The sequence below is a fragment of the Canis lupus genome, chromosome 2 (genome assembly GCF_011100685.1).
Source record: "Canis lupus familiaris isolate Mischka breed German Shepherd chromosome 2, alternate assembly UU_Cfam_GSD_1.0, whole genome shotgun sequence".
NCBI lineage: Eukaryota > Metazoa > Chordata > Mammalia > Carnivora > Canidae > Canis > Canis lupus.
The window spans coordinates 69234503-69521626 of NC_049223.1; the positions used below are offsets into that span (position 1 = coordinate 69234503).

At 45.3% G+C, this 287124-nt stretch overlaps 2 protein-coding genes, 2 long non-coding RNA genes, 2 other non-coding genes and 1 pseudogene across 31 annotated transcripts; 6 read left to right on the forward strand and 1 right to left on the reverse strand.

Moving 5' to 3' along the window:
* Positions 1-69670: 69670 nt before the first annotated feature.
* Positions 69671-203750, forward strand: PUM1 (pumilio RNA binding family member 1). 20 transcript variants are annotated; one of them, XM_038531319.1, is made up of 22 exons: positions 69671-69822; positions 74518-74891; positions 116267-116335; positions 133761-133869; positions 134849-135027; positions 144228-144394; positions 146422-146692; positions 156410-156503; positions 157877-157993; positions 162144-162295; positions 167241-167379; positions 168673-168816; positions 169732-170028; positions 171121-171357; positions 182224-182491; positions 183794-183923; positions 185984-186118; positions 189749-189886; positions 192351-192476; positions 193899-194020; positions 198595-198787; positions 201886-203750. In XM_038531319.1, the coding sequence occupies exons 1-22, from the start codon at positions 69726-69728 to the stop codon at positions 202015-202017; spliced, it is 3690 nt and encodes a 1229-aa protein (XP_038387247.1). In that variant the 5' UTR covers positions 69671-69725; the 3' UTR covers positions 202018-203750. The 20 variants fall into 20 exon arrangements, with proteins under 20 accessions (XP_038387247.1, XP_038387249.1, XP_038387253.1 ...); XM_038531321.1 differs by having other exon boundaries at positions 185984-186112; XM_038531325.1 differs by having other exon boundaries at positions 169813-170028.
* Positions 130994-145616, reverse strand: LOC102155561. 6 transcript variants are annotated; one of them, XR_005355899.1, is made up of 5 exons: positions 145397-145616; positions 144845-145013; positions 143206-143269; positions 134736-135009; positions 130995-132270 (listed from the first exon to the last, which is right to left on the reverse strand). It is a non-coding gene; the product is annotated as an uncharacterized LOC102155561 (long non-coding RNA). The 6 variants fall into 6 exon arrangements; XR_005355900.1 differs by lacking the exon at positions 143206-143269 and having other exon boundaries at positions 130994-132270; XR_005355901.1 differs by lacking the exon at positions 134736-135009.
* On the forward strand, positions 167490-167567 carry LOC119870558 (annotated as a pseudogene).
* Positions 187002-187089, forward strand: LOC119870557. Its single transcript, XR_005356227.1, has one exon. It is a non-coding gene; the product is annotated as a small nucleolar RNA SNORD103/SNORD85 (small nucleolar RNA).
* Positions 199620-199707, forward strand: LOC119870556. The gene has a single exon (XR_005356226.1). It is a non-coding gene; the product is annotated as a small nucleolar RNA SNORD103/SNORD85 (small nucleolar RNA).
* Positions 203751-210894: 7144 nt separating the features above from the next.
* On the forward strand, positions 210895-251150 carry SDC3 (syndecan 3). The gene is made up of 7 exons (XM_038529589.1): positions 210895-211156; positions 212488-212615; positions 214498-214767; positions 242484-242601; positions 244315-244928; positions 246462-246753; positions 247075-251150. The coding sequence occupies exons 1-7, from the start codon at positions 210895-210897 to the stop codon at positions 247239-247241; spliced, it is 1851 nt and encodes a 616-aa protein (XP_038385517.1). The 3' UTR covers positions 247242-251150.
* Positions 251151-260707: 9557 nt separating this feature from the next.
* Positions 260708-261361, forward strand: LOC119870047. 2 transcript variants are annotated; one of them, XR_005355072.1, is made up of 2 exons: positions 260708-260920; positions 261190-261361. It is a non-coding gene; the product is annotated as an uncharacterized LOC119870047 (long non-coding RNA). The 2 variants fall into 2 exon arrangements; XR_005355071.1 differs by having other exon boundaries at positions 260708-260910.
* Positions 261362-287124: the final 25763 nt, after the last annotated feature.

Here is a 287124-nt window from a genome sequence, read left to right on the forward strand (position 1 = left end):
ATTTTTTTTTCATTGCAAACTTTTTAAAATTAATATTGTACTGGCCACTGTTATGCTTAATCCAGAGTTCCTTGGATCCCAGCCGGGGTGGTGGGGGTGAGGGGGCCATGGGAGCTGTCTGCAGCCTGGTCTCAGCTACTAGAGTCACTGTGTCCTCAGAAGAGCTGGAGGTACCAGGGAGTTTTAGTTCCTACCCTGGCCCCATGCCCTGCCCACGCCCCGCAACAACAGGCATGCTCTAGCCAGCTACAGATCAGAGTAGAAAGGAAGGCCCAGCTTCATGGCTTCAGGGCAAGACGTCACAGAGGTTGTATTTCCACACCAGAACTCCCAGTTCCCGCTGGATCAAGCAGAGGCTTCCCCACCCCCTTCGGGATTTTGTCTGAAACCACATCTTTGTTTGCTCTCTTCCCCATTCCTGTCCTGCGTCCCACACTCCCTTATCAGTTTCTCCTGGGGGTCCTTTCTTAATATATCACCTGTACTAGAACCTTCATCTAAGGCTCTGCTACTGGAAAAAACAACCTCTTTGTTCCTTGGCTTCTTTTAGAATGACATTTATTTATTTATTTATTTGGTCTTTTATTTAATTAAGTAATACAGACATTTACTATCCCTGTAAAGTTCCAATAAAACTGAGCCCAAAGCAATGTTTAATTTCCCAAGTCCCAAGTCCACGGCTCCCTGAGAAGGCAACTTATGCTATTGATTATATGTGTGTCCTTTTAGACCTTCGACTGCGTTTTCACTCAGACTTGTATTTTGTCTGCTTGTTTTCTCATAACTGGGATAGCTCTGTGTGTTGCATTTGGCAACCTGCCTTTTTTCTTTAAGAATCTGTCTCAAAAAAAAAAAAAAAAAAAAAGAATCTGTCTCAAATGTTTTTCCATGTCAGCACATCCAGTCCAGCTTCCAGGGTGACCTTCCCAAACTGCCTGTGACATGAAGTTGCTCCCCTGCTTTGAGCCCTTGAAGTAATGCTTCCCACAGCTCTTGGAATAAAATCCAAGTCCCTTAACAGCACAGCAGGCAGGCCTGACCTGGCCCTGCCCACCACCTTTGCCTCTTCTCCACGCTGGATTCCCCTGGTTTGCTTGAATGTGCCATATACTCTTTATTGCCTCAGGGCCCTTGCACAGCCCATTTCTTCTTTCTAGAATATTCTTCTCCCTTCCTCTCTGCCCAGCTAATTCCTACTTATCTTTGAGGTCCCAGCAAGAAAGCCTTCCCTGAGGCTCCAGGCAGGGGGACCTCTTACACCATATGTCTTAATAATACACTGTATTTTACCTTTGGAGCCCTTGTAAATAATTAATTCATCTTGTCATTAATTCACATTGGTAATTATGCTGGTAATGAATGAATGAATGATCCCATGACTCTATTTCATGTTTTTACTTTCCTTCACTCAATGAATATTCACTGGATGGGTCACTTCCTGGCTCAGTCAGAAGAGCATGTGACTCTGGATCTTAGGATCATGAGTTCGAGCCCTACATTGGGTGTAGAGAGTACTTAAAAATAAATAATTTAAATAAATACATAAATATTCACTCGGCAACAATCAGTGTGTCAGGCACTATTTTATACGCTCAGGATACATCTATGACACACGAAAGCGAAAATCGCTGCCCTCCTAGAGGGTACATTTTAGTAGGGAGGAGACCGTAAATGATACAAATAAGAAAAATAGTAAATGGTGGTAGGAGCTAAGGAGGAAAAAGAAAGAAAGCTAGGCAGTGGGGTAGGAAGCGTAGGGGCAGGAGAGGGCAGGTAGTGACGTGTCTGTTAAGGTGTCCGGGGAAGTTTTCACCCTGTCAGGGATGTTTGGGTAAAGGTCTGTAGGAAGATGGGGCTCCTGGGTGGCTCAGTTAGTTGGTTAAACATCCGACTCTGGATCTCAGCTCAGGTTTTGATCTCTGGGTTGTGAGTTCAAGCCCTGCCTTGGGCTCCAGGCTGGGTGTGGAGCCTACTTAAGACAAAAACAAAAACAAAAACAACACTTCTGAAGAGGAGGTGAGGAGGCGTGCCATGTGGCTCCGGGAGGAAGAACAGTCTAGGGAGAGGGAATGGTAAGGCCCCTCATGAGGGGCAGCGTGCTGGCTTAGATCTATGGCAGCCCCGACGTGGGGAAGGGGACATGAGTGGGAGGTGAAGGCGGAGAGACCACAGGGGCTGGGTTCATAGGGCCTTGTGAAGGAGAAAAGCCACTGGGGAGTTTTGAGCAGGAGTGACATGGTCTGAATTGCAGAATCTGGGGTCCACTTAGAACGCCACAGCCAGGTTCCAGGCTGGAGGTGACAGTGGCTTGTATCTAAGGGGTAGCAGTGGAGCTGGTGGGAAGGGTCAGATTCTGACTTATTTTTCGGGTAAAGCCAGTAGCACTTGCCAAGATTGCAGAGAGGTGTAGGAAACTAGGGCTAGGGCTGACTCCCAGGGGGGACAAGCACAGCCCACAGGTGACGGCGTGGGTGACTGGCCGAGGACCGCTGCAAACAGGCCGCTTTGCTGGCTTCTGCGTTCAGGGCCTCCGGCTCTCAAATCTCACTCTGGGAACCCATAACCTGCTTGGGTCATTTTATAAAAACCCCACTCCCTGAGATGCCCAGGTGGCTCCGAGGTTGAGCCTCTGCCTTTGGCTCAGGGTGTGACCCAGGGTCCTGGGATTGAGTCCACATAGGGCTCCCTGCATGGAGCCTACTTCTCCCTCTGCCTGTGTCTCTGCCTCTCTCTCTGTGTCTCTCATAAATAAATAAAATCTTAAAAAAAAAAAAAGTAATCTCCAATGAGGGGCTTGAACTCACGATCCTGAGATTAAGAGTTGCGTGCTTCTTGGCTTGAGCCACCTGGGCTGCCCCCCAGTGGATTCTTGATACCTCTATACCATCAGGATAGATAGTCTATCCTGTCTATACCATCGGTACCCAGACTTACACAGTGTTTCCAAAATATCTCATGAGTTTCAAAGTATCCATTACCACTGAATGTTTCATCCCAGCAGATTGTCTTGGATGGTTGGAAGTTCTTCCAGATGTTTCCCTTTCCGGCTCCTAATTGGTACCACATAAATACAGCAGTTAGTAAGCTCTAGTCATCAGTCTATACAGCAAGCTTTACGGTCACTGTATCTACTGAAGTAACACCTTGCTCATTTCCAGTGCTTCCTTTTTTTTTTTTTTTTTAAGATTTTATTTATTCATGAGAGACACACAGAGAGAGAGAGAGAGACAGAGACAGAGACAGAGATAGGCAGAGGGAGAAACAGGCTCCCTGTGGGGAGCCCGATATGGGACTCGATCCCAGGACCTTGGGATCAGGCCCTGAGCTGAAGGCAGATGCTCAACCACTGAGCCACCCAGACGTCCCTCATTTCCAGTGCTTCCAAATGTGATGTTTCCTTTGGTCCAGTGTTCCACGCAGCATTGTCATTGACTAGTTCCACGCGAGCCAGTAAAATCAGCACTTCGGCAATTGCACAGTCTTGGTTTTAGCTGCTAATTGTGTGGAGTTGAAACTACTTTCTTGAGTTGGACCTGATACTGTGAAAACCAGTCTCACAGAAGGAACTTGGTTCTGTGTTTTGCACGTGGAGATGCTTTCGAAAAAAAAAAGCCCAAGCCTTTCTTCTGTGTCAAACGATATTTTATGCACAAATAACACAGCTCTTGGAGTTACAACTCTGATAGCACCCAGGAAGATGAGAACAGAAGATCTGTAAAGGCGGGTATGGGAGTGTCGCAGAAAGTAGAGCAAAACCACCAACATGGAAAATAACAGAGAGAAATTATCAGAAAATTAGAAGGCCAGTCTAGGAGGTCTATTATCTCAGTTTCAGGAGTTCCAGAAAGAACAGAGGAAACAGAGAGGAGGAAATACTCCAAGAAAACAATTCAAGAACTCCAAAGAACATTCGTTACCATAGTGAGGCCCACTAAGTTCCCAGAAAAGTAGATGAAAATTGGTCTATGCCAAGTTACACTGGCAGGAAATTTCAGAACAATAGGGACAAAGAGAAGATGATACGAGATTCCAGAGAGAAAAACAAGTTTTCCACAGGCGTGCACACATGGAGAGTCTAGTGATGGTGTTAAAACTTGCTAAACAAAGGACATTGATTCTGTTACTATGCAAAAAGCCATATGTGCAAGGGTGTACTGTTTCTGGAAGTGAATGAAGAGAGAGCAAACTCAGTCATTTTGTCTGTCCAGAAGCACACGTCACTCTTTTGGGAAATGGTTCTGTCCCTCCCTCCTCCACATATACCCTGTGTCTCGAGTGGGTGCTCCCTGGTCTTATCAGCCCCTTCCTCCGTGGCCGTGTTATATCAGAACCACCTCCAAAATTCTGAAAACCTGGAGCTAGAAAGTCATTACTGCTTTCCTGCTGGTAAAGCTGGTAGATTCCGTAGCTGCTGGCCACCGTGAGCCCAGGAGATGTTTGAGAGACTAGAGTCCGGGCAGAGAGAAGCAGAGGTGAGATTTAGCAGTGTCACAGCCTTTGGATGTAGCTGGTGTAAGCTAGAGCCTTACACTTCCTGCGGCAGTGTGAGGTCCTCCAAAACAAAATAAAATACATTTGTCTGACCTGAGTTTCCATCACTTGAAACAAAGTCTTGTGCCTAATAACAGAAACGTAAAGGGCAACTATACTCACCTGTGTAATAATTAATAATTAGCACTGACATGTATTGGGACTTAGGAGAGGTAGGTCCTTTTATCATCTCCATAAAACAGAGAAAGAAACAGAGGGACACTGGGTGGCTCAGTGGTTGCGTGTCTGCCTTTCACTCAGGGCGTGATCCCAGGGGCCCTGTGTCTTCTCCCTCTGCCTGTGTCTCTGCCTCTCTCTCTGTGTCTCTCATGAATAAATAAAATCTTAAAAAAAATAAAAAGAAAAGAAAAGAAAAGGAGGACACAACAGGTGTGTTACTTCTTCAAACTCTGAGATTAAAACTCAGGAACCTAAGAGACCCTTGGAGACTCTTCTCTCTATGGGACACCTCCTCCTCCTTCTTTTTTTTTTTTTTTTTTTAAGGTTTTATTTATTTATTCATGAAAGACACACGCAGAGAGAACGCAGAGACACAGGCAGAGGGAGAAGCAGGCTCCATGCAGGGAGCCCAATGTGGGACTCGATCCGGAGACTCCATGATCACGCCCTGGGCCGAAGGCAGATGCTCAACCGCGGAGCCACCCGGGCGTCTTGGGACACCTCCCTCTTGCCCACACTGCCACTCCTCACACCGCCCGCTGCTCTTGCTTTGTCTTCTTCCAGGATGCCCTCCTTCCCAGCTCTCTCTAGCAAAATCCTAGTCACCTTTCAAGACCCACTCAAAAGTGTCCTGCCCTGTGGCACCTGGTGGGCTCAGTCAGTGAAGCGTGCAACTCTTGATCTCAGGGTCATGAGTTCAAGCCCCACGTTGGGCATGGAGCTTACTTAAAAAAAAAACATACACTCACACACTAAGTGTCCTGCCCTGCTTCATCCTCAAATACAAATTACTTCCTAGCCTCTTCTCTCTCCTCACCCCTTAGACAAAATATTATGAAATTAAGGGGATAAGCTCTGTTCAGATCAGCTCCTGCTGTGAGCACCTGACATTATCATCAGCACACCGTGAACGGGAGCTGCTGCTGCCAGAAGCCGATGTCTCCATCTATTTCGTGTGCACAGTGTGCTCTTCTGTGGCTCTGTCTCCACCCTAGCACTGGCATCTCCAGGGCAGATACCCTCTGTGGTGATGCAAGTGGCTGCTCACCAAAGACCTCTCTCTGCCTTCCAACTGGTTGGCTTCCCAGTTAGAAACTCAACAGTTAAGTGTGGTTAGGTTCTTTCAAAAATAGTTCCTGACTGCATACAAAACACACAAATCCAATCTCCTTATTAAAAATGTATGCATAGCCTTGGTGATAACTAAGGCTAAATTCCCAGTCATTTCACAGGTTCCCGCTGCTCTCAGTTTGAGGGCTGATTTTTATTGAAGCTGCTCAGTACTTGGGTACTTTCAACCTGAAGATCAATGTCTTTTTTCTATTCTGGAAATATCCTCACCTCTTATGTCTTTGAGTGCTGCCTCTTTGCCACTTGCCTCATTCTCCACTCCTGGAATGCTGGTTAGATGCTCTTAGTCTGGCCTCCAAATGTCTTAATTTCTCTGTCTTTTCCCTCCTCTCTTTTTCTTTTGGGTCACTTTCTCACTATTACCTTCATTCCCCTCCCCCTAGAAATTTGTGTTATAATAGGCAATAAAGAAAGCTTTAGACTCCAGTGAGGGTTCATATAAGTCTAACACTTCACAACAATTTTGAAAAGCACATAATACTAATATTAAAATGTAGCAATATAAAATAAAAACGTTTTCAAAAACTAATGTTAAAAGTAAAATGTAATTGTGCTTCTTTTTAAAGTCTTTTGCATTTTGAAAAGATGGATATTGAATTAAAAAATTGTAAATGTTGGGCAGCCCGAGTGGCTCAGCGGTTTAGCGCCGCCTTCAGCCCAGGGCCTGATCCTGGAGACCCGGGATAGAGTCCCATGTCAGGCTCCCTGCATGGAGCCTGCTTCTCCCCCTGTCTGTGTCTCTGCCTCTCTCTATGTCTCTCATAAATAAATAAAATCTTTAAAAAAAAAAAGAATGCTTAAAAAATTTTTTTTTAAATGTGGAGGAGCACCTGGATGGCTCAGTTAAGTGTCCGACTCTTGCTTTTGGCTCAAGTCATGATCTCAGGGTCATGAGATCGAACCTGGTGTCAGGCTCTGTGCTCAGTGTGGCATCTGCTTGAGATTCCTCTCTCTCTCCCTTTCCCTCTACCCCTACCCTCAGCCCCTGCACTCTTTCTCTAAATAATAAATAATCTTTTAAAAATTGAAGTACAGAAATAATATTTTTCACCAAAAAACTTCAGGAGCCATTGGCTAACATTTGTGTTTTAAGTGTCTTGAGTAAAATATGAGGAGATGGAATAATTTTTCAAAGGCCAGTAATGACATTCAGTTTGTGAATGTTAACTGGATTTAGCCCAAAGTGAAGTAAAGGTGAAATGTGCCATTTAGAAACAGCCAAGTTGGGGCACCTGGGTGGCTCAGTGGGTTAGGCTTCTGCCTTCGGCTCAGGTCATGATCTCAGGGTCCTGGGATCGAGCCCCACATCGGGCTCCCCGCTCAGCAGGAAGCCTGCTTCTCCCTCTCCACCCCTGCTTGTGCCCTCTCTCACTATCTCTCCCTCTCTCTCTGTGTCTCAAGTGAATAAATAAAATATTAAAAGAAAAAAAAAAAGAAACAGCCAAGTCACCCCTTGGTCTCTGATACGCCGCCCAGCACCCGGCCCTGGGGCCTAGCCCAAGCACCCCCTTTGCCTCACTTGGGAATCTAGCAACGTAATGATTACAGAATGGCTGCTCAGATTACACCCGGTAGCCCCAAGGCTGGAGGGCCCTGAAAACTAGCCAGTGCCACCTGCTTCCAGCAGGAACGAAGATCCCCCTGCAGCTTTCCAAGACCTCCTTAACCTGTGACCCTAACCGTGTAAAGTCTTTTTATGCTATTCCTGTTGACTACTTATGACTGCAATTTGTGTCAAAAGATTTCTTTTCCAGATATGCTTGCACGTATTTCTGCTTCCTGATGGCAGAGAACACTGGCGGTACACGGGGCCATGAGCTCTCTTCTTTCTCTCTTATTAACCTTTGGTTTGGTCCCCTCATCAAGGCATTTTTGGGCAGAAAGAAAAACTGGGAAGTCCATCACAACAGACACATTTCTCAAGCTGAGTAGCCTCCGATAGCTCAAGATCTAATTTAGCTTGCCCCTGGGAGAAAATTCAAGCAACTTTGGTACTTATTCAGGCATTGAGATCATGGTGTCAATTTCTAGCATAAATCACAGCTCTTGACACACATGTACTTTCAAAAGAAAAATAAAAGCAACCCACTTAAAAATAAAGTTTTCCTAAATGTCACTTGATGGATTTTTATAGCAGATTGAGCATCTAGAACTCAATCCTGAGTTATTTTTGAAACAGATAAACTGAAATGTGTTCACCAATGAAATAAATTCAGTACACGTAGCCAACTTGTTTACAAGTTTCTTATTTAAAAGCAGTAGGGAATTTATATTCTGCGATATCCAATCTGCAAATCAGGTTATTTTTATTCAGAATTGCATTTTATAGATAACAGAGCATCACAGACTGTGTCCTAGAATAAGAAATGTGGTATTTTGACATGAGTCCACACAAAAACTCTTGTTGAGATACTTTCCCAAATTAGTAGTATGTAATTTTTTTTTGTTACTTTCCCAGGAAAACACTATAAACACATTATTCTTACAGATAAAAAAGAGGTAACAACTGATTGCTCTATTACTCTTTACTGCAAACATTTTTTTATAAGTTTGGTATAATTAGATGTTTAGACGTTTCTATGTTAATTGTTCATTCCCAGGAGATAACTAAGTAAACCATATTAGGCTCTTTTAAAAATTAAATCTTAAAAAAATTTTTATTGTTTTTTTTTTTTTCATTTTAATTCCAATATAGTTAACATAGTGTTGTATTAGTTTCAGGTGTACAATATAGTAATTCACCAATTCTGTACATTACCCAGTGCTCTTCATACTGAGTGTGCTCTTTAAAAGCTAAATCTTAAAAAAATAAATAAATAAAATAAATTAAAATAAAATAAAATAAAAGCTAAATCTTAATATTGAACTCTTTTGCCTGTCTTGGTATCCAGATTAAAATCAGTGGAAATGAAATGGGAACACAATCGGAAAGAATTTATATCTGCTAGGGTCTTAGGCCAAGTGTCTCCTGAATGGCAGGAAGGGGAAGTTCTACTCATTTTACTAATTACTCATTTTTCATCTTGAAGTAACTGCTGCTTTCTACCCTACTCATGGCCCTTTTGTTTGCTTTTTTGTAGGAAAGGATATGAATGAGGCCAGATCTTATTGGTTTCTTATCAGGAGAGTGTTTTTTTTTTTTTAGGAGAGTGTTTTTCACTTTTTTTTTTTTTTTTCTGTTAATATTGCAGGACAGGTTTCCTTTGGGTTTGTTAGCCTTTGGTTTCTTGGCAACGGTCTCTGGTCAGATCACAGATGCCAATGGGTTGGGGAGGGTTGGGATCAGCATGGGACTCAGGGCACTGGCTGGAGGAGCCCAGGAAGTAGGAAGGCATTGCTTCCTGGTCTTTCAAAGGCAATCTCAGGTTGATTACTATGTCTGTTGGATAAACTGGATCCAATAGCCAGCTCTATGGGGTGAGATTTTCAGCTGAGTCACACTGCCTGGGTTGAGCATCCCATGCACAATGAAAGTCTTGACTAAACATTGACTTCGGTTCCCCCAGAGCGGTGACCTGATGGAGAGAGTGAGCTGGTGTTGAGGTGATGCTCTGCAACATAGCACCCCTGCCTAAACCCAGGGCTCTCCTGGACTCTGATCAACAGCTGTCTGACACCTCCACGCAGGAGAGAGAGATAAGGGTCACTTCTAGGCTGGGGAATGAGAGGAGGGTTTTGGCCTGGCCCAGTGAGGTTGCTCACCCAGCTCTTCCTCATGTCCACTTGTTTTGTTTTAATGATTTCATTTTTTATTCATGAGAGACACACAGAGAGAGGCAGAGATATAAGCAGAGGGAGAAGCTCCCCATGGGGAGCCTGATGCAGGACTCAATCCCAGGACCCCAGGATCACGCCCTGAGCCAAAGGCAGACGCCCAACCGCTGAGCCACCCAGGTGCCCCTCCACTTGTTAATTTGTATTATTTTGCAAGTCAGTTGTAGTCATAATCACGCCTCTATCTCCACTTTTTTCCTTTTTTTTTTTTATTTTAAGATTTTATTTATTTATTTGAAAGAGAGAGCAGGGGGAGGAGGAGAGGGACAAGCCAACTCCGCGCTGAGCATAGAGCCAGACACGGGGCTCGATCTCACAGCCCCGAGATCATGACCTGAGCCGAAATTGAGAGTTGGACACTCAAGTGACCGAGCCACCCAGGCTCCCCTTCATTTCTTAATAGAGTTAAATTTCCATAGAATGAAATCCTCAGGTCTTAAGTATGCAGTTAGATGGGTTCTGACAAAAGCATACACCCCCAACTCACAGCCTTCTCAAGATAAAGAATATTTTCACCACCCTACAAAGGTCTCTCAGCTCTTCTCTGTTTACCACCGCCCCCCGCCCCCCGCATCCCAGGCATCCAGCGCATTCCTGATAATAAGGCACAGGAGGAGTTTGGTGTTCTGATTTTTGCAAATTGTGTTATAGCATAAGCAACTATTTGTGCTAATATATAAAAAGAAGTCAGATTGACTCATTGTCAAGTACTTCATGAATGTTATCTCATTTTGGTCTCACAACCACCTTGTCAAGTATCAATATCCCAATTTCACAGGTGAGGCAACTGAGGCCCAGATCAGTGAAGCTGCTTAATTAGCAGCACGGGTCACAAGTGGTGGGTGGGACCACTGTCCAGAAATTAGGCTATGAGACTCCCAAGTTTCTGTCCCATTCTGCCTCAATATAAAGCCTTACAAGTAACTTTTTTTTTTTTTTTTTTTAAATAATAGGACCCTGTGGAGGTGGAACAGAGGCAAGACTTGACTTAGAAGACGCCAGGAGCCTGGGTTTGCAGGCCCTCGGGAAGGTACACTGGAGTCTGCTCACCTGAGAGGAGACTTCAATAAAGCTGATGCAGAGTTGGAAACCAGCTTGAAATGAGCCACAGTGAGAGGGTTCACACTGAGGAAGTCGGCAAACAATATAGACCCGAGCTGTCTTATCACTCCTGGGCCGGGACGCGAATGGCACACTGCTGGTGACACCTGTCATGTCAAATGCCCTTGCCTGTGCAGACTCACCCACTGTCAGATCAGCCCTCCTAAACAGCCAGGTGGAAAAGGCCCCAGGCAGCCAGTCTCTGAGCTGAGTTTGGCCAGCCATTAGGTGAGTGACCTTGAGCTCCTTGCTCACGCTTGTTTCAGATTGATCCTCTGAAAATACAGGGAGGAGCAAGCCAAGGCATATCGGGTTAGGGTCCTGATAGCATATCAACCTGAGACTTTCTGAATCTTCCAGGCCAAAGGCCCAGGCAGAGACGGGCAGGACTGGGCAGGTTTTAATGGTCTCTTAGCCATGAATAATGTAGAAGGCTTCCTGGTGAGACAGGCCTTAATTTTTGGTTTGGCAAGAGAAGCTGCTATTTTAAAATGACTGCCTGCTTCTCACCCTGGGAGGACACGGAAAGTCACCTAGGGGCTGAGCTGTCTAGGCAAGGATTCCTGGAGTGATGACCTCTATTAGGTAGGTAAATGTCAGGCTGGTTTGTTCCCTCTTTGTCTGTCATCTTTGTGCACACGTGTGACCCTTTATGGCCTGACAGGGGCTGCCTCTCCAACTGCAGTCTCCATGGAGACAGAAGGAAGGAGGGTGGCTCAGTTGGTTGAGTGTTTGCCTTTGGCTCAGCTCGTGATCCCAGGGTCCTGGGATCGAGTCCGGCATCAGGCTCCCTGCACAATGGGGAGCCTGCCTCTCCCTCTGCCTCCCTCTCTCTCCATCTGTCATGGGTAAATAAATACAATCTTTAAAAAAAGGAAAAAAGGAGATTTGCATTCTGGAATGACCAGCTTGAGACCCCAAGAGACCCCTTCCATTTGAGGATCAGTATTTTTAGACTGTTTCTGAAGGAATAACATGTTTTCTCTCTTTCTATTTTGTTTCTGGAATTCCTTGTAGTTAGGCACCGTTCTTCCAAACTCACTTTGCCTTATACCCCTCACATTTGAAGTTAATTTGGAAAAATTAGAAAATGCATATAAATGGAATTAAGGCCAGCTTGGGGAAAGGGGATGGTTGCCCCGGATCCCACACGTGCAGATACTGCCTGGAACTTTCCTGCCCATTTAGGCTTTGGTTTACATTCAAATACACACCTAGAACAGATCTCACTATGGACGTGTAGCCTCTGTTTTCATCGGACATATTTGGCATAGAAATGTACAGGTGCAGCACTGCTGTCCAATGGTCCTCATGTATTCTTCTAGAGGTATTTCCATCCCATTGTTAGTTTAACCAAACCCTTAAAGCAAATGAGATTTTTCCCTCTACTTTTTGCCACTAATGAATTTCTCATACTTCTTTAAGAATAACCATATTATTGGGGATCCCTGGGTGGCGCAGCGGTTTGGCGCCTGCCTTTGGCCTAGGGCGCGATCCTGGAGACCCAGGATCGAGTCCCACATCGGGCTCCCGGTGCATGGAGCCTGCTTCTCCCTCTGCCTGTGTCTCTGCCTCTCTCTCTCTCTCTCTGTGACTATCATAAATAAAAAAAAAAAAAAAAAAAAGAATAACCATATTATTGTCCTTGTTTCACTGACTTAAAACTTTTTTTTATGTCTTCTCCTCCTATCCTTCCTTGACCCCTGCCAAGTAATCAGTTTGAATCTTCTGAACATAATAATGTATATCCTTCCACATCTTTCCTTGGGCTCATAGTTATTATATATACACACACTTCATTATGGTTTTGTTTTTTTTTTGTTTGTTTTAGATTTTTTAATTTATTTATTCATGAGAGACACAGAAGGAGAGAGAGGCAGAGACACAGGCAGAGGGAGAAGCAGGCTCCGTGCAGGAAGCCTGATGTGGGACTTGATCCCAGGTCTCCAGGATCATGCCTGGGCCGAAGGTGGCACTAAACCACTGAGCCACCCGGGCTGCCCACCCGGTCTGCCCATATTGTAGACATGTTTTTTGTCTACAATAGGATCGTGTTATGCATGATTGTACTTCCACACAATTTCTTTTCCTTTTTTCTTTTTAAGATTTTATTTATTTATTTGAGAGAAAGTGAGAGAGAGCATAGAGGGAAGGGCAGAGGCAGAGGCAGAGGCAGAGGGACAAGCAGACTCCCTGCAGCATGGAGCCAAGGTGGGGCTTGATCCCAGGACCCTGAGATCATGGCTTGAGCCGAAGACAACCAACCGACTGAGCCACCTAGGTGCCCTGCAATTTTTTTCCCACCTGACAATTCCACATGGGGATTGGGGGGGAGGGGTCTTACCAGTCAATGAATGGAATTACCTCATTTTTTTCTTTCAATAACTGCAAGATATTCCATAGTGGTGATATGCCACCCCTTACTCAACTGTTCTCCTAACTATGGGCATTCAGGTTGTTTGCAGATTGTGTTTTGTTTTTCTTGACTCTCCAAACAATTTTGTGATTAACATTCTTATGTATCTGTCCTTTTACTATCCCTTCGATTCTATTATACATCTTTCCAAATGGACAAATTTAAATTGTAAATTTAAATTTAAAATTCACATTCTCATAGTCTCCTAGGAGCCAAGGTTATCACTCTCCTTAATTTTCATCAGGTGAAAGGCAAAATATAGTATTTTATTGTTATTTAGATTTTCATTTATTTGATTACTAAGGAAGATGAACATCTTTTTATGTACTTATTGGCCATTTGGAGTCCTTCTCTTGTAAATTGCTTGTTCACATTCTCTGCCAACTTGTTTTAGAGAGTTTGCCTTTTTCTTATCAATTTATGAGAGCTCTTTATGTAATCAAACTATGGGAGCTCTTTTATCTGTCATCTGTGTTGCAGGTAATTTTATTGGTCAGACATTTGTCCTCTGGCTTTGCTTTCGCTTTCTTTTAAAATTTTTATGGGACAAATTTATCTCTTTTATTTAAAGCCTCTTTATTTCCTATCTTGCATAAAAGAATCTCCCTGAACTTGGAGTCATTCACATGTTCTTCTAAAAATTTTGTTTTATTTTCATATTTAAATCTCTAACTCATCTGGAATTCACTTTTAAAAAAATTTTTTTTTAATAGAGACACAGAGAATGAGTGAGCAGGGTGAGAGAGGGGCAGAAGGAAAGAGAAAGGGAGAGAAAAATTTTTTAATTTTTCAATTTTATTTTTTAAAGATTTTATTTTTTATTCATGAGAGACACAGAGAGAGAGAGACAGAGGGAGAAGCAGACTCCCTGAAAGGAGCCTGATACAGGACTCGATTTCAGACTCTGGGATCATGCCCTAAGTCAAAGGCAGACACTCAACTGCTCAGCCACCTAGGCATCCCTGAGATTTTTTTTTAAAGATTTTATTTTTGAGTAATCTCTATACCCAGCCTGGGGCTTGAATTTACAATCCTGAGATCAAGAATTACATGCTCTACTGACTGAGCCAGCCAGGCACCCTTGAATTCCATTTATTTCTTTTAATTTTATCATATTTAATATATTTATTGTTATTATAATATTTGCTCACTTCTTTAACTCCTATTAGCTGGTATGGCAAGAACCTATCTTTATTTTTCTCCTTTACAATTTTCTTGGCTGATCTCAAACATTATTCCTCACATGAAGTCTGAAATAATTGCATATTTCCCCCTGTGTTTAGCTCTTGTTTTATATCATTCTATAAGATTTTATACTTCTCTATAATTAGGTCCAGTAAATGTTTTTTTAATTGTGTGGCTCTCCTAAAATATTTTCTCTAATTATTTTTTTAAAAGATTTTATTTATTTATTCATGAGAGACACAGAGAGAGGCAGAGACACAGGCAGAGGGAGAAGCAGGCTCCATGCAGGGAGGCTGATGTGGGACTCCATCCTGGGACTCCAGGATCAGGCCCTGGGCTGAAGGCGGCTCTAAGGTACTGAGCCACCCGGGCTGCCCCCTAATTGCTTATTGAGAGCACAAAGGAAAACTCATGAGTTACTCATATTTATCTTGTAGTCATCCTCCTTGCCAAATTAGTTTCCTAAGGCTGACAACAAATTATGGTAAACTTGAGGACTTAGAGCAACAGCAATTTTCTCACTCACAGTTCCAGAGGCCAGAAGTCCAAAATCAAGGTGGAAGGGTCATGCTCTGTAGGGAAGTGTCCCACCCTGTCTCTTCCAGCTTCTGATGGTTCCAGGTGTTCCTGGTTTGTGGCTAAGTCTAGTCTCTGCCTCTGTATTCATATGGCCTTCTCTTCTGTGTCCATCTCTGTATCTCTGTTGTGTGTTTCTTTTATCAGGACATTTGGCATTGGATTTAGAGCCTACGTAGATAATCCAGAATGATCTGGTCTGGTTTCTACATCTTTTTTTTTTTTTTTTTTTTAAGTAATCTGTACACCCAACGTGGGGCTTGACCTCAAGATCAAGAGTCAACCCAAGATCAAGAGTCACATGCTTTATAGGCTGAGCCACCCAGGTGCCCCATCAACATCTGCAAAGACTCTTTCCAAATAAGGTCACATTCATGGGTCCCAGGAGGTAGACATATCTTCTTAAGGAGCCACCATTCAATATACTGCAGGTAGTTTGGTGTTTCTTTTTGTTTGTTTTTTTTTAGTGTGTGTGTGTGTGTGTGTGTGTGTGTGTGTGTGTGTGTGTGTTTGTACCTGGAGTTTACTGGGTTTTCCCTAAGTGAATAAATATATTATTCAGCATTCATTAATTCAACAAATATTTATTGAACAGCTACAGTGGGCCAAGGATTTTAGGCACTGGGAGACTATTAGTAAACATATAAAAGCCCCTGTCCTGTGGTACCTGGCTGCTCTGTTGGTGGAGAATATGACTCTTGATCTTGGGGTCGTGAGTTCAAGCCCTATATTGGGTGTGGTAGAGCTTACTCAAAAAAAAGTCCTTGTCTTACAGAGCTAACATTCTAGTGGAGAGAGGTAGATAATCACACACAAATAAATATAAAATGTATCAGAGGATGATAACTCTTACAAGAAATGTCAAGCAGGCTTCGAGATAGAGAGTGACTAGAAGGGCTATTTATTTTCTTTTATTCTTAAAGATTTTATTTATTGACTTTAAATATTTTATTTTAATTATTTTTAAAAGATTTTATCTGTTTATTTCAGAGAGAGAGCAGGCATGAACAGGGTGAGGGGCAGAGGGAGAGGCAGACTTCTCGCTGAGCAGGGAGCCTGATGTGGACTTGATCCCAGGACTCCAGGATCATGACCTGAGCTGAAGGTAGATAGTTAACTGATTGAGCCACCCAGGAGCCCCAAATATTGTATTTTTTAAGTAATCTGTACATCCAACATGGGGCTTAAACTTACAACTTCAAGACTAACCGCGAGATCAAGAATTGCAGGCTCCATCAACTGAGCCAGCCAGGTGCCCCTAGAAGGGCTATTTTAGATACATTGATTACGGAAGACCACTCTGATTAGGTGACCTTTGAGCAGTGACTGGAATCAGGCAAATCATTGGAAGAATATTCTTGGCAGAGGTAAAGGTCCTGAGGTGAACATGTGCTTGGTGTGTTTTGGGGATAATAGCTAATCAGAGAAGTGACAAGTTTTAAAAGTATCACTCTGGCTGCTGAGTGGTGAATAGACTACAGGGGGCAAGGGCAGAAGCAGTTAGGAGCCAAACTGAACAATCCAGGAGAGAGATGATGGTGGTTTGGATTAGTTTGGTGACTGTGGGATATAAGAAATGTCCAAATTAGAGAGATATTTTGAAGACAGAGCTGACATCATTGCTGATGGATTGGAGAGGTGACACACGAGAGGAGAAGAATCCAGAATAATATTTTTGGCCTGAACAACTAGGTGAATGGAAGCTTTCCAGGGAAAATCAAGATTTTGATTAGGTTGCATTTGAGATGCCTATTTGAACCACCAAGTGAAAGATGTTAGCAGGCAGAGGATTTCCTTGTCTGGGATCAGGGGAAAAATCAGAGCTGGTGATCCAAATCTGGGGTGGTCAGGATAGAAACAATTTAAAGCCATAGAATTGGATGAACTCACTGAGGAGGAGAACATAAATGAGAGAGGTCCAAGGACTCTATCCTGGGGGACTCTAATATTTGGAGGTGGAAAAGTGAGAAGGATTCTGCAAAGAATACAGAGGAGGAGAAACCAGAGAGGTAGGAGGACCAAGAGACTGATGTTATAGAATTCAATTGAAAAAAGGTTTCTGGGAGGAGGAGGTGGTCATCCAGGTCAGGGGCTACTATTCAGACAAGTAAAAGGGAGCTAAGATTGGTCATGGGACTTGGCAGCAGGAAGGTCCTCAAATGATCTTGTTTCAGTGGAAGGGTGGGAACAAAAGCCTGACTAGAACAGACTTTTTTTTTTTAAGATTTTATTTATTTATTCATGAGAAACAGAGAGAGAGAGAGAGACAGAGACACAGACAGAGGGAGAAGCAGGCCCCATGCAGGGAGCCCGACGTGGGACTCGATCCTGGGACTCCAGGATCATGCCCTGGGCCAAAGGGTGCGCTAAACCGCTGAGCTATGGGGATGCCCCATGACTAGAACAGATTTAAGAGAAAATGAAAAGGGTACTTGGGTGGCTCAGTGGTTGAGCATCTGCCTCTGGCTCAGGTCGTGATCTGGGGTCCTGGGATCAAGTCCTGCATCAGGCTTCCTGCAGGGAGCCTGTTTCACCTTCTGTCTATGACTCTGCCTCTCTGTGTCTCTCATGAATAAATAAATAAAATCTTTTAAATTAAATAAATGAATGAATGAATGAATAAATAAATAAATAATTTTTAAAAAGAAAAAGTTAAAGAAGAAAATGTGGAGACGATAGGCTGAATAATTATTTTGAGATATTTTGCTGCAACTGGACCAGAGAAGTGGGGTGAAAACCTTGTGGGATCTGGAGATAATAATTTTATCCTTTCTTTTCCAAGATTTATACTGGTTACTTCATTTTCTTGTCCAACTGAATGATAAAACCTCTGAAAACAATATTGAATAATAACATGCTAGCGGAAATCCATATCTTTTGTCAATTTTGATGGAAAGAATTTTAGAGTTCAACCACTTGGAATGATACTTGCTGTTGAACTTTGGTAAGGAAGTTGTGGGCTTTTAAAACATGATATTTAAGGAGTTTTATTTTTTTAATTTTTTAAAGAAGTTTTAAAATCCATATTTAAAGGAATTAATGAGGGGGCACCTGGGTAGCTCCGTCGGTTAAGCGTCTGACTCTTGATTTTGACTCAGATCATAATCTCAGGGTCCTGGGACTGAGCCCTGAGTGGGGCTCCATGTACTCAGTAGAGAGTCTGCTTCTCTCTTTCTCTCTCCTTCTGCCCTTTCCCTCCCATTCATGTGCACACTCTCTCTTTCTCAAATAATCTCTTAATTTTTTATTTATTTATATTTTTTTATGATAGTCACACAGAGAGAGAGAGAGAGGCAGAGACACAGGCAGAGGGAGAAGCAGGCTCCATGCACTGGGAGCCCAACGTGGGATTCGATCCCGGGTGTCCAGGATCGCGCCCTGGGCCAAAGGCAGGCGCTAAACCGCTGCGCCACCCAGGGATCCCCTCAAATAATCTCTTAAAAACAAATAAAATAACATTAGATATAGAAGCAGGCTACATGCACCGGGAGCCCGACATGGGATTCGATCCCGGGTCTCCAGGATCGTGCCCAGGGCCAAAGGCAGGCGCTAAACCACTGCGCCACCCAGGGATCCCCAATATACTTGATTTTTAATGATTAGAGAAAATTCAACTATGAAAAGCATCTGATCTGGTATTCTTTAAATAATTTTTTACTTCTTTTAATATAATCATAGGCTTCCAGAAAAATCATAAGAACCGTACAAGGATTTCAGATTCAATAAATATTTATATTTTGCCCTACATAATTCTCTCATCCTTCTCTTCCTCTCTCCCTTTCTCCCTTTCCTTCTGTGTATATAAAACAACATTCTCTTATATAACCACAGTACAGTTATAAAAAAATCAGAACATTTAAAATTAGTGCACGATTATCACTTAATATGCAATCCATATTCAAACTTTATCAATTGTTGCAATAACGCCCCTTAGAGCTATCTTTGTCAGGTCCCGGATCTAATCCAAGATCACAAATTGCATTTAATTGTCCTGTCTTCAATTGCTTTTAATCTAGGGAATAGTTCTTCTGACTTGGCATTTTGCAAGTGTCCAGGTCAATTATCTCGTAGAACGCCCATCAGATGGGTTTATCTGATGTTTCCTCATGATTAGATCCAAGTCATACATTTAGCAGAAATATTACAGAAGTGAGTGTGCCCTTCTCAGTGCATAGGACCCTGATCAACTGTCAGCTTGTCCCAGTCATGGAGATGCTAATTTTGACTATTTGGTTAGGTTGGTGTTTCCTCAACTGTCTTCACAGCAAAGTCATCATTTTTCTCCTTGTAATTAATAAATATTTATGAGACATAACTTTGAGTCCACTTAAATATCCTGTTCCTCATCAAACATCTGGCCTCATACCTTTTAGAAAAATAATAGAGCTTTCATCACTTTTCTGATCTCTTCTTGATGATCAGTGTTCCAACTTTTCTATTTATTCTTGGGTTAGCTCTTAAATTTTCTGCCCATCTTCTCAGCTCTATATTCTGCAGAATTTCATCACCTTTTGTTTAAAATCTTTTAACTGCATTAAAAAAAGCTTAAGCAATCATATAATTAATTCTAAGAAGTCTTTTTTATCCTCTGTTCATTTTTTTAAAGCATGCTGTTTAAGGGATTACAATAACTTAAAATTTCTCTAAGGATACTAACTAGGGTCCCCTAACATACCTTTGCTATCTCCGAGAGCTTTTTTCCTCCTTGTTTTTTTTTTATTTTTTATTTTTATTTATTTATGATAGTCACAGAGAGAGAGAGAGAGAGAGAGAGGCAGAGACAGGCAGAGGGAGAAGCAGGCTCCATGCACCAGGAGCCCGACGTGGGATTCGATCCTGGGTCCAGGATTGCGCCCTGGGCCAAAGGCAGGCGCTAAACTGCTGCACCACCCAGGGATCCCTTCCTCCTTGTTTATCTTGGTTTTCCTCTTTCACTCATTCCCATAGAGGCTTTCTTCAAATGCCTGACAAGTCTTGTTTGGTGTGCATTTCTAAGAAAGAGGTAATGTGAAGGCTCTTGGAGGCCTTGCGTGAACTTGCTAGCAGCTTTCTAACTGATGGCTTCATTTTTGGAGGCGTGGGAGGGATCCATACAGTGCTGGAGGACCTCAAGTTGAGATTTATTCAGACAGGAGCTCCCACTCCAGCTGTCTTCCCCATCCCCAGAGAGTTTAGTTGTGCAGAGAAGAGCCCTCCCAACACTCCCTGCCATTCTGTGTGATGGAAGGGCATCTGGATGAGATGTGCAATCAGTACCTACAGTTACAGCCCTTTTCTGACTCCACCACTTTATCCTAATTCTCATTTCCCAGTTAGGAATCTCTCTAGAACTCTGTGGAAAAATAGATGCCCTCTTTTCTGGCAGCCCCCTCTCTGCATTCTCTAATTTCCTGTTTTCACTGATATGCTTTGCCATTTTCCATCATCCTGAAACTGGTTGAAACCTTTAGTTTGCTGGTGGATCCATCCCCTTTTTAAGGTACAGATATACACAATTTAAAAATACTGTGCTACCATTTCAGTTAGATCTCCAGACAGAGCATGATGGAAGGGTCAGGTTGCCATCTTGAACCACAGCCTCCCTAGTGACCTTGTAATAAAATCTCTTTTACTGAACTAGCTGAAATTTGCATCTGTTACTTCAAACATTCTGAAGATAGAAGGGCATGGTCATTTTTTATCTCTCTGCTCTAGGCTTAGGATCCCCCACTTACTCCCTTAGCCTTTCTGCAAATATCCTACAATGTAATTGGCTAGGGACTTGGCTTGTTGCATGAGATCCCTCCCAGGTCTCCTTGGTTCAGAGTTTTGGTTGCTCCCTAAATCCTCCATCAGATTTAATTTACACTCTGATTCTCAAACCAAAATACCTGGAGGAGCCAGACAGATGTCACCAATGATTGAAGTGGGCTAGGGTAGGGACTGGGGCAAGCCAAGGGTTTGTGCACCCTAGAGGGACAGCTGCCACCAGACAACTCAAGACCTCTGACATATGGACATGTGACCAAAGTTGCCAGGTCTTCTGATTTTTTTAGAGAAACTGGGAATCTAAAATTTATGTAAAAATTCCAGATTTTTAAATGTTGGTAACTAATTTTTAAAAGGATTTATTTATTTATGAATGAAACATAGAGCATGTGAGGCGGGGGCAGACAGAGAGGGAGAGAGAGAGAATCTCAAGGAGATGACATGGGGCTTGATCCTAGGACCCTGAGATCATAACCTGAGCCAAAATCAAGAATCAGATGTTTAATGGACCCGAGATGCCAAGGGCATCAGCCAGGAGCAGATGAATGAATTTTGAGCCTCCTTCAACCACTTTGACCAGAAGAAGACAGGCATGATGGACATGGATGATTTCCACGCCTGCCTTATCTCCATGGGTTACAACATGGGAGAGGCAGAATTTGCCCACATCATGAGCATCGTGGATCCCAACCACCTGGGGGTAGTGACGTTCCAGGCCTTCATCGACTTTATGTCTCGGGAGATGGCCAAGTGCCCACCTAAGTGCCCAGGCAACCAATTTTTAAAAATTTAAAACATTGTTTTAGCCAAAGAAAACCTACTTTAAGGCCACATTTGTTACTTCCGATTTAATCCCTTACATGTTTAATCACATCTGATTTATGGGACACTTTCAATGCTTCTGCTGGTGACAGTTTTACTGTATATTTACTATTAGGCATTGTGCTAAGTAATTTATGAACATAATTATATTTCATTGATACTACTTTTCCATTTTATAGATGAGGGTGTCTGTGCAGCAAGAGTGATTCTTTTGAAATATAGCTCTGAAATCCTTAAATCTGTTCAAGGCTTCCTGTTACCCTTAGAATAAAAATTAGACTCAAGATCCCTTAGATTGGGGAGCCTGGCTGGCTCAGTTAGTGCAGTATGGGACTCTTGATCTCAGGGTTGTAGTTCCAGCCCCACACTGGGTGTAGAGATTACTTAAAAATAAATAAATCTTTTTTTTTTTAATTTTTATTTATTTATGATAGTCACAGAGAGAGAGAGAGCAAGAGGCAGAGACAGGCAGAGGGAGAAGCAGGCTCCATGCACCGGGAGCCTGATGTGGGATTCGATCCGGGGTCTCCAGGATCGCGCCCTGGGCCAAAGGCAGGCGCCAAACCGCTGCGCCACCCAGGGATCCCATAAATAAATCTTTTTTAAAAAAGATTTTATCTGACAGAAAGAGAGAGAGCAGACTCCTCACTGAATGTGGAGGCAGACATGGGTGCTCAATCCTGGGACCCTGAGATCTTGACTTGAGCTGAAATCAAAAGTCAGCTGCTTAACCAACTGGAGCCACCCAGCCAGCCGAAAAATAAAATCTTAAAAAAAAAAAATAGAGAAATGGAAAGTAAGGCTGCCCTTGAGAGTTAGCCTGGTCAATGGAGTAGAGTTTTAGGGGCACAGATTCTTGAGGCAGATAAACCTGGACTCAAATTGCCTCCTACCAACATATAACTGCTTTGGCCCTCAATTTCCTCATTTATTCATTCATCTGACTATTGAACACTAACTCTGTGCTGGGCACTGTGCTAAATGTTCATAATACAAAGATGAACAGGGCAGTCAGAGCTGATGGGTACTTGCCTTCATGGAGCTTAAAGTCCACTGGGGGAGATAGACTATAAAACAAGCTATATTATTAGGATTGGGTTAGCTGCAAATGCATTTAAGCCCCAACCAACTGTGTCTGGATGGTGGCCCAGGGTTTTGATGTCATTCTATTATCAGGAAATAGGTTTTCTTTATTTTTGTGGCTCTACTATGCTCAGTCTTAACTTCATGTTGCAAAAAACCAGATCTACGCTCCAGAAAGGAATGAAGAAGTAAAAGGGGCATTAGTGATCACACACAGGCTCTCTCTCTTTTTAAAAAGTTTTCTTTTAGGGACGCCTGGGTGGCTCAGTGGTTCAGTGTCTGTCTTTGGCTCAGGGAATGATCCCAGAGTCCCAGGATTGAGTCCCACATCAGGCTTCCTGCATGGAACCTGATTCTCCCTCTGTCTATGTCTCTGCCTCTTTCTCTCTGTGTCTCTCATGAATAACTGAATAAAATCTTTTTTAAAAAAGTAGTAATTCCTACACCCAGTACAGGGCTCAAACTTACAACCCCGAGATCAAGAGTCTCAAGCTCTGCTGACTGAGCCAGCCAGGCAACCCCATGCATAGCCTCTTAAGAAGAGTTTGTATTTAAGAGACTTAAGACTTTTAAGAAGATTCTCTGAAGGATAGAATACTTTTATCTCCATTTCATTGGCCAGAGCATTGCCATAAGGCCACACTAGATGCAAGGAAATCTGGAAAATGAAGTCTTTATTCCAGGTGGCTTTGTGCCCAGTTGAATATTGGGAATTCTATAATAAGAAGAGAAAGGCAACTGGTAGGCTTTGCCAAGGAAATGTACTAAGAAATTGTGCAGAATTTTTTCTGTTGTACCAGATATGGCGATTTGTCCTTAAAGTGGGACAAAGAGGTGGTAAGTGCCTCAAATTCTAAAAAGAACCACAGTAATTAGAGAACCTCCAGAATGGGCCAACTCCAGCTGTGTGAACTCTGCAGTGTCGTGGGGACCCTGACTTGGTTTAGTGCTCTGCTGTCACCATCTTGAAATTCTTAGGAACTTCATCTTTTTATTTTTTTATTTTTTTTTTTTTTTTTTTTTTTTTTTTTTTTTTTTTTTTTTTTATGATAGTCACAGAGAGAGAGAGAGAGGCAGAGACATAGGCAGAGGGAGAAGCAGGCTCCATGCACCGGGAGCCTGATGTGGGATTCGATCCCGGGTCTCCAGGATCGCGCCCTGGGCCAAAGGCAGGCGCCAAACCACTGCGCCACCCAGGGATCCCTATTTTTTTAAATATTTTATTTATTTATTCATGAGAGACACACACAGAGAAAGGCAGAGACATAGAGGGAGAAGCCGGCTCCCTGCATGGAGCCTGACATGGGACTCGATCGCCGGTCCCCAGGATCATGCCCTGGGCTGAAAGTGGCGCTAAACCTTGGGCCACCGGGGCTGCTCAAAACTTCATCTTTCAACTTGCGTTTTGTATGAGAAATTTGAGGGGAGAGTGGAGCATCACAAGAGCAGAGCAGATAAACACAATATGTGTGTCTGCCATTCCTTGCCACCCTCATTTGTGTGTTCAGACCCACAAGCACAGGATTCCAGTGGACTCATGATGGGTGAGAGTTCAATGAGAGTCACAGCAAGTGCAAAATAAATGAGTCAGACCAACTTTTGAGTAAGCAAGAGCCCTTTTAGTCCCAAGAGGCCATGGTTCCTATTCAGCCCAGAATGTGGTTGGGATGAAGAAGGAAGGCAATGATATTCAAAGAAAGTTAAATGACCAGGGGACTCTATTGTGTCCTTTCTTATTCATGTTTCTTCCCTATATTAGCCAACCACTCACTCTGAAAATGATAACATAGAGAGGAAGAGAAAGATAGGGCAACCCCTTTGATTCCTTATTCCTCAGTAATTATTTCAAACGATTAATTATTATTAAGATTAATATTAGTGGGACACCTGGCTTGGCTGGCTCGGTTGGTAGAGTGTGCAATTTTTTTTTTTAAGATTTTATTTTTAGGTAGTCTCTACACCCATGTGAGGCTTGGAACTTACAACTCCGAGATCAAGAATCGCATGCTCTACTGACTGAGCCATGCTGGTTCCTCGAGCATGTGATCTTGATCTTGAGGTCATGAGTTCGAGCCCCACATTGTGGGTAGAGATTACTTAAAAAAATTTTTTTTGCAGGGGACACCTGGGTGGCTCAGCAGTTAAGTGCCTGCCTTTGGCTTAGGGCGTGATCCTGGGGTCCTGGGATCAAGTCCCACATCGGGCTCCCTGCATGGAGCCCGCTTCTCCCTCTGCCTCTGTCTCTGCCTCTCTCTCTCTGTGTCTCTCATGAATAAATAAATAAAATCTTTAAAAAAAATTTTAAGATTAATATTGGGGTGCCTGGGTGGCTCAGTTAGTTAAGCAGCTGCCTTCAGGTCACAATCTCAGGGTCCTGAATCAAGCCCTGAGTTGGGCTCCCTGCTCCCTCTGCCTCTCCTCATTGCTCATATTCTCTCTCTCTCTCTCTCAAATAAATAAATAAAATTTAAAAGATTAATATTATTATTAATAGTAGTAATTATTATTCCATTTCCTTCTTTACTTACTTTTCATGCTATGAGATAAAACTACTGATCTGTTACCAATGTAATAAATAGTTAACATTCATTGATGTTAACATTCATAAGGGTGAGGAATTGTACTAAACCAGGAGTTGGCAAACTTTTTCTGTAAAGGGCCAGATAGTAAGTATTTTAAGATTTGTAGGCTCAGAGCTAAAATTGAGGTTATCATGTATGTAAAATCTATTCCATGCCTCTCCCCTAGCTTTTGGTGGTTTGCAGGCAATCTTTGGTGGTACTTAGCTTGTAGAATCATCACCCCAAACCCTTCTTCATCTTCATATGTTCTTCTCCCTGTGTGTCTGTCTCCAGATTTCCCCAACTAGTCATATCAGATTAGAGCCCACACTAATGATATAGTTTTAACTTGATTATTTTTGTAAAGATGCCATGTCCAAATAAAGACACATTTTGAGATGCTGGGGGTTGGGCTTCCACATATGAATTTTAGGGAGACACACCTTAGCCTGCAACAGTTTCTCAACTGCAAAACGAAAGCTTCAGCCTGGATAGTTGTTAAGCTTCTCCATAGCCAGAGACAGGAAGTGGCTGGCCCAAGGCCACAGTGATAGTGGCTGTAATTGGGATTAAAATCCAGGTTGGCATGACTCCAAACCCTGAACTTTCAAACCAGTACAGATTTACAATGCCCAGTTCATAGGGAGGGAGCCTTCAATTTCATGGACACACAGACCTCTGTTCCAGGGTCAGCATGCTGGCCATGTTTCTTGTCTCTGCAGCTCTGCTCAGCCTGCACCCTCACATCCTCCAGCAGAGCTTTCTGTCCCGTCCTGAGCCGCAGCAGTGAGGCCATGGGCAGGAGCTCACCAGCTATCTGGCTTTCCCACCCTCAGCCCCAGCAGGGAAACGGTGAAGCCCAGAGCTTCTCTATAAATATTTATTTTATGAATGTATGATGGGCAGATGGTGCTGGGGTTGCTAGACTGGTTGAAGAGAAATCCACAGTGAAGGGAATTTGTATCTAACCTCCTGAGCTGAGGCCAGGAAGCCCCTAGGTTTTTTCCAACATGGTACCCAAGGAGCATGTGGTGTGGGTGAAGTGAAGAGACACCTGTATGAGTGGTCTCCCACACAGGGCGCCACTACAAAGTCTCAGACATCCCAGAACAATACTAAAGAATCACAAGAATGGCCAGTGTCACTTCTTTGCTTTGCTTTTCCGTCTCTCTGTCTCTCTCTCTTTCTTTCTTTTAGATTTTCTTTTTAAGTTATCTCCACACCCAAGATGGGGCTTGAACTCACTGGAGATCAAGAGTCACATGTTTCACTGACTGAGCCAGCCAGGCACCCCTCACTTCTCATTTCTGACTTTCACCATCTGTAGCAAACTATAGAAATGATCCCTGAAAGTATAGTCTTGACTTTCACCATCTGTAAAAATAGAGATAAAACTACTGATCTCTTACCATAGTAATAAATAGTTAACGTTCATTGATGTTAACATTCTTAAGGGTGAGAAATTGTACTAAACCAGGGGTTGGCAAACTTTTTCTGTAAAGGGTCAGATAATAAGTATTTTAAGATTTGTAGGCTCAGAGCTAAAATTGAGGCTATCATGTATGTATGTGATGACAGAAAAAGAAATTTCCACTAATTTTTTGGTGATTTAAAAATGTAAAACCCACTTTCAGCTCGCAAGTTGTATAAAAATAGGCAGCAGGCCAGATTTGACCCACGGGCCATGGTTTGCTAACCTCTATTCTTTGCATTAGGTGTAATGGCTCAATCTTCACATTAAGAAGATGAGGAATATGCTGTTCTTATCCTTGTTATACAGACAAAGAAACTAAGAGAATCCCAGAAAAATTAAATAACTTGCCCAAAACCACATAATTTTTTTTAAAGATTCTATTTTTTTTTAGGTAATCTCTACACCTGGTGTGGGACTCGAACTCACAAACCCGCAATCAAGAGTCACACACTCTAGCCAACCAGACCTGCCCCAGATTCACATAATTCTTAAGTGGTAGAGCTGGAATTTGAACTAAGGCAGTTTATTTCTGGAGTTTGTAAGTTTGACCACCTTGTTGTACAACAAACCCAGGGCACACATAGGACTTGCCCTTTATATACATTTATTTGTATATGATTGCTTCCCTTTTTCCTCTCAAGGGTACCAGATTGGGAAAAAGATATCTCCAATGCAGAATGATAAGTAGAAAGAAAGAAGGAAGTACAACGGACTTTAGGAGCAAAAGACCCCCCCCCACAACACTTCCAATTTCATGCCCATCACCCCTGATAACCCTGTGACTCAGTGAGGGCAGATTTAATTATCTCTATTTTAGGGCCACCTGGATGGCTCAGTGTTTGAGCATCTGCCTTTGGCTCAGGTCGTGATCCAGGGATCCTTGGGTCCTGGGATTGAGTCTCGCATCAGGCTTCTCGCAGGGAGCCTGCTTCTCCCTCTTTCTATGTCTATGTCTCTGTCTCTCTGTCTCTCTCTCTCTCTGTCTCCCATGAATAAATAAATAAAATATTTTTAAAAATTATTTCTATTTTACAAACACAAAGGAGAAACTCAGAGAGGTCAAGTGACTTGCCCAAGTTCACACAGCAAGTATGTGGAAGAGACAGGATTAGGGCTCCAGGCTCCTGGAGCTTGTCTGGGTGCATCCCTACCATCACATTGTCTCTCAGATCCTGTCCACGTCTGCAACCTCCTCTGTTGGTGAATGCATTATCCAGGATCTGGTTCTTCTAGAGAGCACATGTGTGATCCTGGGTTATGCACCAAATCCCAGAATGTTAGAACCCCTGGAAGAGCAGAAGTGGCAAGTCCATGAAAGACTCCCTGGGACTCTCCTACTTTTAGTAGTTGCCTGTGTGCCAGGCATCACCAGCTGCTTCGCACCCATTATTCCATTCAGTCCCACAGGAGTCCCCAGGATCTTTCATTTGGCAATCTGTGGCTGCAACAGTAGGTTTCCGTGAAAGGACCAAAGGACCTGGGGCCCCTGAGGATCCTGTTCAACCATTTACCAGGTCTGCAACACCAATTAGGCTGCTTTACCTCTCTGGGCCTCAGCTTCCTTGATTGGAAAATTGGGATAATAAAACCTATCTTGGGATCCCTGGGTGGCGCAGAGGTTTGGTGCCTGCCTTTGGTCCAGGGCGTGATCCTGGAGAACTGGGATCGAATCCCCCATCGGGCTCCCGGTGCATGGAGCCTGCTTCTCCCTCTGCCTATGTCTCTGCCTCTCTCTCTGTGTGTGACTATCATAAATAAATAAAAATTAAAAAAAAATAAAACCTATCTTGCACAGCTATTGTAAGAATTCAAATTAATATTTTGGGTTCTTTTAAAGATTTATTTTTAAATAGTCTCTACACCCAACATGGATTTTGAACTCAGAACCCTGAGATCAAAGGTCACATGCTCCACCAACTGAGCCCGCTGGGCGCCCCCAAATTAATATCTGTATGTTGGGGCACCTGGGTGGCTCAGTGATTAAGCATCTACCTTTGGCTCAGGTCATGATCCCAGAATCCTGGGATTGAGTACTGCACTGGGCTCCCTGCAGGGAGCCTGCTTTTCCTTCTACCTCCCTCTCTGTGTCTCTCATGAATACATAAATAAAATCTTTTTAAAATAATAAATTAAAATAAATAATTAAAAATAATAATACTGGTATGTCAAATTGTTTTCAGTAGTTATCACTAAGGGGCAGGACTATGGGAGACATTTTGTAGGCTTCTATAATTATAAATATTTTATAATAATGTGTTATTTTGTAAGTGGAAAAATATGTGTAGACAAATATATATATATATACACAAGCTAAGTGTGTATAGTAAGCACTCAATTTACTTGTTTGTGTGTGTATTTATTCAGCAAACATTTAGAGAGCATCTACTATCTACCAGGTTCTGGCTATAGGAACTTGTATGTGGGATTTGAGACCTGAAGAAGTTCCCAGTATGATTCACACTGGGTGAGGGTGGGAGGCATCTGCTGTGGTGGGAACAGAGTGCTGCGTGTAGGTGACAAGGCCAAGTGAGGAGTGTGAGCCTCTAATTGCCAGTTAGGGGTGATGGAGACACTGGGGGAGGCAGGCACACAGAACAAAGAGTAGGTTTTATGGATTAGTAGAGCTTGCCGGAGGGCAGACTGGGAAGGTACTTTCCCACAGCAGCAATGATTTTTTTTTTTTTTTTTTTTTTTGTGGGATTATAAGGAAAAGAGTTCTTTGTTTGAGGATGGCTCAGTATGTGTCAACTTCTGCAGCAGGGAAGACAGGGCCATAAGATTTAAGGACCTACCAGGTCACTCATGGTGGGGAGGGAGAGTTCTGTAAGAGAGGCTGGACTGTCATTCAGATGGAGTCTAGCTCCCTTGCAGATTTTATTTTTTATTTTTTATTTTTTTTTTCCCCTGCAGATTTAAATGTTAAACTGACAACCATCAAAGTACAGTAAGAGGGGATGCCTGGGTAGCTCAGTGGTTTAGCGCCGCCTTCATCCAAGGGTGTGATCCTGGAGACCCGGGATCGAGTCCCACGTCGGGCTCCCTGCATGGAGCCTGCTTCTCCCTCTGCCTGTGTCTCTGCCTCTCTCTCTCTCTTTCTCTCTCTCTCTCTCTCTGTGTCTCTTATGAATAAATTTAAAAATCTTAAAAAAAAGTACAGTAAGAAAACATGTGAATGAGTTTACAGTGTAGGGTTGGGAAAGGTGTTCCTCCTAAACACAGAACCAGAAGCCATGATGTAAATGATGGGGAAAAAAATACATAAATATAAGTACTGCAGAGATCCAAAACTAAATTAAAAGACAAATTACAGATCGGGGGTAAGTATAACAGATATAACATATACATAGTATAAGCACAGAGCAACAGAAAGACAGTATGAACAGACAATTCACAAAAGAAATGGTTGAGGAACATAAGATTTTTTTTTTAAAAGATTTTATTTATTTACTCATGAGAGGCACAGACAAAGGGAGAGGGAGAAGCAGGCCCCATGCTGGGAGTCTGACGTGGGATTCGATCCCGGGTCCCCAGGATCACACCCTGGGCTGAAGGCAGCGCTAAACCGCTGAGCCACTGGGGCTGCGTGAGGAACATAAGATGTTTAGAATTCCTACTATTAATGAAAAATCCAACAATGGAATAGTTTTTTTATCTATCAGATTGACAAACTTCATGAAGGTTAATGATAGCCTGTGTTGGAAGTGGCGTGTCTGTGTGTATTTGTGTACCTTTTTTTTTTTTAATGTAAACTTTGGGGGCACCTGGGTGGCTCAGTGGTTGAGCATCTGCCTTCAGCTCAGGTAGTGATCCCGGGGTCCTGGGATCGAGTCCCACATTGGGCTCCCTGAGGGAAGCCTGCTTCTCCCTCTGCCTATGTCTCTGCCTCTCTCTGTGTCTCTCATGAATAAATAAATAAAATCTTAAAATAATGTAAACTCTACCCTTAATATGGGGCTTGAACTCATAACCCTAAGATCAAGAGTCACATGCTCCACCGAGCCAGCCAGGTGCCCCTGTGTACCCGTTTTATTAATGGATTTGAAATTGGGCAACTACTTCGGTGACCAGTTTGACTGTATGTATTAACACTTAAATGATTTGCTCTCTCCCTCTCCCCTCGCCACCGCCCCCCCCACCCCCCCTGCCAAGAACAGAAGATCCATGAGGGGCCCAAGTACTTTACCTACCATCCCCACTGTTGTATTTCCAGCACCTGGAAAAATAGAGGCATGGCGCAATAGACCTTTGGTAAATATTTGACTTACTCAATGGAGGCATGAAATTCACACTCATGTTTCTCTAGGTGTGGAAATTCTATTCCAGAGAATCTATTGTTGAAAAATACTTTTACTCCAGAAGTCCCAATATTGCACTATATGTTAACTAACTAAAATTTTTTAAATAAGGGAAAAAAAGAGAAATACTTTCATGAAGGGATGAAGATATAAAAATATAAATATTTGTTGTTGTTAAAAATAAAAATATTTGTTGAAGGAGCTCAGTCAGTAGAGCCTGTGACTCTTGATCTTGGGTTTGTGAGTTTGAGCCCCATGTTGGGAGCTTAAAATTAAGCCCTTAAAATTAAAATAAAGATTACTTAAAAATAGAATCTTCTAAAAAAAATTCATCGAAGTATTATATGAATTGGTGAAAAGATGACAAAATAAATGTTCCTCAATAAGGAGGCTACATGAAAACAATTTTTCAGCACAGGATACTATGCAATGAGTGTGAATATCTCTTTGAAATCCTGATTTAATTTCCTTTGGATGTATACCCAGAAGTGGGATTGCTGGATCATAACAGCAGGTCTATTTTTAATTTTTCGAGGAATCTCCATACTGTTTTCCATAATGGCTGTGGAACTTTTGGGTTTTGTTTGAAATGTTTATCGTGAGCACATATTAGAATGATAACTTAAGAATAAAAGTTAATGGAACGTAAATATTATTTTAGAACAAAAGCGCTAAGGAGAAAAATTCAGCAGTCTGCTGAAATCACCAGGGTCTGGATTTTTGGCTTTTGTTTTTTTTCCTCTTCTCCTTTCCCTCCTCCTTTACTGGTTCTTCTCCTCCTTCTCCTCTTATTCCTCTTTTATTATCTTTATTATTGTTGTTGTTGTTTAAGGATTTTATTTATTCATGAGAGAGACAGAGAGAGAGAGAGCGAGGCAGAGACACAGACACAGGCAGAGGCAGAAGCAGGCTCCCTGCAGGGGACTCCATCCCAATTCCCAATTCCCAATTCCCCAAGATCACGCCCTGGGCCAAAGGCAGATGCTCAACTGCTGATCCATCCAGGCGTCCCACTTTTATTATTATTATTATTATTATTATTTTAAAGATTTATTTATTTATTCATTCATGATAGACATAGAGAAAGAGAGAGAGAGAGAGAGAGAGAGGCAGAGACACAGGCAGAGGGAGAAGCAGGCTCCATGCAGAGAGCCTGATGTGGGACTCGATCCCGGGACCCCAGGATTGCGCCCTGGGCCAAAGGCAGGCGCCAAACCGCTGAGCCACCCAGGGATCCCCCCACTTTTATTATTTTTTAAAAAGATTTTTAAAAAGATTTTATTTATGTATTTGAGAGAGAGAGAGAGAACAAACTGGGAGACGGGCAGAGGGAGAAGCAGATTCCCCATGAGCAGGGAGCCCAACTCGGGATCAGGGTCCTGGGGATCATGACCTGAGCCGAAAGCAGCCGCCTAGCCGACTGAGCCACCCAGGTGCCCCAAAGATGTTTATTTTTAAGTAATCTCTGCACTCAATGTGGGGCTTGAACTCAAGGTCCTGAGGTCAAGAGTCACTCACTTGCTCTTCCTCCTGAGCCAACGAGACACCCCTTCCTTCTCCTCTTAGATTCAGTACCTTGGTTTTTTGGGTGTTGTGTTGTGTTTGTTTGTTTGTTTTAAGCACAGAAAGGCTCTCATGTTTGTGCAGCCAGGGCCAAGGTTGGGCTGCTTCAGAATGCCACCCCACATGATGGCTGGCGGTGGGCTGGTGGTTACTGGGGGGGTGGCTCATAAGAGCAGGCTCCGTCAGGAGTGCTCCACATTGCCTGTCCTCTTTACCTCTAACACAGAGTCTCTGAGGCAGGTACTGGTGGGGGTGCCTCCTGCATACAGACAGGAATGCTCAGGGGTGTCCCTTGGCCTTCTAGGCTCCCCTGTGCCACCACTAGCTGTGAGGCCTCAGTTACTTCCTTAACCTTGGGTTTCTCAGTAAAACGAAGACACTAATAGCACTTCCCTCATTAGCGCTGTGGTCAGGATGAAGTGAGTTGATACGTGTGAGACTTCTAGAGCGGTGCCTGGCACTATTTGACACATCAGGACGTTGAGGTAAGCCAGCGGGGATTCGTGCCCACATCCCTTGGCCCGGCTCCAGAGCCTGAGCGCTCAGCGCCTGCTGGGCCCTTCCAGTCAGCCCTATTTTGGGAGCCAACCTTTCACTTGGACTCTGAGGCAGAAAGGGGAGGTGGAGTTGGGAGAAGTTCCCTTCCTGCTCCTTCCTGTGTTTCTTCAGCTGCAGAGCACAGCAGTGATTTCCTCAATTAAGCAGGAGGCGGCCTTAGGAAAACCAGAAGCAGAAGTCCCCCCGCACTCCAAAATCCTCAGAATTTTCATGCTGGTTGTAAAGTGAATTTGTGCAAGGCCCTGGGAGGATCTGGGGTCGTGCGTTTCGTGGAGGGGATGGGTTCCTTGTTGGCCTGTGGGAATTGCTCACTGCTCTGTCCTGCCAGCATCACAGCCTGTGGAGGCAGGCCTGGCGGGATGGCCTTGCTCGCGGCCCCAACCCCAGTGACCTTGGGCGATGGCCGCACAGTGACATAAGCAAGAGAGAGCTCCATGCAAAAGGTTGCTTTGAAAACTATCTTTCGAAGCTATTTTGTTTTGCATCGAAAATTTTTAGATGTTTAGAGCGAAAGAACAGATGTGAAATAGTTTCTTTTTAAGAAAAGTGAGGTCACAGGGGGAATGTGGCAAAATCCAAGGCTTCCCCTGGGCTGCCTCCACGCAGGCTGCCCCCCGCCACCCTGCGCCCCTCTCCATCTCCCCCTGCTAGGTGTGTGCATGAGGAGGGTAGACCCTGCAGTGGAGTAGCAGCCTGGCACCTGCTGAGTGGGTCTCTTCTTACCCAGCAGCTTTTCCACACTCTGACCCCTCCAGGACCTGGACTCCTCCCCCAGCCCCTTCTTCCTACTTATAATTTTGTATAATAATTTAATTCCTGGGGTTTGTATGTGTGCTAAGTCTGTGTGTGCCTTGTGGAAAGGAGTCTGGCTTCTATTCAACTGAAAAGAAAGAATAATAAACCACAAAATCAAAACACATACACAAAATGGCAACCTAGAAAGCAATATTTATCCTGGTTTTGCTCTTGCTTTGAAAGGTAATACATGTTCTCAGACAGCGCAAAATGGAAAACACAGAATGAAAACACAGCTACTCCCAACACCAAGAGCAAGCCAACCTTTTTGTTAACAGTTGTTTCTTCTCTTTGGGTTACAGGACACCTGTGATGTTTATTTACCCCCGGGCTGGGGAAGACACAGCCACCTGTCAGTGCTCCCCCATTCCCTGCATGGAGAGAGCAGAGTCAATGGCAAAGCTCTGGGAAGTGGGTGGCTGGAGCTGAGGACTGGGCAGGAACCTGAGTCCATTTGTGCCTTTGCTGTTGTGGAAATGGGTTTGGGAAACAGTAAGCTGACCAGAGATTCCATCTGGGCCTCTTAACTCAGCAGAAGGGCTTCCAGAGGGTAGAGCATAGACTCTTCTCTTCTCTCCTCCATCTTCCTTTATATATTTTTTAAAGATTTTAAAATTTATTTGACAGAGAGAGAGCAATCACAAACAGAGAGAGCTGCAGAGGAAGAGGGAGAAGCAGGCTCCCCTCTGAGCAGGGAGCCCAACGGAATTTGACCCCAGGACCCTGGGATCAGGACCTAAGCTGAAGGCAGCTGCTCAACTGACTGAGCCACCCAGGTGCCCCCTCCATCTTCCTTGAAAAGTTACGCATTCACTGACTCATTAAACATTAACTGACCCCCACCCTGCCAGGCTGTGAGGCCTCTGAGGTGAGAGGTGACCTTCCTGGCCTTCCAAGAGCTCTCCGCTTGCTGGGGACAGGGTGGGGTGGGGGAGTGAGACAATAAAGGTGACAAAGGGCACCCCAGGAATGTAGGGGGAGGGAGGGGGAGAGTGGAAAGAGGAGAAGGAAGGGCCTGTAGCAGAACCTGAGATGTGTGTGGACCATTTTAAAAAGAATATTATTATACATTATAACTGCATTTTTATTTGGAAAATGCAAAACAAAACTTTTTTTTTTTTTTTTTTTTTTTTTTAACTTTTTTTTCTTAATGCAGACTAAGGAAAGTAAAGCAGGAGGAAATCTGGTCAAGAAATCTGGTCTTGGGGTTATCACAAGTCTTAGACAGTGATTCCCAAACCTAGTGGGAGTGGAGGAGGTACAGGGCCTTGCCCTCTTCCAGAGGCCTATGGGTAGGTGTGACCTGTTTTTATTTACCAGAATGAGGAGGACTTAAAAAGGTAGATTTCAGAAGGATGGGGGAGGACAGTCCTGACTGGGAAGCAGGGATCTGAGCCCTGGAGGTCAAAGGGAGAGTTTGGCAAATTCTGGGACACACCAGGAGCTGGAGGGGGGAGGTGCTCAGAGGGGCAGTAGCAGGAGGTGACACTTAGGACAGAGTTTGTGCCCTGTGTCCCCAGGGCAATAGGAAGCTACAAGGGGTGTTGACTAGAGTTCTTTGGTTAAAAGGGACAAAGTTCCACTGGAACTATGTTAAGAAAGACAGAGGAACCTCTTTTTTTTTTTTTTTTTTTTTAATTATTATTTTTAAGTAGGCTCCATGCTGCAGGGCTTGAACTCAAGACCCTAAGATCAGGGCCCGAGCTGAGATCAAGAGTCAGATGTGGGACGCCTGGGTGGCTCAGCGGGTTAGCACCTGCCTTGAGCCCAGGGCGTGATCCTGGAGACCTGGTATCGAGTCCCATGTCGGGCTCCCTGCATGGAGCCTGCTTCTCGCTCTGCCTGTGTCTCTGCCTCTCTTTCTCTCTCTCTGTGTCTCTCATGAATAAATAAATAAACAAATCTTAAAAAAAAAAAAAAAAAGAGAGATGCTTAACCAACTGAGCCACTCAGATACCCTGATCCAACAAAAGGATCTCTTAAAGAGAGCTGAAGAGCTAATAGTGATGTGGAGGGAAGAGAAAAGGATTGTCCCAGCTGCAGGAGTCTGCACTCTCTAGGTAGTAAGGATAGCTCCTTTTACCAGGTTCCCACTGTATGCTAAGCATCCTTTCAGTCCTTTTCCTGTATGAACCTCATTAATCCTCAAGTGGTAAGGCATCAGTAAGTATGGCCTATTGTGATCCCCATGGCACAGGTGAAGACAGTTACATGACTTGCCCAAAGTCACAGTTTAGCGAGCAGTGGAGCTGCAATTCAAATCTAAGCAGTATGGATCCGAGTCCATACCCAAACCCCTACCCTATAAAGCTGCCTCTCATGTTGATTAATTCAGCATATCTAGGCATCTTCACTCAAGATGAAAATTCCTAGGATAAGAGAACATGACTGGCCCAGGGTGGGACACACACCCAGTCAGGGGGTGGCCCTTGGGGCCAGAGGCCAGGATTGTCAATCTCATCATGCCCACATGGAAAGAGGTCCAAGGAAAGATGGCACCATCACAGGAGGAAATCATGAATGGACATGTGGTCTAGCTTTCCACCATGGATGGGCTGATGAGGTCAAATTTACAATAGGACCACTCTGGGTACCTGGTGGAGAATGGGTTTGAGGGTTCAAGAGTGGGGGCCAGGAGCCCCACCAAGGACACCAATCCAGCCATCCTTCAGAAAATGCTGATAACTTCAGCCATGGTGGTAGCAGGAGGTGCATGGAGAAGGGATGAATTTAGAAGATGCAAGAGATGATTAATAGAATAGAGGAGCAAAGAAGATTAAGTGGAGAATTAAGAATAATTCCAAATCTCTGGTTGAGCAACTGGGTTAATGAGGATGACAGAAGGAGCAAGTATGGGGCCACCCAAGTGAGATGCTCTGGTCGTGGCTACATGTTTGAGAGATCCAGAGGGACCTTTGCTTGGATTCAAGTTTCTGTGGGGTTGCGCTAAGCCCATAGGGTGGATTTTTAAAATTTTTTAAAAAATTTATTCATAAGAGACACACAGAGAGAAGCAGAGACACAGGCAGAGGGAGAAGCAGGCTCCATGCCGGGAACCCGATGCGAGACTCCATCCCAAGACCCCGGGATCACGCCCTGAGCTGAGGGGAGACACTCAACTGCTGAGCCACCCAGGCATCCCCATAGGGTGGCTTTTATTTTTTTTATTTTTAAAAAGATTTTATTTATTTATTCATGAGAGACACACACAGAGAGAGAGGGCCAGATGGTACATATTTTAGGCTTTGTAGGTCATATGGTCTCTCTCGAAACTACTCAGCTCTCCTGTTGGAGCATGAAAGCAGCCACAGACAATATTTAAACAAATGGACATGACTGTATTCCAACAAAATTCTATTTAGGGACACTGAAATGTGAATTTTGTGTCATCTTTACATGTCAAGAAATAGTATTCTTTGGATTTTTTCCCCAACCATTTAAAAATATTAAAACCATTCTTAACTTAGGAGTATTGTATAAAAACAGGGAACGGGAGAATTTGACTCTCAAGCTGTACTTTCCTGAACCCTGTGTGGAGAATTAGAAAAGTAGCCCCATCCTCCAATAAGACATTGTATGATTTAGTTAATTATTTCTCAATAATAACAATTATGACATATATTAAATAATTCTGTATAAGTTATGCAAATCAAATATTGCTGTAAAATAATAGGAAAGTATCATTGTTGCAAATATACTGCAGTCTTTCAACAGTAATTATACTAGATTTTAGAGAAGAACAAGATTTTTTGTTCTTATATGTTAATGTTCCATCAAAATCACTTCCCTCCTGAGGCACCTGGCTGGCTCAGTTGGTGGAGCATGCGACTCTTGATCTCGGGGTGTGAGTTTGAGCCCCACATTGGGTGCAGAGGTTACTTTAAAAAAATGAAATATTAAAAAAAAATCACAGGGTGCCTGGATGGCTCGGTTAAGCATCTGCTTTCGGCTCTGGTCATGATCTCAGGGTCCTGGGATCGAGTCTCACATTGGGCTGACTGCTCAGTGTGGAGCCTGCTTCTCCCTCTTCTGCTTCCCCTGCTTGTGCTCTCTCTCTGTCAAATAAATGAATAAAAATCTTTAAAAAAAATCACTTCCTTCTATGCATACGGTTTATTTCAATTGTAAACTTTTACAGACTGGCAATGGTCCATATTTATCATAATCCTTTCAATTGCATATGTTGTCTGGATTAGAATATGTTTAAAAGGCCATGATGTTCTTTCAGAATCACTGATTTCTCTTTTAAGGATGTTACTAGTGGATCCCCTATAGCCAAATAAAATGAAAGAATTTTGAAATTTAATTTTGGATCTTGGAAATTGCAATAAAATGAGTCTTCGTCCCTTTTCTTAGCATTTTCTGCATGAGTGAGGGCACCATGATTGAAATTCTGTAATTTGGCATCAGTAACCTGTTTTGCTTCCTTGTGGGCTTTTTTTTTTTTTTTTTTTTTTGCTTCCTTTTTACAACAAAGAACATCTTTTTATTTTCTTTGGAGATCTAATTGGCTTTATGAAGTGATTCATGAATTGGGCAGCATCTCATCTAGCAAGCAGAGAGAAGCTCCTAAAGAGCATTTTAGTTCTTTTAATGCTTTCAAGGGCAGTGTGTGTGTTAAATTTTGGCTCCTGTATGATTGATTGATTTATAAGATTTCACTCTACTGCCATTTCATATTAGCTAATACATTTAAAAGTTGAAATTTGCTAGAGTGCACTTTGCATTCTAGAATCTACCTCTTTATTATTATTGTTTTTTTAAAGATTGTATTTATTTATTCATAAGAGACACAGAGAGAGGGAGAGGCAGAGACACAGGCAGAGGGAGAAGCAGGCTCCATGCAGGGAGCCTGATGTGGGACTTGATCCTGGGACTCCAGGATCACACCCTGGGCCAAAGGCAGGCACTAAACCGCTGAGCCACCCAGGGATTCCCCTCTACCTCTTTATTAATAAAAATTAACCATTCCTAAAAGGTAGTTTACCTTCTAAGTTTTTAGTGACACAATGGCATCCACTTGGCTTTCTCATTGTGGATTCAACATTGACATTCAACATGTGGAAATGTCTGTTTGAAAATACTTGTTCAAGGGACACCTGGTGGCTCAGTCAGTTAAGCATCCACTCTTGGATCCACTCCTGGATCTTAGGATCTCAGGGTCCTAAGATCAAGCCCTGCATGGCACCCCGTTCTGAGCTCAGTGGGGGATCTGATATTTTTTTCTCCCTCCCTAGCTCTCCCCCCTCTACCCTTTCCTCTCTGTCCCTCCCTCCTACTCTCTCTCCTGTGTGTGTGTGTGTGTGTGTGTGTACTCTCTCTCAAATAAATAAATAAATGAAATCTTAAAAAAAAAAATGCTTGTTCAAAACACTCCAACATTTCATCAGAACTGAAATTTTGCTGTGGAGTTCCTAGACACTCTTTAAAAATTCAGTGATGTCAAAGGAATTTTTCAACACATCATTTACTATCAAGTTTAAAGAATACCCAAGATGCCACAAAATAGATTTCCCTCGAATTATTTTTCAAGTCTCTTCTGTTACAATCCATCATAGTTTTCCATGCGTTTTTGTTGCATTGTCATATTCCTGGTGCTTTGGGTTATTTTTGTCTTCCTCTCGATTCAGTTTTTCTAAGTCGTCTACTGAGAATATAAAACCTTTCCCTAGTCGAGTCATCTGCTAAACAAAATCCCCCAAGATGTTCACACATAGATATATTTGCATTTTGGAAATCAACAAATCTAAAATAATTGTTATGTATTCTACATGGCTTATTCCTGGAGTTGTACTTAAAATAATTGAGTAATGTCTAACATTTCTTTATTCAACATGATCTTATTCATTGCATCTCTCATTTTAATTATTTAGTTTTGTCTTTTATTCCCTAAACAATGTGTAATATTATTTTGTGTCAATGTTTACATTTTGCATAAATGTTCTGACATAATTGTATCAAATTTTGCTGTGATTCCTGCCAAATAAAGAACATTTCTCATTATCACACTCATTAACTTTCTTGGCTGAGCTTAGATATACCCTCACCAAAGAGTGAATCATAAGTATCATATGCTCAAAAAACAGCACCCATTTTTTTCTCATTTTTCACATGGATATCATATATTTTTGGACTCTGATTTCAATTTGGTTAGTGTGCATTTCACTCTTCATGTTTATTAGGAATATGCAGTCAACGCTGCCAATCTTTGCTTTCATTCCCGTTCTCATGTTGATTTGATTTTTTCCATCCCCGAGGATTTTAAAATGTAGACAAAATATAGAATCCTTTGGTGTAGAATAAAGTACCGGAATTTAGTGATTTTTTTTTTCTAGAAGAACTGCAAGTATTTTTTTCCAAAATTTTATTTTTAAGTAATCTCTACACCCAAAGTGGGGCTTGAACTTACAAACCCAAGATCAAGAGTCCCATGTTGCACCGAATGAGCCAGCCAGGTGCCCCAGAACTATGCATCAAGTTTCCCAAACTGGGACGCCTGGGTGGCTCAGGGGTTGAGCATCTGCCTTTGGCTCAGGGCGTGATCCCTGGTCCAGAATCGAGTCCCACATTGGGCTCCCTGTGAGGAGCCTGCTTCTCCCTCTGCCTGTGTCTCTGTCTCTCTCTGTGTATCTCTCATGAATAAATAAAATCTTAAAAAAAAAGTTTCCAAAACTTTCTACCTGTGATATTGTCTAGAAACTTAACATTTATTACCTGAGAAGGATCATTTCAACCAGAGTTGCCTGGTTAATATGCGAAGTTATGTGGTCAGGTGACCGGCAGAAAGTATATTTAGTTTAATGGATTCTTTGGGGGTTTTGTTTTGTTTGTTTTTGTTTGTCCTAACAGCGTTTCTCAAATTCCGTCTGTTACAGAGTGTTGAAGTCCAAGGTAAACTCACAACTTGTGAGTTGTGTTAGTGCTGTTTTGCTAAAACTGGTACCCTCTGAAGTGTTTCCTTCTCTTCTAGCAATCTTTCTAATTTTTCCAGAAATCTAGTCATCTAGAGGAGTCATTAAGTTTGGCCACTGGAACCTAAATGCATGAGAGTACCTAGGTCATTGTAAGGAAATATCTATACACCTATACCTAAATCTATATATCTTTTTTTAATTAAAAAAATTTATGGTGCACTTGGCTGGCTCAGCTGATCTATCAGACTCAGGCTCGAGACTGTTGATCTCAGGATTGTAAGTTCCAGCCCCACATTGGGTGTAGAGATTACTTATAAAAAAATTTTGTTTTAAGTACAGTTGACACAAAATATATTTTATTTATTTTATTTTTTTCCAGGAAAAACAGCTTTATTTTATTTTTTAAAAAGATTCTATTTGGGTAGCCCATGTGGCTCAACAGTTTAGTGCTGCTTTCAGCCCAGGGCCTGATCCTGGGGACCCGGGATTGAGTCCCACGTCGGGCTCCCTGTGTGGAGCCTGCTTCTCCCTCTGCCTGTGTCTAAGCCTGTCTCTCATAAATAAATAAAATAAATAAAATCTTAAAAAAAAACTTTGCTTAAAAATAAAAAAAGATTCTATTTATTTATGAGAGAGAGAGAGAGAGAAGCAGGCTCCATGCAGGGAGCCTGACGTGGGACTCGATCCTGGGACTCCAAGATTACACCCTGGGCTAAAGGCGGCGCTAAACCACTGAGCCACCCAGACATCCCAAACAGCTTCGTTTGGACTGATAGTTCAAGAAGGAGAGGAGAAAGACCGGAGCCAGCCTACTGAACCAAGGAGTGAGATTAGGTCCAAAGCGGTAGACAGAGCTCATCAACCAAATGGACTCCACCTCCCAGCAGCCTTCCAGTTAGTACAATCAATAAAGGCTGCTGGGAAATGTATTTGGCACTAAATCACCAAAGAGTGTCAGGCACCACTACAAAAAAAAGATATAGTTTCTTTTTGTCCATAATTAATTTTTCACATCTCCCAACCACAAGTATTACAAAAGAAAGTTTTTTAAAAATCACATTTTAGGGACTCCTTTAGTGTCTGCCTTCAGCTCAGGTCATAATCCCTAGGTCCTGGGATCAAGTCCCCCATCAGGCTCCTTAAGAGGAGCCTGCTTCTCCCTCTGCCTGTGTCTCTGCCTCTCTCTGTGTCTCTCATGAATAAATAAATAAAATCTTTAAAAAAAAATGGAGAAGAAGAAAGGAGAAGGGGAAGAAGGGTGCAGGGATACCCAGGCCTGACCTGGGGCAGGTCCACTCCATGGGCCTATAACCGAGATCTTGACCTGAGCCAAAACCAAGAGTCAGAGGCTTTAACCAACTGAACCACTGGGGTGCCCCTACTTTGTAGATTTTTAATGGTAGACTCATACTAGTTATTACATAAGTTTGTCACAATAGAAGTTCTAGGAAATTTAATTGGAAACTCAATAATAACCTCCCGGAATAGATACCCAGTAGCAGATAGTGTGGACTGTAAGATAAAACACAGTTGGCCCTTGAATAACATGGGTTTGAACTGTATGGGTCCACTACTATGTGGATTTTAAAAAATAAATAGGGTGCTTAGCTGGCTTAGTTAGTGGGGCATGTGACTCTTGATCTTGGGGTCATGAGTTTGAGCCCCATGTTGGTGTAGAAATGACTTAAAAATAAAATCTTTAAAAAAATAACATTTTCATTTTTTTCTTTCCTTCAGCTTACTCTAAGAAAACAGTCTATGAGGGGCACCTGGGTGGCTCTGTTGGTTAAGCAGCTGCCTTGGGCTGGGGTCATGATCCCAGAGTCCTAAGATTGAGCCCCAGTCTCCCTGCTGAGCAGAGAGCCTGCTTCTCCCACTCCCTCTGCCGTTCCCCCTGCTTGTGCTTGCTCTCTCAAATAAATAAATCTTAAAAAACAAAAACGAAAACAAAAACAAAAAAACAGTATGTGATATATACAACATATAATGCTCTTTATGTTTTCAGTAAGTCTTTTGGTCAATATTAGGGCATTAGTGGTTATGTTTTGGGGGAGTCAAAAGTTACACATGGATTTTCAATTGTGCAGAGGAGTCGAGGACGTCTTGTTTATATTAGATGATATTAGATGGGACGCCTGGGTGGCTCAGTGGTTGAGCATCTGCCTTCGGCCCAGGGTGTGATCCTGGAGTCTTGGGATCGAGTCCCGCATTGGGCTCTCTGCATGGAGCCTGCTTCTCCCTTTGCCTGTGTCTCTGTGTCTCTCATGAATAAATAAATAAAATCTTTAAAAAAAATGATATTAGAGCAACAAAGTTTCTGTGATTTTGTTCTTTTTGAGCAACAAGGTTTTTTTTTATTACTGTCAAAATGGAATGATATATGGCGACTTTGTTACAAAAATACATTTTAGTATATGCTTGAATATTGTTGCATTAAATTATGGTGAGGGTTTTGGGTTTTTTTTTTTTTAAGATTTTAAGTAATCTCTACACTTATCATGGGGCTCGAACTTACAACCCTGAGATCAAGAGTCACATGCTCTACTGACTGAGCCAGCCAGGCGCCCTTATAATGAATATTTTTTAAATTCTAAATAGCAAAGCTATCTACCACTTGAATGACACGCTCTTAGAGATGGCGGTGTTGTGCAGTGTACAATCTTAACAATACCCAGAGGCTCTGCTATGGGAGTGATAAGATGAGAATGGTGATTAATGGGTAGGGAAGGGACACTAATCTCAGATGAGGGGCACTATTTTATCCTAACCTCATGACCACAACCACCAGGAGAGGTTGGAAGGGAGGAGATAAGAGGAAGGCTATAGATAGAACTTGAAATGACTCACTCTCTGTGAAGTTTACCCCCAATTATCCTACAGAGTGGCCTCTCTCCTCTTCTGTCTCTGACATGAAGAACTGGGCCCTGTTAGCAACCTAGTCCTTACTCAAGCCTGCACTCACACTTGGCTTTCTGTAATGCAGTGCCATCTTGGTTCATGTATTTCCTCTCAAAGCCTTTGAATGGTTCCTCTTCCTGCCTTCCTTAAGATCAAGTGCTATTGGGATGCTTTGGTGGCTCAGCAGTTGAGCGTCTGCCTTTGGCTCAGGTTGTGATCCCAGAGTCGCAGGATTGAGTCCCACATCGGGCTTCCTGCATGAAGCCTGCTTCTCCCTCTGCCTGTGTCTCTCCCTCTCTCTCTCTGTGTGTGTGTCTCTCATGAATAAATAAATAAAATCTTAAAAAAAAAAAAAAAAAGATCAAGTGATATTCCCCTTGACTGTTTCTGTAGTCTTTATCCCTATACCATCTTGTCAATCATTCATTCATTCATTCAATAAGCATATCAGGCCTCATATGAGACCCTGGAGGTTTGAAGATGGACCAGCCATAGTCCTTGGCCTCTGGGCCTAAAGGAAGACACAAACAGGTAGACTTTCTATGTTTCAGACCCTGCTCTCAATACTTTATATATGTTGTCTTTAATCCTTGCCACACTCTCAGTGGTGGATTGGAGGAAAGAATGTAGGGAAAAGCAGATGCAGTGACCTGAGGCCTCTGTGCTGATTGGATAAAACAGAAGTCTAGTATAATTTTGGGGAGCAATTGAGTGAATAGTGATGTCACTTACAGACATGGAGATAAATAGTAGGTTTGAAAAGGAGGAGTGAGATGATGTGTAACAGTCCAGTCAAACTAGGTTTTCAATATCTGTGGGCTGTCCATGCAGGAGAGTCTAATAAACAGTTGGTGGCTATGAGAAAAGTCTGTACTAAACTCTCCAGTTTGAGCACATTTAGTATATAAATTGTATCTGCATGGATAGAATCACTCAAGGAAAGACTGATAAAGGAACAAGAATTCAGAGTCAGGGTGCTGATCTGGCTTAGTTGGTAGAGCACCTGACTCTGGACCTCAGGGTTGCAGGTTTGAGCCCTGTGTTGGGTGTAGTGTAGAGATTACTTAAAATCTTTCAAAAAGAAAGGTCTAGTGGGATCCCTGGGTGGCTCAGCAGTTTAACACCTGCCTTTGGCCTAGAGCGTGATCATGGAGTCCTAGGATCAAGTCCCAAATCGGGCTCCCTGCATGGAGCCTACTTCTCCCTCTGCCTGTGTCTCTGCCTCTCTCTGCCTCTCTCTCTCTCTCTCTGTCTCTCATGAATAAATAAATTAAAATCTTACAAAAAAAAGAAAAGTCTAGCAAACAACAGAAATTTCTGAATCTGCACCCATACACATGCATATACATACCTGCCCACGGGCCTCAGTAGATGAGCTTTCTTTGTTCCCGTGTGATGTGGATCTCTCCTCAGAACCACCAGACAATGATAGCCATCTTCCTCTCTCCCCCACATCATCAATTTAACTTCTCTGCTGGCTCATTGCCACCAGCTTATAAGCATTCCACCTGTTTCTCCCATCTTGGAAGAAACTCCTCTTCACTCTACCTCCCAACCAGTCCAAGCTTCTTTGAAACCAGCTTCCCACAAAGAGTTGGCCTACCCACTGTCTCTGACCTCCTTTCTCCGATCTGGTTTTTGCCTCCAGCATTCCACTGACACTGCTCTGGCCAGGTCACCAGTCACCTCCCGCTTCATGAAGTTGAGTGGTTAATTCTTCTTTCTTTGTCTGCTCACTCCTCCTTTATACACTTTTCTTTTCTTGGTTCTAGGACCCTATGTCATTGACCTCCATCCCTTGTCTCTCAGTCGATTCTTGCCCTTCTCCCAGACCTCAATATAGGAGTGCCCCAGGGTCCCGGGCTTGACCTTTTTCTTTTCCACCTACTGTCACTACCCCCCAGCTCCCCCACCCCCCACCAGCCTCATCCATACTCTTGGTTTGAATACTAGTTGTGTGCCAGCAACTTCCAAATGTGTTTTTCTAGCCCAGACCCCTTTCCTGAACTCCAGACTTCCTTATCTGTCTAGACAACAAACAATACTGATTGAATCTGCTTGAATGTTGAATAGCTATCACAAATGTAAAATGTTCAAAACTGAACTCCTAATCTCTCCTCCACCCACTTCCTCATTCCGCAGCCTTCCCCAACAAAATTGAGGAGACCTGTCTAGGACTCCGGCCTCCAATCCTTAAGTCACCTAAGCGACATGGCAAGGTCCAGGTCAGTGGTGAGACAGGCAGTGGCAGTGGCCTGCCAGTGGGAAGGGAGTATTTTATAACTTTTTATTTTTATTTTTTTATTATTTATTTATTTATTTATATATATATATATATTTTATTTTTTTATTTATTTATGATAGTCACACAGAGATAGAGAAAGAGAGAGGCAGAGACATAGGCAGAGGGAGAAGAAGGCTCCATGCACCGGGAGCCCGACGTGGGATTCGATCCTGGGTCTCCAGGATTGCGCCCTGGGCCAAAGGCAGGCGCTAAACCGCTGCGCCACCCAGGGATCCCTATTTATATATTTTTTATAACTTTTTTTTTTTAAGATTTTATTTATTTATTCATGACAGTCACACAGAGAGAGAGAGAGGCAGAGACACAGGCAGAGGGAGAAGCAGGCTCCATGCAGGGAGCCCGATGTGGGATTCGATCCCGGGTCTCCAGGATCGCGCCCTGGGCCAAAGGCAGGCGCCAAACCGCTGCGCCACCCAGGGATCCTATTTTTTATAACTTTTTAGACAATGCTTAAAATTGGAGATGCATGGGGGCTGGCTCAATCAGTGGGGCGAGGCATTCTTGATCTCGGGGTTCTGAGTTTGAGCCCCACGTGGGACGTAGAGATAATTTAAAAATAAAATCTTAGAAAGAATTAAAAAATAAAATAATTGATGCATGATGATAATGAACAGCAGAATAACATGTGGTCCCATTTTATCATTATTTTAAACTTCTCTACGGACAAAGTATCCCCTTAATCCTTCTTGACTAAACCCAGACGTTCTAGAACTATCTTATCACCATGCATCCCACCCCTCCCTTGGTGGGCTACTGTCTTGATTCCTGCCTTTTCTTTCACCTTCTTCATTCTTCCATTTAGGAAATTTTATCAACTGTACCTTCAAAAATAATCCAGCATCCAGCTTCTTCTTTCACCTCCACTGAGGCCACTTAGTCTAAGCCACCATCATCCCTTGTTCACATCTATTATAAGTAGCCTCCACCAAGGTCTGTGCCTCCACCCTTGCCCCTCTCAGTCATTCCTGACAAAACAGCCAGAGTGATTTTTTTTAGAAGCATGAGTCATGTTGTGTGGAGGCCGTGCTCAGTATCCTGCAACGGCTCCTCATCTCAGTCTTTGCAATGGCCTTTGAGTCCCCACAGTCAGCCTGGCCCCTTAGGTTTCATGTCCTTTTCTACTCTTGTGTCTCCCTCCCTAGCTCTTTCTGCTCCCACCCCAGTGCCTTTGCACAAGCTATCCTGGTTGCCTGGACTGCTCTTCCTCCAGATGTCAGCTTGACCAACTCCCTTACTTCCCTCAAATGTTTGTTCAGATGTCACTTTCTCCATGAGGCCCACCTATACTGACCACCCTCTTGCAAACCTGCCGTCCATGCTGCCTCTGCGACCCAGAACATGTGTGAATTCTCTTATCTTTTTTTTTATTTGAAAATGATTCATGAATTAGGCAGCATTCTATCTAGCAAGTAGAGGGATGCTTCAAAGAGGAGGTGCACAAAAGAGAAGGTGTTTTGTTTTGTTTTGTAAGTAGGCTCCACACCCAACTGGGGCTGGAACTCAAGACCCTGAGATCAAGAGCCACATGCTCTACTGACTGAGCCAGCCGGGAGCCCTTAAAATATAAGGTATTTATAGAAAGGAAGCTGGGGGGTACTTGGGTGGCACATAAAGGTTAAAAATAAAAGGGTAGAGGGACGCCTAGGTGGCTCAGTGGTTGAGCATCTGTCTTTGATTGTGGTCGTGATCCCGGGGTCCTGGGATTGAATCCCTCGTGGGGCTCCTGGCAGGGAGCCTGCTTCTCCCTCTGCCTGTGTCTCTGCCTCTCTCTGTGTGTCTCTCATGGATAAATAAATAAAAATCTTAAAAAAAAAAAAAAAGGGAAAGAAAAGAAAAAAAGGTGGGACAAGAAGGGTATATGAAAAAAAAAAAAAGAAAAAAGAAAGGATTGGGGTGCCTGGAGCCCCTGGCTCTTGATCTCAAGTCATGGGTTCAAGCCCCATGTTGGGCTTACAGCTGACTTTAAGAAAAGTTAGATTAGGGGCACCTGGGTGGCTCAGTCAGTTAAGCATCTGCCTTCCACTGGGGTCTTGATCCCAAGGTCCTGGGATCGAGTCCAGAATCCCTGCCAAGCAGGGAGCCTACTTCTCCTTCTCCCTCTGCCTGCTGCTCCCTCTGCTTGTGCTCTCTCTCTCTTCCTGTCAAATAAATAAATAAAATCTTAAAAAAAATTAGAAGGAAAAAAAAGAAAAGATTATTCCAGGCAAGATCATTTTTCCTATTTCCTTCAGGGGGAAGTGCAGGGGGTCTTATCATGGAGATGACCTCATCTTTGGGGGAATGAAGATGGCTGTGACAGACTCACTGGTGCTCAGTGGAAAATTTTTGATGGACTAGTTAAAGCCACATTTCTCTGTGTGTGTGAGTGTGTGTGTGGGGGTTAAGTGGGGAGGTGGTGCAAGTCCCCTTACCTTAATCTCTGGTTTGTTTTTGCTTCAGCACTTTCCCTGTCTAATGCACTACATAATTTATTGTTTCTTGTCTTTCTTTCCAGACTAGAATATAAACTCCCTGAGGCCAAAGATCTTTGTTTATTCACTGATGTTTCCAAAGGTATGATAACTATGACATTTGTCATTTTAACCTGGAGTGAAAGAAGAGACTTTTTCTGTGATTTCTTGGGTGCAGAGACTTTTCCCCCAGCAAACTGGCATATAGGGTCATCCTCCCCAAAGGCACAGAGACAGTCAAGTTTTTCACCTACTTCTCTGAAAAACTTTGAAGTTGCTGTAGGCAGGCTGGTGGAGGACCCAGAGGAGGGTCCTTACCTTCCTGTAGGATAGAAATAAAATGAGAGCTGGAGAAAGTGAAAGCAGAATTTATTGAATCGTGTTGACAGGTAGAGAACGGCAGACGGACTGTCTGGGAGGCTCAGAAAGGAAAGTAAAATGAGTCTCTATGTCACTTCGCGTTAGGGCTTTATGTTGGAAAGGGGTCTAGGGTACGTGTTCCTTCAGGAATCCAGGGAGGGTCCAATCAAAGGAGAATGTTAATTGAAAACTAGGTGTTATTTTATAAATCATCGAAGGTAGGGGGTATTGATGCCAGCGTCAGCCGAGGTTTGTTTGAAGCTAATGCCCTGGAACATGTTTGGGATCTGGCTCCTCTTAGATACTATCAGGTGTTTGGGGCCCAGGACAAAACTCAGAGAATGATTAACTTTCTTGTCTCCCACTTGGAATGGGAACATAGTTTCCTTGTCTTATTCAGAGGCAAATATGGACCGTGAGTAAATGGGGCCCAACAGAAAAACAGCAGAGATGGGATCTTTCTAAAATGGAGCCCAGGGCGTCTGTCTGGCTCAGTCTGTAGAGCATGTGACTCTAATCTTGGGGTTGTAAGTTTGAACCCCACATTAGGCGTAGAGGTTAGTTTAAAAAATAAAAATAAATAAAAATAAGATAGAAAAAAAAATAAGATGGGGCACCTAGGTGGTTAAGCATCCGACTCTTGGTTTTGGCTCAGGTCTTTTTTTTTTTTTTAAAGATTTATTTATTTATGATAGACACAGAGAGAGAGAGAGAGAGGCAGGGAGAAGCAGGCTCCACGCCAGGAGCCCGATGTGGGACTTGATCCCGGGACTCCAGGATTGTGCCCTGGGCCAAAGGCAGGCGCTAAACCACTGAGCCACCCAGGGATCCCCTTGGCTCAGGTCTTGATCTCAGGGTCGTGAGTTTGAGCCCCGCCTCGGGCTCCACACTCAGGGGTAAGTCTGCCTGAGATCTTTCCGTCTTCCCCCCCTGCTCACACGTTCTTTCTCTTTAAAATAAATAAATCTTTTTTAAAAATTAATTAAATAATAAAAAGATAAAATGGAATTCCTTCATCTTCCCCACCTTGAAGGGATCCAGATACATAGTTGACACCAGAGCCTTCCTCATCTAGAATTTTCTATCACCTTCTCACCTCTTTGCTTTCATTCTGAATCCTTTATGATATAGTCTCTTCAGTGCTGCCAGGATATATCTCTCTTTCCCTATTTCCATTCTCTTAACGCTCCTCTCCCCTCAAGGACAATAATTTAATGTATATACTTAAATTTATAATGAAGTAATATTGTAAATTATATTTTAATATAAGTATTTTTGTGGGCTTCAATTTAATTTATGAGAATGGGACCGTGTTTCTTTCAAAATTTCCTTTTCTGTAACAATACAGTGTTGTTATTTTTCAAGTAAACTGTGCCCTCAACATGGAGCTCAAAGTCATGACTTGGAGATCAAGAGTCACATGCTCTACTGACTGAGCCAGCCAGGTGCCCCTGTAACAATATGCTTTAAAGATCCGTTCATGGGGGTGACTGGATGGCTTAGTTGGTTAAGCATCTGCCTTTGGCTCAGGTCATAATCTCAGGGTCCTGGGAGTCTGCTTCTCTCTCTCCTTCTGCCTTTGCTCATGCATGTGCTCCCTCTTTCTCTTCAAATAAATACATAAAATCTTGAAGATAAAAAAGATCCATTCATGGTGCTATATGTACAGAAGCATAACACTGCACTGAGTGCATCTACCTTATTCATTCTTCTAAGGCCCCAATGACGACTAGTAGGTACCTCATGGCACAAACAAGGTCTGGATGGACATCCTTATACAAGTTGCTGGTAGGACCCTTACAAACATTTCTTTTGAATGGAAGTTAGGAGGTGAATTGCTATGTCACAGGAGGTGTTCATCCTTAATCTGATCAAGTTCAGATATATTAATCCCTAAATGGCTGCCAGGCCCAAGGAATTTTACATGTCTGTTTCTTTGACAAAATTCAGATTATCTAGCTTTTTACTTTTTGCTACTCTAATAGTATAAAGTAGTATCTCACCATGGTTGTAATTTGCATTTTTCTGATGACTAATAAGCCTGGGCATCTCTTCATATGCTTGTTAGTCTTTTGCTTTTCCTTTTCTGTAAATTATCTGCTCATATATCCTTTGCCAATATTGATTTGCAAGAATTCCTTATTTTTTATCATTGTTGGTTTTATTTATTTAATTTTTAAAAACGATTTTATTTATTTGAGAGAGAGTATGTAAGAGAGAGTACATGTAAGAGCAGGGGGGAAAGGCAGAGAGAGAGGGAGAAGCAGACTCCCCACTGAGCAAGTAGCCTGATGTGGGACTCGATCCCGGGACCCTGGGATTATGACTTGAGCTGAAGGCAGACATTTAACAAGCTGAGCCACCCAGGCACCCTCATTGTTGGCTTTAATGATTGCAGATATCTTCTTCCACTCTGTCTTCTTTCTGTAACTTTGTCCATTGTATCATGCTTTGAATAGAAATCCTTAATATTAAAGATTTGTTTACCTGGGGACCTGGGTGGTTCAATGGTTGAGTGTCTGCCTTCAGCTCAGGTCATGATCCCGGGGCCTGCCCACATCAGGCTCTCTGTGGCGAGCTTGCTTCTCCCTCTGCCTGTGTCTCTCCCACTCTCTGTGTCTCTCATAAATAGATGAATGAAATCTTTAAAAAAAAAGTGTTTATTTATTTTAGAAAGTGGGAAGGGGCAGAGGGAGATAAAGAATCTCACTCAGGCAGACTCCACACTGATTGATGCAGGGATCAATCTTAGGATGATGAGATCATGCCGAAATCAAGAGTGGGATGCTCAATTGACTGAGCCACTCAGGCTCCCCAAAAATTCTTAGTTGTAATGTGGTCAAAATGGTTTGTGCTTCAGATTTAAGGTTTTTTTTTTCCTTATTTTTTTAAAGATTTTATTTTTAAGTAATCTCTATATTCAACATGTGTCTTGAACTTATAGCCCTGAGATCAAGAGTCACATGCTCCATCGACTGAGCCAGCCAGGAGCCCTTTAGTTTTTTTTATTTTTCTTTAAGTAAGCTCTATGCCCAATATGGGGCTTGAACTCACAACCCTTAGGGCAAGAGTCACATGTTCTATTGACTAGCCAGATAGGAGCCCCCTGGATTAAGTTTATGAAGAATACTTACCACTCCTGGGTCACGAATATGCTCTCCTATTAACTTGAGACTTTTGCTTTTCATGGTTAGGTCTTTATTTTATCTGGAGTTTATCTTTGTATATAGTGATAAGTAGTCATTATGTTTATTGTGAGCCAATTTTCCCAATTACACTTACTAAATGAACTAACTCTTCCATTGATTGTGGTGCTACCTTTCTTATATATTAAGTACTCATATCTACATGGGTTTGTCTCCAAGCTTTCTATTTTATTCCATTGGTCTATTTTGTTCATCAACAAAAATGTGTCCTTGAGCAATGCTGCAATATATTTTATTATGATGGTTTTGTAGTGTGTCTTAATATCTGGTAAAGCTGGTCCCCTTTCTTTACTCAGCATCTTTTCTTAAAGATTTCATTTATTTATTCATGAGAGACACAGAGAGAGACACACACACACACACACACACACAGAAGCAGGCTTCATGCAGGGAGCTTGACGTGGGACTTGATCCCGGGACTCTAGGATCACACCCTGGGCCGAAGGCAGGCGCTAAACCACTGAGCCACCTGGGGATCCCCATTTACCGAGCATTTTCTTTTTTTTTTTTTTTTTTTAAAGATTTTATTTATTTATTCATGATAGTCACACACAGAGAGAGAGAGAGAGAGAGAGCGGGGCAGAGACACAGGCAGAGAGAGAAGCAGGCTCCATGCACCGGGAGCCCGACGTGGGATTCGATCCTGGGTCTCCAGGATCGCGCCCTGGGCCAAAGGCAGGCGCCAAACCGCTGCGCCACCCAGGGATCCCTTACCCAGCATTTTCAAGGTAAATCTTAAATCTGGAATTAATGAGATTGCTATCAATTTACAGAATATTAGGGAGATTGACATCTATCTAATTATGAGTTATTTCATCTAAGATATGTCTCTTCATTTATTTGTATTATCATTAATGTTCACTACTATAGTCTTAAAGTTTTCTTTTTTTTTTTTTTTTTAAGATTTTATTTATTTATTTATTCATGAGAGACACACAGAGAAAGGCAGAGACATAGGCAAAGGGAGAAGCAGGCTCCCTGCAGGAAGCCCAATATGGAATTCTTCCCAGGACCCTGAGTTCATGACCCGAGCCAAAGGCAGACGCTCAATCACTGAGCCACCCAGGCATCCCTAGTCTCTCAAATAAATAAATAAAATCTTTAAATTTTATTTCTGTTATGTCCCCTTTTTAATTTGTAATGTTGTGTTTCTTTTTTTTTGTTCTCGTTAAATCTTACCAGAGATATGTCTATTCTGTTATCTTAAAAAAAAAATTGTGGGACACCTGGGTGACTCAGTTGGTTAAATGTCTGCCTTCAGCTCCAGGTGAGGTCCTGGGATCGAGCGCCGTGTCAGACTCCCTGCTCAGTGGGAGTCTGCTTCTTCCTGTTCCTCTGCCTCTGCCCCCCCACTCATGCTCTCTCTCTCTCTCTCTCTCTCTAAAATAAATAAAATCTTTTTTAAAAAAGTTTTTTTCCTTTTTTCCAGCTAGAACCACGGAGGGTAAAGAATAGGAGAAAAAGAAGGTTCTTGCCATGCCAGAAACCCTTAAGAAAGAGGGAAGGAATTTCATCAAGCTTAAAATTAAGCCCTTGAGAAAGAAATTTGACCAAAGAATGCTTTGAAAGACAAAGAGAAAGTTTCTCTCTACTCGATACAGCCTATTGGAAAATTTTATTTATTTATTTATTTATTTATTTATTTATTTATTTATTTATTTATTTTAAAAAAGATTTTATTTATTTATTCATGGGAGACACACACAGAGAGAGAAAGAGAGAGGCAGAGACACAGGTAGAGGGAGAAGCAGGCTCCATGCAGGGCGCCTGACGTGGGACTCGATCCCGGGTCTCCAGGATCATGCCCTGGACCGAAGGTGGTGCTAAACTGCTGAGCCACTGGGGCCGCCCGGTAAATATAATCTAACAATTTTATTTTAGAGGCTCCTAAGTGGCTCAGGAGCTGGTTAAGCATTTGCCTTCAGCCCAGGTCATGATCCCAGGGTTCTAGGGAGTCTGTTTCTCCCTCTCTCTCTGCCTCTGCCCCCTACCTGTGTCTGCTCTCACTCTCTCTCTTTCAAATAAATAAATAAAATCTTTTAAAAAATAAAGATTTTCTTTTCTTTCTTTTTTTTTTTTTTTGAGAGAGAGAGATAGAGAGTGCATGCACATACATGTGTGAGCACTCAAGAGGGGAGGGAAGGGGAGAAGGAGAGGGAGAGAGACAATCAAGCAGACTCCCTACTGAATGTGGAACCTGACTTGGAGCTTGGTCTCACAACGAAATCATAACCTGAATTGAAATCAAGAGTCCAATGCTTAACCAACTGAGCCAACCCTGTGCCCCTATTTTATTTATTTATTTAAAGATTTTATTTATTTATTCATGAGAGACACAGAGAGAGGCAGAGACATAGGCAGAGGGAGAAGCAGGCTCCATGCAAGGAGCTCGACATGGGACTCGATCCTGGGACTCCAGGATCACGTTCTGGGCCAAAGGCAGGCACCAAATTGCTGAGCCACCCAGGTGCTCCCAGTGCCCCTATTTAAAAAAAAAAAAAAGAAAAAAAAAACTATATCATAGTGGCAACAAAAACCCTAATGTATTTAAGAATTTAGAAAGAACATGCAGATATCTACAAAGAAAACTTTTTTTTTTTTTTTAAACTTCAATGCTATAGGAACGTCTGGGTGACTCAGCAGTTGAGCATCTGCCTTCAGCTCAGGATGTGATCCTGGAGTCTGGGATCTAGTCCCATGTCTGGCTCCCTGCGAGGAGCCTGCTTCTCCCTCTGCTCAAATCCATAATGCCGAGATCAAGAGTCCCTTGCTTCATCAATTGAGCCAGACAGGCACCCCTATAACATTCTTGAAATAGAAAGATTATAGAGATGAAGAGCAGATTTGTGGTTGATAAGAATTAGTAATGGGGGAAGGGATGGTTACAACTACAAAGGGGTAGTACGAGGGGTCCTTGTGATGATAGAACAATTCTATATCTTGATATGGTGGTGGTTACACAAATATACATGTGCAATAATACTGCATAAAAGTGTGCATACACACATCCACATGCAAAACTGTTGAATGCTGCATAAGTTGTATGGGCTGTACCAAGGCCAATTTTTGGTTTTGATATTGTACTTTAGTTATGCAGGATAGTACCTTTGGGGAAAATTGGGTGAATCCTACAGTGGACATTCCAATACAATTTGGAACTTCTTATGAGACTATAATTACTTCATAATAAAAAGTTTTTAAACATTGAGGCAGTAAACAACTTTAACAAAGAAAGCACAAGGCCCTGATGGTTTTATAGCCAAATTCTGTCAGTTTTCAAGGCACAGATCATTCTAAACTTATACAAACAGTTCCATAGCATGGAAAAAGAGAGCATATCCCTCTCCTGCCAATTCCATGAAGCTCGTATAACTTCGATGCCAAATCCAGCTAAAGGAAGAACAGGGAAATGATATTATAGACTCATTTCATTTGTGAATATAGGTGCAAAGATCCTAAACAAAATATTAGTGATAATGAAATAAAAAAAACAATATACCATGGCCAGTTTGGGATTATCCCAGGAATAATATGTCTCTAAATTAGAATATTTCTAGCTGTTACTCACTATAATAGGAGATTAAGGAGGAAAAAAAATCATATAAACATTGCAATGAATACAAGAAATTATTTGACAAAATCCAATAGATAGAATGGTAACCCAAAGAGACCTACAAAAAAACTTACAATAATTGTTAGAGTTTGGAAACTTTAAAAGCATTCCTTTGGGCCGCCTGGGTGGCTCAGTCAGTTAAGTATCTGCCTCCAGCTCAGGTCATGATCCCGAGGTCCTGGGAATTGAGTCTTGCGTCAGGTTCCCTGATTAGCAGGGAGTCTGGGGTCTGTTTCTCCCTCTGCCTGCTGCCCCCTCTGCTTGTGCTCTCTCTCTCTGTCAAATAAATAAATAAAATCTGTACAGCCACTTTGGAAAACAGTTAACAAGTTAAATATACATATACTATGTGATCCAGTAATTCCTCACCTAGGGATCCACCTAAGAGAAAATATATATTCACACAAGGACTTGTATATGAATGTTCATTGCAGCATTATTTGTTAAAGCCCCAAACTAAAAACAATCCAGATGTCCATCAACTGGCAAATGGATATACAAAATGTGATCTGTGCATATAATGGAATACTACTCAGCCATAAAAAGGAACAAACTATTGCCACATGTTATAACATAGATGAACATCAAAAATATTATGCTGAGGGATGCCTGGGTAAGTGTCATAGGTTAAGTGTCTGCCTTCAGCCCAGGGCACGATCCTGGAGACCCGGGATCAAGTCCCACATCAGGCTCCCTACATGGAGCCTGCTTCTCCCTCTGCCTCTGCCTGTGTCTCTGCTTCTCTCTCTGTGTCTCTCATGAGTAAATAAATAAAATCTTAAAAAAAAAGAAAGTTATAAAACTGTATTTAAAAAAATGAAAACAGGGGCTCCTGAGTGGCTCAGTCAGTTAAATGTCTGCCTTTGGCTCAGGTCATGATCCCAGGGTTCTAGGGACCAGCCCTCATGGGCTCCCTGCTCAAGAGGGAGTCTGCTTCTCTCTCTCTGCCTGCTGCTCTGCCAGCTTGTGCTCTCTCTCTGTCAAATAAATAAATACAATCTTTTAAAAGTCTTAAAAAAATAAAATGAAAACCTAAGAAAGTGAGAACTATTCCCTATTAACAGTAGGAAGAAGGAATCCCTGAGTGGCTCAGCGGTTGCGCTCTTTGGCCCAGGCCGTGATCCCTGGGTCCCGGGATCAGGTCCCACATTGGGCTTCCTGCATGGGGCTTGCTTCTCTCTCTGCCTCTCTCTCTGTGTTTCTCATTAATGAATAAATCAAATCTTAAAAAAAAAAAAAACAGTAGGAAGCCTTTATGGCAGGAAAAGACAATTCTCTGAAGGTTGATGTACAGATTTAATAGATTTAAAAAAGATTTTATTTATTTATTGACTGAAAGAGAGAGTATGAGCAGTGAGGAGGAGCAAGGGGAAAGGGAGATGCAGGCTCCCCACTGAGGCAGGGGCGCAATACAGGACTCCATCCCAGGACCCTGGGATTATGATCTGAGCCGAAGGCAGATGTTCAACCGACTGAGCCACCCACACACCCGATTCAATAGATTTTTATTCAAAATCAGTATTGGATTGATAAGCTGATTCTGAAATGTATATGTAAGAATAGACCAAGAATGGCCAAGACTAAATTTTATTTTATTTTTTAAATATTTTATTTATTTATTTGAAAGAGAGAGAGAGAGAGCATAAGCAGGGGGAGCAGCAGGAAGAGAGAGAGTTGAGAGAGAGAGAGAGAGAGAGAGAAATAGGCTCCCCACTGAACAGGGAGCACGATACAGGGCTGGATCCCAGGACCCTGAGATCACGGCCTGAGCTGGAGGCAGACGCTTAACCAACTGAGCCACGTGGGTACGCCTAGATTTTATTTTTAAACTTATTATATAAAAATAACTTATTATAGATTTTTTTTGGTGTAAGATTTTTATTTATTTATTCATGAGAGACACAGAGAGAGAGAGAGGCAGAGACCCAGGCAGAGGGAGAAGCCAGCTCCATGCAGGAAGCCTGACATGGGACTCGATCCCGGGACCCCAGGATCACGCCCTGGACCGAAGGCAGGTGCTAAACCCCTGAGCCACCCAGGCTGCCCTTATTATAGATTTAAAGATTATATTATAGATTTAAAAAATCTTATCTGTCCTTGATCCTTTATTCTTCTTATATTATAATGAAACTCTCATATACTCATTGTTCAGTTTCAACAATTATTAGTTCCAGTATCATCTTGTTTCATTTATACTCTTTTATTTCCCCCACTCCAGATTATTTTGAAACAGATCCCAGACATTACATCATTTCATCCTAAATAGGGAAATCTCTTTAAATGTTTTGACAACATAGCTGCAAGAGGAATCTTTTCACTTTCCACTTAAGTTATTTAAACATTCCAATAAAATAAAATAGAAGTGGAAGTTAGATTGTGTTTTATTTAAATATATTTTCAAACATCTCTTTAATCTTGCCAGTTAAATAATACAACTAAAATTTACAAATAAATGCAAAAAAATAGTTATTTACCTTTTCTGTTCAAACAATCCAGAAGTAAAGTGTTAATTGAAATACATCAGACAAATGGACTGTGGAATTGATTTATCTCAGCCATGACGGATTGAATTTTAGTCTCAAATTTGGCTAATCATGTATCATAATTATGGAAAGTTTTGGTCCATGACAAATTTTTATTTATTTTATTTTTTTTTAAAGATTTATTTATTTATTTATTTATTCATGAGAGACACAGAGAGGGTGAGAGAGAGGCAGAGACACAGACAGAGGGAGAAACAGCTCCATGCAGGGAGCCCGACGTGGGACTTGATCCTGGGTCCCTGGGATCAGGCCCTGGGCCGAAGGCGGCGCTAAACTGCTGAGCCACACAGGCTGCCCCATGATGAATTTTTAACTTCCAGACATGTTCAATTTTATTACGGTACATGTAGATTATTTTATTCCTTAAAAAAGTGATACATATACTCACATTCCAGATATAGTTTGGTATGCAAAGTGAGGTTTTCCCAAGAGCTATCTATAGGATATAGTCAGGAATGTGCCAGGTAAAATGATGCTGCATGCTAGGTCAAATTAAAGATTTGAAAGTTCCGTTTACTTCCATGGTAGCAACTTTATTCCTGCCATGACCACAATGAATACTAATCAGATACTGGGAGAATGGTAGCCACATGTTGGTGGTGATACCAGTTATATCCTTCCAAATTGATGACCACAAGAAAGCAGTGTGAGAGTGTTGACAAAGTTAAATGTTTCAGAAATGTGTCATCACATGTGTGATCAGGGGCGCCTGGCTGGCTCAGTCCCTAGAGCATATGACTTTTAATTTGAGGGCTGTGAGTTCTAGCTCCACATCGGGAGTGGAGAGTACTTAAAAAAAAAAAAAAAAAAAAAAAAAAAAAGAGAGAGAGAGAGAAGAAGAAGAAGAGGTATGATCACATGGAGAAGTAACCCACTTTTTTTTTTTTTTTATCATCTGAACAGATCTTAAAAGCCTACATAGGGCAGCCCGGGTGGCTCAGTGGTTTAACGCTGCCTTCAGCCCAGAGCCTGATCCTGGAGACCCAGGATCGAGTCCCACGTTGGCCTCCCTGCATGAAGCCTGCTTCTCCCTCTGCCTAGTGTCTCTGCCTCTCTCTCTCTCTCTCTCTCTCATTAATAAAAATAAATAAAATCTTTAAAAAAAGATACTGATTTTAAAAATAATAAAAAATAAAAGCCTGGGCAGCCCAGGTGGCTCAGCGGTTTAGCGCCGCCTTCAGCCCAGGGTGTGATCCTGGAGACCGGGGATCAAGTCCCATGTCAGGCTCCCAGCATGGAGCCTGCTTCTCCCTCTGCCTGTGTCTCTGCCTCCCTCTCTCTCTCTCTGTGTGTCTCTCATGAATAAATAAATAAAATCTTTAAAAAAAAAATAAAAGCCTACGTATTAGCAAATAGATGCCCAAAGCACTTCTTTCTTTCTTTCTTTCTTTCTTTCTTTCTTTCTTTCTTTCTTTCTTTCTTTCTTTCTTTCTTTCTTTCTTTCTTTCTTTCTTCTTTCTTTCTTTCTTTCTTTCTTTCTTTCTTTCTTTCTTCTTTCTTTCTTTCTTTCTTTCTTCTTTCTTTCTTTCTTTCTTCCTTTCTTTTTTTAAGATTTTATTTATCTATTCATGAGAGACACAAAGGGAGAGAGAGGCAGAGACACAGGCAGAGGGAAAGGTAGGCTCCATGTAGGAGCCGGATGTGGGACTCGATACCGGGACTCCAGGATCAGCCCCGGGCCAAAGGCAGGTGCTAAACCACTGAGTCACCCAGGGATCCCCACACTTATTTCTTTTTAAATTTTATTTATTTTTTTTAAGTAATCTTTACACCCACTGTGGGTTTCCAACTCATGACTCCAAGGTCAAGAGCCGCACACACTTTACCTACGCCATGATCAAAGCATTTCTAAACATTGGTATTCCCATACATTATTACATTCATTTAAAAAGTCAAGTAATGGGGTGCCTGGGTGGCCCAGTTGGTTGAGCATCCAACTCTTGGTTTTGTCTCAGGTTGCGATCTTGAGGTTGTGGAATCTAGCCTGGTGGCAGGTTCCACGCTGGGCACAGAGTCTGCTCAGGATTCTCTCCTCTCCTCTCTTCTGCCCCTCCCGCTTATGTACTCGCTCTCTCTCTCCAATAAATAAATCTTAAAAAAATAAAAGTCAAGTACTTGGGTAATTTTTCAGTTTTTATTATTTCCTCACAATATTGTAATGCATTCTAGACAACTATACCTTCCATGTCACAAGCAGAGTTACTGCTTGTGTCCATTGGCTAATTGTATTTATCTACATATTTGCCCATGAATAGACAGTTTTGTCTAGTTATCTTCCATTACGTTTTTAAAAGTCCTGAAAAATCATACAATTGACCATGGGCATCTCCACAGAGTGTAAGAGCCAACAATTCTTTCGCAGTTGGATTTTTGTGTTAGTATATCCTTAGTTTTCTCTCATAGGATCCACATAGCTCTCCCTTCTTTTTCCTGTGGGTTTGTCCTATAACTTTTTCTAATTTCTTAAATTGGAGTGGTTGGCCTGTTTGTTTAGAGCAATTCTATTTCCAAAAAATATCTTGTAAATAAAGTTTATTTAAAAGTATATACTTCCGGGGATCCCTGGGTGGCGCAGCGGTTTGGTGCCTGCCTTTGGCCCAGGGCGCGATCCTGGAGACCCGGGATTGAGTCCCACATTGGGCTCCCGGTGCATGGAGCCTGCTTCTCCCTCTGCCTATGTCTCTGCCTCTCTCTCTCTCTCTCTGTGACTATCATAAATAAAAAAAATTAAAAAAATTATAAAAAAAAGTATATACTTCCTCCAAATACTGTTTTTTTGCTCAGTTTCACAAATTTTGACGTGTAGTGTTTTCCTTATGATTCATTTCTAAGTGATTTCCTTTATGCATTGGGAGTGCAATGGTTACTTAACCATGCAGTTTAGTTTCCAAGTATACAGGATGTGTAGTTTTCAATAATAAAAAAAAAAAAAGGTTTCCAAATTTACAACTTATAGCTAGAGAACATGGTCTGTATGATATTGATTTTTTTGGAATTTGTTGCAACTTCCTTTATAGTATTATGCATGTTCTATTTTTGAACATGTACTATGAATGCTTAAAATGTCTATGATTTTCTGTTGGCTGGGAATAGAATTTTACACATAAACAGTAAGTTGAGCTTATTAATTGTGTTGTTCAGGTTTTTTATATTTTTACTTACTTTTTGTTTGTGTTTTGAAAGATGTTATGTTAAAATCTCTCATTTTATTTATTTATTTTTTAAGATTTTATTTATTTATTAATGAGAGACATGGAGAGGGAGAGAGAGCGGCAGAGACACAGGCTGAGGGAAAAGCAGGCTCCATGCAGGAAGCCTGACATGGCACTCTGTCCTGGGTCTCCAGGATCAGGCCCTGGGCCAAAGGCGGCACTAAACCGCCAAGCCACCTGGGCTGCCCCAAATCTCTCATTTTAATGATTGATTTATCGATTCTTCCTGTTGTTCTATCAGTTATACCACTGTATTTGGAGTCTATGATGTTGGTTTACAAAGGTCTGTGATATTTATAATTCATGATCTATTGATGTTTTTACCAATATGTAACATACTTCTTTGCCATTTTGGTTCATATTTAGCTGGCATTTATATTTAAGTGTGTCTCTTATAATTTCACCCATATCATAGAGTTCTTGTCTTTTATTGGCAAGTTTAACCTTTTTATATTTGTTGGAATTACTCTTTTCTTTTAAAGTAATCCCTGCACCCAGTGTGGTGCTCCAACTCACTAACCTGAGATCAAGAGTTGTGTGCTCAATGAACTGCGTCAGTCAGGTGCCCCTTTTCTTTTCTCTTCTTTTCTTTTTCTTTTTCTTTTCCCCTCACTTTTCAAGGCGAAGTTTTCTTCTGTTGGTTTTAGTGTTGTAAATGTTATTTTTATTTTTTGGTAATTGCCTTTATCCTAAAACCCATACTCATGTTTACTTAGTTCCTATCAATTCCTAAAATCTATCCATACCTGTATCTTCCCCTAACAAGTCCACACTTTTTTTTTTAAGATTATATTTATTTATTTGACAGAGAGAGAGAAAGCAAGAGAGTGAGCACAAGCAGGGGGAGCAGCAGCAAGAGGGAAAGGAATAAGTAGATAGAGGGAGAGGGGACCCTGGACTTATGACCTGAGCTGAAAGCAGATGCTTAACCGACTGAGCCACCCAGGTGCCCCAAGTTTGTATGTACTTGTATCCTTTTCATGTGCCATTGGATTCCTCTGTGAGATTATTTGTGGTCATATTGTCTAAAATTTTAGTTCTGGAATTAATAAGCTTTATAATTCTGGGGCACTGGCTAGCTTAGTACAGTGTGCAACTCTTGATCTCAGGATTGTGAGTTTGAGCCCCTCATTGGGTGTAGAGATTACTTAAAAGATTTTTTAAAAATCTTTTTTTTCTTTAAAAAAAGATTTTACTTATTTATTCATGAGAGACACAGAATGAGAGAGAGAGAGAGAGGCAGAGTCGCAGGCAGAGGGAGAAGCAGGCTCCATGCAAGGAGTCCGATGCGGGACTCGATCCCAGGACTCCAGGATCACCCCCTGGGCTGAAGGCGGCACTAAACCGCTGAGCCACCCTGGGATCCCCGATTTTTAAAACATCTTAAAAAAAACCCAACTTTGTAATAATATTTTTGCTTTGTTGCTATCTTTTTTCTTTCCTCTTTCTTCCTCCCCTTCTTTCTTTTGCTAAGGACTATACTTCCTCCATTTCTTGCATGTTGATTTTGCTTCAGTTTTGTTTTCACTGAGGTTTTGGCACTGCCCGAATTCGACCTCAGGTGTCTTGAAGGTGGGTGAAAGGACAGTCACCGCCCCCTCAACTATCACCTCCACATCAGCCTTAATTTTCCTCAGGTTTCTTGTTTACAATTCATAGTGTTTCTTTTTTTTTTATTTTTATTTATTTATGATAGTCCCAGAGAGAGAGAGAGAGAGAGAGAGGCAGAGACATAGGCAGAGGGAGAAGCAGGCTCCATGCACCGGGAGCCTGATGTGGGATTCGATCCTGGGTCTCCAGGATCGCCCCTGGGCCAAAGGCAGGCGCCAAACTGCTGCGCCACCCAGGGATCCCCATAGTGTTTCTTGAATCTGCACCTTTAGTTTTTCATAAATTTTGGTAAATTTTCTTTTCATGTCAAGTATTTCTTCTGCCCCTCTTTGCTTCCTGTTCTTCTGCTTTTCCAATTATCTGTACATGAGAGTGTCTCACTATTAACTCTGTAATTTTTTTTCTAAAGATTTTATTTATTTATTTTAGAGAGCAGCACAAACAGGGGGAGGGGCAGAGGGTGAGGGACTCTCAAGCAGTGGGAGCCTGACACAGGGCTTGATCTCATGGCCCTGAAATTGTGACCTGAGTGGAAATCAGGAGTTGGATCCTTAAACAACTGAACTACCCAGTGTCTCTTACCTCTGTAACTCTTCTACTTTTTCTCTTTTCTGCTTTTTTTGCCTCTTTATGTCTCATCTGTATATTGCTTCCCACCTCTAAACTGACTGCTTCTTTCTTTAGCAGTGTGTAATTTGCTGTTGGGTTATTAATTTCTCTATTATATTTTTTAGTTACAAAATTTCCACTTGGATGTTCATATATTTTCTGCTTTAAAAAATTTATTTATTTATTCATGAGAGAGAGAGAGAGAGAGAGAGAGGGAGAGAGAGGCAGAGACACAGGCAGAGGGAGAAGCAGGCTCCATGTGGGGAGCCTGATGCGGGACTCGATCCCAGGACTCCAGGATCAGGCTCTGGGCTGAAGGTGGCACTAAACTGCTGAGCCACCCGGGCTGCCCTATTTTCTGTTTTTCTGCTAAAATGACCAATCTGTTTGTTTCCGGAACATACTAAATAATTTGATGACCACAATAACTGGAGTTCTTTTGGGTCCATTGTTACTGGTGATTTTTGTTCATGCTATCTTGTCTTCCAGTATGTGTGACAATTTTTGTTTGTGGATTGAATAGAATACATGTGTAATTTTTTATAGAAAGCACCTGAGGCTGAGTTTTGATCTCTGTGAGAGCTTGTCTGTTCTATCTGCTTTTGCTTTGATTTTTTTCTAAAGATTTATTTATTTATTTTAGAGGTTGCAAGGGGAAGGAAGAGAGAGTTCCAAGCAGCTCCATGTTGAGTGTGGAGCCTGACTTGGGGCTCAGTCTCATGACTGTGAGATCATGACCTAATTTAAAACCAAGAGGCAAAGCTTAACTGACTGAGCCATTCAGGAACCCCTAAAGTGGATTCCACTTTATTTTTTATTGTTTTAAAAGATTTTATTTATTTATTCAAGAAAAACACAGAGAGAGGCAGAGACACAGGCAGAGGGAAAAGCAGGCTCCATGCAGGGAGCCCAACATGGGACTCCTGGGTCTCCAGGATTAGGCCCTGGGCTGAAGGTGGCGCTAAACCGCTGAGCCACCTGGGCTGCCCTGAATTCCACTTTAAAAGAAAAGTGAGGGGTGCCTGGGTGGCATAGTTGGTTAAGTGTCTGCCTTCAGTCCAGGTCATGACCTTAGGGTTCTGAGATTGAACCCCATGTTGGGCTCCCTGTTCATCAGGGAGTCTGACTTTTCTCTTTTGCTCTACCCTTCCCCCTGGCTTGTACACACACACTCTTTCTTTCAAATAAACAAAATATTAATTTTTATTTTTTTTAAATATTTTATTTGAGTGGAAGAGTGAACGAGTGAGCAAGAGAAGGAGCGGGGAAAGGGGCAGAGGGAAAGGAGAAAGAGTAGGGACCATGATCTCAGGACCCCAAGATCATGACCTGAGCCAAAGGCAGACACTTAACCGAATGAGCCACGGGGAGACCGATGTGGGACGATCCAAGGACCGCAGGATCACACCCTGAGCGGAAGGCAGATGCTTAACCACTGAACCACCCAGGCATCCCCCCAATAAATAAATCTTAAAAAAAAACAGGGTGCCTGGGTGGCTCAGTTGGTTGAGTGGTGGGCTCTTGATTTTTGGCCCAGGTCATGATCTCAGGGCTGTGAGATGGAGCCCCCCCAAGGGGGCTCTGTGCTCAGTGGGGAATCTGCTTGAGATTCTCTCTCTCCCTCTCCTCCCAACATGCACGTCCTCTCTTATAAATAAATAAATAAATAAATAAATAAATAAATAAATAAATAATAAATCTTTAGAGTCTGTTGGGATCCCAATCCAAAGAGAATTATTCACTAGACCCTGTGTATGTGAGTGTGTGTGTGTGTGTGTGTGTGTGTGTGTGTGTCTCTCTCTGTCTCGGTGGGTTCTGGACCCCAGTCTCTGCCCCTCTAACTCCCCAAGGCTGCTGAAAGCACCACTCAGTCTCTTAGCTACCGCTCAGGAAATGCCCCACATGGAAAAGTAGTCCTAAATATGGGGCTACATTCCTTAATTTCCCCCTTCCTAGTTCCTGGCTCAGTAATTCTTCACTAACTTGTTTTAACTTTCCAATGATTTCAAGAAGAGATTTTTCAAGTTTTCCAATTTTGCTAGTTTTCCTCCATAGGAGAGTTGGTCAGAATTACCTAGTCACTGATGCTGGAAGCCCAAACCAACCCTTCCCCTTACCTTCTTATGGAAAAAGTGCTGCAATAACCAAGATTTGCTAAGAAACAAAACGACAATGGAAATGTTAACATTGTAACAATCACCCAAGCCCCAGAACAATAAGAGGAAGTGCCACCTAAGGGAGATTCCACAAATACACAAAAACACAAGTGTAAAACCGTTTAAAAAAGCAACTCAAGCCATCACTGCTAACAAATTTTGTTATCAGAAATTAGCGAGTATCCCAACTCTACTGGAGAATGCTTTCTGTTCAGTTTACAAATATTATATTATAGCAACCTTTACTAGCCAATAGCACTTGGCCCTAAGACAGAATAAAGGTCTGTGGAACTGAAAAACATTTGTGCAGTCTGGAGTTTGTTCTCAGCTGTCAGCAAGGCCAGGTTGGCTGACTCACCAGTGAGCCTCAGCCCATACTTTGAGAACCACTACCACATATATGAAGGAAGAGGCAACTGTTTGAAATCCTTGAACCAAGGCTTTCTTTGTGTGTGTGTGTGTGTGTGTGTGTACTTGACTAATTTTTTTTTTTTTAATTTAAATTCAATTTGCCAAGAACCAAGGCTTTCTTGAATGGCCTTCACTAAATGTTTCTGTCTTGAGATCTCTGTCTTTCTCTGATTAGGTTACAATGGAATGGATTAGGTTTCTTCTGATTAGACCAAAGTACCCTTCTCAAATCCACCCTAATCTTTATCCTAGGCCAGCTTGATTAGACTTGGTGTTTGAAAACTTTCAGAGATTGGTTAAATTACCTATTATATATGGTTTTAATCTGATGAGTTTTGGAGAGTCCTGAGTTTTGGGGATGATTGCAGCATCCTGCTGACCAGACAACACTCAGCAAATAGCCCTAGGTAACTTGTTTGGATAAATGCTGATCTGGTTTCTTAACCTCCTGGAGTCTCAATTTTCTCATTTTAAAAATGGGAATAATTTTTTTTTAAAGATTTTATTTATTCATGAGAGACACACAGAGAGAGGCGGAGACATAGGCAGAGGGAGAAGCAGGCTCCCTGTGGTAAGCCTGATGCGGGACTCCATCCCAAGACCCTGGACCACGACCCAAGCCAAAGGCAGAAGCCCAACCAGTGAGCCACCCAGGCATCCCTAAAATGGGAATAATTATGTTGTCCATGTCATAGGTATTTGGGGAGGTTTAAATGAAATAATGAATAAAAAGTCTTAGCACAGTACATGGCACACAGGTAAGCATTATCTCATGAGTTTGTTGGGAGGTAATGCTCTACTAGGGCTGTTTTGGGGCTGGACAGGGGCCTCAGGTCCTCTGAGGGCGATTAAGGGAAACCAGGGATGGGTAGCTAGTGTTCTGTTGAGATTGCAACATTTGACTGAGCAGGGGCTAGGTGTGGCATGGTACCACATGGCAGTGGCTACACTGATACTAGAATCTTTACACCTGAGTAATTAAAGCTAAAGCTTAAAACTAAGGAATTAATCCTGGATCTTAGAATGAAATCATGGAGCGTAGAGCCTGGTAAGATTCTGGAAACTTTGTAGTTTTGTCATGTCTACTATGTTTCCTCCTTTAACATACTTTTCTATTATAGCTACTCAGCACACAGGTGTCTTGGCCTCATAGGACTAAATGCTTTATCTGCTTTATTTCATTTAGTGCTGTTATATTAACCTCATGTTTCATGGGAGAAAATGGAGACTGAGAGAGATTAAGTAATTTCTTGTCTGGCTTAAGAGCTGGATCTCTGAACACAACATATTCCTTTTAGGGTTGTTGAATTTGAGAGTTGACACCACAAATGGCTGTTGAATTCATTCATTTAACAAATATTTAGTGAGCAATGACCATATGCCCTGCACTATGTTGGTCCCTGGGGATTCAGAAATGAATACAAGGCTACAACTGCAATAAAACAGCTACAATAAAACAGCTACAATAAAACAGAGTGTTGATTCTGTGTCAGGCACTTTGTATATGTTAGTTCATTAAACTGTTGTAACCACCCTGTGAGAAGAGTATTGACAATCTTATTTTGTTGATGAGAGGGCTGAGACTCAGGGACTTGCCCAAGACCACACAGCCAGGAAGTGTCATAGCTCAGGACCTCTAACTTTAAAGTCTTGCCTTCTTTTTCAGAAACGAAAATCTCACTTTTTTTACTTTTAAAATAAAAATAACATTCTTTAAAAAAAATAAAAGTAATATATACTCAAATAATATGAGTGCTGATTTTCTCACAAAACTTGCCACATCAGGGTGTTAATAATGATTTTAATTTTTGCCAGTGTATTAATAGATGCAAACACTACAAAGTTGTGTGTATTATTTTCCCATTTTTTTACAGCTTCATTGAGTTATGTTTCATATACCATAAACTTCGCCCATTGAAAGTACATAGTTCAGTGGTTTTTAGTACACAGTATTCTCAGAATTGCGCAACCATCATTATAATCTAACTTTAAAACTTTAACACCCAGGAAAGAAACCGGTACCTATTAGCTATCTCTCCCCATGGGAATACACCCATACCCCTCAGCCCCAGGCTAGTTATCTTTATGTGTTTATAGGCTAGTGATTTTATGTGTTTATTTTGGATTACTTTTTTAAAAAAAATTGATCATGAAGATCAACCCTCTGTCTACCATGCATATTGCAACATTTTATTTTATTTTTGCAACATTTTAAAACTTACTTTCTCTGTTGTATTTGTTGGTGACAGCTCTTCCTGATAGATGTTTAAATATCTTTCAATTTTAAAAATAATTGATTTTCATTCATTATAAACATTTTTCCCTCCTCCAATTATTATAAAGATATCCCCATATCCCCCATTCCCCATATCTGGTCTTTTGTAGTATTGTGGTTTGCCTAAGTTTTCAACCCATCTTGGGCTTAGTTTGAGATGGAATAACAGTATCTTGCCAAATACTACTGATTTGAAAAGTCACTTGCATCAAATGGCCAAATTTCTTTCTTTCTTTTTTTTTTTTTTAGAAATGTAATACTATTTATTTTTTAAAATAATTTATTTATTTATTCATTTATTCATGAGAGACACACAGAGAGAGGTAGAGACACAGGCAGAGCAGGCTGCATGCAGGGAGCTCAACATGGGACTCGATCCGGGTCTCCAGGATCACGCCCTGGGCCGAAGGCCGATGCCCAAACGCTGAGCCACCCAGGCATCCCCCAAATGGCCAAATTTCTATTCCTCTTTTTTTTTTTTAATATTTTATTTATTTATGATAGACATAGAGAGAGAGAGAGGCAGAGACACAGGCAGAGGGAGAAGCAGGCTCCATGCACCGGGAGCCCGATGCGGGACTCGATCCTGGGCCTCCAGGATCACGCCTTGGGCTGACGGCAGCGCTAAACGGCTGAGCCACCCAGGGATCCTCTCCTTAACAACTTTGAACAAGGGGCCCCGCACTTTCATGTTGCTCGGGCCCCTGTAAAATGATGCATTGGTCCCGTTTGCAGGTCCCAGACACTGTATTTAGCACTGGGCATCTTCATTAAAAAATTTATTATTATTATTATTAATTTTTTAGCACTGGGCATCTTTAAACGGAATAAATAAGCCACATCATTCCGCTTAATCCCCCCGGCAGTCCCGCTGAGCAGCCCTTCCCATTTTCCTCTTCGTTCTGCAAACGGGGCGACGAGGGCAGGGAGATTCAATAGGCCCCGGAGCCAGAAAGTTGCAGCAGAGGGGCCAGGAGCCAGCACCTGTGTCGCCGGGGCGGCGAGTGAGCGAGCGCGTCTCCCCGCAGGCCGGCCTGGTGCAGCGCGGCGGGGAGGCGGGGAGGCGGGGAGCGCGCGGGGGCGGGCGGGGGCGGGCGGGGCGCCCCGGGTCCCCCCGCCCCTCCCCCCCTCCCCCCCCCCCGGAGCCCGGCTCCCCGCCGCGCGTGGCCCGGCGCCCAGAGAGCCCCGCGGGCGCGCCCGGGCCGGCGCGGAGCCCGCCTCCTGCCCGCGACGGCGCGCGCGCTCGCCTGGCGGGCGGGCACTCGCGCGCGCAGCGGTTGTGTTGCCTGCGAGTTTCCCAAGTTCACACAGGCCCCGGGTTGGCATGGCAACCAGGCAACCTGTTCCAGAGCCGCCTGCCTGCTCCGCACATGCCGCTGCCACCGCCGGAGCCGGGGCCAGCGCCTATCCCAGGATGCACCGCGCCAGCCCCGTCCCCAGTGGGCCGCCATGTTGTCGGAGTGAAAGGTAAGGGGGAGCGAGAGCGCCGGAGAGAGAAGATCGGGGGGCTGAAATCCATCTTCATCCTACCGCTCCGCCCGTGAGTATCCGCACCTCGCCGGCCCCAAACGCTGCTCCGGACCCCCAGCGAGCAGATTGTCCCTTTGTATTGGTGTTTGAGGGCGATTGTGGCGGTGAGAAGGGCTCCGGAAAAGCCGCCCGGGGCCCTGGCTGAGGCTCCTCACTCGCTGTTCCTCGTACATGTTTTGGAGTCAGCAGCAAGGCCCCTATTGTTATCAAAGGAGGGAGGGGGCGGGGAGCAGGGTCGAAGCGAGGAAAATGCCGGGGCCTTAGGCCCGGGCCCGGGGCACAGACGCGCCTGTACCTTTCTGCTCAGCCCCGTTTGGAGCCCACGAAGATCGAGGTTGCCGTTCGGGTTGCTTTTTTTTTTCTTTCTTTCTTTCTTTCTTTCTTTTTTTTTTTTTTTTGGATGGGTTCGCGAAGCCGCGAGTCTCCCGTGTGGCCATCAAGTGTAATTCTGGGCCACCCCGGCTGCCTGGACCCCGGGGGCTTCCGCGGCGGCGCCGGAGCGGGAGGAACAATGCCTCGCTTCGCGGAGCAGCCCTGGCCCTCGGTCTAGGACGAGACCCGCCGTGGGGGGGAACTTTGCGAGCCTCGGACGTGGAGAAGTGGCCTTCAGGAAGTTTCAAGCCGCTTGGCTGCCTCCCGGGCGCTTGTGGCCTTTTGTTTTCGGGGGGCGCTCCCTCCCTGAGGCTCCCCGTGCGGGCTCGCCCTCGGGGTCGCGGGAGAAGAGGGACGCGAGTATGGGAGAGTTGGAGCCCTCGACTCGGCGGTCGTGGTAAACAGGCGTCGGGCGTGATGCTTGTCAGTACCACTCCCACGTCAAGTGAGGAAGAGGCTCCGGTAACTTTTTGCACCCCCTCCCTGGGGGCCCCCACCCCCACGGGCGCGTTTACACACACACACACCGGCATCGGGGAAGGTTTCCTCCTCCCCCCCACCCCCCAACTTGAAGAATTGTTGCTCTTCATTGTCTCATTGGGAAAACACTCTTCCTAGTTGTCGATAACCCAATCCATTCGCGTCCTCCTCTTCCTTGGGACTGAGAATGAGAGTTTATGGAAGGGTTTTTGTTTTGTTTTGTTTTGTTTTGTTTTGGGGTGGGGGGAGGAGGTTCTGTTTTAAAACTCCGTGACTTCTGAAACAATGGGCTCGTGGCTTCAGTGTTTTTTTTTTTGTTGTTTGCTTGTTTGTTTTTTGAAAAAACACCACGCAAACTCACCCAAACAAGCCAAGATAATGTGGCTCCCCAAAGCACTTTTTTTTTTTTTTTTCTTTTTTGGGTAAACAAACGTTTGGACTCCTTGCTAATTTTAACTTTGTAGAAACGCTCTTTTGGGGCTGTTGATTGTTTATCCGGGTCTTTGGGAAATACCCAGTGGATTTTGAACTTTGAATTAGTATTTCGCCTTAGCCGTAATTGAATTCATTCCGTCCAAGGCCGCAGCTTTTTGAAGTTGGGTTTGAAGTTTAGTTTGGGTTTGAGATGAACTGCTTTAAAGTCCATTTATGACCAGAGAACTTTTTTTTTTCCCCCCGAGTGGCAAAAAAATAAACACCTTTTAAACTAAGCGTTTTAGTTGAAGAGAAAAAAAGAGTGGTGGGGAAATTAAATGTGTTCCTTTGCTTGGAATAAAATCTATTAGTGATATTACAAGAAAAAAAAAAACTTTGATGTGAACAGTTTGAAAACTTTGTAAGAGTAACTAGAATCAGCCCTTGAGTTCTAGTTGCTTAAAGTATTTTTTATTATGTGCTATTTGTAAAAAAAAAGAATCACATTTCAGATGCTGCACATAACTTTTTAGTGTGCTTTGAGAGTTCTATAAAATGCATCAACAATTTAAATGTTTTCTGATATTTAAGTGACTGACTTCTTAATTTTTGTGCTGTAGTTGCCAAGATATTACACAACTACCCAAGACACATGTTAATTGCTTAGGTATTTGCTCACTTTCAAACTGTCCTTTCTGCCAGGTTTTCTCTTGTTTGAGAAACTGCCTTGCCTCATTAGGTAAAGCAGGAAGTCTTAGGGCATACAGATAGCTTTACAAAAGCCAATTGTTTTGTTTGAAGTTTTTTATGGAACTCCTCCCCCCCTCCCCAACCTCTTGTTAGAAAGTAGTAGTGTTCTGCGCGTTTCAGAGGTAAACTTTTTTTCGTATGGAAGATCTTTGTTAGATAAGTATTGTGGCAAGTCTTTTATTTCAGTAAAAATTGCATTTGCTATTTTAGGAATCCTCTTAAGGGGTTGGAGCTTCATTGCCTTAACTGGTGTAACTGAATTCCTGGGGTCTCAGCATGGTGACTTTAAAGTTACCAAAAAGTTGTCATATCATTTGATTTTGATTAAAAGAACTTGTGAGTCCTAGAGAAAGGATTTCTTCTGTTTTCTGGATGGGGAAACAGGCTCAGAGAGGTTGCTAGGTTAGAGGTAAAACTTAGGTTTTGGGACTCCTCACTTTGTAACAGACTGTTACATTGATACTCCCTTGTGGAAGAAAATGGGACTGGCTACTGTTGATAAAAGGGCAATGACTTTGTATGGTGATGGATGGTAACTAGATTTATTGTGATCATTTAAAGTGTATACAAATATCCATTTATTATGTTGTGCACAGGAAAACTAATATAATGTTATGGTATACTTGCATAAAAAAAGGGCAATTAATTCTTTTGAAAATCAAATGAGAGGGTGTTAGGCCGGTTGGCGCTTTGCAAAGAACTGTGGTAAATACTGTTATGACTTTCTGGTTTTGGTACTTAAGCTTGAACATGATTGTATTCATAAAAGCAGAAACTGTAGTCTAGAAAGCTAGACTACCCACTACTCTAGTAAGATTCCGATGGATTGGAATTGTTAACTGAAACTAGGCATTTCCAAATTAGGCTTTGAATAAATTACAGATTCCATGGTGTCTTTTTCTGGCTTCAAAACATGGATTGTGAGAAGCAAATGCTTCTTTACCAGGAGGTTTAATTCTATAAAGAAATAATAGATTTCTCATAAATCTTGTGAATCTGTTTTTGAAATGTTTCAGTAGGCCTTGGTAGAGAAGGCATTTGTAGTAGTGGACTATTAAACTGATAGCCTTGAAATTAGACTCCAGTGACTATTGACAGGTATTGTCTAACAGATAACTGATTAATTTCTTTGTAGCAATTTTTAAAGCACCCACAGTCTGACAAATGTTCTATCTTATGTACAAATGTAGTTTTTGATTTTAAGAAATTTAAATAGTCATGTTTCATAGTAACATTTTGGAGATTCTTTGTTCCAAAGAATAAGAGAGAAATATTATCTGTGTTGATTTACTGGGGAGTAGCAAGGGGTTGATAGAACTAAGCTTGGGTGCAAAAGATTGGTTATTTTTTAAACTTTTTATTTCTAAGTAATCCTCACACCCATTGTGGGGCTCCAGCCCTCAATCCCAAGATCCCAAGATCAAGAGTTACAAGCTCCATAGACTGAGCCAGTCAGGCGCTCCTGAAACAGATTTAGGTTTTGCAACTCACTAGCTGGATGGCTGTGGGCACATCATATAACCTTAGTGTTTTTTTTTTTTTTTTTTAAGATTTAAAAAAAAAATTATTCATGAGAAACACACACAGAGAGAGAGAGAGAGAGACAGAGAGGCAGAGACACAGGCAGAGGGAGAACCAGGCTCCATGCAAGGAGCCTGATGTGGGACTTGATCCCGGGACTCCAGGATCACGCCCTGGGTGGAGGGAAGGTGCTAAACCGCTGAGCCACCCAGGGATCCCAACCTTAGTGTTTTCATTTGTAAAGTAAGTCTGATAAAATTGTCCTGCAGTATATTTGCCACACAATTGTTATTATTGAGGTATCTTTTTTAATAGTGAGATTTCTACATTAGTAAAATGAGTTTGATTTGATTTCATCCTGTTTATAGTAGAATAATGATTTGATTACAATTGTAAATTATTGGTAAAAATTTTGACCCACCTCCGCTCCCCCATCAACAGCGTCCAGAAGGGTTCAGGCTAAGAACATTCTGTTGCTGTTCTTGGTTGGGGTGGGGTGGGGCCGCCTTTACTGTTTCTTCAAGGAGCATCCTATGAATATGTTGGACATTTTAAAGGATCTTTTCAAGTTTTAGATAGTCTGAGTCATTGCTAATTATATATGGGGTTTGGATTTTTGTTTGGTTTATTGGCTTATGTCTGTTCCACTTGAAAAGTGATATTTTATAGAACTTTTGTTCATTTAAGAAATATCTGCCAAAAAAAAAAAAAAAGTATCTGCCAAAACTGGCTTAAAGTATAAAAAAGTCCAGTAGAAGAGCCACTGATTAAAGTCCAATTCTGTATCTATTGTTAGGTTTAGTAGCAATAAGCTTTCCTGAAGCTACTGTATTGAATTCTGATCTCAGTGTCTTTCATACTGTCTGCCACGAACCAGCTATACTTATTTCCACACCTGCTCATATTCAGCAACTTTAAAATAGAGGTTTCAGTTTGGAAAGTCACGTATATATTATAAAACATTTAGCTGCTTCGTAGAAAATGGTTGTAGATGTGGTATTGCAAAGGACATGGGACTCATTTTTGTCTTGGTATATAGCAAGTTATGTTTTAAAAAATGGAAATTTTAAACATTTGTAACTTCTTTGTCCTTAGGTGTTGGTGGAATGAGCGTTGCATGTGTCTTGAAGAGAAAAGCAGTGCTTTGGCAGGACTCTTTCAGCCCCCACCTGAAACATCACCCTCAAGAACCAGCTAATCCCAACATGCCTGTTGTTTTGACATCTGGAACAGGGTCGCAAGCGCAGCCACAACCAGCTGCAAATCAGGCTCTTGCAGCTGGGACACACTCCAGCCCTGTCCCAGGATCCATAGGAGTTGCAGGACGATCCCAAGACGACGCTATGGTGGACTACTTCTTTCAGAGGCAGCATGGTGAGCAGCTTGGGGGAGGAGGCAGTGGTGGAGGCGGCTATAATAATAGCAAACATCGATGGCCTACTGGGGATAACATTCATGCAGAACATCAGGTAAAAAAAAAGTTCACTATTTCAGCTTTGAAACTGTTTTATAATCTCTGTTCACTTAGGATATCTGCTTCCAGTGAATGTCTTTAAAAGCTTAAATTGCTAATTTCATTTGGTCCAAATTTAAGAGTCATTTGTTTTAAAGGATGAATGTTGTAATATTGTTACTGGGTCATTTATCATTCTGGTGCTAAATAGTAAACAATTCATTTAAGACAAGATTGTTTTGATGTGCATGTGTTATGTTTTCGCACATACTTTTTTTTTTGTTTAAAGACTTTATTCATGAGAGAGAGAGAGAGAGAGAGAGAGAGAGGCAGAGGCAGAGGCATAGGCATAGGCATAGGCTGAGGGAGAAGCAGGCTCCCTGCAAGGAGCCTGATGTAGGACTCCATCCTGGATCCTGGGATCACGCCCTGGGCGCAGCCCAGATCACAACCGTGGAGCCACCCAGGCGTCCCTGCATATACTTTTTAAACCAAGAATACATTTTTTCCTTTTACATATATTCTTTTAAGAACTGTTTGAGCTGTTTATAGTTTGCATCCATATTTTCAGAGCCTTTCCTGTTGGGTGTGGGCGACTTTTGTTTTTAAGATGTTATAGTTAAAAGTAGTAGGAAGTTGATAACAAATTAGCTGCTCATGTGAAGTTTATTTGAAATGGAACTGGTATATTTGATGTTTTGTGTCAGAGAGGTGCGGTTGTGGCTTTTAGGTTTCAACCATCTTTGTCCTCTTGTTCTAAGCACTTGTTTCATTTGGTTAGTTTTAACATGCTTACTTTACTAATCCCACACCATAGCTGGAATCACAAATATATTTTACTGAGAAGAGAGTGTTGTCTGAACTGTGTTTCCTAGCTTCCTGATAGTGATAAAAGGACTGGAATATTTTAATCAGGCTATTCTTTGAAATAGGGTATAGGTTGAATTTGCAGAGGGCTGATTTTATATTGTCAATGAGTACTGACTAGCAAAAAGAACGGACATCTTTCACTAAGTCTCTGGTGCTTCTGTTCTGCTTCAGAAATAAATCAGGTACGAGCACACTTTGCAAACCTGAATTCTCCGTTGTGCTTTTTCTGACCCTTCCAAAAAAGGCAGTGTGTGTGTGCGCCGTGGTTCTTTATTATAGTAGAGATAAAGAGATGGAATTTATCTTTTATGTTCATGAGATTTATTGAGCACATTGGTTATATGTCTTTGGTTTATTGGAATAATCCTCAGTATCAGTGCTGCTTCATAAGCATTTACTATGTGTAGGTATGTGATTGGGCACTAAGAAGTTAAGACATACAGGGGGCTTTTATTATTTTTTAATTAATTTATTTTAGAGAGCGAGAGAGTGAGCTGGGGTGGGGAGTAGAGGCTGATCTGGGTGGCTTGATCTCAGGATCCCAAGATCATGACCTGAGCCAAACCAAGAGTTACACCCAACCAACTGCACCAAACAGGTACTCCTAAGGGATACCTGCACTTAGGGCACTTTTAATCTTTGTTGTTGTTGTTGTTTGTTTAAAGATGTTTGTTTATTATAGCACAAGCAGGGGGAGGGGCAGAGGGAGAGGGAAATAAAGAATCTCAAGCAGACTCCCTGCTGAGCACAGAGCTGGACATAGGCCTTGATCTGAACCCTGAGATCATGACCTGAGCTGAAATCTGGAATCTGGTTAACTGACAGAGCCACCACCTGGGTGCTCTAGGGCGCTTTTTATCTTTAAGGCATTATATTTCTTTGCTATTTGCCTGGAGTCTTGGGGATAGGAATCAGATTTTATTCACCTCAATATCCCATTCCCTACAATTTGGCGTATAATAGAACTTCAGAGGAAATCTGTTGAATGCATGGCTGCTTAATCATTTGGCTTTAAAATAAAATTGGAGAAAAAGGACATTGTCAAAAAAAGAAGGGCCTTGAATGCCAAGGCTAAAATTTATTCAGTAAGCCGCAGGATCTTTGAATGTATATGTATGGAATGGCTTTTATCCATTGGTGTTTGGGAAGATTGAGTTGGCAGTGAGAGATTGGAGTGGGTGGTAAGGGTTGGTGTGAGCAATGGAAAAGAAGTTATGGGATTAAGAAATACAGAGTTTAATGGTTGAATTAGAAATCTTAGGTCCCTGGGATAAAGAATAGAGGAAAGGGAATAGAGAGGGGTATCTGGTTTGGGGACAAGATAATTAAATTTGGTAGTATGTATGTTGAGTTTGAGATGTAGGCAGCTGTGCAGGTAGAGGGCAAAGTAGGAGGTGTTTGGTTTGGATGATATCTGTGTAGGAGCAAAAGTGGAATCTTTGCCTTATTTGGGTAAACATTGTTTAGAAGTTATAAACATTGGTTTGAAAAATCTCTATCATAGATCTTGTGTTGGCTTGCCTAATGATAGGCTGTTAGGTAAAGCTTAAAGGAGAATCAGGGTGCTTGCCTGTCCTGTGTGAGGTGGGAAGATCAAATTCTGGGTCAGTTTTTGGCAGCACTCTAAGATCTAAAATCTGGTTGTGCTGTGTAAGTCAACAAGTGTTTATAGAAGGCTTATTAGTCTGGGCTGTGTCTTATGCTGAGCCTTATCATAAGGAACCACATCTGACTTGTTGAGCAGTTTTATCTGGGTCAGTTAGCAAACTGAAATTACTGTTAAATGGCAAAACCTGTTCCATACCCAGGGGGCCTAAACCAGTGAACCAACTGGGAATTGGCACTCATCACAACACAGTTCTGTTGGACCAGACACATGATATAATGAACAGTGTTAGAGAAACTTAGGGTAGTTGCTGTTTGCAGATGTGAGCCAAAAACAGATTACCTCTACTACAGTCATTATAATGTATTATAATTTACTGGTTTTGGTGTTTATCTGTTCCAGGGCAGAAACTTGTGTTTTTAAAGACTGTCAGGTGATGGCTGTAATTTTTGTGTTGATTGTTTGAGGGAGGATCATAAGTTCTTCAGATTGGTACTCGGATAAAGCAGTAGATCTTAGAGCTTAGCTGTCCTGCAGAGAAACACAAGGGCAAACAGGTGAGGCAGTGGTGAGTGTAGTAGAATTGAAGAGTGGAGGGGCTTATCTTTAGGTGGAGAATCACTGCCCTCCTCAGTCACTGTTATTGATTGGAGGAGTAAAAAAAAAAAATTTGTCAGGTGGGAACCCCACTGATGGGGATAGAAACATTTATATTTCAGACACCGGACTGTATTTCCTGTCTTTAAGTCTCAGAAAAGTGCCACGGGGGAGGTAGTATCCTTTTTGAGAGATGAGAAACTGAAGCTTAGTTACCAGATAGAATCTGGTTTTGAAATCAGGTCTTTGTGATTCCAGTTCCCATGCTCTCTTAAGTTTCTGCCTCTCCCCCCAATGGTTCCTGCTTTAAAAACTAAACCAAAGCAAACAAAATGATTGCAACAAAGTAGCACATTCTGAGGTCAGAGAATTAGTTGCCATAATTTTTGCTTGAATTTTAGAGATGATAAACTTGATAATGAGAGGAATATAAATAATGTTGACTTTTCTTCTAGAATTACAAGTGCCTTTTTTCCACAGAAACAGTAATGCTAAAAGTCCATTTTTTTTTCTGATTTGTTTTTATTACATGTGTATTCTAAGTAGTAATTGTGGGAAACTTATCTATATCAAGACAGAATGACTCAATATATAGTGATCTATTTGCCAGCACAATCTGCCATAACCCCTGGGCTATTATTCCTGTTTGGTGGACCTATTTCATTACCTTTTTTTTTTTTTTTTTTTAAAGGCCTTTTGGCATAATGGAACAAGATTTAAATCAAATTGACAGAATGGTTTTTAGCAGTGAACTGGTGAAGTAGAGTATCACAGGCTGTGATGCCAGCCACTACTATTGGAGGGAAGGAAACTATTTATTGTGCCAGGTACTTTATTTATTTATTTTTTTAAAGATTTATTTATTTATTTATTCATGAGAGACACAGAGAGAGAGAGAGAGAGAGGCAGAGACACAGGCAGAGGGAGAAGCAGGCTCCATGCAGGGAGCCCGACGTGGGACTCGATCCCGAGGCTCCAGGGTCATACCCTGGGCTGAAGGCGGCGCTAAACCGCTGAGCCACCCGGGCTGCCCTGTGCCAGGTACTTTATAGGCATTCATTATTGTTTGTGAACAGTTTTTTACACTTAAAAAACTTTTTTTTTAACCCTTTGAAGTTAGGATTTTCCTTTTTTTTTTTTTTTTTAAAGATTTTATTTATTCATGAGAGACATAGAGAGGGGCAGAGACACAGGCAGAGGGAGAAGCAGGCTCTATGCAGGGAGCCCAATGTGGGACTCGATCCCAGGTCTCCAGGATCACATCCTGGACCAAAGGCAGGCGCTAAACCCCTGAGCCACCCAGGCATCCCAGTTAGGATTTTCCTGCGTGATGTAGTATCTGGGTTTTCTCCTCTTTTAATAGTGAGCTCTTTAAGCTGTGCCTAAATATATGTATGTGACTTTTAAAAAATATTTTCTATATTTGAAATGTAAACTTTAACATAATCAGCGTGAGGCTCTCTAAAGGTTTAAACAACAGCTTGAGAACATGTCTTGTAATATGCACTGCTTAAAAAATCTTGCAAACTATTTTAAATAATTTAAAATTTATTGAAAACAAAAAATTTAAGTTTAAAAATTAAACTGTTTAAATATTTGAATAAATGTTTAAAACTAGATGAAACTTAAGGACGATAAAATAATTTTGAGGTGAGGAAGGTGTTCAAATTTGTGTTTTATTAAGATTTTTAAAAATTTTATTTTATTTATTTATGATAGTCACAGAGAGAGAGAGAGAGGAGAGACATAGGCAGAGGGAGAAGCAGGCTACATGCACCGGGAGCCCGATGTGGGATTCGATCCCGGGTCTTCAGGATCGCGCCCTGGGCCAAAGGCAGGCGCCAAACCGCTGCGCCACCCAGGGATCCCAAGATTTTATTTATTAGAGAGAGAGAAAGAGGGCAAGCCCTTGAAAAAACATGAGCAGGAGGAGGGGCAGAGGAAGAGGGAGAAGTAGAGCCCCTGCTGAGTAGGGAGCTCTAAGCTGGGCTCCATGCAGGACCCCCCTCCCCTCAGGCACTTAACTGACTGAACCATGTACAAACTCTTTTTGATTGGGCTCTTTCTGTATTGGTCTTTTTTTCTACCTTAAGAATATAAATATATTGTCACTTCTTTTAAGACTTAAAATTATTGTATTTGGCATAGTTAGAAACTTCAGAGCCCCATTTTTGAGCCAAATTGAAGTCTTTGGAGGGGAATGAGGGAAAGAAGTCTCATGGACTTTGTTTTTTTGGCTTGTAAAACTTACAGTAAACAAGACAATGTATGTCGGTCAGGATGTTATAAAATACTAGAAAACACATCTTCCTAAGTAAATAATATTATTTAAAAATCTTGCCTACAAAAAATTTGTGTATTTATTTCAACAGTAATTTTTATAACCTGAGCACTTTTATTTTCAATAGTATTGAAAGTTTCATCATGCAAAGCCAAGGTCAAGTCTTTGACTTGTGATTGTTTTATTCTCTTATTGTGAAATCTGTTTTCTCTGTAAACTGCTGTGAGATAAAGTGGGTGATGAAATAGGGGAAGATTTTTAGGGTCGACCAGTTGAACTGTGTGGCCTCTGTACTGGATTTTAAGGGGCAGAGGTAGGTAGCTCTACTTGAGTGAAAGGAAATTTTAGAGGACAACTAAACAGATCTTTACTTTTGCTAGTAGTCTGTTGGCACTAGGATAGATCAGTATCCTCCATAGGGTTGACAGCTGGTGGAAGATAATTCTAGATAGCCAGGCAGAAGTCAGTGGATTAACCTTCTTTTTGACTTTGTTTGTACCTCCATTTTCTTTCACTTTGTCGTGTCACCTTCTAGTGGTATCTTGATTTCCACCCTTGGTATGGGTGTCCTTAACTCTTCAATGGCTGGGAGTTAATCCTTATATTTTTAATTAATAAATACTCCGTTAAACTAGGAGGGAGCTCAAGTATTTCCCATACTGAAAATCTTGTCATTCCCTGGAGATCCTTCTCTTCCTCTCCTCTCCTCTCCTCTCCTCTCCTCTCCTCTCCTCTCCTCTCCTCTCCTCTCCTCTCCTCTCCTCTCCTCTCCTCTCCCCCCTCCTCTCCCCTCCCCCTCCCCCTTCCCCTCCCCTCCCCACCCCTCCCCCTCCCTCTCCCCTTTTATTTATTTATTTATGAGAGAGACAGGCAAGGGCATAGGTAGTGGGAGAAGCAGGCTTCCTGTGGGGAGCCTGATGCGGGACTTGTTCCCAGGAGGACTCATTCCCAGGACTGTGGGATCACGACCTGAGCCAAAGGATCAGAGGGTCAACCACTGAGCAACCCAGGTGCCCCTGGAGATCCTTTTCTGTTGTTCCTGCTGAATGATCATTTTAGACTATGGGCTTCTTACTTTTCTGGGTAGATTGCTTAGATGTTTCAGCATTTGGGTCTTGCCATTTGGTTAACATCATACTTTAAAGCTGAGTAGTCCATGCTTTCATATTTTGTTTTACATCTGTACTCCTTGAGCCTTTTTCATTGTATTTGGAGTTCACAAGGACTTAATGTTATGTACTTGATCAAAAGGATCGTCAGTAGGTTTTCTTTAACTGTAACTTTTAGAACTATTTTCCATTTTTTTTTCTATTTTCCATTTTTAAGAATTAGTTCTGGTGAAAAAAATAGCCATCAGTTGCTTTTCTCTGATATTGTGTGTGGTACTTGATTGTCCTCCTTAGATGGCAACTTGCAGAGATATATCTTTGTTTCAGAAGGTGTTTGTTGTGAAATTAGGAAAAATAGGATAGGTGGTAATGAGATGTAACAATGGGAAAATAAGGGTATGTCAGGGAAATGAAGGAAGTTAATTTAGAATTTATAAATATTTGCCAGAGGAGTGGGTTATAGAATTTGCTCTGGGGTGGTACCTGTGGCCAAAGAAAAGAGGGAAATGTGATGAATTATGACATAGAATCTTTTTTTTAAAAATTATTATGAGATTCTCAGTAAGAAAAATAGCAGTTATTTAGGAAGAGCTATGTTTTAGATTTCAGTTATGGATGTGTTTGAAGTGCTTTTTGAGTAAAGTAATATGATACTGTTTCTTAGCACACTTCTCTGTACTTGCAGAAGAGACCTCTATTGTGTATGTGTCTGTTTTCTCTCAGGCAACAGCATTTGCTGAACACTTTGTACAGGCTGAGCCTGATTACAGAATTATGCTTCTGTGTATTGTGGAAAAGATAATTAAAAAAAAGTTCTAGCACTGGCTTAGAATTTATCCACTCTTGGATAATGACATAACTTTCATAGAGAAACATAGGACTGACCACACACTGCCAAGAAGAGTAGTTAGTGCTGAAGATAGGGTGTAATAGTTTTTGTGTTTTTGTTGTTGGTTGAAGGATTTGTGGCCCTCTTCCTCTCTTTTTTATACTCAGTTTCTTCATTTTCTGGATATAATAAGGAGATGTAATGAGAGAGTGGCTTCTACTCAGTGGACTGCTCTGGTAGTTTGTGCCTTGCCTGTGACTATAGTGAGGAGTGATGGGTTGTGGAGTTTAATATTTGGAAACTTGACTAAAGAACTTGGGCCTGACGGGTGTACATTGGTGATAGAACCTGCAGTTGAAGAGTAATTGGACCTTTTTCAGAGGAATGCTCTTGTGTGTTTTTTTCATGTAATATTGTTGGAGAACTGTTGATTTTAAAGTGCCTTATTAATGGTTTCAGAAGATTTAGCAGATATGGATAGGTCTATTGCCTTTAGTAAGTGCTCTTTTATGGTTAAAGTACCCTTAGTGTTTTTATGAACCTCCTCAGGAAAATTCTTGGGTTTGTACAAATCGAGGGCCCTGAAGATTTTTTTAACTGCTTTAATGATATATAATTGATCTATTTAAAGTGTACAATTCAGTGGTTTTTAGTGTCCACAGAGTTGTCCAGCCATCACCACAGTTTTAGAATATTTTCATCACCCCGTCCAAATATACCCGGTAGCATTCACATTTTTTAAAAAGGTTTTTTTATTTATTTATTTTTGAGAGAGTGTATGTGAGAATGAGGAGAGGAGCAGAGGGAGAGGGAGAGAATCCCAAGCTGACTCCACACTCAGTGTGCTCTGACATGGGGATTGATCTCACAATCCTGAGATCTTGACCTGAGCCAAAATCAAGAGTTGGATGCTTAACAGACTGATGCACCCAGGCTCCCCAATAGCATTCACTTTCTAATCCTTGGCAACCACCTGTCAACTCTGTGGATTTGTCTATTCTGGACATTTCATAGAAATAGAGTCCTACAATATGTAGTATTTGTGATTAACTTCTTTCACTTAGCATCATGTTTTTTTTTTTTTTTTTTAAATACTTTATTTAGGGCAGCCCCGGTGGCGCAGCGGTTTGGCGCCGCCTGCAGCCTGGGGTGTGATCCTGGAGACCCGGGATCGAGTCCCACATCGGGCTCCCTGTGTGGAGCCTGCTTCTCCCTCTGCCTGTGTTTCTGCCTCTCTCTCTCTGTGTCTATGACTAAATAAATAAAATCTTAAAAAAAAAATATTTATTTATTCATGAGAGACACAGAAAGAGAGGCAGAGACACAGGCAGAGGGAGGAGAAGCAGGTTTCATGCAAGGAGCCTGATGGGGGACTTGATTCTGGGAATCCGGGATCAGGCCTGAGCCAAAGGCAGATGCTCAACCGCTCAACCACAGGCATCCCAAGCATCATGTTTTAAAGGTCCTTCCATGTTATAGCATGTATCAGTACCTCATTTTTTATTGTTATTAATAGTCCATTATATAGGTATATACCACATTTTGTTTATCCGTTTATCAATTGATGGACCTTTGGGTTGTTTATACTTTTGGTTCTTATGAACAATACTGCTATGTACATTCATGTACAAGTTTTTGTTTTTTTAAAGATTTTATTTATTCATTCAGTGAGCACGAATATAGGGGAGAGGCAGAGGGTGAGGTAGAAGCAGACTCCTTGCTGAGCAGGGAATCTGACACAGGGCTCCATCCCAGGACCCAGAGATTATGACCTAACCATCTGAGCCACCCAGGCGCCTAACGTGTACAAGTTTTTGTCTGGAGATATGCTTTCATCTCTTTTAGATACCTAAAGATTTTTAAAGGTTCAGAAGTCTCTAATGTAGAGATAGAAACATAAAGAAAATAACTTCACTAGTGGCAGTGCTTTGTATTTTTTATTTTATCTTTACTTTTTTAAAATAAGATTTTATTTATTCATGAGACAGAGGCAGAGACATAGGCAGAGGGAGAAGCAGGCTCCCTGTAGGGAGTCTGATACAGGTCTCCATCCCAGGACCCCAGGATCATGACCTAAGCCAAGGCAAATGCTCAACCACTGAGCCACCCAGGCATCCCTATTTTTTACTTGTGTTTAAGGTGGTTTTACCTTTTTAATGATTGATCGAAACCCAGGATCTGAAGCACAAATTCCAGATGTCTGGTGGCACTTTTCTGCAGGCTTAATTTTTTATTCTTTATGTAAGCTCTAAGCCTAACGTGGGGCTTGAATTGACAACCTTGAGATCAGGAGTCAAAGAGTTGCATGCTCTACCGACTGAGCCAACCAGACTCTGGGTATTTTTTATTTTTTTATTATTTTTTAAGATTTTATTTATTTATTCATGATAGAGAGAGAGAGAGAGAGGGGCAGAGACACAGGCAGAGGGAGAAGCAGGCTCCATACAGGGAGCCTGATGTGGGACTCGATCTTGGGACTCCAGGATCGCACCCTGGGCCAAAGGCAGGCAGGCGCCAAACCGCTGAGCCACCTAGGGATCCCCCATTTTTTAGTTTTTAAATTTTAGTTTTTTTAATTGAAGTACAGTTGACATATATTAGTTTCAGGTGTACAACAGAATGAGTTGACACATAGGTTATGAAATGATCACCACGATAAGTCTAGTTACCATTTGTTATCATACAAATTTATTACGCTATTACTGGCTGTATTTTTTTTTTTTTTAAGATTCTATTTATTTATGCATGAGAGACGGGGGTGGGGGGGGTGGGCAGAGAGAGGCAGAGACACAGGCAGAGGGAGAAGCAGGCTCCATGCAGGGAGCCCGATGTTGGGACTTGATCCCGGGACTCCAGGATCACACCCTGGGCCAAAGGCAGGCACTAAACCACTGAGCCACCCAGGGATCCCCCGTGGCTGTATTTTTTATATTGTAGTTTTTTATATATCCATGACTTAATTATATTATAATTGGACATTTGTACTTTATTCCTTTTGTCTTTTTGCTCATTCCCCTGAGGCCCCCCAACTACCATTTTGTTCTATTTGAATCTGCTTTGTTTTGTTTGTTCAGTTTGTTTTGTTTTTTAGATTCCATATGCAAGTGAAGACATGCTATATTTTTTTTTCTGTATGATTTCATTTAGCATACTATCCTATAGGATCATGTTGTCACACATGGAAAGATTTCATATTCTTTTGTGGCTGAGTAATATTCCAGAGTGTGTGTGTATGTGTGTGTGTATACCACATTTTTATTTGTTCATCTATCAGTGGACACTTAGACTGTTTCCATATCTTGGCTATTGTACATAATGCCATAGTGAACAATGGGGTGCATTATTTTTCTGAATTAGTGTTTTCATTTTATTTGGATAAATACCACAAATGGAATTGCTGGATTGTATAGTATTTCTAGTGTTTTTTTTTTTTTTTTTTTTTTTAAGTTCATTTAAGATTACTTAAGTAATCTTTATGCCCAACACACGGCTTGAACTCATGACCCTGAGATCAAGAATTCCATGCTCTTCTTCCAACTGAGCCAGCCAGGCACTGCTGTAGTTTTGATTTTTTGAGGAACTTCCATACTGTTTTCCATAGTGGCTATACCAATTTACATTTCCAAGTGTGCACAAGGATTCCCTTTTCTCCACATCCTTGACAACACTTGTTATTCCATGTCTTTTTTTAAAATGGATTTTATTTATCTTTATCTTATGATTTTTAAAGATTTTATTTATTAGAGAGAGTGAGAAGAGAAAGAGAGCATAAGGAGGGGCGGGCAGGGGCAGAGGGAGAAGCAGGTAATCCACTGAGCAGGGAGCCTGATGTGGGGCTTGATCCCAGGACCCGGGGATCATGACCTGAGCTGAAAGCAGATGCTTAACTGACTCAGCCACCTAAGAACTTCTCTTTCTTGTCTTTCTGATACTGGTCATTCTGACAGGTGTGAGGGGGTATGTCGTTGTGGTTTTGATTTGCATTTGTGTGATGATTAGTTATGTTGAATATCTTTTCATGAGTCTTTTGGTCATCTGTCTTCTTTGGAAAATCTCTATCCAGGTCCTCTGTGCATTTTTAAATAGATTATTTGGTGTTTTGGTGTTGAGTTGTACATTATCTGCAGATATTTTGGGTATTAACCCCATATTAGATATATCATTTGCAAATATCTCCTTCCATTCGGTTGGTTGCCTTTCCATTTTGTTATGGTTTCCTTCACTGTGAAAAAGTTTTTTAGTTTGATGTAGTCGTATTTATTTATATGGTCCTTGCCTGAGAAGACAGATCCAAAAATATATTGCTGAGACTCATGTCCAAGAGTTTACTGCTTCTGTTTTCCTTTGGGAGTTTTATGGTGTCAGGTTTTACACTTCGGTTTTTAATCCATTTGAGTTTATTTTTCTGTATGGTGTAAGAAAGCATTCGAAGTTTCATGGTTTTGCATGTAGTTGTCCAATTTTTTTAACACAATTTATTAAAGAGAGAATTTTTCCCATTGTATATTCTTTTCTCTATTGTATATTCTTGCCTCCTTTGTTGTAGATTAATTGACCAGTTTCTGGGCTTTGTATTCTCCATTGATCTGTGTGTCTTTTATGTGCCAGTGCCATGCTGTTTTGATTATTATAGCTTTGTAGTATAGTTTGAAATCTGGGAGTATATCTCCAACTTTGTTTTCTTTCTCAAGATTGCTCGGGCAATTTGTTTTTTGTCTTTGTTTATTTGGTTCTATACAAACTTTAGGATTATTCTAGCTCTGAAAAATACTTTTTGATATTTTTGGGAATGCATTGACTCTATAGATGCTTTGGGTAGTATGGACATTTTTAACAGTATTATTCTTCCATTTTGTGAGCATGGTGTATACCTTTTATTTGTGTCCTCGTCAATTTCTTTTATCATCTTACAAGTTTTCAGAGTACAGGTCTTTTACCTCCTTGGTTTTATTTATTTATGGATGTTTTATTCTTTTTGGTGCAATTATAAAACATTGTTATTTTTACATTTCTCATAGTTTTTTTCTTAAGATTTTATTTATTCATAAGAGGCAGAGACCTAGGCAGAGGGAGAAGCAGATTCCGCAGGGAGCCTGATGTGGGACTCAATCCCAGGACCCCAGGATCACTCCCTGAGCCAAAGGCAGACACTCAACCGCTGAGCCACGCAGGTGTCCCTCTCATAGTTCTTTATCAGTGAATAGAAATGTACCAAATTGCTGTATATTAATTTTATATTCTGCAATTTTACTAAATTAATTTTTTAAAAAGATTTTATCTATTTATTCATGACAGATGAGAGAGAGAGAGAGAGGCAGAGACAGAAACATAGGCAGAGGGAGAAGCAGGCTCCCTGTGGGGAGCCTGATGTGGGACTTGATCTCAGAACCCCAGGGTCATGACCTGAGCCAAAGGCAGACACTTGACCACTGAGCCACCCAGGCGTCCTTGAATTCATTTATTCTAATAGTTTTTTTTTTTTTTTTTTTTTGGTGGAGTGTTTACGGTCATTTTTGTAAGTATGTCATCTGCAAGTAGTGGTGATTTACTTCTTCCTTACCAATTTGGATGCCTTTTATTTCTTCTTTGCTGTGGCTAGAACTTCTAGTTCTGCATTGAATAAAAGTGAGAATGGGAGTCCTTGTCTTGTTTTTGATCATAGAGGAAAAGCTTTCAACTTTTCACTCTTGAATATAATGTTTGCTGTGGGTTTGTCATATATGGCCTTTATCATGTTGAGGTATATTTCTTCTATACCTATTTTGTTGAGAGTTTTTGTCATACATGTGCCAGGGCTTTTTAGAAATAAACTTGGGAGGGTAAGTTTATTTATAACTTTACACCATAGATTTGGGAATTTTTCCAAGCAACAAGTTTTACTAGAACTAATGGTAACTTTTTTCTCTTATCTATGAAGTAAGTGTTTTCACATTAACAGCATAAATAAACTTGTTTACAACTCTGGGAACAGGACTGCTTAAATTCAACAGTTTTCAAGGAACTTTTCTCTTTAGATATCATATATATATATATATATATATATATATATAGTCAGTTGATCCAGTAATGACAAATAGTTTTTCTCTGCTAAAGGAAGTTCCCAAAGGATTTTAGCAAGGGAACAGTTCATTAACCTAATTCTAGTTATTGTATGTATTTAAAAGCACCATACCTGCTGTTAATTAAAAAATGTTCTTTAATTTGCTAAGAGTTTATTGGTTTAAATTGTTCTTTTTTTTCCCCCCAATTGGCCAAATTAAGGAGATATTACAAATAGTGATCAGAAGCCTGGTAAAATGCAAAACAATGGAATTAATGTATTTTTTCTACGAAGAAACTTAATTTCATGAAGCGAGGAGAGAATTATAAAGAACATTTTTTTCCAGACAAGAATTTCAGTGAGTGTCTACATTGAAATGAGTGTAATATGAAGCTGTGGTGTGTTTGAGTGACACAAATCAGATGATACTAATTTTATATTAAATACAGTTCCTTTGTTAATTTATTATCTAGAAAATGGCCTTTAAGCTCTGTGTATTCATTAAGAGTCATGTACATGGGGAAAGGATTGGCAGGAAATATGACCAAATACTGCTTTTATTTGGGTGGGTGGGGAGATTATGGGTAATTTGGTTTTGTCTGTGTTTTTATTTCCCAAATTGCAAACCCTGAAATTTTTATAATTTTAAAAAGGAAAAAAAAGATAAACCTTGTACCTTTTTTTGGTTAAAGATTTAATTTATTTGAGAGAGAGCAAGAGAGAAAGCAAGAGAGCACGAGTATGTGTGCACAAGCTGGGAGGGGCAGAGGGAGAGGGAGAAGCAGACTCCTGATCATGACCTGAACTGAAGGCAGATGCTTAACCGACTGAGCCACCCAGGCATTCCAACCTTATATCTTTCTATTAAGAACTTATTGGTGTATGTGCTGCTGAACTGAGCACTATTAAGAACTTATTGGGGTACCTGCCTTGCTCATTTGGTGGAACATGTAGCTTTTTTTTTTTTTTTTTTTTAAAGATTTTATTTATTTATTCATGAGAGACATAGAGAGAGGCAGAGACACAGGCAGAGGAAGAAGCGGGCTCAGGGAGCCCGATATGGGACTTGATCCCAGGACTCTGGGATCACGACCTGAGCCAAAGGCCTATGCTCAACTGCTGAGCCAGCCACCTAGGTGTCTCAGAGCATGTGACTCTTTTTTTTTTCTTTTTTTTTAGCATGTGACTCTTGATCCATCCCTGGGTCTTGAGGGTACACCCTACACCACATTGGGTGTAGCGCTTACTTAAAAATAAATAAATAAAATCGTTAAAAAATGTATATAAAGGGCAGCCCCTGGTGGCGCAGCGGTTTAGCGCCGCCTGCAGCTCAGGGCGTGATCCTGGAGACCCTGGATCGAGTCCCACGTCAGGCTCCCTGCATGGAGCCTGCTCCTCCGTCTGCCTGTGTCTCTGCCTCTCTCTCTAGCTGTGTCTCTATGAATAAATAAATAAAAATCTTTAAAAAAAATGTATATAAAAAATAAAGAGCTTGATTTACTGTATTGAATGAAAGAGGTTATACATTTGTAGTGGAATTTTGGCATTGGAAAAGATCTTGGAAATTATTTAACTTTTTTTCCAATGTAGTGATCTCCTTTACATCAATTTTCTCTGTTTTAATAAAAAGTAGGTTAGTGTTTTGAGCAGAGGTTGCTAGGATAGGTTGAGTGTATCCAGTGAGATCTAGAGGTGATTTTTAGTATTGAGTACTGCCTTTCTGTATCTAGAAGTAATAACGGCACATACTTTATAAACTATGTGCTGGAGACATTCTTGTCTGTCTTACGTATGATTTGGATCCCCAGTAACTGTTGGTTTTTATCATTTCCATTTTATGAGTGAGGAAATACAGGGCCAGAAAAATGAGATGCCATATTTTATGGTTTCTGATGATGCATGTTGAAGGTGATTACCTCATGGCCTTGTCACTGGACCAGTCTGGAGACCTACCATTCTTCATTATGGCATATTTGACTTTTCCCTAAAACACACACAACAGGCCTCCTTTTTTCCCCCCGAATTAATTAATTAATTAATTTATGAGAGACAGAGAGAGAGAAGCAGAGACACAGGCAGAGGTAGAAGCAGGCTCCATGCAGGGAGCCCGATGCGAGACTTGATCCTGGGACTCCAGGATCACACCCTGGGTCGAAGGCCAGCTCTAAACCGTTGAGCGACCCAGGTGTCCCAACAGGCGCCTCTTTATACATTACACATTTTAAGCCCTACCTGCTGCGCATATATTAAAGTTTAGGGACAGCAATAAGAGTTTAGTTTGTGTGTCTAATTATAGTAGCCCAGTATGGATACATAATAGGTGCTCAGGGAGTGCTATAATTTTGTTCAAAACTGAACTCATTAGTGCCCATCATTCACTCCATCATGTTTCTGTGGATGCCATCCCCATTAGGGGCAACCTTGAAATCTTAGATTCCTGCTTCCAGCCTCCAACAGGTCACAGGTTATATTCATATCGCTTTATTCGGTAGGCTCATATTTCTTGCTAGGACATTTACAGTAGTCTTCTAATTGGTTTTCTGTGGTGACACCCCCCCCTTCTGCCCCCCCCAAGCCCTGGCTATTTTTCGTGTTGCTGTCAAATCAGTATATCTGAAGAGAGGAATTTTCTTATGTCTCATACTTGGCTACATTTTTTTTTTCCTTTTCAGTTGCTTTTTTTTTTTAAGATTTTATTTATTTATTCATGAGAGACAGAGAGAGAGAGAGAGAGAGAGAGAGGCAGAGACACAGGCAGAGGGAGAAGCAGGATCCATGCAGGGAGCCTGATGTGGGACTTGATCCGGGGTCTCCAGGATTACACCCTGGGCTGAAGGCAGGCACTAAACCGCTGAGCCACCAGGGCTGCCCTTTTCAGTTGCTTTTAGAATAACTTCCAAGCTCCTCAGTGTAGCATAATTTTGGCCCTTCATGTTTTGAACCAGCTTACCAGTTTTTATGGGTGCCTCACCTCAGCTATACTGAAGTATTTGTAATTTTTGGAACATAACAGGCTACTTTTATAGCATGTAATTCCTCATCGTGGTCGGGCAGTTTTTATTTACTTATTTTTCTCTGTTTGGAACACATTTCCCTTCTCTTCCACCTAGCCACTTTCTCATCTTTCAAGTTTCAACTAAAGTATCTTCATCTCTAGTAAACTTTCCTCTCTTTTTTTTTTTTTTTTTTTAAGATTTATTTATTTTAGAGACAGCAAGTGAGCATAGGAAGGGGGAGAGGAAGAGGGAGAAACTTGAGCAGATTCCCTACTGAGCACAGAGCTGTATCTCATGATACTGAGATCATGACTTGAGCTGAAACCAAGAGTCAGATGCTTAACCAACTGCGCCACCCAGGGGCTCCCCCTCTTTTCTTGAAGGTTGGGTGTTCTTTTGGTGCTGCTGTCATACTTGATATTCAGCTCCCTGTAGTGGAGTTGAATATTTACTTTTCTTCCACCATTGAGTGGCTAGGAAGCTGTTTCAGTAAACACATTCTTGGGCTTAAGTCCAGACCTCCTGAATCAAAATCTCCAGTGATGAGATGCAGTTCATACTTTTTGTAAAAAGCACTCCCTGGTGATCTCATGTGCACTTTGGTTCAGAGCTACTGTGATGGTTCCTCATGAAGAATCTTTCAGGCCTTGTATCTCCAGCACCTGGCACATAGTGTATACCTCATAAATGATGAATGAATACATTATGTTATCAGGACATATTGAAGAGCTTTATTGAGTGGAGTGTTTTATTTTGAAAGGTATTAAGATGTCATTTCTCATTGATAAGGTGTAAGGTGTAACAGAATGTGGAATCTTGAATACTGAGAGGCTTTTGGACCTGAAGATGAGGAGCCAGTTAGCATTTATTGAAGGGTTGCCTTAAAAAACTTTTAAATTAATTCTTTTTTAAAAAAGATTTTATTTGTTTATTTGAGAGAGGGGGGGAGAGAGAATGAGCAGGGGAGAGAGGGAATGAGCAGGAGAAGAGCAGAGGGAGAGGGACAAGCTGACTCTGCACTGAGCATGGAGCCCAGCTAGGGGCTTGATCCCACAACCTGAGCCCAGGTTAAGAGTCTGACACTTAACCAACTGAGCCACCCAGGCGCTACAAGAACTTTTATTTTTTATTATTTTTTTAAAGATTTTATTTATTTATTCATGAGAGACAGAGAGAGAGAGAGGCAGAGACATAGGTAGAGAGAGAAGCAGGGAGCCTGATGTGGGACTCCATCCTGGGACTCCAGGATGATGCCCTGGGCCGAAGGCAGGTGCTAAACTGCTGAGCCATCCAGGGATTCCTGTCACAAGAACCTTTAAATTAATTCTTATCTCTGCTTTTGTGTTTTTTTTTTTGTTGTTGTTTGTTTGTTTGTTTTTGCTTTTTTCCTTGAGATTTCTTGAAAGCATAAGGGTCTGGAGGAGCAAGGTTTGTAAAACATTGAAACTTTGTTTCCTAAATTTGTTAATCATTGAAACTTTGTTTCTGTTCACAATTATAACACATCTTGGAAAACATTGCCAGTACTTTTTCAGTTTAATACATTTACAAGGTTCATTCCTGTTCTCTGGAGTGAATAGTATGTGCCAGCATAGTGTAAGAAGATAGTATCCTTATGAATATAGGTTCAAGTTTGTAATTTAACCCTATGTTGTCAGTGGTTAACTGCTTTTTTTATTTTTATTTTTATTTATTTATGATAGTCACACACAGAGAGAGAGAGAGAGAGAGAGAGGCAGAGACACAGGCAGAGGGAGAAGCAGGCTCCATGCACCGGGAGTCCGACGTGGGATTCAATCCCGGGTCTCCAGGATCACACCCTGGGCCAAAGGCAGGCGCCAAACCACCGTGCCACCCAGGGATCCCTGGTTAACTGCTTTTAAGACTAGTGACTCATTTTTCCTATTTGAAGCTTTTTAAAGAAGTGCTGTTTGAGTTTGAGTTTTCTGTTGCAGCATGGTGTAAGGTACAAACTGTGAATTAGATTTTTATTTACTGTTTAAATCTTTTTTTTTTTTTTTTAAGATTTTATTTATTTGACAGAGACAGCACGCACACACAAGCACGGGGAACAGCAGGCAGAGGGAGAAGCAGACTCCCCACTGAGCAGGGAGCCCAGTGTGGAGTTCGATCCCAGAACCCTGGGATCATGACCCAAGCCAAAGGCGCATACTTGACTGACTGAGCCATCCAGGCACCCCTATTGTTTGTTTGTTTGTTTATTCATTTATTTATTTATTTATTTATTTATTTATTTATTTATTTATTTATTTATTTATTTATTTATAAAGTGCTCTCTACACCCATTGTGGGGTTCGAACTCATGACCCCCGAGATCAGGAGTTGCATGCTCTACTGACTGAACCAGTCAGGTGCCTCCAGACTTTGAATTTTAAAGTGCACAATTTTTATTCTGTATTATGGTTCTCTATTATGGATTTTGTTTTAAAGTGGAATTTTAAAAAAAAATTTGAGATATAAATCACATAACATACAATTCACCTATTTAAAAGGTACTATTCAGTTTTAAGTGTATTCACAGTTGTGCAACTGTCACCACGGTCAAATTTTAGAACATTTTCATTATGCTGAAAAGAAACTATGTACTCAATACTAGTCACTGCCTACTTGTGTATTCAGAGTTGTGCAACTGTCACCACAGTCAAATTTTAGAACATTTTCATTATGCTGAAAAGAAACTATGTACTCAATACTAGTCACTGTCTACTTCCTCCAATTCCTTAGTCCTAAGCAGCCACTAATCTACTTTCTATCTAATATGGAATTTTTTTTTTTTATGATCTAAAAATTTTCAGTAACCTTTTCAGGGTTAAATACTTAAGAGCACAGTTAATTTCCACTAGATATTTTCTGTGCATATGTAAACACAGATTCATGAATTTGTTTTAGTTTTTTTTTTTTTTTAAGATTTTATTTATTCATTCATGATAGTCACAGAGAGAGAGAGAGAGGCAGAGACACAGGCAGAGGGAGAAGCAGGCTCCATGCAGGGAGCCCGGCGCGGGTTTCGATCCCGGGTCTCCAGGATCGCGCCCTGGGCCAAAGGCAGGCGCCAAACCACTGCGCCACCCAGGGATCCCTTGTTTTAGTTTTAAGCCAAGAGGGAACATTGTAAATATGTTACATACTTACATATGTGCAAACACACTGTATGATAGTCTTTTTGCCCTTAATACATTGTGGCTATCCCTTCAGGTCAGTAAATAGCTTTGTGTCTTCTTTAAGGGCCATCATGCATGGAACTACAATAGTTTAATTTGACTGACTTATCCCAGATCAATGAACTTTTGGGTTGTTTTTGGCTTTTGACTTTCTAAACAATGCTGTAGTAAACATATGGTAGTTTTATTTTTGTATTTTGCAATCATTTCTTTAGAATATATTTACAGAGGTAAAATTGATAGATCAAACAAAAGTGCATTTAAAAATTTGATGGTGGGATCCCTGGTGGCGCAGCGGTTTGGCGTCTGCCTTTGGCCCAGGGCGCGATCCTGGAGACCCGGGGTCGAATCCCACGTCAGGCTTGCTGCATGGAGCCTGCTTCTCCCTCTGCCTGTGTCTCTGCCTCTCTCTCTCTCTCTGGGTGACTATCATAAATAAACTAAAAAAAAAAAAAAATTTTTTTTTGATGGCATATTAAAAAATTTTGATACATATTTACACATTGTCTCCAGATTTCTACATTGTTCTACCAATTTAAAGTTCCACCCAGTCTGTATAAGTATTTATTTTTTCTGTTGGTATATATATTATTTTCCTAGATTTATAAGACTGCTTTTGTAAGTTTTTTAACTTTTTTGTATCTTTTGCAATGCAGAGCTTGAAAATGTATGTAATCAAAAGTGTTGGTCTTTTGCTTTTGACTTCTTTCACTCTATATGCTTAGGTCATCCCTCACCCAGTCTCCTTTGTTTCTTATAATATTTTTATTGTTCTCTTTTTATGTTTTACTTTGTAATTCATTTGGAGTTTGTTTCTGTATATTGTATCGGGAGGAAGTAGTGATGTAATTTTATTTTTCTCACGCTGCTAACTAGTGATCTAGTGACACCATTTATTGATTTGAAAGACCTTTGTAATAAGTTAGGTCTTTTTCTATATGTGGATCTGTTTTGACTCATTTGTTTTATTGATACATTTATTCTTACTCTAGGGCTAGAGTTTTTTTTTCTTTTTATTATTTTTAAAGATCCTGTTTATTTGACAGAGAGAAAGAGAGAGAGCGTGCGTGCACGCATGCACAAGCAGGGGGGTGACAGGCAAAGAGAGAAGGGGAAGCAGGTTCGATTCCGGGACCCTGGGACCATGACCTGAGCTGGAGGCAGTTGCCTAAATGACTGAGCCACTCAGGTGTCCCTAGAATTTTGTTTTTTAACAACAATTATCTTTATTGAGGTACAATTGAGTGTATAAATGAGGTACATTTATACATATAAAATGTATAATGTGAATTTTTTTGATATAACAGTATTCAACTGTGAAATGATCACTGTAATCATAATGATAATTCCCATCTTCGGCAAATGTTTTGTGTGCCTCTTTTAATTCCCCCAGGAGCAACCGCTGATTTGCTTTCTGCCTAGGCCTAGACTTTAATTACTGTATTTTAATGGCGTTTGGAATGACATTAAAACAACTCTTGGGGCAGCCCCGGTGGCTCAGGGGGTTGGCGCTGCTTTTGACTGGGGTGTGATCCTGGAGACAGGGGAATGAGTCCCATGTCGGGCTCCTTGTATGGGACCTGCTTCTCCCTCTGCCTGTGTCTCTGCCTCTCTCTGTCTCTCATGAATAAATAAAATAAAATCTTAAAACAAAAAACAAAAAAACCCCTAATTCTTGTTATTTCTAGAATCACAGATATACCCTATCCCTGAAGGGATGAATGCTCCTCCACAGATATCTTAAAAGTTGCTCTCTCACCTCCAAGTCCTTCGCTTAAATGTTACCTTCTCATTGAGGCCTTTATGAACATTATTGAATTGTACCTCTGCTTTAATTTTCTCAGTAGCCTTTAAACCATTTTATAGTTTTCTGTACTTTCCAGAATGTTTGCAGTGAGGGTTTATTATTTTTAGAATTCAAAATTACCTAAAAGACATTAATTTTAAAGAGAGGAAAAAAAATCTATGTGTTTCTATTTTTAAATCCAATTTCAAACATAATTTCGTGGCACCCATGGCACGCATAGTCTTTAATTCTAAAACCTAATACATTGGCTTTACCTTAAGTTTCTCTGAACCCCAGGAGGGAAAACTTCATGCATCAATGACCTCACAGTAATACAAACTGTAGAGTAAGGAACCAAAGATAGTAACTGCTCAAAAAAAGGAGCATATGAAAGTTTATTATTTGCATCACACCAGGTGGAGTTCTCTCCCCCCCAACCTCCAGGTAGAATTCCATAAAGAGTTAAACCATATAAATTGATACATGCCAGTGCTTAGAAGATTGTTTTGATTAGTCCATCTCTCTCTTTTTTTAATCAGAGGTGACAGGAAGTCTATTAAAATATATTCTCTCATAGATATAATTTTGGATTTATGCATTATGTACTCTTTTAGGATCATAAAGTCCAGAATGAGCTATTTGATGTGGTTGGTAGCTGCCTTCTTAATTATGTTGTGGTTTATCTGGATAGATTTACTCAATGAGAAGGTGTAGTGAGGGTTTGTGTCAAGGCTGCTGAATGGAGGAAGACATTTTGTAGGTCTTTCGGCTGAAGACTTGATAGATATAGAAAGCTCCTTTTTCTTGTGCCAGCTGTTTGTACTGTAATAATGATAATGAAGTGTTCAACTCCAGAAACCTTCTGTTACCTCGCCAGAGTTTATTATTCCCTTTACATCTAAAAATAAATGCAGAGGGGCACCTGGCTGGCTGTCATTGGAGCTTGTGACTCTTGATCTTGAGTTGTGAGTTAAAGCTCCGCGTTGGATGTAGAGATTATTTAAAAATAAATAAACATACAATAAATAAGTGTGTGTGTATACACTACACATACATATATATACACACAGATTTTTTTAAAAAAGATTTTATTTATTTATTCGTGAGAGACACAGAGGGGCAGAGACCTAGGCAGAGGGAGAAGCAGGCTCCCTGTGGGGAACCTAATGTGGAATTCAATTCCAGGACCCCAGGATCACGACCTGAGCCAAAGGGAGATGCTCAAGCACTGAGCCACCCAGGTGCCCGTACAGATATGTCAAAACACAGATCATTGTTATTGGCAATGAATGTAATTGTTTCTCCATATTCTAGATGAACTAAGGACTTTTTCCATGGCCCAATTTCATGCTCTGTATCTTTATGAACAGTGATTTAAAAATCAAATAAAATATATTCCCTTCCCATTTAAAATAATAACTTGTAGTTACTTTTGATTTCTAAAGTCCATAAATGCTTATTGTAAATATTTTGGAAAGTATATACAATTCAAATTTATAAAAACACCCAAGAAACAAACCCCAAACCCGGCCAACCAACCACTAACTAATTGTAATCCAATTTTCTCTAAGGATCTTACCATTAGTTTACCTTTTGTGATAGGTCCATCTGGTTTTTTTATTTAAAACTTTAGATAGGAACCTTTCTTTGGTGCTAATAACAAGAATGATTGCTTCTTGAACTTTTCCTTTTTTTTAAAATCTGGTGAGCAGTGTGAATTTTTACTGATTATTTCTGTTTTGGTTAACCATTGGGGAGATTAGAGCTAAGTTTATGGCTCATTTCTAGCAAGTACATAAGACCCAATTACATATATTTTATAAACTAGGTTCTTCTCATTTTTCCTTTGCTTTAATTTTCTCCTCAGTTGAGTTTATTTGATTTTGTAAGTCACTCTGAATCCTTTTTGGAACAAGTTGAGATAAAAACATTTCTGTGATTTTAGTTTTCTATATTTTTTTGGCCTAACATCAAAATATTTTATTACAGAATATTTCCATAGATAAGTTTAAGGTTATGTAATATTCCTAAGGGTCTCATTCTTTTTTTTTTTTTTTTTTTTGGGTCTCATTCTTTTTTATAATATTTTGTAATACTAATCATTTAGGCTTTAAATTTTTACCACTGTAGGTGGTACTATAATCAGTATTTTATCCTTACTGTTTGAATTATTTTCTTAAGTCTTAGAATGGGAAAAATACTTTTAATCCTTTATAATGCTATTCTATCTCTTGTATAATTATTTTTCCCATTTTTTAAGATATACATATAGTAAATATTTTAGTATACGCTTTTGTAGGTTCTGACAAACGCACATATTCTTGTAACTACCACAATCAAGATATAAAACAGTTTCAACAGTTCTCCAAATTCCCTGGAGCCCCCTTCGTAGTTAGCTTTTAACTCCCATTTTCAGCCTCTGGTAACCATGAATCTATTTTTGTTCCCCTCTAGTTTTGCCTTTTAAAAATGTCCTATACTGTAAATGTATTTAACTTTTGTTTTTTATTTTTTTTTAATATTTTGTTTATTTATGAGAAACAGAGAGAGGGAGAGAGGCAGAGACACAGGCAGAGGGAGAAGCAGGCTTCATGCAGGGAGCCTGACATGGGACTTGATCCTGGGCCTCCAGGATCAGGCCCCGGGCTGAAGGCGGCGCTGAACTGCTGAGCCACCTGGGCTGCCCTGTATTTAACTTTTGAATTTGTTTGTTTTTTTTTTTCTCCCACTTAGAATAATGCATTTGAGAATATGTATTATATATAAAAATACGTTGGTCATCGTTATTGCTCACTATTTTTTCATTAAGTGGCTGTGTGACTGTTTATTTTGTGAGCTTAATTTTAATTCAGCTGGAATGCTTCATATATGAATTACTTGAAAGATGGCATGTGGGTGGCATTTTATTACTTTTCTATATTATATTTCTATAGCCTTTATACATGAAAGGCAGTTGTGTCAGGACAAACTCTTTGGGCTATATATAGCATATTTCATTTTACTGTCTTTGGCATGTAGTATTTTAGAGAACCAAGGGTAAACTATTTTTTTCCCCCTGCTGGGATACTTAAGGAATACTCCAGCTTTAGGACAGTTTGTTAAGGATGCAATTTTTATGTGTTATATGAGTGAGAACTTTTGATCTGCATAGTTTTGTAGCTGGAGAAGTATCCTTTGGTTATATATTTGGTTATATTTGGTTATTTTAGTTTTTTTTTGCTCAGGAACCAGGAACTATCTTCTTTTTCTTTTTTGGAACTACCAAGTTGTTTGTTTGTTTCTTTCTCTCTCTCTTTTTTAAAGATTTTATTTATTTTTTCATAGTGATGCAGAGAGAGAGAGAGGCAGAGACACACACAGAGAGAGAGGCAGAGACACAGAGAGAGGCAGAGACACAGAAGAAGCAGGCTCCATGCAGAGAGCCTGACGTGGGACTGGATCCAGGGTCTCCAGGATCACGCCCTGGGCTGTAGGCGGTGCTAAACTGCTGTGCCACCAGAGGCTGCCCTTCTTTCTTTATAGCAATTGCTTTTTAAAATTTTCTTTCTTTCTTTCTTTCTTTCTTTCTTTCTTTCTTTCTTTCTTTCTTTCTTTCTTTCTTTCTTTCTTTCTTTTTCTTTCTTTCTTTCTTTCTTATTCATTCATTCATTCATTCATTCATTCATTTATAAAGATTTTATTTATTTATTCATGAAAGACACACACACACACAGAGGCAGAGACACAGGCAGAGGGAGAAGTAGGCTCCATGCAGGAAGCCAATGTGGGACTCAATCCCAGGACCCCAGGATCATACTGCTGAGCCACCCAGGCGTCCCTTATTTTTATTTTTTTTTTAGAGATTTATTTATCTGTTCACAAGAGACACAGAGAAAGAGGCAGATACTCAGGCAGAGGGAGGAGAAGCAGGCTCTATGCAGGGAGCCTGATGCAAGACTCAATCCCGGGACTTCTGGGATCATGCCCTGAGCCGAAGGCAGATGTTCAACCACTGAGCCACCCAGGCGTCCTTTCTTTTTTTATTTAAATTTTTGATTTAGTTAATTATTGATTCACATACTATTGTAAGAAATAATTCAGAGAAATCCGTTACACACTTTGCCCAGTTCCCTTCCCCCTGCTTCCCCCCCCGCCCTGATCTGGTAACATTTTACAGTATAACATTTGCCAGTAATATTTTGCAGGTACAATTGTGTAGTGTGACATCACAGCTAAGATATTGACCCAGTCTTAGATTTTTCCAGTTTTGGACTTATTTGTGTGTGTATTAAGTTCCGTATAACGTTATCACCTGTGTAGGTTCAAATATTTACCACCATAGTCAAAATACCAAATATTTCCAAAACCACAGAGACCTTTGAATAGCCCTTTTTATAGCCACAACACCTTCCCTTTCTTTGTGAGGTTGGGGGGGGGGGGTAGGGGAGTTCCCCACAATCACTAATTTTATCATTGCAAAACTGTTATATGAATGGAATAATCTAGTATATTGGTTTTGGGGATTGGCCTTTTTAGCTCTGCAGAAGGTCCTGGAGACTTACCAAGTTTTTGGACGTAGTAGTTCATTCCTTCTGATTGCTGCCTACTGTGTCCTGGTATGGATGTATCACCGTTTGTTTAAACAGTCGAAGGACATCTGGGCAGATTCTGGTTTTTAGTTGCTGCAGATAAAGCTGCTATGAACATCCATGTTCAGGTGTTTCTGTGATTCTAAGTTTTCATTTTGCTGGGATAAAGGTCCAGGAGTGCAGTTGCTGGGTCACGTGATAGTTGCTTGTGCAGTTTTTTAAAGTGCTAAATTAAAAAAAAAAAACTGCTTAATTGTTTCTCAGAGTGGCTGTACCATTTTGCATTCTTACCAGCGTGTATGAACAGTGCAGTTTTTCTGTACCCTTACTGGCATTTGGTGCTGTTAACTGTTTTTCTTAGTCATTCTGGTACATATGTAATGATACCTCACTGTGATTTGAATCTGTTTCCCTGATGGCTCATGATGTTTAGCATCTTTTTATGTGAGCAGTTGTCTTTCTTTATTTATTTATTCTTCTTTCTTTCTTTCTTTCTTTCTTTCTTTCTTATTATTATTTTTTCATTTTTATTTTTATTTATTCTTATTTTTTAAAAAAATATTTTATTTATTTATTCACAAGAGACACACACAGAGAGGCAGAGACACAGGCAGAGGGAGAAGCAGGCTCCATGCAAGGATCCTGACGTGGGACTTGATCCCGGGACTCCAGGATCATGCCCTGGGCCAAAGGCAGGCACTAAATCGCTGAGCGGTTTATTAATTGGGATCCCCAATTTTTATTTTTTAAAAGATTTTATTTATTCACGAGAGACACAGAGAGAGGCAGAGATATAGGCAGAGGGAGAAGCAGGCTTCTCGCAGGGAGCCGGATCTGGGACTCAATCCCAGGACCTGGGATCACGTACTGGACTGAAGGCAGATGCTGAACCACTGAGCCACCCAGGTGTCCCTATCTTTATTACTTAATGTGAGTTTATTCTTGTTTTACTTTTATATGATCTTAATGATTAATAAAAATATTAAATTCTGTTTGATAAATTTTTTCCTGTTTGCTTTTTCCTACTAACATTTGCAGAACTCCATTTATAAGTTTGATAAGAGATCTTTACTTAATTTATGGATCAATATTAATTTAGTATGCATTCACTTGGAAAATTTTTCAGCTTTTAAAAATGATTTTATTTATTTATTTGACAGAGAGAACAGGCACACGCAAAGGGGGAATGGCAGGCAGAGGCAGAGGGAGAAGCAGACTCTCTGCTGAGCAGAGAGCCAGCCTGCCTGATGCAGGCTCATCCCAGGAGAAATAGGCTCCCTGCAGGGAGCCCCATATGGGACTTGATCCCAGGACTCTGGTATCACTACCTGAGTCAAAGACAGATGCTTACACCCAGGTGCCTTGGTTCTTACATTTTTAAATAGTTGAAAGTTACAAAAACAAAAACAAAAACAAAAAATATATGACAAAGACTCTGTGTAGCCCACGAAGTCTATATTATTTGGCCTGTTACAGAAAAGTTTGCCAACTCCAATTTTTTTTAGGTAACAGCTTTTTTTTTTTTTTTTTTTTAAGTTTTATTTATTCATTCAGAGAGAGCGAGAGAGAGGCAGAGACACAGGCAGAGGGAGAAGCAGGCCCTATGCAGGAAGCCCGATGCGGGACTCGATCCTGGGTCTCCAGGATCACACCCCAGGCTGCAGACGGCACTAAACCCCTGCGCCACCGGGGCTGCCCTAGATAACAGCTTTATTGAGATATTTTTCACATACCTTAAAATTCATCTTTATATTTATAATTCTTTGGTTTTCAGTGTTAATGCAACTATCAGCTATATAACTGTAGGACATTTTTAGCACTCCAAGAAGAAACTTTGTACTCATTGGTAGTCATTGCCTGTTTTCTCTTTCCCAAGTCCCTGGCAGATACCAATCTACTCTTGTTTCTGTAGATTGTTTATTATGAATATTTCATATAAATGGGATCATATAATATGTGACTTTTCATGTCTGGCCTCTTTCACTTACCTAATGTTTTTAGGGTTTGGTGTATGTTTATGTGCTTTGTTCCTTTTTATGGCCAAATAATATTCCTTTGTATGACATACATTTTAATACATTCATCAGTTGGTGGACATTTGGGTTTCCATTTATCTTTTAATCTTTGTTCTTTAACTCCAGATTGAGTTATTTTCAGATTTGTTTGCATTAGTATTTATTTGGCTTACTACTCACTGCCTTGTGGATTTTAACTTTGCTGTGAATTTATGCCTATATATATGTTCATTCTCTCTTCCAATAGATAATCCAATATCTTCAGGATGTGATTTCTTTTTCCTCGTTAAATAGTTTACTCCCTATAGTCTCATGATGACTTACTTCCTTTTGATCATCCTTGAATTAATGGAGAAGAATCCTAGAATTCTGGCCACAGATGGGCTGTGTGGGTGGCTGTTATATCTTCAGATACACAGTTGGGTGGCAGAGTAATGTGCACAGCTCCTTTTCCACTTTTGAGTTTCTAGCAGACTTTCATCTAGTGCAGTTTTGTTGGATCTGGATGGGTCCTTTTGTCTTTGTTGCTGAAACAGTTGGAGTATCCTAGACACATTTTGATCCCCCAATGTAGGACACTGGTTATGAGACACACTCTGGAGTCAGCCTGCCTGGGTAACTTTGGGCAAATTTTTCACCTTTCTCTGCCTCAGTTTTCCCCTCCATTAAAAAAATGGGGAATGGAGGATAATTAGGAATTATTTCATTGTTGGAGAATTAAACAGTATATATTGCTACCTAGAATATAGCCAGCAAGTGCTAGCTATTATAACAGTTCTAAAAGGCCCTCTTGTTTCTTTTGTTTTTCACAGTGCTGTTCCTGTGGAAATTGCTTCTGGATATACCATAACTAACCTTTTTATTTACTTTTGGCTATTCCTACCCCTAACTTTTTGTTGAAAGTATTTATTGTTTTGTTTTGTTTTATTTTATTTTATTTTATTTTATTTTATTATTTTATTTTATTTTATTTATTTATTTTATTTTATTTATTGAGAAAAGTAACTGCACAATGAGTACCTTGGCTTATCAAGCTTATCCCCTTATTTTGGTTATTTAAGATGGTTTTAGAAGAGGATTATTGGTTTGAAAGGTGTTCATATTTTAAAGACATCGTAAATATTGTCAGATTTATTTTTAGAAGGTTCTTTCTAGTTTTTTTCCAGAGGTGTTATACAACATACAGAAACTACCAAAGAAATTCTGAGTTAACATTTGGGTTTATATCTTCTAGTCTTGTTTATATCTCTATATGGAAATACATATGTATCCTTTTATATATGCAGATTTGTAGAATCCTTACACATATACAGATTTTCTTCTGTTCAGCAATTTAAAAAATGTTTTAAATAGCTGTACAAAAATTCTGTAAATGAATATATGCTATACTTAATGATTCCTGGTATATTTAAACTTTTTACCATTTTTAGAAAAAGATTTATTTGAGAGGGAGAGAGTGTGCATGCATGTGTGTGGGAGAGGAGCAGAGAGAGAGTGAGAATCTTAAGCAGACTCCTGCTGAGTGCAAGCCCAATGTGGGACTCTGTCTCACGACTCTGAAATTATATCTGAGCCAAAAACAAGAGTTGGTCACTCTGCCTACTAAGCCACCCAGGCGCCCCATAAACTTTTTACCACTTTTGCCGTCACAGTGCCTGGGTGAAGATCTTTGTTAACAATTTTTTAATCATATTTCTGATTATTTGCTTTGGCTAAATTCCTAGAAGTGAAATTACTGAATCAGAGGGCATGAACATTTATAAAACTTGGTGCATATTGTCAAATTTCTTTCTTGAGAAACTCTGAAAAGCATAACAAAGTATTATTTTAAGGAGGATAAGAACCATTTTAAAGAAGCTGGCACTAGAAGTCCTCTTTCTGCTATTTTTTCTGCTATTTTTTTTTAAAAAAATATTTATTCATGAGAGACACAGAGAGAGAGAGGCAGAAACATAGGCAGAAGATTCCATGAAGGAATCCCAGTGTGGGACTCCATCCCGGGACTCTGGGATCACACCCTGAGCCAAAGGCAGATGCTCAACCGCTGAGCTGCCCAGGCATCCCCCTTTCTGCTATTTTTATCACTCCTAAGACCAAGCATAATTTGTCATATTACAAATAATTGTGTGTCATGTTTTTCCTTTCATTTTTTAAAAGATTTTATTTATTTATTCATGAAAGACACACAGAGAGAGGCAGAGATATAGGGGAGAAGCAGGCTCCCTGTGGGGAGCCTGATGTGGGACTCGATCCCAGGACTGCAGGATCATGCCAAGTGGAAGGCAGACACTCAACCACTGAGCCACCCCGGTGCCCCCGACCTGTCATGCTTTTAATACCATGAGAGTTACTTTTAGGGAGATTAGATGGACTACCATGGCACTATTGATAGAGTGCAGTTTTGCTACTTAGTGGTTGTTACTTCAGCAGTTACAAGAGCAGTAAGACACCTGTCCATGGTCTTTGAACTTTTGTCTGCATCCAATTTCTAGTCTGTCGACAAGGGAGAGCAGATTAACTAGAGAGGTAAGCTTTGTGTAAGTATTCCTCCAACTTCGAGACTGACACTGTAGGTGTATCCGGTAGCAGATAGCTTCTTCTCTGAATTTATTTTCCAAAATTGGTAGTTTTCACTGATGGTCTAAGTTTTACATGTGTTAAAAAGTAGTCACCATTTTATAATTTGTAGAGAATTTTTATTAAAAATTGTTTTTCTTTGACAAACTCTTCTTATGGTAGAAATTCTTCTAAACCTTTAATCCTACTGTTACATGTCCATTAGTAAGCACCAGGAATGACAAAGTGAATCTCAGAAAATTTGATGTTAGCAAAATTTTGGAAAAGCCAGTGTGTGCCTTTTATTGTGGACAAATATTTGGTGCTTTCACATTACACATTACTTTACACAGATTCCAGTACTATGCCAGTAAAATTGTTCCTGATTCCAGTGATGGCAAATAACGTTAAACTTTCAAAAAAAAATTTTAAATAAGAGTTTACTTATTTATTTGACAGCACAAGCAGGTGGAACAGCTGGCAGAGGGAGAGGGAGAAGCAGGTTTCCTGCTGAGCAGAGAGCTCTGATGTGGGGCTTGATTCCTGGGCCCTGGGATCATGACCTGAGCTGAAGGCAGACACTTAACCGACTGAGCTACCCAGGAGCCCCAAATTTTCATTTTTTGGAAAGCTCCTGATCTTTCACATTTGCCACAACCCAATTTAAGAACTTTTGGACCAGGTATTCTTCATTTATCTCTTTATTTTTTCCATACATCCTCTCGAGATTGGTATTTTAGAAGGAAGCCTTTTACTGCTAATGAACACTTTTTGGTGTGTCTTCCATTGCAAACACTTTTTTTTTTTTTTTTAAGATTCTATTCATTTATTTGACAGAGCGAGCAAGCGAGCACAGGCAAGGGGAGCACAGGCAAGGGGAGCAGCAGAAGGAGGCTCCTTGCTGAGCAGGGAACCCTATGCAGCAGTTGAACCCAGGATCATGACCTGAACTGAAGTCAGGCACTTAACTGACTGAGCCATCCACGTACCCCACATATGAGCATTTTTTGATGTAATCTGTATAGTGGTATGGGAGTCTCTTTTATGTTTTTGAAATTTGTTCTTTTGATGGTCAGGAATATGCAATTCAAATATGTGGCTGTAGATAGTTTATAGACAAGTAGAGATAAGATTGTTCATCATCTTAAGTTTTTAAGATTTTCTATTTTTTTTTTAAAAAGATTTTTATCTATTTGAGAGCAAGTGAGAGAATGTGGGCATGGTGGGGGGTTGAGGGAGAGGAAGAAGCAGACTCCCCTACCCCTCAGTAGGGACCTTGCTGTGGGTCTCCATCATAGGATCCTGAGACTATGACCTGAGGGAAGGCAGATGCTTAACTGACCGAGCCACCAGGTGCCTCAAGATTTTCTATTTTTAAGTAATCTCTGCCCTGAAGTCAAGAGTTGCATGCTCTGACTGGGCTAGTTAGGCGCCCCTGATCATTATCTCAAGTTTTACACTTTTTAGGTTCTTCCATAACAATTTTTAAAAAATTTTTTAAATTTATTTATGATAGTCACACACACACACACACACACACACACACACACACACACACACACAGAGGCAGAGACACAGGCAGAGGGAGAAGCAGGCTCCATGCACCGGGAGCCCGATGTGGGATTCGATCCTGGGTCTCCAGGATCATGCCCCAGGCCAAAGGCAGGCGCTAAACCGCTGCGCCACCCAGGGATCCCAACAATTTTTTTCCTTCATAACAATTTAACAGTTTCTTTCTGTAAAGTGGCCTGGTCCTCATATGGATTGCAGCCTGAACATGATTGGTGAAATTAGACTGACAACCAGCACTTGTGAGGTTTTTGTGTTTAAAAGTCAGTAGTATCCTGAAATGATTTTGAAAATATATGTTCATCCTTTCACTTTCTAAATTATTTTCTTTTATGTCTGGGAGGTGCTGACATTTACATGAGGTGTATATATTCTGGTAGTCTGGTAGCAAAACAGTTTTGGTAACTTAATTATAGTAGTTTATTATGTGGGTCTGTTAATCATCTTAGCAGAAAGCCAATGGCACATTAGGTAATCTGTAACTGTAATATATTTAATTGCTAAAGTAGTAGCAATCTTTAATGATAGTGAAGAAATAGACGTTCAGTCTAACTCTGGCTGCTGTGGCGACTTCATTTTCCCCTTGTGTATCATGGAAGGCAGTATTAGAATAGTGTAGTAATTGGTTGCTGGAATAATAGCTGTTCAACCCACATGTGCTTTTGTGTTTGCCTCTGATGAGAACAGAGAAACAGAGAACTTGTAAAGGGTAGAGAGACCAGAATTTGTTTTCTGTTTTTTTTTTTTTTTTTAAAGATTCCACTTGTCTATTCATGAGAGACATAGAGAGAGGCAGAGGGAGAAGCAGGCTCCATGCAAGGAGCCCAATGCGGGACTCAATCCCAGGACTCTAGGATCACGCCCTGATCTGGAGGTAGACATTCAACCACTGAGCCACCCAGGTGTCCCTGGAATTTGAATTCCACTTCTGATCTTTATCTGCTGTAGGACTTTGCACGAGTTACTTCACCAAACCTTGGTTTTCTCATATAGAAAATGAAAGAATAGTGTCTGTTTTGCAGTACAGTGCCTTAAAAATCAGCAAATGCTAGTATTTAGTGTTGTTAATGACAGTGGAAAAATAAGAATGGAAACATTTATAAATAAGGTCATGTAGTAGGGTTTACATCTACTTAGGCTGAAAGAGTAGGTTCCCCCTCCCCCAGTAATCAAGAGGAATGAGGATTTGTTTATATTTTATTTGAGAAATCTAATTGCTTTTTGCTTTTTAAAAATTTATTTTTTACAAAGGCGCGGTACCTTTGTTAGAGTACCTGAATTTCCTCCCTTCCTTCCTTCTTTGAGAAGGGTGGGGGAGGAGAGGGAGAGAGGAGAGAGAATCTTAAGCAGGCTATACACCCAGCTTGGAGCCTGACACTATGCTTGGTCTCAGGACTTTGAGAACATGTCTTGAGCCAAAACCTAGAGTCAGATGCTTAATTGACAGAAGCCACACAGGCGCCCCTTTCTCTTAATGGTTAAATTCAAATTAGGTTAATTCTTACATTCCATTAACATAGTCTATCACTCAAGTTTTTTCTGCCTTTTTGTTTTAAGATTTTATTTATTCATTTTTTAAAAGTAATCTCTACACCTAGCATGGGGGCTCAAACATAAAACCCCAAGATCGAGAGTTGCATGCTCTACTGACTGAGCCAGCCAGGTGCTCCTTAGGTTTCTCCTGCTTTTGCTCGTTTTTTTCTCACTGGTATCTTCTTCCAGTAATAGTTCTTGGCACCAGCTCTTCTGCATATATGATTCTGGATTTGTGTTAGTGAAACAGAACCATCACGATCTAGACTTACCTGTGTAAAAAATCCTCCAGGAAAACAAAGGTAATTGTGGAGGAGAAAAGGCCCTGACAGCTTAGAGTCACTAGTTGAGGAAACAAATATTTGAGTAAAGGCAGTTTTAGTCTCAAGCTAGCAAAAATTCAGTTAAATGAAAGAACACCAAGGATTCTCTCTGACGCCTTGAATAGGGAATATAAATGTGGGCCTCCTTAGCACTGGGTGGCTTTCTGTTTCTATAGGGGTTCCATAGTCTCTTGTCTCTGCTTTTTTCAACATTCTTTGTTTTCTCTTTGTCTTCTGCTTATTCACCAAGTTATACTTGAATCAAAATGACAGCCCCAACTGCCAGATCTTTAGGGAATTTCATTTTATCTCTCCATAGTTATCTGGCCCAAATGCTGAGAGAGGAACCTGAGTAGGTCAGTTTATCATTTCTCACTAGGTACTTGGGATTTGGCCATTTAGGGGAATGCTTTTAGGGTAATTGTTGGTGGCCGGAGGTGGTGGGATGGGAATCATAAACTTGTCCTTTGTAGGCAGGTGTCTTGAAACATGTCCATTACAGAGAATATTCAGAAAGTATTGATTTATTGAATTTTACTTTCTAAGTGCTCTATATGGTTCTCAGTTACTCTTTATTAAAATATAAACTTCCAGTGTGATTATATAAATATCAACTCAGTAATACTGTTGTGTCTGAGTTTGGTTCTTCTCTGCAGGCAACAGAGAACTGGTCAAGCTGGTTCAAGTAAAGGGCATTCATTGTAAAGTCACTGAGCAGTTAAGGGACAAGAATGCTAGCTAGCTAAGTAAGGTCAAGAACCTAACCACAATGCTATCAAAATTGCTTCTTTTTTAGGTCTTTTATTCTGGATTGCATGGTCTACTATGGTATTTGCTTCATTTTGTTCTTTGATTTTTTTAATGTTCAATAATATCTGCTTGAAAAACTGATAAATTGTAATTTATGAAGTATTTGGATCATGAACTCCTAATATTTGGATTTCTTTGTGCCTAAGTTTCTTTCTTTTTCCCCCTTTGAGTGCAATGTTGGCTGTCAAAAGAGATAAGCATCTAAATGGTGAGGCAGGAGGAGAATCAGGAGACTGTAGTGGCCTGGGAAGTTCAGGAATGAAGGAATTGTAGAAGGGACTTTACTGAATTTTATTTTATTTTATTTTATTTTATTTTATTTTATTTTATTTTATTTTATTTTATTTTATTTTATTTTATTTATTTATTTTATTTTATTTTTTTTAAATGAGAGCGAAAAGAATGTGGGCTTGAGCCAGTGGGTTTTTTTTTTTTTTTTTTTTTTTCCTGAATGGATGAGAATGGAGAGTGGAAGTTCCTTGAATTGGTGCTTTAGCTGGGAATTGAGAAGAGAGAGAAATGGATGCACTTTGAAATGCTAAATTGCTAAGTTTAGAAAGTAATTTATTTATTTATTTTTTTTAATTTTTTTTTTAATTTTTTTTTTATGATAGTCACAGAGAGAGAGAGAGAGAGAGAGAGAGAGAGAGGCAGAGACACAGGCAGAGGGAGAAGCAGGCTCCATGCACTGGGAGCCTGATGTGGGATTCGATCCCGGGTCTCCAGGATCGCGCCCTGGGCCAAAGGCAGGCGCCAAACCGCTGCGCCACCCAGGGATCCCCTAGAAAGTAATTTAGATGTTCGCATGATCTAGGTACTTTTTTTTTAAAGGGGGAGTGAGGAGAGGGATGAGGGAGAGAATCTTCAAGTAGACTCCCTGCTGAGCCCGGAGCCTGATTTTGGATGGGTGGCCCTCAGACTCACCACCCTGAGATCTCATTCTGAGCTAAAACCAAGAGTTGAATGCTCAACCCACTGCGCCACCCTGTTGTCCCAGATCTAGGTACTTCTAATACACTGATTATGGAAATGCTGAACTGGAGAGACAACTAGCTCTCCCACTCCCCAATAAAGGAATGACTAAAATTTACCCTCTGGAGGTGGGAAAGAAAGGATGAATGTGTGGAGATGTTTCAGTAACTTAAAACAGAATAAGTGTGAGGTGGATAAGGTTGATTAAATGCCTACTAAGTATTGGACACTTTTGTCTCATTTAACCAGGAAAACAAACTGGTAAAATAGTTGATGTTATCTCAGTTTTACAGATGAGGAAACAGTGATGTGTGTATCATTCACTGATGATTCTGATAAGCGTAGAGGATTTTGGGTATGGTAAGTAGGGCTTCTCGGGGTGATGGAAGGGCAGGCATTTTACAATGAGATTATTTTAAAATAAAGATTTGGGGCAGCTCTGGTGGCACAGTGGTTTGGCGCCGCCTGCAGCCCAGGGTGTGATTCTGGAGACCCAGGATTGAGTCCTGCATCGGGCTCCCTGCATGGAGCCTGCTTCTCCCTCTGCCTCTCTCTCTGTCTATGAATAAATAAATAAAATCTTTAAAAAAATACTTTAAAATAAAGATTCGTAAGGTGCTTAATTTTTAATTTTCCAAGTGTGATATATAGTTCTGGATTTATCTCTTTTGATCCTATAACTTCTTGTGTGCTAAAACATTCAACTTAACTTGCTAAATTATAGTTCTAGTTAGGACAGGGTCCTTGTGAGGAGGAGGCAGGTGTTGAGGCTTTACAGAAGAAAGTTCTGGGATCTGGGGAATGTGTATGGATGATAGTCTATGGTGGGATGAAAGTAGGAATATAGAGGTAGATCAGGCACTAAAGTGCTTATCTCACTTTGCCTCTTTAATAAAGGGAGCAGAAGATGCCTTTGTGGGGAGGGGAGTAGAGAAAGTCTTGGAAGGTTATGAGAAAGTTCCATGTTACTGGCAAATAGCCCAAAGAAGAAAAGTAGGAAATAGATTGGTGAAACCAGAGGAGATAGGGAAGATCAGTTAGTGGAATGAAGGGCATCTTACAGACATTTAGCAAAAGTGGAAAAGGAATTAAGTTTAAGTAGTACTAGAAATTTTTTTAAATTTATTTTATTTTTATTTTTTAAAAAAGATTTTATTTATTCATGAGAGATACAGAGAGAGAGGCAGAGACACAAGCAGAGAGAAAGAAGCAGGCTCCATGCAGGGAGCCTGACGTGGGACCCGATCCGGGGTCCCCAGGATTACGCCCTGGGCCGAAGGCAGGCGCCAAACTGCTGAGTTACCCAGGTGTCCCAGTAGTGCTAGAAATTAACATTAACCTGGCACTCAAATTAAATTGTAGAGAATGGGCATGTAGAGCATGAGAACTGGAAAGATTATTCTGTTGTGATGGGAGCATTTACTGTGATGATAATTTATAGCCACCTTTTCTCTTTAATGATAGAAAGGGTTTCTTTATTACCTGCCTAAAATATTTCTTCATTCTTTGATTTCTCTGGATTCCTGAGCATCTTCGTCTGGTCATTAGTTTTGTTTCTTAGGAAGAATTCGTGTGGAGAGGCGGTCTGGTGTCGATGACCCCTCCTGTTATAAACAGTTAAGTTCTTGACTAGTTAAAACGTTTTTGTGAGAATGATTTGGCTTATCTGGTCTAGTCATCTGGGGGCAATTGGTTTATTTTTTTTATTTTTAATTTAAAAATTTTTTTTTTAATTTTTATTTATTTATCATAGTCACACAGAGAGAAAGAGAGAGAGGCAGAGACACAGGCAGAGGGAGAAGCAGGCTCCATGCACCGGGAGCCCGATGTGGGATTCGATCCCGGGTCTCCAGGATCGCGCCCTGGGCCAAAGGCAGGCGCCAAACCGCTGCGATACCCAGGGATCCCGGGCAATTGGTTTATAATGGAGTTTCTGGACTAGCACAACAAACTTTGAAAAGTGAGGCTCCTTCTCTTCAGTGTCTGTAGGAGTTAGGAGAGTAGTACACAGGGAAGAGGAAGAGTGGTTCATCCTGTAGGGAAGGTAGAATGGGGAGACCCCCAGAAAGAGGGAGGGCTGGAGGAAGAGAAGAGAGGGTTTCAGAGAGGGAGAGAGAAGACTTGAGCAAGCTAGGAAATTAGGAAATGTGGGGGGGGGGGGGCGGTGGAGACAGAAATGATGGATGGGCACACTTTGAAGTTGAGGAGAGGAGAGTGTGGAAAGTGAAGGCAAAAAGACCAAGAGAGCACACTCCTCAAAGCCCAGACAGAAACAAAAGGCAGTTTTATCTACTGATGGAAACTTCTTTGGCTGCCTTGGAGGCAGATTGGTGAAATAGGAAGGACGTTGCATTTTGAATTGGAAGACCTGGGTTTAGATTCTGGCAGTGCCTTTTTCTTTTCTTTTCTTTTCTTTTCTTTTCTTTTCTTTTCTTTTCTCTTCTTTCTCTTCTTTTCTCTTCTTTTCTCTTCTTTTCTCTTCTTTTCTCTTCTTTTCTCTTCTTTTCTCTTCTTTCTTCTCTTCTCTTCTCTTCTCTTCTCTTCTCTTCTTTTCTTTTCTTTTCTTTTCTTTCTTTTCTTCTTTTCTCTCTCTCTCTCTCTTTTTTTTTAAGATTTTACTTATTTGTTTAACAGAGAGAGCGCCAGAGAGCACAAGCAGGAGGCAGAGGGAGAAGGAGAAGCAGGCTCCCCACTCAACAGGGAGCCCAATGCGGGGCTGGATCCCAGCATCCTGGGATTATGACTTGAGCTAAAGGCAGATGCTTAACTGCTTGAGCCACCCAGGTGCCCCTGGCAGTGCCATGTAAATGCTCTTCCTCTTAAGAACAATAGTTGGGAAGGGCATTCCTTGGAGGCACAAGTTTTCTCATTTTTTTAAAAAAGATTTTATATATTTTTAGAAGGAGAAAGAGAGTAAAGGGAGGGGCAGAAGGAGAGGGAGAGAGAGAAAAAATCTTGAGCAGATTCCCCACTGATCACGGAGCCTGATGCAGGGCTTGATCTCATAACCCTGAGATCATGACCTGAGCCAAAATCAAGAGTTGGCTCCATAACCAACTTTGCCACCCAGGCACCCCTCTCATCTTTTAAATGGGGATAATCACTGTGACATGTTTATAATGATGACCTAAATATGCATATTGCGTGTTCTGTAACTTCCCTTACTACTCTTACTTTTTCCTTGGAAAATATGAATACAATTTCCAACATTTGGTTAAAACTCTTTGTAGATTTTTGGATTTTCAAGAAATGCCTAGCTCTAGCTAAACATATGATTAGATTCCACAGAAAGAGCTAGATATAGAACTTTGTGCATTTGATTTACATGCTTTGTAAATGTTAACTCTGGCCTGAAGGTTCAAAATACTTCATCTGACATTTGTAGTTTTCCAGCTAACATCCTGTGCCTCATCCTCTCCTCCTTTTACCTTTACTACATATAGCTTAGGAACTCACAGTGTGTTTACCTAAATAATGGAAACACCTTGTAATGTGTTCATAGCTTCTATTTCAAAGCCCTTTGAGGGACGCCTTGGTGGCTCAGCAGATAAGTGCCTGCCTTCGGCCCAGGGCATGATCCTGGAGACCTTGGATGAGTCTCAGATCAGGCTCCCTGCATGGAGCCTACTTCTCCCTCTGACTATGTCTCTCCCTCTTTTTCTCTCTATGTCTCTCATGAATAAATAATAAATCTTAAAACCCTTTGAAACAGTTTTACCACAATAAAAAAGTTTTGTCTCTATGTCTCTTTGTTCCTATAGGGCTGAATTTTAGCTTCATTTTAAATTTTATAAATTTACATTTTTAGCAGGCATTTTAAAGCTGTTTTGTCTTAGGGGGATCCCTGGGTGGCTCAGTGGTTTAGTGCCTACCTTTGGCCCAGGGTGTGATCCTTGAGTCCTGGGATCGAGTCTTGCATCAGGCTCCCTGCATGGAGTCTGCTTCTTTCTCCCTCTGCCTGTGTCTGCCTCTCTCTTTCAGTCTGTGTCTCTCATGAATAAATAAATAAAATCTTAAAAAAAAAAAGCTGTTTTGTTTTAGTGACACAGTGTGTCATTTTGTGCATATATCAGCTCTGGGTTTGGAAACGTGTTTTAAAACAACAGTGCAACTGTATTTTTATGTGGTGTCAGTTCAGTCAAATTAAAATTTTTGGGTGATAAATAGGTAACCTGTTCATAAAATTGAATTCGTTCTCCCACCTGTATTATGACTCATGCTGTCTGTACTTCTCCCTCTCCTTGCCTGGCTGTAGCCTCACCTGCTCTGTATGTACTCACAGCCTGCAGTTGTACACCAACTGTGGGGGGTAATGATGGTCAGATGAAGGGGTTTGGGAGATTCTTGCTTCAGGCACTTGGCCTCCTTCTTTCTCTGGTAAGCAGAGGTGCCTTCCTCTTGAATAAACAGGGACTGTCCTGTAGCCTTCAGGCAGCAGAGATGGCTTGCCTCTCATAACTGAGGGGACTAATAGAATATTGGACAACACAAGGCTTTCGAATTATGATTATTTATTTATTTATAAAAGATTTTATTTATTTATTCATGAAAGACACACAGAGAGAAAGGCAGAGACGTAGGCAGAGGGAGAAGCAGGCTTCAGGCAGGAAGCCCGACGCTGGACTCCATCCTGAGACCGCGGATCACGCCCTGAGGCAGGGGCAGGTTCTCAACCCTGAGCCACCCAGGCATCCCAATTGTGATTTTTTAGAAAAAAAATTTGAGAGAGAGATAACAACAGAGATAGCAAGAGAGAACACGAGCGAGGAGGTGAGGGAAAAGCAGGCCCAATCCATGACCTGAGCTGAAGGCCGACGCTTAACTGACTGAGCCACCCAGATGCCCTGAATTATGATTGTTTTGAATTAACTATTTTTCTTTAAAGATTTTATTTATTTCTTCATAGAGACACAGAGAGAGGGGCAGAGACACAGGCAGAAGGAGAAACAGGCACCATGCAGAGAGCCTTAGTGGGACTCGATCAAGGGTCTCCAGGATCACACCCTGGGCTGCAAGCCGCGCTAAACCATTACACCACTGGGGCTGCCCTGAATTAACTATTTCATACTACGTCCTTGATCTAACCTTACTTTGTAGAAATAACCTTAGAGATGAGTTAATATATGAGTTAATTGAAGGCTGGAAAGATTGTGATGATTTGGGTAGTACATTTAATGATGGGTGAAGTTTGAAGGGATTCTTGTAATATTTGCTGTTTTTTTTCTCCTGGAATTGAGATCCAGGGGCCCCATAGACCTTCCAACATGGAGAAACATTGGGGCACTCCATTATATAGTTTGTAGCACCTTTCCCTGAGGTTTATTAAAGAAATACTGGGTTGGATCAAATAAATTCCTGGTTTTTACTTGCTATATGCAGTTGGGGGCAAGTACTGTGGTCTTTTGAGTCTGTAGCTGTGTTCATGATATGTTATTACCCTTTAGCATTTGGTTTTTACTTATTAAAGTGTATGAGAAAGTTAATATAATTCTCTTGTGATGGAATATGCCTTTTCTTCTGGATTATGTGTTTTTCACCTTTTTAAAAAAAGGAATGGGAGGGGAGAAAACAGGGGTCATTGGCTCTGAACTCTGATAATTAAAGGTAAGTGAATGACTTAATGATTATTGTTACTGTCTTTGTGAATATCTGAAAGCAAACCTAGAAAAGCCTTTCAGTTGTGTTTACTGTGGATGTGAAATTCAAGATGCTAACTTGAAACTTTTCCCTTCTCTATTTTGAATGATAGGTACGTTCTATGGATGAGCTGAATCATGATTTTCAAGCACTTGCTCTGGAGGGAAGAGCGATGGGAGAGGTAAGTGAACCTGTGTGTCAGGAAAGTGGGATTGTTTTTAAGGGAAGTTTGGAGCTGTCTTTCATCAAATGTGTCTGAATCTAGTCTCCAGAAGTATGTGCTTGCTTTTTCTTGTTGCCATCCTCATGATAGGAATGGGTTATTGCAGAATTTTGCCAAAATGATTTCATTAGCTTTACCCTAATGTCTTAAAGACAAAACAAAGCAACCAAAACATGAACATAAATTGTTGATGATTATATTAACTAGTCACTTGTAATTTGAAGCTTTAAAATTCTACAAAATAATTTTATTTGCATAAGATGTCCTTACTTTTGCCTCATTATCCTATTGCTAGGTTCTTTTTACAGTGGAAGGGAGTCTTAGATTGGCCGCTAATCAGAACATGTTGATAACGTATTTTTAGAGTAGTGCCATTTTCTGAGGATGTTGTTTAGAGCTCCATTATGAAAAGGAAGTTAGATTTCTGGTGAAATAATTCCAGAAGGTGGAGGGCTCAGTCAATCCTCCCTTACCTACATAGAATTAAGGAACAAGAATTTTGGTTTGTTCATAATGTCTAACGTTTGCAAGAACAAAATTTATTGCTATCCAAACATGGATAAGGAATATTGCCATAATTCTAAAAGAAATGGGAGTATAAGTACAGCTGACTTCTGGTGATTCTAGTTGTTGACCATAAGAATGCATTGGTGATAAGTAGAGCATATAGTTTGAATGAGTAGTCAGAGGTGTTCTAGGTTCTCAAGCTGGGGGCATTTGCTTGTGGTTCTCTTGTTTTGGAGATTAACTGTGGGTTTTCATCTGTTTTATTTTATGCATATCCAGTATTTAAAAGCTCCCACATCCATTTTAATGTTTTTTAAAGGAGGGGAGAATAGCTCTTTTATACCAATCATTAAATACATTTGTTCTTTGATTTAGCAAATATTCTTTGATCCAGGCACTGTGCTAGGTTCTGAGGATTCAAAGTTAAGATAATTCTTCTCCTGATTTGTAGCAAATATTCATTGACTACCTTTGTGGTCAGGCATTAGTTAAACTCTTTTGGTGTTTTGGTTATGAGATTCTTGTTTCCTGTGTTAGAAGATTTTGTTTCCAACTTTTCTGAATCATCTTGTAGTCAGGGTCCCAGTGTCCTGTCATCTTCGGTTCCTGGGTTTTGGGCCTGTTCTTATTTTCCCCCTAGAACTTTAAGAGAAGATAGGTGGCTTTATGTCTCCTGTACCTGCCTAATATCATTGAAACAGTGCAAAACAATAAACCTTATGTGGTTATTGGGGAAGAGATTTTTCTCAATTAACTTTTGGAGCAAAAGTTTCTTTGGAACAGAAAGTTAATAGTTGAATCAGATATTAAGTAGAGAGGGGAAACCATGTTTATCTTGTGGTTTTAGCCTGTTCCACTCTCCCAAGAACCTAATCCCAGATTTTTTTAAAAAAAGATTTTATTTATTTATTCATGAGAGGCACACACACACACACAGAGGCAGAGGGAGAAGCAGGCTCCATGCAGGGAACCCGACGTGGGACTCGATCCCTGGTCTCCAGGATCAGGCCCTGGGCTGAAGGCGGCACTAAATCGCTGAGCCACCCGGGCTGCCCCCCTAATCCCAGATTTTAAAAATTAATTATACAAGGTATAGGAATGCTTTTTGCTGTTTTGTACACAATACTTTATAATCTCTAAAGGCTTAAGTCTAATTGAAAAATAGTGAAAAGAATTGAATAGAAAGTAAATTTTATTTAATTGAAGACAGTATTTTTAAAATCATTTTTTCCTTCCAAAAATGCTTTTTCCTCCCACGGTTTCCAAACCTCACTTTTATTTTTGTTAGAAATACTATTTTTTTGGTATCCGAATATAATTCCTCAGACCTGGATGTAGACATATGTAGATAACCAAAGTATATTCCAGCAGTAATACAGTGTTATTGCTTCTTCATTCCTTATTATTTATTCATAGAGTAATGATAACTGCCATTTGCTGACCATATATTCCCCAGTGCTGAGGGGTTTGCATGCATTGTCTCATCAATAACTATGAGGATGGGTCTGTTATCCAGATAAAGAGGCTGAGATTTATGAATTAATTTGCCCAAGATCACATATGATGGAGCTTGGGATTCTCACCTGGCTTCCTTTCCATAGCATGTTCCCTTAGAGTAAGTGAAGCTACTACTTATAAAATAATTGATGGTAAAAATCCCATTTTGGTAAGCTGTATAAAAATTGATAGTCTGGGAGAGGATTTAAAAAAGATGCTTAATATGTGTCCCTCCCAAAATATAGATACTAAAGTTGTTTTTTGTTGTTGTTTTTTTAAAATATATTTTATTTATTTATTCATGAGAGACACAGAGAGAGAGGAGGGCAGAGACACAGGCAGAGGGAGAAGCAGGCTCCATGCAGGGAGCCTGACATGGGACTTGATCCCGGGTCTCCAGGATCACGCCCTGGGCTGAAGGCGGAGCTAAACCACTGAACCACCTAGGCTGCCCAATAGTAAAGTTATTATTTATTTTTTTAAAGCAAACTCTAACCTCCGTTGTGGGGCTCGAGTACATGACTCCCAAGATCAAGAGTCACAAACTCTACTATCTGAGCCAGCCAGGTGCTCCTATTTTTGAATTTTATTTATTTTTAAAGATTTTATTCATGAGACACAGAGAAGCAGAGATGTATGCAGAGGGAGAAGCAGGCTCCTCGCAGGGAGTTCAGTGCAGGACTCGATCCCAGAACTGGGATCATGCCCTGAGCCGAAGGCAGAGGCTCAACCGCTGAGCCACCCAGGCATCCCTTACTTACTTACTTGCTTATTTATTTATGTTTTTAAAAAGATTTTATTTATTTATTTATCAGAGAGATTGAGAGAGAGAGAGAGAGAGGCAGAGACACAGGCAGAGGGAGAAGCAGGCTCCATACAGCAAGCCTGATGTGGGACTCGATCCTGGGACTCCAGGAGCACGCTCTGGGCTGAAGGCAGCGCTAAACCGCTGAGCCACCTGGGCTGCCCTATTTTGTTTTTTAGAAGATTTTATTCATTTATTTATTTTAGAGAGAGAGAGAGAGAGAGAGAGCGGGTGTGCGAGCTAGGGGAATAGCCGAGAGGGAGGGACAGGCGGACTCAGTGCTGAGCATGGATCCTCTGACCTTGAGATCATGACCTGAAATCAATCAATAATTGATTGAGCCACCCAGGCACCCCATTGGTGCCCCATTTTTTTTTTAAAGCATAATCTACTGTTTAGGCACAAAGGAGAAAAACTTAGAGTGAGGCTTCTGTACTCTAGGAGCTCGTAGGTAGTTAAGGAAGCAGTAAATACACATGGCAACAGAAAGAATGCAAGTGTTTTCTATGTATGGTTCATGTTTAGAGAAGGGAGTGATCAGTATTAACTGGACTAGTTTGTGATTACTTGAGTGGAAGAATGTAAGACTTGGGGAACATTTTCTGGTTTAGTTAGGGTCTGCAGGGGTCCAGGATGGGAGAAGTTTTTAAAGATTTATTTATTTAAGAAAGAGAGAAAGCAGGAGCTGGGGAAGGGGCAGAGGGAGAGAGAGAACATCCTTAAGTGGACTTCCCACTGAGCCTGGAGCAGGTTGCAGGGCTCTATCCCAGGACCCTGACATGATGACCTCAGCTGAAACCAGGAGTCAGATGTTTGAGAGCCACTCAGTGGTTTCCTGAGGGTTTTTTTTTTTGGCAGTATTATAAGGGAGAATGTCAAAAGAGAAATGAAGAAATAATAAGATTTTATAATAAAGCACAGCTTCTAATTAGTTTAACTTCATTAAATTTTTTTCCCTCTCTGGGAGAGGGGTTGTGTATGAATATAGTCTACTCATATAAACACTAAAATTTGAAGTAAATTGTATTGACTTTTCAGCCAGGCATAGAGTATTTTTGCTGCACTTACTACATGTGTATTGGTGTGGGTATGTATGTGTGCTCAAGCTTGTGTGAGTCCTCATGGTAAGCAATACCTGTGTCAAGAATGTGTGAATCTTTAGAATTGAAAGAGAATTGGCTCTATTCAGAGTAATTTTTAGTGAAGTTAGTGCTACTTGGCTCTTGTTAAACATTTTTTCATCAAAGCCAATACTAGACTCTTGGTGTCGCTTTGCAAAATTTAGAGCATTTCTTAGTTGAAATCTTGCTAAGAAATGGCTACTTAAGACATCACCTCAAACCTTGCTGGTTGCCTGAAGTACCATTATTCTTACCTGAGGGTTCACAGCACAAGTGCTTTACTTGCCTTTTGTTCTAGAAAGTCAACATAAGAAGGAAGGTATTAAAATGTTTTAGGAGTAAGGCCAGAAATTATTTTCAAATATTTCAGCTACTATCTTGGCTGGCCACTTATTCAGCTTAAAGTTGTAGGACTGAAAAGTTTAAAGGCACATCTTGGAGCAGCTTTAAAAATTTACATATGAAAAGATGAGTCTGTTAGTTGAGTATTCAAGGGTGTATCTTTGTAGTACTGGGGAAGGCTCACTAACCTTGGGTTACTGGACTTGGTTTCTACATTGATTTGGTTTAGGATCTTGTTGGATTTATTTGCTGTTACCTATAGGAGGGCAGCAGTGTTATTACTTTCTGTGTCCTAAAAAAGGATGGATTTGCCAAGGGGAGAGCTGTTGACAGAAAAGGCACCTTACTCTGCATAATTTTTTTTTTTTAACTTAAAAGCTGAGGACTTTTTCTGTTTAAGATTCCTTAATGTTTTACCTGTAGAAAACTTGATGACTTTCAGGGATATTAAGATAGTAGTGATTATTTCAGGTATAAATGGAATGTATTTAGATATGTGGCCTTCATCTTTGTTTTAGAAAACTGAAGCATAGAAAAACTTACAATAGACAAGTTTGTAAACCTGAGGAAGGAGATCTGGCAAATGCTCTTGTATGTGGAGACATAATGAATCCTATCACATTCCCTGGAAGTAGAATAAGGTGAGATATGTTTAAAATATAGCTGTAGATTCTCGTTAGACATTACATAGGAATTCTATCTGTAAGTTAAAATAGCAGAATGGCTAGTAGAGGGAGGAATTTGGTAGTGATTTGGAGAGCTGGAGAGCTGTTCACCCAAAGAAGGATGTAACTTGGCCAGATAAAGCTGTCTCTGGACCAAAACCCTGAAGCCACAGTCCAGCCTTGGCTCAGATGTTCATCCTATTTGGATTTTGCTTTCTTCCATCTGTAAGACAGAGATATTGGACTAGTTTCCCAGGACCCTTTCAAGTCTAAGATTTTGGAGTTAGCCCTTATTTCTATATCTTTAGAAAGATGGAATAGGGGAATAGTTCCACTTTCTCTAGGATATGCTAGAGGGCATCTAAAAGGTGTCTTTTTAGAGTGACTTCGCCCTTGTGATATAGAGGTTCTGAAACTTTTCACTTGGTTTTCTAAGTGTCTCATTCACCAGTCTACAGCTATCTACGGCACTTCTGAAATGTCTGTCCCTAAGGGTTCACGGGTGTTAATTCTGAAATTAGGGCAAGTGGAAACTCGATGTGGATACCAAGTCTGTTAAAATCTTTTCCACATCTTACCATCATGGTAAACAGAATGGCTCATAGAATTGAAGGCTTTTTGGGTAGCTAAAAGTACTTCTAGGATTTTAGCCCAGGAAGAGCTACCTTACAATGGCAGTTTCTTAGAACTAGAGTCCCATAAGAGTAATGCATTCGACTCCAAAATGTATTGAATTTTGGAAAGGAGATATATTGTCTGCCAGCAAAATCTTGCACACATTCTTCCAGAAGAGAAGAAAAACTAATAAAGCATTTGGTGTGTTAATATACGAATTCCTGACCAAACAGTGTAATGAGTCCTTTCTGCCCCAAAATGTAGCTTTGAGTATGGATAGGAATGGTAAATCTGCCTAGTTCCTTTAACCTTGTATTAGTACCATTTGGTTGTTGGGCATTTTGGGTTATCTTGCTGTTGAAATGTTTACTTCAGAGAAAACATAGCTAGCCAGACCAAGTGACCTGGAGTAATGAGATCTTAGTGCATAACTTTCCTGTACTAGATTAATGACATATGTGTTTGAGATGAAGTGACCTTTTTAAGAATATTGTTTGGGGGAAGTTTCTGGGATCCAGAATAATTTGGGGATTGGGCATTTTGAAGAACAAGAAAGAAGAAAGTATCTTTTAACCTTGAGAAGGTAGATGCATCTGACATTTGGAACCTGGTTTTCAGTTGTCTCATGACTTTGAGACCTGTTTGGAACCCCACTCATTCTAATATCTGCCTTCTGTCCTGTACTGCAATGACTGGACAGACTTAGCATTGTTCTGTCTTGCAGTGTTTGAATGCAGTAAAACATGCTCCTTTCCAGCAGGACATAGTTTATTCCACATACTGCTTAGTCCATCTTCATTTTCCCCCATTTATCCTCCTTTGGCTAAAATGTGCCTACTCTTTTCATCAACATCACTATGCTTAATTCGAAGGTAAGCCAACTAAAGAACTACATACAGTAATGCATTAGCACTTTTCAAGATACTTTGGCATTGATTTTATTGCCTATATGAATCTCCCAACAGATTTTTTTGGAGATATTTCTACCTTTTTTTTACATGAGAAAAATGAGTCCTAAGGTTAAAAGTGACTAAGTCATGAGTATCAAGATGTGGATTTGACTCCCAAGTTCTATTTTGTTAGGCTTGGGAATGATAGCTGCAATATAGTGCACATTTATTTTCCAGGTACTATGCTAACCACTTCATATACATTACAATCTTCATGGTGGTCCTGCAATGTTTATGATGCCTTTTTATAGCCCAGGCAAAAAGGGATTAGAGAGGTTAACATGATCATGAACCATCTATTTGAATTCATATGTCTGTCACTTCAAATCTTGGGTTTTCTGTTATTTCTGCATGTCCACAGTCTGCCCATTATTTAAAATCTTAACTTCAGTGATCAGGTCTTCTAGAAAATCTTTTTTGCTCTAACCAACCAGAAGTTATGGAGAGGAATTTAAGCAGCAAGTTTTTTTGTGTCAGTCTTATGGCTCTAGTTTATTTTATATGTAGTGATTTGTGTAAATGTGTTCTATTTCCTTGCACGTAAGTTTGTTTAGAGCAGGGGCTTCAGCCAGTTACTACTTTGTAAATATTGGGTGCTTAATATATTGTGTTGAATGAATCTTACAAATAAATACTTTTTTTTCTAAGCATGGATTCCTCCTTATTTTCTCATTTACTCCAGAAGTTGATATTGCCCTCCCTGCAAGGGACCTTAGTTCAATTCAGTAAATATTTATTGCTTGTATTCTTTATTCAGATTACTTTTCCATCCTGAGGAATGTGGGGTTATGAAGGGGAGGATGAGGACCTGACAAAACTGAAAAGCCTCTATTCATTCACCCTTTTTTGCATATTTTTATATTTTCAAAACTATTTGATTATTTTGCAAAGAGTAGTACATAAGATGAATAGTAAATCAGCAGTGCTGTTACCATCCAAGTTGAATCCGAGTTGATTTATTATAAAGGATCTTTTGTTTAATATAGTTGTAACTAGATCAATGGGATACTTTCTCTGGGCCATCTGCTGGGGCATGGAAATACCCTCATTATATGTACACAACCAGATAGAATAGTGTTTAGCAAAGAGGAATTACTTTTGTGACTTTTCTTGTTCAAGTGTGTGTTAAACAGTATTCTGTGTAATTCTCTCTTCTTTACTGTTATTTCGCTGATGAGGAACCAGAATTAACCAAAGTTAATCTGTTGTCTCTTAATTAATTAATGCAATCTGTGATTCTCATTAAAGCCAAGCATGTAGAGGAAGTAGTCTATTTTCTGTATTGGTCTTCCTGGTATACATAGTAGCCATATCTATGAAATTTTCATCTCCTGGAGTGCATGAAAGAGGGAACTTGTCCATATCTGGCACACTGAGATCTTTGTCTTGTCAATTTAATAATTAGAAATGCCCTGAAGCTGACTGGGTGTGTGGGTGGGTTTAATTATTTGCTCCCATCTTGAGGCAAAAGACTCTTTCTCCTCTCTCAGTTGAGCTGTTTCCTGCTTTGCGGATATGAGGTGGGTAGGTCATAAAGCAATGTTGAGGTTTTCATGGTTCATGAACTTTACAGGTTTCCTAAGTGTCGTGGAGGCTTACCTTTTGTACATTGGGGCTCTTGGATATTCTTGCAGGAATCACTTACATAATTTAGACCTAGTATAACATGAATGTGGTTATGTTATAGGTCAAACCGTATAGTTATATGTAGAAAAACAAATGACTTTTTTTTTTTAAGTTTATTATTTATGAGAGACACACAGAGAGGCAGAGACATAGGCAGAAGGAGAAGCAGGCTCCCTCCAGGGAGCCTGATGTGGAACTCGATCCCAGGACCCTGGGATCACGACCTGAGCCAAAGGCAAATGCTCAACTTCTGAGCCACCCAGGCGTCCCCCCCAAAAAATGACCTTATTTGTAGGTAACCTGTAGGTAGCCAAGATAACATAGTCCTCTGCTCCTTTAGTATGCTCTTCCTTTATCCTGCAGAAAAGCCTCGTTCACTCTGGCACTTCTTCATTTTCTGAACATAGTTTGTTGTCAGTTTATCAAGTTTTATAAGATGGCAGAGAAAAGAGGTCTCTTTTGGCCCTGTTCCAATAACTTAAAGGGGGAAAGTATAAAGAATTTGACTTCAGTGGATTGGGAAAGGGATATGTGGTGAGAAAGGACTGGTGTGGAGTTTACCCCAGGGTATTTGATCACAAAAGAACATGGAGATTGAGGTGCTAACAGTATCTCTGAATTTTTTTATGTAGCTGTTACCACTGTCTTGTGTGTCTCATGTCCTAGATGAAGTTGTTCACAGTGATTGTGTTTTCTATGTGGTCAAGAACCACTGAGCTCCTTTGAAGAGGGTACACTGTGGAGTTAGCAGTTGTCGGTGAACTGACTGCAAATCTGTCTAACCTGTAGTTGTCCTAAAATTTCAGATCTACCAAATTCTTCTTATGGCTACTTAATTGGTCTTTTTGTTCATACGGTTCCCCAGCAACCCACCATGGATCTTCAGGACAGCCTTAAAATTAGTGCAAAATCTAGACTTTGCACTCAGTTGACTCTACAGAATAGATTACTGATTAAAAGAATTGCAGTGATAGACTTGCTTATGCATACTTAATGACTTCATTCTTGATTGTTAAAATGGGCTATGAATCCTCATTTTTGAAATTATGTAGGTTTTTTTTTTATGCTTTGAAAGCTGAGAGAGATATCTAAGCAGACATTTGTACCTTCCTTGCCCATTTCCACAGGTCCCCTCTCTTAATGTTTCATGCCTAATTACTGCAGTGACCTCTTTGCTTAGCCTCCCCATGTCTGTTTAACTTTCCAACACCCCATTTTACGGAGGAATGTCAGATTAATTTTATGAACTAAATTTTTACGATGTTACTTCCTGTTGCTGCCTATTTATTGGATTAAGAGTCCAACGTTTTGGTGCTCCAGGAATCCTCACTGGTCACTAGACTAGTTGCCTTTTCCACCTCTCTTTACTGCTTCCCTGTATCACTGGCTAGACTCCTTTCTTCTTGGTGGGCACTGCCCCACTTGCTTTTCTTTCCTTCTTTCTGTCTAAGCTCTTTGTGGAGAGTCCTTCCCACTCTCCTCTTACTCTGAACTCTCTCCTTCCTGTACAGCAGTCCTGACCAGTCCTATCACCAGGGTAATGTTCCTTTCTTCATCTGAAGTAGGTCCTCAAGTACACTATCAGTGTGCTTATCTTAAAATGAATGCCTTCTAGCTATATCAGTTTCATTCCTGATAGGTTTTTCTTTTTAAGAAGTTTTTTCTTTGGGCAAAGAGTGTCTTTTACTACTTTTATTTCTAATTTCTGGTAGTGCCTCTACAGACTGTACATTTTCGGGGCCTGTTCAAGTAATACTTTACATTTTGACATCAGTACTTCAGATGCTGAAACTCTTGACATTTTTCAGTAGCCAGAAAAGCAGTAGCGATTTTCCAGATGTGGGAGAGAATGTCAAATTTTCCCTCATTGGCCAGGCTTAAGTGATTTGTATCATTCCATCCTTAGCGGTGGAAGTGTTGCTAAAGACGTTAGATATAACTATTGACAGTGTTTATGAAAAGTGTTTAATAGCTGAAAAATATTTTTTATAAAACCTGTTAATTTTATATACTGCATAATTATAATTATGCAAAGTATTAAACTTTTCTTTTTTAAAAGGAGTACATTAGATTTCAACTGAGGGAGATATTTACTTACGAGACCATTAATGTGGAAATTTGTTTTCAGTAGTGAGCATCTTGACACCTAGATGAACAGCTTAAGCAATAATTACTAGGTGCCAGGTTCTGAATCTGCCAGTAGAAAAATGTGAAAAAATTGTAGCAAATATTGGTTCTTTGGGTTTATTTTATTTTAATTTAATTTAATTTTATTTTATTGTGATTTGAATGAAATGAAGCAGAGTAAAGGTGTTTTAACATTTAAAAATAATCTTTATAAGTATTGCCTAGCTGTTTAAAAAAATGCAGGGCACATCCTTAATTAGTAGATATATAAACGGGAAGTGTGAATTGAGAAGATCCTATTCCTTAAACTTTGAAGAGAAAATAAAAATTCAAACACCACCTTCTTTATACTTACTTTTAATTAAGAAAGTAACTGGCTTATGATTAAATCTTTGAACATGTTCAACATTCCTTACGTAGACTACAGTTTTCAGAGTGGATTAGATGTCATTATCTGCTTGCTTAGAAATATTTGAAACATATGGTCTGAGCTCTCTCCTTAAAATTGCCACTGATTTTGTTAATGTGAAATTAGGTTGAAGTGCAAGTGTGTCTGTTTAAGAGAAGGTGTCTTATTTGTAAGGAATTCCATACTACTATAATCTCAGTTTTATTTATTAGAAAATAAATTCTAAATCATAGAAGTATATTATATTTTGTAACAAGTCATTCATAATGCCACCACACCAATAAGCATCTATTTCAGTTTTTAGTTTTCTTTACAATTTTGATTCAAAAGGGAAGGGTGCACATGCAATTTTGTATTTTTCCTTTAAAAGTTAGTGTTCTTTCGTAAACATTCTGTATAGTCATTGTGGCTGGTTGGGGGAGCTTGCATTGTAGTACCACAGCTACCTAGGTGGACATTTACCTTCTCCCAATGTTTTTGCCCGTAGACTTTGAATGTAGAGTTTTTTTCCTTTTGAATTGTCTTTTTACTGTTGTGTTGAGATAAATTATCAGGAACGAATGTGACACTTGATGTATGTGTTTTCTAAACTCTTTCCAAAAGAATTGTCCTAAAAGTGAATGGGTGTATACCTTTAAAAAAAAAAAAAGGCCTATAAAGTATATTGATGTATGCTTTTATATTTAAGCTGTTTATTGTTAAAGCTTTTTAAATGACTTGTGAGTGTAGTTCATAGTATTTATGAAAGCATTTTGTGTATTTGATATCACAGTAATCCTTTATGGTATGAGGGGGCTAAGTAGAACCCCTAGGGCATTAAGATTTTGAGAAGGGATTTCTGAAAATTACACAGTTGTCATATACCAGAACTCTGCCTAGAAGGTGTGATTGTCAGTGGTTATCAACTATATATTTTATTTCAGGCAGTTCTGAGTTTCTTTCTTTGAGTTCATGTCAAATTCTTCTAATGCAGTAAGAATGTAATCAGAATATGTACTAAGAGATTCAGAAATTTGGGTGGGGGGGGTGCTGTATCTTATCACCTGGGTAAAATAATACCAGGTATTTGCTGCATTGGTTACATTCCAGTGATGAAACTAAGCTTGTGTTGGAAGATTGCATTGCCAGGTAACATGATCAAACCTGATCATGCCTGCAGGGCTGTAGCATGCATCCCTGTGAATAGTACTCTTTAGGAAGCCTATATCTGCTCTGAGAGATAGCTCTATGCAGCCTATGTTGAGTGTGTGAGCAGTTACCTGCTATTTTATTCCTCTTGAGTACAGTACTTGCTGTAGTGTGCATTTAGGATTGAGATCAGAAAACATCACTGGTACTTTCCTGTGCAAATATTAGTAGTGATGGTGTGGTCAGACAAGTCCAGGCCTTAATAATACTCTTGCCTCTTTATTTCTGCAAAACTGTAATCCTAGCTCTTCTTTTGTTATGGCTCTTAATTTTATAGGATTTATGCTGAAGTGGCCTGGGTGATGGTGTGCTCACATCTGCTAGCTGAGTACCTAGGAGCATTTCATTGGCTAGTGCTCTTAAGTCATAGTAGCAGCTGGTTTTCTGAGTGATTGCTCAGAGCTCAGCATTCTACTGTTTTTTTAACAGAGATTTCATTTAATGTTCACTACAGTTCATTTTATAGTAAGAAAACTGAGGCCGAGAGGGGTTAAATTCTGAGTTGGGATTTAAAATCAGTTTGGTTTTAAAAATGATTTCAGAGCACTGGCATATGTTTTACTGCTACTTTGTTTCTTAAAATAAGAATCCCTTTATTGTCTCCACATCTGTTTAAAGGGCTCTTAGTGGGCGTTAATGTTGTGATTGATAGTACAAGTGTGGCTTTGGGTATTGTCTCTTTTGTTAGATAATAAAAGAGAAAAGGTGTTTCCAAGCAAAATTTAGAGGTTTTCTCAGTGGCTAACATTGCTTGTAAACCAGTGCTTGGTTTCTCTCTTGTTCTCCAGAAGCCTCATGAATAAGCTTACTGATTTCTTTACTTTCTATACCTCTTTTCAAGCTGAGATAAATAGTGTTGTGTCTTTTTCCCAGAGATTTGAGAACTGACACTATTGAGGGGTTGGGGCAATTAGGAATACCATTTAATGGAATAATACAGGGAAGAGTACAAGGTCTGTTGTATAGCTGGGGAGGATGCTGGGATTCCCCAAGTCCTGGTTCTCAGTTTGTAGGTCTTGCAAGGGATTTTGATCACTAATTAAGAGGTGGTTAGATTATGGGATTGATCTACACTTAACAGAACCACAAGAGACTTCTGTATGAAAACCAAAATGTAGTTTATTAATTTATGATGGGAAATAATAACTCAAGTGGACAGGGTAATTGTGTTCAGTGATCAGCATGCTTGGTAACAGGAGGAAGCCAAGTTCTCCTAAGAAGTTTGCTTGCTAAGCAGAATCTGAGCCAAGGAAGTTACTTGGATGTTTTTAGTGGTTAGTGTAATCAGGCTGCTATCTAGCTTGTGCATTAATTGCTTTCATAAGGATAGACTTGTTTGTGCATCATATGCTCTCTACGTAAATATGCCAACTGGGTCATACTACCTCCATCTGACTCCCTGGGTCTCTTTTGCTTTTGTTGGACCCATTCCTAATTTCATTTATCTTCCTTTAGAATCTCATCAGTCTTTTAATCCTCTTATTGTCTAATCTTTCTTTAAAGTAAATTTTGTAAACTTCTGCTATGATCTTTTTGGTCCTGTCAAAGAACAATTTTTTTTTCCCCAAGTTCTTGATGGGGTAAGCAGGAATTGTCTTTTCATACAATAGTTGGATTTACACTTTTGGTGATTCGATTTAGGTGTGGCTTGAGTGAAGATTTGGCAACTCCAGGTGTTGACTGATGCCAGTGGGTTGGAGAACCAGTATGTTTTAGCCAGTACTGTATAGAAATTTTACTTCCAGAGAGGTTGCTATTGAATTTGAAATAACAATTGGATACTCATCATCACTTTGCTTTATTTTGTAATTCAGTAGATTATAGCTTCTTTTACTATGATCAGATTTGAACAGTTAATGTCTTTATTTTAGTTGCCTTGAATATGTGACTGCTACTAGTTTTTAGTAAGCTTATACTAGTTTTTGGTAAGCTTAACATGTCTAAGCTGGTCTGATTTTGCAGAAGTTAGCACATTTTTTAATACAGAAAAGGGTATAAGACCAAGGGGAGAACATGAAATGGAAAGCATATAATTTTTCCCAAATTCAAAAGCACTTGGATTTTAGATATAAGAAATAGAACAAGAAAAACAAACTCTTAAAGAACGGTGTAGACTATCAAAACAACCCTATTCAAATGTATTCACAACTGTATTAGTTCCTATTGCTACCTAGCAGATTACATAAAAATTTAGTGCCTTAAAAAAAGAGTTGTTTATGCCTCACAGTTTCTGTAGGTCGTAACCCAGTCATGGCTTCAGAAGATCTCTGTTTCAGGGATAAGCTGCATTCAGGATTCCAGGTGGGGCTGCAGTCCTCTCAAGAGTTCAGGTAGGGAAGGGTCAGCTTCCTGGCTCACTCAGGAAATTGATGTCAGGAGTAAGTTCCTCACAGGTTGTTGGATGGAGGATGGGGGTGGGGAAGGGGGCTCAGCTCCTTCCTTCCTTCCTTCCTTCCTTCCTTCCTTCCTTCCTTCCTTCCTTCCTTCCTTCCTTCCTTCCTTCCTTCCTTCCTTCCTTCCTTCGTTCCTTCCTTCCTCCCTTCCTCCCTCCCTCCCTCCCTCCCTCCTTCCTTCCTTCCTTCCTTCCGACATAGAGAGAGGCAGAGACAAAGGAGGAGGGAGAAGCAGGCTCCATGCTGGAAGCCCGATGCGGGACTTGATCCCGGGACTCCAGGATTGCGCCCTGGGCCGAAGGCAGGCGCCAAACCGCTGAGCCACCCGTGGGTCCCCGGGGGAGGGGAGGGGCTCAGTTCCTAATGAATTGATGACCCATGATCTCTCCTTATTTTATTTATTTATTTATTTATTTATTTATTTATTTATTTATTTATTTATTTATTTATTTATTTATTTATTTATTGCTATGTAAACTTCTCTGTATGGCAGGTCACAACATAGCAGTGAGCTTTGTCAAAGTGAGCAAGGAAGAGGGCAAGTGAGATGAGAGCAAGAGGGCAAGGGAAAGAAACAAGATGGGTAGTCAATTTTTTGTATATCTTGAAAGTGGCATGCTATCACTCTTACTATGTGTTATTTCTTAGAGAATAAGGGATATAAAGGGATGGGGATTATATAAGGGCATGAGTACCAGGAGGCAGAGGTCATTAGGAGTCCCTTCTGATGCTGTTTACCACACAGGTGAGGGGTGGAGATGGTTATGTTTTGGAGGAAAATGAGAAATACTAGGTTCTGTGAAAGATCCAGAGATTTGGAAGAGCTTTGCTATGTTTACTTCTGTCTTTGCCCACATCCCTTGGGTCAGTATTTAAATTTTCTTCCATTCGCAGAGCACTCTTGGCAGCCCATGGGTTCCACCTTTCCCCTTCCCAGAATTGGCATGCTAGCACCTTCCTCCCACCTCCTTTTCTTTATCTCGTACACACTTTGCCCTTTCAGTCCAAGCTGTTTTCAGTGATAATAGCTAATTGACTGCCCAACATGTGGAGTTCTAGCACCTTTGGGGCTGCTCCTATAAATCTCTGTGTGGGATTTATATTTATAGCAGTGGTTAATAATGGGAGACAGTGTTGCCTTTTTGTATTCTACTAGGGTCTTGGGGGTTTTGGTGTGTCTTTCTTTGAGACTTGTTACATCTGTTACTACTTTGAAGTAGAGTCTTCACTTTTTAGCACCTTTTACATGTTTGTTGTGTTGTTGTTTCCTTTTGAGAGAATTTGGCCTGGAACCTGCCTTGTTTACATGTTTACCTGCTTTTGCTGGCTTTGCGTGTTAGCCTGGCAAACTACAGTGAAAGATGACAGGATTCCAGAAGACTTTTTTGAAGCCTTGAGTTAGTTAAAGGGCTGCTGTTTTCAGTCAGTAAGCCTGTATTTGCATCTGGAGGGTGTTCCCTGAAGCACCTTTTCCTTGAACTTTCAGTGAAGATTTCCAAATCGGTGTGAAGAGGGATGAGCACCATACTGAATATATTTTGATCTCTTCAGCTATCTTTCCGTTATTATATGGAGAACATCCACTATTAATATGAAAATTATCCAAGTGAGGTGTCTTTCTGCCGGCATTCTTTCTTGTACACACTCCCTACAAAATACAGGAGAAAAACTACAATTTTAATTGGAAAAGATAACAACCAATAGGGAGATATTCGTAATCGTGTGAGAAGGCATTTTTGAGACCAAAAGAATAAAAAAAGTTTAAAAACAAGAATTCTTGAATTGTCTTTGAGTAATTCACATTAATTTTCAGTATCCCTTCTCTGATTTACAGCAATTTTGCCTTGGTGTGATGCCACTGAATACATTTATTGAGAACCTTCTATATGGTGGGCATCATACTAGGTATTTATTAGCAATATTTCTAATCACCAGAACCTGAAAATTATTTCTTTCATTAGTATGGAGAGGATGAGACCCAGGACAGTTCGGCACTTCATCCTAGGACACATAAAAGTTGTCTAGTCCTTCACTTCTTGACCCCACTGCTTAACTCTCCCTCTCTGCCACCTTTTTCCCTATCCTTGGCTCTCTCATTCCCTCAAGTTAACAGACCAGCTCTGTTAACTGAGAATAAACCCAAGAGAGGCTTGGGTTGCTAGGAATTGATTGCTTATAACTTCCATACTCATCTTCAAAGACCTATGTTTGCTAAATGTCAGACCAGAATGTCAGACCAGGACATTTAAGTGAGTAAAGCTGATGATCAGAATGAAAAATAATGGAAGTCTAGTGGAATTTCGCTTTATAACCCTGGTCATTAATGCTTTGGTCTTGTGCAAGCTGTACTGGGTTTTACTTGACGATTACTTTGCATTTCTTTGGTCATAGCTTGTTTAAAGTTCTCATATTGGTTTAGGGCTCGTTGTGTGTACATTTCTGTGAAGCATGGAATGTTTTGTGAAGTCACTTTAATGGTATTACTAAGTTTTGGTAAAATTAACTGAGGTTAGGAGATTTTATTTCCCTTCCAGTAATGGGGAAATAGCTCTTCTGTCTTTCCAAAATCTTGGAATAGATTAGTGTTGTGGTTGAGAAGCTTTGTTTGTTTTTTCTTTCTGGTAACGAAAGTGGTTTTGGTGAACACAATCTCTGTGTGTAAAGGAGGTGAGTTTTGCCTCTAGTGTTCCATAGCTGGGGTCTGAATTCATGCCCCAGCTTGAGTAACTTTGTATGGCCAGTTAGTACACATGTAGGCAGAAGTAATGTTTTAGTAGTTGTAGGTACTTTCTTTTCAAAAGGAGTCTTCTTAGCAAGCATTTAGCTAATAACACTCCCCTTCCGCCCTACTCCCCCTTAAAAATCTTGGCATAGGTTAAGAGAATAATTCTAGATATTTAAGCCGAGTCTCTATTGTGGTGGGGTGATCTGTGGCCCCTCCTTGACTTAGGCCTCTCTGTGACTTTTGCGAAATAAACAGTAGTGTTCTGAGCACAGTCTGTGTAGTCAGAACACCGTGATTAAAGACCTTCAGGGCACATGAGCATCTGCAGTACCCTTGTCTAAAAGAAAGTGTTGACTGCTGTACTTTCATCCTTTATGAATTCTTTAAAAGCGTCTATTATTTTTAATTTGCAGCAGCTCTTGCCAGGTAAAAAGTTTTGGGAAACAGATGAATCCAGCAAAGATGGACCAAAAGGAATATTCCTGGGTGATCAATGGCGAGACAGTGCCTGGGGAACATCAGGTAATCTAGATCTAGCATCTGTACTGTGATTTATGCCTGTCTTAGAGCTCCTTTCCTCAGCAATTGGCAAGTCATGAATTTCACATCAGTGACATAAGCATGTCGAGCAGTGTCCTGTCCTGTAGTATAATTGCCGTGAAGGAGCTTATAATGATGTAATTTATTAAAACATAATTAACACAAAATCAAATCTTCAATATTTTATTGAAGTGTTAGCCACAGGGGAGTGGTCTTATTTGAAACGACCATAATTTCAGCTATAACTTCTTGTTCTGTACTGCTGTCAGCATACTTGGAATCAGAAAATCCATGCCTGCCATTTGAAGTCCATGTTTCTTTTTCCTCCCCTTGCCCCCCCCCCCCCCCCCCCCCCGTGTACTGTGTATGGGATGATCTATTTGTAAATGTGGTTGGGGCCAAATCAAGTCACCGGGCACGGATGCTTTTCTGACAGACTACCCCTGAAGAGGGATGGGGAGAACCTGAAAGGCACACACTGACAGCAGAAAGAAAGAATGGAGGCTAGGGAGGAAGGAAAGAGAAAATCCAAAAGCTGATGTGCTGTGTTACGGCGCAATGTAAAAATGGAACCTCAGATGACAGTGAGTCATCCAAAAATATCAAATTATGTTGTTGGTTTTAAAAAGGGCAGTAAAATCACATTTTGTTTTAGTAATAATACCAATAAAATATATTAAAAAGAAATTCTGCTACTTGAAAGGGTATCCACTGTAGCTAGATAAACCAGTTATGCGAACTGCTGTATTGCTCTGCTGTCCTGGATATATGAGGAGTGTGTTCCGTTTTCCTTAGTTTATGTAGAATTTTATACTTAGGGAAAAACACAACAGGAGGTTTTGGCACACCTGACCATGGCAGACTTCCTGATTCCCAGTCATTGGTTTATCCATGAGACATCACTCATAATTTGTTTGAGCCTCTGGCTGCACTGTATCATGCTTGTGTATCTTTTTTGTAGATCATTCAGTTTCCCAGCCAATCATGGTGCAGAGAAGACCTGGTCAGAGTTTCCATGTGAACAGTGAGGTCAATTCTGTACTGTCCCCACGATCGGAGAGTGGGGGACTAGGCGTTAGCATGGTGGAGTATGTGTTGAGCTCATCCCCGGGCGATTCCTGTCTAAGAAAAGGAGGATTTGTAAGTTGGCTTGAGGAACTTGTTCCTATATCTCTCTTTTTTTACCTCCCCTAAAGCAAAACATGCCTGTTTAGTTTCCTTAGATATTCACAGCACTAATTACAGTGTATTTTAAAACACTTTTATTGCAATTAGATGCCAGCAAACACAATAGGAGATACAAATTGAACTTTTAAAAACCAGAGACATGGTGTTTTGGGGGGGATACATTGATAATAATGTGAGATAGAATTGAAATCTAGTTCTCAGTTCATCGGTCTATCAGAAGACATTTTTAGTTTAAAACAAAAAAAAAAAAAAAGAAGGAATTAAAATAAGAAAGCTGAAGCTGGGGTGTCAGTAGGCAGTAGATCTTAGAGTGGTGATTTGCCAATTCCCAAGAATCCTTAAAGTGGATCGGGTATGTAGGATCATTCTTACTTTGCTTTGTTTTATTGTGGGATGATCTGGCCCTCTTTGAACAGCTTTGCCTCGCATATACCTGGCTTGTCAGGAAACTCAAAGTTCTTTTAATTCTAGATCTGCAATTTTTTTTATTCATCTCCATTTTACCTCTCTGATGCTCGATTGTTGCCAAAGCAGTTTCTCTGTCCATAACTTCTTCCCTTTTAAGTCTTAAACCGTCTTCCTCAAGCATCTTCGATGGCCTTTCTTTCTCAAAACTACTTCTTTCTTGCCATCAACTCTCTAGACCTAGATGTCTTGTGATGCGTTTCCATTTGAGGCATCCTCATTCTGTGTTCTGTGCCTGATTTTATATTCCAGGTGATAGCCAGGAGGCCACAAGAGGCAGCCTGAATCTGTCTTCCCTCCTTTCCCCCTGACTTGGCTTGCTCTGTACCTTTTCACAGTCCTTTCTGTGAAATCTTTTTCAGCCAATACTGTTTGTTGGCAGTTATAAAAAGGCCTTCTTTCCCCCAAATCATATTAATCATTTTGCCTCCATAACTATCTTATCTTACCTTACAGCTTTTGTTGTCAGTATTTTTATTGTCCTGTATCTATCTGTTGCTAGGTATCAGAGGCATGGTCTTGTTTTCCTCATTCTACCTGAAACTTCTTTAGGGTAGCAAGAGTTCATTCTTGGTGCAGCTTCCTCAGGTGTCAAGTACAATTCCTTCATATGTTAGTGGACATTAAATGAATGTTGATTTGGTTTGCATGAGGGTAACAGGTGACATTTAAGATAACCAGAATTCACATGGAGTTAGCTTTTTTCTAGGCCTGCCAGAGATGATGCTTCAGCTGCCATTGACACTTGCCATGTGGCTGGAGCTTTTAATTGCACAAGAAAACCAGAAAAAATTAACTCTCTAATAACATGTTTTAGATTACTCCCAGCTTCATACCTAGAAATTTGGCGTGAGGAATTTAGCCAGGAGAGGATATTTTATTTTTATCATGACCCTTAGGATGATCAAGGGACTGAACTGGGGCTTTTGTATTGAGTCTTGAGTACTAGTCATTCCAAAGCTGACCTGATTGCTTCTGAGTCTTTTGATCCTGCAGATACATAGGTTAGGTTTAATGGCTTGTGGATCAGGTAGGAAATGCCTTCTTTATTTGAACCTTCTCAAAAGACTTCTTGGGAAGAATAAGATCTACCTGTTGGAGGTGAGGAATGGATTCGGCAAAATTAGCATTTCCTTGTCCCAAGGGAAGGATGGTGTTACTTCTCTTTTTTTTACCTTAACTCTGGTTCACCTCTTTTTCTGTCCTCACACTTTCCCCATCTCATGAGTTCAGATTTCTCCGAGGAACTGCTGCCTGCTAATTTCTGTGTATAACTTTTAGTTATTTACTGTGGGAGAAAAGTTGGTATTGTGGGTAGGTAAGTTGTCAGTGTGGTGAGCTGAAACCTGTATGACTCTTGCCTTGAATTCTCTCTCATGCTTGTGACCAGTTTCTAATTCTTGGGTATTAGCTAGGAGGCACACGGGTTACTTACTGTAAAGTTTGTAAGCAAGCAGAAAAATAATAGGAATTAGGAGAAAGAGAAAATGCTGGGATGGAATTATTATTTTTACCTGCTTCCCTCTTTTAAGCAATTACTTCATCAGTTAATCTTATGACAGAACATTATCTTTTGCATTCATTGTCTTGTATTCAATTTTGTAAAGATGGCATTAATTCCCAGTTGTCCTGAGAGACTAGTAATTTTTAGCTTTTGTACAGTATTGTCACCAGAGGAATTTAAGATCTCAAAGTTAAGAGGTCAGAAAATTGAGCTCTCACAATCAGGTAATTTATCAAGCTTCTGAGGTTTGCATAAAGATAAATGAAACTTCTCCAAATCTGTGTTCCAAATTCTCAGAAGGCAGATTGTGGGTAATGAAATACTATTGCATATTTTGACTTGAATTGTGTCTAATGGGTGATCCAGGAAGACTGGTGACATCAGGCTACCACATTGCATATGTAGTCTTTTGGTGGATGGAGGCCTAAGGATTGGTGAACTACTTTTATCGGCTACTTTATCAGCCTGGCTTTGCTCTGCCTGTTGGTTATTATGAGTTTGACCGAAGCTCTGGTCATGGAAACCTGAGTCAACTTGTTGGTTGTCATGGTATGGATTCATTTTCTTGGAAAGGTGAACCACCCCTCCCTCCCTCCTTTTTTTTTTTTTAAATCTAGTCTGTTACTGAAAGAGTTCAGAAGTCAGGGAAGAGAGAATATCTACTGCTTTTTAGATAATTGTTCTAAGAGTGGCATTTGGTGGTTTATGGGTCAGAGCACTCACATATTTTCACTTTGGGTAGTTCTACCCCCAGTAAACTGTGGAGAGGCTCCATTTTAATTCCAAGAGCTGAAAATATCATCTCTGATGGTATAATGAATGTAGACCTCAAAGCAAGCACTTAAGCGGCCATTCATTCTTGGATACTGATGACAGGTAATTCAGACTCTAATAACCTTTCAGTTAAAGATATTTTAGAACTAAAGTAATGTACTCATTCTACAGTGATTTTCCACTTTCAGTAGGGTTGTGTCTTGGTTACAGCTTGAATGAAAGTATTTGTCTAGCTTTCCTGAGCTTTCTTAAGTTCATTTTGATTGTACAAATGGACTTGGTTGAGTACTTTTGGCTTCTGTGATGAGAGTACTTTCAAGCTGACAATAAGAATCTCAGAGTATTTTGTTTTTAGCACCCACTGTAAAATTTGGTACTTTTCTGCATATGAATCAAAAACTTCAGAGTAGCAGTTTCAGAATAATGGGAAAACTCAGAATACCAGTTCAGTCAGAGTCAACACTTTAAAATTTTCTTTTCGTATCCTTTATTTACTTCTGGAATAAATAAAATCCCCCCTCAACAAAGCATGGTTCAGAATGGTTACAAAACCACCTGTGACTACTGTATTGTGAGGCCACTGAGTGAAATATCCTGTCGAAGAACCCTACTGTTTATATTTTGGAATACCAACCAATCTTCAAATAGATGGAAGTCTACCCAGTCAGAAGAGTGGATTGTAATGTCTACTTTTCTGGTTTATGATGCCTAGGGAAATGAGAAGACCACTTAAACTTCATATTTAGGTGAAGATCACCTTAACCTTGAAGAGGAGAGATTTTTACTTTTTTTTTTTTTTTTTTTATTAAGATTTTTACCTTTGATAGGCCTTTCTACTTGTGTGTAGAGACTGGCTGCTTTCTGACCTAGAGGAGGCTTGCATACTTCTAGCAATTAGTTTGGGTCACAAAATTTGATAACTGGGTTTTCTAATCTTCACTGTATTTGTTTTAGGTAACCATTGCTACTTAATTTATTTTGTTTAAAAACTTTGTGCAGGAAAAAAACCCAAAAAACATAAAACAATTTTGTGCAGTGTAATGCAGTTAGAAGTCAGGGGTTTGAATTTCAACTGAACCTTAATGTTCTCCTCTGTGAAATGGAATAATTAAAAACCCACAAAGTCTAACTCGTATGGATGTGTAATATATATGAAAATGCTTTGTAAACCTCAGAGAATCTTGCTCCGCAAAGTCTCTGGGACAATAGCATTATCACTACCTGGGAGCTTATTATATATTATCAGTTCAGAATTTCAGACTCTACCCCAGATCTATTTAATCAAAACCTGCATATTCCCAAGACCCTCAGGTGATTTGCATGCATACTGAAGTTTGATAAATACATAATTTTCTTGGGAGATTAAATTGCCAGGAGGCCATGGATCACATTCAGAAACTTCATCTATAGGATAGAGCCCCTTCAGATTTGAGCTTCCTTTGAACAAGAATCTACATGCTCTACTTTGTAGTATCAAGCTTTTAACTATTGACTAAATAAAAAGTTAAAGCAACAACGAACTTTCAGAAAACTTGTTTTGTTTTCATCTCTGTAATAACAGATGCCATTCTGCATGGTCACGATAGTTTTTTGTGGGACCTCCCCCCCAGTCTGGTGGTTATCACAGCAGAGGGGACACTCTTCTTTTCTCTATACCAGGAATTAGTTTATCCATGTACTCAGTACCTGGTATATTCTGTGTTCCACTGTCTCTAGAGTGTACACCTACCTCCCCACTTTGTTCATTGGGATTCATCTTTCAAATGGTAATATATAATAGTTTAATTGCCAGTATTTCCATTTTAGCAGTATATAAAATGATGATATGTTTTATAAATTGATTTGATGAAATGTAGTAATTGATGGTGGCTAAATTCTGCACATCTCAGGAAAATCACTGGTACAAGTGGCCTAATGATCAGAGCCAGAAGGATTTTTTGCAGGGGGAGAGATATAAGAAATCTAGCAATTTTGAGGCTTTGGGAGAGTGAAGGGTGAATATGTCTGAAAACGGCAGTGGGGGAAAAATGTGAAATGGAATAAAGTAATTTTAAAATTTTTTTAAGAAAAATTTTCACTTTATGAATTGCCTTATTGAATCCTTGAAACAACCCTTTGTGGTAGATACTGTTGTCCCTATGAGTTTATAGATGCAAAAAATGAGACTTAGAAGGGAAATGGTAGGTCCCAATTCAAACTTTGTTCTCATTTCAAATATGCAAAATACTCCTTTTTAGAAAGAAGGGAGGAAAATTACTAATCTCATTGAATATGACTTGTTCCATGGAGCTTTGTGGTAAGATCACTGCAGTAAGAGGAGAAATTCTCATTTCTCTAGCTCATTCAGAATTTTAATAGATATTCTCTGAAATATTCCTCCTGTTGTGTGAGGCTTTTGAGGAAGCTGAGCCAGAAATGGATGGACTCTGATTTCCACAATATAATGTTCTTGTCTCTATCTGCTCTCTAATTCTTTGGTATCTCGCAGTGGAGCATAGTCTTGCATGTCTGTGTAGACAGGACATCTCAGAATCCTTCTTGGCCCCTCTCGAGATTTTGCTTGGGCTGGGCTACGTGCATTTTGAGTACTCATTGGAGCTTATATTTGACTGCAGGTTTGGGTTAACATTCATTTAAAGGAAGCCCACAATAAAAAGATGCTGCTATTAATCCTTGTTTTTTCTTTTATTTAGATAACAGACTTTTCAGTACTATTATTATGTATTAGGTAATGTGTGACAAAAAAGCCAAACAAAAACCCTGCCTTTATGATGCTTATGTTGGACTTAATTACAGTGGTTCTCATTTTGAGTGCTTATTAGAGTTGCTGAGGAGAAGCTTTTTATAACACTTGAGGGAGCTTCTACAGACCAATTAAATCAGAATCTCTGGGTGTGAGCCCAGACACTTGTAAATTTTAAAGATAGTGATGTTCAACACTAATCATACAGCCACTGCACTGTGAAAATGAGTGTCCCTGGGAGGGCCAGATTGGTTGTATACTTATATTAGAGTTAAACCACTTAATTGGGGGGCATTTAAGAGTTTTAATCTTGATATCTTGGATAATATTATACAAGAAACACCATCCCAGTGCCTAGCTTTTGCTAATTGTCATATTACTTTTGTATAAAGTGATTTATACTTCATAAATCCTTTGCATATGCATCATTTCATAACTATTCTGCTTTAAACAAAATTATGCCTGTGCTATAGATGAGAAAACCAAGACTCAGGTTTATTGACCTGTCCAAAGTCCTCTGACCAGTTAGTGTTAGCAGTTGAGATAGAATTTAGGTTCTGTGCAATCTGGATTAGTTCTTTCTGAAAGACCACATAGCTATGAATACCTACCCTTATCTTAAATATTAAAAGCATCTGTAAAAATCCCATATAATGTACTCCTGTTCTTTTCTTTCTAGGTGTTCACATTTCTAAGAGACCAGTTTTATAATCCTAAACCCTGCATTCTCTCTCTCTCTCTTTTTTTTTTTTTTGTAAAGATTTTATTTATTCATGAGAGGCACACAGAGAGAGGCAGAGACATAAGAGGGAGGAGAAACTGGCTCCATGCAGAGAGCCCGATGCGGCACTCGATCCTGGGACTCCGGGATCATGCCCTGAACCAAAGACAGATGCTCAACCGTTGAGCCACCCAGGTGCCCCTGCATTCTCTTTTAATAGCAGACTTTTGAGAAGAAGTCTTCCCACTTGTACTCTGGGTATAGCTAAAAAATCAGACGTGTCAACCGTTTTTATTTTGGACTGCTGTTAACTTACTGAACTTTTTTCTCTTAAGTAAACTCATTATTGAAATGTGACCTGTTTGCTGAAAAGTGTTTAAGTCATAAATGTTCATCTGCATGTATTTCTACAAAATGAATACACTCAGTGACCATCCAAATCAAGGAATGGAAGCTTCTCGTGGGCCCCCTGCCTTCAAATCAAAGGAACCTATGGTTCTGAGGAATTTATAGCCTACTCAGAGCAGAAAGCTCAGGGAGCTATATTTTATATGAGTAGACTGTACAATATGGGTGAAAAACAGCCCATTCTAGGGATTCCTTTGAAAATCTTCCACTGGCAGTATAACTAAGAAAGTTAAGTATCAGTGACTGTTTTCAGGCCATGGTAGTCAGCTTAGAGACAGGCCCAGCAGCTTCTCAGGAGGCCTTCTAAAGGGTCACCAAGGAGAGATACTACTGTGTTGATTTGGTGAGTGAATCTCCCCTGTCACCAGCTTTCTTGCTTGTTGGTGACATTTCCTACTGCTTCTTTGTTCCATTTCCTTCCTATTTTTGCCTGCAAACCTTTGGTACTGCTTATGAGAAATTGGAGCTGGACTGTTCCTTCTGAGCCAGTGACTTGATTTATAGATTGATGGAAGGTTACTTCGGTGTGTTAGTGGCATGATCTTTCTAATACTCTTGTTACTGACATTAATAGTGGCCCATTCAGGCTGAGTTGTTTGTTATCTAGACTGTATCACTATCTCCTAGAGTCCTATGATAAAGACAATGGGAGGATCCTTCTTATTTTAGTAGTTCAGTTTTACAGGATTTTTTGGTCATATCAGTTTACTTTCTCACATTTTTTTTTTTTTTGAACTTCTGCCAAGCACTGTATTCAGTGCTGGGGATATGAAAATGAATACATGGTTTCTGTCAATTTTACCTTTGCAGTAGGAGGGAGTTATTGTTTCTGGATGTTTTGAAAGATCTTTATGTCTTTAGAATCTTATTATATTCCCATCTGTGCTTTGGGATCTCACTATGGTGCTTAATTGGCTGTTATTCACTCCTTTTGAACCAATATTAGTCTTACACTTTGAAGACTCTACTGTGAAGGTCATATCTCAGTGGCTGCCAGAACTGTAGTTTACCGTCTTGGATGTCACATGAAATGAAGTTGTATGTCCTTTCTGTGTTCCTTCTTGTACGTATTCTTTGGTTCATATTAGCCATGAAATCTTTTTTCTGTGTCTTGAACAGAGAATGATTTTGAAAGGAAAATGGACTCTCAGCTGGCAGGTGAAAGAAAGCTCTAAGAGCTCTTTCTGTCAAGATTCATGAGTTACCTGTTCTGGGCCAGAGATCACCAGGAATTACTCTGAAAACATCCATTTATTTTGCATTCATGGGCCTGCCTGATCAAAACGAGCATCGCTGCCCCAGCCTCCATTACCGGTCCTCCCCTATCCCAGTGAAATTTGGTTATAGTGACTGGAAATGCTGGGACATAGCTCTCATCTTTTTCTCTCATTGGTTCTTTTTTGACAGGAGCTTAATTTAGTCCAGGTCTATTTGTTTCTTCCTTTGCCTAGAAGTCAGTGGTGAGGACAAGCAAGGTTGCTTCTCTCCCGTTTTATAACAGCAAAGATTACTTACCATTTGGTAGGATTCTGCAAAGTTCTGTGAACCGTGTCAAGTCACTCCACCAAATCTTCTTTTCCTTTTGGAGATCAAGGCACATTTGCTTTATATGTACAGGTCTTAACTTAGGACCATATATATTGTTTAACCATATATGTTGGTTATGAGGGGGTAGACTTCATTTCCTTAGAAGAAAAGGCATCAATGTGCTTAGCACTAAAACCGTTCTTTTAGGTCTAGTCTTTCAGTCTTTGTAGTTTGAAACACTTGAGAGAGAAAGTCTGCTGCAGCAACGATCCCGCTGAAGGGGCTTCCTCGTAATCTCAAAATGATCTGGTATGGGAACTGGCAGAGAGTGAAAGATAAGCACATCTTAGAGTATCTTGGTGAAAGAAGTTCACAGTTAGATTTAACATGTTTTGAAAGCTTAAAAAAAAAGCCTGATGATGGGTGAATTATTGATGCAGTAAGCCTGAGATAGAGAGCGGAGCTGGGGCGGTGCAAATTGGCAGGGCATGTGTCCCAGGGCCAAGTGGAAGATAACTGAACTGGAATGATGTCAGACTGCACTTAGCTCAGTACTTAGAAGTAAGGGAGTTTACACAGGCAATGGTAAAGTAGGAAATTCTTTTCCTAGGCTACCACTTTCCAACTATACTGTTAGCTGCCATACCTGGGGCTTACTAGGAGTCGTGCTATCATATAGAGTTAGATTTGGAAGTAGAGAAGTGGGACCAAGGGATGTAAAGTTGTGGCTGGGCTTTGGGTAGAGAGGAAAAAATGGGATGGTGGGACGTTGGGCATGGTAAGACTGTCCTAAACTCTGTAACATAATTGTATGTCTGTCTCCCCCATTTGGCAAGACTCTCTGCAGTGTTCCTGCCTCTGTGTTGTCTGTTAATTAGATTGTAATGTCTTGAAAGGGCACGGACACTATCCTGTTCTAATTAGCATCTAGTGTAGTCTGGTGTCCACAGTGGTTGCCCTCTATTGTTAGTTGATGATGATTAGTGAAGCTGAAGCTATTTTTTAAACAGGGCCCAAGGGATGCAGACAGTGATGAAAACGACAAAGGTGACAAGAAGAACAAGGGTGCGTTTGATGGAGATAAGCTAGGAGATTTGAAGGAGGAGGGTGATGTGATGGACAAGACGAATGGTTTGCCAGTGCAGAATGGGATTGATGCAGACGTCAAAGATTTTAGGTTTGTATGTTTTACACTTCTGACTTTTGAATGGGGGCTATGGGTTTTTGTTTTTATTTAGCTTTATTTGGATTTTAGTTTGTTTGTTTTTTTTCCTTTTTCTTTTTCTTTTTCCCTTCCTTATCTATCTTTTTTACCAATTGGGTCCAGTGCAGGCCATACCACAAAGACTGTAAATTTACTGGTAAGGTGGAACTTTTTAAGAGCTGTCAGTGCCTGGTACTTTGCCAAAACAATAGCTTTTGCATTTGCATAGGGCTCTATTATTTGCAGAATGATTCTATAAATATTGTTTCAGTGATTTTCAAATATTAAAATCACCTGAGATGGATGCCTTGGGACTTTCCCTAAGTTTCTCCCAAATCACTAGCTTAAGAGTAACCATGTCACTAATGAAAGTATGTCCTCTCTCTGGCCTGTTAGTGTGGAGAGAAACAGTTGAGAACTTACACATTATTTTATTCCAGACTCCTAAGCTCCCTAGGGAAGTGGGTGGGTCAGTGTCCTTTTCCTCAATTTGAAGAACCAGAGATGCAGCTTACATGACTTGTTTAGTCGTCTCCCTTCCATGGATGCCTCTCATTCCATCTCTGGTCATGATTGATTTGCAGGTTTTACCCTATAATTTAATATACACGCTATTCAAATGACATAGTATATTTGTCTTCCACACTTGGCAATATTCTTCACTTATATAGGTAACTTTTAGTGCTCATGTATAATTTTAAATATATAAAGATCCTTGGTCAGTGATATACAGGTAGAGAATTTAATTTTGAATAATTTTAATGTTAGTCTAAAGCTAATATATGTGTGTCTAAAACACACATCTGTCTTTGATCCTGATACCTACCAAAGCCAAAATTAAAAATTCATTTTGGATCATCGTTTGCAGAATAACATTCATTTGTTTAGTATTCCTAATTTAGTTTTTTAATCATGTGAGTATAAAGAATTATAGTCTTTAGAGTAAATTTGAGGCACAGAGTAATAACCACTTACCTAAGGTCTTTCAGATAAAGTGGATAACCTTTCCATCATGAACTTCAGGCAGCCTGTAGCAGGGTTTGGTAGTATTTGACTTCTGGCTGGGTGGTGGTGGTAGGGCATGCGTGTGAGAAGGAATAGGGCAGTAGCTTTAATTTGTGCCAGTGTAGGGTTTCTTTGAGGGCTGAAGGTCACAGAATGTAGTCACAGGCTACACTCCCCTTACTAGAATGTAACAGTGTTCTATGTTAGTCTGATTTGGAATTACATTGTCCTGCAGTTCTTTTACATAGGGTGATTCAGTCCTGGTCACCCAAGATAGTGCTCTTTTCTGCCATGTCCTAGGATATTTATTAATAGTGCCCCCTTTTTGCTCTTAGAGGAGTATCCTGGTTTGGATGATAAATTATACCTTCACAGTACTTTTAATTCTTAGAGTTGTTTCTTCATCAGGGGCATATCCTAGATAATGAGTTTATTTTATAATTTTGTAAGGTTTGCTTCTGGTTTCTTAGAAGGGAAGACAGGCTTAGCACTGACCAGTACTACCAAGATAATACTTCAAACTTTTTTTGCCTAGAAAACATTTTTTTTTTAATAGAATCATTCTCATATATGGAATTTTCGCCTAGAAACTACTTTTTCCATCAGCTCTCTGTTTGAAGAGTAGGTGTTACTTTTGAGGGGGCTTAGTTTACTACCTGCCTTTTAGAATCTTTCCGTGGTTGCCACAGGAAGTTTTTTTTCCAGTTCATTCATTGTTCTTCAAATCTGGGCCCTTTGGTTAAAGGGATTGTAAATTAATACTAGCTAATGTAAATTTACAGGGTGGGTTGTGGTGGGAAGGCAAGCAATAGAAGAATATTTTTTGCAGGATATAACATGTATGCTCTGTAACGTGTCTCTGGTTGTTTGTAGAAATAGTTTTAAGTACTGTTGATGATAAATTATGTTCAAGGACACTGTCCTTAAACTTGGGTTGCTGTAGTGTCCCTCCCCGCTCAAAATAAGGTTTAATGCCCTTTACTTTCTCTGTTTAGCCGTACCCCTGGTAATTGCCAGAACTCTGCTAATGAAGTGGATCTTCTGGGTCCAAACCAGAATGGTTCTGAGGGCTTAGCCCAGCTGACCAGCACCAATGGTGCCAAGCCTGTGGAGGATTTCTCCAACATGGAGTCCCAGAGTGTCCCCTTGGACCCCATGGAACATGTGGGCATGGAGCCTCTTCAGTTTGATTATTCAGGCACGCAGGTACCTGTGGACTCAGCAGCAGCAACTGTGGGACTTTTTGACTACAATTCTCAACAACAGGTACTGTGTGTGTCTCTCTGTCACTCTCTTTACTCTGTACCTCCAGCCAGCACATTATTCAAGTGACTAAGAATGGAAGGGATGGGAGGAGGGTGGCATTATTTTAGGCTACCGATAGCCTACCCTTCTTGACCTGATAGTGATGTGGGCATCCAAAGCCTCTGTATCTTCCCCCTCAAGAGGCTGATTCCCATGCTGAGATTATTGGCAAGAGCTTACTCTGCTCTACATGTACTTCCTTTGGCTCCTTTGTCACCCCAGAGCCTGGGGAGTGGGTGAGATAGTGTTACCTCTTGTAACACAATCCTCTTGGATGCTAAATTACTCTCTCTAAAGATGAATATGATTGTGATGCTGTTGGTTCGTTTTATTTTTAAAATAGTAAACTCTGTTACCTACTGCTGGCAGGAGTCCGGTGTGAGGTTGTCTTATTAGTCCTGTCTTTTAATTGAGTATAGATCACAAACATATCTGCTGCCTTTTAAAAGTTAAAATATGATTCGGGGGAAAAACACAAATCACTCAGTGTAAAAATCTACAGTGAAATTATGTGGCTCTGTTTTCTCTGTAAATCCTTGGAAAACATGTATGTGCCTTCTGGTTTTAAAGGCATGGTACGACTATCTCTGGGGTTTACTGATCATTCTTTAAAAAAATTTTTTTTTAAAGTAAAAAGCCAGCTGCTGAATTATAAAAGGGCGCAGGTAGCTTCCCCATCTTGTTGATACTACAAGCTCTCTCTTGTGGCTGGAAGCACTTTGATGGGCCATGAATGTCTGATACTCATTAATTTTAGACTTTAACATAAATACAAACCTCTAGGCTTCAAAGTTTAAAATCTCATTTTGAAGTTCAGAAATTCTACATCCATGGGGGAAATTGGCTTATGGTCTGTTCCTTTGTTGTCATAAATAGCTGATCTTAAATGACTTTTGTTGATAATAAAGCTAACCTCTTAATATTAGTAATAGTAATTATAACATTAATTATAAACAAAAGTAAATCCCTTAAGGGATGATGTGATATGTGTGCTCTGGTCATATCATATCTATTAGTTTTAATTAACAAACTCTTTTTCCAGAGAGAGTAAACTGTAAGTGTCCACTACTCTCCCTGTGGTTCCCATTAGAAATGCCACCTCTACGAAAGAACATTTTCTTTAAGGTTTTATTTATTTATCTGAGATAGAGTGTTGTGTGCACAAGCAGAAGGGACCGGCAGAGGGAAAGGGAGAAACAGGCTCCCGCTGAGCCTTGACACAGGACTCCAACCCAGGATCCCGAGATCATGACCTGAGCTGAAGGCAGACACTTAACAAAGCCACCCAGATGCCCCCGAAGAGTAATTTTTTGTGCCTTTTCTCTTCACTGTTTTGCCGCCTTTCACAGTGAATCCTCAAAACGGCAGTTTTGAGTGAAGCCAGAAATTACTTCAGGACTTCATGCTGCATCAGCAAATGTAGGGGACACTGTTACCACACAGACTTCAGCTTGCTCAGCTTAGGATAGGAGGATGGTAATTCTCTGTCTAAATTCTGCATGTAGGCTACTATTTTTTTTTTTTTAAAGTAGGCTCTGCACTCATTGTGGAGCCCAATGCAGGGCTTGAACTCATGACCTTGATATCAAGAGTCTGACGCTTGACTGACTGAGTCGCCCAAGCAGCCCGAGTGTAGGCTACTTCTAATCAGGATTCTTTAACCTGGTTATATCAAGAAGTTTTGCCTGAATTCTTTCTTTTACTTTGTCTTCTGTGGTCTGAACTCTGGCTATTTTTGGTGCTTAGCTTCCCATTCCCCATCTAATCCAGTCTAACCTTTTGCTTGTTATTGAAGCAGTACTTGTCTTCAACCTCTTGTGAAGAAAAACCTAATGCTTTTTCCTTGAATTGTTCTTTACTTCATAATTGGAGTTGGGATTCTCTTTTGATGTATTGATCTCTGGTTTCAAACTAATTTTACGAATGTTTTGGGAGGCTGGATAATTATTAGGACTTGAGCAGATACGTCCTTTTACAAACTCACAAGCAGTTAACATGATTATGTCAAAGGTAGCACCTGCTTAGATTTATGAAGCCTGGGATGCCTTCACCACATATCCAATTTCAGCAATTTTTGAAACTGAACATTATTATTTTGACAAACTGTTGTTGGTTTTTGGCTTCCCATGTGTGTCTTGGTTGTGGCAACATAGGGGCATGGTTACCACCATCACGTGATGTGATCTTTGTTGTTTTATCCCAAGGGCCCATAATTCTTGCTTTTCTAAGTAGATTGTTTTAAAAATGGTCGTAGAGTGGGCACTTTAATAACATGCCCAGGAACTACTGGGCCAAGACTTCTAAGTATTTTCAAGATCTTTAACCTCCCCGTGTCTCCTGCATAGAGGCCGGAGTAGCTGTTAATGAAGGTAGGATCCTTTTTCTACTGGAAATTGGTGTTTGACCTTATATTTTTTGCCTCCAATATTCCTTACTCATTTGCTTTCCATTATATTTTATTCCTTTTCCCCTTTCTACTATTTTAATTGGTCATTCTTGAAGATCCAATGCTTGTTAGCTTTCTTGATCCCATATCAGGGAGTTGTATTGTCTGTCTCCTCTGAACTCCGTAGTGCTTTGTGCTTGCCTTTGTCCCGCCTTGTGTTATAATTTCTTGTTTAATAGTCCTTGCTAGATTGTAAGCTCCTTAGGGTGAGCCCTGGGTCTGGTTCTTCTGTGTCTTCTGCTTTTGTTTCAGCAGACCAAGTTTTCAGGAAACTTTTTCCATATCCCCCTTTATAATATCTCAATATTCCCCATATTAAATACACTTCCCCAAACTAAAATTTGGAACTAGCCTTCTAAGAGTTCTGGAGGCCACTCTTTAAGGCCTAGCTTGTATTCTAATATGCAAGTCTTTTAGTTCTAGCCCACTAAGCTTGTGCCTCTTGTTCATAACTAGACCTGTACCGTATCCAGGAAATTACCTCCTTTATAGGGTCACAGTCTTCTGTTGCCATCTAATCAGAAAACTTATGTAATTCTTTTGAAATCTAATTTTGTTGATAACTTCAAGGAGATCACAGATTTGTAGGCTGTGGATTATAATTTTCTGTTTGCATTTTTTGTGCTCATCTGAAGCCAGGGAAATTTTTCATGATGAAATGGGTTCCCCCCCACCCATAGCTCTCAGTTTAGTTATTGTGACTCATTTGGTTATTTAAATAGTGCAGGGAAGTACTCAAAGACAAGTTTAGGACATGCCCATGTGCTAGAACCTCAGACAAGGGAGAGCATACTCTATTCTGGGAAAGGAAGGACTTTTGGAAGAGTTAGATCTCGAACTGTTCCTTGTGAGACTTGTTTATATCAGGAGAAGAGTGAAAATTCCACTGCAGGAAGTAGGAAAACGTAAAGGCTTACTATGAGAACTCAACAGGGCATGTTCAGTAGATAATGTAGTAGACATCCTCGGTGATGGGCGAGACTGGGAAACAGCGACTTGTGAGGTCACACAGGCAGGGTTATGGATCTTAGCAACTTTGCCGTGCTGCCCTATTGACAGTGACAAGACAATTCTAAGAAGGAATGACTTAATTACCATGGTTTAGTTTTTTGTGCTTTTAGTTTTAGTAGCAATTGTAGACATTACTTACCCATATCAATCAGTTAATTATTGACGATTGTGTCCTTGTTACTTGCTACAGTTAATTAGGTAGATTTATTTGTGATTTTATGTGATTTTATGATGGGATCTAGTTTGGAATTTTTTTTTTTTCTAGTTTGGAATTTGACAAAAGAAATAATTCCTTCTTAAGTCCTATTTCTTTTTAATCAGGATTTTGATTTGGTTTCATAAAGCTATTAGTATCAACTTCTTTTGAGATACACAGTATAGGACAGCCTATGAATAAATGCAAGAAAGGTAATTTTCATTTAGTTCATTACAAACTTAATGGTACTTAGACATACTTTGGGTTTTGGATAGTTAAATTATTTGTCTAGTCACTGTTTATGATAGACTTCACCTAAGATTTATTTAAAGCGAGGATTCCTTTTTTTGTGCCATGAACCCCTTAGCGGTTTGATGAGATCTGTGGGCTGAATTGTGTGAATGATGTATAGTATAAGTAGGTTTACAAAAGAACCAGTTATGTAGAAATAGTTACAGAAATATTTAATGACAAATTCAAGATGTATCTGCATTATCATACTATGCATGCTGCAGAAGTAGGCATACTAGTGATCATGATGGCTTTGGGATGTCTAGTAGTTCTAAAGGAACATGAAAATGTATGTGACTTTCCCCCCGCTTTATTGTTTTTGAGAGGGGCTGGGAGGAGCTGAAGGAGATGGAGAGAGAGAATTTATTTTTTTTTAAAGATTTATTTATCTATTCATGATAGAGAGAGAGAGAGAGAGAGACAGACAGAGACACAGGCAGAAGGAGAAGCAGGCTCCTTGCCAGGAGCCCGACGCGGGACTCGATCCCGGGACCCCAGGTTCGCGCCCTGGGCCGAAGGCAGGCGCCAAACCGCTGAGCCACCCAGGGATCCCCGGAGAGAGAGAATCTTAAGCAGGCTCCATGCCCAGCGCCAGAGCCAGACATGGGGCTGGATCTCACAACTCTGAGTTTACAACCTGAACCGAAATCAAGAGTTGGACACTTAACTGACTGAGCCACCCTGGCACCCTATATGTGATTTCTATTGATTATTAAGTCACAGGTGTATAGCTAATGTTAATGTGGTGTGTTGCCTATAATCATAATTGAAGGACATGCTAAATTTCATGAAAATAAGGATAATTTTACCTATCCCAAGTACAAAGATCTGGGGTTTAAGTATACCTAATTTAGTGTGCTTTGAAATGCTTGTTGATATCTTTGGAGTATCGTCCCTTTTCCCCTCATTTTTCCCGTATTGTCTTCTCCTTAACCCTGGATGGTGAATAGTGAGCATTTTAAACAGTGAACAGTTCATAATAATATGTTTGTACCATTTTGTGTTATGGTACATGAGCACTCTTCTTATTTTAATGACGAACCGTACAATTACTTTTATTTCCTTAAGTATATTTTATAAAGGTACTGCTAGATTTCATTATATTGCAATTATATGTAGCAGAAAGCAAAGCTGGGATTACATCATTACAGATTAATCAGATTAATTGTTGATGCTCTTTATTTAGAATTCAGTTAATCTAAAAATAGCCTAATGTAGCATGTTGTACAAAACTACATACCGATGTACTAAAACTCACCTCTTAAGCATGAAACAATACTCTGAAAATCATAATTGAAGTACAGATACATTCCCTCATTCCCTCATAGTCATAAGCAGATGGGAGAGGAAGTGGCAAACATTGCTTTTAAGAGTGTGGTAGTGAATAGATGTCATTCTTCTGAAGCCCAGTTTGTGTACAGTTTTAATATAAGTCTTTAATATTCTTGGCTTTCTTCTCAATTGACAAGTGAGAGGAAGATTATTTTATCAGTGTCATGTATTGTCACTGTTAAAATGCTGACTTTAGCAGTTTGGTCACTTGAAACTTACCTTTATTGTTCTTTGACTTTGCTGAAAATTTAAATGATTTTCCTCAAAAAATACGTATTTAATTGATGGAAGGACATATTTTGTTTTTCCCACCTTGTTCAGAGATTATTTTGGAATCAGATTGTTCATCTGCTAAGGAAATGTGAAGTTTTCTTTTTTAAAAATTCAGCACAGTTTATATATGTACCTGTTTATCCAGAAATCATTGTTTATCATTGTAGTTCAGATAACCTGGTCAAACATGGACTTTTATCTGGAATCCTCAGACAGTAGCAGATTTCACATATTTTGTGTACTGCCTGCCATGATAAACTTTTTTTTTCTTAAAAGATTGATGTTATAGTCCCACCATTGATGTTATAGTACGAAGGTCTTTTCTCTGTGAATCCTTACAACATCCCCATGGGAAGGGCAGGAACTACATTTTTATAGGTAAGAAAATTAAGACCTCATGAAGCTAAGAGAATTACTGAAAGTCATTACTACAAGTGATGGGAACATCTGTGTTCCAGTGTGTCTAGCTCTGGGCTGTGTCCTTTGGACCCAGTACTAGAAACACAAAGCCTTTTGATATATGGGGTTGTCTCACCTGCAAATTCAGTTGCATTTGTGGCTTTCTCTGCATGGAGTATATAGTAAAACGTATTTTTCCACTATAAAATAAAGAAGGTTTTTATTCCTTCCCTGTTATATTTGTGACCTGTTGACAGCAGTTGGTGCTCATGAACTCAGTGGGATTTTTGACTTTAACATTCACTCCCAGGAATTTTGTCCTCTGCTTTCCTCATCCTGAGCTGCCTTGTTGGGGGAGGATCTGTCAGAGGTACTCACAGAAGGGCCATGCCTATATGGGGGTACTCCCCCCCCCCCCCATTCATCAGAAAGAACACACATAAAGGACTGTTCCTAGCGCTTTTACATGTGTTAATTTTAATGCTTCCAGCAACCTTATGAGTTAGCCATGTCTTTATCCTCCCTTTTCAAGAGAGGAGGAGAGTGAGAGAGGTTCACTTTACTCCGTGTCATGTAGTCTGCATCAGAGCTGAGATATGAATCCAGGCTTTCTGGCCCCAGAGTCTGCACACTTATCCCCTGTGTATACAGCCTTCAACTGGTCAAAATCCAGGGCTCGCCAGACATTTTATTTTGGTGAGGAAGGAGAGTAGTCTTTCACATATATCAGCTCCGTATTTAGGTATTCCTCCACATTCTGAAAACTCAACAGCCGTTTTTATGCCAAGAAGTATTATTGATAACATAATCATAGTAGTAGCTATCTTTTATCACTTAGCACTATGCTGGGTGTTTTTGACTGCCCCTTTCTGCAATAAAAACTGCAGGGTATCTTTTCTAAAGTCATGTAGTGACAGAGAAGGGAGTCAAATCAGCTTGCTTGTGTAGTTCCCAAATTATGCCTTCAGTGTTTTTTATTAGGAACCTTCATGAGCTTGAAATAGTTGAAATATTTTCCCTTGTATTCAGTTTCTTGAACAACTTAAGAATTCTTACTGAGGACATTGTAATCAGTAGTAGCACATTTATCATTATACCAACCTTAAAACAAGCATTCTCTCCAAATCTCACAGTATTGTGTTCCTCAGTTATCATTGGCTTGCTTTCTGAAAATGATGAAAATGTTAACAGAGCTCAGTGCTTTGCCCAGCAGATGGCATTTGTATGAGTTTTTCAGGATCCTTTGGAATCCATTACTTGCCAATTATCCAATTTTGTTTTGAATACCCTGTATTTCCAGTTAATATTGAGCCATTTACATAAAGAGAATGTGCCAGAATTGCTGTAATCTATGCTATAATCAAATCTGCTTGCTGTAGATGATAATTTACTTTTGTTAATTGTTTACTGCAAAAAGCATTCAAGAAAACAATTCCTTCTCTATTCACCATAATCACTGAGCTATCAATCAACTCAAACACAGAATATGTGGGAGCTCTTGTAGGACCTGTATGTTTTTAGTTAAAAGTAATGGTTTTCACTTCTCAAAGTGTAAGTGGTGGTGAGAACCACAAACTGATGTTATGCAGAATGGCTAGTATTTACACACACTGGATATTTATGGGTATAGCACACATAACATTTAATGAGTTAAAAACCTATGAAGTGAGGATGAGTCAGATAGCATGGCAGTGACCACTCTTTTGGTGAATAAGATCATGTCAAGAGTTCTATTCTGGACACACCATCTTTATTTCCCTAGCTCCATGTCACAGTGCCTCGCTAATTAAGTAACAGGTGCTCAAAATATGTTTGTTGAATGAATTATTTTCTTTGCAGCATGGCAAAGAAGTGTAGAGGGAAGAGGCTAGCATGAGCAGTGTCTGTGATGTTAAATATTTCAAAGGGTTTGAGGCTAGAAAAATTCCAGAGACCCATTGAAGACACAGTAGATATCTAAGTGAAACTATGAGGTATTTTTACAACCTTGGAAAAAACTTAGAAACAACTTTTCACTATTTTACTGTAATGTTTTCTTCCTCGTGGCTGCCCCTGTTGGGTGAACTGCTTGTTGGTAGGAATACTGTGGGATACTGTCCTTTAGATAAGACAGACATATGAAAAACAACTTAGAAAAATCACAGGATCACAGTTAGCTGATAGTACTGATTGGCTGTTGTCCTTCAGCGAATAGTTGTTTTGGTAGGTTTGTCTAAAATTCCCGGAATTGCTTTTAAACACTTGATACTTAATCATTGAATGTAAAGGAGTGCTTGTCTTTTTACCAGCATCATAATGAAGTTTCTTTTTTGTTTAACCTTTGAAAATAAAACTCAAAAGTATTTTTGAAATCTTTACAGTTACTTTTGATTTACTTTAATTCTCTAAAGGCAAAGGCCAATTTTACTCTGGTTTTTAGAAAGAGGAATACTTCCTCTTCAAAGAGAGGTAACAGATGAAGTTGGTCAGTATGTCTGAAATATTCACCTTTTGTTTTCTTTATATTTAAAATCCACCTACTTATATAAAATCTTTCCACCACGTAAGATAAGATACCATTGCAGCCCAGCTCTGATGATAATGAAGCTGACTTGGTGGGATGACATTATCTTTTAATGTCTAAAACAGGTCTCTTTATGAGGAAACCTATTATTTAAGATCTTTAGTGTCCATTATTGATCATGCAATGATGTTGGCTGAGCTGTTAAGAACTGTAGAAAGAGCAGGTTGGGATGTTGAAGGTCCTTTGTAGAGAGGTGCCTCTTCGGTAAATATGCTATCTGACATCAGCAGATGAAGACGTTTTCAGTATTACTCTCCGGAAGGTGGCATGTCAAGGCAATCAAGAACCCCTTTTCTTTGCATCAGTACTATTTATGCTAAAATGTGTCCCCGCCTTACTCAGTGTTGCATCCCTAGTCCCTTGCACAATGCCTAGCAGGTATTGATTTTGTAATATTTGTTGGATGAATGAGTGAATGATTGGCCTTGTATTAAGATAGAATTTTGGCATATTCTTAGTGTCAGGACCTTTGCATTCCTTTCCTGTTCTTGTGAACTAAGAAGTGTGCTAGGTGTGAGCTCATAATCCAGGTTTTGTTAGGAGCAGCTGTATTTCTGTTGTTTGGTTTCCTACACATAAAGAATAGGTATCCTAGGAAACCAGAGGGCCCCCCAAAGTTGGCAGCTGTCTAATTTATGCATTATGATAAGCCACTACTTGAGGAAGGTATCCACTGTCATTTCCCTGGGAAGAGCAGCCAGAGGGCAAAATGAACACTTTTCATTTTCCTTGCCAAAATGTGAGTAGGTGAGGATTAATTCAAAGTTTGTGGGGTTCTCAAAAGAGCTGAAGAGTAGTTACAGCACTAGGGTGTAAGTCATTTTTTAGATTTGATTTTGAATGTGCCTTGGATTAGGTAGGCCCCTTAGACCTGTTTATAGCCATTACAGCATTTTGTATGATTGTGGTTCAGGAGACATCTAACCTGTGAGATAGTGGGCAGCACATGGGAACTGGGTGCACCAAATTGAGGTAAAGCAGGAGAGGGAAAACAGAACTATGAAGCATCATGATACCATTGAAACAGGAATGGAGTAGAGCGTGAGAACATTTTTGTTTAAAAATGTCATTTCTGAACAAGGATTTATAGAAATTTCTCTGCAGAGTTTAAAAAATTATTCCATGAGACAGTTTCTCTAACCTCATCACATCTTTTTCTTACTTCAGCTGTTCCAAAGACCTAATGCACTTGCTGTCCAGCAGTTGACAGCTGCCCAGCAGCAGCAGTATGCACTGGCAGCGGCTCATCAACCTCACATCGGTAAGTCTTTGAGTGTGTGGTGCCCGTGCTGTAGGTGTGGCTTCCCTTGTTAAGAGCGTGAGCTGCTGTGAAACTCCTAGTGTAGAGTGATTATAATAACGTCCAGACAGATCCCTCAGAGTAGATGGCCGCTTCCTCTTGTCCAGTTGTCTTTTGCCACATTCTTTATGTTTGGCAACCTTCTAGACTTCAGTTCATAAGATTTCTTAGTGTCCAGGTATTGGTCTGCCTTCGCTGTCTTAGGGTTTAAAGTACTTAACTACAGTAGTGACTAGCATCAACTCTGTTGGGAAGATTGGATGAAATTGATGGCGTAAGAATAGTTTTGCTCTTGTTAGGATTGCCTAGATTGAATATGTCAACTTCTCATTAAGCAGCAGGTAGTACCTATAAATTCAAGCAGCATGTATTGAAGATCTGAAAACATACTCTCTTTTAATTATTGGCTTTTAAAGTAGCTTTGCCTTTTTCCTATAGCATGTGTTAGTGTTTTGGTATACATATTTTGTCTTATTGCCTAGACTATCCCCTCCCTGTCCTGGACCTTTTTTAAGTTCTCTTTGAAACAAAGCGCTATGTGTGTAAACAAGTATGTGTAGATTTTTTTTTTTTAATGTGTCAAAATGATATGGATGACTAGAAAGGAGATCACTAATCAAGATTATGGTATGCTGTGGAAGAAAAGACTTGCTTCCAACCTAAATGTATTAAGGCAAGGCATGATGGCCTTTGCCTGGGTCTGGTTTAATTTATAATTGAAGATGCTAGTCTTTATAAATACCATACATTTTGAGAAAAATGGTTCGGAAAATTGCTTATTATTATTATTTTAAAGATTTTATTTATTTATTCATGAGAGATGCAGAGACATAGGCAGAGGGAGAAGCAGGCTCCCTGCAAGGAGCCGGATGTGGAACTTGATCCCGGGACCCTGGGATCACATACTGAACCAAAGGCAGTCTCTGAACCACTGAGCCACCCCAGGCGTCCCAGGAAAATTGTTTTAAGTGGAGATAAATTCTTCCCTCCATCCCATTACAAAGTCTTTTAAATGGCTTTATTTTAGCCTGCTATAATTTTAATAGTCTTTGAGAAATTGTGCTAAATTTAAAACTGCCTAACAGTTTAAATTGTTAGCAAAGGTAAACAAAACAAAAACGAAAAAAAAAAAAAGAAGCAAAAACAATAGATAAATATCACCCTGATCTTTAGTATAGGGATTATTTTATCTTTTTAGAAGTCCTCTTTCCTCTCAACCTATCTTTGTCTTGTCTTTTTTCTTTTTTTCCTCACCTGCAGCCTGGAGTGTGTAGCCAAACTGTGTAGGTATGTGGTAGGGCTGAAGTCCTAGTCGGGTGTGTTTTTACTGACAGGTGTGTTTTCAGCAGGTTTAGCGCCCGCTGCGTTTGTCCCCAATCCATACATCATCAGTGCTGCTCCCCCGGGGACGGACCCCTACACAGCTGGACTGGCTGCAGCGGCGACACTAGGTGAGGTGTTCTTCTGCATGCGGGATTTTGTCCCCTGCTATAAAGTCATGGTGGCTGGCATGCGTTCTTTGTATTCTGTCCTGAATCCAAGTCTCCGGTTGGAGATTTTTCTCCTGATTTCTGCTGTCTTCTCCCTGCCAGCTAGATAGTTCTCCTTCACTGTCCTCAGGCTTGAACATATCCAAAGGCAAATTCATGAGCTGCTTCCAGTATGGGTGTTTATGATCCATGGAACCACCAGTTGCTCATAGATAGTAGATAGTTTGGGGGAATTTCCCCTTTTCTAGGTCTTCCTACTTCCTGTGGTCTGCCACGGTCCAGATTCTTAGGCTCTTTGCGTAGACTTTGGCAGCTGTTCTCACTTACACGATCCTAATTTCCTTACCCCCTACCACTTCCACCTCCCGAAGGGTTCTCGAAACTGTTTTAAACACAGATCTTACCTTTTCATCTTTCTGCTTTAAATTCCTCACTAATTTCTTTTCTTTCTTTTTTTCCTCATACTGTATTATCTTTAATAAACCCGCAGCACTCGCATCATCTGTCATTTGGTGTTTTCTCAGAGAAGAAGCCTGTCGATTTCTTTTCTTTCTTTTTTTTCTCACACTGTATTATCTTTAATAAACCCGCAGCACTCGGCGTCATCTGCCATTTGGTGTTTTCTCAGAGAAGAAGCCTGTCACTGATTTCTGTCTCATCTACCCACAAATAGCACTCCAAGTTATATGACATGACTGATTATTCCATCCTAATTGGGTGATGGTATGTTGTTCCCTGGAATCGCTATTTTCAAGGAGCTGCCTTGGCATTCTTAGGATTAGTGAGGATTGGGACCCATTACATATAGGGATTGATCTCTCTTTGACTTGTATGTGAATGTCACAAAATGTATGCCACTTTCTCCCCTTCCAGATTGGCTCTCACTGACTCACACCGTACATTCTAGTAGTGCTAAACTGATTTTAGCATACTGCAGACACCACGCTGGCTTAGGCCTCTGTGTCTTTGGACACTGTCTCCTTAGTCCTCTGTAGTAAACTCTTCCCAGTCTTTGCCTGGGAATCTCCTTAGCTGGCATTGTCACCACCTAGAAATCCTTCCCTTGCTGACCCCCAATTCCTTCTCTATTACTACTGTTATTTTGCATTTATTTGCTCATAGGTATAAATAGGAGTGGTTTTGTTTTCCTTGAGATTGAACTCTTTCAAAAGCAGGCTTTCTTGTTATGTGACTCTGGAGCACAGTTGCCATTGTGAACTCAGACACAATATAGAATTTCTTACTATTTTCTTTGGAATTGTTCACATTTTGGTGTGTATTGTGGTGGGAGCATATGTAGTATGGTTCCTGTATGCCTCTTTTTTCTAGAAATAGAAAGCTCTTCCTAGCAGAATGATCTTTGCTAACTACCATTAGTATTATTTGGCCGTTATGAACTATCTGCCAAGCATTGTGCTGAGTGCTTTTCTTTCATAGGAGTTGTTGGATGATGGGTTGTGGTTTTTGTGGTTTGTTTTTGTTTTTAGATTTTATTTATTTAATTTTAGAAAGAAAGGACTCATGCATGAGCGGGGGTAGGGGCAGAGAGAGAGAGAAAATCTCAAGCAGACTCTACTCTGAGCATAGAGCCCGACCCATGACCTGAGCTGAAACAGAGTCAGATGCTTAAGCAACTCACTCATCCACGTACTCCAGATGATGGTTTTATAGATTAGGAATTTGGGTCACAGAGAACTTTTTTTTTTTTTTTAAGATTTTTAAAAATGTATTTATTCATGAGAGACAGACAGAGAGAGAGAGAGAGAGAGAGAGGCAGAGACACAGGCAGCGGGAGAAGCAGGCTCCACTCAGGGAGCCCTACGTGGGACTCGATCCTGGGTCTTCAGGATCAGGCCCTGGGCCGAAGGCGGTGCTAAACCGCTGAGCCACCCGGGCTGCCCAAGAACTGTCTTTTTTTGAGTTCACACTACTTAAATATTACAGAGTTGGAGTTTGAACCAGGCCTAACTCAAGTCCATTCACAAACGTCACTACAGTGTACGATGCCCATACTATATTGAATTGTCTTTTCTCTACTTTCTTTCCTCTGCTAACATATTATGTTATTTAAAACAAAGAACTGTTTTAGGAATGACACACTTGTCCTCCCTGAGATCATAGTTTGAAGATAAGAGTCTTGCTCTTTATATCCATCTGCTGAGCCAAACTGAAAAAGACTTCAGTGCTTTCACATAGAACCAGAAATGTTAACCACCCAAACTGTGAAACTGCATATGCTTATGGGGTGTTCATCACAGAAGAATTGAAGCAGGCATCCTGATGAGTCAAGCTCAATTGACAATGCACCCTGGGGGTATTTTCCTAAATGTAGTCAGAGGCCATGTGACCAGGGAAAGTAGTAGAAATACTACTTGAGAAAATTTAGAGGATTATATAAATATTTAAGGTAGCAACAGTCTGTGCACAGTTGAAGGTGGTTTTGTGAACTTGTGGCAGAGCCTTGGGTCTGTCATTGCAGGTTGCAGCCCAGGCTTTCCCCATGGATGTGGCAACAGCCTCACCCCTATCATACCCATTTATTTGCAGGTGAAGAAACTAGGGCATAGGTTAGGTCTCCATTGTGTTGTTTTCTCTTCCATTCTCTTCTGTAAATGCCCAAGACCACCCCACTTTGTAAACACCAATCAGGTGGGTTTAGAGGCTCCCCACTCTAATTTGGAGATAACAATTCTTAGACTCCTCAGGGTCTGAGGAGTTAAAAAAATTTTTACCCCTTTGCTTATTATAAAAAAAATTAGCTTCTACTGTAACCTAGCTTCCTTAAGCAGCATGTTTATTTTGCATCCACATGGTATTTCACTGTGGGCAAACTTAACGAACAGAGCTGCTTGATTTTGGCTAATAGGCCCACAGGTACAGAAAATGCCTAATCAGATATGTCAGAGCAGTATTGGGTAGTGATGTAGTTTGACTTGTTTGTATCTTAGAAGCTTGAAACTGGAAACAAAATACATGTTCCAATTTATTTTGACTTAATGAAACCTGTGTTTCTGCAGGATTAGCTACCGTGTCAGAAAAGACACATTTGAAATAGGTCTTTGGAGCTCCATATAAAGGCAATATTATTATTCAGTCAAATTGTAGATATTTTAAACTCTGTGTTTTAAGAAACTTCTCATTGGAGATGTGTTTCAGCAGATATGAAGGGCTGGCTTTGGGCCCTTGTCTTGGTTGGCAGAATGAAGCCTTGATGTTTGTTGCTGCCATCTTCAGAGAGTTCTGTGGTGTAGATTCTGCTGCACCCAGGCTGCCATCTGCATGGCTATGTTACCTCTGTGTTGTCTACTGTGTATGGCAGAGACTGTAGCCAGAGCTTGTTGCCAAAGAAGGTGAACAGCTCATTGAGACTGAAGCAGAATGCTTGGTTTTGTTTAGGATACTCAGCAGGTCTATAAAATTTTGCTTCTGTTTCTTTTCAGCATTGACTTAAACTCAAAATTTCATATATCAGTGTCTGAATGTAGTGTTGAATGACTTCCAACACAGAGATAAGAAGACCAAGCCTCTTAGAAATTGAGCAGTGGAGGTTCAGTGGAGTCCCTGGGTTCTGTTGTGGAAGACTGATGGATTTTCCTGCTTCCAGAGTTAATGAAGCATCAGGGCCCCTGTCCCCATCAATCACCTCCGGTACTATCCTTACCATTGAGAGGAGGGCACAGCTTAATCTTTTGTTCTCTTCCTTCACTTGATGCACACAGACTCTCCATTTACTTCCCTTCAGACAGCAAACTTTGTCCCATATCCTTTCTTAGGGGAAGCACAGGCCTTTGCCTTCTTCCTGACCAAGGCCAATTCCTCCATCTGTTCTCAAGCTCATCACCTTACAACTTCCATAAGTTGTGATATCTTTAATGTTTTGTCCTTTACTGGCTTCTTCACTTAGGCCTGGAGTAAATTACTGACTTCAGAAGACATAAAAATATAAAAATATTTTCTATTTTTCAAAAACAGAATTCACGATCAGCTAGAATGAATCAGTATATTCTTACTGTTTTACTGTAGGATCTGCTGAGTCTGTTGCAGTCTTCAAAAACCCTAAGATGATTCTGACTTGTCTAAACTTGCCTTACCTTTCTCTTGCTATTTTTAGGCCCGGCTGTGGTCCCTCACCAGTATTATGGAGTCACTCCCTGGGGAGTCTACCCAGCCAGTCTCTTCCAGCAGCAAGCAGCTGCTGCTGCGGCAGCAACTAATTCTGCAAATCAGCAGACTACCCCACAGGCTCAGCAAGGGCAGCAGCAGGTAAATGTAAACAGAATTTACCGTAAGTGAATTTTAGTCATCATGTGTGATTAAAAGGTAATGTTGCTCCTGATAGAGAAATGGCTGTGGATCCACGAGGTCCAAACCTCTGGTGTGTTACCTGAGTCCAGGCTCAGACTTAACGGGGCTTACCGACTGTCTTTTATGATCAGGTTCTTGGTCTGTGTAACTAGGTAAGATCATGAGATCAGGAGAAAAGTGCATAGAGGATGGTCCGTCTGGTTAAGGGTACATGGTTAACAAGTGGTAAAGTGAGTACTCATTCTGCTAATAAAAGCTACTTTTCTGCCATAACTATGGAATGCCATTGCTGCCTTCCGAGCACTGTTGTCAGGTCACCTCTACCTCTCCTGCAGGCTGCTTGCTATGGAAACAGAGGCTCATTTTCTATACTGCTTATTGAGAACATCAACTGAACTGGATATAAATCTTTAAACCTATTTGGACTATTTTAATTTAGAGTAATAAGAGCTTTTTTAAAGAGTTGGGAAAGAATAATTAACTGAAAACTAAGTATGCCCTTTTATTTTGAATAGACCATTTTCTCCTGCTTGGTAGAAAAACACCTGTTTATTGCTGAAAATTGTGGTGAATTGGAAAACTCAAAGGAAAAAAATCCTCATGTCAGGATAAAACAACATTAATGGGTGGTATTTGTCATTCTAGCTTTATTATTCAGTTTCTGATAAAATTGGGGTTATGCTGTCCACATAGTTTTGAGTTTCTATGATTTTTACAGTTTTCCATGTTATTTAGTGCTTTTTTTAAAAAAAAGATTTTATTTATTTATTCATGAGAGAGACAGAGGCAGAAGCATAGGCAGAGGGAGAAGCAGGCTCCTTGCAAGGATCCCAATGTGGGACTCCATTCCAGGACCCCAAGATCACACCCTGAGCCCAAGGCAGATGTTCAACCACTGAACCACCCAGGTGTCCCTATTTAGTGTCTTTTTTTTAAAATAAAATGACCTCCATCCCTTTTTTTGTTTTTGTTTTTTTAAAAGATTTTATTTATTTATTCATGAGAGAGAGAGAGAGAGAGAGAGGGGCAGAGACATAGGCAGAGAGAGAAAAGCAGGTTCCATGACGGGAACCTGATGTGGGCCTGGATCCCGGGACTCCAGGATCACGCCCTGGGCGGAAGGCGGGTGCTGAACTGCTGAGCCACCCAGGCGTCCTTATTTATTGCTTTTTAGAAATAATTACTATCTATCTTTAAATCTGTCAGAGAGCATCCCATACTTTATTTTCACCAGTTTACCATTATTTGATACTTAATTTAGCAGTATTTATATGTTACAAAGTAGACTGATACCCTTTGCATAAATGTATGATTATTTCCATGGAATAAATTCTGAGAAATGGTGTCTTTTTCCAGCAAATACAATGAACATTTAGGCTTTGATTCACATTGACACATTAAAGCTGTCTTTGAGGCAATACACCATGCTCGTATATGTACATGTGACAGGATGCAAACAAGAATGCTTTGGTTTTTACTAGTCCCGCTAAGAAAATATATGTTTAATTTTTAGATTCTGCTAAATTAGAGAAAAAACACAGGTTTTGAAATTTTAGTCAACTTATCCTGGGTCAGCAATTTTAGAATAAGAGAAATTTTTGAAGCTAATGCACGATTTTCTTTGCAGTAGATACAATTCTTATACCAGACATGTGAGAGAATTTAGCAGATAATTTGTTGACATAGAGTGATCCCTATTAATACATTTAATAGCTTATTCTTTGTGGATAGTCAGTATTTATTTGTGTGACGCTCTTTGTGTTTAAATGGCTGCCAAATAATTGTGGATTTGGTAGACAGATGTAATTGCTGTGTTTTAAAAATTAGTTCTATTAGAGTGCACAGGAAAAATAGTAAGTAATTATTGAAAGCTTTTTGTTTAAAGCTAAGTGCTCTACCTATAATTACTTTTATTTTTTCTAATTCTGATAAATTATGTGACTTCCCTTCATAAGATTGAGGAAATGGAATTTCTGTGCCCAGCGTCACAAAGATATTAAGTTGTTAAGATTTGAACAGAAATCTATAATTTGACAACTTGTATTATTTTCTAACCATATTGTGGTGTTTGGAGTTAGAGAAAACCCGAGGTCTGATCTTTGTTCTAACCACTGACTGATTGCACCTAAGGGCAAATTGAATGAATATAGAAAATATAGAGAAGCTCTATCCTTAGCCATAAAATGGGCATTGTAATCATTTACATTTCAGAGTTTTCTGTCATCCACAATTATAAACTCTATTGAGGAAAGGTTACTGGCATTCCTTTGTAATAAGCAGCCATATTTTAGTTCCAGTGTTGTTTTTATCAGTTTTTGGTTTCATTTGTGAGCTGCTTTGTCATAGTCATGAAACGAGAGGCACTTTTTAAAGTTTGCTTTTGACCTTTTGGCTTTGACATTTTATCAGAAAACAGAACATTTGTTATGTGTTAGGCATGGTAACTGTTTAACACCTAATTGCTGGAACTTTGAGCACAGCTAGTGACATACCAGCCGCTCAATCTTACTTGTGATTCATTTTCATCCTTTTTGGAGGTTCCTTTGACATCTGACAAAAATTTTGTTCTTTTCTATTTCAAAATGTTTGCTAAAAAAAAAACTTCCTGGGTATTGGGTTGAAGCCTAGTACCTGTTGGCAGACTTGGTGGTGATTTGGTGTTAGATATGGCATTTTGATAGAGAAGCATTTAGAATGACTTCTGAACTTTCCAGACCGGGGGAGGCTGTGTAGATGATAATTTTCATCAAGCATGATGAACTATAGAAGGATGAATGGTTATTAATTAAAATATCCCCACTGAGCCATCTACTTGCGTATTAAGTATTGATAGATCTCAAATGCTGTATTTAAAACAATGCCTTTGAAAATAAATTTGAATTTAACAGCTTTTGCCTCATAAAGTTAAATAGTAAGCAGACTCTGAGAATAGGGTTTTACAAACAGATATTCAGTCATTTTTGTTGATTTTATTTGATTAAACTGTTACTTGTAAGATTCTACGTATTTGTTTCCACAAAATCCAGACTTGATAGCCATTGATGAAATTAAAATACATGAATATTGGCAGCTGACTTAAGAACTTTGATTAATTGTCAGGGTCCCACACAGATTTCTAGACCATGGACAAGAAAGAAACCATTGCTCTTCTCATTAAACCTGGGCCTAGTAGTCTGGCCTGGCTCGCTCTTCAGGCACCTTGTCCTTCCCCTGACCCCTGATCTTGTACACAGCTCCTAACCTGGTTCATATGCCCTGTGGAAATGATGTTTGCATATATGTTTTATTTGTTCTTAAACATGCTGTTTACTTTTCCTAGAATAAGAGGTCTTCTGGGTCATTGGTTAGACATCTTCTAAGTCTTGGTGTAAAAACACTCACTTTGGCAGCCTCCCCAGACTCTTCTGTCTACGTGGATTGAAGCACTTCTCTTCTTGTAAAGTCCATTAGATTCTTTAAGTCACAAACAAATAAATATTTTGATAGTAATTAGTTGTGGGTTATTGATTGCCTCCTGGGTACTAGGTATTGTGCCTTGCAGACATCAATACTCCCAACAGATCTGCAAGGTCAGCTGTTTCCCTCATTACTTTTACAGATAAGGAAATAAGAAACTTGGAGTCAACTAAGTGTCTACACATCTCTTCTTGCCAGTGTGGACAGTGTTGTTTCCCTTATTCTCGTTTAATAAATAGTTGATTGTTAGTGGTGTTTCTCTTTTACATTTTTTTACCAGATAGTACCAAGAATAATCTGTACCCAGGTTCCTGACCATATGCCTAACTTTTATAAAGAGAAGAGTGATAGTAAAAGTGATCTGATGAGAACTTTCTTGGCATTTTTACTTGCTGGAGTATATAGATCGTGTGGATTAGATTATTCAGAGCATTCAGAATAAGAATGATTACCAGCATTTGGATACCCATGTTTCCTTAATAAAAGTAGATCCTGGGATCCCTGGGTGGCGCAGCGGTTTAGCGCCTGCCTTTGGCCCAGGGCGCAATCCTGGAGGCCCGGGATTGAATCCCACGTCGGGCTCCTGGTGCATGGAGCCTGCTTCTCCCTCTGCCTGTGGCTCTGCCTTTCTCTCTCTCTCTCTCTCTCTCTGTGTGACTATCATAAATAAATAAAATAAAATAAAAATAAAATAAAAGTAGATCCTTCAGCACAGTGACAGAAATGGTATTCTGTACTGAAAAGGCAGTGTTCCTGACACTCATCTCCATTTAGATTGCTGTCTATTCTGGAATTTATGAGAGGAGAAATAGAAACAGGTCAGAAGCCTCCTAAATCAAATCTTGTGAGCTCATTTGGGGCCAATCGGGCCTTGTTGAATGAGAATAGTGTTAGAGGGTAGAGAAGGTGTTCTTATATTCCATAAAAAAAATAGACTCAGGTGGGTTTGTCCCCCCTTTAGACACAGATATTTTAATCTAACTATGTGTGTAAATTGCTCATGTTTATCCTAATCTCCCCTCCCTATTCCATCAGAATCCTCCATCACCCACCTTTTGTCAGAGTACTGACATTTTATAGAGTTACCTTTTATTTTCTGCCTCATTGACTAGAACAAAAGCTTCAAGAGGGCAGGGGCTTTGTCTCTTTTATTCATTGCTTTATCTCTAGTACCTGCCAAATGGTATTCATTATGCATTTGATTAATGAAATATATTTTTTATGCTTTTGGCTGCTTAACAGGTAGTAATGTGTAAGAATGGTAGAATTAAACTTCACTAAATGAAATGTTACTGATTGAACTTTTATCCTAATAGCCATGCCATATAAAATTGTAGGAAAAATGGTTTACAACTATGAGTTTATAAAGTTGGCCAAGCTTTAGCACACAGTGGGTCTTAGGTATTTTCAGTGAGAAGAAAGCAGTTGATTTATTTCTGTCTCCCAGGTTCTCCGTGGAGGAGCCAGCCAGCGTCCTTTGACCCCAAATCAGAACCAGCAGGGACAGCAAACAGATCCTCTGGTGGCAGCTGCAGCAGTGAATTCTGCCCTTGCTTTTGGACAAGGACTGGCTGCAGGCATGCCAGGTGAGGCTGCACTGTTGTTCCTATTACTTGGAGGGAAAAACACAGTCTACTTGTTGGGGGAGATTGTGAGGAGAACAGGCAGTTCTTTGAGCTTGTAATTATATTTGGGGACTGGCAAGGATGACATACACTTGCCCTCACTTAGACCATAGTTCGTTGATGAGAGCACCTAATTTTTCTGAGCCAGTCTTCATCTTGTATCTCTCTACACATTGCTTAGAATATGTCATTTTTTCCTTTGGTGATGATCTGTTTTCTCTCCTAGGATTAGAAATGATAGGAAGAGTGGCCAGGCTACTTTAGCATCCCTCAAAGGCCTTAGTCTTTATGCTTCTGTCTTTGAACAATATTATTAGGAAGTTCTAGTGTTCCTTGATGGGGCCATCCCTTATGTTTCTAGGATTTCTTCTGAGCCAACAGCAGAGGTGCTTTGTGGCTGCCTGCCTGTGATTGTTATTTATCTTGAATATACATTATTCTTGGCTCACTGTCACCTGGTCCTATTCTTTGCATGGGTTGGAAGTAATTTGTACTTCTTCCTTTGAAACAGGTCCTTATGAGATCTCAGCATAAATGTATGGGTTCTTACTGATTGTGGAGCAAAGCCAAATTAATTGATCTATTTAATGAATTCACTGAGTAACTTTACCATGCATCGTTTGTTGTATTAGTTACTAAGCATTCAGGTTTTATTGGGAAGTCACCTGTAATTTCTCCTATTGCTTAATAGGATTTGGAGATTCCATCTTAAATGGTGATGAAAGATCCTATTATTTGAAGTGTGTCTAGGTTTTACGTGCTAACTTGCAGGATATCTGTGCTGAGGCTGTTATGAGGTGTGAAAGTACTATGATTGTTGTAATCATTTGTACCCTCTGTTACTTTCGTAGTCAAGTTTTCTTGACTATAAAAAATTGTCAGTTTATGATTTCTGGTGATACCCTTGGTTAGCACTTTGAAGAGCATGGGTGTTCCTGTCTCACTGAGTTCCCTTTCTAACACTTAGCAGATGGTAAATAATACTACTCCCTATTGTGCCAGATACCATCCTAGATCTGTCTCATTCATCCTTTAATTGTCACAAGAACTTTATGAGGCAGATATTATTATTATCTTCATTGAAGAAATGGATGCTCAGCGATGCAGTCATACAGCTATCTAGGTGGTGAAGCCAGGAGAGAAATCTACGTCTTGTCTGTCCCCACAGTTGAGTCGGTGACTATTGATAATATGCAACTGTTTAGGAGATACTGTTAGTTTCACATATACTTGTATGTGGCTTAATATTCCCAGGTTACCCGGTCTTGGCTCCTGCTGCTTACTATGACCAAACCGGCGCCCTTGTGGTGAATGCAGGAGCGAGAAATGGTCTTGGCGCTCCTGTTCGGCTGGTAGCTCCTGCCCCAGTCATTATCAGTTCCTCGGCTGCACAAGCAGGTGAGCTTCCGTCTTTGCGAACTCCTGTCAGCGATCCAAAGGCGGCGACGGATGATGTTCTTACAATATGTTGAAATGTACTTTATTTGACAGTTCTCAATATAGCAATTCTGCCCTGTAATATTTCAAAGAGAAAATCAGAAGCAGCAAGTGACCTCGATAGATTCTGTTGACAGCCATGTACCAGCTGGTTAGCAGCAAGGACCTGCTCCACCCTGAACATAGGAAGTTGGATTATTCACACAAAGTGGCCTCGTTGGCAGAAGTCCAAGGCTAATGTCACAGAAATCCATGTCATTATTTTAAGATAATATTGTTTTTGTTGTTTGTCCTTTTTGATGTTGGTTTTTGTTTTTTGCTTTACGGAGGGGTTGGGATGGAGGGAGTAGTGAGAAGTGGCAGAGCAATATGTTTTGATGCAAGGGTGGAATAGGTTTTTCTTTTAAGCTTTATATATGTGCATATATATATATATGGAATATAAATTAGGAACAATAGCGGGAATATCTAAAAGAGCAACAGGTTCAGGAATTCTAGGGGCTTGAGTACATTGCTGACAGTGGTTCTGGAAAAGTCCTCAACGTTGTTATTTGTGGAACTTCAGATTTTAGGAAGTAGTCTTATTAAAAATGGCTACATTTGACATCTGTACCTATTTTAAACTTCAGACTCTTTAAAGCTACCACTGTAGTGAATTTGGCTTCCATGGTATTTTGACTTCAAATTGGAAGCAGAAGTAGAAAATAGAAGCCTCAGATGGAGGGCTCAAAGGCAGATTCGTGTAGTTCTTTACAAGGCTCGTGTCTGCTTTGCAAAGCTAGGAGCGCGTGACAGTGTTTCTGGAAGGCTAGCGCGGAGGCTGGGGGATGTGGCCAGCACTTTTCCCAGCCCAATGCTTTGCTTTCTTCTTCGTAGCTGTTGCGGCGGCCGCAGCTTCAGCAAATGGAGCAGCCGGTGGTCTTGCTGGAACAACAAATGGACCATTTCGCCCTTTAGGAACCCAGCAGCCCCAGCCCCAGCCCCAGCAGCAGCCCAGTAACAGCCTGGCATCCAGCTCTTTCTATGGCAACAACTCTCTGAGCAGCAATTCACAGAGCAGCTCCCTCTTCTCCCAGGGCTCTGCCCAGCCTGCCAACACATCCTTGGGATTTGGAAGTAGCAGTTCTCTCGGCGCCACCCTGGGATCAGCCCTTGGAGGGTTTGGAACAGCAGGTAGAAATCAGACTTATGTGCTGTTAAGACTGAATTTTCGTTATTTTTGCAATCTTTATGGAACACTGACGATGCATGGAACCCTGGACAGTTACCCTAGGCAGATCTGGACCGAGCCCCGTGGGAATCCAGCCGTCCCACATATATATCTTTGAGATGATGGACTGTTAAAATCAAGTTTTACAGTTGGGGCTGATTTCAGGTTTATGCTCATATTGCTACTTATTTATACTCTCATAGTTGATTTGTTTCAGGGATCAGAAAACCAGGGGAGATTTTTTTGAAGGCATTGGGAAGAATGAATGTGGAGGGAAGTGTAGAAATGTGGATGTTAAAAACTGAGGGAGGAGGACTTAACCGAAGACCACAGGGTAGTGTACCCCACAATCTGCAGGCCTTAAAGAGTCGTGAGTTTGCTCTAGTCTTTTGAGAAGAATTAAGGTGGATATTATGGAAAAGTGGAAAGAAGGACATTAGACCAAGATATTTTTAATGTTCCGATGGGAGGAAAAAGCATGAAAGTAGGAAGGAAAATGGTGGGATAATTGCAGCGTTTGTAAAACAACATGATCTCAGAACAGAAGGGCATGTTTGAGAGAGAGAATCTTAAATTGGAATCGGGGGCTAGCGATAACTCTTGATTGAACCCATTGAGAAAACAGGCTTTCATATATAAGTCTTGTGCAGTGGGGAAATACCCCATTTACAAATCTTTTTTCTGTACTCCATTTTTCTCCTGGAACCTTTGGGTTGATGAAAGGCATTCTTTCTAGCCCATTTTCTTTCACCTTTTCCATAGCTTATGTGGCCGTCCGAGCTTTTTAACCCATCCCCACCCCATAATATGTGACACCAAAGGAAGGTAAATTTAGCATTCGTGTGATGGTTTGAACAAAAGTTCCATGTTAACCTGAGCCATGTCCTCTTTATTACTTTACCTGCCCTAGAACTGCCACATGAACAGTTAGGTTGTCTCTGCTGACAAATTTGCGGTGGTAAGGAGTCTGGATCAAAGTGTTAGGAACAGGTCACTGGGCTTGTTCTTCAAAGAACAGGCCTTTTCTTATCTGCATTGTTTTAATTCCATTTTAGTTGCAAACTCCAACACTGGCAGTGGCTCCCGCCGTGACTCCCTGACTGGCAGCAGTGACCTTTATAAGAGGACATCGAGCAGCTTGACCCCCATTGGACACAGTTTTTATAACGGCCTTAGCTTTTCCTCCTCTCCTGGACCCGTGGGCATGCCTCTCCCTAGTCAGGGACCAGGACATTCACAGACACCACCTCCTTCCCTCTCTTCACATGGATCCTCTTCAAGCTTAAACCTGGGTAAGAACCATTACTCTAACACCACCTTGAACTCTAGAAATCTCTTGCCACTGATGACATTACAAGTACTTTGCGTAAGCAAAGGACAACCCCTTTATCCCAGGAGTGTCCTGGGTGTTCTGTGCCTTCCTTAAGTGCCTCATGTTATTTAGGCTGTACCTAGAGAGCATAGCAGTTTTGGATTTAATCAAGTTTGGGTGCATCCCCTGTATATTCACTTCAGCTTCAGTCTGAACATCTTGTTCTTTGGCTACACGTGGGAGTCTTTCATTATAAACCTAGTACAGATTCATTTTCAGGAAAGTTAGAAAACACAGAGACATAGACAAAGAATGTGTTCACCTAGTGTCACCACTGAAATATCACAATTAATACTTTACCGTATTTTTCAGACTCCCTCTCCCTATATATGCTTAAGATCTTACTTTTCCACATAAAACATTTTATTTAAAAATTTTGCCAGATTCTTAAAAAAAAATTTTTTTTTGGGTATAAACTACCTAGTGTGCTAACGAGTATAGATGTTTATTTCTCAGCTATATGTTTAGGTGGTTATTATGTATGGGGATTTAAAAATGTTACCATCTAGATCCTAAAATGAGGAAGGAAAAGAGAATTATAAATAGCAGGCTATAAGAATGAGAGGAGACTGACAACCTTTGGGTGGCGGATTCCTAAGTCTTTCAAGAGTTGGAAGGTGGTCCATACTTCCTTCCCTCAGTTATTTATCAAGTTTGCATTTTGAAATACTTATATATTTCTTAGATTAGGAAAATTGAGGCATTGTAGTAGAGTGACCATATGATTTATGGTGCAACCAAGGACACATTTGCAAGTGGGTGGGGGTGCTGTTCACAGTGACCTCTGTGATGACAGACTGAATCTGGCAGTGTCCTAGAAATCATCATGTATGGCCACTTACCCCAGAAGGTTGTTTGGTTTTTATTTTTAATTCTCCATTATTATTGTTTTTTAAATTAAAGGCATTATTATATTTTTTAAGAGCAGTTTTAGGTTTATAGCAAATTTGAGGAGACAGCACAGAGATTACCCTGTACCCTCTGGCTGCACATGCGCAGGCTCTTCCACTAGCAACACCCCCACTGGAGTGGTATCTTTGGTAGAGTTGATGAACCTACAATGACGGCATCATTGTCTTTCAAGGCTCATAGTATACGTGGACTGTTTTCAGTTTTTAACCAGGAAGATTAAAAGTGGCTTTTTGGGTTCTGAAATAAGGACTGACTAAACATGAATAGTGTGCTTTGATTTAGAAAGACAAAGACTGGGAAGTGATTTATAAAAATCAAAGAAATCTTGAAGGGGATAGTATAGATAGTAGAGGTATTATTTTAGGACTAAGAGTGCTATCTCTGAGTTGGAGAGATGGCTTTAAGTCAACACTGTGTATCTACATATGTACATACACATTCGCGTGAGCGTGTGTGTATTCTGAAATCTTAAAAGGTCAGAGCTGTCTTTGTGGAACTCATTGTCTCAGTTTATAGATAGATGTTACTTTAGAGAAGTTGTCAGGCCACTCCAGATATTGGTAAACCCATGTTGGACAGATAAGGCAATGGGGTACATTGCACAGCAGTGTTTCTAAGTGACAGAATGCTTGGCTTTTAAAGACAGGGTTAATGTAAATTGTTAGGGGGGCAAATGAGAGTCTCAGTTTAGTATATTGATAGAAGGAGCTAACGCTTACTGAGTAGTTATTGCCAGCTATTAATAATGGTTTTGGGTGCTGTACATACAACTGGCATGTGTAGGTATTTTGCCCATGATACAGAAGTGAGGAAATTGCCTAAAACCCTGCTGAAGCCTAATTATTATCTGAAAAGATTTAACATCAAACATCTTTGGCTCCAAAGCCCACACCTTCGGTGTACATCCTGTCACATGATATGCCCAGGGTATCTTTTAAACCGGTGCATTGTCAGATTCAGAAATCTTACCTTTTAATTCCTGTATTTGAACTTTGGAACTGTGTCAGCTCATACTGACATTCATAGTAAACCAACTAAATCTTGGAATCTTTTTTTGGGGGGCGGGTGGGATATGGTCAAGAGCCAGATAATAAATATTTTAGGCTTGCAAGTCAGATGGTCTCTGTAGTAAGTATTCAGTTCTGCTGTGAAGTACAAAAGCGGCCACAGACAAAATGTAAATGAATGTGTAGCCATCATGTGGTCACACCTTATTTAGAAAAATAGGTGGCAGGCCAGATTTGTCTGTGGGCTGTAGTTTGTCAACCCCTAAACTAGATGCTGGAAACAATACTTGCATGCATGGTGCCTTTCTTCTTTCCAGTGTGTCAGCAATGCAGTGAAATAGACTTCCTTCTTAATTCATGTTTCCCCTGTGAAGGAGGAAATAATGGTTGGTGCAGATTATTTCTCATTTTAATGACTCTTGCTCTCTCCCTGGTTTTCTTTTTAACATATCTTCCCTTGTAAAAACAATTTACCTCAGTGGCGCCTGGGTGGCTCAGTGGTTGAGCATCTGCCTTCAGCTCAGGGCATGATCCCGGCATCCTGGGATGGAGTCCCACATTGGGACTTCCCTGTAGGGAGCCTGCTTCTCCCTCTGCCTATGTCTCTGTGTCTCTCGTGAATTTAAAAAAAGAAAAAACAACAATCTGCCCCATTTAAGCAGTTTAGTTGCATTTGTTTGCATTGGACTTCCATTGCTGAGTGTACTGTGTAAGTCATACATGTCATTCCTGAGGAACTTAACCTCTGCTCAGTCTGTTTCCTTGACAGAAGGGTTCTTGTGTGCTTTAATTCTATCCTAGAGAAAATATAGGTAGGGGAATTGGTTTCTAACCGTGTCAGTACAGAGGCCCTAAGGACATTTTTGGTGCACAAAACTGAATATTTCTCTACCAAATGTATATTGGACCATACCCAATATAGTTTCTGCTAGTAATACTGCTGCACTGCCGATACCAGCCATTAGTTCTCAGATCACTAACAGCCATGCTGTGCATGCATTCATTGTGTTAAATTCTCTCATAACTCCATTCTATGGGAAGAACTCTGTTCTCAGGGAAGCTTAAACTCCGCATGCTCTCATGCCTTTTGCAATAACCACATAGCTAGCAAGTGTATAAATGCACATACAGCCTATATACTCTCTTGTTTTCCCAGTGTGGAGCTTTTTTCCCTTATATCTTTTTCATACTTCTTCCCCGAAGTTACATGTATGTTAGTATACTCTCAAAATGATCAGTGACCTGCTTAGTTAGCTTATTTTTTTTTCTTATTATTCAAGAATCACTTGTCGGTACCTACTTAAGACTCTTAAATGCTTTTTCTATTACTCATTGTTTAAGGACCAAAACTCTTTTTTTTTTTTTTAAGAAAAATTCTATTGAGTTATATTTTACATATTATAAAATTTACCTGCTTCAGGCTTACAATTCAGTGATTTTTAGTAACTTTCTGAATTGTGCGACCATCACCATAAATTGGTTTTAGAATATTTTCATTCTGTCAGTGAGATTTCTCAAGACCAGTTACAGTTCATCTGCATTTAGGCTTTTAGCCCCAGTCAGCCACTCATCTACTTCCTGTTTTTAAATATACCTTTTTTTCTGAACATTTAAGTGGAACCATACATACATTATGAGATCTCTTTTGTTTGGCTTATTTCCCTTCTCATAATATGGTCTCCTTCCACCCTCACTGCATTCTCATCTTTTTGAAATTTCATTCATGATCTTACATGTGTCAGCAGTTTGTTTCATTTTATTGCTGAATTGTTGTCTTTATGGATATATACCACATTTTGGCTAACCATTGACATTTGAAGGATTTTTGTTGGTTTTGACTATTAGAAATAAGACTGCTATGAACATTTCATGCAAGTCTTTCTTTGGACACACGTTTTTATTTCTCTAGTAGTAAAATTGCTGAATTGTGTTTCAGTTTTATGTTAAACTTTTTGAGAAAATGCCATTGTTTTCCATGTGGTGCACCATTTTATATTCCCATCAGAAGTATGTGAGGTCTCCAACTTGTGCATCTTCACCAACATTGTTCTTTTCTTATTTAATATAGCTATTCTAGTAGACTTGAAATGGTATGTCATTGTGGTTTTAGTTTCCATTTCCCTCATGACTAATGTTTAGCATCATTTTCAAGAGATTATTAATTACATATCTTTGGCGAAATGTCTGCTCATAATTTTTTGCTCGTTCAAAAGTTTGGGTTGTCTTATTATTGAGTTGTAGGAGTTCTTTTTATATTCCTGGCTACAAGTCCTTCATTAGATACTTGCTTTGCATGTATTTTCCTCTGGTTTTTGCGTGTCTTTTCATTTTTTAAATACTGTCTTTTGAAGCCCAGTAGTTTTTAATTTTGATAGGGTCCAGTGTATCATGTTTTCTGGTATAGAATCTTTCCCCAACTCAGGCTCTTAGAGATTTTCTCATGTGTTTTATTCTAAAAACTCTACTGTTTTACATTTAAATTTATTGTCTATTTTGAGTTAATTTTGTGTTGTTGCCCAAGGTGGAAGTTCATCTTTTTAAGCAGGCACCATTTTCCCCAGCAAAGTGTCGAGTTTTTCAGTGTATAGGTCCTACACATCTTTTGTTAAATTTGTTCTTACATATCTTATTTTTCTTGTGCTGTATTCAATTGTGGAACTGTACTTGTAGGTTTGGTTTTAGATGTTTATTACTCGTTCATAGAAATGCAGTTGATTTTTGTGTATTGATCTTATATTCTGCAAATTCACCAGACTTACTTGTAGGTTTGGGTAGATTCCTTAGAGGACGTTCTATATATAGGATCATGTCACTTGTGAATAAAGGATTTTTCAGTCTGGATGCCTTTTATTTCTTTTTCTTGTTTTTAATTGTCTAGAACCTCCAGTACAGTGTTAAATAAAACAGACAAGAGCACACATCCTTGCCTTGTTCCTGATCTTGAGGATAAAGTGTTACTCTTTTACACTGTAGGTTTTTCATAGATGTCCTTTATCAGATTGACTTCTATTCTAAGTTTAAGAGTTTTGCCATGAATGGGTTTTTTTCTGTGTTTATTGATGATTGTGTGGTTTTTAATCTTTCATTCCCGAATGTGGTATGTTACATGAATTATTTTTTGGTGGTTTATCCACCCTTGCATTCTAGGAATAAACTTTACTTTATCCTCTTGGAGTTGGTTAATATTTTTGTTGAGTTTTGCATCTATGTTCATGAAGGATTCTGTCATTTTCCTTTTTTGTCTGACTTGTTATCATGGTGACATTGACCTTATAACATAGGCTGGGAAATGTACCCCCCCCCCGCCCCCCCCCGTTTTATGGAAGAGTTTGTGGAGTATTGGTATTATTTCTTTACCCATGTATAAAATTCAACAGTGAAACCATCCTGGCCAGGGGGTGTGTTTGTGGGAAGATTTTTCATTCCCAGCTCAATTTCTATTTAACATCTTATGGGGTCAGGTTTTCCATTTCTTCTTGAATCTGTTTTGGTAATTTGTGACTCTCTAGGAATTTGTTCCATTTAAGTTGTCACATTTGTTGGCATAGGGTGGAAATGTCTTAAGTTAAATTCTCCCACTTTCTCTTTCAATCTCTCCCTCCTGTCTCTCCTATACATATGTACATATGTGCATATGTGTGTTTAGTAATGCAAGTAAGTTTTTTTTAAGACCCTGAACAAGTCAGATGTTGAAATATTTAGTCTTCAGTATATGTTATACTCTTCAATTTAAAAGTATTGCTTTTGTAATTATTAATCTTACTATTGATAATATTAATAACTAGGCTTACAATCCCTGTTTGTGGCTTATATGTGGGTGAGATGAAGCCTTTAGGCCCTTACCTGTACCTAAAGCATTCGTCTCCAGTAAGTTCCACCTGTTACCTCAGCAGGAAATGTAAGGGATATGGAGATGAGTGTCTCAAAGGTCTGATTCTTACCTAGATAGTTTCATGTCCTGCCTCCCTGTTGATGTCTCCATTCCACACCCATCTCCTCCTCATTTCCTGAAATGCTTCATGCTTACGGCTTTCTCCATAATCGTCAGATTGTGCTATTTTTAAACTCTAACCCTCAGGAAGGTAGCAGATGTAATTTATTATAATGTGTGTAGTTGACAACTCCTAGCCTTTTCTTGTGCCCTGGAAGAAGAGTACTGTGCTTGTTAATTCCTACAGTGTTGAAATATAGTAAAAATGAGCTCAAAAGTTCATAATCTGTCCAGGGCAAAAAAAGTGTAATAAGCACTTAGTTTTTATATTATGATAGAATTCCTGTCGTCATAAAATTAGTTCTTGATGTTCATATAATATATCTTTAGTCCTTTAAGAAAAGCAAAGTTCAAACACAAAAAAACTTTCTGTCCCTGTCTGAACTGCAAGAGATGTTTCTAATTTATTGTTCAGTAACTTCAGTACTAATTTCAGATTGTTTACTAGTTATGTGTTTGCCTTTCACACTTCTCCATTCTAAGAGCTAATGTAGTATTTTGTGATTGTTCACCTGGTTCTCTTACATCTCATGAAAGTGACTTGTCATCTGTAAAATTAACCATGTGAATATTAACTTATATTTTAGACCCAATAGTATGCACTGAAGACAATTCATTTTGGACTTATTTTAATTTAGGGCTACCTGGCTCTGGTATTAGTATTAGGGAGTAGATTGGGGAGAACTTGCTGTAAACATTTTGATGAGTGGGGTGACCTCTGCTTATATTAAATACAGAGTCAGATGTTGGTGGCCTTGGGAATTATTTCTTCAAAGGTGAAGAAGGCAGGAGTTTGCCTCGTAGGTACCTATTAGATCTATGAGTACAAAAAAAACAAATGAACGAGAACATTCCACATAGTAAGAGGATGGAATACTAGATGGCTGCTGGCAAAAAATTTTTAGTACACTTGTATAAAACAACTGAGGTAATACTGATTTAGCAGTCAAATTTTTCTATCCATTTACTTTTTATATGTGTCTTTAAAGTGGATTTCTGGTAGACAACATATAGTTGGGTCATGCTTTTTTGTTGTTTTTTAAAGATTTTATTTATTCATTCATAAGAGACACAGGGAGAGAGGCAGAGACATAGGCGGAGCGAGAAGCAGGCTCTCTGCAGGGAGCCTGATGCAGGACTAGATCCCAGGATCCCGGGATTATGACCTGAGCCCAAAGGCAGACACTCAAAAACTGAGCCCCTGGGTCATGCTTTTTGATCTACTCTGACAATCTTTTAACTGGTGCATTTAGACCACTGACATTCAAAGTGATTATTGATTGTATTGATACAGTTGGATTGATGTTTCACATATTTCTTGTTTTCTGTTTGTTGCCTTAGTTCTTTGTTTCTCTGTTTGTCTTCCCACTTTTTCTGTCATTTACAACTAGTCCAGGTTCACTTTCAACTAAGGCTTAATGTGTAGTGTGAGTAATTTATAATAATGAAATAATCCTAATTCCCTTCTGTCTCCTGTATCATTGCTGCCACTCATTTCACTTACATATAAGCATACATGAGCTTATCATTTAAGCATAAGCATTTACTAAATGCATTGTTGCTATTATTATTTTGAAAAAACTGTTACCTTCGCTTGTTCCTTTTTTGATGGTCTTCCTTTCTTTATGTAGATTGGTTTCTGACTTGTATTATTTTTAAACATTTCTTGCAAGGTAGATCTACTAGCAGCCAGTTTCCTCATTATTTGTTTGCCTGAGAAAAGTCTTTCCCCTTCACTCTTGTGAAGGACAATTTCGCAGGATAGTTCTAAGTTGATGGGCTTTGTTTCTCTGAAAACCTTAAATATTTTACTCCACTCTCTTGTCTGCATGCTTTTTGAGAAGTCAGATGTAATTCTTATCTTTGTTCCTCTAAAGATAAGGGTTTTTTTTTTTACCCCACTCTGGCTTCTTTCACTGTTTTTTTCTTTATCTTTGATTTTCTGTAATTTGAAGATGATATACAGAGGTGTTGTTTTTTGGTCATTTAACCTGCTTGTTTTTCTCAGAGTTCTGAGATCTGTGGCTTGGTGTCTGGTGGTCATTGTTTTTCAGATGTTTCTTCTGTTCCCTTTTCTTTTCCTTCTGGTCTTCCCATTCTGTGTATGTCGTACCTTTCACAGTTGTCCCACAGTCTGTGGACATTCAATTTGATTTTTCTGAGTCTTTGTTCTCTTTCCTTTTTGGTTTTTGGGGATTCCATTGATACATCCTCCAGCCCTGAGGTTCTTCCCTTATCTGGGTCACATCCACCAAGAAGCTTATCAAAGAATTCTTCACTTTGGTTTTTTTATCACTAGCATTTTTTTTTCAGTTCTTAGGATTTCCATCTCTGCTTACATTGTCCGCCTGTTCTTGGATACTGTCTCATTTATCCGTTCAAGCCTGTAGCATATTCATCATAGCTGCTTCCAATTCCCAGTCTGATAACTTGAATATCCCTGCCCTGTGTATCTCCGATGCTTGCTCTTTCTCTTCACATTGTAGTGTTTGACTGTTGGTATGCCTTGTCATTATTTCGTGAGAGCTGGTTATGATGTGCTGGGTAAAAAAAGAACTGCTGTAAGGAAGCTTTCAGTGACATGGTGGTGAGGTTTGTGGGGAGGAGCAGCACTCTGTAGTTTCATGGTTGAGGCTCCGTCTTTTAGTGAGCCGGTGCTTCCGAACCTCCAGCTTCACAAGTGCTCTTTTGTTTCCTCTCCCTTTTGGTGGGACAGGATAGGTTGAATAGGCTGGAGTTGTGTATTTCCCTTGTGAGGATCAGTCAGTCTTTGATGATAACCTAGCAAGTTATGCTCTGGTTAACTAGTTTCCCCAGAGGGCGGGTTTGGTGAAGAACAGAGTGCTCTGGCCTATTTCAGAATGGTTTCTTTTCCCTTCACTTACTTAAGCCAGAGATAAATTTTCTCATTTATTGTGGAACCTGGTGGCCATCTCAGAGGTAAGTCCCTCAGTATTGTGAGGTTTCTTCTGTGACTGAGTCTTCCTACAGTTTTAACTCTCAGGGCTGTCCATTCTGAGTTAATAGCAATTTGTCAGTTACATTTCAGGTTTTCTTATGTTTGTCATCCATATTAGGATGTTTTTTTAGGAGTCTGGTTTTGTTTCTCTGTTGATTTGTTACTTTTCCCTGAGTGCCTTTATTAGTGACCAGGTTCCTAAAATATCTTTAAATAATTTCCCAAACTTTGTGTGTTGATGCCATTCCTTCTTCTTAAGCACATGTCTTGCTGTTCCCACACTGCAGGACCTGCTGACTTACTTGATTTTCACCTCTTTGCCCATTTCTCCCCATTCTCAGGTCATGGAAGAATTGTTTCTGAAATGGTTTAATAAAGAACATCCAGTTACTGTTCTCTGTTCTTATAAACCTCCTCTCTTTGTTGATGTAACTGAGTCTGAAAATGAGTCTCATGTGATTGCAAGGGCACTCACTCTGGAGTTCTGTCACAGATTCTAGCCATGATCATCTTGGATTTTATATCTTTGGATGAATATTTCACCTCTTTGGGCCTTAATTATTTATTACATAAAACTTCTTTTCCAAAATACCAATGAGAATTCAGTAAAAAGTGTATATGGAATACCTCTAGCATAGTGCCTGGCATAGGACAAGTGCTCACTAAATATTTCACACATTTTAACATTGATACATTTCCTTTTGGTTCCATCACTTTCATTGAGTTCCAGACCTTTGAAGATGGGCCCTGGAATTCTGTGGAGAAAACTAAGCTGGGTATCTTTTTGTAGCTACCATTAAATTCCAGAGCAGGCATTCATTACATCTCATGAAGAAATTAACAGACAGTTCATGCTGGGTGACTTTTCTCATGGACCCAGAGTTGTTACTCATCTGTGCTCTTTGTGGTTTATATGGTGTTTCTTACCTACTTTGCCTTTTTGTTTAAAAGGTATGGGGTGAAATAAGACACAAAAAGGGTATCTGTTTTACATATTTTTTTATAGTGTAAAGTTAAGAAAAAACCACCATTGTAAAAAAGAATACTAAAAATATATTCTCATAATAATTTTTATACTACTTTACATTTTGATAAGCTTTTTGGTCTTACCTCTTATTTTATCCGTCTAGAGATTCACAATTACCACTTCCTTGTCATCAGTTCAAACTGCAGTATCAGTGGCATGAAAATTGTTGCTACTGTAATCATTTCAGGCTCTGTCCCAAAAGAAGGTGTTAAAAGAGCTGCCCATTCCGGATGCAGAACTTGAAAACCTTCCATTGCAAAGCATATGTCCTCTTTTCTACTCCTTATGTCTCCTTATCGTGTCTCTTCCTCGGCCTAGGGTGCCTTAGTGATTTTCATATTTCTGTTTTGTGGCAGAACCATTCCCTTAACACTTTTTGGGAGGCTCTTTATATAAAACAGACCAATCTGAGTACTCTTGAATTTTTTTTTTTCCTTTTTTTTAAGGAAGGGTTTCGAATAGGAATGGGATTATCCTACCCCTGGCAGAAATCTCACCAGAGCTCAGAGCAGAAAACCACTTGAGGTCTCTGTGCATTGTATGTTTTTGGATTCCTGGTGCTCAGGTGCTGGGTCACAGGGCAGGCCCTTTCCCTGTCATTTTCCTTAGTAAGGGCTACAATAACTATTGTTCCATTATTGCTAGCAGTCTCCTGTCAGTGGGTCCAAGCATTTCCCCTCTCAGTCTTTGTGTAGAAGTTTCTTTCCATCTTGGTGAGTTGGCCTTATAAAAACTGTGGCACTGATAGAATTGAATCTTAACACAAAGGCAACAAAATTGAAACAAAATCAGAAACCATGCACGCTTTCGTATGTGGGATGCCTTTTCCCCTCTTTTGAACAGAGTTCCTTAAGATTAAGTCTTGAGTTGTCCTGTTCTGTAACCAACAGGAGGCCTCACCAATGGCAGTGGGAGATACATCTCTGCCGCGCCAGGCGCTGAAGCCAAGTACCGCAGCGCGAGCAGTGCCTCCAGCCTCTTCAGCCCCAGCAGCACCCTGTTTTCTTCTTCTCGGTTGCGATATGGAATGTCTGATGTCATGCCCTCTGGCAGGAGCAGGCTTCTGGAAGATTTCCGAAATAACCGGTACCCCAATTTACAACTGCGGGAGATTGCTGGGCATATAATGGAGTTTTCCCAAGACCAGCATGGGTCCAGGTGAGGACTTGGCTTTGACACTTAAGGTAACTGAAATATTAATGCTTTAAATTCCATGCCTCAGATAAGGTATACACTATAATAAATTGCCATAAAGTGATCAAAACAGAGTTTGCCTCTTAGTATCCTTCCCATTATTTATTTCAGAGGGATGCAGGGATATGAGAGTCCTCAGATACTCAGGTGATTGAAAAGAGCCGTTTAGTCTAGATCATATGCTTCAGACAAACCTTTTACCATATTGTGGTGTTCCTAGTTCATGGGAACCTCACAGAATGTCTATAATTTAAGGAACAAAAATAACCAACACAAAGATACAAGCACACTTTTGCTGCTTTAATCACTATGAAGAGTCTTGCTCTTAAAGAGACATTCACATGTAAGTGTGGATCTCTGCTGCTCCACCACTTTTCTGTGTTGTTCCACCATGTAGAGGTGAGAGAGAAGAAGTTGCTGTAAAGCACAGAATTTGCTTTGACTTATCCCTCCCTGTTCGGCTGTTCCAGTGGGCTTTGCAAAAAGGGACCACCCTGGTCCTGGGGGGAAAAAGCCTAATTATGGCACCGTCACCCATCCTTTCGTATTTGTCTGCATTTCTCTTTCTTGCTCTCTGTGCCCACTGAAACAGTTTCTAAAGAACCCATCTCCTCTTTGAGTTCTCCCATCTTGCTACTGGGCAAGGCTCCTATTTGAATCCTATAGACTAGTTTGAGGGACAGCATGTTTTTGCTTTTATAGTTACTTGAACTGAAAAATGCAAACTGAGTACTACTTTAGAAGACACTGCAAGTGTAAATTACAACTCTTCCATATCATGAATGTGTATTGCTTCATATTAGCATGAGTTAAAGAAGATACTAAGGGCTGTAACCACTGAGTTTATTGATATGGGATTGGTTTCTGAAGAAAAAAGTCAAGTAGAATTCTCCTGTTATGCCCATATTCACCCCCTCTTTCCTGCCCTCCTCCTCATCTCCCCCCTCACCCACACACATACAATTTCGTATGTATGTAATGAAATGTACTAAATTTAAATATACTTTTAAAAACCCAATGAAGTTAGGAGTAGGTTACACTACAGTTTTTTTTCATTTTCAGAGATTTCAATAAAGTGAGTTCAAGTAATTTGTTTAACACTGTGTGTGTGTGTGTGTGTGTGTGTGTGTGCGCGCGCGCGTGCCCACGTATATGGGTAGGTACACACAATTTCAGAACGGATATATTATATAAATTGAACTAATCCTTATTGATTTCCAAGTCTTCGTGAGATGCTAGGATTGCCATTTTTACTTTGTACTTCAGATTCATTCAGCTGAAACTAGAACGAGCCACACCAGCTGAACGCCAGCTTGTCTTCAATGAAATCCTCCAGGCCGCTTACCAGCTAATGGTGGATGTATTTGGAAATTACGTCATTCAAAAGTTCTTTGAAGTAAGCCTTTGTTCTTTCTATTCTTTAACGTTAGAGAATCTCCAGAGCGTTTTGCTTTTCATTAGCTGTTTTTAGAATGGCAATCTCATTCCAGTCCTCAAAATGAAGTGTGTGTGGTCTTTTTGAAGAGCTTTGAAATGTTTATCCAAGTTATTAGCAGCAGTTTATCGTTTAAGTATCCAAGCAGATGTGCCAGTCTATTTTAGGAATGTGTTTGGAGAACCGCTGTCCCCATTTAGGATCCAGCACATTACTTCTGATTGTTATGATAGATTCACTAAACATGTCATTTTTAGAGGAAATAATCTTCATAAGATAATTTTAGGAGGATCACAATAAAGTGTTCTAAAAACAGAATTTTTAGGCTTCCTAGAGAGTTATTTTTGAATATCAACTATAGTGTTGTTCATCATAAACTACAGTCACAAGGATTAAGTCCCTCTTTTTAGGTGATCTTTCCAGCCTTGGTCTCTCATTTCTCTTATTATGGATAACATCTACCCTTTTAACATAGCTTTTGGAAAGGATTTTTTAAAAATTTATTTATTTGTTTGTTTGTTTATTTATTTATTTATTTGACTGAGCGTGCGTGTGCGCATAAGCGCACAAATGGGGAGTAGCAGAGGGAGAAGCAGACTGCCCACTGAGCAGGGAGCCCTATGAAGGGCTTGATCCCAGGACCCTTGGGGTCCTGACTTGAGCCAAAGACAGATATTTAACCAACAGAGCCACCCAGGTGCCCCTGCTTTGGGAAAGGATTAATGATATTGTTGGATTAATATCGTTTCCCCTACCTACTAAACTAAAATGTCAGAAAGGCAGGGATTTTTTGCATGCTGTTGTAACCCTGGTGTGTCAGTATCAGCAATTCCAAGTCCTAAATCCAGAAAGGAATGAGACATTGAGATAAGAACCTGGTAACAAGGTTAACAAGGGAAAATGCTGGAACTGCACATTACCTGTTTGAAACAGAAGAAATTTGTCAGTTTTATACATCTTACTTTGTTTAGTTTGTGTAAGATTTTTTTTTGAAAAAAGCCTTTGTGTTATAACCTTTCTCAAGAAGACTGAAGTTCTTTGACTCTCTTAACTCTTCAGTGATACTCAACATACAATGACTTATATTTTTTATTTTAGAATGTCTTTTTACCACTATCTTGTCACAGATAAAAGAATGTAGAGCTCTCCAGATCTAAAGGTTCATGTGCAGGTAGAGGTGGCTGAATGAGCAGTGGACTATAGCTGCATGATTTGGGACAAGCTAGAGAACTTCCATGGCTCACATAGCACCCCTGGTCCATAGTTCTCTTGTGTGGAAACTGAGTGGTTTGGGAAACTGACTATATGTAAAATCTCCAGTCTCATGCTTATGTCATTCAAATGAAAATAAAAAGCTGGGGTTGGGAAACCCTTCTAGGAAGAGTTTTAACATTTGTATAGCCTTACCTCTTAATTACTAACTTGCCCCCCCCGAGTCTGTTGCCTCGTATAAAGAGAAAATTTCAATTTTTAAAGTATTGTAGAATACTGATTCAAAACAATGTCCATATGTTAAATTTCATGTAGATGAAGAGGTACTTTGTAACCAACCCATGGGCTTCAGACACCTGAGTGCTATAGATTTGCTCCAGGAAGTCCTTGGATCTTTCCCATACACTAAGTTTCTAATAAACAGTGTCTTCCAAATGTATTACTATTTTTTAGAATAAATATAAATGCTCTTATAGTAAATAGGAGTATAGATTCATAGTATTAGTGAATTAATGACAGCTTTGAGGAATTAACATATTTGTTTAGCAGGTAGTAGTGAAACTGCTGTCGTTGGATACATGAGACGTTTTTCAATATTGAAATGGATTCCTCGCAATCAGAGGCTGAGAACTCTTTGCTTGAAAAAAAAAAAGGGGAGTTTTGACCAAAAAGGTTTAGTTAATTAATCATAGGGTGACACTGCTAAAAGAGGTTATGCCAGTGGTTGATACAGAATAATGGATCCTTTGATTTCTCTAGTTTCTTTCCTTCTACCTAAGTAATGGTGTTCACCTACACGTTATGTCTAGTTTGGCAGCCTAGAACAGAAGCTGGCTTTGGCAGAACGGATTCGAGGCCACGTCCTATCATTGGCACTGCAGATGTATGGCTGCCGTGTTATCCAGAAAGCTCTTGAATTTATTCCCTCAGACCAGCAGGTAATTGTAAGTTTCCCCTTTAACTTTTCTCTTGGTGTTCAGTGTTTCTCCATGGTACATGTAGTAAACCCTGTAAATTTGTCAGTCTTTAGTTTACTTGTACAGTTTTTGTTTTTTTGTTTGTTGGTTGGTTTGGGTTTTTTTTTTTTTTTTGGTGCTTGTGGTTGCCTTTCTGTGAGTGGCAGGCATGAACTGTGCAGTTAATTGTGTAAATTTACAGTAGATCAAGTGTCTGTTAAAGCCATTGGTTTCAAACACTCTTCTTATTGACCAGTCCTTAGTAGGTGCAATTTTACAGGTGAGTGTTTTGGCAGGAATTAAAGCAGGTAAAATGCTAGAACTGACCACTCCAATAAATCAAACTTAGATGACGTAGCCCACCTACAATTTTCCCTCACTTCTTCCTTACTCATTCATTCCACCACCTTTTCCCAAGAGAGTGCCTGCCCAGTGCCTGGTCTGGCATATCCACCTTATGCCTACTCTGTGCCAGGCATCAGCATGGAAATGACAGAGCCTGGTCCCAGCCCACAGAGCACAGTATGGGGAAGAGCGGTGGTGAGCACATGAGCACACGTGCACGAGGCTTTGAGGGAGGGAAAGTCCAGGCTGAGGAGGAGTGAAGAGAAAAGGGACAGAAGTCTGAATTGTTAGGTGGTGGGGGTAGGGGTGGGGTCAGGGTGCTGAGCTGAAAGCACCTGAAGCAGCCCATGGGTTCTGGAACAGTCTCAGAGTTGGTCCAGCCAGCCCCACATAGCCCCCATGGCTTGGGAGGCAAAACACACCCACAGGCAGGCATGCTGCAGCTGTGTTCATGCCTCTAACCTGAACCCTCGGCCTTTGGGCTCTGGACTCACCCTGCCCTTCTCAGCGGAGGTGTTGGCCACCGTCTGGCAATGATGAGCCACTTGCCCTCACTGAGAACAAAGTTCGGTAATGAGAATCTTTGTTATGGACTCTAAAAGCTCTGAGCCAGACAAGGTACCCGCCGTCTCCAGTTCAAAACACAGCCTGACACAGTGAAGCACCTCAGTGATGTTGGCAATGGCGACTGAAGGCTGGGGGAGTCCAGAGGCCCAGAGGCCTTCCGGCTGTCAGGCTTCTGGATATGCGCATCAGGGTGCTGGTAAAGGTGGAGATGTTGGGGACACATAGGCAGGTGTGGAGTTCATTTAGTGCTCAGCACTGGAGGCGCAGTGGCTATGACATACTGTTGTCTCTGAGGAAATAGAGTCAGGGGCAGAGCTAGTACTCTTTTTCTTTGAATGTTCCGATCATTATCAGTTTTAATTTTCCTGATGGAAATTTCATGGTTGAATTTTTCCTCTTAAATTTTCTCATTTCTTTTGAACATGGAGTTTCTTACTTTCTTTTTGATTGAAATGCTCACTTGCTCAGAAAAAGCAGGAGGAATATTGTAATTTCCCAGGTGTTTCCCCATTTCCTCATCTTTGTCCTCTCCTGACCATGATAAATTGTTGATTTAGTTTCCATCTTCTCAGATTTTTACTGTTTTCTCTGTTCTGATTGGATGGCTACACTGTAGTAGGCTTTTTTTCTATTCTTTTTCTTTCCCTTTTTTTTTTTTTAAAGAGATTTTATTTATTTACTTAAAATGAGGGGTGGGGGAGGGTAGAGGAAGAGGCAGAAACAGACTCCCTGCTGAGCAGGAAGCCTGATGTGCTGCTCCATCTCATGACCCTGAGAGCATGACCTGAGCGGAAGGCAGACGCTTAATGGACTAAACCACCCAGGTACCCTGTTAGTTAAGTTTTTCACTTCCTTGCTCTCCCTGTTGAGTTATGTTTTCTATCCTGTATTTCTTTGTATTTTTTTCTGGTCTGGCCTCTTTGCCTACCTTGTTCCGGGCCTAGTATGATTCTTCCTGGTTTGAATAGTTGACTGTTTTCTGGAGACAAGTTTTTTATTTCAAGTGAAATTAACTCCTCACCAGTCAAGTTTTTGGGCTCCAGAATATATGCAAGGAAGCCACCTCCCATTCATTCATTCATTCATTCATTCATTCATTTATTTTTAAAGAAGATTTTATTTATTTTATCCATGAGAGACACAGGGAAAGGCAGAGACACAGGTAGAGGGAGAAGGAGGCTCCATGCAGGGAGCCCAACATGAGACTCGATCCCGGGTCTCCAGGATCACTCCCTGGGCTGAAGGTGGCGCTAAACCACTGAGCTACCCAGGCTACCCACCTCCCCTTTATCTTGATTAAAAGTGTTCATATCTTTCTCTTTATATATAGCTATCATTCTTAACTTATGATTCCCATAATTATATTTCCAGAGTAAATGTGTTTTGTTTTTTGTTTTGTTCTTTTTTTTTTTTTTTTTTTTTTTGACATTTGATTAATTGCTTTAGGAAACTTTCCTGACTCTGTGCCTTTGGCTTGTTTAGTCCCTGGCATTGTAATCTTGAATTCCTTTAATGGGATAATCTCTTAATTTCTTTGACATATTTCACATCCCAGACATTGTTTTCATAAATGTCACCTTTGTGGACTGGCTTGTAGTTTCTGCCATAAATACATACTCAGCACAGAAGATCGGATAGAGATTGGATACAGCAAGGGGATTGGGCAGCAGGTGCCAGGGCCCAGTCATAGTGCAGGTATTAGGTGTTAAGAAAGGAATCAGTGAAACTCTTAACATCTCTTTTTCTATACCCTTGTCATCTCCACTCATTTCTTACATACACATACTTGCTCACACGCTCAATCACACACTCTCACAACTCCAGTGTCTGGTCTTTTCCAGTATTCCCAGTTTTTCTTACACACTCGCACATCTCCACGTCTGGTCTTCTGTATTTCCTGAGAGTACTGTTCCTGCCATGCTTGTTGCTTGCCTGGTCGAAAGATCGCATTGGAGTTACAGACCTGGGTTAGAATTCTGGGTTAGTCGCTCTCTATATTCTTGACCCCCTTGGTTCCTTAACCTCCCTCTCAGTCACCTCCCACATATGTGGGTGAAGAGTATGTTCAGGATCATATATAGCTGACTGACAAGTGCTTCACTGACCCACACTGTTTTACCACGCAGGGACCAGATTACTTGGGTTTGAATCTTGGGCAGTGTAGGTCTATGATTTTTATAACTCAAATACTTTGTCTCTACCTAGTTTTTTTCATCTATAATAGTATCCTGTGTATAGGATTGTTAATGAGGATTCATTGAGTCATTATAGGTTAAGCACTTAGAGATACATGTAGCCTACACCGTAAGCTGTAGATTGACTCTTCTTATTAACGCTTACCTTACAGAATTGTCATGTTAAGAACATGATAAATTATAATCGGAAATTCTCTAGTACAGTATACTTTATACAGGTTCCTTTCTATAGATGTCTCCATTTTTAAAAAGTCTCCGAGGTCTTTTGTAAGTTAGAGAACTTTTTTTTAAAGACAAATTACTGTTATAGGAAATTTGCTGATACATGGAAACACTGCAGTCCTCCTCATTTGGCTATGCCGTGTTGTCACAGTGCCACAGCTGGGTGGTTGCACTTCATTATCATAGATTCCCTGCCTAGTGCTTTGTGTTTGGTAAGGAGACTGTTGACTGTCTAGGTGTTTGGCTTGCTGTGATTCTGGTGGTGCTTTCTTTCCTTGCCTCCTAATAGAATGAGATGGTTCGGGAGCTAGACGGCCACGTCCTGAAGTGTGTGAAAGACCAGAATGGTAATCACGTGGTTCAGAAGTGCATCGAATGTGTGCAGCCCCAGTCTTTGCAGTTTATTATTGATGCGTTTAAGGGGCAGGTAAGTGAATTAAGAAAGAAACAAAGGAAACAAGTTTTTGGGTGTTTTCCACTGTGAGCAGAGAATAGGGTAGCATTTGTGGGGTGTCCCCCAAGTGACCACACCTATTAGAGATAGCTTCTAGTTTCTTCTGTTTACTTGTATGTCATAAGAGCCCCTATGCTCTTAGCACCAGCTTCCAAGCAGAGCTGATATTTTCTTATACCATGATTTTTCCAGAATTGCCTCGTAATTGGCTATTGTCATTAACTTCTCTTTCCCCAAACATTGTCCTCACACCCTCCTAAGCAACATGGAACAGAGAATAAAATACACATCTTCTTGGGTCTTTGAAATTGTTTCTTGTTTTTGTTTTTAAAAGGGAAAAAGTGATAAACACTAAGTAGATTTTCAGGTGTGGTCATGTGTACTGCTAAGCCTAGCTTGAAAGGGGATTTTAGAGTTGTTTAGGTTTTGGGGTTTGCTCAATTTTTAACAGTGGTAAGGAGATTGCAGGTGTTAACCTAGAGGGTAGTTTGGGTTTTCTGAATTAATGAGAAAAGAGTTGATCTGTTTACTTTAAAGTTAAAATCTTACATTTATCAAAATAGATAACCAGGAAAGTAAAAGGACTACACCACCAAAAAGGGAGAGAATATCTTTAAGACAAAACTGCTACTAAAGAATTAATAACAAATAGGTAAAGAATTCCTGTAATCAAAGAGTATAGTATAAATTAGTGCTAAAATGGATCATAAGCACTAACAGACAAAAGATGCACCAATCTGCAGGAGACATACAAAAGAATAATTCTGTCAGTAATCAGGAAGATGGAAAATAAGGGCACAGATGATAGATCACTGTTCACCCACTGGTTGCTGTGCCCTGGCAGGAATGTGGGATCTGATCACTGGTGGTGGGAAGAGATGTTAGCACAACTGTTTGAAAAATCATTCTGCATCCACTTTCAAAGTTCAACATTTATATTTCCTGTGACCTGGCATTCCTAGCCTAGGTGTGTACCTGATGGAAGACCTACATGTGGATACTAGGAGACTATTTAGATATGTTGAAAGCAGCCTTATTCTCCTAAGAAAGACTAAATAATCTAGATATCTTTCAGCAGAGGGTTAGACGGAAATTAAAGTAACAGGCTCAAGCACTTGCCCAGCAGAAGCTCCATGGTAGAAGTAAATGTTTTTGTTTTGTTTTATTTTTAAAGATTTTATTTATTTATTCATGAGAGAGGCAGAGACATAGGCAGAGGGAGAAGCAGGCTCCCTGCAAGGAGCCCGGTGCAGGACTTGATCCCTGGACCCAGGATCATGCCCTGAGCTGAAAGCAGACACTCAACTGCTGAGCCATCCAGGCATCCCAGAAGTAAATACTTGAAACATAATAATGTTGAGTGAAATAAGTTAATTAGTTACAGACTGAGTTTTTAGCATTTTTATAAAATTGAGCAGAACCATACTTTATACTGTGGAAGTGCACAGTTACACAACTACATATTAAAAACCATATAGAAAGCACTTAGTGTAAAAAAAAAAAGAAAGCACTTAGTGTGCTGACACTTGGTTAACATCTAGTGTGGGCTGCTGTTACTATTATTCCTGTGATTCTCCCCCTTTTTTTTGGTTAAGATTTATTTATTTATTTGATAGAAAGCGCGCTTGAGTGAGCACACAGGGGAGGGCCAGAGAGAATCTTCAAGCAGACCCAAACCTGAGCCAAAACCAAGAGTCAGATGCGCAACCAGATGAGCCACCCAGGCACCCCCTATGATTATTCTTGATAACAGACTGGAGGTACAGGTTGCTCCATATCATACTTCCTAGGAAGGCCAGAATTGGGATTGAGTGGCCCAGAGCAGAAGCCCATGTGCTTATCTTCCAGACTCAACAAACGAGGAACCTTTTCTTGCTTATTGCTGGAAACCACCCTAATTAAATTTAGCAGACTGCAGTGTGGTTAGGTGAAAACATTTGATCCTAACCCTTTGTTTTTCTGTTTTTAACACTGTCCTTGGACACTGTGGCCTCTTAACTATGGTTTTTTATAACCTTGACTAATTCTGTGTTCATTCTAGGCTTCATGGAAAAGTCCTTTTCACCTCTGAGTTTATGTACATCGGTGCATTCCTAGGATAGTCCTGAAAGGGGTTTACACACATGCATACATACACTTCTTATTATTTGTAGAACGAACTCAAATGTGCCATATTTATAATTTGGGCTTTTGAGTCAGACTAAGACATAATATCCTGGCTTTGTCAGTAACTATCTGTATGACTGGAAGGACACTGTAGAAACTTCCTGGGAGCTTCAGTTTTCTCTTCCATATGCTGAGAATAATCCTCACTCTCTCTCTCTTGCTCTCTGAGTCTTTGGGAAGATTTAATGGAACAATGTATATGAACAACACCAAGGCATTGAAAGTGACAACTGTCATTTTTGGCTTTATTATTTGTGTTCATCTGCCCTAGGTATTTGCTTTGTCCACGCATCCTTATGGCTGCCGAGTGATTCAGAGGATCCTGGAGCACTGTCTCCCTGACCAGACACTCCCTATTTTAGAGGAGCTTCACCAGCACACAGAGCAACTTGTACAGGTAGTGGAGTTGCTAGTAGAGTAACTGCAAACACCCGTGGGCTCATGCAGGCCCAGAGCTTGTGTGTTTTCTCAGCACAGGTATCCAGCCGTTCCAGAAGAGTTAATACTAATGTGTTTAAAATGCCCATTGAAGCTTTGGGGCAAGTTTTTGTTTATCATCCTGGTTTGTGCTTTATTAATATGGGTGATGAAGAGAGCCTGGGGCCTTGGAGTGAAGAGCACTGCTTGCCAGCTTTTTGTTGACTGGCTAGTGGTATCACCTTAGGTGTAGGCCATTTTATCTCTGGGTCTTAACTTCATCATTTCAGATGAACTAAGTGGGTAAGGTTGACATCTTTTTAGCTAATACTTTCTTTTACTTCTGCCTCTAAAAATTTCTTCCAACATCACAGTAACCAATAAAACACTTTCTACATGTAGTATTATTGTACTGAAGCAGCATTTTTGTTAGAATTTATTGTATGTTTTAGTGGAAGATGTGAGGTTATAAATGTATTAAATCTCATTGGAGAAAAATATTGGAAGTGCAGATAGCAACAAAAGAAATCATCCATAATCCTGTCATCCAGAAGCAAACACATTTGGCCTTTGCACTTGTGTTTAATAGTATAATTTGAACATTCTTAATTTTTTCAATCTTACAAATAAATATTTTTGCCTCCTTATACACATGTATTCTCTCAAAGTACCTTTCTTTTTTTTTTTTTCTTTTTTTTTTTTTTTAAGATTTGTTTGCTTATTCATGAGAAAGAGAGGCAGAGACATAAGCAAAGAGAGAAGCAGGCTTCCTGCAGGGACCCCGATGTGGGACTCAATCCCAGGACCCAGGATCTCATGTCCTGAGCCAAAGGCCGATGCTCAACACTGAGCCACATAGGCATCCCTCTCTCAAAGTACCTTTAACTTTAGATGAGTTAGTGTATCTATTGAATGCTTGTGATGTTATTTAATGTATTGTCTGTTTTGTTGGACATAAACATTGTTTCACATTTTTCTTAGAGATTACATTTCTGTTTGAGAGAAGAATAGCTCGCTCTTTATTTGTACCTATTTCCTCCTGTTTCTATTTTATTTTATTTTATTTTATTTTATTTATTTTATTTTTTTGTTTTTTTTTTTTTTTAAAGCGAGAGGAGGCCTACTCTTTTGTGTCTAATAGTTTATGAAGAAACCAACTAGGAACCTTTGGGCATAAATATGTACAGAAATGTTCCATCATCTGGTAATATGTTCCTCTTTTGTAATGATAAGGGAAAAAATTGTCACTCCCTATCTGTTTTTAAAATTCCTAGGTATTCATTATTATTCAGGTAAGCTGTCATGGTGTACTAGGAAGGTAGGTAGGTTTTGATTAGATACAAGATTTAGATAATCCACAGAACTCATTTTTACATAAAGTTTATTTCTGTTTCTCAAACAGGATCAGTATGGAAATTATGTGATTCAGCACGTATTGGAGCATGGCCGTCCTGAGGACAAAAGTAAAATTGTAGCAGAAATCCGAGGCAATGTGCTTGTATTGAGTCAGCACAAATTTGCAAGGTGTGTGCTTTCAATCACGTGGACTCCATTTTCCAGAAGAGACGGTCTTGAGAGAAAGAATGAGTTTTCATTCTTCTCTTTTTTTAAATGTTTATTTTTCTCAAAGTATACACAGCTTAAAAAGTCAAATGGTTCTACTATAAAGTATCTAACAAGGCAGGTCCCTTATATGCCTCCTCACTCCACTTTGTAATCTGGGAAGTATGTTGTTGCTAAAGAACTTAAATCTTGTACTTTGGTGAACTGGACACAACTCACTTGTTCGGAATATGAAATGTTCTTTACTCAGTTTCCACTCCAGTGCCAAAATTAAGAGACAGTGTGCCCTATCTACATATATAGTAATCTTTCTTGGAGTCTCTTTTCTAGTCTTCGTATTGTGCTAGGTCAAGAATAAAATGAACCAGTTATCCCAGATTGTGAAAGATGTTTTTGGTGACTTATGATTAGCAATGGTTGGAGAAGAAATTGATGGCCTTTCCAAGGCATTAGCAATATGGCCTTTCTAAGTGGGATGTGTGTACCCTACAGCATACAATATAGTAATTTGCATTGTGGGGACTATTTGGGGGATATTGGGAATATCTCTGGTTTTTTGGATAGATTACAAAGCAGGCATGACTACCTTGATATTTTTAAATTGTTCATCTCTAAGTTTTGAAATTTTGTAACGTTGTAGCATGGAAAAGAGAGAAAAGAAATAAAAACACTCATATCATAGGTCCAGTGTCTCAGCAGCCTGACTGTATCAGGATCTCTGTGACCTTGTCTTGCCTTTTTTTGACATTTGGCAGGACTAGGGAAGTCGGGGCAGAATCTCTTAGAACTCTTCCTTGGGTCACTGTCCTCTGTTTACTTTTTTCTTTCTTTCTAGTGTATTTACTGTCTCACTCTCGGGTGTAAGTATTAATATTACAACAGACTTGCAATCTGGTAATGAACGAGTAGCTACTTTGGGCCTAATCCTCACACAGATAACAACTAAAAATTGTGGACAAAATGCCAAAAACCTTCCTGAAGGCATTAAGCTACTAGAGAGTGGCCAGGAATAGGTAGATACCAGAAGGGGTTGAAGGAGGGGGGAAGACTTGTTGATACTTGGAAGGGGTAATTACACTGACTGGGGGACTCTTCCCTTCTCACCCTCCTCCATCCCTTTTGATTTTTCTTTTTGTATTAAGTTGTATCGAGATATAATTGACAAGTACCATTGTGTAAGTTTGAGGTGTGTAACGTTTTGGTTTTATATATTGCAATATGATTACTACAGTACCGTTAGCTAAATACCCTTATCATCTTCTATAATTACCATTTCTTGTTTGTCTTAGAACACCTAAGATCTAGTGTCTTAACTTTTTTATAATATAGTATTGTTGACTGTAATCAGGAAATTTCCGAGTTTTAATTTGCTTTTTGCCTGTAGGCAGTTCCCATTCTGTTCCATGCTGGGCTTCTAAAGTTCGGACGGATAAAAAATATTTCCAGTGTTTCCAGAAGGTAGTTAGGGACAGTCCACCATGGCAGTGAGAGTGACAGAGTGATCGTAGAAATCCTGGAAAGGAAGAGAACCAGGGAAGGAGAGGCCCACATGTAAACTTCCCAAATGCCTGCTTGGCTCTTAAACCATGTTTGCGTGGGAAGAATTTGAGGCAGCCCAGCTGAGGGTGAGAGAAATGAGTCCTCTAACATGGGAGAAGCTTACAGTTTGAGTTCAGCCAAGTCATCTGCACTAAATGAAGGAGTTGGGGAAGTAATATCTTTGGGGGAATGTAATAAAACTCACGCTCTACTGTGTGTCATTTATTATGTCTAGAAAGCAGGAAGATGTGATATGGCCTATAGTCAAGAAAAAACAGAACAAGGAAGAAAAAAGTCCAGCTAGTTCCAGACCACCCAGATATTGGCATTAGCAGAGAAGGTTTATAAAGCCCCTATTTTAATTACAATCAAAGATGTAAAGGAAGATATGATCCTAATGAATGAAAAGTTAGTAGAGAATTAGCTTTATTATAAAAAGAACAAAATGGAAATTTTAGAATAGAAAAATAAATCCTCTGAAGTAGGATTCACTGTGTGGCCATAGCAACAGCCAATTAGAGATAACAGAAGAGCTGATACACTTGGAAATAGATCAATAGAAATAAAACAATAAAATAGAGTAGTAACTTTCTAACAGTTTTAATGGTGACCCCACCCCCCAAAGTAAAACTGTCATTGACTTTGCATGCACAGGCACATGCATGCATACACGTGTAAATGAAACGGCATTGTCCATGATTAATTGTGATACTTACTGTTCTGTTTCATTTTTTTTTTTTTTTTTAAGAGAAAGCTGGTCACAAATCACTAAATTGATCTCACCACCCACAAATGGGCTGGGAACTATAGTTTCAGAATGCCTAGAATAAACTTTAGGTGGAAGTCTTTGGCCAAGTGGGATCCCATGGTGTAGCTGATTTACCTGCTTGCTTTCTTGGAAGACAGGTCAGTGTTAAGGATTGTGAGTCTTGTACGCAGAAGAATGAGTGTCCTGTCCCCAATCCAGTTTAGTAGGAAGTCCTATTTTAATCCTGACCAATTTGTGGGAGGAAGCAGGCCTGAAATGGATGAAGATACAGTCCAACCAAGTAGTCCTGAAAAGTGATGAGTCCTTTGCCAGAATATTTGGAGATCATGACTGGCTTTGTAAAGCTCTCTGAACGAGATTAGTAATCTTAACTCCCTTTTTTTCTTTGTTAAGGGAGAAGCCAATGGCTACTAGGAGATTCACTTCCAGAGTGCCATACTTTGAAATCACACTAGAGTAGTACTGTATAGTAGTTGCATAGTGCTGTAGAAGGAAGGTGGGTAAAAAAAAAATTTTCTGTGATGATGTGTCAGAGGGAGAGGCTGTTGTCTTAATTAGACTTGATTGGTTAGCTCACTAGACTTGACAGACATTGTGTATTTTAAGAAAGGTTGAAGAAATGACGAATAGGATGGGAGTTCTTGACACTTTAGCTTGAGAATTTTGTTTCCTTTTTCTTTTTAAAGATTTTATTTGAGAGAAAGAGAAAGTGTGCATGGATGGGGAGGGGCAAAGGGATAGAGAGAATCCCAAGCAGACTTTGAGTTGAGTACAAGGCCTGATCCCATGACCCCAAGATCGCAGCCTGAGCCAAAACCAAGAGCCACACAGGTGCCCTTGGAATTTTGTTTTCTAAATAAAAGCATATATATAAACTCAGTGTTCAAAATGAGATACCACTGAGAACTCCATGGAACAGCACCCCCTTATGGTATAAGGACTTGTGGAATGGGGAATTTTTCTGGTGATAGTTACTGGACTATTCAGATATCCAGAGGGCTGGCCCTTCGAAGGAGTAAGACCGAGTCCCCCTGCCTTAAGGGACTTTGGAAGTAGGTATACGTCTCCTTTTTCAGTCTCTGAAGGCAAAATTAAGACAAATAAGTGATATTTTAGGGGAGAGCACTTTTGCTTCAGTATGTAAAGAGGGCTTTATAGAGCCATTCGCCCATGTGGTAGGTTGCCCTAGAAAGTTATTACTTCCAGCTTATGAGAAATTCCCAAGCAGAGACTAAGTGGCCATCTTTCAGGACTGTCACAGAAGAGCTTCCTGCATTAACTAGATCTGGACTCTTTTAAGTTGCTTTTCAGTGTTAGTATACTGTGATCCAGAGCAGCTCTTCCCCTAACCATGAACTCTCTGCAAAACCTTCAGTTGCACACTGACCCACCAGATGTCCTCTTTGCCACGTATTGGCTCCAGCAGTACAAATATGAATAATACCTATTGTTCTTTGACATCACACAACTTCCTCATACCCAGAGAGCCACAGATGCATAGTAGTGTTGGTTTTTAAAAACAAGCATTAATGAGATCAGTCAGGCCTCAATGGTAAGTACCCATTCGCACATCTGTGTGTAATTTAATCACTCTCTCTGGCCCCTCTAGATTTAGTGTAGGCACATTCCTGTTTTCCTTTCCCAAGACGATGTGTTTGTGAAATGTTTAGAAATGCCGGCAAACTGATAGGGTTGTTCTTAGACTCTGAAGAGGCAGCATGAGGCTTTTGGATGAGTGCTATGGTTCCCACTTATGCCGTCCTTGAATAAGTCTGCAGGGCCTTCTCTCTCAGTTGCCACTCTCTGTGGTTGACACTAGACATAGAGACATAAGGAAGACTTGTTCTTGACATCAGTACACTCAGAAAGGAGAGAATTCATGGATTTTGGTTGTGTTGAAATTATAATTGTTAACAAGTGCAGCTTTGAAGCAGTCATGTGAGCCTTGTATGTGAGTCCCTTCACTTACCTGGGCTTGTTCCCCTCACCTGTGAGAGGGTTGGTCCTGGCATTCTCCCAAGACCTGGTCTCAGCCATGGCTCACATTGGCAGCCATGGGTGGCAAAGGGAGACTCTCATAGAGCTAGGTAGTTGGTGAATCGATCTTCCAAAAGTGTCCAGCTCTCTTTCACTTCTGACTGTGAGGTCAGGGCAGAAGCCAGGCAAGCACAGCCTACCAACCAAGGTCTTTGTTCTAAGAGTTGTCCCTGAATTTGTCTCATTACAGCAACGTTGTGGAGAAGTGTGTCACTCATGCGTCCCGCACAGAGCGTGCTGTGCTTATCGACGAGGTATGCACCATGAATGACGGTCCCCACAGTGCCTTATACACCATGATGAAGGACCAGTATGCCAACTACGTGGTCCAGAAGATGATCGATGTGGCAGAGCCAGCCCAGCGCAAGATCGTCATGCATAAGGTGGGCTGGCCAGGGTGGGCAGATATCACTTAAGAGTTTGAGGCCTGACATTCTTAACATTTCTGAAAGGCAAATGAAGGTAGACATCTTCTTTTTGTAGAGTTTGTCACTGGACAGTGTCTCATACTGTACTCCTATTTCTATTTCCTTTTATCTAGAGTGACCATTGTCTCCATGTTTCAGTAGCTCACTGGTGCAAAAGAGTCTTAAACTCCATTTTTGTGAGGGATTTCCCTCTGTGATCCTCAGGGTATGCTTCTACTCCTCTGCTCCTAGGAGACCAGCTTTTCAGTCCAACAGATCAGCCTGCTTCCCTTGTTTCCTTTTCTCACTCTTTCCTCTTACTTACTCCACCACCTTTCACTGATATATCCACCCGGGGCCCACTCTGTGCCAGGCATCAGCACGGAAATGACAGAGCCTGGTCCCAGCCCACAGAGCACAGTATGGGGAAGAGCGGTGGTGAGCACATGAGCACACGTGCACGAGGCTTCGAGGGAGGGAAAGTCCAGGCTGAGGAGGAGTGAAGAGAAAAGGGACAGAAGTCTGAACTGTTAGGTGGTGGGGGTGGGGGTGGGGGTGGGGTGGAGTGGGGGGTGGGGTCAGGGTGCTGAGCTGAAAGCACCTGAAGCAGCCCAGGAACACCTTTGTTCCAGGGTTCTGGAACAGTCTCAGAGTTGGTCCAGCCAGCCCCACATAGCCCCCATGGCTTGGGAGGCAAAACACACCCACAGGCAGGCATGCTGCAGCTGTGTTCATGCCTCTAACCTGAACCCTCGGCCTTTGGGCTCTGGACTCACCCTGCCCTTCTCAGCGGAGGTGTTGGCCACCGTCTGGCAATGATGAGCCACTTGCCCTCACTGAGAACAAAGTTCGGTAATGAGAATCTTTGTTATGGACTCAAAAAGCTCTGAGCCAGACAAGGTACCCGCCGTCTCCAGTTCAAAACACAGCCTGACACAGTGAAGCATCTCAGTGATGTTGGCAATGGCGACTGAAGGCTGGGGGAGTCCAGAGGCCCAGAGGCCTTCCGGCTGTCAGGCTTCTGGATATGCGCATCAGGCAGCAACCATATTGGAAACATACAGAAGTTTTAAGTATGTCCATTCATTCATTCATTCATTCACTCACTCACTTGACAGATACTGGTGTGTGTACTTAGATAAGCCCTCCTATCAGCAGGGCGCTGGTACTTGTGAATATGACAGTACTGTGTATAGATCGTGGCAGTGATATTGAGGAAATATTGGGGAGGACCGTGTGAAAATGTGTCAGGGACTCTTCTGATGTGGGGGTACAGAGAAGGCTCCCCAAGAGAGTGACATTTGAATAAAGCTCTGAACCTCTCCAGGCAGAGGGAACCTGGTATACAAAGGCTTGGAAGCAGGAGACAAGACTGTGTGTTTGAAGAAGTAAAGTATGTACAGTAGGGCAGGTCTGTGGTGCACATAATTGTCCTGGCTGGTGAGTAATTTAGAAGAGAGGAAGCAGTGAGGAGGCTGGATGGTAAAGCCAAGAGGTGTGACAGCTTTGGGGTTGAAGACAAGTAGACAGAATGGGGGTTGGCAAGTTGGCTGATGGAGGGAGTTGAAAGAAGAGTCCCATGGATCCAGAAAACTAAAGAGTTTTCTAGCTTTCGCTGCTAGAGAGTGTCCTTTTTTAACAAGAGGTGACAGTGGAGCAGGTTGATTACTTTCCACCTCCTACCAAATCAAGTAAAAAATGGTCGACCACAGTGTACACATATGTGCACAAGAGTCGTTAGTTTCTTGGAAAGGAGAAGGATAAAAGTTCTGTGGCTGGACTTAGCAGCCAACCAGTCCCAGGGACAGAGAGATGAAAGAATTGAATGTGAATGTCATTAATGTTTCTAAAAGGAGAGCCACCAAAAAGCAAGGAGGTCCTGAAGCTCATGTCCTACTGTCAGAAAAACAGCCATGTCTATAGTTATCACTACAGCCCAAATGAAAGTGTAGCAGTATCTCATGCTCTTTTTACAGAGGCAGTGAGGCGAGTGCTCTGGGTCACACAGCTCAGAATTGGACCCAGGGCTGTTAATGGTTCCCCACATGGGCTTGAAGGTGAGAACGCAGTAGCTGCGGTGGGTCCATGTCCTGTGGCACAACAAATGGTGTCTGGAGCTACTCGACACTGCCTTGCTTTGACGACCTGGCCAACCAGACAGAAATGGTGGCCTGCGTGCAGCTGTCAATGTGGAGAGTGTCCATCTACCCTGGTGTAGGTGTCCAGTGTGTTTGAGTGTGCAAGTGCACATCAGGATGGAGTAGCAGGCTGGTAAAGGATGGTCCTTCACTGTGGAACCGTCGGTGGCTAAGCCAGTGATTGTAAAGGTGGCGTGCTCCACGCTGTAACCAGGGCACCTAGAAAACTCCATGAGCTCCCGGCAGAGGAAGGCTGGCTCCAGTGAGGAAGCACCTCTCGTGTCCAGGGTGTGAGACGGTGAGGGGCCAGACTGGCACCGTGGGCAGAACAATCACTGTTGCAGGGCCACACACCTGTGCCTTATTAGCCATCTGGCCTGGGATGTGCCACTTAAGCAGTGTACCTTTGGGTTTCATCAATAAAATGGGGATAATTAACACCTGTCGTATGAGGCTTAAATGATCAGTGCCTGGCCCACACTAGTCATGTTTATAGTTGTCATTAGTAGTTTTCTGGGATCCTCTGTGTCAGGTGGTATACTCAGGGTTCATGTTGCCCAGAAGAGAACACACACCACCCCCTGCTGCTAAAGGGAGCCAGGTGCCTTGAGTGGGGCCAGAGGGGCTGGAAGCAGGCCTCAGAGGGTGCCATGCAGCAGTGATGTGGTTGTCAGGATGCATATGTTCTGGATTCTGACCTGGAAGTAGTCTGTGGCCAGCTGCCTCCAGAGCCCTCGTGTCCCTGGTCAGTACTCAGGAGCTCCTCCTTCGCCCGCTCAGATGGGTCACTGTAGTACTAGAGTTGCGGTGCTTTGACAGAACCAGGGGAAGATGTTGCCTCATGGACTCACACGCACAGTTCGGTGCCTGGGAGCATAGCAGGAGCCCACAAGTGGTTTGCAGGCCAGAGTAACGCCAGCTGTGCTTCCTCCCCAGATCCGGCCCCACATCGCGACTCTCCGCAAATACACCTATGGCAAGCACATTTTGGCCAAGCTGGAGAAATACTACATGAAGAATGGCGTTGACTTAGGGCCCATCTGTGGCCCCCCTAATGGTATTATCTGAGGCAGTGTCACCCTGTCCCCTCATTCCCACTGACCTCACTGGCCCACTGGCAAATCCAACCAGCAACCAGAAATGTTCTAGTATAGAAGATGAAATGGGTAAATGGTTGCTCCAGGATTACCTGCTCCTCCAAAAAAAGGAATCAAATCCACAAGTGGAAAAGCCTTTGTAAATTTGTTTAATTTTATTACGCATAACATGTACTAATTATTTTTTTTAATTGACTAATTGCCCTGTTGTTTTACTGGTGTATAGGATACTTGTACATAGGTAACCAATGTACATGGGAGGCCACATATTTTGTTCAATGTTGTATCTATATTACACACGTGTGGAAACTTTCAGGGTGGTTGGTTTAACAAAAAAAGTTAAAAAAAAAAAGAAAAAAAAGGTTTTTAACCCATTTTGCCTTGCTGGCAAGTTTTGCAAATAGCTCTTCCCCACCTCCTCATTTTAGTAAAAAACAAAAACAAACAAAAAAACCTGAGAAATTTGAATTTTGTTAAATGACCCCAAACTGGCATTTAACACTGTTTATAAAACATATATATATATACATATATATATATATAATGAAAATTGTTTTAGAGTTGCTAAAGCTTCAGTTTATGACATTAAGTTTATGAAACTTCGAAAAATTGCCTTTTTTGGAGACAATATATTATGCTGAAGAAGATGTGTAGTCTGTTTTGTGAGGAGGAGATGTGAGCTCCTAGGATGTCTTTCAAGGCCGGGCGGGTGTATTTGTTTACTGCCTACTGGATTTTTTTCTGTTAACATTGAAAGGCAAAATCTGATTATTTAGCATGAGAAAAAAAAATCCAACTCTGCTTTTGGTCTTGCTTCTATAAATATATAGTGTATACTTGGTGTAGACTTTGCATATATACAAATTTGTAGTATTTTCTTGTTTTGATGTCTAATCTGTATCTATAATGTACCCTAGTAGTCGAACATACTTTTGATTGTACAATTGTACATTTGTATACCTGTAATGTAAATGTGGAGAAGTTTGAATCAACATAAACACGTTTTTTGGTAAGAAAAGAGAATTAGCCAGCCCTGTGCATTCAGTGTATATTCACACCTTTTATGGTCGTAGCATATAGTGTTGTATATTGTAAATTGTAATTTCAACCAGAAGTAAATTTTTTTTCTTTTGAAGGAATAAATGTTCTTTATACAGCCTAGTTAAATGTTTAAAAAGGAAAAAAATAGCTTGGTTTTATTTGTCACCTAGTCCCACAGTAGCAAGATCCTTTCTAAATGTTATTCAAGATGATTCAGTTCACACTAGTGTTTTTTTTTTTTTTAATCCTAAAAAAGTAATGTTTTGCTTATTTTGTGACAGTCATAAGGACGTGCAAAGTTCAGCCCCGCCCTAGCTTTCCTTACAATCAGAGCCCCTCTCACCTTGTAAAGTGTGAATTGCCCTTCCTTTTTGTACAGAAGATGAACTGTATTTTGCATTTTGTCTACTTGTAAGTGAATGTAACATACTGTCAATTTTCCTTGTTTGAATATAGAATTGTAACACTACACGGTGTACATTTCCAGAGCCTTGTGTATATTTCCAATGAACTTTTTTGCAAGCACACTTGTAACCATATGTGTATAATTAACAAACCTGTGTATGCTTATGCCTGGGCAACTATTTTTTGTAACTCTTGTGTAGATTGTCTCTAAACAATGTGTGATCTTTATTTTGAAAAATACAGAACTTTGGAATCTGAGTCTGTGCCTCTATTTTCACTCCTCCTCCCCCTGAATATTAGCGCTCCAGTGTAACCCTTTCCTTCTTTGTACCCTTTCTCCTGCTTGCTGGGGTTTCTGTTTACAGGAGGGTGGGGATACAATTGGAATATGGCCAGTGTGGCAAACCCATAGCTCTGGAGTCCATTTTGACCCAAAGACGTTGTATTTAGCCTGCCTAGTGCTTTCAAAAGCAAGATCGTTCGTCCAGATTTCCAACTTCTACTGAAAAATCAGGGTATCCACCTCCCTGGGCCGAGAACTTGCCTATCAGTCACAGGGAACATCCTGGAAAAGCTGGTGCCCTGCGGTGGGACCCAGTTACGATGCTCTTCATTCACTCTTTCTGGCCTTTTCCGCATCATGAGCCTGGGGTCTAGATTCGAATCCAGTGGGCAGCTAACTTTTTGAGGTGGATGGCAGCTAAGCCCTCTCTGGCCGTCTGGTCTGTTTTAGCCTCCCCTTCTCGAGGCCCCTTCCCTTTCCTCCTCTGGCACATCCATGTTCACTCACGGAGGCTGGTCCAGGAGCCTAGCTTGCTCACCTGGTTACTGGAGGCTCTTGCTCACAGAGGTGGGCCTGCCACCTGTGCCTGAGGATGCTCACCCTCCTTTCACCACCTTTGCGCCATTAAGACTGGTTGGTATTGGCAGCTACGGGACAGGCTTGGCCAGGGAGGCCAGGTGGGAGCCTGTACTACCTAATGTCTGCAGGTGGAGCTCTGGGCCGGTCGCAGAAAGAACTTGGCATCATCTCCCTCTCAAAGGTAAGGGACTGTCGCCAGGGAAAAGGAAGCTGAGCTCAGGTTTTGAGTCCAGGACCTGATTGTGCAGCAGTAGCTGAAATCAGAACCTTCCTGAGGCTTCTGATAGTCCCCATGGGCCCACCAGAGCTGAGCACTAGAGGGGCATCACCATCTGTCACTGCCTGGGCAACTCTGGAATCAAGTTCAAATAGGAGTCCTTGCACTCTCTGTGCCTGTGGAGATCACCTCATCTTTAACCAAATTCCTCCCTGGGAATGGAAGGTGCTAGTACGTATGTGTGTAGTAGTCTCCGTGCCTTGGAAGGTGAGGGCTATGACATGGTCGCGTTTACTGGACCCTCGCAGGGTGGTGTGCAAAGCAGGCGAAGCCAGAGGCCTGAATTTCTTTCCCCTGTCTGTCTTTGTGACCTTGGGTGAGCAACATGACGTGTTCGAGCCCCCATCTTCCTCTTTCATAAGATTGGAGGAACACCTGGAGCGGTGTGAGCGGGAACTGTTAGACGCATGTCCGGGGCCTGGCTCGTCCCAGGCATTTGCTCCCGTGTGGCTTTTCTTCTTTCCACCTGGACCACTTAGGTCCATACTCTGCGTTTTTCCCCTCTCCTTCTCATTCTTAGCATTTAGTGACATGTTTTATCTTGGTGGGTGTTTTTTAGTGGCAGCAAGCACAGTGCTAGGTTGGAAGTGTGATAGCCGCCCCCTTCCCACCACCTCTTGTTCAAGCCCGTGTCTTTGAGGGCTGGGGAGGTGTTTCAGACAAACAGGAGGTGTAATCGCCTTTATCCCGGGTCATCTCTTGAGGTTGGTTGTGAGAATTAAGTGAAATTACACCGTTAAGCATCGTGCCCGGCACATGGGTATAATGAATGGCTGCTATGGATCATGTTTGACCTTTGCGCCTGGGTTTTGGGGAAGCCGACAACCCCTGTCCTCACGTAAAGAAGCTTACGTAAAGTCCTTTGTTGTGAACCAGCTCTGTTAGTTGCTCACACCAGTCCTGTGAGGAATGGGGTTGCTCCATCTCAGGGGAGCAGCTCTGGGATCTGAGGCAAGTGTGTCTGGATCGGACCAACTGGGGCCTGACGAGGGGGTGGGGCCGGACAGGGTTGGGGTTCAATCCAGTTCCCCACCGCAGTTCACCACTGACCGGTTCTGCTCCAGGATATGGTATCCTGGGCCTCCGCCAGCTGGAGACCTATGTTCTTGGGTTTCTCTACCAGAGTCCCTCCAACACACAGTTTATGTAATGAATGGTCTTTTTACCTGGTTGCGGGGCTTTACAGTTTCCAGAGGGCATTCATATTTGTGATTCCTTGATCCTCATGGAAGCCTTGGGGGGTAAAGGCTGGGTATAGACTTAGCCCATTTTACAGATGAAGAATTGGAGATTCCAGCCGTGCAATGAATGAGTCAATAACCAAGTAAGGATTTTATCTGAAGTTTCCTGACCCCAAGTCCAGGGCTCCATCCGTGCTATCTCGCTCCTGCCACCTCCCCTTAGCTCCAGGAATAGCTGTCTCTCTCTCTTTCCCTGGCTCGCAGTTGTCTTTCAGAAGGGCGAGGTGCTGGAGAAGGAAACATTTTGGGAGAGGAAACCGGAGGCTTCATGTAGTTACCAGCTGTGGCCACACGAGGGTGCTGTTGCCTAAAGAAAGAATTACAGAGGTCAAAGGGCTCTGGGCTCCAAGGTCAGGGCTGGGTTTCTCCCGGCTTGAGGGCCTCGGAGTGCGGTACCCCCAACCCCCCCCCCACCGTCCGCTGCCGCCAGGGACCAGAGGTCTGGCATCTGCCCTAAGATTGAGCTTCCCCTCATCTTGCCTCTGTCCCAGCTTCTGGATGCAGAGCTAGTCCCTCACTCTGGCTTGGGGCAGCAGAGTCAGGTCATGAGAATCTGGCTCACTGGGCTCCAGGGTCGCCTGTGACTCCCTGGGCTACCTCTGCCAAATCATGCCCTCCCTGAGCCAGCTGTCACTGGAGCGGTCACCAGCCGGGCCGCCCTCCAGGGGATGGAACGAGGTCGGGTGGGTGGAGCTGGCGGCGAGGGCAGCCCCATGCCCTTGCTAATATGACCAGAGGCCTTGGCGCCTCTTTCTGGGGCCACATGCCTGGCTCATGCTCCAAACTTTCTTTTCTTTTTTTTTAAGATTTTATTTATTCATGATAGACACAGAGAGAGAGAGAGGCAGAGACACAGGCAGAGGGAGAAGCAGGCTCTATGCAGGGAGCCCGACGAGGGACTCGATCCCTGGACTCCAGGATCACGCCCTGGGCCAAAAAGAGGGGCTAAACCGCCGAGCCACTCCGGGATCCCTCCAAACTTTAAAACGACTAAAACCTCTAAGTCTTTTTATAACCTGTAGGTGCGTAGCTTCAAATCCCAGCTCCACTGCCCCCCCCCCGGCCCCCCCGCCCCCGTGACCTCTGTGAATCTTATTTTATCTCTGGGCGCCTGGCACAGGGCTGGGCACACCAGGAATAGGAGATGCTGTTAAGTATTATTGCCTCCAGTCTCCCCCGCCCCGTTGGGACCCTCCAGTCTTCCCTGGAGCGACTGTGGCATTTAGCTCCCCTACGGGATGCTCTGAAGCCTGAATGGCCTTGTCCGGGCGCCTCCCGCTGCTCTCCCCCTCGTGCCTTCTCCCAGCGACTAGGGCCTTGTGGACACGCGAGGACGGGGAGGAGAATTGGGCCATCCAGGCCAGCTCCTCGCTCGACGATTGCCTGCTCACGTCCAGGACCCTGCGGTGAGGTCCCCGTGGTGAGGCGCTGGGGTCTCCACTGGAAGCGGGTGTGCCGGCCACCGGCATGCAGGGCCTCCAGCCCCCACTGTGCCTGCCAGGACGGGGGGCTCATGAGGGACCGGGGGCCGGACCCACACAGCTCAGCTGCCCCCGAACTCCTGACCCACGGGAACCGGGTGAGACCATCAGCACCGGTTGCCGTTTACGCTGCTGTGGTTGGGGGCCATTTGTTACGCAGCAGCGGGTAACTAGTAACCACCCCCCCAAAACTGCTGGAGCCCAGGATGGTGCCTGGCGAATCAGGGGGCCCACTTCTCACTTCTCCCAGGAGGCACACGCTGTCCTTGGTCTGTAGTGGCCCCCAAAAGCCTGCTCCCGCCCCTGCTCCCCCACCCCGCACCCCCTCCCCGCAACTCCAGGACACGGCCCGGTGCTTCTCAGCGCCCAGGGTGAAGACATGTCTTGACTGGGGCCGGCCCAGGGATTGTCAGGAGGCCACAGCTGTCCTGTTCCAGAGGTGGCTCAGCTTCCATCTCCCAATCCCAGCGGAGGGTCCCCCAACCCAGCAGCCTCAGGCTTGGAGCGTCCCATGCTGGGAATGACTGGGGGGCCCGGCCCCGAGCGGGGTGCTATTCACCTCCCTCAAGCCCCGGAGCAGGACAGTCACTTGCTCTAACTTCCATAGCAGCAAAGTGGTGGCCCGAGGTCACCGGGCAGGGGGTGGCCGACCCAGGGATTTGACCCCAGAGTCCCCAGGCCTCCTGGTCCCTGCCCACTCCAGCCCTCTGACAGGCCCCGTCGCACCCCCCACCCCACCCCCCCCCACCCCCCGCCCAGGGCACTGGGGAGGAAGTTTGGCCTCCGGACCTGATCCACTGAGGAGTGAGGAGCCTGCGGCCCGGGGTGGCCACGCAGGGTAGACCCACAGCAGACCTGTCCCACAGTCACTTGTTTGTGTCCCAGGCTGGTGCCCCGGATGCCCCGGATGCCAGCTCCTGCCGCGCCCCCTCTGTGCCCGCCCGGCCCGGAGCAGGGGCTCCAGAAGCGGAGGCTGAGGTTTGGACGCGGGTCTCTACGGATCTCAAAATCCTCAATGAAATGCAAGACACATCAAATATCTCAATGACGGTCAGCTGAGCTGCGTGCTCGGCTTCCACGAGCTCAGGGGGTCTCCTTGCCCCCCACCCCTAAGTCCTCCTCCTCTCGCCCAGCTCCTGGTCACTGTCCTGCACCCCCTGCTCTGGCTGTCACCCAGCTGGGCTGCTCTAGCCTCAGGATGAGGCGAGAAAGAAACAGTATTTTTAGAGAGGCTTTTTTTTTTTCTTCCAGGAAAATGACTCCAAATGTGCAATTTATTCCCAGGCACGGGGGTGTGTTAGTGGGATGGCTTCTGGAACGGCAGGGCCCTCCTCCCTTCCCACACCGCCCCTCCTGTGCTCTCCTCCCTCCCCTTCCTCTGCAGCCCTGCAGCCCGTCCTCTCCCTCCCCTCCCCGCCCTGGGTGCAGGTGCTTGAACACCCACCCATGGGCCAGCTCCCCCCACCCCGACCTGCCCCAGGCGGTTCCTAGCCCTGTGACCTTACTTTTGGCCTGGCAGGAACCTCCCCCCTATGGAAGGAAGGGCCTTGGTTGTGGGGTAGGTGTTACCCCATGAATGTTTGCAAATGGGGCATCTGGTCAAGGAGAAGGGAGTGGGTGAGAGAGCCCCCAGGGCGGGGAATGAAGCCCCCTGGGGTTGTGCCTCTGTGACCCGCGGCCAGTCACTTCCTCTTTTTTTTTTTTTTTTAATTTTTATTTATTTATGATAGTCACAGAGAGAGAGAGAGGCGCAGAGACATAGGCAGAGGGAGAAGCAGGCTCCATGCACCGGGAGCCTGATGTGGGATTCGATCCCGGGTCTCCAGGATCGCGCCCTGGGCCAAAGGCAGGCGCCACACCGCTGTGCCACCCAGGGATCCCTTTTTTTTTTTTTTTAGAATTTAGTTCCTGCTTTTTTTAAAAATTTTATTTATTTATTTATTTATTTATTTATTTATTTATTTATTTATTTAAAGATTTTATTTATTTATTCATGAGATACACACAGAGAGAGGCAGAGACACAGGCAGAGGGAGAGGGAGAAGCAGGCTCCATGCAGGGAGCCCGACATGGGACTCGATCCCGGGTCTCCAGGATCACACCCCAGGCTGCAGGCGGCGCCAAACCGCTGAACCACCAGGGCTGCCCTCACTTCCTCTTTTTGGGCCTCGGTTTCTCCCTTATAAAATGGGCAGATGAGGGGGGTGCATGCAGTAGGGAGAGCAACACGAGGCCCCCCACCCCCCTGTTCTTTCTAGCTACAGTGAACAAGCCCCTAGAATGTTCTTGGCCTTATGCACACACACTGGGAGCTGGAGTTCGAGGCGTCAGGGGCCATCCTCCCGGGCAGGGGCTCAGCCTCTGTGTGACCTGCCTGCCATGGATCAGTGGAGATGTTGCCGCCCCCACCACCCCCCTGCAGCCACCACCGTGAAGCCTTCCTGGATTCCTCCCTGACACCCAAACCCTCAGTGGTGTTAACCCCTCCTCGCCCAGTGCCCTGCTCATTCCTGCAAATTTACAGAGGCCAAGCTGAAAACTCGGGGGAGCTGAAGCCTCAGGGCCCCTGGCCTGCAGAGGCCCTTCCCGAAGCCTCGTTCCTAATTTTGAATTTGTGGTCTCCTCACACTGTGCAAGCTTCAGGCCCACAGAGCTGGGACCCACCCTGTCTTTATCCCTACCCAGCGTGGGGTCCCAGAGGCCTCTTCGGCCCTCAAGCAGCACCTCCTGAGCCCCGCCACCACCCCGTGGCCTGGCACCCGGGCCAGACCTGGCCAGACGAAGGTGTCTGCTCAGGGACTCGGCCTCCACTCACTTCACCTGCAAGACCAGCCCCGGCCTTGCTCTGGGGCCCACAGGTCACTCAGCTCAAACAAAATCTGCCTCACTGCTTCCCTCTCCCCGGAGCCCTCTGGGCTCCAGTTTGTGAACCCCCAGCTCACAGACTTAGAAGAAGAGGCCTGGGTTCAAATCCTGCCCCCTTCCTGGCAGCCTGTGCCCAGGGGGTGTCACCCACCCCTCACCTTGAAAGGACTGGCCTAGCACCTAACACACAGGACTCAGGTGAGCTCAGGGCACGGGCCTGTCCATCACACAGCCAGGTCCCTTGGATGGGCAGGGGCTCCCCCCACCCAGATGAAGGCCCCCGTGGATGGAGGCCAAGCCAGGTACCTGCTTGTTCTGGCCCCTTCCCAGGCCCCGAGGCCTCCCTCAGAAGCTGAGGTTCACCCCCGTAGGCCTCTTACTTGCTGGGGCAGCAGACTGTGAGTCTCCCCAGCTCTCTCTGTGGGCTCTTGCCAGAATCTGGCCTCAGTTCCCGAATTTTGGAGTCACTCACCTCAGGACTGCAATCACTCAGACTTCCTCAGAAGCAAGCCGGGGTTCCGGCCTCCATCCTGAGTCCAGCCAACATTGGAAGATGCGATGAGAAGGTGGGTGGGGAGGGAGCAGGGGAGGAAGGGGGGTCTGGGGGGCACAGGGACTCCTCTCCCACGGCCTGGGACTACCTGGAGCGGGGATGGCACAGTGAGGAGCCGTCGGCATGCCCGCCTCTGCCATGTGGGGCCTGTCACAAGCTTCTCAGCCCGTCTCCCCAGGTGTGAAATGGGGGCAAAGTGAGCAGCCAGTGACCGCACTGTCTTCACCGGGCGCCAGGCTTTGTTGGAAGGGCTCCCAAGCGTTAGCTCATTTGGTCCTCGTGGTGACCGCCCCGGAGGCAAGTGTATTGTCCCCACATCACAGGACGTGGGGACACCTCAATGACACTGTTGCCGGCAGGCGCTCAGAACAGTGCCTGGTGAACAGTAAGCCCTTAGTGGATCACGGTTCTCTCTCTTTTTTTTAAGATTTTATTTATTTATTCATGACAAAGAGAGAGAGAGAGAGAGGCAGAGACACAGGCAGAGGGAGAAGCAGCCTCCACGCAGGGAGCCCGACGTGGGACTCGATCCCGGGTCCCCAGGATCACACCCCAGGCTGAAGGCGGCACCAAACCACTGGGCCATCTGGCTGCCCCATAGTTTTCTTTTTATATGGTCATGTGGGGTGACAAAGGGCCAGTCTGTGTAGCCAAATGCTGGGGGCAGGTAGAGTCACACAACAATTATTGAGCACCTACTGTATGCCAGGCTCGGAGATGCAGCTGTCAATGGGGTGGCTCAGAGCTCAAGGATGTTGGCTGAGGCCTCCCACTTCCCCTTGCTGTCTTGTTAGAGCCCGGAGTCCAGGCCGAGAGCACAGGAAGGTCTGACTGGTTGGGGTGCTGAAGCTTGGCTGTTAGGCGTGGGGGGTTATCCGGGTTCCAGGCTCACTCGAGTCTGCCCACAAGTCGGTTGCGTTCATGCGGCAGTAGGGATCCCCTCACTGGCTCTTTCATTCACCAAATCTCCCAGCCCTACCTCTGGACTCGGCATTACGGTGTGATTGTTAAGAGCCTGGGTCGGGAGCTCAGCTCTCATTCAGCAGCTGTGTGACCTGGGGCAGGTCTCCTAGCTTCTCTGTGGGGTGACGTGGTGGCTCGGGCTGCGCCTGGCCTACAGTCAGCTCTGCTGTGGCTCTGCGATTACTATCCCCTGGGGATACCAAGGTGCTCCCACTCCTGGGGGAGACAGTAGAACAAGGTGAGGGGTGCAGACACCAGCCCTGTCCAGCCCTGCCCAGGAAGGTCAGCGAGGCTCCCCAGAGGGGCGGGGTGGGCCAGAAGCCTGTGTGCATCCTGATGGGGGGGGTGACCCCAAGTGCTGGGACGGAGCTCGAATGCACAGGCAGGCACGGGGCAGGTGATTGTGCACGGTGGGCCGGCGGGCAGGTGAACGTGAACACCTGTGGACCCCGAGGAGAGCAGGAGCAGGCGGGTGAGGGGCAGGAGGAGACCCTGGGGTTCCAGACAATCCCCCCCCTTCACTGCGAGCAGTGTCTCTGAGGAGCAGCAGGTGGCGCTCCAGGCCTGCCCAGCCCAAAGATCTCCCTCTCCCACCTCCTGGGCTGTCCTGGAAGAGGGGCTGGGGCTCCTGGACGGCTCAGAACAGGCGGGAACCTCTGAAGACGAGCCATGCTCACTGCCCACCCTGTGCGCAGAGAGTGTCCTAATGACCTCCCTGATAGCTACTTTTCAGAGCCTTGCATGCCTCCCCAGGCGGAGGATCACTACCTCTCCGAGTAGCCATGTGTGGCCAGCTCCAACTGTTCACGCAGCTGCCTCCGCCTGCGCTCACCCTAGCCTTGCTGGCCCTACCTCTGCCCTTCGGGAGCTCCTCAGATCCAGTCCGTCCCCTGGCCTGTGGCAGCCCTTCTGGGAGGTGACTATCCCTATAACGAGGTCCCTTACTGTATAAGTGTCATCCCGGCCACCTTTACTGAACGCCGAGCGCGGTGGCAGGGGAGAGCTCCTGTAATCACCACCTGGCGCCTGGCCCTGTGCCTGACACACAGAGGCACTATATTTGGAAAGTGAATGAATGAGTGCACGAACCCTGTGTGGTCATTATTTCCATATTCCAGCTGGGAAGCTAAGGCTCAGAAAAGTAAAGCGTTCAGTGGCACACATGTCATTAACTGGCGGGGGTGGGATCGCCCACCTCCAAGCTGTGCTGGCTCAGCTGGCACCCCTCCTCCTCTCCTGGGCCCCGTAGGCCCCTCTGGACTCATCTCCCCAAGGTGCCCATGGGCCCTAATTCCAAAAGACTCCAGCAATCAGATTCCCAGAAGCTGGGAATTGAGAATTCCTGGGGATTTTTGCATCCCCGAGTTGGAGAGTCTCCCTCCCTTTCCTCTCCAGGATCTCTGCCCGAGGGCAGCTAGCCTGGTCTTACATACCCTCTAGGGACTGGGCTCTCACTCCCTCCAAGGGAACATCTAATTCAGCTCAACCTTATGCCTTGCTGACATTTGTCCTCTGGACCTCCTCGCCAGGGCCCTGAAGGACAGGTCCCGGTCCCCCCAACACCCCAAATTATGGCTGGCATCCCAGAGTCTTTTCTTCCAGACCCAACCCTAGCCCTCTCCCTATTGGCTCCGCCTGTCCCGGTTTCAGTTCTTTTTTCCTTGGGGGAACTGTCCCAGTTTCTGCCCAATTCGGTTCCTATTTCCTGATAGCAGGCCTGGCACAGGGTGGGTGCTGGACACAGGGGCGGACTTCCAGCTGCCACCATCAGCAAATAACCTTCCCGCTCTGGGCCTCAGTTTCCCACCCAGGCGGTGGAGATCCTGACTTCATGGCGGCTGCGGAGGGGGGGGGGGGGGGGGGAGACAACTCAGCAAAGCACTAGAGGGCCAAGCTGAATATTCATGACTATTCACCTTGCCTGCCACTCCCACCCCCACCCAACACCTGGGGCCAGGTGAGCTCAGGTGACTTTGTGAAACCCACACATTTGTTTTGTGCTCCCACTATGTGCCCGGCCCTGTGCTAGCAGTGGGGACACAGCGGTGACCCAGAACACCCGGAACACCCCTGCCCTCCTGGAGCTCGTGTGGTTGGGGACTTGGATAAAAAGTAAGGTGCACAGGCTGTGGGGGGGCGGGGGGGGACAAAGCAGTAGAGACGGGCCGGGCAGGGCTCGCCGCACCGCCTCTCCCACACCCAGACCCAGGCGGCCGGGGAGGAGCGCTCTCCGTTCCGGGGCGATTGTGTGTGTGTGTGGGGGGGGGGCACAGCGGCACCCCGCAGGCCTGCCCGGCCTTTCCCGTGCGCTCGGGGGACGGGGACACGAGTCTGCAGCCTTTGCGTAGGGAGGGGCGCCGGGGCCCAGGGAGGTCGAGGCCCGGGCGGAGGCGGCCCGAACGTACCACAGCCCCGGCCCGGGCGCCGCGACCGGCTTGGGGGGCGGCGGCGGGTCCCCGGCTCCCGCGAGTCTGCTCGGACCCCGCGGCGCGCCGCCCCCCGCCCCCCGCGCGGGGTCCCCGCCCCGGACACGCGCTCGGCCGGGGGCGGGGGCTCGGGTCCGCGGGGTCCGCGGGGTCCGCCGGGTCCGCCCGCCCCGCCCCGCCCCGCCCCGCCCCGCCCCGCCCCGCCCCGCCCCGCCCCTCCTCCCGCTCCGCCCGCGCTGGGGGCGGCCCGGCGGCGGCGGCGGCGGCGGGCGGCGGCGGCTGCGGGCGGCGGCGGCGGCTCACGCTTCCTGCGGGCGCGGCTGCTGTGGGCGCGGAGCCGCGAGGCGGAGCCCGGGCCGCCGAGCCGGAGCCCCGAGCCGGGAGCGCGTCGGGCCAGCCTCCGGGCCGCGCCGCCTCCAGCAGCCGCCCCGCGCGCCGCCTCGGGAACAAAGGCGCCCGCCGCCGCCGCCATGAAGCCGGGGCCGCGCACGCCACGGGGCCGCCCACGGGCCAGCAGCGGGATCGGGGCCGCCGCCCGGGCACGGCGCCCGCGGGCTGCTCCTGCCGCCGCTGCTGCTGCTGGCTGCTGGCCGGCCGCGCCGCGGGGGTGAGTCCTGACGCGCGCCCGCACCCCGCCCCGGGACCCCGGGACCCCCGGGACCCCTGGGCCCCCCGACCTCCCGGCCCCGGGCCCCGCGCCTCCCGCCCCCCGGGCACCCCCCCAGCCCCCGCGCCTCCCCTCCCCACGGGCCCCGGGCCCCCGCGCCTCCCCCCTTCCCCTGGGCACGCCCCCAGCCCCCTGCGCCTCCCCCCTCCCCCCGGGCACCCCCCCAGCCCCCCGCGCCTCCCCCCTCCCCCCGGGCACCCCCCCAGCCCCCCGCGCCTCCCCTCTTACCCCTGGCACCCCCCCAGCCCCCCGCGCCTCCCTCCCCCCGGACACCCCCCAGCCCCCCGCGCCTCCCCCCTCCCCCCGGGCACCCCCCCAGCCCCCCGCGCCTCCCCTCCCCCCGGACACCCCCAGCCCCCCGCGCCTCCCCCCTCCCCCCGGGCACCCCCCCAGCCCCCCGCGCCTCCCCTCTTACCCCTGGGCACCCCCCCAGCCCCCCGCGCCTCCCCTCCCCCCGGACACCCCCCAGCCCCCCGCGCCTCCCCCCTCCCCCCGGGCACCCCCCCAGCCCCCCGCGCCTCCCCTCTTACCCCTGGGCACCCCCCCAGCCCCCCGCGCCTCCCCTCCCCCGGACACCCCCCAGCCCCCCGCGCCTCCCCCCTCCCCCCGGGCACCCCCCAGCCCCCCGCGCCTCCCCCCTCCCCCCGGGCACCCCCCCAGCCCCCCGCGCCTCCCCTCCCCCCGGACACCCCCCAGTACCCCGCGCCTCCCCCAGCCCCCCGCGCCTCCCCTCCCCCCGGACACCCCCCCAGCCCCCCGCGCCTCCCCTCCCCCCTGGACACCCCCCACAGCCCCCTGCGCCTCCCCCCTCCCCCCGGGCACCCTCGGGCCCCCGCGCCCCTCCCCTCCCCCTGGACACCCCCCAGTCCTCCCCGCCTCCCCCCTCCCCCCAGCCCCCCGCGCCTCCCCCCTCCCTCCTAGGCACCCTCGGGCCCCCGCGCCCCTCCCCTCCCCCCGGACACCCCCAGCCCCCCGCGCCTCTCCCCTCCCCCCTGGGCCCCCCCAGCCCTCCGCGCCCCTCCCCTCCCTCCATCCCCCCTCCCCGGGGCTGGCGTCGTGGGGGCCGGCCGCCTTCGGGGCTCGCTTCCCCTTGCTCCGGGGACCCCCCTCCCCGGCGGCCCCGGGCGGAGCGAGGTCCCCTGCCCCGGGTCAGGGGCGCGGGGCGGGGGCCCGACGGCGGGCGGGGGGCGCGGGCGCGGGCCGGGCTGGGTGTGTCGCGGATCTGGAGCGAACGTGGCCTTGGCCTCGGGGGTGTGCCCGGCCGCGGCCGCTCGCGGGGAATTGGGGGGGCTCCCCTGGGGCTCCCCTGGGGCGGGAGCGGTTCGCTGCCTCCGAGGGTCGCTGCGGGGAGGGGAGGGCGGGGCCGGGGAGGGCAGGGTGGCGGTGACCGGCGTGAAGGTGACCCGAGGGGGTGAGTGAGGGTGACCCTGTGTCTAATCCCCTCCGCGCCGGCGTTGGGACCTGTGGGCTGTGCAGGGGGGAGGATGAGGGATGGACCCGCGCATGGCTGGGGGCCGCCGTGCCTTACCTGTGTGTGGACCCTGTGGGGGTGACCTATTGTGCTTGCGGAGGGTCAGTGGCGGGGCTGGGCAGCCCTTGGCCATGGCTGTGTGCCCCCCGGGAGGGGGTGCGTGTGTGGGGGAGACACCTCCGTGGTGGGTGTGTGCTTGGGCCCATGGGAATGTGTGTGTGCATGTGTGTGCGTGCATGTGCTTGTGGATGCATGGGTGACCCTGTGGTTGGGGCACGTTGGGGTGCAGAATGTGTGCCGGTGAAGGTGAGTGTATATGTATGCCGTGACCCCGTGAGCGTCTCTTTGAAGGACCACACAGCTGTGGGGTTGAGCTCAGTCCTGGCTCGTTTGGGGGGAGCGAGAGGAGGTAGAGAAAAGAAGGGCCACCTCTCCGCTTGGAGGGACCCCGATCCCAAGTGAGTTCCCCCATGGACACATGTCTGGAGCCTGGACAGCCTCCTTGGCGGGTTCTGGGAGCTGTGCCTGGCCTTCATTCCCCAGGCCGAGAAGCACCCAGGTCTCTCAGGCAGCCCCCAGGTGCCAGCCCTGTCCCCGTGTGTCTCGTGTCCCCGTGGGCTTCGGTGGGCCAGTCTGTAAAATGGGAGGACAGGCACGGATTTAGAGGTCGCTTCTTGGACAGACAAGCTGCCCGTCAGCCTTCCCCGCCTGGGGGCCGAACGAAGGGTACAGGGAGTACTGAAGGCAAAGTCCAGTCCAGTGCCCGGCGGGCTGGCGGCCTCATCCCGTCCTCCCCCAGGTGGGGTGAGAAGAGGTCCCTGTGACGACCTGGTGACCCAGCCCCGCCTGGCATATGAGTCGCTTTCTCAGCCAAGCTTCTGAAAGATCGTTTATGAATCAAAAGCTGGGAAATAACACAGCCCTGGGTTCAAATCCTGCTACCCCCCCCCCCCCCCCCGACTCCTGCTGTAACCTTGGGCACGTTGTCTCATCTCTCCGGGCCTCTCTTTTCCCGTCTGTGAAATGAAGCCGGTAACGCGGTCTTCAGAAATGAGATGGGATGAGCCGTGCGCTCATCCACAGAAGTAAACGTTTGATGTAGGGATGGATGAAGGGGGCGTAGGCCAGAAGGCTTTAACCTGGGCGCCCGGCAGGAATCCTGAGCTGTAGGATCTGGGCAAGTCTCCTCCTTTGCTGAACGACTGTTTCTCACTCATAGAACGAGGCTGATGTAATTCATGCCCCATGGGGTGGTGGAAGGAACTGGGCGCCTGTGAGATGGAAGACCACTGGGAGGGCCTGGGTGAGAGGCTGTCCCTGCACCTGAGGGTGAGGGAGAGTGGGTGTGGTTCAGAGCCAGAGCCCAGTAGCAGGGGCAGCAACACCGACTCCCAGGCCAGGATGGTGGGCTTGACTGGGAGGGGCTCCAGGGGAGGTGGGGAGCCCCCGGGGTTAGGCTGTCCAGGAGGAGCATCACCTCATCTGGCCCAGCGGCCAAAAGGGTAAAGGGTGGTGCCAGCGGCCAGGGGTGCCACCCTAGGGGAAGAGGGTAATGCAGGAGGGACTGAGGTTAGGCCAGGAGAGCCCCACCCAGGATGGCTCCAGGAGTGGCCTCCATGGCGGGGTCCTCTAAGGACATCGCTCAACGGGCAGTGGCTGGCTCTGGGCAGGGGAGGGGCAAGATGACCCCTAGGGCTGCCTACCAGTTTGAAAGGGAGTTTGTGTGGGGTGGGGTGGGGTGAGGGGGGCGCTTTCAGGGTGGCCTCGGGGGATAGCAGGTCTCATTCATGCTGCAGATGGTGAGTGTGTGTGTGTGTGTGTGTGTGTGTGTGTGTGTGTGTCTGTCTCCTGGCGTCTGCTTTGGGGAGTCCTCTCTCCTGAAAGACCAGGTGGCTGGGACTCTCAGGGACATCTGGCTTCAGGGCCACCTCAGTCACCACCCAGAGAGGCTTGGAGTGTGGGGATTCTGGAACTTTTAGCTTGGAAACATGTTCATTTAGAGGCTCAGGGTGGGAAGGGATTTTCTGTGTCATCTAGTCTCGTTTGAACATTCCCAGTGATGACATTTCACTACTTGGTGGCTGTGTGACCTTGTGAAAGTTAGTTAACCTCTCTGTGCCTTGTTTCGTGTCTGTAAAACAACAACAACGGAAGAGGTTAATGTGGAAAGCTCCTAGCGCAGCGGCTGGTGCTTAGTAAACACTCAACAAATGCCGCTTTCTTGTTCTTTTATAAGGTTGCTCTTCCGGGGCCTGGGGGCCTGGAGCGTGGTGGGCGGGAGGTAGGGGTGGGACCTTGGGGAGGAGAAATCAATCTAGGAATTTTGCTGAAGGCCCACCCCCGGGCCTGGTGGTTCCTGCCCCCTTCCACCCTCACTACTTCCCCTGCCCTAGAGCGCCCTGCTCTTCCACGACCCGAGTTGACTGTGGATGCGGAGTTGTCAGAGCAAGATCATCCTCACTGCAGAAATTTGAAATTTGGGGACCCCGGGGCTGTTTGAGGCCAGGCCCTGACACAAGGAAAGTTTGGGACCCCCGGGCTGTTTGAGGCCAGGCCCTGACACAAGGACACCACAGGGGCCTGCTGTCTGTTAACTCCCAAGGTGGGAGGGGCTCCAGGGATAGACACCTGCTGTGTGACTGAGCAAGGGGTTTCTCTGTTTCAACGTCCTCGTCCTCGTCCTCGTCTGTAGAGTAGGGACTGTAACAGCGCTAACCTCACAGGGGTGTTGCCATGAGAAAATGAGCTCCGTGGGTAGAATGAGCACAGCCTGCCACGTAGTGAGCTCTCAGGAGATAGAGCCTTTCCAGGAGGGAGCCTGGAGAGGTCAGAGAGGGCTTCCTGGAGGAGGAGGTTTTGAGCTGTGCAAGCAAAATGGTCCCCACATGGCAGGGAGCAAGCTGTAGCCCGCCCTGACCCTAGGCTTTCTTACTTGTCAACTGAGGACAAATGCTTGACTTTCAGGGCTGCTTTGGGGGTTACAGTACCCTCATGGCAGAGTTGGGATGGGGACCCGGTGCCTTCTACTCCTTGGGGGGCAACACAGTGCCTCCAGCTGCAAATTCAATGTTTCTTCTTCCCTCGTGTTGGGGGTTGGTTGGGGGTGAGCTCTGCTGCAGAAAGGAGCTGAGGGGCACCTGGGTGGCTCAGTCGGCTAGGCATCTGCCTTCAGCTCAGGTCGTGACCTCGGGGTCCTGGGATCGAGCCAGCCCTTCGTTGGGCTTCCCGCTCAGTGGGGGTCTGCTTCTCCCTCTGCCCCTCCCTCCCACTTGCTTGCCCTCTCTGTCTCAATTAAGTAAATTAAGTACATAAAATCGATAAAAAAAAAAAGAAAGAAAAAGAAAAAAGCAGTTTGGCCTTTTGAAAACAGATGGCTCCTCCCCACTCCTGGACTGGGACATGGGGTCCCTGGGGGTCCCTGGGGGCCCCAGGGCAGCCCTGGGGTAGGGCAGTTTTGGGCCTAGGCTCTGGAAAATGCTGGGGCACCAGTGGGGTGGGTGGGGGGAGGTGGAGACAGAGCTCCCCTCAGAAGCCAGGCCTTGCCGCAGGCGTCCCTCCAAATCCTCCCGTTGGAGCTGTGACCTCCCTGCCCCCAGGCCCGGGCTGCTTCTTGGGGAGAGGGGTGGGTCCTTCTAGAAGAGGCTGCAGGAGGATTGCTGAGGCTGGAGCAGACGGAAGCAGCTGGCACTGGCAGCCTCCGTCTGCCTCTGCCCCCCCCCACCCCGGGCTGTGGGCATGATCTGGGGAGGCCTTAATGACCCAAGCAGCAAACTAATGCTCCCCGAAAGCCCCGCCCACTAAGCGCTTGCTGTGTATTGGCTCATTTAATCCTCAGGGTAATCTTTGCGGGTGGGAACGCCCAGAACCTCGGCTCAGAGAGGTTAAATGACTTGCCCACGGTCACACAGCTGCAAAGTAGCAGAGCTGGATGGAGCCAGGGCCTGCCAGGCTGGGAGTGCGGGGCTGCCTCTCGATTTCACTCCTTGCTCTGTGACCTTGGGCCTCCACACCTCGCGTCCCCTCCCCATCCCCCCCCCAGCACACCGGATGCCGCCCCCCCCCCCCCCCCCCCCCCCCCCCCCCCCCCCGTGTGGGGCTCGCTCTCTGCACAGGCGACCGGGCCTGTGACCCGCAGAACGTTGTGGAACCAGATCTCCATCCCTGCTGCCCCATCCCTGAGTCGTGGCCCCTGGTCCCGAAGGTTCCCTGTGGCCTGAGTGACTTGGTGGAGCTCGCGCAGCCCGAGTCAGGAGAAGCATCAGGATGCTTCCCGATGGACCGTGAGCCCCCGCGGGCAGGCTCTGTGGATGTTTCTTCTCTGTGGAGTCCCTGGGCCAACTTTGCGCCTGGCCCAGAATCGAACAGTTTGAGTGAATGAATGAGTGAATGAATGAGTGAGTGAGTGAGTGAAGGAAGCCGGGACCGTGAGCTCTGGGGCCCAGGCTGGGGCTCAGGCTGGGGCTTTGTGTGCTCCCCTCTGGAGCAGGGTGGGTGGACGGTGAGACTGGCAGAGGTCTGCTGGGTCCAGGCGGGGGCCCGTGGGCTGAGGGTGGCCACACGGGGTGGGCCTGCTGTCCCCGTGCCAAGCCGCCGCCACCACATCTGGGTGGGACAGAGGCGCTGTGGCTCTGGGCTCCGGCTCAGCTGCCTGGAAGCCTGTGATTTTGTGTCTGGGGGGGGGCAGGGTGCCAGGAGCTGCCCTAGGGCCCAGCCCCCAGTCCGGCAGGGGACCACCTGGCTTGTCCTGCTGTCCCTGCTAACGGTCCACCACAGCCCACCACAGCCCAGGAACATCAGGCCAGCGCCTGGTAAATATTTGTTGACTGGCTTCCTTGGGGGGGGAGCCCTGCCTTGGCTCCCAGGCGCCCAGATTCCTGGAGGCTGGGGAGCCTTTACTTCCGGCCTGCCTCCCTCCAGAGCAGGCCCTGGCCGGAGGGGGTGGCTGCTTTCCTCCCGCCGTTGACCGGCTTAGTCTCCATGGCCAAACAGGAAGCTGTGATTATAGGGGGGAGTCTGGGCAGTGATGGCTGAGGGCCCAGCTGCAGGGTGGGGGTGGGGGTGGCCCCTGACAAACGATCTGGCCTCTTCCCTACCTGGCTGCTGACGGTGAAGGGCAGGGACCGCCTGTGCTGGCTGTCACACCAGGTGGAGAGGGCTGTACCGCAGTACCCTGTGACCCAGCTGGCCAAGGTCGGCCTTCTTTCCACCCTGGGGCCCCACCTGCACCTTGGTGCCGTGTGTTTTGGGGTCTCCAAACCTGAGGGTGTATCTTGAGCTAGTAGGAGGAGCAGGGATCCCAGAGATAACTGGACCAGGGTCGAAATCCTGGTTCTCCCGATCCTTGGCTGTGTGATCTTGGCAAGCTCACTTAACCTCTCTGAGCCTCATTCTCTTGCTTAAAACAGGCTAAGAGCACCTCTGGTTGTCTCAAGAGTTGCTAGAGGGGCCCCTGGGTGGCTCAGTGGTTGAGTGTCTGCCTCCAGCTCAGGTTGTGGTCCCGAGGGCCTGGGATCGAGTCCCATATCGGGCTCCCCGCAGGGAGCCTGCTTCTCCCTCTGCCTATGTCTCTGCCTCTCTCTGTGTGTCTCTCATGAATAAATAAGTAAAATATTAAAAAAAAAAAGTTGCGTGAGAATGAACACCATGAAATAATACAGAGCCTGATAAGGAGGGCTCCTGTACATACTGATTTTTTTCTGTTTACCTGCTTTGGTTTTGCTCTTTTCCTGTCCCTCTCTTGGTCTCCCTGAGGAGCTGCTTTTGGGGCTGGGAGTAAGGCTTTCCCTTGGAGAGTGGGAACCAGGTTTGCGTGGTCATGGATGTCCCAAGTAGAACCCTGGAGGTGGGGCGACCGCCAAAGGGAGAGCCTGCCGTCTCACAGGTGGGAGTCCCGAAGCCCAGGGACAGCCTGGGGGCCTGGCCCAGGGTCGGCGCTTGTTATCCATCCAGCCTTAGGTGGGCCCATGGAGCCTTCGAGGCCTCGCAGAGGCTGTGGCCTTCCCCCCATTTAGAAGGCTCAGAGCTGTCGAGCCGTTTGCCAAGGCTCACACAGCCAGGTCCTGTTGGAGCCAGCTGTCCACTTGCCCCGCCGCGACTCTGGAGTTCCATCTGTCCCATCACTGACCTTGTCACACACACCCCCCTTCAGGGCCAGGGTTTTCTGAGATGGGATGGGGAGGGGAGTCACGGGGTGGGGAGGGGTGGGGGATCTTGCTAGTTAGGGTCTTCATCCTGCTTCTGGGATTGGCAGTGAGCTCTCTTCACCCTGGGATCAGCATCAGCCCAAGCTCTCCTGGGGCTCACTGTACCCCCTGCACTGCCAGCCAGCACCCGCATCCTGCACCCCCCGCCCCAGCCCTGCTCACCAGCCCAGACTTTAATAAGGATAATGGGGAATCTGGGAAATCGAATTGTAGCAAACCAATTGCCAATGCAATTGTGGGCATCAGGGGCCTGTGGGGCTCACTGTGCCCCTCCTTGGGCTGGGGTTTGGGAGCAGCCTTGTGGGGGCCGAGGGGGCTGTGCACACAAGGTTCCTGGAGCGCTGGGGGGTTGTGTTGGGAGCAGGGGAAGGATAGTCTGGCTTGGCAGGACCCATGTACTGCTGTCCTCTGCAAGCTCCACAGCGACGGGGAGGGCGCCCATGGTCCCAGCTGCCCTTCAGTGGGCTGCCACTTGCTGCTGACTGCCACCTTCTTAGGGTCACGCTGCCATGGAGGTGGAACTCGGGGTGTCCTGCCCTCAAGATGCACCCTGTGTTGGGGGGTACCTGGGTGGCTCAGTTGGTTGAGCGTGTGCCTTTGGCTCATGATCCCAAGGTCCTGATCCCGGGGTCCTGGGATTGAGGTCTGTGTTAGGTTCCCTGCTCAGCGGGGAGTCTGCTTCTCTCTCTCCCTCTGTGTTCTCTGTCTCTCTCAAGTAAATAAATAAAATCTTAAAAAAAAAAATGCTCCCTGTGTTGGGAAGGCAGGCACAGATGGTGACAACACGAGGACAGTGATCATGGCCAGTACTTATGGGGTGTATGCTGCACGCCAGGCATGGCCCCGTGCTTTATGTCAGTTCTTACCATGACCCTGTGAAGCGGGTGTTGTTACCCCACTTTACAGATGGGGACCCAGAGGCCCGAGAAGTTGAGCAGTGAGCCCAAGGTGAGCAGTTAGCAGGCGGCTGGAGTCCGTGGTCCTGAGATGCCTTGATGTCAGGGGCGTGGGGCTGGTCAAACAGGCGTGTGGCATGGTGTGTGCTCATACGTGGCGCCGTCTTTTGCTTGGTTAATTTGTTCTTTCTGCAACCATTTTTGAGCACCTGCCGTGTGCCGGGGCCTGCGCTAGGGGCTGTGGGTGTGCAGGTGTATCTCGTGTGTGTCGGGAGTCTTGTCGGCGAGCCTTGCTCGGGTGAGATGTGTGTTGGTGGTGGGTGTGTATGGTGCCTGTGTGAGGCTTCAGGGGCAGGTGTGCAAGAGCAGCCAGGAGGGGAACCCCGCCTCCCCCACCGAGGCCTGTTCGAATCCCAGAAGCCAAGCGGACTTGGGCAAGCCTTGGTCTTCCCCGCTGTTCAGTGGGCCCGTGAGATGTCACTCGCTAGGCCGGGCCGCGGATGGGGTTGGGGGAGGCGCAGCTCGTGACCTGGTTGGCAGCCAGTTAAAGGACACTGGTGCCGGGTAGCTATCTTGATTTTAATTATTTTAATTCTGCTTTCTCTGAGATCGTTGTGTTTCAGAGGTGAGTCTGCTGCTGGCTTGTCAAGTGACCATGGGCAGCTTCCACCCCCCCTCCCCGAGCCTCTACTTTCCACATCTGTGAAGCGGGGAAGTTGCACTGGGTGCTCCAGGGACCCTTCTAGTCTTCACATTTGAGAAACTGTCGGAGAGACATGGGGCCGGGGCCTGGCCTGGAATGTCCCCTTCGGCAAGGGAGAGCTGGGCTTGGCGGGGGCAGGAGGGTCGGGGGATAGGAGGCTTGGTTCCTTCACATGGCCTGTCTGTGGTTCCTCTTGGGCCAGGCTGGGGCGGGCCCCTTTCCTCACCTATCACCCTGAACGCCACCTCTCTTCCCAGCCTCTGGGACGTGATCTGTCAAATCCAGGCCCCCGGGGAGCTGGGCTGTGAGTCTGGTTTCCTGGACAGGAGAGGAGCACTGGGCAGGGAGTTCAGTAACTGGGTCCTTGCCCCTACTGTGCTGCTGACCTGCCAGTCGCTCCAGCCAATATTTACTGATCCCTCTGTGTCTGGCCTATGCTGAGCACTCGGATGGGTTCCGCGGGGTTCAGCCTGGTCTCTGACCTCAGGAAGCTCCCAGTTAAGGAAAGGAGAGCCAGCGCATGTGAGGAGCTGAGGGTAGCGAGTCAGGGGAATGAGAGGTTTTGGCTCTGGAATATCAGGGGGGGCTCCATGAGGGAGGTGTCCTTTGTAGCAGGCCTTGCAGGATGGTGGCGCGATGATAGAGAACCAGGATGGAGAAGGCTCAGAGGTAGGAAAGGTCATGGCAGTTGAGGGTGTGGCTAAAAGCAGCGGTTCCCAACTGGGGAGGAGAGCCTTCTGTGGAGGTGGGGATGGACCTGCCTCGGGGCTCAGGAGCCTTTGCTGCAGGGGGTTGCTGTTGCTAATGAGAGTGTGTTGTTTCTGGCCTTTACTACATTCACTGGGCACCTCCTGGGTCCCTGGCTCTGTGCCATGGGGTGATCTGGGGCTGAACGGTTGAACCCCACATGGCCTTGGCTTGCAAGACTCCAGTGGTGGGCTCTGAGTCCAAACCAGGGCACTGGGGTTCCATCCTGCAGGTAGGGAGTGTTGGTACTGAAGTGGGTGCAGCCCCCCTGCCCCGAGGGCCTGGCACGGTGTGCCATCCAGGGCACAGATGTGATAGTATTAATATTGAATTATGCTTGTTGAGTGCCTGCCCTGTGCAGGATACTCTGCCAAACGTCTTATATATCAGAGCTCACTGAATCCTCATAACAACCTTGTGAAGCAGGTACCGTTATTACGTTGACTTTACAAAAGAGGAAATTGAGGCAGAGAGGTTATGCAATTTGTCTGAGTTCACAGAGAGGTTAAGTAACTTGTCCAGGGTCACAGAGTGGCATAGTTACTAGGATTTGAACCCAAGCAGTCTAGAATGCTCCCTGGTGTGCAAGCACTGCTCCGTGGTCCGTGCATTGCAAACTGTAAAGCGTGGTGCCCCGAGAGGATGAATTTAGGGCCAGACACATCTTGCTGGGAGCCTGAACCTTGTGTGGCTTCTGTGGGAGAGGCCCTGATCCGGGCCCGGGGACTCTGGGCTTCCACATGGGTCTTTTTTCCTGCTGCTTGTTTTCTGTCTAGGTTGGGCCATGAGCTGCAGCCCTTCAGCTGGAAGGGCCTTTGGAAACACTCTTGTCCAACTTATTCGTTGTCCTGAAGGGGAAACTGAGGCCAAAGTGATTTCTAGTCAGGGCAAGGATCTTCCAAGACCTGATGGTCTGGCCTTCTAATTTTACATCTGGGGAGCTGGAGGCCGAGAGAGGTACAGTGGCTGGTCGCAGTAACCCAGCAGGTTGGTCGCTGAGCTGAGACTGAGAGCTGTGTCTCCTGCCTCCCAGGCAGGGCACGGTCCCTTGTTCCTGTTTCTGCTCTCTGCGTGTCTCTCTCCTGCTCGGCCTGCAGGCCCAGCTCCCATCCTTCTCTCCCTAACCCCAGCCCAGCTGCCCTCAGCCCAAGACTCGATGCCAGATTGATTCCTATCAGTGCATCACTATAGTCCTCCAGCTCCGTCCCTTTGCCCTGCACACCCCTCACGGCTGCCACCTGCAACTCCTAGCAGCTCCCCGACGCAGAGTACAACGTCATCTTTCTCATCTTCGTGTGGACCCGGGCGCTGTTCGCTCTCTGTGGACTGTTCCCTCCCCTGGCGAACTCCTACTCATCATCCAAAACCCAGCACTGATGTCCCCTCCCCTGGGAATGCTTTATCCTTTACCGAATCTCCAGCTCTCAAGCACCGTGACCCCTTCTTTGGGCCATTGTCGCCTCGCTCCTAGATTTCTAGGCAGTGCCCCTCTTCTCCGTGTTAGGACTCTGTGCTGAGCCCCAGCTCTGTTGCGATTTTCCCTAGCTTCTGGCTCCCCACGGGGTCACAGCCTCACCTCCTCAGAGCTCTCACGGGGATGCTCTGTGGCAGCCCCTTCCCTGCCATCCCATCATCTCCCGCTCCGCCCACACACGGGTGACCTGGCTTCTGCTCCCCAAGTCCTGACATTGCTGCCTCGTTCCAGGCTTTCACAGGTCCTCCTGGAGGCTTTTACCTCCAGCACTCCCCTGTCCTCATGCCTTGTCCTTGACCCCAGCCCCCTGCTCCTGGGATCCCCAGGCCTGGACCCTGGCAGCAGGGAGCAGTGGCTGCAGAGATGCAGCCTTCCTGCCTCATTTGTGTGGGGGAGGGGGGGCATGCCAGGTGCTTCTGGCCTCCACCTTTCTGGAAGGTGGACATGTGATGGGCTTCCGGAGGCTCGGACTTGGTTACCAGAGATCTCCCCCTCTCCCTGCCCTCCCCCAGCAGCCCTCCCACCCACCACCTCCTCCTCTGCCCACTCTCCTCTTCTCCTTCTCTCTCTGCCTCCCACCGTCCTCCATCTCTCTTTCCTCCTGCCCTGCTTCCTCGCAGGCCCCTGCCCCACCCCCTCCCTTGCTGCTTGGAGCCTCTCATCTCCCTGCTACCACTGGGGGGGGGGGGGCAGGACCTGAGGAGTCCCCTGGGGGACATGGGTCTTGAAGGCTGAAGGGGTGGTTAGGGTCAGAGCTGGAGGGACTCTTCCTTCCTCTTCCCTCCTCCTGGGCCCAGATTCCGCCCCCCGCCCCCCCCCCCCCAATGCCTTCATCGACCCCTCCAGAAGTGCAGTTTAAAGGGCCCAAGGGCTACAGGAGATCAGCCTCCCACCTTGCTGTTCACATGAGCTCACGGGACCCAGAGACAGCGCCAGACTGTCCAGGGCCACCCAACGGTGAAGGTAGCACAGTGACCCCTGGGGCAGTGGCTCCTTGGGAGCTTCTGGGAGCTGAGTGCGGGCTTGGTTGGGTCCTGTTCTCATGTGAGAGGCAGGGGAGCTGCGAGACCTGTTGGGGACAATCTCAGATCCAGAAGAAGGGGTTCCAGCTCTGTGTTCGAGGGACGGTCTGTGAGATGGTGGTGGAGTCCACAGTGATTTTTTTCCCTGTGGGGCTAAGGCCATGGTTCAGTTTAGATTTGGGCAAGGGGTTGGGTTGTCGTACACATGTGCATGTGTGACAGTGTGTCACCGTGGGTCGGTGCCGATGCGAGGGGCCTCCTGTCCCTGCGGGGAAGGATGCTGTGGCCCACTCCCCTGTTTCAGCGGCTCAGGCATGGCCAGGCCTGGTGAGTCAGGAGAACCCAGATTGCTGCCTCTCCCCTTCTCAGCTGTGGGGAGCTTGCCCCCCGCGCCTTGGATGGCCGTGGCCATTACCAGCTCCTGGTGAAGAGGAGGACAAGTTAGGAGATGCCCTCCCTACCTCAGGGAGGTCGATGCACACGTAGAGCTGTGCACAAACACGGACTCAATGGGCCTGTGAGGGAGAATGCTGATCCAGGCAGGCCCAGCACCCCTTTGTCCTGTGCACACGCGTGGAGACACAGACCCACGTCCACACCTGAACACACAGAGGCACACACAGACAGGGACACACACACACTCCCCGCCCCATGCACACGTACCTCTCACGCAAACACAGCCAGACCCACGGGCATCTAAGCCCTCTTAGAACAACAGCAGGTGTACACACGTGAATGCGCCCGCAGCATGCCCAGGAAGACTCCCCAAGTGTGCTTGCATGTGTGCACCTGCATGCCTGCATGTCCACACGCGCACACACGCGGGTTGCTGGGGTTCTGAGCTACCAGGAGTGTGTCCGTCCTTAATCCCAGCCCTTAATCCCACAGTCTAGGGAGCCAGGCCAGAGGGGCAGCTGGTCATCTGGCCTCCTTAGCAGTGATTAAGGCAAGGGCAGGGGCGGGGGGCAGAGGGACCCAGAGCTTTGCCTTCTGCCTGACTCCCCGGATGCCACAAACTCAAAACTTGGGTGCCTTCAGGGATTTGCAGAGCATGGAGAGCTCGTGGGCTCTGACTGACCTCTGCTTGTTGGCTGGGTGCTGGGGCGCTCACCGTACCCCTTCTGTGAAGCTGGGTGCTGACTGTCACCCTGCAGGGCAGCTGCAGGGACGGGGGTTTAACTTACCCCAGAGCGTGGCAGGTGGTACCCAGAGCTGTCACCAGGACCGGTAATCCTGGGGGCAGGGGCTGAGACCCCTGTCCTTGTCCCGGGGTTTGGGGAACAGGATGGGGTCCCAGTCACAGCCCAGCTTCAAGCCCTGCTTGTCCAGTCCACGGCCTTCTCCACAGGTGCTGTTCTGCTCCGGTCCCAGGGCCTGACCTCTGGGCTCCTTCATCCAGTCTCCGCGGGGCCTGCTCGGGGCTGGGGCTGGGGCTGGGCTGGCCCTGCTGGGGGCCGGCGGGGAGCAGGGCCGAGCTGGCGTGACTGCGGCCCTGATGCCAGGGGCTCCGCCTGGAGCCTCTGACCTGCCTGCGGGGGGCCAGGTGATGGGACAGGGGGGACCCGAAGGAGCTCTGGTCCGGGAAGCCATGTTCAAGTGACGTGAGGAGAGGAGGGCCTGTCTCCTCCTTGGGCTGCAGGGCCCGTGGGCCAGGACACTTGGGTCCTTACATCCCTAGTGGGCACTTGGACTCCATCTGAGCCCAGGGGACAGAGGGCGGGCGGGCTGCACACGAGGGCGGGCTGGGCCCACGGGAGGCAGGGGCGGGTGGATGTCCGGGGAGGGGTGGCCATGGCTGGGGCACTGCGGTTTTCTCTGGCACCTTCCACTCCATGGTTGGGACTGAGGGCTGGGGGGTCCGGCTTCCCCTCCTTGAAGTCTCTCGTGCCCCCTGCCCCGCGGTCTGCACTGTGAGGCTCCATGAGGTCACCCCTTCCCCCTCAGTGATTAGGTGGGGGGCCAGAGCCAGGGCCAGGGGAGGTGCCGAGTGGTGGACTAGAGGCAGGACAGTAAGCGGATGCAAGCTGCACCCCCAGTTCAGCCTGGTAGGGGTGTGTGGGGGATACTGAGCACCTGTCAGACACAGGCCCAGCCCTCCGCTATGTGGAGAACAGTGGAAACCAGTGAGGGGGAGGTGGTTGGTGGCTGTCAACTGAGATGGGCAGGGGCGGGTGCCTGGGAGCCAGGGGAGGGCGGTGTGGCTGAGGGGTGAGCCCCAGAGACGTGTCTGTCCCCAGGATCGCTTATTTTTTGTTTTTGTTTTTTTTTTAAAGATTTTATTTATTTATTCATGAGAGACACAGAGAGAGAAGCAGAGACACAGGCAGAGGGAGAAGCAGGCTCCATGCAGGGAGCTTGATGCGGGTCTCAATCCCGGGTCCCCAGGATCACACCCCGGGCCGTAGGCAGGCGCTAAACCACTGAGCCACCCAGGCATCCCCCCAGGATCGCTTTAGACAGTCACAGGGGGCAGGGGACAGACAGACCTGTCTTCAGATTCAGACGTGCTTTACCAGGGGGCCCTGCCCCTACTGCTGCCCCCTTTCCTGGCAGGACCACATACTCCTGCCCCTCACTGAGGGCAGCCAGGGGCCAGCTGCGTGGACAGAGGGTGCCCCAGAACCACTGAGGGCCAGAGCTGGGGCGCTGGCATATAGGGGTGGACAGAGCAGCCGGCCTGAGTTTGGAGCTGGCTCCCTTCTCCTGGGTCACTCTGCACCAGGCCCGCCTCCTCCCAGTGGTCCCACCAGACCATTGGCCTTTGCCGTGCTGGGCCTCTCCCACTTGCGGTCTACAGAGTCAGCGTTTGCCCTCTGGAGCAGGGGGGTGGGGGGTGGGGTGGAGGGGGTGGGCTGGGAAGGGTGAACAGAGGGAAAGCTTACCTCCTCTTGCATCTGAATGTTTGAGTTGGGGCTCTGCTGTGTGACCTTGGGCAAGTTTCTTACCCTCTCTGAGCATCAGGTGACATTCATTCTTCTGTCCCCCCGCCCCCCGCACACAACAGCTTTATTGAGATTTGACTCACCTACCATATAATCCACCTATCTAAAGCATCTAATTCAGTGATATTTAGTGTATTTATGGGGTTGTACCATTACCACCAATTTTATATATTTTTATCACCCCTGGAAGAGAGCCTCTCCCTTTTAGCAGTCCCTCCCCATTTCTCCCCAGCCGCCCAGCCCTAGGCAGCGTCTTGTCCTCTCCGTGTCTGTGGCCCTGCCTCACGTGTTTCGTGTGCGTGGCGTCGTACACCGTGTGGTCCCTCTGCGACTGACTTCTCTCACTCCGTGTAATGTGTCCAAGCTTCATCTGAGTGGCAGTGGGTGCCAGGCCCTCACCGCTTGCTTTGTTGAGTAATATTCCATTGTGCGGATGTGCCAACTTTTATTTCTCTGTCCGGATGGACGCCTGGCTTGTTTCTACTTTTTGCCTATTATGAATAATGTGGCTATTTTTTTTTAAACCTACATGGACGTATGTTTTCCTTGGATGCACCCCCCACACACACACATAGAATTCCTGGCTCATACACAAGTCTCCGTTTAACCTTTGGAGGAGCTGCTGGACCCTTTGCCAAAGTGGCCGCATTACTTTTCATCCCCGTCACGTCGTGAGGCTCCCACGGCTCCATCTTCTCACTGACACCTGTTCTTTTCTGACTCTCTGGTCACCTTCCTTCTTGCATCCATCCATCCCACAGGTATTTATAGAGCATCTATATTTGACAAGGCAGGGTGCTCACTGCAAAATTAGGGGAAGAATTTGTCCCTCGAGGAGCTGTTTGGATTCAGTGGCACAATATCTATAAAAGCCTCTGTGTGCTTAGTGACAGGAGATAAAGATTCCCAAGGGTAGAAGCTGGGGGCGGTCAGGAATCGTGGGGCCCCCTGAGAGCAGAAGGAAAGAGAAAGGAATCTGTGTCTGGCGACCACCAGTGTGTCAGAGCCATCGCTTCAGTCCTCAGGACCCTCTGGGGCACATTGTCCATCCTATTTGCAGATGGGGAAACTGAGGTTCAGGCCAGGTACGTTGCCCCAGGGTCACCCAGCTGAGAAGTAGCTGGGCTTTGGGCCAGGCACCTGTTTGGATAAGCTCATTTCACCCTCCCAACCCTTTGAGGTTGGTACTATTAATTATGTCCATTTTGGAGGAGAAGAAACAAGCTCAGAGAGGTGGACTTACTCGTCTGGGATCCCACAGCTCCCGAGGGCCCCTGCTGGGATTTAGACCCAAGTGGTCTTGCTCCCAGGTCTCAGGAGATGAGGGTGAGAGCCCGGGCGTCAGTCTGTCCCTTCCCTTTCTTGGTCAAATCCGCAGTGTCGTCCTGGGCTGGAGGCGTGTGTGGCCCTACGCAGGCCTCTAGGGGCTCTATCAGGACCTCCCCCAGTTTTTCGGTCTGATTCCTTGCTCTGTCCCTTACTTTTCCATCTGGGTAGTGGTAGTGGGCCCCCATGGCTCACTCACTACCCGAGTCTGGCTCGTTCCATCCCTTCCATCCCTCGAAGCGGAGCAGCTTCGGAGCAGCTCAGAAGCCCCAGGATGGCTTAGGGCTGGGGGTGGGGAGCCGCATCTCCACCACGTGTGATTCCTGCTGGGTTATAAATAACCTAGCAAATGGGATGGTGAGGGGGACCACAGCGCAATTCCTCAAGGAGGCTGGGCTTGGACCCGCACGCAGATGGGGACACTTTAGGGGTGTGTGTGTGCGTGTTGTGTGTCCTCGGGTGTGTGCTGGCACGTGCCTGGGAAGCTTTGGGGGAGGCTGCGAGAGCTGTGAGGCTGCCCAGGACAGCGGGAGGGCTGGGCCTGCCTTGGGCTCATTCCAGGGTCCGTTCAGTTTCCTGGGGGAGGGCTGGGGGTCACCTGGCTTCAGGTGGACCCCAAGATCAAGCCAAGGATCCCTCTGCTTTTGGGCCAGCCTTCCTTCAGGTGCTGTGAGCCTGAGAACCAGATGCGTGGCCTTGGGTGCTCTGTGGGCACCCAGCCCTTTCCCCACCACCAGGCCTCACTTCCAGCTGCCTCACCATCCCCCAGCTCCCTCATTCTGACTCTCCCCCTGAGTTGTCTGTGACCTCTCAGGTCGTCTGGCCTGTCTGTGGAATAAGGATCATTTCACCCGGCTCCTTGTAGGGAGCCCGGCATTCAGCAGGTGCTCAGTAAATGCTATCTCTCCCCGCCAGCCGGGGCCTGGTTGTAAAGTGGCTAGCATTGTAGGCTCCACTGGGAGCCTGCTAATCTGCAGTCTTTTGCATATAATTTGCATAGTCATTTTATAAAAAAAATACGCTGGAATCCGGCTCAGTTTCTCTTCTCTCCTCTCTCAGCTCAGTTGGAGTCCTCTCAATTGGATTTTGGAGGGACCAGAGAGCAGCTTTGTCCAGCCCCCTGGTTTTATACATGGGGAGACCAGAGCCTCCTGCAGGATCACATAGTGATTGGGGGCAGGGAGGGGGTACCATGGATCTGTTGGGGATGATCCCATTCACACGCTTCATGGAACAAGTATTCGTGGAGGCTGTGTCCCACAAACACTCTGGGCCCAGGGAACACAGGAGTGGCCATTGGAACTTCCTCATGGGGCAGGCTGGTGAGGGCTGGGATAGGTGTGCACTCTGGTACAAAAAGCATGGCCTTTGGGGTTCAACTATCCCTGGGTTTGTAACTGGTCCCACTGCTGTGTGACTTTGAGCCAGTCGCTTCCCCCTCTGCACTTTGGTATGCCCATCTGTGAAATGGGAATGATAATCCCTCGCTGGGAAGAGGTCTGTGAAGAGAACTGAGGCAAGGTGCATATGGAGAGTCTGGCACATAGCGAGTGCTCCCTACAGGGTGATTACCTATTGTTCGGGGTAAGGGATGGAATGGCCCCAGGCCTCTTCTGGAACAACACCCAGTGAAAGGAGTCTCACATCACAAACTGGGATCTCTGTGTGTAGTCCAGGGTTCAGGAACCCCTGAGCACGGGAACTGGTGTCAGTGAGGCCAGGGTTCAAGTCTTGTTAACGCCCCAACTGGTAGCTTAACAGCCCTGTTCCCATCCATAGATGGGACAGTAGTCTCTGCTTCCCAGGACAGCTGAGCAGCTTCAGTGAGATTTGATAGAAGGTGTGTGTGTGGGGGGGGCATTCAGGGGAGAGCATTCAGGTGGGAGCATGGTTGGTGGCCCCTCCTCCCTGGTAAATGCCAAAATGGTGGAGGTCGTCCCCAGAAAAGACTTCCTCCTTTGGACCAGTACAGTGGTTGGTGCGAGGAGGCCTCACAGAGGAGGCATGCTTTGAGCTAACTGAGCTTCGTGAGGACATGGTTGTCGTGCTAATTGTGGGACCCTAAGTGCCTAGAACAGTGCCTGGCACACAGTAGGTGCTTCCTAAACTCTGCTTGTAGATGGGGTAGGTGCTGACCAGGTGGAGGAGGGGAAGAGGGTTCCCCTCCGAGGCAGGGACAGCATGGGGTGGGCCTGAGAGTACCCCCCCATTCCAGGCACTGTGAAGGGTTTAGTTGTTGGGGGTGGGGAGTGGAGGGTGTGGGTAGCTGAGTCTGGAAATGGTGCCTCAGTGGGTGGGCCTGCTTTGAGGCACCAGCTTGGGGATAGGAATAAATGAGCAGCGTGAGTCAGGATGGTCAAGAGGGTGACGCTAGAAGGCAGGTGGCTGGGGTTGACAGAGTGGTGACAGGGGCATCCCAGCCCTGCATTGAGGAAGGGGCTGTTTTTCCCAGGGTCTTGGCCTAGGCCACATGGTAGGCAGCTGTTCAGGGGCAGCCTGTACCCCCAACTGGGACGGGGGTGGGAGGAGTGTCAGGGCCAGGAACTGGGCTAGCAGGAGAAGACAGGGTGGGGTGGGGTGCGGGGGAGTGTCTGGGCCAGCATGCCGCCAGACCTTTCCATGCCTGGGGAGAGGGCTGGGCCTGCCAGGCCATCCCCTTCGTGTGAGGCGTGCTGCTCAGGCCTTGCCAGCTCCCCCGGGCTTTTGTGTTGTTCCTTTCTGTCCTTCTGGCTGCCCATGAACATCCTCTGGGACAAGCTTTCTGCGGGGCTCTCTGCAGAATGAAGGGCCAAGGGGTTTCACAGACCAGAGGGTGACAGGGATCGGGGTTCGGAAAGAACGTGCTACTTCTACTAATAAAAGTACTCTGGAGGCGCCTGGGTGGCTCAGTCGGTTGAGCGTCTGACCCGTGGTTTCCCCTCAGGGCCGTGGGATAGAGCCCCCATGAGAGGCCCATGCTCGGTGGGGAGTGGGTAGTCATTTTGGGACTCTCTCTGCGCCCTCCCCTCAAATAAATACATCGTAAAAAAAAAAAAAAAAGGTACTCTTGAGTTCATCATAGAACACTTGGAAAATGCAGAAATGCAGACAGGTCCTGAGAAAAAAATGAAAGACTGTCTGTCATCCCACCACCCAGAGAGCCTCTGGAGAGCTTTAGTAGGATTCAGTGTTAAGAAATTCACTTTGGTAGGGAGCTCATTAAAGCAGGATCATGGTCTCTGTTTTCTCGTAACCTATTTCCTAAACCTGACAAGGATAATAGCATTAATAGCCAGCATTTATTGAGCACTTGGTTAATGTGTGAGAGTCTCCTGTGAACCCACGAGGTGGGTATTATCTTTGTTTACCAGGAGAACCAGGCTGAGAGAGTTAAGCACCTGCCCAAGGTCACCCAGGTTTTGGGAGAACCATCTGTGCGATCCTCTCAGCAGCCGTGCTGTATGGCCTCCTGACAACCAGTGCGTGCATTTCCCCATGTCCTGAAATATTCTTTGAAGCCAGTAAAAAGTGAAAGCCACCTGTGATCCATTTGTGCTTTTTTTTTTTTTTTTAAGATTTTATTTATTTATTTATTCAGAGAGAGAGAGAGAGGCAGAGAGAGAAGCAGGCTCTGTGCAGGGAGCCCAATGCGGGACTCGATCCCGGGTCTCCAGGATCACACCTGGGCCAAAGGCAGGCGCTAAACCGCTGAGCCACCCAGGGATCCCCCATTCGTGCCTTTTAATGGTGGGATAAAAGAGAGTGTGGGTTTGTGAAAGCACAAATGTTGATGGCTGCATAATATTCCACGTTACGGTTATTCCTTAACTTATTTAACTAGTCCTCTGCTGTGGGGGATGTCGGGTATCTCTGCTTTTACTCTCATAAATAACCTCGCCCTGGATCTCCTCGACAGAGGGCCGGAGGGATGCCTGGCTGCCCAGGGCGTGGGAATCAGAAAGGCCCTTAGAGCACCAGGCTCGACTGTTGGTTTGTGAACGAGGGAGAAGGGAGAAGGCGGCTTGCCTGGCTCGGGGGAGCAGCGGGCTCTCGCCCTGGGCCCCGGCGGCTGTGGCGGCTGTGGCGGGGCGGGGCTGCCCGGGGAGGGGATCGGGGGCAGCGAGGGGGTGTGTAGCGGAGCTCGGCCGCGGGTGGGGAGCCTCTGCGGCTGGGATGCCCTTTGCAGAGCGCTCGGCCGGGCCCCGGGCTGGGCCCACGGGGCGGGGGGGGGGCTTCCTGCCCTCTGAGCTGCCCTGGTGGGGCCCTGGAGGCAGCGTCTGCGAGAAGGGCGGTGGCAGGGTGGCAGGGTGGCAGGGTGGCAGGGTGTCGGTGACAGCGTGTGCCCCTGGGCTGTGCTGATCTTGTGGCGGGAGGCCTGTGGGGGTCAGGGGGACCTTCTCTGCCCCTCCTCCCCCCGGCCGGTGGCCCCGTCCCCAGCGGCTGCGGCGGGTGCTGGCTTCCCAGCCAGGGCAGCTGTGGCCCGGTGGGGGGTGGGGACCGACGCGTCCCCCTTCCCAGTGCCCGCTCTCCATTGTGTCGCCCCCTGGGCTGTCCTGCTGCCCAGAGCCTGGCCCCGGCCCACATTCCTGCGGTGACGCTCTGGGTCTCCGGGTTGGAGCTGGTGAGCGTGAGGGGCACCGAGTTCTCACAGGCCTGAGGGCCTTCTGGGGACACAGACGGGTGGGGACGGAGCCCGTGGGCGTCCAGAGGGCTCTGCTGAGACCACCCTGCTTCCACGAGCTAGTGGTTACGTCACTGTGTGTCTCGGGACAAATCACTTTACTTCCCTGGTGCTGCTGGGCAGGCTCGTTCCCGGGACTGGGACGATGCAGGTCTTGCCCCTCTCTGAGCCTCGGTTTTCACATCGGTGAGAAGGAAGAGCCGAACTCCGTGATCGCTCGGGCCGAGGTTAGCCTTGCGGTGAGGACTGAGCCAGAAGCGTGCCGGCGTAAGGCCGACGGATGAGTACTGTACACCACCTTGTAATCAGTGTCCTCATCCAACCAGAGAGAGGCTCAGAGAGGTTAAGGAACTTGCCCAGAGTCACGCAGCAAGTAAGCCGAGCTGAACTTGAACCCAAGACAGTGAATCTGGGCTCCCAACCCCTGCACACATGGCCTCTAGTCACCGAGAGTAGTGCCTGAGTCTGGCTCACGCAGGGAAGGAAGCTTGGGCAGAATTAATTATACTTGGTTTTATTCTTAGCTTTTGCAGCATGATTAGCAGTGCAGGGGTGCTGGGCTCCTGGCCCCCTGCCAGCTGACCTAATTTGTGTGTCTGTGTCTGTTTCTGTAACCCGCCCTTTCTCCCCACTCATCCAACCTCTTTTTCTCTCTGCACTCTCCCCTGCTGTGTGGCCTTGGCAATGCCTCTTAACCTCTCTGGGCGTTAGTAGCCTTGTCTGCAGCATGAGTGTAATCATCCTGATTCTATTTCCCACCATGAGGATGGTAAGGATTAAATGAGATAAAATCTTCAGAAAGGGTAATAGATTAGCATATAATTTACAATAATTGAAGCTGTGTTGATTTACTCAGCTCTGTAGTTGGTCCTGTGCGCAGCCCGGTACCTATGTGATACTATTTGATGCTCATAGCAACCGCAGGAGCTTCCCACTATCCTCAGCACCCCCATTGTACAGATGAGAAAGCTGAGGGGAGAGATTCTGAGGCTTGTCTGATGTCCCACGGGGAGTAATGGAGCTGCTCCATGCTGGCTTAACGTCCGTGCTATCCTGTTTCTCAGGGCAAGCTCGTGGTGGGGGAGGGCAGGTGATAGGAGCTGGGCATGAGAGACCCCAGACTTCTCCCAGTCTGGGTAGGAGGCCAGGGGCAGAGGGAGGCTCCCTGGCTTTCTCCCTGAATGTACTCCCTGCACCCAGAGGAGACGCCCTCAAGTCCACCTGACTTGGGTCCCTCACCCTGCCTTACTGGCCTAAGACTCTGGAGGGGATCGGGTGCAGGTGAGTGGTGGTGAGGGGGGCCATGTGATCACTGTGGGAGCCTGCGGTGCCTCTTTGGGGTGAAGCTATGGGTCAAGATGGGGTCATAGCGAGCAGGCAGTGAGGAGAGATGACAAGGATATGGTACTCCTGGGAAGGGGGCTGTGTCTCACCCCGGTGTTGTGTCTGCTTGCTTGTGCCCCCGAGGAAAGCATGTGTGATGCGTGCTTGTGTGCGTGTGTGTGTAGGAAACGGAGGGGTGCAGGTATAGGGGCCTGCTGGTGGGCATCTGGGAGCAGGGCATAGGATGATGCAGTGGGTCGTATTTGGGACACATGGCTGGAGTGGGTGTCTGGAAGCACAATGCGTGTCTGATGTGTGCTAGGATGTGTGGACCGTGTGCAAGGACATTGGTGTGTGTGGAGGGCTGGGTGGGTGGTTCTGGACAGTGGTGGGTGGTTCTGAGCTGAGGCCACATGGCAGAGGGGGGCTGTGGGGGCACAGGTGTAGGATGAGCAGTGGGGTGGGGAACCCAGACCTTCCCCAGTTGTTTGAGGAGCCTCCAGTTGGGCTTCTGGGATTGGGGTGGCAGGAAGCAGAAGAGTCAGGGGCTTCTGAAGCTGACGTGCTTGCTGTCCGTGTGGTGGGTGTGGGGCACACAAGTGAGAGCAGAGGCTGTTTACAGCCTGTGAGGTTTGTGTCCCTACCGTGGGGAAGGTGTGCAGTGATGTGTGATTTAGGGAACATGCTTGGACTTGGGGATGGGTTAGCATGTGCCCTGGGTGCGGTGTGTGCCACCCTATGGTGATGAGATTTTGCCAAAGCTTGTGTGGGGTGTATTGTCTCTGAGCTGAGGTGGGTATGCGGGTTGGGGTCAGTGAACGTTGCTCATAATTGTGTGTTTCTGTAGGGCCCAGCGCTGTGTGTGCTGGGATGTGCAGTGTGCGCGTCAGGATGCGGCCTGGATTGCCTGCTAGCTGCAGTGTGTGGGGGTGTCAGCCATGTGGATGCGTTTATCAAACACGGGGTTGTGAGCTTACGCGGAGGTGGGATGCAGTGAGGGGCGGGGGGCAGGCCACAGGGCGGGGGGGCGGTGGGGGGCTTTGGATTCAGTTTTCCTTTAAGGGAATGGCTTGGATAATTATGTTAATGATGCATGGAATTATGCGAACGGAGAGGTCGTTTGGGGGTCAGAGGCTGTTGTCACCGTCCTCCTCTTTGCTACTTCTTAGGCTTTCCCGGGTGCCTTCAGGCTCAGTTCCCTGTCCCCGCGTCTCCTCTTGCTCCTGGTCCCCTGGGAGCTGCTGCCACCAGCACCCCTGCGGGGCTCCTGGGAGGGTCCCCCCAGCCGCTGCCCCCTCAGCTGGCCCAGGGAGGGGTCAAGCTGGCACTCAGCTGGCTTTGGGGGAATGCTGGGGAAGATGGCATCCTTTACCCCACCCGCACCCCACAGGTGTCGCCTGCATTGAGCTTCCCCAGGTGCTTCCAGGGGTGACTGTGCTGTTGGCCAGCTCTCCTTCCATCTCCTCTGGGGGTCGCTTATTATTCAGAAAGGATGTTCTCTCGGAGGCAGGTTTGGAAAATCACTGAGGTGGCCCCTTCCCCAGCTTTGTCTGATGCGTGTGAGGCTAAATTAAGATGTGCGAGTTCTCTCCCTCTGCCTCCCACTCTCATCTTCCCTCATCTTCCCTGCTTTCTCTTGCTCACTGAGTCCTCCCTTGCGCTGCCCTCGCCCCCCCCCCCCCCCCCCGTGCCCCTCTGATCCCTGGCTTCCCTCTGCCCTCGTCCCCCCCCTCCCCACTGCCCAGCATCCTCTCTGTTCTTCCGTGATCTTTCCCTCTCCTGCCCCCACCGCATCTCTGTGGGGAGCTGGAGCTCCCGGTCCTTAGCATGGAGGAGGTGGTCGCCATGGCAACGGTTGTCATGTCGATGGCTACTGAGCTAGGGATGAATAGTATCTAGGTGAGAGCTACCTGAGCGGAGGCTGATGGGTTCACAGGAGGCTCCACGCTTGTCTCGGAGCCTCAGAGCTGCACAGCGTGCACCCCCCCCCCCCCCACGCACGCACCTGTTTCTACCCAAAGGCACGCCAACACGAGATGCCTCTCTGGCTGCCTTTAGGTGAGTGCGTCAGGGTGTGTCTGGATGTGATCTCTGTCTCCAGGTGTGTCGTTCGAGTCTGTGTGGCTTTGGGGGCAGTCCTTGGATTCGTGCAGGCCCTTCCAGGAGCAGACTGTTAGATTGTTAGGGGCTGTTGTGTGGCACTGGTCACTGAGGAGTCATGTGGACTCCCTGGTTTGGTGCCCACATTTACCCCAGTTTGGGGATCCCCAGGGACCCCAGACTTCTTAGAACCCCTCCTCCCAGCTAGAGGTCTCTCAGCTCCTCCCTGGCCTTTCTGGAAGGATGGAAAGTCAGTGAAGATGGCTCCGCCCACAAGTGGGAATCTGATCCCCCGTCTTCCCTGCTCAGTCCCCATCCTCTTGCGTGGCCCTGAGCAGGAATTGCACATCTCTGGCTTCTGGCTGCTTGCCTAAGAATTGCGCAGAACGTCTCCAAGGGCCTCCAGCTTGGCTGCCCCGGCGTGAAGAGGCTGGGAGTGCAGGGAGCCTTCCGTCTCCCTCATCTGGGGTCCTGGGATTTGTTCTTCCGGGCAGTGGGGGCAGAGATGGGGGCTGGGGTAAGTTGGATGAGAGCTCTCTGAGCTCCTGGAATGTCTAAAACTGAGAAAGACCCAGCAATTAGTCACGGGAGCAATCACACTAATTGTTCCGCTCCATGACTCACTGGTAGCAAGTAAATACTGATTAATTCATTACTTTGCGTGTGTGTGTGTGTGTGTGTGTGTGTGTGTGTGTGGTAACAGGGGTGGGGTGGAGGGACGGAGGGAATCTCCTGGCTCGCCGCCCTGGCCTCTTGCCCTGGCTGGCCTGGGTAGGGCCGTGAAGCAGGTGGTCGGGGCTGAGGCAGGAAGCCAGGATGGCGGGCCTCTCCCTAGCTGTGTACGAACCCCAGAAGGGGGCCCGTGGAGCGGGGGTGTGAGGCTGAGCATGGCCTGCAGCACCGACCCAGTCCCCCTCCTGCTCACACACCTTTCGCGTTCCCCACGTGGGCTGGGCAGTGCAGATGCTTGGACTGTACCACCGAGTTCAGCGCTCACAACATTCTGACCTGAGGTCGGGACGAGAAGTAACCCGATTCCAGGAAGAAGTTGTGGCTGGTCACTGAAAGCCTCCCGTGAGGGGGCTTCCCTGGCTGCAGCTCCGGCCTGCCCCTCCTCCGCCCCTGCCCCAGGAATCATTCCCGTCTTCCAGCTCAACTGTCCCTTAACAGATACTTCCTGAATGCCTCCTGTACGCCAGGCAACGTCCTGCCTCCATCCAACGAGGAATAGTTCAGGGGGTTGGGCAGCCACAGCTCACAAGCGGTGATGGACGTGAATTCAGAACCACGAGACTCTGAAAGATCAGGGTAGGGGGGCTTCTTAGCAGAAGTGAGAGGGCAGTAGAGGTTAGCTGGCCAAGAGTTGGAGGACGAGGGGCTGGGGAGGAAGTGTTCTGCGTGGAGGGGACAGCATGAGTGACAGGCAGGAGAGCACAGGCATGTTCCAGGAATGGGGAGCTGCCGGCGGCGGGGCTGGAATCCAGCAAGTGGAGGGGTGCAGGGGGACCCAGAGTGAGGTTGGAGGGCAGGGGGGCCAGCCCTGAGAGCCCAGGCTACGCTTCCCCACCTCGCAGCTGTGCTGATTCTCTTCCCTCTGCTGGAGATGCCTTTCTAATCCTCTAGATCCGGGCCCTCGGGGGCAATCTCACTTTCGGGGGGAAAGCTCTCAGGAGCAGGGCCTGGCCGGGCAGAGCCAGGGTCAAAGGTGTGGCAGCAGGTGGGGTCCTCCTGCCTTGCCCGGCCACTGTGTTGGCTCTCACTGCAGGGTTGCAGTGGGGAGGAACGGCCCCAGCTCCGGGCCTCCCCAGGTTCTGACCCGGGAGGACTCTTAGGCCAGGTGAGCGGGACCCTTTGAGAAGCCCCTCTTACACTCTCGACCCCCTTGAAGTGGAAGTGGTTTCCAGCCCTGAGCTAACTTAGGCACTGAGATCCTTTGCGGGGAGGTGGGCCAACTTCCTGTTTTGGGGAAGACCCAGTGCCAGGGCTAGAGCCTGCACCCACTCTTACCCAAGGTACTTCCTTCTGGAAGCCCCATTCTCCCCAGGCCCCTTGTCTATCTGACTAATGGAGCTAATCACGCTGCCTTTGGGATTGCAAGGTCTGAAACTTGGGGTCCCTGACGGGGTCTGAGTCTCAGTGCGTCCTGTGCTGTCTGGTGACCCAGGGCAGCTGAGTGGGCCTCAGCACCCTCCTCCATGGAATCAGCCCTGCCTCTCTTTCCTTGAGGACTTGGGGGCTTTTGTCTGTGAAAGGCACTTGGAGTGTGGGTCTGAGGACGGGGCCACGCTGAGAGTCACGCTAACCTATGCCGAGTGCCTGTGGCATGCAGGTGTGCTCAGCACTGCACACGTTAGCACACTGCATGCTCACAGCACCACAAGAAGGCAGGCACGGTTTGCTTCTAGGTAATGAGTAAACCGAGGCAGGAAGAGACTAAGTAACTTGTTAGCCTCAGGTCGCACATTTAATAAGTGCTAGAGTCTGGACTCAGTGCCAGCATTCTGGCTCTAAACCCGCTTCTGCCCCCAGCAGTTCCCATCAGGGCATGGGGGAGTGGCCCAGTCCCCTGTGGTGGCCGTCAGGCGGGCAGATGGCGCTGCTGCCCTGGCCCCTGCGTGGGTGGGAAGTGGTAATCAGGCCGGCCCTAGCTCTGTTTGCCTACAGGGTGGCCACATCTAATGCTGTCCCTCATTGTCACTTGGCCTGTGAGCGTGTCTGTTGTCCCTCTGGGCGTGTCCAGGCTGCTGGCCTCAGGTCCTGAGCTCTGTGCCCAACTCTGCCCTCCCCAGGCTCAGCGCTGGCGCAACGAGAACTTTGAGAGGCCCGTGGACCTCGAGGGCTCTGGGGATGACGACTCCTTCCCTGATGATGAGCTGGATGACCTCTACTCAGGGTCGGGCTCAGGCTGTAAGTACCTCCCCCTCCTCTTCCCTGTGGGTGGGCAATGCTGTTTGCCTCCAGGGCCCACGCAAGCTGGCCTCCACATGGGGAGGGGGAGGTCAGGCCGGGGACCACAAGCACCGAAGCGCAGACCATCCTCCTGGGGCTGGAACCAGGGCCTTGAGACCTCAGAGCTCAGGACTCCCTGCTCCCCATGGTTCTATCTCTACAAGCTCTGCTGGAGCCCCCTGCAGACTTCCCGCACCTGTCAGGGAACACAGACACCTCTCTCCAACCCAGGTGGCAGCACTGCCACCACCTCTTGTGCGAACTTAGTAGCCACCCCTCGGTGGCAGTGGCATATCATCAGCAAGATCATTTGGCTCACTCGACCTGGGTCAGGTGGTGCCCTCCCGTCCGATCAGCTGCAGCCCGGGGCAGGTTTGGGGAGCCATGGAAAGGGGCAGATGCCTCCACCGTGCCTGGAACAGGCCTGGTTCCGCGGCCTGGCTCCCAGGAAAGGCCAGCAGAGTGGCGTGAAGAGAGGGAGGCGCCCCGAGTTTGAATTCCAGCTTTGCCACCTAACGGCCGTACCACCTTCGGCCACTGTCCCTCCCTGAGGGCCTGTGTTCTTCCTTGGGGATGGTGAGAATAAATATGCCTTCTTCTCAGAGCCTCTGGAAGGTTTCGGCATGAGATATCACAGTCTGGAGTAGAGAAGGAGCTTGAACACCAGTAGTAAATAAGCCTGTGTGCTCGGGGCTGGCTGGCTTGGTCAGAGGAGCGTGTGACTCTTCATCTAGGGGTTGGGAGCTTGAGCCCCACGTTGGGTGTAGAGATCACTTAAAAAAAAAAAAAAAAGGAGTACATGCGGAGATTGGGCCCAGTGGTGGGGGAGGGGGGAGGACAAGTCAGTCTGACGGATGGGAGGAGGTCTGCGTGCCACGGACCCGGCCTCCCACGGACCCTGGCCTCCAGTCTCCCTACTTTAGCTTACTGCGTGTAAGCCTCTTGCAAGTTAATCTTCGTAAAATCCATCTCTGCTGGGTCATGCCTCTCCTGCTGAACCTCTCTGGCTGTTCTCCACCCCTCCTCTCTCCGCCTGGTCAGGTGCCCCGGGACCCGGCTGTGCCTTCTCTCTCTCTCTCTCTCTCTCTCTCTCTTCCTCCCTCTCCTTTCCTCTGGGGCCTCCATATGTGTCCTGGCTCAGAGGCAGCCAGGTTGCTCAAGCATCCCCTGTAGGAAGGGCTCCTTCCCCTCCTTGCTGTCTGCCTGTAGCCTGGGCCTCCGGGGGAGCCCTGAGGATGCCCACCACCACGTGCTCATGGTAGGGTGTACCCAGGTCTGACTTCTCCCAGAATGCCACTCCCCTACTTGCCCCCCAGCCTTTGCAAGGGCTAAAGACCCGATAGGGCTTTAGTTGCCACTGCCTGGATTCAATGTGCCAGAAGGCCCAGGCTGGGTGGTCTGGAACAATCAGAGAAGACTTCTTGGAAGAGGTGCTCTCTCTAGAAGTTTTGGCCAGGCAGAGAGGACTTAGGGAACATTCACCAGCCACCAGCCAACTGGCAACTTTTGGCCAGGCTGTGCCTGCCTCTTTTCTCTTGCCTCGTCCTGGAAAAATTGTGCAGATGAGGATGGGAGCGGCCCCCAGTCTTGATGGCCATTGCTTACCTGGGGCCCTCACACCCCTCACAATCCCCCAGCTCCCTAGCTCTCTCCTCTCCCCCGCCCCCCCAGACTTCGAGCAGGAGTCGGGCATTGAGACAGCCATGCGGTTCAGCCCGGATGTGGCCATGGCAGTGTCTACTACAGCTGCAGTGCTGCCCACCGTGGACATCCAGCCCGTGGGCACCCCGTTTGAAGAGCTCCCCTCTGAGCACCCCACCCCGGAACCAGCCACCAGCCCCCCAGTGGTGACAGAGGTCCCGGAAGAGCCCAGTCAGAGAGCCACCACCATCTCTACTCCCACGGCTCCCACGGCCGCCACGACGGCGGGGGCCCTGACCGTGGCCACGGTGCCCGCCACGGTGGCCACTGCCGTCCCCAGCATCCCTGCGGCACCCCCTTCCACGGCCACCACCTCTGTCATAAGGACCACCGGCGTACGGAGGCTCCTGCCTCTCCCATTGACCACGGCAGCCACGGCCCGGGCCACCACCCCAGCGGCGCCCTCCCCTCCCACCACGGTGGCTGTCTTGGACACAGAGGCCCCAACACCCAGGATGGTCAGCACAGCTACCTCCAGGCCGAGGGCCCTTCCCAGGCCGGCTACCACCCAGGAGCCTGACCTCCCCGAGAAGAGCACCTTGCCCTTGGGGACCACGGCCCCTGGCCCCACGGAGGTGGCTCAGGTGAGCAGCTGGGGAGAGGGCGGGGAGTGGGAGCAGAGGAGCGTGGGTCAGGGCCTGGGGGTAAGCCGCACATGGATGGAAAGGGCGAGAGAGGCATGGGGCCGGGGGGGCCGAGGCTGGGAGGGAGTCCCAGGATGTGCACAGAGGTCAGTGGCGTGGGAAGGAGACCAGGCCCTGGGCTTCCCACGTGGGACAAGCTTCACACGGGGAAGGAGGTGGGTGAAGCCAGCTGTGGGGGGCGGCCCGCGTCCTGGTGAAGTTCTCCCACCGCCCATGGTGGCCTCGTGACGCCAGGAGGTCAGCGGTGTCCTCTGGCTGGCCCTGAGTCTGTGAGGGGAGGAACTAATAGGATGCGACCCATAGCGTGGTGGGGGTTGTCCAGGGCCAGGAACAGTGCCTGGCAGAGTAAACCAACCAGGGGTCTCCCTGTCGTCGTCGTCGTCGTCGTCAGCACCATCGCCATCGTTAGCCTGAGGGTGACGGAGAGGAGAACCTGCAGCTCACGCTGCGGCCCTGTGCCCGGGCCGCCCTCGGGCGAAGGCAGGGTCAGGGTTCGAGCCCCTCCAGGGACTGGGTGCACATGTGTGTGTGTGGGGGGGTCGGGCTGAGGTTGAACGGAAGGGGTGGAGATGTCAGGAAGGCAGGGGATGCGTGGGATCCAGGAAATGGGAGAAGTAGCCTGGTGCCTGCGGGGGATGCGGGGACCAGCGCTGACCGGGGTCCAGAAGCCCTTTGCAGCCCTAGCCCTCCTCGTGGAGCGGGGCCCTCGGGTGGTGGCGCACCGTCAGGTCAGTGCCAGCCCCGGTGGGATGCCGGCCTTGCCCTCAGCTCCTCTGAGCACTGGGCCTGTCCGGTGTCTCAAGGATGTGGGCCAAGCGGGGAGGGGAAACAGTGACAGGGCATGGAGAGCAGGACGCCAGGCTGGGTCTCCGTGCACGTCCGTGGGGCATCCGAGCCCTGGTCCTGCTTCCCCCAGGGGGTTTCCTGGACACACCTCCAGGGGGCATCATGCTCTGCAGTTGTGCTTTTGGTCTGACCCCCAGGCTAAGGGACGCCCCTCTGCCTCAGGTACGTGGCCTGGGGACCAGACTGCGTCTAGCAGACCCCAAACAGCAGTTCGACAGCAGTCTCCCAAGGATCATCACTCAGGCAGCTAGAGGGAGAGGTGACGGAGGCGGGTTGGGGACAGGACATGGCCAGATGTAGTGTGCTGGTTACAAGCACAGGCCGCTGGAGCTGGAGAGATCTGGATTTTAGCTCTGCTTCCACCACGTACTAGCTGTGTGTCCTTGGCAAGTCACTTAACTTCTCTGGACCTGCTCTAAAGTAGGGGTGATAATACCTCCTTCGTGGGGATGTCGTGAGGGTAAAATGTCCATCACCTGTTTTAGCACAGTGCCTGGCACATAGTGAGTGCTTAGTAAATGTCAGACCCACCGGGGAGGTGGGGTGGTGTAGGGGGTGGGGTGGGCTGCCGCACAGCAAGAGGTGTGGGGAGACCTGGCTCCCGGGCTCATGCCACCCTCCCCACAGACCCCAACTCTGGAGTCCGTCCTGACCACGATCCGGGATGAGCCCGAGGTGCCAGTGAGCGGGGGGCCCAGTGGGGACTTTGAGCTGCCGGAGGAGGAGACCACACAGCCAGACACAGCCAATGAGGTGGTGGCCGTGGGCGGGGCTGCAGCCAAGCCGTCACCTCCGCCGGGGACGCTGCCCAAGGGTGCGCGCCCTGGCCCGGGCCTCCTGGACAATGCCATCGACTCCGGCAGCTCAGCTGCTCAGCTGCCTCAGAAAAGCATCCTGGAGCGGAAGGAGGTGCTCGTAGGTGAGGCTTGGGGCCTGGGAGGAGCTAAAATATCGGAGCATCTTCTGGCTGATTCGACGAGGACTGTGGCACCTCCCTGAGAGTGTGTGTGGGGATTCTGTGAGTTAGCTTGGGTCAGGCACCCAGGGTGGAGCCAGGCCATGGTGAGGGGCTGCGAATGCCACCCAGTGCTGGCGGAGTTAGCATTGACTTCACCCCACCCCCAGTCTCAGATTCAAGACTCTCAGCCACTTCCCCACCCGGGTTCCTCTGCCCTCCCCCCAGGCCCCAAGCCCATCCTGCCCTGTCCTAGCCCTTGACCTCTGCCTTCTTCCTCCACAGCTGTGATTGTAGGTGGGGTGGTGGGCGCCCTGTTCGCTGCCTTCCTAGTCACGTTACTCATCTACCGCATGAAGAAGAAGGATGAAGGAAGCTACACCCTGGAGGAGCCCAAGCAGGCGAGCGTCACGTACCAGAAGCCTGATAAGCAGGAGGAATTCTACGCCTAGCGGAGCCACAGTGCCTCCCGTAGCTCAGCATCACCCCTCTGCCTAGCCCCCAGCCTGGCCCCACCAGCCCTGGCCTGGGACTGGGCCCGGAAGGGAGCCTGGCCCAGCTCATCTCTGCCTGCCCTCCCAAGGTCTGCCCAGACTGCCAGCCTCTCACAGATCTTGCCTGAGGGCCTGTGGGTACTGCCATCTGCCCTAGACTGTGCCCTTACGAGCTCATCTTGGCCTCCCCGCTCTCCCCGCAATCAGCCAGCTTCGGGACCTCGTGTCAGCTGGACAGGAGGAAGGAAGCTCTGGATTGGCTGCTGGGAGGAGGGGTGGGGCTTGAGATGGGCTTGGGCCCTGACCTGTCCCCACAGGGCCGGCTGAGGTCTCCTGGAGGTCGAGAGGCACTCAGGCTGGCTCCCAGGACTAGCGTTTGGCAGGCTCAGCCCCTGAAATCACTGAAGACACTGCAGCCTCTCACTACTGTCCCAGGGCTCCTCTCTGCCCAGGAGAGAGGGGACCTCATGCCGCCAGCCTGGTTTTGTCTTGGTCTTTCTGGGGTTGTGGGGTCCTCTTCCCCTCATCCCTGCCCTGTGCACATGTTCCACAGGCCTCACCTTCATCCCTGTCCGCCTCTAAGGAACTGACTTCCTGACAGTACCCTGGCCACCACTGGCGAGAGGGGCTGGGACTTCCCTCTTGCGAGTGGGCTCTGCATAGACCCCATGTCCCACACGGTCACACGTAATGTCACACACAAAGACAGAAGCAGGCGATGACCAAATCATATGCAGTCCTGACCACCGAACCCATGTAGACCCGTCACAGACACACATTCTTCCAAAGATGCTGATTCTCACGTGTTTCTCACGCCCCCTTCCCCCCAATGCTCACGACAATGCAAGTCACCAGACATCCCCACCTGCTGGTGCGGCCTGCCCCTCTCTCGGCCTCCCCCCACGTACACTGTGGCACCACGCATGTTGTCTCCAGCTTTCCGGCTCACTGGGGAGGGTGGAGTCAGGCTGGAACAATCAGCCCATATTGGGTTCCCTGAACTGCCCTGTCACACTTGGTCCCTCGCCACGACGCCAACACCAACCACATTGCCACCGACCCCGGCCTGTCAGATACAATCCCACGTGGATGCACAATCTTCCCCCACACAGCCCTGCGCTCGCACTGGAGGAGAATGCTGGGCACATACTGCCTTTCCCAGAATCCCAGAATACAGGTGTGGCACGGAGGGGATGGGCTACACGCCCTCTGGGGCACTGCACATCGTTGAGGCCTGCTTCCCTCCCCTCTGCAGCCCCCCAGGGCGGTAGTCCAGGGCCCTGGACTCTGGGAGCCTTGCTGAGAAAGGCAGGCTGCTTCCTGGAATGCGGCCCCGGGCTGGGGAGGGGGCTGGGGTCTGCCAGGACCGTTAAGCCCTGGGCGGGGAGGGCGTGTGGCCTGGCTCCTGGTCTCCCTCTGTCCCCCTTCTGCTCTGAGCTAGGGGCCGACTCTGCCTCCCAGGACACAAGTCCCCAAAGTGCCTGCGAGGGTGGGCCCTGCCGCCCGGGCCTCCTGCACCCTCTCCCCCGGGCCTGCGAGGCCCATCTCGGTCCCACCCTGGGGCCTTTCCCGTGGACACTCACCCACTCATTGGCCAAACCACCTGCTGGTTCTCCCAGGTGCAGCTGGAAGCAGCCCTTGCAGACACACTGCCCCAGGCCCGGAGCAGAGAGCAGGTGGGGGCGGGGGTGCCGCAGGCCTCAGCCCGCCTCCCCCTTCTTTGTCACCTTTGCAGGGGGCGCCGCTTCTGTAGATATTTTAAACTTGGGGCTGCAAATCTCCTTTGGGGCGGTTGTGCTTGGTGGGGGCTCCTGAAGCCCCGGGATGTGGCCTGAATTGTGGTTGGCTGGTGCTCACTCCCCCACCCCTCACCTTCAACCCAGATTAAAGTCAGGAACCCAGCTTTTATTTCTGTTCCCTTTTCAAGACTCCCTGGCAGCAGACTTCTGCAGGGTGAGGGGTAGGGGTGCCTGAGGTGTTGAGGGCGAGCTTCCAGGGAACTTGCACACCCTGTCTTTTCCACCATCCTACTTCCAGCCCGGGGCTCCATCCTTTAGACTCCGTGTCCCCCTGGGTAGGGCCTGGAAGCTTGCAAGGAGCCCAGCCTTTGAAGGGGGCAGGAGTGAGGGGAGGCACTCTGGGCCTGCAATCTATTGAAGGTGAGGTGACCTGGCCTCAGTCATCCCCGGAGCAGCAGGGCCGGGGAGGGGGAGACCAAAGCACTGGCCTCCCTCAACCCTGCTCCCTGGCTGGCTGCTGTCTTGGGGCTAGTGGCTCTGGTGACGAGGCCTGGGCAGGCCAAGGCTGAAAAGCCAGAGAGCATGGAGGAGAGAGGACGTGAACCCAGGGAGAGTGGGCCTGGGGTAGGAGACCCCTTCAGGGGCTGGAGCCCACGATGGGGGGGCCCAGCAAGGATGGATGTGCTGGGCTGGGTCTGGCTGGAATGGGCTCGGAGTGGTCTGTGTGGGTCTAGCCGGGCCCAGTGGGCCTGACTCCCCGTATCCCAAGGCCTGGCTTCTAACTTGGGGCTTTGCCTCCTGGCACGGGCCCCTTCTCTCTGTCCTTAGCATTTGAGAGAAGAGGCCGAGGGCCTTGTTTTTGGAGTCCTGGACCCGAGACAAAGACCCAGGCTTGATCCTCTGGAAACTGAACACAGTCTGACTCGCCCAAATCCGCTCTGGCCAGCCCAGTTCGGGCAGGGTGGTCCAGGAGAGAGGTCGGTTAAAGGATGAGCTGGAGCTCTCCTAGGTGCAATGTGTGTGCCGGGCTCTCACCCAGCCTGGGCACGAGGTGTGATGCGTGCAGGGCCTGCCCAGATAGGTCCCAGGGTGTCCTGCAGGGCCCTGGCATTTCCTGGAAGCAGGGCAAATTCCAAAGGGGAGGGAGCTTATGCGGCTTGAGAATGTCTCTGGGGCCTCAGCTGCCATGGAGAGCGGCTGGGGCCTCTGGAGGTGGGGTTTGAGCACACCCTCCAGCTGTGACTTTTAGAACCCAGACTCTGTCTTCCTAGGAGGCCAGAGGGGTTCCTCTCCTGAAAGGTTTGTCCCCTTGAACCTTGGACGTGGATGGCTGGTAACCAGGGCTGGATGGGGTGGGTCTGCGGGCAGTGGCTTGGGGTGCGTGGGCCAGACCCCGCCCTGGGGTTGGCAAAGCCATCTGTCCAGGCTTCCGGGCGGGGGTCCTGGGCGCAGGAAGGAGGCCCACCTCTGCCTCTTGGGCAGGGCAGGAGTGGCCACCACTTCCTCGGCTCTCTTGCATTTCTCCTGACAGCCACCACCCCGGACTCGCTTCCTCAGGCCGCCTGCCTGTAAATAGAAGCCCACAAACTGTACAGATTTACAGAGATGCCAAGCCCGGGTCCTGGGGTTGCCGTCTAAGGGCTGATGGTTCCAGCATCCCCCAGGTGCCCACCTGGCAGCTCAGCGCGCCCAGCCCCAGCGTGGCAAATACATGTAAATATTTTTCGTAGGCAGTGTGGCTCCAGAGAGCCCCCTGAAGACAGTGTCCCTCCTGTGCGTCCTTTCCCCTGTACAGAGCCCTCCAAGAACCCGGCCTGGGCCGAGCGGGCGTTTGTCCTTTCCTCCCCCAGGCCTTCCCCTGCCCTTTCCCCCATAACCCGTTTATTAACCACACCCGTCCTGAGTTCATGGCCAAATCTCTAAGGAAAAGTGGAGGGAAAAGACTGGAAAAAGAGGCCCAGGTGCCTGCCCCACCATGGGTACTCACCTGTCCCAGCCTTGTGAAGGAGCTGTTTGGGTTTTTTTGTTTGTTTGTTTCTGTTTTTTGTTTGGTTGTGTTTTTTTTTTTTTTTTAACACTTCCCGTGCTGTGCCCATTTATAAGAGGAAATAAAATTAAGCTGAAATGATACTGTGTGGCCTGAGTGTGAGATAGACATGGAGGCTTTGTAGGGAGGGGTGGCTTGGCCTGCCCTCCCCACCCTGCCGGGCGGGCCTCAGCTACTTTCCCCTTCGGGAGAATTTGAGAACCAAGCAAGGAAAATTGACCAGCAACCCTCGTGGGAACCATTATGGTCAAAGCTGCTGGTGGTTGAGAGTGTTGGGGAAACCACAGAGCTGACAGTGGGAAGGCCGGGTGGGGGCTGTGGTTGGGCGGGGCCCGGTCTGTGGTGGCACTGGGGGCCCTGTGGTCCACCCCCAGGGGAAGGACTGGTTTCAGGCCACAAAGAGATAATGTTGGGACCACAGGGTATTGGAATCAGATGGACCAAGGCCAGGTGGCTTTGGGGTCGGTAGGCCTGGTTTCAAGCTCAGGTGACATTTCCTAGCTCTGATGCTGGAGCAGCTACTTCTGAGCTCTCTGAGCCTCCGTTTTTTCACCTGTGGAACGAGATAACAGTTACCATCCCCTAAATGGAAGGGGGTAAGGATTATGTGAGGAAGAACACTCTGCACGGTGTGGGAACAGCACAGAATGTCGGAGGGGAGGAACTCCCTGACCTGGAACCAGACTGACCCCTAGGCTCACAGGGCCTGCGGGGCAGGGGGCAGCTGTGTGAGGCTGTGGGTCCTTATTGTTCCCAGGGCTGTCCCTAGTCTTGGGGTCAGGATTTGCAGGGCCCAGCACGCTGCCTGCTGAATGAAGAAAGGACGCCGGCCGGGCTAGAAATCCCAGTGTCGGTGTCGGCTCTGGTGTGAACGAGGTCTCCGGTTCCGGGGCCCACAAGGGCCGAGCTCGGCACCCGGGAGTCGGACGCGTGGGCCGCGCAGATGGGCGTGGGGGCGCGCCGGGCCGGGGCTCAGGGATGGGCAAGGAGAGGACGGAGGGGCAAGGAGGAAGACGATGACCCGAGGGGTCACAGTGCCGTGGGCCGCCGTCAGGGCCACGAGCCCTCTGGCCTCAGGGAGGCTGGGGGCGCGGGGCCGGGGCAGACGTGGGCTGCCAGAGCCCTGGGGTGAGGGGCCGACTGTGCCCGGCGCCCCGATGGGGCTCTGCTCACCCCCGTCACTGCAGCCTCGGGCGGGGCTGGCCTCCTGGCCCGTGGAAACTGAGGCTCAGGGAGTTTGGGAACCTGCGGCCAGAAAACTGTTGAAGAACGGAGCGGGATTCGAGCCTGTGTCTCTGCCCGAAGTCACAATTCTTTTAGTTTCAGCCTCCCATTTCCTTCCTCTGCCCACAGCTGCTGTGAGCCCGAGCAGGTTACTTTGTGTCTCTGAACCTCAATGATGTCATCAGAGAAACAGAGGCAACAGGGTATTGAAAAACTCAAAAGATAGATTTTTTTTTTAAAGATTTTACTTATTCATGAGAGACCCAGAGAGAGAGAGGCAGAGACACAGGCAGAGGGAGGGGCAGGCTCCATGCAGGGAGCCTGATGTGGGACTCGATCCCATGACCCTAGGATCACGCCCTGAGCCAAAGGCAGACGCTAAACCACTGAACCACCCAAGTACCCTCAAAAGATAGATGAACACATGACACATCTGTGGGGTGCCTGCTGGTTGTCAGTGTCCATTCCCAGATACTCTCTCCTTTCCTTCTTGGAGAGAACCACTGCTCCCACTCTTTCACAGACAGGGACTGTGACAGTGCCCACACTGGAGGGCACTTCTAAAGGACAAATGCCCTAGTTTCTTCAGTTAATAAAGTCTTAGACATGCTTACAAGATGAAGGAGGAATTTTCAGGGAAGCTTAAAAGGCTTGTTAACTAATCAAGGTGGGAACTTGATTCAGATCCTGATTCAAACAACTTCTAAAAAAAAAAGAAAATCTAAGCTACTTATGAGGCAGGTGGAAATTTGAACTTTGAATGAATATTTGTTGTAAGCGGATCATTGTCAACGTTCTCAGACATGTTACTGGTATCCTGCTTATGTTTTTTAAAAAAGCATCCTTATCCTTCCGCAAATAGCTGCGCATCAAGTGATGGGATGCTTGTGACGCGTTCACAGCAAGCACTGGGAGGAGGGCCCGGGTGGGAGAGCAGAGGGAGGGAGGGGACATTTGGCTTGGTCATTGGAGGAGCTGAGTCATGGGCACATGGGGGCTCACTATATTATTCTATCTACTTAAAGCTTAAATTGTAAATTCTTCATAATAAAATGTTAAAAAAAAATTGATTGCCAGGGGCAGAAGGACTTGCCAGGGGTCATACCACCAGCAAATACAAAGCTGAGTCTTCTGACTTGGGGCCCTGGCCCCTGCCTGCCCTACACCCTCTGCCCACCACCCATCTCCCCTGCTCCCCACACTGTCTCCCGACCCACAATGGCGCATCCCCCCTAGCCGTGTGCGGTCCACCTCAGACCACCTGCTCCTGCATGGACCTCATCCCCTCCCCTTCTACAAACACTGACACTGCTGAATGGCTCTGGCAAAAGAATCCACGTGGAATTACGAGGGCTGATGTGGCGGGGGACTACCTGGCCTCCTGCGGAGAGAGGGGCCAGCACGGGCCTCTGGCTTTCTGGAGCATTCTCTTCCTTGCTCACTGTTCACCTGGGGCACCACCTGGGCTGGTTGGGGATTGCTCCTCCCACGTGGAAGGACATCGATGGGGTCTGGTCATTTCCTTCCATTTTCAAGGCTCTGGCCGAGTCTGGACCTTTATCTTGTCTCGCTGGGAATCCTGAGTGACACTTACCGCCAGAGCGAGCTGCGAGGGGAGGGCACGGGCTTTGGCATGTGGGTTAGAACAGACGTGGGTTATCACCCAGCCTCAGCCAGTGCCTCCCGGGCTGTCCCAGGGAAGCCACTTTGTCCCCTCTGTATAATGGGCACAGCAGGGACCACTAACGGGGTTCGTGGGGATCCAAGTGCCCACCACAGTGCCTGCCACACAGCAGGTGCACAACAGCACAACCGTAAGACGCGTGGACTGCAATCAGCCTGTGCCCGGCATGTCTTAAATGCCTTTTAATATGTGTGGCATTTAGAACAGGAGCTGGCACGTGGTAAGTAGTATCTAAGTATTTATTAAAATAGAATACTTTTTCACATATTAACTTATTTTATGCCGTGGACTGAATTGTCTCCCCCACGAATCCATATTTTGAAGCCTTAACCCACTAGTGTGACTGGATTTAGAGACAGGGCTTCTAAGGAAGTCATAAAAGTTAAATGAGGTCATAAGAGTGGGGCCCGGGGACGCTAAACCAATAGGATTGGTGTCTTTACCTTCTAAGAGAAAGCAGAGCGCTGAGCACTCTCTCTGCATGAGCACAGAGGAAGGCCGCGTGAGGACACAGCAAACGGACATCCTGATCTCAGACTTCCGGGCCCAGGGACTGGAAGGAAACAAATGCCTCTTGTTGAAGCCAGTAAACCCAGCCTGTGGGAGTTAGTGATGGCAGCCCAAGCTGACTGATACGTTTAATCTTTATAAAAACGCTGACGGGTCGTAGGTCCTCTTATTACTCTCATGTTTACAGATGAGGAGACTGAGGCCTGTGGACTTCAAGAAGGCAAGAAGAGTCATACAACTCTAAGGTCAACCTTGACTCCCCTCCCCCCTTCTCCTGGCAAACTCCTATGCATCCTCCAAAGCCCTGCTCTGACCACACCTCCTTGGGAACTCCCTGGCAGCATTAGCAGTCATTGGCCTTGGTAAGAGAAGGAAGGGAGGCCAGGGGGAAGACCTGGAAGAGTAGAGGATGGAGAGGAGGGAGCCTGATGGAGGCCTCCTCCTCCTGATGGAGGCTGTTGGGTGAGCGAGGTGGGGAGCCAGAGAACTGAGGGAGGGATAGAGAGCCCGTGGGATGGCTGTTGGGAAGGGCTTGAACAGAAGAGTTCTTGGTCTTTCTTCCCACCGTAGGTGGCTGGCTCTGTCTCCTGGCTGGTCTGCCAAGGCCCAGCTCAGCTTTCTCAATCTATAAACCACACAATTTAACACAACAGTTGAGATAAAAATGAACCTGGGGCACCTCGGTGGCTCAGTCAGCTAAGCCTCTGACTCTTGGTTTCAGCTCGGGTCATGATCTCAGAGTCATGAGATCAAGCCCAGCATGGGGCTCTGCACTCAGCTCAGAGTCTGCTTACGATCCTCCCTTCTCCCTCTCCTTCAGCCCCTCTCCCACCTCTCTCTAAGTAAAACAAAACAAATAACCCCAACGAACCTTTACTGGACATCTACTATTGGGCCAGGCTCTATGCCTGTTCTTTTATACAGCATTCCATTTAGATGTTGCGAGAACCCCACGAGGTAGGTACTATTAGTATGCCCATTTTACAGATGAGAAAACTGAGACCTCTTTAAAACGTGTCTAAAATTACAGAGCTAATACATGGTAGAATGGAGATTTGAACCCAGGCAATCTGACCTGGAGCCCACTTGATTCGTTCCCATCTGTTAATCGTTCACCCGATGTTGGTAGATGCCTACTGTGTGTCAGCCACTGTGCTGGGGACCAGGAGTATGGAATTGAAAGACACACACAGTTCTGAACCTCAGGGGAGTCACAGGCTGAGGCGGGGAAGGTAGACCTGGAATCAGATACCTGAGAATGCTCCTGATGTGGAAGGAACAGGGCTGAGCCTCCCGTCTGCGTCAGATCCATTAGAGGCTATGTTTTATTTAACCGTATCCTACCAGTTATTTGGCACATGGCCTATATAATAATTAATGCTCTCTCTTCCCAAAGACAAAGCAGGCAGGTTTCTAGAGTGAAAGTGATGTAAAAAGCACAGCTTTGACATTATTTTTAGGCTTCCAAGTAAATCTGAAGTTGTCAAATCTAAGCAGTGCTGGGGCCGTGGTTGATCAGCTGCAGTTCTTAGAAAGCCTCTGCCCTTCTGGCAACCGTCACTCCTTTCCTAACTGGCCCGGAAAAACTAGCTGGCTTCTGTGTGACACGAGGGGCACACGGTAAGTCAGAATTCAATGATGCCTGGTGACCCAGGTATGTACAAAGCTCTGGGAGTACAGAGGAGGGCACAGTGAATTTGGGGGCTTCCAGGAGGAGAAAATATTTGAGTTTTGAAGTCTACGTAGCAGTTCCCTGGGAAACGAAGAGGGGAAACAAGCCTTAAATGAGGAGGAAAGCAAGAAAAAGCACCCCAGGATGTTTGGGGAGAGGCCAAAGGCAAACGAGGCTGGAGCACTGGGTTCATGGGGGTGGTGAGGGCTTACCTTATAAGCAGCGGGAGGGAGGGTTGCTATGGAACTTTTTAGGGAGTGATAGGGACAGGTTTACGCTTTTGTAAACATGGCCTTGGCAGCTTGCCTGGAGGCAGGTGGGAAATTGGTGGCAACACAATCAATTCCCCAACCAGACTGTAAGTTCCTTGGGGGCCAGTGACAGTCAATGTCTTTCCCACTGGTATTTTCCATAACGTCTCGCAGGGGTGGGGCGTGAGGCAGGGGTTCAACCAATGTCTGCTGTCTGAGATCCGTGCGTGTCCCAGGACATGCGTGCATGTGGGTGGATTTGAGTAGCACCCAGAGCCTACCTGCACCCTCCTCCAGTGCTGTCCATGGTACCAACACATGCTCTAGGGCTCCAAAATCCTGTGGGCTCCCTGGTGGGAGCTTGGTGTGTGCATGCGTATGTGCCTGTGTGCATGCATGCGTGTGTGCTCGTGTTTGTGCACATGGAGGATGAGGTTCGGGAGGGGACCCTCAACATCTGTTTCTTGGCATCAGGGCAGGGGTCCAACTGCTCCAGCCTCAGAGGGGCTTCCCTGGGGCCCTCTGTAGTCTGAGAGGCAGATCCTCACTTCATCTGGTCAAGGCGTACTTAGTCCCTGGATTGGAGGCAGGAAACAGACAGAAAGGATGAGGCCAGAGTTGGGAATGGGCTCGAATGCCAAGCTGGAGAGCCAAGATCTATAGACAGAGAGCAACAAAGTCATGTTTGTGGTTCAGAAAGATTGCTCTCGTGGTAGCAGGGAGGAGAGCCTGGAGAGGAGCGGCATCTCTGGAATCTCGGGGTCACATGTTAGCGCTCAATGCCATGCAACAGGACTTGGGTAAGAGAGGAGACCAGTGAGGGTTAGAGTAACCAGGCAGATATGCTGGAGGAGGTGGGACCCCAGCTGGCCCTTGAAGCATGCATAGAGGAAGGGGGGGCAGTTAGGGAGCAGGGGGCGGTGGCAGGGGGCCAGCAGGAACACACGTGGAGAGGTCAGAATGGCTAAGAAAGGAGGCAGAGGCATCTGCCTTTCTTTCTTTCTTTTTTTTTTTTTAAAGATTTTATTTATTTATTCATGAGAGACACAGAAAGAGAGAGGCAGAGACACAGGCAGAGGGAGAAGCAGGCTCCATGTGGAGAACCCAATGCGGGACTCGATCCCAGGACCCCAGGATCACACCCTGAGCTGAAGGCAGACGCTCAACCGCTGATCTACCGGGGCGTCCCGAGGCACCGGTCTTTCTGTTCTCTCTCCCCACCTCTCTGAGCAGGAAGGGGACCTGCTCTGGGATTGAACCCTGCTGCATTTCTGGGTGTCTCTGGCTGAGGGCGGGAGCAGGCTGGCTGCAGCCTGGAAAGGTCCTTCCACTGTGCGAGCAGCTGGGCCAGGGCAGCGGGGGCGGGTCCATGGAGCTCTTTGTGTGCAGGTCACCCACCCAGCGCTCGGCGGCCTCCACAGGGCCATGTCATAGAGACAGGTTGTTCTGTCTCCGCTGGCTCCGATGTTGTGGCTGAGGGAGGGGGCGGGGCCGGGGGTGGACCCTGGTGGCCTTCGAGGCTGGCTGAGAGCTGACAAATTGCCTCTTGCCCTTGAGGCTCAACTAATCACCAATTCATGAAATCCTTTAACTCTGTTATCTGCAGACCAATGGCCGAAATTGTCTGGCAACCCAGGATCCCAGAATAATGGAATCTTTTTAGGATGTGGGCTCTTTCATAACGGACCCTGTGGGAATCATAGGATCCTATAGAATAGCAGAATCTTAAAAACCATGGACTCTTTTCATATCTACCTCTTCGGGCTGTGATGAGGATAGAGCGAAACCTTCCATGGAAGCACATAGAAGAGACCTAGAATATGGTAAACGCCCCCTAAATATCAGCTGCTGTCTGTGTTTTGAGGAGGCTCAGGCCCAGAGAGGTGACGTGACATGACTGGCCCAGGGACACGCAGCTCGGACTGGTGGCATAGAATTGCAGCGGCCTTGAGGAATCCTGCGTGGGCTGAGGCCTGCGGTGCTGAATCGGCCTGTGGGTCTGAATTAAGGTCTCCAGGTAAAAGGCTCATTGGTGGGGGCAGGTGGGAGCCAGGAAGGAGGGTGCCCAGGATCCCAGGCCTTTGAGCTTGCCCTGGCTCTCTGCATCGGTCCCTGGGAGATCGTGGGCAAGTTGTTTAATCTCTTCGGATCCCAGTTTCTCCCTCTTGAACGGAGGAACAGCATTGCCCTCCCCGCTTCCATCTCAGGGGAGCGGTAAGGCCGGCTCTGAAGTCAGATGGCGCATGTGTGTCAAGTGCTGTGCTGTGCGTGTTCCTAGGCAGGTGACATCACTTCTCTGAGCCCATTTCCTCATCAGCGCAACGGGGAGATTGAGGACCCAGAATTGCCATGAGGACGAAGTGAGCGCATGTCCTCTGAGGCAGCAATACCTGGAGGCTCCCTGCGTTCAGGACTCCGGCAGCCGCTCGAGGGGCTGACGATTGCCCAGATCCCATAACCTGCAGGTGCCTCCGTTTCCTCAGCACGAAGTGGACGCAACAGGATCACTTATTTAGATTGAATGAATGAGCTAATACGAGTGGGGCACTTAGGCCAACGCCTGGCGGGTGCGCAGTGCCCGATAAGTACCTACGAGCACTGTTCTAACGTAAGGCTCCAGCGTTATGAGCAATTATTAGTGGTCGGGGAGGAGATTAGAGAGTGCTGCACAGCTGTGCGTGACTGTGAGCGTGCCTGTGTGTGCCCCGCTGTGTGTGCAAGCGTGGATGCCCCGGTGAGTGTGTGTGCGCCCGTGTGTGTGATGTCTGAGTGCGGGAGTGCGTGCCCTGGTGTGTGTGAGCGTGTGCGTGTGTGTGAGCGTGTGCGGGTGTGTGTGCGTGCACGAGCGGGAGCGTGTGTGAGGATGCTTAATACAAGTGGAGCCTGCGGCCCAGAGCCGAGCGCTGTGCCCGGAATAGCTGCTTCTCCTGGCGGCCTCCCCGGGGACGGAGCGTAATGAGTGTTTACGGAGCCCCTGCCAGGCGGCGATGAGAGGCGCGGAGGAGCTCTGAGCCAGGCGGCGGCTGGGAGCCCAGTGTTATTATATTAACGAGCATCAGGGTGATGATTACCATTAACGAGATTATTCACCAGGCGGCCTCCCCCTCGCCAGGCAGCCTCCCCCTCGCCAGGTTGCGCCTACGGCAGGGGGCCGGTGGGCATCTCGACCCCCCTCCCTGTCTTGGGGTGAGGGGAGAGGGTTCTCTGGTGCCAGGCTGGGGCCGACATCCCTGTCTCACTGCGTCTCTCTGAGCCCCCGAGTTTGGCTCTGGTACCCCACTTGATAGATGAGAAAACGGAGGCTCAGTGAGGGGTTCTGGGACGCCCCTTTATGCTCTCTGTGCACTCGGTGAGCCCTGGGGGCGCTGCATGTGGATCAACCCTTTAATTTTCTCTGAGCCCCGTGAGGAAGATGCTATGCTTATCCCTCCCGCAGTGGGGAAATTGAGGCACAGAGCCCTCGGAGTGACGTGCCATCCATGCCACAATGTCTTCTGCCTCCAGCGGGCCCCTCTCGGGCCTGCAGTCAAGGTGAAGGTGTGGCTCCCAAAGCTCTTTTTCTCCTTCTTGGAGCAGAGCCGGCCCGGGGCTCTGTGACCGAGGGGGGGGAGGCGGTTCCCTCCTGGCCCTCATCCCCACGGGCCCTCAGCTGGGCTTTTGCCTCTGGGCACAGACTCGGTACAGAGCCGAGGCTGCCACCCACCCCCTTGTGCCACAGACGTGACCCCCACCCTCCTTGGCACCAAAACGTCAACCCCCTTAGACACAGCACTAGAGGTCAGGTTCGCTCATTTGATGGCCCTGGCCGGCTACTGTGTGTCAAGAGCTGTGCCGGGACCTAGGGACCCCAGGAGAGAGGCAGGCCCACCTCCCGCAGTGTGCAGTCTCGGGGACACATCGGCGCCGGGCGCTGCGCAGCTGCAGCTGGGTCCTGTGCTCCCGAGGGCAGGACGGAGCCCTGCGGCATGTGGTGTAGGCCCCCGCGGGGCTGCCTGGACGTCGGCGACAGTGTTGTCAGCTCAGGGAGGGCCCCTCTCAGGCAGTGACATTTAAAATGAGACCTCAGGGCCGAGCAAGAGCCGGACAGGACAGTCACGGGGGCAGAGAGCATTGGAGGAGGGGGAATGGCACATTGGAGGTGGGGGGACGCCCAGGGAGGTCTCCCCGCCTCCTCGGCTGAGTGCAACATCAATGTGCACCCCCACACCCCAGGGCCGCCCTTTTCCAGTCAGCAGTCATGTGCTGGCTGAGAATTTCCGATTTAGAAGGTTCACTTCCTCAGTTGCCATTCCCTGTTCCCTGCTGCCCGGCCCGCTTCGGGCTTGGCATTGGGTAGGGGACCCAGAAATGAATCCGGTGTGATGCCTGCCCTGGGCGGTGGGGTGGAGGTGGACCAGCACCCACAGCACCACGTGATCGGTGGGCACGGAGACCCTTCATCCGGGCCCAGGCCGTGGTGGTCAGTGAGGGCTTCTCAGAGCTGGAGGCAGGAGAGGCGAGGTGGGCACAGGTGCGACTCCCCGGACCGAGGCTGGCTGTGGAGGGCTCTGGGTGCCAGGCTGTGGCAGAGACAGGCTGCCCCGATACCCACTCTCCCTCCCATGGTAATGACATGCGGCTGCTGGGAAGATGGGCTACATTTCCCAGCCTCCCTTGCGTCGGGGGTGGCAGGTGACCAATGTGGCCAATAGGATACGAGCAAAAGGATAGGCCATGCCAGGGCTGTTCCCAGAAAGGGTAGTGGTGTGCCCTCTCGTCTAGCTTTCCCCCCTCCCGCAGGTTGGAAGGTGAACATGGTCCCATCCTGGGACGTGTGAGTGAAGGCGACAGCCCAGGAACGATGGAGCGGCAGGACAGAAGGAACCCGCGTGCTGATGCCAAGGAACGCCAGCTCCTGGGTGGTTTATGGGTGAATCACTATATGATGGTCAATAAACTTCCCTCTCGTTTAGGCCACTGTAATTTGGCGTCTCTGCCCTAGAGGCCGATGGGGAGGCTAAAGGCTCTTATCCCCGAGGGCACAGGCAGTGAGCTGTGGATCTGTTGGATGGGGAGTGACATTGTCAGGTTTGCATTTTTGGAAGGTTTGGCTGCAGAGCACAAGGTGGGTTGGAGGGGAGAGAGACGGGAGGCTAGAAGACCAGAGAGGGGGTTGAGGCCTCAGAGGAGGGCAGAGATGGGGTGGAAGGTGGCTCAGTCGGGTAAGCATCCAACTCTTGGTCTCAGCTCAGGTCTTGATCTCAGGGTTGTGAGTTCAAACCCTGTGTTGGAATCTGCGTTGGGTGTGGAGCCTACTTTAAAAAAATGGAGAAGAAGGGATGCCTGGGTGGCTCAGCGGTTGAGTGCCTCCCTTTGGCCCAGGGCATGATCCTGGAGTCCTGGGATCGAGTCCCATGTTGGACTCCCTGCAGGGAGCCTGCTTCTCCCTCTGCCTGTGTCTCTGCCTCTCTCTCTGTCTGTGTCTCTCATGAATAAACAGATAAAATCTTTTTAAAAAATGGAGAAGAAGAAAGGAGAAGGGGAACAAGGGGGCAGGGCTACCCAGGCCTGACCTAGGGCAGGTCCGCTCCATGGGCCCTGCTAAAAGATGGCGCCAGATTCCTCACCAAGGCCTGAAAAATAAGTCCTGCAAAATCTGGTCTTCAGCTGCCATGGGAGCCGTAGGGCAGCTCCTCCTGGGGAGGGTCGGTCATGCGGGGCTGAGGTGGGAGGTGGGGGGCTTGGGAGGATGGATTTGGGGAGGTGGGGGAGAAAGTAGGGCAGTGCCTATGGTGAGGAGGGGCCTGGGTGGGAGGTGGCTCCTTGGTCTCCTCCCATTGCTGGCAGCAGAAACCCAGTCAGCCCCTGGGGGGAAGGGGATTTGTTGGCTGCCGTAGCCCAGAAGGATGCACCTGGATCAGACTGGAACAAAGTGGTGGGGGCTGTCATTCTCTGCACTCTGCCTGTCTCTCTTGGGCTCATTCCCCTCCATTCTAGACAGCTCTCGTCCACATGGCGGTGGTGACACGTAGACATGGAGGGGGGGACAGGTAGACATGGCCACAGGTGGCTCTGGGTCACCTCCTTTCAGGATGTGAGGCAGGAAGGACTCTGTTCCTGTGGCCACACGTAAATCCCAGGGAAGGAGACAGATTGGCTGCACTGGGGTCACCGCCCATCTGTGGCCAATCACTAGGCAGGGGAGGGGGTGCTACGATGGCCTGGGGCAAGGGGCTGGGGGCTTGGGGCTGTGCCCCCATGTGGAGTAAAGGAGAGGAGACTCCCTTGGGAAGAAAGCATTGTTCTGTTACCTGGAGGCCAGGGACATGATCTCCAGTCTCCGATTCCGGGTGGACAGTGACAGCCCCAGACAGGGAGAGGAGAGGGGACTTCTGGGAGGAGGTAGGGCAGTGACTGGTGGTGGGGAGGGGTGGGGGGAAGGCCTAGTGGGGGGAGAGGCTGACGGGTGTTTGCGGCGCGATATCTCCGTTCTCTCCTCCAGCAAGCACACCCCAAAATGTGCCTCCAGGCCCCTCTTCCGGTCTGGACTCCTGGCTTCTTATTTAATTGGAACATCACACCAGTTCCTTTGAGAAGCCCAAGACACCCAAGAGCTGGCAGGACCAAAGCCTTGAGAGTGGAGGGACTGAGGGGTGCTAGGCTACTCTTTCTATTTTTTAATTTAAAAATTTTATTTATTTATTTATTTATTTATTTATTTATTTATTTATTTATTTATTTAAGAGAGAGACAGAGTGGGAGAGAGCACAACGGGGGTAGAGAGAGAGAGAAGGAGCCCGATGCAGGGCTGGATCCCAGGACCTCAGGATCATGACCTGAGCCGAAGGCAGATGATTCACCCTCTGACCCACCCAGACATCCCTGGGTTATTCTTTCTAAAGCACACTGTCACACTTCCTCTGGGAAGGCCTCCTTGACTTCACCCCAGTCCGCAGAGCTGGTGCTTCTCTCCCCTGGGCCCTGAGCAATCTGTCCCTGCACGGCTCACCGTGTGCTCCAGGGAGGGACCTGCATATCTGTGTCCCCCTCAGTTATGAGCCTTTTGAAGGCCTCTGTCCTCTCTGGGTTAGCACCCCTCCCCTAGGCTTTGGTCCTGCCAGCCCTTGGGTGTCTACATGCGTCTTTGTATGTCCCTGTGTGAAGATACGTTTGTGTATGTGTGTCTGGTTACGGGTGTGTGTCTGTGTATACATGTACACCTATGTGCTATAAGACTGTGGGTGCGTAGTGTGTCCATGTTGGGGTTTTCGTGTGTCTGCCTCAGTGTTACTGTGCATATGAGATGGTCTGGGGCGCTACGCCCCTCTGGGTCTTGTTAACCTTGAGATGTACACACACAAATACATATACACAGACTCACACGGAGGTTCAGATACACACAAACATAGACATACAGTTACACACACACACACACACACACACACACAGGCCTGTCTGGGGGCCTCCCGTAACCCTGCCCAGGGCTGGCTGTGCGTGGGGCTGCCCTCCGGAAGGAAGGCTGGAGCCCTTGTCCTGGGCAGGCCGGCTGGAATGGATCCCGGGGGCTTCCCCTCCCGGATGGGAATGTTTTCTTATGCCCGAGCGGTGGCGGAGAGCCAGCCCCACCCTGTGCCTTCCATTTCCAGCCATGTGGCCACGCCCTGACAGCAGGACAGCAGGTGGCAGGTCAATAGTTCTGGAAAACACAAAGGTAATGGGGCCTTGGAGGAGGGATTCTCACCCAGCTGTCTCGGGCACTGCACACCTCGGGCACCGCAGCCTCCAGTTAGAGCATCGTAGAACCAGCACGAGAGGGGCACCTGGGTGGCTCAGGGTCATGATCTCCGGGTCCTGGCATCGAGCCCCACATCGGGCTCCCTGCTCCACAGGGAGCCTGCTTCTCCCTCTCCTGCTCCCCCTGCTTGTGCTTGCTCTCTCTCTCTGTCTGTGTCGAATACATAAATAAAATGTTAAAAAAAAAAAGAACCTCCATGAGAGATATTCATACAATTGTACGTGCAGGTGCAGGGCCCTATGTCAGCGGCTGTGGGGTATCCCAGGGGTGGGGAAGGAGAGGGGAATGGCCCATCATTGGTCAGGTGGTTCCTGGCATCCCCTAAAAGGTGCTTCCCTCTGCATCTCCGGTTCTCAGCACAGGGCCTGGGACATAGTAGATGCTCAATAAATACACGTGGATCAACTTGATGAAGGAGGCTGTTTTTAGCTCTTACAGCCGTGGAAATTGAGGTCAGAGAAGCAGTTTGCCCAAAGTCACCCAGCAACCATGCGGCAGAGGTAAGATTTGAACCCAGGAACAGTCAGGAGTATTCAGGCCCAGCTTGTCCCGCTGTCCATCCAGGTTTACTCACTCTGATCTGAGGGAACCGTGAACTCCTTGCCTGGGAATCACATCCTTACTGCTTAAACTCTAAGTCTCAGTTTGGGGCAGCCCAGGTGGCTCAGCGGTTTAGTGTCGCCTTCGGCCTGGGGCGTGATCCTAGAGACCCGGGATCGAGTCCCGCGTCGGGCTCCCTGCATGGAGCCTGCTTCTCCCTCTGCCTGTGTCTCTGCCTCTCTCTCTGTGTGTGTCTCTCATGAATAAATAAATAAAATCTTAAAAAGAATAAGTCTCAGTTTGCCTGTCTGTATAATGGGTTTGATGATAGGGTATCAGGTCCGAAGTCACAAAATTAGTTCATGAGAAAGGTAACTTTCTTTTTTTGTCACTGACCCCATTTTGCTGAGCATAGCAAGAGAGTAATCTCAGTCATCTGGGGACCCCTAGCTGGGGGTGTGTCTAAGGTGGGGAGGAAGGGCAGACCCTCTGGGTTGTCGCTGCCCCACACTGGCCCCGTCGAGGTGCCCTCCTGCCTGCCTGGCCGTTGAGCTCAGCCCCGGGATGTCCCAGCTGCACTGACCCTTGATCCACACGAGCCGTCCAGCGTTCGTGTCTCTCAGCCCCTCCCGGGTGCACAGGGGTTGTTCTGGACCTGGGTGTGGGTTCCCAGGCCAGCTCCCGCACTTAGCAAGGGCCCTAGCAAGTCTCAGCAAGCTCAGTTCCTAATCTATAAAGCGGGGGTGGGGTGGGGTGGGTTGGGGGTGGGGGTGGACAGCACCTGCCTCACGGAGGGTACTTGTCAGGGTAAACAAACCAATCCCCAGCGAATGCTTAACGCAGCACCTGGTGCATCAGAGCTGCTCCCTAGATGCTCTTGGATCCATTATCGTCACCTGTCCTGTTCTGGAAGCTTGGCTCAGGCCAGGGGTGGAGGCAGGACTCCCTGGTCTTACAGCATCATCTCAGGCCACCTCCCTGCCCGCCCCCTCCCCCTGAGAGTCACGTCCTAGGTCTGTGGGCCACTGAGAGGTCCAGCTCCAGGCCTCTCGGTGTCCGGGGGCGGGGACCCTGAGGGACAGTCTGGAGCCGAGGGCCCTGCGTGTTTTCAGAAGACTCAGGTCTTAATTTCTTTTTCTTTTTCTTTTTTTTTTTTTTAGGTCTTAATTTCTGATTTGATTCTCACCAGGCTCGTGAGGAGCAAGTGACTTCACCTCCCTGCGCCACAGTTTCTCATCTGGGGAATGGGCACGAGACTCCCAGGGCCGGGCAGGCGGAGCTGGACACAAAGGGCCATTGTTGGTGGCGCTTCCCTCAAGCTCAGGGCCAATCGGGGAGATGACGCAGGGAAGGTTGCCCCAGCGACAGTTTGGGACACAGAGGTCCTCGAGTCCCTCTGGGAAACAGGAAGTGGGGGCTGCCCAGGTCACCGCCTGGGCCACAGGAAACCAGCTGGCCCCTCCCCCTCCTCCCCCCTTCTCCCCCCCCAAGCCCAGCCCAGCTTCTGAGAGCAACTCTCAGAGCCCCTGCAGCCCAAGACAGCGTCAGGCCTCTCGTTTCATAAGATGAGCTCCCGAGGCTCAGAGAGGGGAAGGGACCTGCCCCAGGTCACACAGCACCCGGGGGAGGCAGAAGGGGAACCCTCGGAAGCTCGGCGGCAGCGGCAGCCGTGTTAATAACGAGTATCGGTCTCTGGCTTCCTGTGAGACCTGTCACCTTCCACAGAAGGACTCGTCTGAGCCTCACAACCCTGTGAGGTAGACACCACGATTGTCCCTGTTTTACAGACAAACTGAGGGACAGAGTTGTCAAATGTCCTGCCCCAGGTCACACAGCCAGTAGGTAATGGAAGCAGGATTTCACCCAGACAATCAGAGCTGGAGAAGGCCCTGCAGCAGCTGGCCCAATTCTGTTTTTGAAATGGGGATACTGAGGCCTGGCGTGGGGAAGGGGCATGCCCCAGCGCGCGCCTGCTGATGGCAGGCTGGGACTGGCTGACACCGTTACTTGCCCACCACCCTCTTCTTCATTTTTCCTCCTGGGCCCCAGGCTTTCTTCGTGGTGGCAGCGTGCCCAGGCCGCAAAACCCAAACTATTTTTCCCATTCTCCCTGGTGCGTTGGGATGCTGTGCGACCCATTCTGGCCCCTGAAATATAAGCAGATTCACTGGGTGGGGTTTCCAGAAGAGTCTTTATTTTTATTCGTGTATTTATGTATTTATTTTAAAATGTTATTTTTGAGTAATCTCTACACCCAGCATGTGGCTTGAACTCACATCCCTGAGATCCAGAGTCGCGTGCTCCACCCACTGAGCCAGCCAGGCAGCCCTCCAGAAGAGTCTTTAAAGGGAGGTCACGGGCAGCCTGGGTGGCTCAGCGGTTTAGCACCACCTTCAGCCCAGGACATGATCCTGGAGTCCTGGGATTGAGTCACACGTTGGGCTCCCTGCATGGAGCCTGCTTCTCCCTCTGCCTGTGTCTCTGCCTCTCTCTCTCTCTCTCTCTCTCTGTCTCTCATGAATAAATAAATAAAATCTTAAAAAAAAAAAAAAAAGGGAGGTCACTCAGCTGGTATGGGCTCTTACCTCTTTGCCAGTCCCTTTCTTCCCACCCAGAGCACAGGCAGGATGCTGGAGTGTGTGCAGCCCTCTTGTGATCCTGAGGCTCTGGCCTTCGTGGTAGCCAAGGACACAAACACCCCTTTGTGGTTTAAGCCCCAGGCTGTTTTTTTCTTCTTCTTTTTAATTGTTGCAGCTAAGTGTCATCCTGAGTCATGTCTAGATTCTCTGAGTCTTAAATTCTAATCCAGCTGATGTTGGAAGGACACTGAAAAAATACCCGGTTCACTGAATCTCCAAGTTTGTGCCGCATCTGCGCTTCAGGAGACCAGCAAAGGCTTTGTAAGACACGGGAACTAGAGGGACCCCATGGGAAAAAGCCATTTTTCCCCTTTGCTTCTTTTCCCACTTCCATTCCTGCTGGGACTTGCACCCCCTGCCTTACACATGCCTTGATGTATGTCCTGACCCTTGTGAAGGTCAAGGAGTTCATGGTTTCTGGAGGGTTTCTAGCACGTGAGACAATGCGCGGAGACAGAAAGGTTCTCCAAGACCACTGACTCCAAACGCCGTGATGCCAAGGCCCCTGGCTTCAGGGAGTGAGTGACTTGTGAAGGACATCTGGGCCCTGTCCTTGTTCTGACCAGTTCCAGGATGCCTGGGGGATACGTGCCCCAGACCACAATTGCCAATAAGAACCCCAGACCCCAAGCAAAGACAAGACTCCCTCCTGCCTTTCTGAGTCTCCTGGACGCATAGTCCGTCTAGATCTGCTGTCTCTCTATCTTCAGTAAACTCTGCTTTCACCTCCTTCTGGCTCACGTTTGATTTCCAACCTGTGTGAAGCCAAGGACCCTCTTGGCTGGTCCTGTAGGACCCCCTCTGGATCTCCAGACCCGGGCTGCCTGTATCACTTGAATATATACATACACAACTCTATACATGTACGTATACATGTGCCAATTTTCCAGACACTGGGAGGAGGACTCCAACTTCTTGCTTAAAAGAGAACAGTTGTTTATTTCCATGGCTAAAAATGTCTAAAAGCCACCATTCATCAGATTCTATTTAAAGTTGGGGAAACTGAGGCTCAGTAGGAAGGTGGTTGAGGACAGCAGGAGTGGGGATAAAGAGGCCCCACAGGGCCTTGTGCCTTGCATGGAGAATAGGCTGGTGGGGAGGGAGGCTCCCCCGCGGGCAGCCAGCAGCCCCAGGGCTCAGGCACAGGCTGGGAGAGTGTGGCCCAGATAGAGAGATGCACCAGGACTGGACGAGGTCCAAAGACCAGACATCAATGTGGTTGCAGTGTGCTGTGCATTGTGCTGTCCCAGCCACTGTGTTCTGGTCCCTGGTCTGGGGGTGGGGATGCACTGGTGAGCAAGGCAGGCAGGTCTCTAAACGGCAGAGGGCTAAAAAGAGCTCAGACACAGGGAAAGTCCCCAGCACCTCTTCCCTAATGGAAATTGGTGGGAAGAGCCTTTGCCCTGCTGCGGCCTTGCTGTGTGGCCAGAAGCAAGCCTTTGCCCTCTCAGGGTCTCTAAACGGGTGTGGGAAGCTCTTCTCAGGGGCTCTTTTCACTCTGACACCCAGGGAATCTGGTGTAGCAGGAATGATACCATTTTTTGAATGTACCTGTGCGTTTCTTAACTGCTTTCATGTGACTCTCTTCCTTTTCAGCCAGAGGCGTCCAGGGTTTTAGGAATGGGATTGAGGATCAGGAGCACAAAAGGGGAGAATTGATGTTCGCTTTTGACTGAATAGGATCCTGCAGTCCTTAGCCAGATAATAGTCTTGAAAGCCAGGCTTTGTGGAGAGAGGGGAAGGCTTTGTAAGTCCCCAAAGTCCTCTTTGCATATCAAGAGCCCAGCCTGGCTGTCTGGGAGATCACAGGAGGAGTGCGGGGAGGATGGAGAGGAAGAGGGAAATTCTCTCCAGACAGGAGGAGGGGAGGCTCTGGCGCCCCAGGAGAGGCAAGCAGGGACTCTGGTGAGGAGGGACCAGGGTGAGGACACAGCCTGGGGCCCAAGGAGACACCCTGGGGCCCACCAGCTTCTGATGCAGAGAAGATCACAAATCCTAGAAACCCTGCATAGGGTCGTAGGACATCAGTGCTGATGGTTCACTTTGCCACTTATCCCACATGGAGAAGGAGGTGGGATGGGATGTAGGAACAGGACATTGGCAGGAGAGGGTGTCTGACCTAGGACATTGCTAGGCCCCACCACCTGCATGGATCACCAGGAAGTCCAGAATTCCAACATGCCTCTAGGATCCAGAGACTAGCAGAGGGGCACGCCTTGTGGCCAGGGACAATGGAGAGCCCCCTGGGCCACCTTAACGAAGGATGACTCGTCCAGCTCTGCAGACCAGTTCCATCACCAGCAGCACCAGTGTGGACTGTGGTCAGTGCCAAGAGAAGCAGAAAGAAGTGCTTTGAGAGGGTGCCAGTGTGGACCAGGTGGGCAGCACATAGACGGAGACCTCACCCTGCTGCTTCCAGGAAGCTTGGTCAGATTTTTCCACCAACCTCTACCCTGACTGTCATATTGGAGGTGGAGTGGGACAGGGGTGAACCTTGAAATACTGAGTATTCACCCCAAGGCAACTGAATTTACCCCAGAGAGACCATATTCAACCAGAGGGAGACAGACTCATGTTTAACTGGTAGTGGATTTGCCACCTGAGAACCCCCTGCCCCGCCTCTACCATCAGCAGGTGGGTGTACGAGCATAAGAGGGGATCATTGTGAGACCTATAAGAAAGCTATATTTAGGGGCGCCTGGGTGGCTCAGTGGTTGAACGTCTGCCTTTGGCTCAGGGTGTGATCCCGGGGTCTTGGGATGGAATCCCACATGGAGCTCCCCAGAGGGAGCCTGCTTCTCCCTCTGCTTGTGTCTCTGCATCCCTGTGTCTCTTATGGATAAATAAATACAATGTTTTAAAAAAAAGAAGAAAGCTGTATTTACTTCTCCTTTGTGCATCTGAACAATAGTGTGCAGTTTTGAGCTGCCGAACCCACGAGAAGGGCCTGTCCATCTTTCCATTTGTCCTTCCCTCTCTTTGGTCAAGGTTTTGCTTTGCTGGTTACGTAGATGGAGGTTGGCAGTGGGAGCAGGTGGCTCACAGGTGATAACCTGCTCAGTCTTTTAGGAATCATCGTCACATGTGTTGTCTTACTTGATAGCGTTAAGGATGATCATCCTATTTTGGGGGCAAATGAAGCTCAGAGAGGTCAAGCACTTTGTTCAAGGTCACAAGGCAAACTCGTAACAGAGCTGGAATTTGAACTTGGATCTTCAGATTCCTAAAGTCATGTGCTTCTCACTTGCATGGGTGCTGCAGAGAGCACCACAACCATGTGATTGATGATGGTGATTACAAGGCCATGATCTACTTGGGGACCCTCCCAGCATGTGACAGGAGACATCCATGGTGATTAGTTGGGGGCCGCATGGGAGCTGCCTGCTGGCTTCCAGGCATGTCACGGCAGTGGATTCCCAGCCATCATTCTTCCTACAGTGCATGAGGAGGCCCAGATGAAAAGCCTCAAATACGCCTGGCAAAATGATGTGCAAGAAAGAATCATGCATCTTACTCCAATTAAGATGTTGGAAGAGAAGAGAGTCTAATTGTCCCACAATTACCTTTATTTATCAAACTCAGAATGAAGTGTGATTATAAAGTGTCTCAGGAGAGGAGTGCGGAGTTGGGGATGGTCCAGACTCTGCCTGGCATCCCAGCCACTGCCGGAGGGAAGGCCAACCACGTGGGCACCTGGGGAGGGCCTCCCTGTGGATGGAGCCATCCGCGTAGATGAGCAGGGTGAGCTCTGGTTCCCTTCTGCCACTGGCTTGCAGGGGACTTTGAGTCTGTCACTTCCCCCAGCATCTGGGACAGGCCTCCAGCAGATTCTCCATAAGTGTTTGTTGAATCAATGGATGACGGATAAGGAAACAGGCTCGTGGGGGTTCAGTAACTTGACGAAGGACGCGCAGTTACCAATTCTCAGAGCCGGGGTCAGTGTGTTTGACGGAGTTGAGTTCAAGTGTTTTGAAGAATGCACAGGACCAAGGATAAACCGACGTCGTTGGTGCGTCACGGCATGGTCACACGCCCACAATGGACAGAGGACCACTTGGTTGCATCGGAATAAACGTTCAGAAATAAAAGAATGAATGCACTGATTACATGCCAGACACCGTTTTAGACATCAGTGGTGCAGATGTCCATGAGACATCGTCTCTAATTTTAAGAAGCGCTCAGTCTAGTGGGGAGACAGACATATGCAGTAAATGCAGGGATTCAGGATTCTGTGAGTGGTTTGGCCAGGGTGGGGGCCAGGAAGGAGTTCTTGGAGTGTTTGACATGTGGGATATTAAAGAATGTATCCCAGTGGGTTGGGGCAGATAAAGCCTGTGCACAGGCACGGGAGCGAGAAGCCTGGCTCTGGGGGGATGACCTGTCTGTGTCCAGTGGGTGCCAGAAGCTGCAAGAGGGGAGGTTGCGACCTTGGGCTGACCCCACCCCAGCCTGCTGAGCCAGCTGTCCACTGCCAGCCCTGAACTTGCAAGCTCCTGAGGTTCCTGGCCGCCGCCACACCCTGCCAGCTCCCCTGGCACGAGAAAAGAGGAAGCAATCTTAGTTTGCTCAGTTTCCTGTGGTCCGTCCGTGATGCCTGTGCTGGCTCCCAGGAGCAGTGCCTCAAGACAGCTCTGCACAGCAGGATGGATGGCGGGCCACAGGCTGCCCTTCCGACCTGGGCCTCATCTGTATCCATGTGGTGGCTGCTGCCTGGCCACAGCCCATGCATGTCCTGCCATGGCCACGCTGACAAGAACCCAGGAGGGCCTGGCATTTGTTGAAGACTTACCAGGGGCTACGCAGAGTATGGAGCATTTCCATAATGATCTCCTCGCTCACTCCTCATTGCAGCCTTGGGGTGGCACTGCTATCCCCATTTTGTAGATGGGAAGGCTGGTGCTCAGGTGGGTTAGGAAGCAGGGCCAACGTTTGGACCAGGATTGTCTGAGTCCGCCGTGCGGCTACCTTCCAAACTCACCTGAGCCTCTTAACACACCAACATCTCTCTGGCAGGGTAAGACCCTGTGCAAAAGGGTCAGAGGGGCACCAGTCCTTCCAGCCACTTGACTAAAGGCAAGCGTTGGCCCTGACAGGTAGGCTCAGGCTACACAAAATAGGAATTGGGCGTGAGAGCCTAGAGGAAAGTGTTGGAAAAGTTCAGTTCTCCTCAAGGAGTTCTGACCTTGAAGGCCTTGGAGTGTGAATGCCCTTCAGAGGAAGACAGTACTATTGATGGTATTTTATATTTTAATATGCATATATATCATATATTCACCCATCCAACCCTCCATCTCCCTGTCTGTCCATCCATTCACCCATTCACCCATTTTCCCATCCATCCATATATCTCTGCATCCATCTATCCATCCCATCCTCCTATCCATCTATCCATACCCACCCATTCACTTATCCTCCCATCCATCCATCCATCCATCCATCCATCCCATTTCCCTGAACATTTTCCATCCACCTACTGATTCATCAGCCAGTTCACCTATCCATCCATCCACCTGCCCACCCATCTCTGTTTGTCCATCCATCCATCCTTCCATCCATCCATCCATCCATCCATCCATCCTTCCAGCCACCCTCTCCCTCAACACACACACGTTAATTCAGTGGTTCAATGAGAAATAGTGAGAATCCAGGATCTATCTATATTTTTGCTCTGTGGTACTCAGACTGTCAGGCTTTTGTCTCCTATCTCTGTTCCTCATGGCTGCAGGATCTCTGAGCATCTCATCCTCACACATCTGGGTTCAGAAGCCAGAAGAGAGAACATCCCCTTTCTGTGTTCTGTTAATGAGGAAAACTTTGCTGAGGGATCCCCAGGAGACTTCCCCTTATGTCTCTTGGGTTAGAATTGCATCACATGGCTATTCCCAAACAACTCCCTGGCAAGGGGAAAGGTTTCACCGCGATGGCCTTCAACTAAACAAGATGTGTCGCCAGGGGCTTGGATCTCCTCCTAGGCTGCTAGAGACTTGAAGGGAATGAGGATTCGTTTAGCAAGGAAGAAGGAAGGGGAAGAGGGAGGAGGCTGATGAGTAGGCAAATGTGTCAGCCACTCCATCCATCTTCCCATTCGCTCACTATCCGCACAGCAATTCATCCATCCACATATCCTCCCATTTATCCATCCATGCATCCATTCATCTATCAAACATTTATTGATGCCCACTGAGAGCCAGGCCCTATGCTCCCTGTCTGGTGGGAACTTACAAGAAAAAGATCTCGTTAGGGAGAAATATGGAGTTTCCCATAATACCTCTGATAACTGTTTTATTTAGTCACAGTAAGAATAATATCTGGAGATCGTGCTGTGCATTGCAGTTTGCAAAGATCTCCCAGGACCACTCCTTCATTCCACACACGTTTATGAAGCATCTGCCACATGCCAGGCACAGCTTTTTAGTCTTACAAAGTGCTTTTTCCTACATTTGTCAGAAAGAGCCCTCCAAAGTCAGAGAACAAATGTTTTTGGGAGGCAAGAATGAGGCATTTCTCAGACCTTCCTCAGAGCCGGGGGTAAGGAGTCCCCTGGGGTCAGTTTGTTGATGGTAAAGGAGAAGGTGCTTTCCCAGATACAGGGCAGGGCCTTTCTAGAACCACACGGACTGAGCATCTTTTAGAACTGGCGAGAGGTGTTCAGAGCCAGGGTGAGGTTTCCCAGTCTACAGGTAAGGTGTCTTCTGGGGCAGGTATGACGGAATTGTACTTTGCTCAGTACAAAGTGGGCGTCTCCACTAGACCCTAGGGTGCAGGTCTTTCCTCCGAGAAGCCAGGCAGTGTCTCCCAGCCCTGGTTGGTGGATGTAACTTGGTCTTTGACACAAATGCCTCCGTTTTGGTCAGGCCCACTTGCCTCCCCGCCCTTCACCCCCCAATACACACAGAGCCTGCTACTGGCCTGTGCAATATCTCAGGACCTCCAAATGTACCTGGTTCCTACCAACACTCATCATCCCATGTTCTGCCTCCTGGGGCCCTCTCTACCCAGACCAAGGGTGGAGGGCTGTGCCCCTGTCATAGCAACTATTTTTACTCATGTGTCAGCTAGCAAATGGGCCTCAACTCCCAGGTGATCAAATTCTAGGCTTTCCAGATGGGAGGAAGTACCTTGAATATGTATGTATTCTTAAGGTCAGTAGGATAATGGTAGGACATATTAGGATAGTAGCAATGTCAGTTTTTCAGAACATTCTTGCCTTTTATGTCCTCTCAAATATTTGAGTTGAAGTTATTGGTTTATTTTTTATTTTTAAAGATTTTATTTATTTATTTGAGAGACAGAGAGAGGGCATGAGCAAGGGGAGAGGCAAAGGGAAAGGGAGAAGCAGGCTCCCTGCTCAGCGGGGAGGGGCTTGATCCCAGGACCCCGGGATCATGACCTGAGCGGAAGGCACATGCTTAACTGACTGAGCCACGCAGGTGCCCCTGAGGTTATAGGTTTAGAGTACATACCATAAATCAAGGGACGGGGGTTAGCTACATGTGTGGCTTGGAGTCCTCCCCACCAGAGCTGTGATTACTCCAGACCCAGAGTCTGCCCCACTCGGTCTCAGGGTCTTCCACACTCAGGGACTCAGAGTCCACAGCTCTCAAAGGTTACAGTCCTCCACTCTTGGAGGCTCACGAGGCAGGATGATAGAGATCGCTTGTACTGGCGATTGTGTGAGGTGATTGCGTATGCATCTCCTTCAGTGATGCTTTCAAAATCTGCTTTCAGTGACGTTGCATTGGGAACTGGTAATCAGCCATGGTGGGAGTATTCCAACCACCCTGGAAACTGGCAAACACTACCAATCAGCAGCTCCCCTCCTCTATCAAAAGCTCGTGGCTAAACATTCACCAGCACCCCACTCAGAGAGCTCCAGACTTGAGAGTAGGAAGCCCTCCAGATTTAGCCAAAGGCAGTGAGTTTTCTAGATCTTGTGATGAAAAGATTTGCTAGATTTTTGGATATCATATTTTCAGGAGCCCTAGGCGGTACATCTCATAGTCACGGAGGAGGTGTTTCCTATGGCTTAGGATGGAGTGTACCAGAGCTAGTAGTAGAGTGATTGCTAGGGACAGGACAAATGTTTTCCAGAGTGTGTGGTGAGGTGTTTTTCTGTCCTCAAGAAGGAGTGTTTCAGGGTGCCTGTGTGGCTCAGTAGGTATTGATTTTGGCTCAAGTCAGGACCCCGAGGGCTTGAGATCAAGCCCCGCGTCGGGCTCCATGCTCAGCTTGAGATTCTCTGTCTCCCTTTGCCCCTCCCTCCCTACTTGCACATGGGCTCTCTCTCTCTCTCTCTCAAATAAATACATAAATCTTAAAAAAAAAGAAGGAATATTTTCCAGATCTGAAGATGGAGGGGTTTCCAGAGCCATGGACAGAAGCTCTCCCACTCCTAGGTATAGAATCTTCAAAAGCTGGAGATTGAGAATTTTCTTGAGCCAGAAACAGTTTTTCCCTCCAGTTCATAGTCACAGAGTTTTCCAGAGGCAGGCACAGAAAAAAAAGAGGGAGGACCCTCCCTCCATTCAGGGGAGCGAACAGCATCTCCTCCAGAAGCAGAGGATGCTGGTGTCTGGGCTGCCTCTATTTCAGGGTCTCCACAATCACATGGAGACCCATCAAACTGCACTGTCCTTGGTTGCAGCTCCCAGACAGAGGGGAGCACAGCTTGGCAGCATTTCAGCCACATAAATCAACTTGAAAATGATTCATACTTCCCAGATGATCCAGCTCTAGGCCTCAAGGTCAGAGGGAAAGTTCATTGAGGTGTTTTACTACCGTGGAGAAAAAAAATCTCAAAGCAAGTTCTCTGGGTTGACCCTGCTGATGTAGAGGACCTTAGAGCCTCTTTTGTCAACTGGAGTGGTGACCTCTTCTCCTTCCATCATGTTGGTCACTTTTTGCTAACTTGCCTGCATGCCCTAAATATACAGTGGTGAACACACCTGGATATTGGAACGAATAAGGACCTTGGCTTGGTCAGAACCACGGTAGCAAGCAGCTTACTGAGAGGCTGTGCCTCAGTTTACTCACTGGGGGAAAGGCAACAATACAGTCCGTCCCATGTGTGAGGGACCCCACGTGGTACCTGGGAGTAGAGCCTTCCAAGAAGTAAGATATAATGCAGGCAGTGAGGAGAAATGAGTACTGGCCTGTCCAGAGGCTGACACTCCTTTGTGGGGTGCCCTGGGAGACCTCTTTCCTCCTCTGACCCTTGTTTCCACACCATAAAATCAAGGATGAAAAGAGATGATGACAGCTAATATCCACACCAGCTCTGACACGAGTTAACACTCTAGGAACTGAACCTTGACCTCAGAAAGCTGCCCCAAAGCTCGTCCTTTGAGCAGAGAGAGTGGAATAATTTCTCAGCGTCTGTATGGACATCCATCAACATCTCACTGGAGGGTTAGGAGAGCTTCTGCTGGTGCTGATATGATGACTCGGCCAAGGACCCAGGAACTGAGTCCTCCTCCCCTGAGATTTCTCAGGTACCTACACGCGCAAAGATGAGCAGCAAATGGAAAATTAAAATATTCCAGTGACAAGAGAGAAGGGAAATCTGCCTTCTGTCCCCAAAAAGGGCTCTCTGCCCAGAAGGGAAGGACAGCCGTTCTCATCACGTGAACGGAATCTGTTCCTGAAGATGTGCTGCAAAGCAAGACTTTGGAGACTCTATGGCTTTCCTGGCCCCTCCAGGCTCCCAACCAATTAACAGATATCTCAGAAACCCTGCTGGACACGGATAGGACAACCTTCCAAGGATTTCTGCCTAAAAGAAAGCATTTTAAATTGAGATCAATAAAAAAACTTATGTTTTAAATCATTTTAAAATCATCCAGTTATTTAACCCTGTATGAACGACCAGTGGATAGCTTGGCATGCATTGATACATGCCGTGGAGGATGTGAGAGGGGTTTTCCTTTTACACCACAATGAACACGTGCTGCAGTGTAAGTAACAGTAGGTGGGTAGGTTAAAGATGCTAGAGTCCATCTGAATTGGATCCGGGCTGGGAGTGCCCCCAGGTGTCTGGCAGAGGCAAGGAAAGTGTGTGGGAAAAAAATCAAGCAAAAATCCTGATTCAAGAAAAAAAAAAAAAATCCTGATCCTTAGGGGAGAAGAGTCAAGACTTGCTTGCAGCACCTGCTCCTTTCTCCCACCTGTACCTGGGTGCAGTGCAAATTTTTCTGGCAGTGAAGAACACATGCGTATTAATTATTTGTTTAGTATGTTAGGGGCACCATTCTTTTTTTCAGTAAGCCATTCAGATGTGAGAATCTAGCTAATAAGGGATAAAATTACAATTATTTAATTTCAATCAATATTTAATTTATTAAAGCTATAGATCTTAGAACCTAACTTTAGATTAAAAAAAGGATTTTATTTATTTATTCATGAGAGACAAAGAGAGAGAGAGAGAGAGAGAGGCAGAGACACAGGCAGAAGGAGAAGCAGGCTCCATGCAGGGAGCCTGACATGGGACTCGATCCCAGGGTCTCCAGGATCACACCCTGGGCTGAAGGCGGCGCTGAACCACTGAGCCACCCGGGGCTGCCATAATTTTAGATTTTACTTCCAACTTAGGAGTCTTGATATTTTATTTATGAACTTAGTAATTTTTATATAAAAGCAAATCACATTTACTTGTTTATTGATTCGTATTCAATTAACTCATACATTTGATAGATTAAATTCCCATAAACTTTTAACACCATTTACACATTTAATTAAATAAATTCCTTTAGATATGTCAGACTACAATTACAAATTCAATTTATCTGCTTCTAACACTTCAAACACCTGACAAGGGAGATTTACAAATATGATGAACAAATTATTCCTGTGCATTTCGATAACTACTGTAAATCAAATCAGACACAGAATTAGCTGCCTAGATTTTGTTTCAAACATAAAGAGCAAGGAGAACATGCATAAAACAAAACAATGATTATAAAATTTCTTACCACAAATGTAAACAAAACTTATACAAAATTATGATTTCTTTATTGTCTTGTTTTATTAAAAGAAACATGTGTGAGTCAACCTATACATTCCCCTCTGCCCATCAAGGGGAACTATCTTACTATCTTGCATTAAAAACTCAGGTTACTTGGTAGAAGACTGAGATTCATGACATGGGTGGAGTGGCTTTGATTGAGTCCTGAAGACTGAGCCATGGGAACACCAAAGCTGCTCAAGACCAACAGAAGCCCAATCATGAGGGGACTTGCCAGACATCTGATGGGTTGGCCTCTGTCTTAGGTAAGAATCTGTCACCTAGGTCATCAACACAGTCTAAACTTTTGCCTTTTGTGGGAGCCTGGCTGGCTCAGTCTGGGGAGCATGTGACTCTTGAGCTCAGGGTTGTGAGTTAGAGCCCCGTGTAGGGTGTGGAGATTATTTAACTTTAAACTCTTGCCCTTTGGCTGGAACTTCTTTAAGAGATTTTATTCATTTTTATTTGAGAGAGGGAGAGAGAGTGTGAGCAGGGGAGGAGCAGAGGGAGAGGGAGAAGGAGATAATCTTCAGCCGACTCTGTGCTGAGGGCAGAGCCCGATAGGGGGTGCAGTCCCAGGACCCTGAGATCATGATCTGAGTTGAAACCAAGAGTTGGTTGCTCAACCAACTGAGCCACCCAGGCGCCTCTGGTAGGAACTTAACCAATAGTATATGTCTCAATTTTTTGCCTCTTAGATTTTTTTCTGGAAATGACCAGTCTCTTAAATCAATGAGGGGAATTCTTCATTCCCCTTAAATGACCCCGTTGTGTAATTTCTTCTGTCAAAATCTAGCATGCTCAAGTCCCTTGCCCATTTGTTCTACAAGGTTGTCTTTTCCTTATTCATTTGTAAGAGTTCTTTAGATATTCTGGATGTGAGGTCTTTGTCAGACATGTCTGTTGTAAATACATCTTCTTCCACTCAGGTAAGATCTAGAATCTGGGTCTCTCCACTGAAACCCTATCCTCGATTGCATACTCAAGATCTCTTGAATGTCCAATGGACATGCCAAACTTTACACGGCAAAATGGATTTCTTAGTTTTGGACTCTAACTTCTCACTTTACTTCCTGTCCTGAAACTATCTCCAAATCAGAAGTGGGCACCATCATTTGTCCAGTTGCCTGGCCCCATTCGTTTGAACTCTTTTTGACATCGTGAAAGAGAAATACATACAGAAAGTTCATAAAAACTCAATGCACAATTTAACAAATAAACCTTCATGTAACTACCACATGAACTAGGAAAGAACACTGCCAACATTCAAAAATTTCTTGTAAATCTCTCTCTCTCTTTTTAAATATTTTATTTATTTATTCATGAGAGACACAGAGAGAGAGAGAGGCACAGACACAGGCAGAGGGAGAAGCAGGCTCCATGCAGGGAGCCCAACGTGGGACTCGATCCTAGGTCTCCAGGATCACACCCTGGGCTGAAGGCGGCGCTAAACCACTGAGCCACCCGAGGCTGCCCTCTTATAAATCTCTAAAAAAATGCATATTACAATATATATTAGAAAATTTTTAGAATATTATTACATATAATAATTGATATCTAAATATCTATGAAAATGTATTTTTTAAAATGTTGCCTATTTTTGAAACTTTTATTGATGGATTCACACTGTTTTTTGTTTGGTTTCTTCATGTTTCCTTTCAACATATGTGTGTAACACAGTGTTGTTGCTTGTAGCTGTAGCTCAAGCATTTTCATGGTTGTGTATTATTCCACTGTAATGTACACACCATATTCTACCCCGGATATCCCGGTTGCTTCCAATTTTTAGCTGGTATGAACAATACTTCTAAAAGTATTCTTGTGAATTTTTATGATGCACAAATGCATGAATTTGTTTAAAGTATATAGCTAGAAATATAATTGCTGGTCACAGGGTAGATCTATTTTCAACTTTCCCAGAAAAAGTCAAACTCTTTCTCCAAAGTGGCTGCCACATTTTTTTTTTCTTGAGTCAGAATTGGTAAGCCATATTTTTCTAGGGTTTTGTCCATTACACTTAAAATTTCAAATTTATCGGGCATGAGATTTTTCATCACGTCTGCTTCTTTTTTGATGTCTGTAGTGTCCTCAGTGAGAGACCCCTCTTTCCTTTTATTTTTGATATTGTTTATTTGTGTCTGCTCTGTGTTATTCTCTGCCAATGGCCTCAGGACAAAAGTGGTTTCCGGGATCACTTTCCTCTCTGGGTTCTTATATTTCCTCCCAACCTGCCCTGGTCATTTCTTACAACCTTGTCCGTTCTTTATTGCTTTGAAGAAGCTTTTAAAATTTTATCTAGCATCTTTATTTATTTTTGATGGAATAGCTGGTCTTGAAAACCTAGCCTTCTGTTTCTGGAAGTCCATGGTCATTCAACATTCCTCTCTTTCCCTCCAGTCCAACACGCAGGCATCCAGCCATAGATCCCTTCAGCTCCATTTCTAAAACAGACCCCAGCCCCTGGCTGTCATCTTCTAACAGGGTATTTCTTGAGTGCTGTCTTGACCCAGTTTTGAGATCCTGGCTAAAAACGCTCAATTCCCCTCTGCCAGCACTTTGCTAAAATTACATCCCAACGTCTTCCCTTCTCAGACTCTGATGCCCCTGGGTTACAACACCCCCAAGCCAAACAGCTAGAGATCACCTCTCCTGCAGGCCCTGGAGTCATTCATAATCCCCCATCCACAGGAGGCCCGAAACCTCCTAACCCCCTAACCTCCCCTTTCTGGGAGTCATTATGCAGTGTCTTGCCATCATCACGATCTAGCAAATGTTGAAATTACTCCACCCCCTCACTGGCTTCAAGTCTCCGCGGTCTGTAGCCTGGGTCTCTCACGCGCCCAGCTCTCTCCCTGTTCTTCTGTGGGCCTGCTGGAGCCTGCTGGAGTCCAGCCGTCCAAGCTGTCCAGGCTGTGGATCCGATTCCTCCCTTCTACCACATAGGATGCTCTTGGCATTGAAGTCAGATTGAAGGGGCACCTGGGGGGCTCAGTGGTTGAGCATCTGCTTTTTTTTTTTTTTTAAGATTTTATTTATTTATTCATGATGGACACACAGAGAGAGAGAGAGAGAGAGAGAGAGAGAGGCAGAGATACAGGCAGAGGGAGAAGCAGGCTCCCTGCAGGAAGCTCAATGCGGGACTCGATCCCAGGACCCCGGGATCATGACCTGAGCCAAAGGCAGATGTTCGACCACTGAGCCACCCAGGCGCCTCTAAATAGAATCTTAAAAAAAAAAAAAAAAGAAGAAGAAGAAGTCAGATTGAAGCCCAAAATCTTTCCCATGGCTTCACATGCCCCATGTGGCTTTGGTCCCACCCTCCTCTTTGACACCACCCCCCTCCCTGTACCAAGCTGTGGCCACACTGGCTTCCTTCTCTTCCTTGACTGGGCATGTCTTAGGGTCTTCATGTTTACAGAAGTTTTTGGAATACTCTCTCCAGACCTTCTCATCACTTCTTCCTTCTCAGGCAGGGCCCAATTCCAGTGTCCCCTCAGGGGGCCTTCTGCACCATCCTTGCTCAGGCTATGGCTTCTGACCCCACACCTTCCACCACACTCACCACACCCACTTACTCTCCGCCGCATCATAGTATTGATTTATTTTCAAAGCACCTACATGTTCCTGAAATAATCCTACACATTGATGCGTCTGTCATCTTGTCCCCTCCTCAGGAATGTGTGGGTCCTGTTCAGTGTCACATTCCTAGTTGTCAGAACGACATCTGGCACATAGTAGGGACTCAGAAATCCTTGGCAAGTGTGTCTTTCAGTGTCCAGCCAGGAAAACAGAAACCACTCTAGGTACTGCAAACAGAGGGCACTTTCATTCAGGAATTGGTTACAAATATGTCAGAAGGGCCTGTGGGGTAAGTGGAGGGTACAGTCACCATCAATGCTGCTGGACTGCCGTTATTGTCATCAGTCAGGAGACAGAGGCTTGCACTCCCACTGAGGCTTCTTCCAGAAGCAGAGTGGCTTCCACCTCCTTCCTGCCACCTAATCTCACACAGATATCATCCATTGTCAGAGCGCAACCGGAACCCAGCTCTGAGGGTGTCTGGAAATGTAGTTTTTAAACTCCTGGCCCCGGTTATTCCAGGAAGAATACAGAAGGGCAGGGGTGGGTCATGGCTGTGTGGCACAGTAAGGAAGACCTTCAAATGGCCAAATGCAAACCCCGTGGGACTTCCGTCGTGTCCCTCCTTTTCTGCCCTCTTCTACTTGTCTGGGTCTGTTGTCCCTATAGAGGCCTGGCAAGGACCCATTACTACTTCTGCCAATCTTGGGATTGTTCCCCAAGACTGCTGTTTGTAAGTGTTCCCAGGTACCTCACCATCAGATTCCCAGAGTCTTTCTGGGCTCAAAAGCCATGGGGAGAACAGCCTCCTCTGTGACTCTGGGTCCCCTGCATTGGGTCCCCAAAGCAGTTCTGCTTGTTGTACCCAGACCTCACCAAGCTGCTCGTGAAATCTGAACAGCTCTGGGCCTCTACACTTTGGCCATGGGAGCTCAGACTTAGCCCGGGTTGCTGAGCAGAACGGACACCACAGTGGCCACTCCACTAGTCCTACCTTCCCATCCCCCAAACACACCCATCCCTCTCCTCCTATTCCAGAGACAAGAAATGGAGAGTTGTCCAAGTCCAGGGGCATAGACACCTCCAGACCATCATTCTTCCAGGCTAGTCTCACTGGTCTCCAGATCCCCTCCAGAGCCAGGGATGAACAGCTCTTTGGCTCCATAGTCGGACCATTTCTCAGACTTGGGATTGGACAATCTGATGGAGCCCAGAAGGCAGTGCAGCACAAAATCAGGGAGGAAGGGTCCTCCAGAAACAGGCTGGAAAATTCCAGGACCAGGAGCCGAAAATCTTCAGGAGCCCTGGAGCTTTTCCTAGAGTCAACAATGTTGTGGTGCTATAAATACCCCCAAAATATTTTCCAGAGGCAGGGAGGTATGTCCAGAGCCAGATATAGCATTTCTTTTTTCTGATTCACAGTTAAGGTGTTTTCTAGAGCTAGAAATAAAACCTCCTGAAGATGGAGAACCAGCCATTCCTTGTGAGTCAAGAATGACATCCCTTTCAGACTGAGGGCCTCTGCCCTCCCAGCATGGAGGAGGCTGTAGGGCCCTGTGCTGTGACAACCTCCCAAGGCACGACGTTAACACAATCACATCTGCCCCTGCTACTATTCTGTGGGTGTCCTCCTGGCCCTGCCCCCCAGATTCCCTGAAGGTATGACCACTTCAAGACCCACCAACTCATGCCAAGGTCTCAGTAAAACTTACTCTTCAGTGTTCATTCTGTGGGTCCTCTACTCAGAGAGTGTGGGGGGTGGTGTCTCACTCTGCAAATGTGCCCAAGCCTCAAAATCAGCCTCCCAGGTGCTCCCCTCAAAGACCTTCAGGGTGGGGTATAACTTTTTTAGTCATATTAGTATTCTGAGGGGGGCTTTGCACAAAACAGGGTGAGTGTGCATAAAACGCAAATGTGCAAGAGCTCTAGGATCTCTTTTGTTTTTGTCCAGATCTACCTCTTCTCCTTTCAGTGATTATGTTGGCAATTGTCCCTGATGGCCCCAAGCTCCAAGCAAACCCTACTGAGTGGTCCTAGGGTCAAACTGATGTCATGCCAAGAACACAGATTTTGGACTCTGGTAAGCTGTGTTCAATCCCATAAGGCTTTGCAGCCTTGGGTGAGTCACCCTCCCTCTGAACCTTTCCAATGGGAATAATAACACCCATCTTGGTGTCGTGAATGTCTAAAGCAGTGATGTATGTGACGACCTCAAGGGTGCCTGGGCTGGAGGAGTTCTCAGCCACCGTTCAACAGCGAGGCCGACCATAGCTGGGAAATTGTGGTGAATTTGGAGGTTGAGACACTGAAGAAATCTCCTGGTTGTCACACACCTGGGCTGTATGATTTGGCAATCATTTCCCTTCTCAGGCCCTCAGTGTCCTCGTCTGTGAAACCGAGGATTGGATGAAAGGATTCGGAGGGCACCACCAGCTCTGAATTTCTGAAGATTCCTTCATTATAACACCCAGATCGATTCTCTTGACATTTAAGGAGCTGCCAGGATGTCTCACCTTTGTTCCTTGAGAGGGGACATCTGTAACCACCGTATGAGGGATTTAGATGAGGTTTGGATGGTGTTAATGTGGCATTATGACAAAAATCTAGGATTCTTGTCTCACTGTCCTATTTCATCTTGTGATTTCCCCCAAGAGAGTGTATAACAAGCACAGGTGACAAATAAGAAGTCAAAACACCACTTTGTGATGAGCTAAGCAAACGGCCTCTATCTGGGTGCAGAGCTGGGTCCTACTGGAGTCCTGGCTGGCCCTGCCTGTCCCTCTAACACTGTAATACTAATGCCATCACTGTAGCTGATTGATTGGATAGTGACTGTGTGCCAGGTCACAAACTATTTAATTCTCAGTAACAACTCCTTGATTGTCCTATAATGCCCCCCCCCAACCAGAAAACAGGTCCCATCAGTCTTCCGACATCCCATCCAAAAGACAGGCAACTTTTCCTCTCTACTGGGGGGCTAGAGGAGGGAGGGGTGTGATGGGGGAGGGGGCCAGCCCCAACCTTCAGGCGTGGCTGCCAGGTGATTATGAGAGAGGGGAGAGAAGTGCATGGAGGTGGGAAGGAGGGATGTGGGCTGGAGTTAGGGGCTGGTCATGGGGTGGGGGGCGAGCAGCTCTGTGGACCTGGACTTGGGAGACACTCTGTGCCCTCTGCTGGGAATGCAGAGATGAATAACTGTGTGTGTGTGTGTGTGTGTGTGTGTGTGCGCAGGTGTGGAAACAGATCGACATCTTTTCAGGGCAGCAGGACTCTGAACACAGAAGTGGCATACACAAGATGTTGATGTTGTAAGGCAGGGGGAGTGATAATTCCGTCTGGATGCCAGGAAGGCCCTGACAGCTTCCCAGGTGAGGTGGTGACATCTATTCCAGCATCTTTATGTCCCCTCCTAAATGTGGTTCTTCACATCTCCACTCTAGAGGGCTTGGTCGCCCCCACCACCACCTCTCCCCAGTCCCTGTGATAACTGGTCTCCCAGCTCCCCCCAGCCCATCCTCCACACAGCAGCAGGAGTGAAGAGCTTCTTAACATTGCAAGCCTAATCCCAGTCCCTCCCCTCAAATCTCTCCAGCCACTCGGGAATATGGTCCAAGATCCCTTGGCATGACTTCCAAGCCCTGGGGAATCTCGTTCCCGCTTCTCTTTCCAGCTTTACCCCCAATTCATTCTCCTTCTCACTCCCCACCCCATTGAGTTTCCTGCCAGAGTCCCCCAAATCCCGCAAGGGCACCTTGCTTTCTCTTGCCTCCTCTCTTTGCACAGGCTGTTCCCGGGGCCGGAATTCCCTTCCCCACCCTTCCTCATCTGCTAACTGCTTCAGGTCCCGCTGCAGCATCTCTTTCTCCCGGAAGCCTTCGGGACCTGGCAGGTCGGCACCGGGGCCCTTCGCCTGTGCCCCCACGGGCCCTGCGCCGGGCCCTCGTCCGGGGCTTGTGATTTTCCGCGGGGCCGTGTGCTCGCTCAGCCTGGGGCTCGGGGAGGGGTGGAGGCGCGCTCCTCTGGAGCTGCGGGATGGTGCTCCCGTCTGTCTGCAGGACCATGCACGGCTGTTCGTTCTGGCGCTGGAGGGCCGGGCTGTGGCACGGGGGTGAACGGGCGCCTTCGGAGGAGTTGGGGTGCGTGGGGCTGAGCGGCGTGGGGTGGGGTCCCTGGGCCCCGCCGCAAGCTGGAAGGAGCTGGGACCCGGCGCTCCCCGCCGAGCCCAGAGCCTGCCCGCGCCCTCCTAGCAACAGCCGGTCCCGGCGGCCGGCCCAGCCAATGGCGGCCGCAGCTGGTGAGGTAATCCCCGGCTCTCGCAGCTGATTGGCCGGCCGGGCCGCGGTGGGCGCGGCGGCGGGGGCGCGGGGCCTGGCGGCCGCGTGGATGCTGAGCTGAGCCCCCGCCGCGGTGCCCCGCGCCCCGCATCCCTCCGCGCCCCGCATCCCGCCTGCGCTCGCTCTGTCTCTGCGCGTGCGTCCTGTCTCCGTTCGTCTCGGTCCTTCTGTCTGTGTCTGCCTCCTTAGTGGCTCGGCGACTCCTCCTCGACCCTCCGTCTCTGCGCCCCCGCCCCCGGGGGGGTCTCTGTCTCTCCGCATCTCTGCTGCCCGTCCGTGCCCCCCCCCCCCCGCCCCCCCCCGCCAGCCTCGCCGGCCGGTGCTTCTCCAAACAAGGGCGCAGCGAGAGCTCCTTGACTTGCAGCCAGAAGGTGACTCACTGCTTCAAAGCGCAAGGCCGGCCTCCGAGGCACCTTCTTCTCGAGCCTGCTGGAAGGCTCTGGCTCCCGGGCCGGGGCCTGAGACCTTGGGGAGGCCGGCCCGGCCTTTCTCTGATGTGTCTCGCCAGACGTGTTTCTGGTGACTTGTCACCCAATTAAGGGAAGGCCGGACGTCCTGTGCTTTGGGGCAAGGACGTCGTGGATGACAGACTTACAGAGGGAACAGGCATCAACTTCAGTGATTACAGCAGACAGGTTTAGGGTAGACAACGGGAGGAGCTTCCAGAAAAGAGCAAATGGACTGCAAAGGGTAGTTGGATTTCTGCTCTTCCCTTCCATCTCTAGGTCCATCCAGCAGTACCTCTAAGTAGCAAGCAGGCTCTGCGCTGGCGTTGGCTCAGTCCCTTGGCCCCTAGGAGTCACAGCCCAGGCAGGGAGGCAGACGTACAAATCCTATCTTTTTGGGGAT

Bases quoted from the DNA above. Each gene is read 5' to 3' on its own strand.
- PUM1 (XM_038531319.1), top strand. From the start codon at position 69,726: ATGCCGCTGCCACCGCCGGAGCCGGGGCCAGCGCCTATCCCAGGATGC. The intron at 69,823-74,517 runs GTAAGGGGGAGC...CTTTGTCCTTAG, and splicing joins CCATGTTGTCGGAGTGAAAG to GTGTTGGTGGAATGAGCGTT. The intron at 186,119-189,748 runs GTAAGTTTCCCC...GCCTCCTAATAG, and splicing joins CCTCAGACCAGCAGGTAATT to AATGAGATGGTTCGGGAGCT.
- SDC3 (XM_038529589.1), top strand. From the start codon at position 210,895: ATGCCCGCCTCTGCCATGTGGGGCCTGTCACAAGCTTCTCAGCCCGTC. The intron at 212,616-214,497 runs GTCCGTCCCCTG...GTGGGCGCGGAG, and splicing joins TCGGGAGCTCCTCAGATCCA to CCGCGAGGCGGAGCCCGGGC. The intron at 214,768-242,483 runs GTGAGTCCTGAC...TGCCCTCCCCAG, and splicing joins TGGCCGGCCGCGCCGCGGGG to GCTCAGCGCTGGCGCAACGA.